Here is a 288358-nt window from a genome sequence, read left to right on the forward strand (position 1 = left end):
AAATGTGGAAAAGCTAAGACAGTGAGGAAGATGAGACCTGATTTAAACAGAGATTAATTTTTAAGTTATGGATTTAAATTTTGATTTGCTAACAAGTAATTTATATTTCCTATTTCTTATTGCATCAGGATTGGTAAGATATTTTATATTTTAAGGTTATTCCTCTACCTAAAGTTTCAAATTAATTGGCATAAAATTGTTCATATGTTCTATTTTTTGTTGTCGTTGAATAGTTTATATCTTTGAATTTTTTAAATCTTTGCAATGTGTCTTCTTTTAATGATAACATGAATTTCTTGATCAATCTTTGAAAGAAGTTTATTTTATAGTTCAGTCATACAGTTTTTTATCTTAATCATTCTTTTAATTTTACATTCCTTAGATTTTATTAGCTATTATATTACTACCATTTGAAGTGGATTATTAATCACTGATTTATAGATTTTTTTCCCTCAACATAGCAGTTGAAGGCTAACAATTTTGTTCTAACCAATCATTTAGCTCCACCCCGCAAGTTGTGAATACTATACTTCATTTTCATGTAGTTCAAAGTGTTGTTTTAAACGTTTATTTGGATTTCTTCTTTGACTCACTAATTATAAAGAAGTATATTATATCATGATTAGAAAATTTCTTCTTGAGGAAATTGATTGAAATTATATTTTGTGATTTGATGGATGATCAAACTTGGTGACTATTTCAAGGGCTTTGAAATATAATGTATTTTAACATATTCTCCAGGTACTGGAAACAAAAGTCAACTTATATTTATCATTTAGACCAAGTTTAATTGTAGCATTTATTTTCAAAAGAAGTATCCTAAAAATTTTGAGGATTTATCAAAATTTTCTGTATTTCTTTAAGTTTCTAGTCAATATATTTCTATGTTATGTGGTTAGTTGTATCAAGGTTCATAATCGTTATCTTTTCTATGTCTGACTTTTTCAATATGAAATTTCTTCCTTTGTTTCATTAATACTTTTGGCTTTAAAGTCCATTTTCCCTTAGAAAATTTAATATTTTTCAACTGTTTGGATTTTTCATTTTATTTATAAACATTAAGTGAGCATCTATCCTTTTATTTTTAATTTCTCTTTGTTAACAGTTTTTAGTTGGATTTTTCCAATTCAACCATCTGAGCTTTGAGAGACTTAATAATAGAGTAAACACATTGACATGGAGATTGACTAATGATTTTTGTCCTTACTTCTTCTATTTTCTATTTTTTCTTGTTTTCTCCCTTTACTTCTAGTAATCAGATCTTATTTGCTAGATTTCCCCTTCAGTAATATTTAAAGTATAAAATAAATCTAAATTATTTTTAATATTTTTTTATTTTAGTGATAAGTCCTATATTTAATATTCATATTTAAACTATTACTTCATATGAATGGCTAAAACCAACTGATATCTATATATTTGCTCTTTGACTTTTTTTATTTTATATTTTTGCTGGAGCGTATATTTTCATCAGTCCCTCAAAAAAGACAATAAATGTTCTCTGTTCTTACTTATAGATAGTATCTTTGTGATTTGTGTTCTACACTCAAATTTATTTTTTTCTCAGAATATTGAAGATATTACTCAAATGTCTTTTACCATATAAAGTTCATAAAATAGTAAAATAATAATGTGATTCTAATTTCTTTTTAGTTAACATTTTTCCCATTCTCATTTTTATCTTTTTTATATTCATAGTGATCTGAAAGGTGAAACACACACTATTGTATGTCCTATTTTAAAATTTATCTTATTCAGCCCTTGGAATCTTTTTGAACTTTAGACTTGGCATGTTGTCTTCTATTTTTCTTTGCTTTCAATACCCATCACTACCACCAAACACATATATGCACATGAACACATAAACACACATTCCTATGTTATTTACTTGTGGGTCCCTATTAGATATTTTTGAAATATTATTATGTTCTAACTATAGTTCTTTTAAATCAAATTTTACTTTTCTTTTGATCTGGGATAATCTCTCCACTTACTCTCCCAACTAATTTATTCCCTCTTCATCCCAGCCTGTTCTTTATTCTGTTCATCTCTTGAATTTTCATGTTTTGAAGATCAGTTTTTCTGTTGCATGTTTGCCAATCTTTTATAAGGATATTAATCACACTTATTTTAAAGCTTTCTTTTTGCTTGCTTTACACCATTGTCCAGGTTGAAATTTTGTTTTTGAGTTTGTTGCCTGCCTTTCATTCACTGATTTTTCTCAAAGCTTGATAATTCTTTGTTTCTTCTCATCTTTGTATTTTATAATTACTATTTTCCTGTCAGTGGATATAAATTATGAATTCCAGTTCTTTGTTTCTTCAAGAGCAGCTGTGTTATAAAATGTGTGTAAGGAAAGACATACAATTAGCCTGTTTTCTGGTTTTACAGGTTCTATTTTCCTTCTGAAGTTTGCCTGTGGCTACTGTTCTGCACTTCAAGTTCTAGCTTCCACCTTCTCTGGTTTACCATGGATCCAATATTTCCACTGCCTGGCTGCTTGGCTAGAGACAATGAAGGTGCAGCAAGCAAGCATCAACATTTAGTTGCAGTTTCATTTTTAATCTCCTAGTATTTGTCCCAGACTTCCTTCCACTCATTACTTCTATTATCTCTGAGTTTGGAGTGAACTCAGAGATACCCTGCTCCCTGCATCTTATGTGTTTTGGGGGACATTAATGTTTAACATTTTTGTCCATTTATCTAATTCCATTTATTTTCTTTTTGTCAAAAGTCCTTTTATATTTTGTTTCTCAGCATGCTTATATATGTTTATAATAATTTTTCTATATTTAAAAGGGACAAAATTGAGACCAAGTTCTCTGACACAGAAACTATTGTCATCCTGTTACACTGTGCAGTAACACATAAAAGGCATGATAAACATATAACATTGGTAACCAGAAGGTAATTTAGCCTTCCTGTTCTCACTAGATTAGCTTTTATAAATTTACCCCTCAGTATATGAAAAGAGCATTTTTTCTTTTAAACCCAAAGGCAAGATTTCCTTATGTAAAATCAGATCAATTATGAATTCACTTGATACTTATAAAACTCCCTGGAGGCAAGAAGAATTATTTGCTAGCTTAGCTTTTCAATGTAAATAATAGAACCATCAGCGATATTCTTGTTGAACATGAACAACAAAATTTACAGACTCTTTGTTTACTATACAAAAGGCTTGCTCAATATAAAATGGTCTCCCTTTCATTTGTTTGGTGATTAAATTATTACTTACATTAGCAGAGCAGAACTCTTATGCCATCAAAGCTATTTTCTTTAAAGTACACAGCATATCGGATTCCAATCCAAAATAGTTAATTTGTACTGGTATTATTTATTATTATAATTATTGGTTAGGTCTAAGATAAGGATAACTTAAAAGGCAAAGCTTTCTGTTCTCATTTTGCTCCCTCTCCAGCTTCTCTTACCATCTTCCAAGATTCACTAACAGCAAAGAAAAACACTGCTCAAAAAAGTAACTGTTCGGTTACTTGTCACGTTTGGTTAGTTTAGCTAATAAGACAAAGGAATATATGGGTAGTTCTCCTTTCTTGGATTTACTCACCCAATCAACACTTAACAAACCTCTTTCACAGAACAGTCTGCATATTCAGTATTAATACGTACCAGGCGGTCATGTTAACTCTAGCTTTTATTTCTTCTCATTTCAAACATGAATATGAAAATATTTTCCCCTCAGATTAGTACCAGACCATCCCTAGAGATGCCTTCTTTAAAAAAAATGCTTATAGTATCCATTTTTTGTTCTCTGCTTTTTTAGCTTCTGTTTTGGAAGTAAAAATCTAATAAAATGGTCTAAGAGTAGCTTTTCCTAGGGAAACACTGAAGCCAAATTTCCCTTGTAACACTTATACTTAACAAAATTAATCATCAAATCCGGATTCTCTGTGAACTCTATTATGGTGCTCTGTCCCAAATTCAAGTCATTTAAAGTTTTTCTTTTTCCCAGAAGTTCCTCAGAACAAGGTTAAGTACCCCTGAGAACAACTGGATAATCATGCCACTTCCAACTTTTCAGGAGAGGAAGTTCTCTATTAAAAACTTTGTCATGACTTGTCATCGAGAAAATTTGCTCCCTAATTTTAATTCAGGTTATACAGTTCTGCTTTCAGCAGATAAGTAGAGGGAAAGCCCTTCAAAATAAACTTAGCTTTGCCTAGGTGTGTGGCATAACCTAGGCAAGGGCTTTCTGATACTCATGTGCTTTTAAAGGTTACAAAGGTGATGATAAATTGATCCCCAAGCTTTTGGGGTGTCCAAGATTGGTCCCAGGCCTGGAAACATTATGCAATTGACCTCAAGTCATGACATTTTCATACCCCATTATGCTATATAAGTTGTATTATTCCATGGGCATCATGACTGGGAAAAAACTAGGAAGCACTGATCTAGGTACCTACTAACAGGACAATATCAACTCAACTCATATATTTTTAAAGGTTAGAAAATTTCCCATTTCTAGTCAATCAGGAAACAGGGGGTCAGTGTTTTATTTCTTTTTCCAAAAATTTAATTTATTGAGGTAACATTGGTTAACAACATAAATTTCAGGTGTAAAACTTTATACTACATGTGTATATCTTGATTATATCCTGACTATATTTTTTAATTATAATGTATTATATCCTGATTTTCCACTGTAGATTAGAACATGAACATTATCCCATATTATTAAAAATGCTCTTTTTTTGAGGCTGATTGTCTCAAATTTTCCCTCTTTGCTCTTCTCCGTCCAGCCCACCTCCCACTTCCAGTCAATCCCTACTTTTGTCTACGTCCACAGGTCATTCATACATGTTCTTTGACTAGAAGGCGAGTCAGTGTTGATTATCCAATTACTCACTGCTTAACCAGAAAGAGAGTGAGCTTAAATATGCAAAACTTTCAGTAATTCTATAGTTTATCATTTCATCTTTTAGAAAATACTATCTTCATTTCTCAGAGGCAAAAATCACCACTGATTTGGCAATAGAGGCACAGTAGCCTCCGATGGTGATTTTATGTTACAGAGAAACAATATGAATATTACTAGGAAAATCAATAAACACACTTAATAGTGACTTAAGTAAAAATATCTTTATAACTATAGCTTTCTATTTTAAAAAATGGTTTAATACAACTTCTTTCTTACTAATACTTAACTTTTTAATTATCAGTTTCAAAAAATATATTTCACATACATATCCTGATAAGAATAGTTCTTTATTACTTAACCTACCTGTAGTTTTCCCAGTAACATTAAAAGCCTCCATTACGCTTTGCATGCATTCCAAGGCTAGGTCAGGGAGCAAAACTGCACTGCACTGCCTAGAAAACAGTAGAGACTCAATAATCGCTGACTGATAAAACAAACAAACAAACAAACAAACAAACAAACAAACATTTTTAAAAAATCACTGTCTGACTATGCTTTTTTTTTTTTTTTTTTTGTACTCAAGATCCTTGAAGACTCATTCTTTTTCTCTTCAGCATAGAAAGAGAACAACAAAGACATGAAAAGCTATCTACTAAAGAACTCACACCAAAAGAATAATTCCCCGCTACCTCACCATTCTCTCTAGGATAATTTTTTTCCCAAAAAGAAAAATAATTTTTTTTAGTTAGTTCTTTTGTGTTCCACTCTCCTTAACAAGCAGTAACTGCTGGTCTAATTTTGTACAATCAGAAGAATGCTTACTCATCAACTTGCCATTGCTAACAATGGATTCACATACAAACTAAAGGGAACATATTGCTAACAATATCACAGAATATTTTAAAAAACAAATTGGTGTAGGGTTATAAATTATTTCACTACAAGCTTCAGCACTAAAAATTTCTTCAGTCAAGCTAAGCCATATCAGGCCTGTGAGAAGTCGTAAGACAAACTCATAAAGGACTGAAAAGACAATGATATAATGTAGTAGATGTTCATCCAAAGGTAAATTATAGGACAATAACTGGGTTTCAAGTAATCTCAAGGGTTCACGATTTTTAGCATAATTTGAAAATTAAGGCAAATGCTTTGGACGATAGTGTCAAGGGCAAGGCAATCTGTAGTTAACAGGTTCAAATATGAAATGATAATTAACCATAATAAACGTCCTCTGTCTTTTAAGATAATAGAAAATCATTATTACACACATAAACTGACCTCTTGTTTTACTCAGTATCCTACCAAGTGAAAAGCATGCAGGGTTTATTAAAGAACTATATTGCACTACAACATTCCAGGGAAAGAATGCAGCAGTTATTCATTAATCCAATTAAGTGTCCTTTAGAGTCTAAAGGAAAAGAAACAGGCATCACCTAAGTTAAGAACAAACATCAGCAATGATATCAAGATGAGAGAAAGTATGAAGTTTTCCTCTTCTAAAGGTATGTGGGAGAACAATCAGGTATAGCTACCTCTGCACCTCCTGGTGAAGCTCTTAGAGGGAGAAATGATGTAAATTCCCTCTTCATGCCTCCTTTTCCCAGGATCCTTCAAACCAAAAAGCCAGAACCTTAACAGAGGAGATCGGCTCACACAGGCACCACTGGGCCATTAACACCAATTTTGAGAACCAGACTGAACCCCCTCACTGCCCTTGGGATCTCTGCTGGGTGTCAGGGTGGATAAGAGTTGGGAATCATTGTTTGCTGTCTGAAAGACACTGTGCTGCAACTCTCCAGGTGACATAGCATCTGAGAGGCTTGGCTCTCCTAACAGCTCAGGAATCAGATCGAATGCTTTATCCATGATTTCCATAGTGCAGGAGCAGTGCTCTCTATAAATCAAAAGCCTGGAATGTTCCAAGTCCTTTTGCTTTTCCTATTGCGTAAATATGGAAAATGCCACAACATTTGTCATTAAAAAATAAGAAAAATGAAACACAAGTGCCTGAAATGTAGAAGAAAGGAGGAAAACACCCTAAGAAAACAGATATTTTGCCTGTTAAAAACTGTGAGGACAATTCTGATATAAGATGTATGCAGGGAATTGTGTCAGGATCTTTTAAAAGAAGTGCCTCAGGACTTCCAGCCAAGATGGAGGCATAGGTAGACACTCTTCACCTCCTCACACAACCATAAGAAGGATTACAACTGACCTCAAAACAAAAACAACCAGAACTGCCAGAAAATCAAACTGTATGGAAATCTGACAACCAAGGATTTAAAGAAGAAATATTCTCCCTGTAGGAGGGGTGGAAACAGGGAGCCAGGGCAGAGGGGATGCACGCAATGTGGTGGCAAGGCAGCAGCAGCAGCCAATGGAACAGGCAGTCCCACATTCACATGTGGATAAAAGCTAGGAGGACACCTGGGGAGTAAACCCAGCCACAGGCCAGACTGCACAGTCCAGGGTTCCAGCACTGAGAAAATAAAGCCTCATAGCTTCTAGCTTTAAAAACCAGTGGGGTTTGGGGCAGTTGAAGAAACTGCCCATCCCTTAGGAAAGTCCATTTAGAGGCCCACAGTCCTAGATGCACACAAAACCACCCACTCTGGGAACCACCACCAGAGCAACAGCTAGAGGAGTTCCAGTCACATACGGGAAATGCATGAAGTGACTGGAAATAGGGCAAGTGCCAAGCAAGCAGCATTGTTCCCTCTCTGACCTCTCTCCCACATACAGAGCCACAAAGCGGTGAAATGGGTTGTCCCATCCTGGCAAATACCTAAGGCTCCACCCCTTACAATGTAACAGATGCTCCAAGACATGATGTCAAAGAAGCTCTATCTAATACACAGAAACAAATACAGGGAGGCTGCTAAATTGAGGAGACAAAGATATATGTCCCAAATGAAATAATAGAACAACCACCCCCACCAAAAGATAAAATTAAACAAAATGGAGATAGCCAACCTATCAGATGCAGAGTTCAAAACACTGGTGATAAGGATGCTCAGAGAACTCAATGGGTACAGCAAACACATAAGGGAAGAAATGAAGGCTACACTAAGTGAAATTTAAAAAATCCACAAGGAACCAATAGTGAAGGAAAGGAAGTCGGGGATCAAATCAATGATTTGGAACATAAGAAATAAACAGTCAACCAGTATAGAAGGAGGAAAAAAGAATTGGAAAAAAGTAGGACCCTCTGGGACAACTTTAAAGGTGCCAATATCTGAATCATAGGGGTGCCAGAAGGAGAAGAGGAAGAGCAAGAAAGTGAAAATTTATTTGAAAAAATAAAGAAAACTTCCCTAATTTAGTGAAGGAAACAGATGTACAAGTCCAGAAAGCACAGAGAATGCCAAACAAATTGGACCCAAAGAGGACCACACCAAGACACATCATAATTAAAATGCCAAAGGTTAAAGATAAAGACAGAATCTTAAAAGCAGCAAGAGAAAAGCAAAAAGGACCCTGGCTGGTTTGGCTCAGTGGATTGAGCGTCGGCCTGCAAGCTAAGTGTCGCTGGTTCGATCTTCCAGTCAGGGCACATCAGAGAAGGAAAACTCTGATTCCAAAAAAAAAAAAAACCTCCGCTGCCTTGCGGCATACCTCTTCAGGGGAAAGGCTAAGGGAGTAAACCCCCGACAGAAAATCCGGAGCCAGAGTCCCTAAGGCGGTTTGACGTTGTAGTCAACACCGGCAACTCCTGTGGCGCACCTGAAGCCAAGCTGTATTGACTCCGTCTTTCCCTTGGATCCTTCAGCTGAGAAGAGAGCGGGGGTCTGCTGCATGGGCAACAGCAGACCCTCCATATCACCCTGCCCAGGCTCTGTAGCTTCAGCTTCACTGGAGAGGACACTCCAGCCTCATCGCAAGATGTTGATTCAACACAGGAGGAGACAGATACCGTGTCACTCCCGAGTGGGACTGCACAGCCATTCTCGGCGGTGCAGATAGACTCTTAAGAAGCTACACCATCGTCTCTCGAGACGGACGGCTGCCGACGACGACAACGACGACCTAGAAAGGAGTTCCCATATGACTGTCAGCTGATTTCTCAAAAGAAACTTTTAAGGCAAGAAGTGGCTGGCAAGAAGAATTCAACATGATGAAAAGCAAGGGCCTACAACCTAGATTACTCTATCCAGCAAAGCTATCATTTAGAATGGAAGAGCATATAAAGTGCTTCCCAGAAAAGGTAAAACTAAAGAAGTTCATCATCACTAAGTCATTATTATATGAAATGATAAAGGGACTTATTTAAGAAAATAAGATCAAACCTGTGAACAGTAAATGACAAACTCACAATTATGAACAACTAAATCTTAAAAGCAAAAACAGAGATAAAATATACAATTTTAATATGAAAAATGTCTGGAATGATTTTAAAGCAATAAAGCTCTTGGAGAGATTAAAAAAGCAGCAATTAAAAAAACATTTAAAGCATGTGGGCACTTATAAAATTTGAATTTTTTTGGATGCTATTTATACCAATTATAGTTCTTCTCAAAATGACATACTTTCACAATTAGCAAATTACCATATCTTTATCATTGTTTGTTTTGGGTGGAAAGGGAAGTTTTCATTTAATGTAGTTTCAATTTTATATAAACTATATAAACTTTAATTTCAGAAAAATATTCACAGTATAAAATTATCTGGAAGTGTTTCACATGTGGTACAAATGGCATATATTTGCATCCTACACTAAGGAGCTATTCTGCATTGTTGATCATAAATTGGATTGGTTAAATAATTAAATTGTGTTTTTGAAGGTAAAAAAAAAAATGTGAGCACATGAAAACCATCCAGATAGTACATATCTAAATGTGCTAAGTGAATTAGCTGCAAAATGACTTTAATTGCATGTTGATGGAAAGAGAATAAATGGTTTTCAAAGTTAAAATATGATAATTATGCAAATATAAAGCCAGGTAGTAAATATAAACAAAAATATTTATGTAAACCTTTTAAAAATATCGATAAACATACTTTTAAAGGTCACATAATGGACTCAAATGCAGCCATATTTATAGGAGGTGCTAGAGATGACACTCAAGAGAAATAGTTCTTATAGAGCACTTAAATCTGAATATAAATGTTCTCAGGCTTCCTATTTTTCCCTCTTCTTTCCTAGTCCCTCTTTTCTTCTTTAAACAATTCTTCAGACTAATTCAGAATATTAGTATCAGGTTAAGAGATAGGAGCCATAATACTAATAAAATCTTTGGGAAAACACTCAGAAAAGCCTGTGCGTTATAATCGGACAAGTACTGGGGGCTTAGATTTCTAGGATTCTGAGATGTCATTCCTGGTGTTTTAATGGAAATAGACAAACAATCTTCACAAAGTATTTCCTCTGTCCTAGTGAAAAGAGTGAGAGAGCTATAGTCGACATTCCATCATCTACCACATTTACACTAAACTGTACGCACTGAACTTATTACTTTCTTTCAAAAATCCAGGGAGAAGTTTACAAAGACTTACACACATAAGGGTCACTTTTAAACAAAGTTGTAGTAGCAGAAATAGCAGTATTTAGGTCCTAGGGAAGAGAATTTATGGAGTAGCTCCACGGCAGCAGGACAGAGGACATGCTTCTGAACCTTGACTGCTGCTGGGCACTGTGAATCATGGCTTGCTTCTCAGATCATCAACAGCAGCCCTTGATTCATTTTTCTGCTATTTTTTCCCCATTTTTTTGTGGTTTATACAAGGGATCTCTCTGTCTCTGACTTTGTTTCTTCATCTCTCCCTCTCTCCCTTTTTACCCTCTGTCCTTCTCTCCCTCTGGCTCTTTCTCATCCTCATCAAAAAGTGCTTTTCTTTTTCCCAGGGAGGAGTCATAGGTATACAAGGGAGAACCCAGAAAAACCCAGAATTATGCTCTGGATGGTGGGTCCCTTGTAGTACAGGCTTCCCCCACTAGGTGATTTTTCTAGGAACCCATCAGTATCAGCATACCAGCTGGTGGTACTGTGAGAGGCTGTGTTTGGCTTCAGTGGATTTTTTTGAAGACTCTTTCAACATTTTTGCTCATTTCTTCATGGGTGATTTATGAGCACACCTGACTACACTGCACTGAATGTTCAGCAGTTTTTGACCAAAAAATGGCATGACCCCCCATGCCCCACTCTCCCTATTCACCTGCTCTCCCCCTGAATGACTTTTTATTTTTTGTTTCCCCAGATGAAAAAATTCGTCAAAGGGAAACATTTTACCCATGTGGAAGAGGTGAAAAAAATGACAAAAGCACTAAAAGGCATCAAAATCGACAAGTTCAAAACTGTTCTGAGTAGTGGAAAAAATATCTCAACAGGTGTATTGCATCCAATGAAGATGACTGAAGTTTAAGCTTATAAGGATAAATACAGAATTATTTATAAATAAACTCTAGGGTTTTTTTGGGTTCTCCCTCATACCCTGGTCTCTTGATCTCCTGGCATGGGTCACTAACACCAAGGAAAAGTCCTACATTATAAAAGCAAAACAAAACAGAAACTACTACATAAATAAAAGGCCTCCACATTTTTACCTACTTCAAAAAATTATCGAACATTTCAAGGACCAAGTAAAGGCTTTAATATAGCAAAACTTCACATTTAAACTTTAATGATTTTTAAAAATAAATAACTACAAGACTCCTCTTTAAAGTGAAGAGTGTACCAGATGGTTCTTTGATGACACAAATTGTTCTCAATGTTTATAACAGGTTTCTGTAAGTGCCTTTGATTGACGGCAAACAGTTGTGTTACGAAACAGTGTGACATCAGGTCAATCATGATGAAACTTGATAATGCCACATCAATAATGTGACATTTTATGTAGTAGTTTGGAACAAATTGCTAAAAGAGAAGAAAGTGATACTTAGCAATGGATAAATATTCCAAACAAGTGTTAACTCGTTAACTCATCACATTGTAGCCTCCTTTGATAATATTCAAGGCCAATGGCATGATCTAATGACCCTCAGAATCTCTAATAACTCTTAATTTGAGAAATAAAGACATCTTCCAATGCAGGACGTAACATGTCCTCCTGTTTTGATAAAAACTGTTGCACTATATAATGTAATTTATCTAAATTCTCATCAAATCATTAGTCACATTTAGATACATATTTTAGGAGCATAACAACTTCTTAAGGCTACAGTATGCCTTACAACCACAATTATAGGATGAACAGAGTAGGGAAATGGTCTATTTTCTGAAGAGCAGATTATACAAATAAGAAAATTACCACATAAATAAAACTGACCCATCTCTTTCTCCATTAAATAAGGCCACTATTCTCTACTCTCCTTGTCTGAGATGCCCGTTTGATCATAGTGGGGTCCTAAGCTGGAGCTTAGCCAGAGGAGATCAAGCAGAAAGTCACAAAGGGTCTACAAGGAGGCAGGAAACTTCTGAGTTACAGAAAACACGATCCAGAAGGTGGGGTGATTAAGACTCAGGGAGATGAGGTGGTGACAACTGGTATAGATGGACTATGGTTGGGAAACCATAATTATCTATTGGGAGATTCAATTACTTTTCTGACTTGTGTGATGGGAACCCACTTTCTCACCTCCCCGCTTAAATCAGAGTAGTGAAAATACACTGAACAAAAATACTATATTGTTAATAAGAAATACAAAAATTCGTTTCCTTTTTTCTGCCTTTCTCACTAAAAACTATCTTTAAAGAGGGATGGGCAAATGTTTAAATATTTAATTTGACTGAGTTCTCATACCTCCTTGTGAGATAAATTTATTTTAGTAATTCATTCTAACTGTAGCAAGAAAGTAAATATTTCTTCAAAAGGACAGTATGTCCTATAGTTCTTACTTGCTATCTTTTTAAGGGGGCAGAAAGTGAGGTTCTCTTATAACCCTGTTATGGAAGGCATAATTTGTAATATAGTAAAGTATTAGTAGCTGTTATTCTGTATTATCTTTTGGCACACAGGTTGCTCTTTTTCAGTAATTGATTAAGGAACATATTCAGAGGTATACTTTCCTGAATAGTTGTTTCCTAAAGGAAGAAACTTCTTTTGTTCTTTTGAATTTTTTTGTTTTTTTCTTTTAATTCTCTCCCTTGGAAATAGTTAACATAGACCTGCACTAAACTTGTCCAGTATTATTTATTTTGTAGTTCACTGTACTGACAGAGACACAGAAAATGTGTCTCACCTGGTATCTGACATATTATCCAGTTTCTGCTGCAGGCTCAGACATAAGCTAGAGACAATAGTGATTGACTGAAGCCACAAGGGCCATTTGAATTCCTCTTTCACAAAATTAATCTTTTCTTTTATATTTCCTTTGCATAACACATTCCTTTGCATGATGCATTATGCTACATCCCTGCTACTATCTGGAAAAAAGAAAAAGAAAGAAAGAAAAACAAGACTTCACAAAAAACCATATGCTGTGGACCAGGGCATGAAGGCTTATGCATTTCAAATATGCTGTGAAAGTAAGAGTGTAGCAGCTATTCATAAAGAGAGCACTATCTAAGAAAGGTCCTTTAAACATTATTGGAATCTACTGCTTTGCATACAAATAGAATCAACAGTATTACTTAAATGAAAATACAATTATTGTTGCACCTTTATTGCCATGTTACTTCAGATTTTATTGACTGGGAGCTAGTGGGAAAATTATGATTTCCTGTAAATAGAATTTTGAGACACAAAATGAATGGAAGAAGTGCATGCATGCATTGCTGAAGACATGGATTTCTTTCCTTAATAACATTAAATTCATTATCGGCACTAATGTATATCCAGATGTTTCATCTCAAAAACACTGTGACAAATACTACAGTGAAACTACATCTTTCAATTTTTTGGAAATTCCTTACTTTCATGAGGCTTCTTAGATGATTTTGACCTTCAGAATTCCCCATTTCATGGTACCTGGTCAAAACGGCATCATTCATTGAACACATTTATTGAGCATTAATATATGTCAGACAATGTTCTAACACAAAAATAAAGAAAGATCTTGTCCCTCAAAGTGTTCAGAGTTTAGAGGGAAATAAAAGAAATACAAGATACCGTTGAGTCCAGTAATGGTGGGGCAGCATGTATTGGATGAATTCTCCTGTCCATACTAAAGATCAACTCTTGGTAAGATAGAAAAGGAGCTGCTGATGGCAGTGGGGGTGATCGAAGAGAAGGAAAAGAAGGAGTCCGCATTTGAAACAAGGACATCTTACTGTGGTCAAGCTAGGTTTTTATTATGTGCCCCTAAGGATTCTCCTCAGTCCATACAGCATGAGACAGAGAAACTCAAGCAGACAGCTGTGCTATTACTGGCCTGAAGAGACCTAAGTAGAAGTCTTTGAGCTGCCAGAGGAACTGGAAATTGAAGAGTAAAAAAACTCAGAAAAGAGGATCTTTAGAGAGGAGAGTCTAAAATCACATATATATTTCCTTAATCCTCTGCTGATTCTTGAACTGTGGATGTGAGAAGAAAAGTAAATGAAGCCCAAGATGAAAATAACAAATGGAAGACTGGAAGAGCTTAGCAGAAATATCAATACCTGTTGCCCAGGGCAAGGGAGCAAAGTTTAAAGTTCAAATTTCACATACTAGAGGGGCATGATAAATATCCCACACTTTTTATTGAAATTCCAAAAAGGCATTGCCTTAGAAGTAAGAAATATGTTTCAGAACTAAGAAATTTTTCATAGGCCAAAAGACAAAATTAAAATAAATCTACCTTAAAAAGCCCCAAATCAAGCCTCTAAAAGCTGAATCCATAGTAATATAATATGTTACTAGAGAAAACTAAATAATTATCATAGGCTTTATACCACATTATCTACAATTCTAAAAAAAAATGTGAAGAAATGGGAAAATATGACCCATAGCTAAGAGAATAATCTGTTAATAGAAACAGACTTACTGACAATATTGATGATGATGAGTTTAATAGAAAAGTATTTTGACTTTAACAAATATGCTAAAAAAAATCGATAGGAAAAAATTGATATAATAGAAGAAGAGATGGAAAGTTTAGGAAAAATGAAACTATAGGAAATAATGGTAAGCCTAGAAATAAAAATATAATATTTGAAATAAAAATATAATTGAATTATCCATATATTAGACACAGGAAAAAATCTATGACCTTGAAAACAGCTCAAAAGACATCAACCAAACTGAATAACTGAGTGAAAATGAAAAAATATTAGCAAAGTCTCAAAAAACTGTGGGGTAGAGTTAAGCAGTTTAACAAACACATAATTTGAATACCAGGAGAGAGAAGAGGGGGAAATAAATGGAATAAAAATAAATATTGGTGGAAAAACTGTGTGAAAAATTTCCAAATCTGATTAAAAAGATAATGACCTACATGTGGTAGACTGTCTCCAAACTTCTAGAAACAAAAACTATTGAAACAATGCATGACCATAAAAATAACACAATGTGATTAATAGCAAATTCAATATTGCTGAAAATTAGTGCATGTGAAGATACAGCAAAAAAAATCTAAAATAAAGCAATAAATAAATAAATAAATAAATAAATAAATAAATAAATATCATACCAAACTTTATGCAAAAGCATGAAGCTATGGGAGATTGTGGCCTGTTTGTAAAACAGAACTTGACTTAATATGGAATGGTCAAAGAAGCAGGAGATGAGTCTAGAAGAGCAGACAGGGCTTAAGCTGTGAGAGGTATCCTGAGACAGACCAACAACTTTTTATTTGTATCATGTCTTGGAAGGTGACTAAATGATAAAGCCACAAAACGACTTTAGAAATCTTTTAGCCTAAAACCATCTTCTTCAGTCTTTGATTTTCATTTAGCCCTGAAAAGCATAATAAGATACTCTATTCAGAGGGTTCTTTTGAGAAGGTTTGCTTCTGTAAATTTGGCCATTAGCAGCTATGTCAGGAAAGAGGATGGAAGCTGTACAGACATAGGAACAGCTAATAATATGAACAGAAAGAGCAGTTTGAAGACCATCACAGAAGCAAAGATTTGACAAGTCTGCATTTGGGGAGTACTTTCAGAAAGTGATTTAAGAAAAGAATGTTTCTTGTTTTTTGTTTTTGCCATGAGGATAGCATTGTAGATCAAGTTTAGCAGTGTTAGTTGAAATCAGAAAAGTCTTTTAGAGAGGAAGAGGTAGTTAAAGAAGTTCTAAAAATGGAGGCAGCCGTCCGTCTCGAGAGACGATGGTGTAGCTTCTTAAGAGTCTATCTGCACCGCCGAGAATGGCTGTGCAGTCCGACTCGGGAGTGACACGGTATCTGTCTCCTCCCGTGTTGAATCGACATCTTGCGATGACGCTGGAGTGTCCTCTCCAGTGAAGCTGAAGCTACAGAGCCTGGGCAGGGTGATATGGAGGGTCTGCTGTTGCCCATGCAGCAGACCCCCCCTCTCTTCGTAGCTGAAGGGTCCAAGGGAAAGACGGAGTCAATACAGCTTGGCTTCAGGTGCGCCGCAGGAGTTGCCGGTGTTGACTACAACGTCAAACCGCCTTAGGGACTCCGGCTCCGGATTTTCTGTCGGGGTTTACTCCCTTAGCCTTTCCCCTGAAGAGGTATGCCACAAGGCAGCGGAGGTTTTTTGGAGTCAGAGTTTCCCTTCTCTGATGTGCCCTGACTGGAAGATCGAACCAGCGACACTTAGCTTGCAGGCCAACGCTCAATCCACTGAGCCAAACCAGCCAGGGCTCAGTTCTAAAAATAAGGAAGAAGATATTCAGGCAGCAATTAACACTTAGACCCTGAAAAATAGGCAGGGACATTGGTAGGACTCTAGCACCTCAGAAGCTTAGGGTAAGAGAACCATCCAGGTAAGTACTATGTGATACAGAGAAATCTAATAAAAAACTTGAGTTTTTCCCTAAATTGAAGGATTGTTCATCATCCTTAAGAATATTTCTTCTGATTTTATCACTCTGCCTTTATTCTTTTTTTTTTTTTTTCTTTACATTTCAGGAGTTGCTTTAGAGCTTACAGGTATTTATTGTTGCTTAAAATTCCTCAGCTAGGGAGGGCTAACTCCAAGGTAAAATGCATGCACATGCACAAGGCCCTGGGTTCAATTCCCTGCACCTCCATTGTTTGTTCATCTCTCTCATCTCCCTCACAACTAAAATCTCTCAATCTGACAATGTCCTTCAAAGCCAGATAGGTTTGTTAGGTAGGATAGGTAGCAAACCAAGGCAGGGAGGAGGAGGGACACATGTCCCACTCACTGACTCAGCAGTCCTTAAAATTCTATGTTTCTTTCCCATTATTTGGGAAAGAAAGCCTTTGAAACTGTGCTTTCATCCCAATGCCTGAAAAGCCAGAAAGGGTCCATTGTGCCTAAAGGAAGAAGCCCATTAATACCTTTGGGTATTCATGCCTCCATCCTGGAAAGCTAGCATTGCCTTTACCTGTCAATCAATATGTAATTTCTTCACCCTCCCACATTCCACCAACTACATAAGCCCTCAGAACAAAGGACTCCCTCTCTGGGCTCTTTCTGGCCACCTGACCTCTGGCTGCCTGGCCTCTGGCCACCCTGGCTCTAGCTCTTGCTGTTGACCTCACCGCCCCTGCTCTCCCCTTTCTTCCCCACTTGGGCAAGGCCCATTCTCTTCCATGAGAATGTATCACCACTAAACCCTGCTTGCTTGCAAGATAATAGACTTGCTGATCTGTAATTCTTTATTGCGTTGGTGAGAAGAATCAAGTTTCTGGGCGTTTCTCCTGTAAAGGTTATCTTAATTCCATAATAAAGAAACAAATTTAGACCCATTTTCTTCAATCTAGACCCTGTATCTACAACATACTTCCAAATCATCACTCTCAAAAGTACTGTAAAAAGCAAAGAAGAGTATAGAGTCACCACAGAGGGTCCTTACCATATGCTGCCAGATTCCACTATACTCACAACACTCATATTTTATTATAAATGTCATATATCATACAGTATCATACTTGTCATTATATTAAACTTTCAAACTTTTTACCCTTAACACTCACCCTACCAGATTGTGATTAAAAGTGATACTGCAGAAAGATGCAATATGCTTATTCTTTCACTTTCTGCTGACCCGGTATATTAATACCAACAACAGAGTGAATGGTGTATCCACAGAATCAAGTGTTCAAATACCCTTATGCCCTGACTCTTGCTTATTTACCCAACCTCATTAACTGCCACACTTTCACGACAGATTATATTCCCACAATACAGTATTAGTTGCATAATCTTAAGGCTAGAAGCTTAAGAACTCCAGAATTAATCTTAGAAATAAATAGCATTGAATATTTCTAAAGCTAACTGTTCTTTTTGGTATAGACTTATGGAATTGTCATTTATGCTTCTAAATAGAATCAAGAAATAATAAAAGAAATAGAAATAATTTGATGCCGCATAGTAAAAGTTTCTAACTGAACGTCAACATCATAAATTGAATATGTGACTAAACTAACACAACCAGGGCTTCTTTGTAAAAAAATTCAGAACTCTCAGTGTTTCATGATTTTATTTTGGGTTCTTTTCTGCCTACATGCCCTCTTCCCCCGCCTCATTTTTAAAAGATTTTTAATAGTTATCAATTTCACAAAATAAACATGTGTTTGAATGGAAAACTTGGTATCATATTTGTTGTCAGAATTTAAGTAAATTTAAAATTCAATTTTCCTAATTCCTCAATTGTTCTTTTATGAGATTGTATACCTCTATTAAATTTATATTTATTTGAATAAAGTTCGTAAGTCTTGCTATTGAGTTAAATAACTCCAGGGGCACCTAGAAAATGTTCTTCAAAACATCTTTCCACAAAATCTCTTACAGAACAGTTCAAAGTTACCCAGGAAAAAAGTGAAAAAGTGCTCTAAGGGTATGTTTCAAGATTGAAAGAGAAGAATCAGAAGCTTTAACAGGGACTGCAATTCTCTCTGTAAGGGACAAACTTTTGGCAAGTCCCTAGCCCACATTAGCATACAGACAATTGCCACCAAAATTCATCACTGAGCCTTCTTGCACTGATATTTATAGGACAATACACTGATAATTGTCTGAGCTATTTTTAATAAATCTTCAAATAACCTTACAAAAATGGAGTAATATCAAAAGAATTTGAAAGACTTAGATTCATAGAAAAGTTAATACTAAAATGTGTTCAATCCCTGAATGTTGTATAAATAGTTATGAAGTACTGTTAAGAAGACAACAGCATTTTTCAGAATATTGCATAATATCAAACAAAGGCAACAACTTTATGAAGACAATTTCAATTCTTTATAAAAATATGGGTAGTAAGCTTTAGAATTTACTTCTTTATAACATCATTCATTGGCTCTACTAAAGCAAGATGCTGCCAAGTCTATTTAAACAAACAAACAAAAAAAGTTCCTTTTTCTCTGATAAAGAAACTCTAGTAACTAAATACCTTTGAACAATATGTAGCTCTAGTAGCTAGCATATTGTTGGTATTTTAACACAATAACTAAACTGAATTTGATGTTTTGTGTTTACAACTGAAGATAATGTCAACAATAACACTGAAACTTAAATATGGGACTCAATAAGCAAAACTAAATAAATTTGCTTACTTTTTATACTTAGATTAGAGAGACTATTTGCCAGAATCAGGCGATAAGGGAAATAAGGTTTTTCACAGCCAAATAAAACATCTTATAATGGCACACCATGTTTTATTAGTTTATGCCAAAACAGTAAAGATTTAAACTTGCCGAAGATTAAAGTCTGACACACTGAGAGATCCACTATATAGACATATTAGTGGTTCATGTTTGCAAGAGTTTCCTTATATTCCCTGCCCCCCTCCAAGTTTTCTCACCATCTTGAATTTGGAGGTTGTTTTTTTGTTTGTTTGTTTTTGCTACTTAGGTACATGAAACAGGATTTTCATGATATGATTCTTTCAAAACACACACATACATGCATTCACTTACACACTCAAACAAACAGCAGTTTAAATATTTAGGCTAGTATGAAGCTTCAAGTATATTGTTTGAGAAATTAGATTCCCCAAAGAAATTCTCATTGATTGCTCGGTAAATTTTATAAGTCTATAACTTAAAACTATAAAGTAACTTGAATGAGAGATAACAGATAGATATATGACAGATATATAGATACAAAGATACATAAATAGATATAAATACCTGACATTTCAACTTCAAAAGAATAGCATTAGTTATTTAATCATTGTTTACTCTGGCCAGCAAAGATTATAGTCCAACCTTTCTAGGAAAATAATTATTTGGTACTCTTTCCTTAAATATCGTCAGAAAAGCAAACATCTGGCAAATAAATTCTATTTATTCCTAATTCAAAATCCAGAAGTTTCTAACATCTACCCAACATTTATCTTACTTGTTCTCTTGCATGGTACCTTGTACTCTAACCTTTACTAGAACTAAAACCACTGTCATAGAATAGACTTCAGAATGAAATTAAATCACTTCTTTAAGCTTCATATTCATAAATCTAGATAAAGTAAATCTCTTCAAATTTCAATTACAGGGGTCATTTTACAGTAAATAGTTCTACAGCAAACAAAGGAAATCAAAATCTTTTTTCATCAATGACCTTTACCAGCCCAGAACTGGAAATTAGACAAAAGTCTACCATCCCCACACCTGGCCTGATTAGGAGAGACAAGCATGATGACTTGTTACCTTTATCAATATGATGAAAGGGAAGGGGCTGTAGATTGTTCTTAGACTGTCTTATGCAAGAAAGAACAGAAAGCCAGGACTGACTATCCTGTCAACTTAATGTTCCCAGAACTGTTAACAAGTCTGGACTTCAGAGGCATGTTATTCATTTGGATCCCAGTGTTATATAACTTCATCTTTAAGGGTTTTTTCCAAATCATTTTTAGGGTTTTTATAAAGAATTTTCTCGTAAGCACCTTTAACTCAAGAGCTCTACATCTATATGCTAATACAGCATTCTAAAGATTTCTATTCTCTCTTATATGCAAATATTGGAGAAAAATTCCGTTTGAAACCTCTATATGAATAAGATATCTTTCACATAAATCAGATGCAGTAATCTTGTCTCCATGTTTTGATTTTTGCTCAGCTGTTAACTCAAGACCATAGTTTTAAGGGACCTGTTATACACAACATCCTCTTTCTTACTGTTTGAATTTTTAAGTATTTCTCTGGTTATTTACATGTGGTTGTGTTGTTTGTTTGTTTTGCATTCCTTTACATGGCTTTGATCAGTTCAATTAAAACTCAGTGGTTTGAGGACTTCTGGCCAAGATGGAGGTATAGACAGACATGCTGCATCTCCCTCCACAACTAAGAAGGAATACAACTACCTCAAAACTAGAAACAACCAGAAGATCCAGAAAATCAAAGTGCATGGATGTCCAGCAAACAAAGATATAAAGAAGAAATACTCACCCAGACAGGTAGGAGGGGCGGAGCTCGGGCAGAGAGGACTCGGTGTGGTGGTGGCAGGAGCAGCAACAGCAACAGGCTGGCGGAAAGCACAGTGACACATTTTAAAAAGTCAGAAGGGACACCTGGGGAGCATTCCTAGCTCCTCACCAGACTGCGAAGCTCACTGTCCCAGCACTGGGGAAAATCAAGCCTCATTGCTTTTGACTGTGCAAAATAGTGGGGGTTGGGATAGAGGCAGACACTGCCGGTCTCTCAGCAGAGTTCACTTGTTTAAAGGGCCCCCACGGTCCTAGAATGTTTGCAGATCCACCCATTCTGGGAAAGATGGCCAGGGCAGCAGCTAGAGGGGTGCCAGTCCAGTGCGGAAGTGGGAGAAGTGCCTGGAAGAGGGGTGAGTGCTGGGCAAGTGGCATTGTTCCTTCTCAGACCCCTGCCCCACATACAGCGCCACAACTCAGTGAAACAAGTCGCCCATTACTGATGAATACCTAAGGCTCCGCCCCTTACAACATAGTAGGAACAACAGCTCTCCTTGGGAAATGAAAGCAAACAAACACAGGAGACTTCCGGCCAAGACGGAGACCCAGACTGACATGCTCCAACTCCCTCCACCACTAAGAAGTAATACAACTACTGCAAAACCAGAAATAACCAGAAGTACCAGAAAATAAATGGAAGTCCAACGTATGAAGTTATAAAGAAATGGTGCTCATCCGGACAGGTAGGAGGGGCGAAGCTGGGGAGGAGAGTTTAAGCTGTGCTGTCTGCAGCAGCAGCAGCAGCAATGGAGGCAGGACAACGGTAAGCACATACACCCGTATTTATGGGGAGGTGAGAAGTGCCTGGGGAGCACCCCTGGCTGCAGACCAGACCTGTCAGCTTCTAATTCCAAAGCCAGGGAAGACAGACCTTCATTACCTTGGACTGTGAGGCCCAGAGGGGTTGAGGACAGAGGAGGCAGCTCCTGATCTCTCAGCAGAGAATGAACATCAGGAATCCATCTTTAACTCCCACCCTCGCAGAAAATGCCACAGCGTGGTGAGGCAGGTTGCCCGGTTCTGACCAGTGCATGGGGCTCCACCCTCTGTAGCATAGGAGGTTTGACAGCCCTGCCCAGGAAGCAAAGATAAGCACAAGACAGTCAGGATGACAAAGATCATGATAGAGGTGCCGGTGACGCAGCTGACCAGACAGCAGATATCCAATCTAACGGATCAGCAGATAGGAAATCTTTCTGAGGCTCATTTCAGAGCTTTGGTTATAAAATTGCTTACAGACCTAATGGCAGATCTTAAACAAGACGGGGAATGAATGAAGGCTAGTCCTGCTGAAATGAACAAAAACACATACGAAACTAGTAGAGAGGGAAAGAAAACCAGGAATTAAATCAACAAATTGGAACATAAGGAAGAAACAGTCAATCAGTGCAGAAAGAGGAAACAAAAAGTGAGGAAAATGAGGAGAGGCTCAGAAACCATTGGACAGCTATAAGCGAGCCAACATCAGAATCATAGGGTTGCCAGAAGGTGAAGAAGAAGAACTAGAAATGAAAAAATTATGTGAAAAAATAATGAAGCAGAAATTCCCTAAGTTGGGGAAGAAATAGACTTACAGGTCCAGGAAGCACAGAGAGTTCCAAAAAAACTTGCCCCGGGGAGAATCACACCAAGACACATTATAATCAAAATGTCAAAAATTAAGGATAAAAGAGAGAATCTTAAAAGCAGCAAGAGAGAAGAAGAGAATTATATACAAAGGGGTCCCAATAAGACTATCAGCTGATGTCTCAAAAGAAAAAAAAAAAAAAAAAAAAAGCTCTGAATGCAAGAAGGAACTGGCAAGAAATATTCAAAGTAATAAAAAGCAAAAACCCATAACCACGATTATTCTATCCAGCGAAGCTGTCATTCAGAATAGAAAGGCAGGGAAAGTGCTTCCAGGACAAAGTAAAACTGAAGGAGTTCATCAGATCCAAACCACTGTTATATGAAATGTTAAAGGGACTTATTTAGGAGAAGGAGGATCAAAACTATGAACATTAAAATGAAAACTGTATCACAACTACCAACAACAGAAGCTAGGGAATTGAAACAAAGGCAGACTAGGCAACAAGAGTAGGAAAAGAATTATTGGTATGGGTAACATTTTGGGGGGAGATGGTACAAGAATTAAGAAGCATAGTAGGAGTGAGTGGAGTAGATAGGAAGATGTTGAGAACTATATGCACAACCAATGGGCATGGACTAAGGGGGAGGGGCAACTGGAGTGAGGGGGGTTACTGGGTGGAGGGGAACAAAGGGAAAAGAAATTGGGACAACTGTAATAGCATAAACAATAAAGCATATTTTTAAAAATTTAAAAAACACAAAAACCATTAGCTACTAATGCTTTTTCCCTAACATTGTAGCATGCTTTCAAATTTCTGAGTAAAGATGATTCCTTATTTTGCATAATTAGTTACACTAAATCACTCCTAATCAATTTACATTTCATGGTTGAAAACTCTTATCTGTAATCTAAGAACACATTGATATTTCACTTATTAGAAAAGAGAATAAATTTTTCACCTCAAATCTTAATTTTTCATTTTAATTACATAGCACAGTCTGCTAGTGTGCAGAGAAAAAAATACTTTACATGTAGAGGGTTAGAAAGGGCTGGTAGTAAAATCTAATGCTGTTCTGAAAAAAAATGATTTAAATAATAATTCATCCTTCAACCTTAATAAAGAATGTTTTTAGATGACTATGGAGAATTTTATGTGTTCATCCAACTAATTCTGCAGGTTGACAATGAAAATAGACAAAATTTATTATATTACTTATTTTGTCCAATGTGATCACTATTGAGACTGAAAGGAGTTGTTATCAATAATGCACTCAGAGAACAGAAATAAACCAGAACTATCGTGGGGAAATAAATATGGAAACTTTTGCATAAACACTACAGTTACAAATAAAATTTTAATCTTCATCATGGTAACTCAATAAAGTTAAATCTTACCAGCCTAACATGTAAATACTTATAAATCTAGTTAACATATTTAGGTTTGTGGCAATTGTTGGTCTTAATACAAAACTCCAGCACTACTTTAGGCAAGGTGAGGCAATGATATGAATGAACCTTGCTTGGATTTATATTGACTGTAACTTACAATATAATACTTTATTGCCAAGAAATACACACACACTCTGTATGTGTATCTGTATGTGTTATTTTTTGTGTACTCTAGGGGAAGTTAGTTATCATTTGAAATAATCTAATCCACATATGGACTGTTGAAATTTTAAAAATTTTAACCAGGTGCCCACATTGCAGAGTACCTATTATAAGTGTTTCCACTACTGTTATCTCTAATCAGCACCAGAGGGCTTTTTAGGAAGTAGCTTTCCCTTTGTGAAGTAAGTGCTGTTCAAGTTGTGTATCATAGAATAACCTTTTCAACAGTGCACGAAAGGATGTAAGAATCTAGTGAACCCTGTAGCCTACAGTCCTTAGAACTAAGGCTTAGAGCTAAGACCTTAATTTGGGTTTAAGAATTACCTTAAAATATTTATGGAGGATCCACCTGCCTGACTGATCTGGCTAGAAGTTTAATAGCCCTGCCATTGCAATATGTTGGATATGCTTCCGTGAAACCTGTCTTATAAAGTGTCTTACTTAAATGAATAAGAACTGAGACTTCACTGAGTTATGAAACTGATTGTAAGAGTTTTGTTCTTGCCGGGGTGTGTAGCAAAATTTGCTCTAAGATTTGTTCTCATTGTAAGAAAACATCTGACTTATTTAAAAATTTATAGATTGTGTGGTTGCCTTCCTGTATCACGTCTCCTTGGAAGCTACCATGTCTTCCAGAAAGAAAAAAGTAATATGAATGATACACAGTCAGTGTCGAATCAGCAAAAATGAAACTACTACAGCTATCTTAAGAGTTGAATTTGACACAAATAATTGGCTTATTACAAGTGTAATGGAGGGCTACAAGCAAGAAAGGAACAGGGAGGTACCAGTGATAGAAAATGCAGGAAGCAGCCTCCACCTCCAGGTCTTGCAGGAACAAAGGGAAGATTTCGGTTAATCAAACTCTGGAAGCTTGGAAGAGGGGTGGCCTCAGACCTTGGAGAAGGGTGCACTCTCTGGTGCTGGCAACTCAGTCTAGCCAGGAAGTGTGGAAAACAATCTGAAAACCAGAAACAATGGACAGCGGAGAGAACCATTGCCTGGTGATACTTTCGGCAACAAGCTATGTAACAGGGAGTTCCATATCATTTTTCACTCCTCTTGCTTTCCCTTCTACCTCAACTGTCAGTCAGTCTAGCAGGGAGCAAGTTAGCAAAGTAGAAATCTCTGCAGAGTCCCAGACACAGCATCACAAAGCAGAGTCCAGTATACGAGAAATGGTTTGACTAAGAGAAAATATTTTAATAATCAGCACACTGGCTTTGGGCATTTTACAATACATAAAAATTTAACAACCTCCTAGCAATTATTGGCTTGGGAGAACCATGTTAACCAGTTTTGACTAAAGAAACCTATGAAGAAGTCAACTTTGGGTTACTTTTTATTGTGAAATACACAGTTTATTGAGTAGAGTTTATAAAACAGATTTTCTATAATGTATATGTCAAGTTTAAAGACTAATAATAAAAACCAAACAGCCTTATACTCACCACCCAAAGTAAGGAACAGAATATTTTGTGTCCTAAGTCTTTCTTTTATTTCATTCCTCTCTGTTCTATCAACGCACCTGAAGGTAATTATGATTCTGAAATTTGTGTTAGTCATTCTCTTAGTTTTATTTATAGTTTAACCCCTTACAGATTGTCTTATAATTAGAGGATCCTGAAGTAAACCCACACAATTAGAAATGACTGATTTTTTGACAAAGATGCAAAGGTAATTTAGTGGAGAAAGAACAATTATTCTGGTCCTGGCTGGGTGGCTTGGTTGGAGTGTCATCCCATGTACCAAAGGGCTGATGGTTCGGTTCCACGTCAGGGCACATAACTAGGTTGCCAGTTCGATCCCCAGTTGGGGTGCATACAGAAGGCAACCTATCAATGTTTCTCTCCCACATCAATGTTTCCCTTCCCTTCTCTCTAAAATCAATAAACTTATCTTTGGATGAGGGTTTAAAAAGAATAGTTATTCCAACCAATGGCGCTTGAACAAGTGGAGGTCCAGATGCAAAAAGAAAGATGAACTTTAATTCATACCTCATATCATATAAAAAATAGGTCATAGACCTAAATGTAAATGTTAAAACTACAAAATTTTCAGGATAAAACATAAAAGAAAGTCTTTGTGAATTTGGGTTAAACTAATATCAAAAGCATAATCTATAAAAGAATAAATTGATTAACTGAACATGAAAGTTAAGACTTCCGTTCCTTGAAAGATATTGTTAATAGAATAAAAAGACAAGCCCACAGACTAAAAATAAATATTTACAAGGCACATATCTGATGAAGAACTTGTATCCAGAACACGTAAAGAACTCTTAAAATTCAACAGTAGAAAAAACACCGAATTTAAAAATTGGCTAAAGACTTAAACAGATATTTCATCAAAGAAATATTTGAAGGAAAATAATTATATGACAAAACATGCTAAATATCATAAGTCATTGTGCAAATTAGGAAAACAAAAATTAAAACCACAATGAAATATTGTGTTACTAGATACCTGTCAGAATGTCTAAAATATATTTACAAAACTAATCATGCCAGGTTTTGGAGAGGATATAGAGAAACTAGAATGTTCATATTCTTCTGATGAAAATATAAAATGCTAAAATTTTTTGGACAGCAACTTGGCAGTTTCTTAAATAGTTAAGCTTACACCTAGCATAGATTCAGCCATTCCACTTGAAGAGAAAAATAAATACATGTTCATACAAAGACTTGTTTAGGAATGTTCATAACAGCTTTATATGTAATGGCCAAAACCTGGAAATAATCAAAATGTCAGTCAATGGGTGAATGAATAAAATAAATTGTGATATAGCCATACAATGAAATACTACTCAGTAATAAAGAGGAATGAACTATTGGTACAACAACAGGCATAATTTCAAAATAATTACTGATTCTTCAATAGCTGCCAAGCTGATGTATACTATTAGTCAGCTTGGGCTGCCATGAGAAAATATGATAGACTGGGTGGCATAAAAACAGAAATTTTATCACAGTTCTGGAGGCTAGAAATCTGAAATCATGGTGCCAGTACGGTCAGGTTCTGGTGAGGACTGTCTTCCTGGCTTGCAGACAAGCACCTTTTTTTTTTTTTTCTTGCCAGTTCTTCACATCGTCTTTCCTCTTATCATCAGACAAAGTTTATATATTGGCATTTGTCTAATCCACTGCAAATCAGAGATTTTTGTTTGTTTAAATTACTAAATATTCAACATAATCACTGGCCAACCATAATGGCCACGGGCATGGTAAGTGTTGGGTAGTAGATTAGAAAAATAAACAAAAAGAAAACAGAAAGATCCTTAATCTTTACTGATGTCATTGAGTCCCTAAATCAACCCAGGACCCACCTATTTCCAGATTGTATGAGATAATGTTTTTACTGTCTAAGCCACTCCTGTCTGAATATTCTGTTACTTACAGCTAAACTGTTGCTAATTGATAAAAGGCTACAATTTACCTGGTCACTTTTCCCTAAACATAATTGGGAAACAGGGCAGAAAGGTCAGGACAAATCAGCACAATTTTGATCAAACTGATTTTTATCTTGTGTTCCTGGAGTTTACACGATGCATTTTATTGTTATTTAATTGGACCGGTTACCTACTCTTTGTGAAAGATTCTGCTCTGATTAAAAGATACCAGGGTCCAAATCAGAAGAAAGCTCTGTGTGTGTGTGTGTTACCAAACAAGACATAGTTTCAGTATTGAACTGTGGCCCCTGCAGTTGGCTCCTTGTTATCAATACTGAGAATCAGCAATCTTTCCAAACAGCTCCCCTGAAACAGCCTTGATCATGGAGGTTGGCAGAGATTTAATGTGCTATTAGTAGTATACATGGTGCCATTCTAAGAGCACTGCACCTGGCAAAACATTACTGCAGCCGAAGAGCAATATTAATGTCTTATGAGGCTATAAATTTGTTGAAAATGCAACTGAATTCTCAGAGGTAAGGAAATGAGGATGTAAGTAAGCCTAGGGGCAAGTGTTTAGCGTTGCAGTTTATTTTCTGCTTAACAATAATGGAGAAGCAGTAGTAAACTCCTATTACTTGTGATTCATTCAGCAATCCTCTTATACCTCAGGTGGACAACTTTGGGAAGATGAAGCTATTTGCATCTTTATACTCAAGAGAGTGAGCCTCAAGATCTGCACTGTAAAAATTTGACAGTGTGAGGCATCAGACCATTTAGAGAAACACATTATGTGCAATTTGTTCCAATTAATATGAAAGCCTAGCATTTGTCCAAAAGCATCACCTAAGGCAAGGATTGAATGGATTTATATTCTACAGATCCCACTGATTAGGTTAACCAGAGCATAAGGCATTATGACTACCAGTCACCAATTATTATGCTTAATGGGTATAACGAAGTCTCTCATTTTGTAGTGAAATAGCCTCTTTGGCCTGACTTTTGAAACCCCAAATCACTTTATTTCTGTTCATATCCTTTTATAGGATATGACCTCCAAATAGAACATATTAGTTAGAAAAGTTTGGTGATAAAGCCCTGTACAAAAAGAGGTACCCACTTTTGAAGAAGGAGAGAGTTAGAGCACAGCAGAACACATGCTGCATTGTGAAGTCGGGAGACCTGGGAACGCCTGAGAATGCCCCAAGGCACTGTGTGAATGTAGTTAGATTATTATCTGTGCCTCCTTTTCCTCATTTTTTGCCTTAACAGAAGAAGTTGAACTAGATTTCATCTATAAAATTATATGTGTTCACTTCCTTGGTTCAGAATTCCACAAACCCATTGATGTTTAAGGCATTCCATCTCATCATCAATTTTAACAACTTTCCATTAAGCAACTAATGAAATTATCATCTCTCAGGAAATGTTTAATTTTTAAAGAAACATTGGAACTCATAATCTCCTTTATACCTTTATTGAGAAATAATTGACATACAACACTATACAAACTTAAGGAATACAGCATGATGATTTGATTTATATATATTGTAAAATGATTAGTACATTAGATTCAGCTAAGCAATAGATTCAACTAACATCCATGTTCTCATATAGACAAAATAAAAAGAAAAGAAGAAAAGAAAACAAAAAATATTTTTCTCTCCTTGTGATGAAAACTCTTAGGATTTACTTTCTTAACAACTTTTCTATATATCAGACATCAGGGCTAGTTATAGACATCATGTGTATTTCTGTATCTTATAACTGTAAGTTTGAACCTTTTGACCATTTCCTTCAATTCCCCCCCCCCCTTCATCCTCCATCTCTGGTGAGCATAAGTCTGATCTCTTTTTCTATGAGTTTGATGGCTTTTTGGCTTAAAAAAAAAATTCCACATATAAGTGAGATCATACAGTATTAGTCTTTCTTGGTCTGGCTTACTTCACTTAGCATATTGACTTCAAGCTCCATTCATGTTGTCACAAAGGAGAGACTTTTCTCATTTTCTAGGGCTGAATAACTGTTCATCATATAGCTATACCACAATTATTTATTCATTCATTCACTGATGGACACTTCAGTTGTTTCCATAGGATGGCTATTATAAATAATGCTGCTATAAACATGGGGGTGAATGTATCTTAAGTTAGTGTTTTTGTTTCTATTGAATATGTTCTCAGAAGTGGAGTTGTTAGATCATATGGTAGTTCTATTTTTAATTTTTGAGAAACCTCCATATTTTTTTCCATAGTAACTGTACCAATTTATAATCCCACCAACAACGGTGCACAATAGTTTCCTTTTCCCAGAATCCTCACCAGCATTGTTATCTCGTCTTTTTGATGATGGCCATTCTAACATGTGTGAGGTGATATCGTATTGTGGTTTTAATCTGCATTTCCCAAATGACTAGTGAAGTTGAACATCTGTTCACATACCTGTTGCCTTTTGTATAACTTCTTTGGAGAAATGTCTATTCAGGTTCTTCGCCCATTTTTCTTTTTGCTGTTGACTTTTATGAGTTCTTTATAAATTTTGGATATTAACTCCTTATCAGATACATTGCTTGAAAATATTTTTGCAATCTGTATGTCGTCTTTTCACTTTGTTGAGACAATTAGGGCTCAGAGTAAGACTGTGCTAATGCCAAGCAAAGGGATGATGGGAGAAAAGAAATTGTAATTGTGTTAGATGATGGTTATGGTAATTAACTGGATTTTAGTTATCACGTCACAAAGCATATATAAAAATTCTTAAAATATATGTCACTTTACATCATTAACCTTATCTGCTTTTTAAAGTTTGTGACAATCTTACAAAGGTTATGGATAGCATTCTAATTATTCTCATATCAATATGGCAATCAAAAACCTTTAAATGACAGAAATTTAAAGAAAAATTTAACATGAATGACACAATTATTGTAGATCAAATTGCAACCTTTGTTTCCCTGACCAGTCTACACACACACACACACACACACACACACACACACAATTTTCATGTTTTCAATAGTACAAGTAAAGAAAGCAAAATGGCACATTAGTTTCCTTGCATTATCTAAAAGGGAAAGTAGTCTCAAAATAATTTGCTGAATATGTTAAATTTGCCTCAAGGAGATCCCAAAATTTATAAATTACTAAAATATGAAATATATACACTTTGTGTTAATTCCTGCCCAGAAATATAGCTTAAAATGTTACTTAGCCCTGGAGAAATTGAATAAAAGGTATAGAATCAATTTTAAATCAACCAACTGTGTCCAACTCTCCTTAACACTTGCTTTGTATCAGAATGTGGAAAAGTCATTAGTGAACACTATTGCTCTGAAGTCTGGGAAGTCCTTATGAATAAATTTATTCATACAGAATAAATACAGATTTGGAGCTTGAAATGAGAACTATTTTTACTCCAGAATATGAGTAAAGGATAGTCATTCTCCTTCTCACTTTTATTTTACCTATACTTTGGAGATAAAAACAACACCAGAAATGAGAGACCACATAAATTGCTTCTATTATTTGAGCTATGTTTTTGCCTAACATGAGCCTATGGAGATGTTTGAGAAATGAGGCACTGATCTCATACGAGAACACAGAAGAGTTCATTTTGTTACAGGTAAGTCCTAGGGGATGTCCGTGTGGAATTGCAAGTAGACATGTCACTATAATGAAGGAGCATTTCTGAGAGTGAAGTCACGTGCTGGAAATCAAAATTAAGAGAGAAGAGAGGAGTCTTGGTAACATAAATTGAGTAACTGGGGCCCTGGATTTTTTTTTTCAGTTATGTAAGGAAATAGATTTTACTTTAACTTGTTTGAGTTGGGTCTCTGTTACTTATCTACAAAAGAGTAAGTTCTGAGAAATACACTTTCCTTAGCAGACTACAACTTAAGTGCAATTTAGTTTCCCTATTATTAGAAAACTCAGAACCATGTAACCCACTTTTCCAACATAAATGAATTAGTCAAGTACTTCTAGCTGGAAACACTTCTTAATCTAAGCAGTCTTTTAGAGTCTGCAGCATATTTTGTCTATTTTGTGCCAATAGATTCTTTAAAAGAATATGTCTAATTACTGAGTGGTGAATAATATATTATTAATAGTTTACTCAGTCACTGAACTTATTATTTCATTATTTGGTCCATATGTTGATATCATGTGAAAAAGAAACCACAAAATCAGTTATCTAACCAAACTCCAGTTTAAATGAACAAAGACTTGAAATGAGATTTGGTGTGTGAAACATAAAATCTAGTTAGGTGTGCTGATGACACACAGATTTCTTTTTCTTTCTTTTTTCTTTTTTGTACAGAATTCTAGAAATTGCAGGAGGTAAAGAGCTTGAAAGGCTCAGCTATTATGTATTCATTAACATAGTTCATACTAGGAAAATATTTTTGTAACTTGAAAAGAACAGTAAAATTCTGCCCTAGACTGTTACTTGTTCACAAGAAAATAAAGGCTACAAAGAGAATATTGAAAATATTCAGTATGTAAACATATAGTTATTTTATTTTGGAAGAAAATAAAAACCAAAATCTTATTCATGCAAAAGAAATTGACATTTTAGTTAATTTGTTTTCTTTCTCTGAAAATAGAAAACTTAATTTTTTTATGATTTCTTTACACAACAAATTTTATAGAAGATATATTGAAGAGTAATGTGATACATAATACCTCTGGAAAAAAATAAGGCTTTTTTTTGTTAGGAGAATTTTGTTTATTTTTTCTAGGCACCAGCTTTTTCAGAATTCAGGATTCTTTATCGGTTTAAAGGACGTGCTTTTTTTTCTCTTTAAAACAGGATAATGTGTTTTTTGACTGCATAGCTGGTATGAAAATAAAATGTGCTTTATAGAGAGTGAAACTTATAGAAATCGAATTATATAAGATATAGCCTTCATATATTCTTTATCCTTTGTGAATTAGAGAATTGTACTGGTCTCAACTAGGTATTCTTTCTCATTGATAACTCTAGTCAAGAAGTTTTAGTGAAGTAGTGCATTCAGTTATTCAACAAATATTTATAGAGTACCTACTATGTGCCAGGCAATGTTCTCCACTATAGACACGGAGAAGTCAACAGATGAAGTCTCTATCCTCAAGAGGCTTACATGTTATTAGAGAAAGTCAGGCAATAAACAAATAACAATCACATACAATTAGATAAGTGCTATGGAGAACATAAAGCAGAATAAGAGGTATGATTGTTAACTTGTATGAGTCAACTTGGCTAGGCGATGGTTCCCAATTTTTGGTCAAATACCAGTCTAGATGTTTCTGTAAAGGTATTTTAAAGAGTGATTAACATTTAAATCAGTATACTCTGAGTAAAGCAGATTAAGCACCATAATGTGAGTGGGTCTCATACAACCAAATAAAGGCCTTAAAAGAAAAGATTGAGGTCCCCTGAAAAAAAAGATGAAATTCTGCCTCTGGACTTCCTTTGGATTTATGATAGCAACAACTCTGCCTGCTGGTCTTATGGATTTTGGATTTTCTAGCCCCTATAATCACATATGCCAATTCCTTAAAATTAATCTCTCTTTCTGTATATATATGGATTGAGCGTCGGCCTGCGAGCTAAGTGTCGCTGGCTCGATCTTCCAGTCAGGGCACATCAGAGAAGGAAAACTCTGACTCCAAAAAACCTCCGCTGCCTTGCTGCATACCTCTTCTGGGGAAAGGCTAAGGGAGTAAACCCCGACAGAAAATCCAGAGCCGGAGTCCCTAAGGCGGTTTGACGTTGTAGTCAACACCGGCAACTCCTGCGGCGCACCTGAAACCAAGCTGTATTGACTCCGTCTTTCCCTTGGACCCTTCAGCTACGAAGAGAGGGGGGGTCTGCTGCATGGGCAACAGCAGACCCTCCATATCACCCTGCCCAGGCTCTGTAGCTTCAGCTTCACTGGAGAGGACACTCCAGCGTCATCGCAAGATGTCGATTCAACACGGGAGGAGACAGATACCGTGTCACTCCCGAGTCGGACTGCACAACCATTCTCGGCGGTGCAGATAGACTCTTAAGAAGCTACACCATCGTCTCTCGAGACGGACGGCTGCCGACGACGATTTGTACACATACACACACACACACATAGTCTTATATATATGGTCTATTGCAAGAGAAAGGGAAAGGGCTATGGCAAGAAAATGGTTGCTATTTTATATAAGGTAATGAAGAAAGAATTGATGAAGTGATAAAGAAAGAATTGATGAGGTGATATTTACATAAATACCTACAGGAAATGAGGGAGCTACCATGAGGTCCTCTGAAGAGTGAGTCTGAAAGGTGAGAATAGCAAGGGCACAGGCCCTGAAGCAAGAGCATTTTCAGCCTGAGCAAGGAACAGCATAGTAGCCCTTGTAGCTAAAAAGGAATGAGGTAAGTAGAGAGTGGTCCAAGATGAGGTCAGAGAGGCGAGGGCAGGTGCTGATTTCTCTTTTTTGGGGGGAAGGCAGGGGATGTTGATCTCCCAGATCCCTAAATGATGTTGGTGGCTTTTACTCTGAGAAAAATAGTATGCCATTAGAGCGTCTTTTCAGCAGAAGAGCAACATGATCTTACTCCTTTGATTAAAGAATAAACCTGACTGCCATGGTGAGAGTAGAATGAAGGGGACAAAATGCAATTATCCAGGTGACAGATGATGTTGGATTGGATTAGAATGGTAAGCAGTGCAGGTGGTTACATGGATTATTTTCTGAATAAATTCTGTAAACAGAGCAAACCATATTGGATCAAATGGCAGTATGAGAGAAAAAAAGTGAGTCAAAGATTTTAACCTGAGAGGCAAAAAATAAATAATAAAGTTGCTATCGACTGAGATGGGTAGCAGTGGAGGAAGAAAAGTGGATGGGGGTGGAGAAATCTGCAGTTAGTTTTGGTCATGCTTACATTCGCGGTGCTGATTATTCATCCCAGCGTAAGTGTGGAGTAGGCAGCTGGTGGTGTGTCTGGCTCGGGACTAATACTTTGTGAATCATTAACTTAGAGACCCTAGTTCTTAACCTGGGTATTGCAACCACTTAGAAGGCATTTGGGAAAATATTGGGACTTTTTGGTCATGAGAATGACTAAAGAGAGTTAATTGGATTGAGTGGACAGAGGACAGAGATTCTAGAATTCTTGCAATGCACATGGATGGCAGTATCGACAACTTCTAAATTTCCCTGGATTTTCCATAATTATTGAACGTTCTGCTGAAGTCAATTCCAGTAAAGTTAGCAATTTGTTTTGCTGATACATTCTGAATTTTTTAGTAATACAACCGCTATGCAAATCAACAGAATATTGTACACTGTTTTGTTTTCAACTTTTTAAGACTTTATTTCAGAAAATAATGTGACTAACAGGATCATCATTAGTGATATCTGAGATAAGAACCTATCCATCTCTAAATACTTGCCTGCCTTTAGAGCTGTCACATTCAAATACATAGCAGAGAAGATTTGAGACTCTTCTTTAAACATATAGAGAATCAAATCCAATTACATTAATGGAGGTAACATAAAATTTAAGGATCTTATCAACTATTACTAATATTAAAAATATTTCATCCTACTGCTTATTGATTTTAAATATTTTGTAGATCCATAAAAGTATATGCTGTGAAATTATTTATTAAAATTTTTATTGAATTACTGCTTCTTTTTTAAATTCCTTCTTTATTCCTAATTGCCTATCAAAAAATATGGTCTCCAAGATCTCATTATATGGACTTTTAGGGAGAGATGAACAATACTTATATAAATGTGGTCAAGCTCATTTATGAAAGTATCAGATTTTTTTCATTTCTGTGTTTTTGATACTCTACACTTTGACTTAGAACATGATGCTTACTTCAGTTAATTTATCTCTTTCCTTACAGAGCAATAACTCAGGTCTTTATTTTCTTTTTCTAACTGTAGGTCTTATTGTACTTTAGCATCCAGTCAAAACCTAGGATTCTTCATTTACTGGTGCTCTGGTGCAGAATAACTTCTGGTCTTTTTATTCATCTTACAGCCAAACATTTATTACAAATCTTTGCATGGATTTTACTGCTTATGCCTTTCAGGGTAGTCGAGCTCTGCATTTGCATGATGAAAATATTTTATTATGAGTATATTTCCGTTACCCTTACTTTATATTATAGTTATAGCATTATATTGACTTTTAATAGTCATTCTGGTAGGTTATATTACCTATAGGTTCTATTTTAGAATGGAAATATGTAAGTATTATATATTTGTTACAAAATGCAGCAAAGAATTTGATTAAGATAAGAACACTTGGCCTAAGAATAAGTTGCTATATTAGTCAGGGTTTTCCAGAGAACCACAATCAATAGTATGTATATTCAGAGAGAAAAGGATTTATTTAAGGAACTCTCTCATGCAATTACAAAGTTCTATGAATTCGACTACTCTAGGTACCTCATATAAGTAAAATTATACAATATTTGTCTTTTTTGTGACTGTCTTATTTTACTTAGTATGTAATGTTTTCAAAGTTTATCTGTGTTGTAGCATATACCACAATTTACTTATTTTCCATTGTTATGTATATACAATATTCCATTGTATGTATATAGCACATTTGGTTACTCATCTGTTAATGGACACAGGTTGCTCCCACATTTTGACTATTGTGAATAGTTCTGCTATGAATGTGGCTACACAACTATCTGTTAAAATCTTTATTTTCAATTTTTGGGGTAATATACCCAGAAGAGAAATTGTTGGATCATATAATAATTCTATATTTAATTTTTTTTCTGAAACCACCATACTGTGTTCCACAGTGGCTGCACCATTATATACTCACCAGCAATGTACAAGTGTTCCAATTTCTTCACATCCTTGTCAACATTTGTTATTTTCTGGTTTTATTTTTACAACAGTCATCCTAATTGGTGTGAGGTGGTATCTAATGAGAGTTTAAATTTTCAATCTCCTAATGAGTAATGATAATGAGCATCTTTTCATGTGCTGATTGGCCTTTTGCATATATTTTCTGAAGAAATGTCTATTCAAGTTCTTTGCTCATTTTTTTCATAAAGTTGTTTATTTATTTTTTATTATTGTTGGGGCTAAAGGCTTTGTAATTCCTTTTTTTTCTGCAGGATAGAATTCTTCACATCTGCTTATTTCAGTACTCATACAAAAGCAGCCCATTTACCTCTACATTTTTCTCTCATTTCAAATCTATGAAAATATTAATCTTATTTTAAACACAGTAATGCATTTTAATTTTCTTTTTTTACATGTTACTCATTATTGTTATATATTTGGAATAGAGAAAGAGCTTCAGATTATAAATGGAAAAGAATGAGCTGAATTAGAATTCTCTTTTCTCCCTCATATATTTATGAGGATTGTAGAAAACATATTTGTAATCATACGATTATTAGTCACTTTAAAAAATTGGCATAATTACGTGCTAGAAAAATAAAAATACAATGTGTGAATAATTTTTAATAAGCATTATCTTATTGTTTCAGAGAACTCAGTATAGGAGGAAAGAGCAGCCTGCTGGCAGAGATGTCCAGATGAGGAGGTGGGGAGAAGCATGTCTGCCTCACAAATATTCAAGGTGTCATTCTATTTTATAGAAGACCAAAAATCTTTTGGGCAGCTTATCTCAACCTTGATAACATTGATATTTTAGATAATTCTTTGTTGTAAGGTATTGTCCTGTGCATTGCAGGATGTTTAGGAGAATTCCTGGTCTCAATCCACTGGTTAGCAGCAGTACTTCCCCACCCCCATCATAACAATAAAAAATGTCTACAGATATTGCCAAGTGTGCTCTGGAGATAAATTTTTCCGTGGTTAAGAGCCACTGTTTTATAGCTATGAGTGTGACTTAAGGGTTTGGAGTATACTTACAGGGATCCCTCAATAGAGAGAAAGTGTCCAACATCATATCAGAGTAGACTCATAACAAAATGTAGGATGATAATATTTAAATATCACAGATCTTTGTTTGAATGCTAGATGCCACTGTAACTTTGCTCAGCCATGTTGCCTTTCAATTTTTTTCCTCTTAGTTAATAAAAAGAGGGGTAGTAATGGTGCGTAACGACTCTTTACACATGTTAAAAGTAGTCTCACATTACTGGAAATACTTAATTAGAGAAAACACTTGGGCTAATCAAATGGATTTTTCTCATCTCAAGAATACAGAAAGAAGTCAGTATTATAATGACAACTGGCAGATAAGAATCATACAGGGCAGAGGAAGATGCCTCACCCTGAAGGAAAGATGGGACACAATGACGCATGTACTGGAAATGGCTCGAGGTTAATAATACAGCGAGGGAATGAAGTAACATCAGAACTTCAGGAGGCCTAAGGGTTTTCTTATAGATGGGCCTTAGAGAAATAAGACTTAGATTATCCTACAGATAGCCCTGTATGAAAACATGCTGGAAACCTTTTTATCTGAGTCGGATGCACCTCATCAATCCCAGAACTATTTAATGTATGATATTAGTCAGACTTGAATGAATTCATCATTTATTATCGGTCACCCCAGGCTAAAAGAGCCTGGTCTAAGTAGATTCAAAATATCCTAGGTTAGCAATTAGAATGCAAGTTTTCCCAGAAAAGTCTGGGAGTCATATTAATAGGCCTTTGGTCAGTGCAGGACCTGTCCTGCAACTGAATTCCAGGAAGGTTTGCTTGAAGAATAAAATAGAATTAAATGAAACAGTGCAAAGGAAGTTCTGCTTCCTAGATACTCAAAGAAATGTCGCATCATTATTATACTTATTACTGTTATAGTTTTATTGTTGTCCTTAACAGCAGAATGCAAATATTTGACACTGAGATCACTGGTGGAAATGGGTCCCAAGCACTGACTTCTGTCCTGATTTGTAGAGGCCTTATAGATCATATATTAGGTCTCTTGGTTGCCTCTAGAGGAGAATATTTAAAAGATTATTTCTGCTTAACAGTTTTTTAGCATATATCCAGGAAAGAAATAATTGCAGCCTAAGAAAATCTGAATAGATTTAAGAAACAGAGCAAGATTAGGTAACTAAAAGAAATAAAAATATCTTTTAGGCTTCTGCAAGACTCAGAAATATGTGTGTTATCTCTGTTGAGGATAGTGACTTCTCTTCTAATATGTTCCTATGGTCACTAAATTTCTTAAAGTGAATTTTTGAAAATCTTTTAGGTAGAACTAGTTTGAAAAACTGGGGAAACAGGATTCAGGATTTCTTTACTCTGCATTTTAGTTCTGCAGTATGAGAAAGTCAAAGGATGAAATGTTATCTGGTCACACTACATTTTCAAACTGTTACAGGTAGAGTTAAAAGCACTGTGTGCTTACTTTGTGTAAACCAGGCTAATTAACAGGACATGATTTTTTACATGTACAGTTTACTCTGTATAAAATGAACTAATTAACAGTAAGTCATTTGTAAGTTTGTCCTCTAGACATTGTTGATAAATGTTAAGGAAAACAATTTTATTTAATCATCTTGTATCACTTCACAAACTAAAAATAACAACTTGTTATAAAATCAGGGGAAAATTGAGAAATTATGACATTTCTTAATTGTGTATTCATAATCTGAATCATAAAATAATTTTGATAAAGTATTGATAATATTTAGTAATTTATATTTTGAGATTATAAAAAAAGAGAAAAATTAAGATTGCCATGTGGGAATTAATTATGAATCTGCCTATAGTGGAATAAAGCAGAGATAGGCAAAGTTACTTAGTGTTACATAATGGGTCTCAGGCCAAAGTAAACAAACAAACAAAAACCATGTTATTTGGAAGGAGGATGAACAAGCTAGGAAAGCTGAAAAAGAGGTGAGGTCAAGAGCACACGCTGGCTGTACCCATGTCATTGCTGCCCAAAGATGAGGTGTCCTGGCCCAATTCAACTGGCATTTCTGTCCTTAGCTCAACAGTGCACCTATTGTCAAGGCTATTATATATTCTGTGTCATCCAGTATATGACTCATTTGTCTAATTTCTTTTGCTCTAATTTCATGTTCATCAAGTCACTATTTGATTATAATATGACATTCGAGGCATCAAGGAAAAAGTACAAATCATGCCAGTGCAAGCATATCAATTCCAGTGATCACTGTAAATAATAAATTGTGATTCTGTCTTACACATTTTATCTGTGAGTAACATAGGTTTGCTCCTAAAATATGTCTGACCCTTCAGAGGCTAATAGATCAAAATTCTGATCCTGCAAAGCAGCAATCTTGCCTCCAGTCTGGTGAATCCACCAAGATTAATGCCACTTGGTAATAATGTCCCTTGGCAGCATCCAGCTGGCTTCCCTAGGTGACAACCATCTCTCTAACTTTCTTAACACATTTACACACTATATAAGCAGTCTATATCAGAGCAGTAAATTAAATAAATATGCATATTGATATTACCCTGAATTCATGATTACCAATTGCAATCTGGCTCCCAAGACTGCCAGATATTCTTCCATGCTTCTCTAATTAGCTCATTCTCCCAGTCTCTAAAGAAAATTATTTCCCATCTTCCTCATTCCCCACAAACATCACATGCCACCCCTCATGGATCATTTTCATTGGGTGACCTTCCCTCACAATTCCCAACAAAAACAGAAGATATACTATCACTTAATCCACAAATTTATCTGAACCTGTGATTATTTCAGGGGAAGAGGTTTTATTTCTTTTTTTGAAGGTTTTATTTATTATTTTTTTAAATATTGAAAAATAAACTCATGTCTGCATATGTTCTTGGCCCTCCTTTCTCTAAACTTCTGGGGGAGTCTTTTATTTCAGTCTCAGAGGTGCCAAGTCTAATCTATCATATGTTCTTGGATTCTAACCCAATATACGTTATCAGGATTTTTGTTCTGTTCTGTCAAGCATCCTGCCTCCTTTTATCAATTTCTGTTGGCTCTACTGGGTCCTTTTTAGCAACATGGCTTTCTTTGATATTACCTCTCATCTTCCACACTGAGGAGGAACTGAAATTATGTATAGTCACAGAAATGACTGATTCTGAATATGCATTCTAACAAAAATCTGATTTACTTTTTAAAAGTTTAGATCAACAGCAACATTCATTTTCAAAACATAATATGTGTTTCTGATTATAAATTAAATACACGTCCATTGGATGAAATTTAGAAATCCATATAAGTACAGAGATGAAAATTATGACCATTCACAATTCCTACCAATCAAAACAATCTACTATTAACATGGAGTGTGCCTCTAGCATTTTATCTATGCACATAATTTTTACCATGGCTTAGGTCATGTATATTCACTTTAGAGCCCCAGTTTTTACTTGTAATATTGCATTCTAAGATTTTTACACATCATAAAAATATTTTAAAAATCATTTAATGGTGCAATAATATTCCATGGTTTTTATATTATTAAAAATGCTGTGATGAGCATACAAAGATATTTCAGTGTCCACATATTTGAATATTTCTTAACATGGAGAATTGCTGACTCAATAATAATAATATGTTGAGTGACAAGTATATTAACATTAAAAATTAGAGGAAAATATAAAATATAACTTATTTTGAGAAGCAAAGCAAATGTATATGTCCTAAAGTTTTACAAGAACCGATATTAACCATTAGCTCTTAATAACAAAAAATTTCTGCACAAACATCTAAGATGCTCCCCTAATCCCATTTTATAATGGCAAGAGAGAATGTTCTGGAATCCACAGGCATTAACTGAGGAGATATTGTCACACTCCACTAATATTGGAAGTGCCATGATACATGGATTTTCTCAGGTGCATGTCATTAAAATTACACTTGAAACTATCTCTCTCTTCTCTTGCTACAAGAGTAAGCTAAACTACTCTGAGACACGACTAAATTATTTGTGCAGGGAGAACTAAGGATATGTGTAGGTAATCATGCCATGGACTTCCATATTTATTGAGGAGTATTTATAATTATAAAGCCTGAGTAATTATTTTGTAAAATAATAACTTACTCAATTTGAAGATGAATGAATGACCATGGACAAATCATTTCAAGTTTACATTTCCTATATGGGAAACAAGTAAAACAATGAATTATAGGAAGTAAATAAAAATATATAAAAATATAGACTAATTTTAAAAGTGATTGTTATTACATTTTGAACAAGTAACTGATGATCTTAATTTGAATTTTTAGGTATGGCTGTTCTTGCAAATTTTATCTACTGTAATACTACATTCTAAGTTGTGTTTTCTGAGCCTTTCCCCCCAAATTCTTACATTAGAAGAAAGTGCCAAAAACATCACTTTTACTCTAAAGTTCAAAAATCTTCACGTGAAAACAAATCACTGAAGCAGTATTGTGTGGATATTACATTCTGGGCTGCTGTTAATAACCTGTGAAGTATTGGAATATTCAACAAATACAGCATATCAAATCCATAAAAGGTTAAGTTCATAAAACCCCACAAAACAAACTTTCCAGTCCCTCATAAAATACTTTTAAAGCAATTTAGTAGTTTGCTTCCAATTGGAAATGAGAGAATACGTATTTATCTAATCTTTGGAAATTTTATTTAAATTGACAAGATTTAATATAAACTAGAATCCATAAGTTAAACAATATGTTTTGCAAAAAGCTGATAACTTCCATGATTTGAGCGACATAAACATTTTTAAAAGAATCTGTTATTCTGGAAAGCAAACAGGTATAATGTCATTCTTTTCAAAGAAAAGCTTTAACACACAAGAAAGAAGTTGCTGTTTTTAGTGGCAATTATTATATTGATAGATGCTTTAAGATACGCTACTTTCCTTTGGTGTTGTGTTGTTACTAAAAGGTCTTTAATAACACATTTAATAGCCACCTCAAATATTCTGATTTAAAATATTCTGACTCCAATTTTGACACAGTTTTAAAGCTCTTTCCTACTACTTTTGTTTTCCTTTGTTTAATTTTTGTCCTTTTTGTCATATCTAGTATTCTTTTGTTCTCTAATCTGGGCATTTTTTTGTGACAGCTGATCTAAAGTGCAAGTTTTAAACCAAATCTTTTAAATGGAAGCTTGTAATTTTCTATCATTTGATTTGCTTTCATCATAACTGTACGTGGCCCACATTAATTCTACTCTTATAGATTTGACTTTTTACTTTCAGCTGTCATATGAATAAGATTGTATTTCTAACTGTCCCTAAATGAAAAAATAAAATAGACTATTCAGTTCCTCTTCCCATATTTCCCACCCATTATTGTTACTGCCTTCAAGCAAACAAATCAAGGGCAATCTTGGGTCATTTTTCTTTCATCTCACTTGGCTAAATTTACTCTTCCCTTCGGGAAACTTCTGAAATTTATCCCTTTCGCCACAAAGCAACTGCTGGGAAAACGTCACACATATTTTAATGTTACCATATTGGTTCTTGCAAATTTCTCCTTCATGCTATATATCTCATCAAACTTCAGGGTGGATATTATATCTATGTAAAAATAATTTTCCACATTAAAGTCATCATTTAATTCATTACTTGAATCAGTCTTTAAATTGCATAAATATTGTATTTTTCATTCTAAGTTGTTTTTAATTGTTTTTCCCAATTGATTTTTTTGTTGGTTTTGTTTTTCATTCATTACTTATTCCATTTACTCCTTTCATGCTTACTTATTATTCCTACTGTTATAAAAAATTAAGATAACTTAGATGATACAAACAAACTTTATTCAACACTTATTGAACTGGACAGTCTACTTCTGGAGAACTGTCAAATGCAGCAGATAAAGACTAAAGCACAGTTTAAAAATGTATAGAAAATATCTGATTAGCTGGGACCACTCAATTAACTTTGTTTGGAGTGAGAATGAACAAGGAAATAAGTATATAGACCAGAGCTAGCTTGGGGGATGGGAATTGGCTGATTGGATATAGAGTAGTCCTTCCATATGGACCCTGGTCCACTTTATTTCCGAGCTGCTCTATTTTGTATAGCTTTCTGTCGCTTCTAACTCTCTGAGGCACCTCCCTGTCATCATTACCCTGCTCCTGCTTTGGCTCTGGCTCTTACTTTGAGTCTGAGGTCCTTCCTGAAGACTCAACTTTCTCGCATTTCTGGTTTTTGGTAAAATGAGGTAGGTTCTCTACACACTATACTAACCTGCAGAGGGCAGGAAATCCATAGCCATCCTTCATTATTCAAGTGTAAGTGTTTCCAAAGTTAAATTAAAAGCTTAAATTCCTGTGACTGACCTTTAATTGCTACTATCATTAATTTTAAAACAACAATATTTTTACCGATAAAATAAGCTGGAAAAAGACTGGTGACATAGATTTAAAAGTATTTATAATTATGTGCTAGAGATGGCTAAAAACTTGAACAATATATTAACTGCATGTCAAAAATCCATAGAAATATACATTGTGTTGCTATTTACCATTTTGCTGGAAGTTCATTGATTATAATTAAGGAGTACTGATGACTTTTGAGAGACATTTTCACCTCACAAGCTAAAGGAGATATTTGGAGAATGCAATGAATTTTGATGCAGGGACATAAGATATGAAAATACAGGACAGGGTTATACATCAGATCAGTGCTAGCAGTAAATGGTATATGGACTAGAATTTTGTATCATATGCTTTGAACCTGACTGGTTCAACCTCATTTATTTTAAACAAAGTCTGGAAGATTTGGGGGAATAGGGGGCCAACTCTTAGAAGGAAGAAATTCTTTTTTCTTTTTTCTTTCACCTACTATATGTAACAAAGTGAAATATATTAAGCTCATAATATATATATAATATATATCAGTGGATATAGAGGATTATAAAGTGAAGATCAAAGGAGTCAAATGACTTGTGAGGCAATAGAAGTGGCAAAAAAAACAAAACAAAAAGAACCAAAAAACAAAACAAAAATCAAGAAAGCTTGATGTTCAGACTCCAATTTAGTATCACATCTATTAGAACACTATGAGCAGCTTACGCCCAAGCGTGTCTTTGGTAAAAACTTAATAGACATATGCACTGAAGTACTAAAAATCAAATTCATTTCTATTACAAGCAGACAGGAAATACTTGCCAACAGAAAAAAGTCAATTGACCCAATTCAAATTTTTAATGTATTTCTTTCCACTTTTAAGTTTCTTTTTTCATGCTATTGCTTAAAAGCAGTCAGATACTCTACAAAGCGTGCAGTATTTTTGGCAACTATATTCAAGGCCCTTGCTACGTTGAGCAAAGGAGATTTTCCTTTATATTTCCTGGAGCTGAGCCAGCAGTAATAGTATATTCTCAAAAGAAAATAGTAATTCAAAAAGTTTGAATAAAATCATTATCAAGCCATTTATTATTAAAAATTAAGAAACAAAATTATCTCAATATTATTATATTTATTGCTATACAATGAGATTAATAATTTCTGAGTGATTTTCCCCTTGTATTCTTGGCTTTCTTTTCTACATTTAATAAGTAATTTTGTATGAATCTTTTTACTTTTACTGTAACAAGGAAACCAAATAGTTAAATAGAATTTATTCAAAAAGAAACGCATCCTTTTGCTCACATTCCAATTTTAAATAGAGAATACTGTGTGAAGCAAGTGTACTTTCTGTTAATCCGTCTTTTGATAAGCCAGTATGAACATACGTTTGGAATTGAAACTCATTATATCAAAAAAAGCAGCATATCTGCTGCTTCATTATTCAATTTATTAGAATCTCTAAAGTGCTTATAACAATGTTTAGTCACAGATCATGTGTTCTGCATAGATATGAAAGCTGAAAAATTAGACACAGTAGTAAGGCATGGATGTATGGTAATGAGAGGCCCAAGTTCTAAGAATTGACCATAAGTTTCTAAACATGCAATATACTAATCACATGAGAAAATATTTTTCATTACTTTTTCCTGGTTCTGGAGGAAGTAAATTAGAGTTTAATATACAATATTGTTTATTTTTGCTTCCATATAAACAGGTATTTTATTTTTTAATTTTTAGCAAGTTATTAGGTCTTCAAATCCTATTCCAAGAAGAAAGAATGCCTTGTTCTACTGGCTGATGTTACCGGTCCTCCTTTCTTAAATCAGTCAGTAATGGGAACTCTGAGAACCAGTGGTCATGAGAGAGAGGTTAGTCTGTATAAGAACCACACAGGGGAGAGGACTTTTTAAAATGTAGCTTCACAGGCTCAGCCTCTGAGATTTTGATTCAGGAGGCCCAAATGAGCCCTGGGATGTCCTTGTTTGATAAACTCCTTCAGGTGTTTCTGATTCAAGAGATTTTCAATAGGGTGGGACATTATTGTCATCCTCCTTTTACAGATGAGGCAATATGGAAACTTGAAGAGGTTAAATTATGTGATTAAAAGTAGCAAAACTAATTGTTTAAAAACAAAAATAACTCTTGCTGAATGCAGCTGACTTTCTTTGTAATTAGAAATTAAATTAGAAATTCAATACTCTTGACATGACAGGTGTTGATATGGGTCCAGTTTTAAAGATTTCCCAAACAGCAGCTCATCCTTAAACAAGACACTATCTTTATTCCTTACTTGTTCTTCAGTCCACCATAGTCATCCTGAAGTTTGTTTTGTGTATTTCAGTTCAATTTAGCAAATATTTACTAACTACCTACAATGTGAAAGGCATCACCCTAAAGCATATCCTTATTTTATCTTCTCTCTTTACACTTTCATGGAAATATTTTTGACTATTTATATTGGTTTTAATTAACAGTTCAAAACAAATGAGAAAATTATAGTTCATCAAACTTGATATTTTAAAAAATGACTAGCTGTTTCACCATATTTCCTATTTAACAAGCTTTGTACTTTTAGATTGATTCAGCAAGTTAATTAAATTAATTAGTTATTGAGGTGATATAAAACCTTAATGTGTTACGAATTTTAAAAAAAATTTAAGTATATTTTATTGATTATGCAATTACAGTTGTCCCAATTTTTCCCCCTCTGCCCCTCTCTGTCCAGTACCCTCCTCCATCAAGCAATATGCCCCCTTAGTTCATGTCCATGGGTCATGCATATAAGTTCTTTGGCTTCTCCATTTCCTATATTCTTTTTATTTAAATTTTATTTTTTGATTTCTCAATTACAGTTGTCCTATTTTTCCCCCATTGCTCTCCCCCACCCAGCCCACTCCTTCTCCCACAATCATATCCCTGCCCGTTGTCCATGTCCATGAGTCATTCATACATGTTCCCTGACTAAACCCTTCCCTTACTTATCCCCCTTCTCTCCCTCCCCCTCCCCCCTATTGACTGCTATTCTTCTCCTTGTCTTATTTAGTTTGTTTGTTTATGTTGTTCTTTAGTTTCCTGTATTAGGTGACATCATATGGTATTTTTATTTCTTTGCCTGGCTTATTTCACTAAGCATAATTCTCTCTAGTTCCATCCATGTTGTCGCAAATGGCAGGAGTTCCTTCTTTCTCTCTGCTACATAGTATTCCACTATGTAAATGTACCACAGTTTTTTGATCCACTCATCTACAGATGGGCACTTAGTCGGTTTCCAGCACTTAGATATTGTAAACAGGGCTGCTATGAACATAGGGGTGCATATGTTCTTTTGAATTAGGGTTTTAGGATTTTTCAGGTATAATCCTAGCAGTGGAATCGCTGGTTCAAAAGGCAGTTCCATTTTTAGTTTTTTGAGGAAATCCCATGTTGTTTTCCATAGTGGCTGCACCAGTCTGCATTCCCACCAACAGTGGAGTAGGGTTCCCATTTCTCCACATCCTCGCCAGCACTAGTTGCTTGTTGATTTGTTGATGATGGCCATTCTGACAGGTGTAAAGTGGTATCTCATTGTGAATTTTATTTGCATCTCTCTGATGGCTAGTGATGTTGAGCATTTTTTCATGTGTCTATGGACCTTCTGTATGTCCTCTTTGGAGAAGTGTTTGTTCAGATCCTTTGCCCATTTTTTAATTGGGTTGTCTGTTTTCTTGATGTTGAGTTGTATAAGCTCTTTATATATTTTGGAGATCAGTGCCCTGTCTGAGATATCATTGGCAAATATGTTTCCCCATATGTTTGGTTTCCTTTTCATCTTGCTGATGTTTTCTTTGGCTGAGCAGAAACTCTTTAGTTTGATGTAATCCTATTTGTTTATTTGTTCCTTTATTTCTCTTGCCTTAGGAGATGTATCTGTGAAAATATTGTTACGTGGGATATCTGAAATTTTCCTGCCTATGTTTTCCTCTAGGACTTTTATGGTGTCACAGCTTACATTTAAGTCTTTGATCCATCTTGAGTTTATTCTCGTGTGTGGTGTAAGTTGGTGGTCTAGTTTCATTTTTTTGCACGTCCCTGTCCAGTTCTCCCAGCACCATTTGTTAAAGAGGCTCTTCTCACTCCATTTTATGTTCCTTCCTCCTTTATCAAATATTAGTTGACTGTATATTCCTGGATTAATTTCTGGACTCTCTATTCTGTTCCATTGATCTATATGTCTGTTCTTATGCCAATACCAGACTGTTTTGATCACAGTGGCTTTGTAGTATAGTTTGATGTCTGGTATTGTGATTCCTCCTGCTGTGTTCTTCTGTGTCAAGATTGCTATTGCTATTCGGGGTCTTTTTGGTTCCATATGAATTTTTGGAGTATTTGTTCTAGGTCTGTGGAATATGTCATTGGTATTTTAATAGGGATAGCATTGAATCTGTAAATTGCTTTGGGTAGTATGGCCATTTTGATGATGTTGATTCTTCCCATCCTAGAACATGGTATTTGCTTCCATTTATTTGTATCTTCCTTAATTTCTTTCTTCAATGTTATGTAATTTTCAGAGTACAGGTATTTTATCTCTTTGGTTAAGTTTTTTCCTGGGTACTTTATTTTTCTTGTTGCTATAGTAAATGGTATTTTCTTTTTTTGTCTCTGTCTCTGATATTTTATTGTTGGTGTACAGAAATGCCTTAGATTTCTGTACATTTATTTCGTATCCTGATATTTCGCCAAATACACTTATTATATACTATCATGTCATCTGCATATAATGATAGTTTTACTTCTGCTTTCCCAATTTGGATGCCTTTTATTTCTTTTGCTTGTCTGATTGTTGTGGCTAGGACTTCCAACACTATGTTGAATAGGAGTGGAGAGAGTGGACAGCCTTGTCTTGTTCCTGATTTCAGGGGGAATGCTTTCAGTTTTTGTCCATTGAGTATGATGTTGGCTTCAGGCTTCTCATATATAGCCTTAATTATGTTAAGGTATGCTCCCTCTATTCCCATTTTGCTGAGTGTTTTCATAATAAATGGGTGTTGTACTTTATCAAATGCTTTTCCTGAATCTATTGATATGATAATGTGATATTTGTCTTTCATTTTGTTAGGTGATGTATTATATTTATTGATTTGTGAATATTAAACCATCCTTGAATCCCTAGTATGAATCCCACTTGATCGTGGTGTATGATCTTTTTGATGTATTGCTGGATCCTGTTTGCCAATATTTTCTTGAGGATTTTAGCATCTATGTTCATCAGTGATATTGGCCTGTAGTTTTCTTTCTTTGTTGTGTCTTGACCTGGTTTTGGGATTAGGGTAATACTGGCTTCATAGGAAGAATTTGGGATTTTTCCCTCTTCTTGGATTTTTTGGAATAGTTTGAGGAGGGTAGGAGTTAGTTCTGCCCTACATGTTTTGTAAAATTCGCCTGTGAAGCCATCCAGTCCAGGGCTTTTGTGTGCCAGGAGACTTTTGATTACTTTTTCAATTTCCTTCTTTGTTATTGGTCTGTTGAGACTTTCTACTTCTTCTTGATTCAGTTTTGGAAGATTATATGTTTCTAAAAATTTGTCCATCTCTTTAGGTTGTCAAATTTCTTGCCATATAGTTGTTTGTAATAATTTCTTACAATCCTTTGTATTTCTCTGGTATCAGTCGTGATTCCTCCTCTTTCGTTTCTGATTTTATTTGGGTCTTCTCTCTTTTTATCTTGATGAGCTTTCCTAGAGGCTTGTTGATTTTTTGAAAGAATCAACTCCTAGTTTCATTGATCTTTTGAATCATTTGTTTGGTCTCTATGTCATTTAATTCTGCTCTGATCTTGATGATTTCCTTACTTCCTTCTTTTTGCCCTAGGCTTTGTTTGTTGTTGTTCTAGTTCTTGTAGCTATAGGGTTGGATTTTTTATTTGAGATTCTTCTATCCTTTTCAGATATGCCTGTATTGCTATGAACTTCCCTCTTAAGGACTGCTTTTGCTGTGTCCCATAGGTTTTGGGCTGTTGTGTGTTCCTTGTCATTAGTTTCTAGAAATTTCTTGATTTCTTATTTGATGTCATTGTTAACCCATTCATTATTTAATATCATGTTATTCATTCTCCATGAGTTTGGATGTCTGATTTTTTTTCTCTGAGGTTGATTTTTAGTTTCAAGGTATTGTGGTCTGAAAAAATGCTTGATATGATTTCAATTTTCTTGAATTTGTTGAGGCTTGTTTTGTGTCCTATCATGTGGTCTATTTTTGAAAATGTCCCATATGCATTTGTAAAAAATGTATATTTTGCTTCTTTGAGGTGAAAAGTTCTATATATATATCAGTTAAGTCCACGTGGTTTAGTGTGTTGTTCAATGCCTGTATATCCTTGGTGTTTCTTTGCTTTGATGATCTGTCTATTGTTGATAATGGAGTGTTAAAGTCCCCTACTATGAGTGTGTTGCTGTTAATATCCTTCTTGTGGTCTTCTAGTATTTTCTTTATGTATTTGGGTGCCCCTATGTTGGGTGCATATATGTTTATCAGTGTTATATCTTCTTGATGGATTGTTCCTTTAAGTATTATGAAATGTCCTTCTTTGTCTCTTTTTATTGCCCTTGTTTTGAAATCCATTTTGTCTAATATGAGTACTGCTACCCCAGCTTTTTCATGTCCGTTTGCTTGGAATATTTTTTGTATCCCTTTACTTTCAGTCTGTGTAAATCTTTTGTTTTGAGGTGTGTTCCTTGTAGACAGCAAATATGTGGGTCCTGTTTTCTTATCCATTCCGTTACCCTATATATTTTAATTGGAACATTTAATCCATTTACATTTAAGGTTATTATTGACATGTGTTTATTCATTTCTCTTTGTACCTGTGTTTCTCTCCTCTTTTTTTCTTCTTTTTCTTAAAACATTCCCTTTAGCATTTCTTGCAATGTTGGTTTGGTGGAGATGTATTCTTTTAGTCTTCCTTTGTCTGAGAAACTCCTTATTTCACCTTCCATTTTGAATGAGAGCCTTGCTGGATAGAGTTTTCTTGGTTGTAGGCCTTTGTTTTTCATTGCTTGAAATATTTTTGACCATTCCCTTCTGGCTTGTAGTGTTTCTGTTGAGAAGTCGGTCGATAGCCTTATTGGAGCTCCCTTGTATGTTATTTGCTGTTTTTCTCTTGCTGCTTTTAGGATTCTCTTTTTATCTTTGAATGTTGCCATTTTAATTATGATGTGCCTTGGAGTGGGTTTTTTGGGGTTCCTCTTAATTGGAACTCTCTGTGCTTCCTGAACTTGCATAACTTTTTCTCTCATGAGGTTGAGAAAATTTTCTGTCATTATTTCTCCTATCAGCTTTTCTATTCCTCGTTCTCCTTCTTCTCCCTCTTCAATTCCGATGACTCGAATGTTATTTTTCCTCATGCTATCATGTAATTCCCTTACATCTTCTTTGTACTTTTTCAATCTTTTTTTATTTTGTTGTATTGCCTGGGAATTTTTTCTACATTGTCCACTAACTCTCTGATCCAATCCTCTGCTTCGTTTAGCCTGCTTTTGATTGATTCTACTGTGTTTTTTAGTTCAGAGATTCTTCCTGGTTCTTGTTAATAGTTTCTATGTCCTTTCTTATGCTGGTGTAGTTCTCTGCAAGTTCCCTGTAATTTTCTTGGAGCTGTTGGTAACTTCCTTGGAGGTTGTCGTAGTTGTTTTTGAGGTTGTCAAGTATATTGAGCTTCTTCACCATCATTGTTTTGAATTCCATGTCTGACATTTGGGATATGTCTATTCCACCTACCTCTCTTTCTGAGGAGTCCTCTTTTCTTTTCATTCATAGGTTGTTTCTGCGTCTTACCATGTTGGATTCTTCTTGTTTGTTTTTATTTTTTGGGTTTGTCTGCTTTGACTTCCCACCTTTGTGGTATGAGATTCTTTATAGGAGATCTGGGAGTTTCAGTGGTGCAATCTCTTTGATCTCCTGAGCCTGATGTTCTTGGGTTACCCTTTATGTCGTTTGTTTATGCTGTCTGGTTATATTTCAGATGCTCTTTGGTGGGATCTTCCCTCTGGCTGGTTGATTGAGAGTCACTCTGTCCACTTTGTCTTGAGTTCTTTTGTGGAGATGCTGTTAAAAACATAAACACACAGCCCAGGCAGGAAGCCCACACCCTCAAAAATATCCCCCACACTCAATCCCACTATTGTCAGCAAAAGAGCCAGTATTAATATAAATGTAGAGAGGTTAGGGCTTTTATACTATAGGAAGGATAGATAAGAGTTGTTTTTAAGGAGGAAAAATATGATTTTTGAGAGAGAGGATGATAGATTAGTAATAGTAGCAAGTAGTGTCGAGACTATGTAAGATAGTAGGTAATATTTACATTGTATGTTAATAATAATAAAAGAAAAGAGGGAAGAATGCAGAATACAGTAAGAAAGTGGAATTGTATAGTATTAGAGTTATATAGTAGTTATATTCTCTTTATTTAGTGTGAGAGGGAGGCTAAACAAAACAGACAAACAAATAAACAAAAATTAAGGAGGAAGGATGAGAAGGAGAGATGGTATGAAACAAATTAAAGAGATAGTTTAAAAATTTTTTTAAATAAAAGTAAAAATTAAAATTAAAATTAAAATAAGAAATTTAAAAAATTAAAATAAAACACAAATAAAAAAAACTAAAATAGAAATAAAAATTAAAAAATATATATACAAAAGGAAAGTTTTTACTCAGTTCAGTCTTTGTCTGTCGTCTTCTTTTTCTGGATCCACAGCTAGTCTAATGAGGTGGGTCAGAGGTTCCTGATCCTTGCAGCAGTGAGCCTGCGTGCAGTCTTGGTCATGTGCCTGGGTTACTCCCACGTGCCCACGATGGCCAGTGCATTCGTTTGGCACCTGTTTGGAGACGGCAGGGGTGCTTGTGTGTGCGCAAGGTGGCCTGCATGCTTGCCTCAGGCCTGCCAAGCTGTACCCCGGGAGTCAGTCTCTCACCCCTTGGGGCGGGGCCCCAGACACTTGTGCAGGGTGGAAGTGAGCATCTGTGAGTCGCCACTGCCTGCTGTTCCCACACCCGCCTGGGTGGGCACGAGCAGAGCCTGCACAAGTGGGCTGTGCTCCTGCCTGGCACCCACTGGGACTGGCCAGGGGGTTCTGTGCACGGTCTTCTGTGTGCCCAGTGGGCCCTCCCTGCGCCCATTGGGGCACTTATCTTATGCCTGTTGGGGTGTGTCCGAGGGCCACCCAGACGCGTGGCCGGCGACCTGGTTGCATGCTTGGGCCAGTGTATGAGGGCTCTTCCTTGTGGATGCCTGCGCTACCCAAGGGGAGGGTTGGGGAGTGGGCGAGCGCACTTCTGCACCTGTGCTCCTCAAGAATGTCCTATCACCCCCAACCTTTCCTCCCCTCTCCACAGTTCACAAGAGAAAAAAATAAAGGAAATCACATTCTCACATGCACCGCAGTACGGTGTTTCTTGTCTTTCAGCACCAGATGCCACCTGGTTCAGTCCTGGCTCTGCCAGTGAGCAGAGATCTGATCTCCTCCCGATTCCTCTCTGGGGAAGCCTGTGGTCACTAAAAAGTCTTTGTGTACTTCCAGCTGCAGCTCAGGGAGCCGCCCCAGTCAGAAATCCCATCTTGTCCCTTTGTCCTCCACTATCCTCACCAAACAGGTCGCCCCCAGATGGTTTTCTCTAATCCAGCATTGCCAAGACTCAACTCCTGCCAGTGCAGCTGCTCACCGAGATATTCTGTCTGCAATTAGTCCAAACTACAGACGGGTCTCGGAAGCCAGAAAGCGTAGCCTCTCCTCACTCCTCCGCCATCTTCTCCTATGAGTTATGAATTTTTAATATAGCAATTTTTCTGTTCAGTTATAATATGCTTCTGGCAATACTCTTTGACGTACAAAACATTTGTACCTAATTTTCTCTTAAGTTCTGTTCTAAATTTAGAAATAATATTCAAATCCAAGTTTCTAAAATAAGTTGGGCTTTTAGACATAATAAACAAAAACCACAATCAAATGCATTGTCCAGTAAAAGCTGAATACAGTAGATGGTCTAAAAATAGACAAGATACTACCTACTCTTTCCACTACTACACATATATTCACCCTGACACATACTCATACACGATTACTGATGGCTCTAATGGACAAGCACACCACTTATTAAGTAGGAAGTCTTGACTAAATAGTAAGGATATTAACATGTCCTATTTATCTATTAATAATGGTTAACATACTGGACATTTCTGTGTGCCAGACTCTACTACATGCTTCCAGTAGATTACTCTCATTTAATTTTCACAAACCTTATGATCTTCATTTTACAGATATGATAACTGAGACTTGGAGAGGTTAACTTTTCCAAGGTGGCACAAGCCGATGAGTGGCAAAGCTGGCATATGAGCTAAGTCATCTGACTCTAGAATTTGCACATTTAACCACAGTGCTGAAAAGGCTCCACTATCTTTGAAACTCTTTAGCTTATTTAGGGGAATGAATAGCTAATTGGATAGAAGATATGTGTGCCTCAAGCTTAAAGCAGGACTGGATTTCAAGAACAGTTTTTCATACTTTTTTTTTTTTACCATTTTCATAAAGCATGTCTCCGTCTTATTACGTACTCCTAATCAAAAGGTATTTGGATAATAATTAACTTAATCAATAAAAAAATAGGCTAGTCCTTAATATCACAGCTTTCTCTTACCAGCCTCTTCAGTGCCTCTATTCTTATTTTTATTAAAAACCTAAGTGACTCTTTTTGCCCTGGCTGGTGTGGCTCAGTTGGTGGGAGTATTGTCCTGTAACCAAAATGTCACAGGCTCATCTCCTAGTCAGGGTATATAACTAGGTTGTGGGTTCAATCCTGGTCCAGGCATGTACAATTCCTGGTCTTGGAGCATACTGTAGGCAACCAGTTGAGGTTTCTCTCTCACATCAATTTCTCCCTTCCTCTCTCTTTAAAAAGAGTGAAAAAAATATCCTCAGCTGAGGATTAAAAAAATAATAATAATACAAAATAAAAACCTTAGTGACTTTTTGATGTTATATTAGGAATCAGTACATTTTGCTTCATCAAGCTAGTTCAAATGTAATTTAGATGTTTTAAAAGACAGAGTACCTATTTGGAGTAACACATTAAAATATTAATATTTCTACAGATTTTATTTTAAAGGCAGTTTCCACAATATTCTTACTCCTTCTTAATTCTAAGACACATACATAAATATTTCAATGAACATTCTCCGTTTTTTTATTTTTCTCATCTGTAGCAATGCTGAAGAAAAGCTGTGCAGTAGGGATCAGAGCCAAGGCTGGCACATACACCATGTCACTCTAAACTGGAGAAGATTATTATGGATGTCGGGCTTCTTTTAATAATGTACAAATACATAGCAACTCTAGGGAGTGCCAGGACAGGGATGATTTACAAATGAAGTTTTAGGTCTTCCAAATATGTTTCCACACTGTTGCTACATCTGTTCCATTAATATGACCCATCAAACCAAGAAACAAACAAAAGACAGAACTTGCTTGAGGATGGAGTTAAAAGCAAGAGCAAGAAAAGAATGAGACAATATACTTCTGATGAGTTTAACAAGGAGGCAAACACCTCCAGCAGGGATTTTAAAAATTGTTTAATTGGATGAATTACTAGATAATATAAAAAGCAATATACAATAGTGTAGCACTTCCAAAAAATCCAGTAATGAAATCATTGAGGACAAAGAGCTGAAGTTATCTTAAGATATAGCATCAAACCTTCAGTTTTAGCCCTTAAATTTATTATTATTCATGAACAAAATCTAATTTTCAACCTAAGAAGAATAACTTGAAAGGACAGGTAAGAATTAGAATTAAAAAAATACTATAATTTCTGATGAGCATTCAAGGGCCCAAAGATCTTTTCACAATAAACAATTGGAGATAACTTTTCTAGCGGGGAGTTACGTAGTAGGAAAGAAAATAGCATTCAGGCTTAATCTGCCAGCAGAGCTCAATTTATTTTGATAACAGATATTGGGGATATAAATTAGAATCTGGGGTTTTCGTTTGTTTGTTTAAAAGCGATAGTAATTAAAAATTAGCAATAGATATACTTTGTTACACATTAGGCCTGGGATCTGAGACTGGGCATTCCCTGCCCACCCTGCAAAATAGTTTATTCTCCCATGGCATAACTTAGCTTGTCTTATTCAGTTTTGAGTTTACTTCTTCTATTAATAAAAAAGCCATTCCTAACTCTATCCCTACAACTGAGTCTGGTGTCCATTCTCATGTTTCCCATGTTACCCAGTGTTTTCCTATTAAAACACATGCTACACTATGATGCTGGTTAAATGTTTGTGTTCCCCAAAGAATGTGACTTCCTTAATGGCAGTTTTTTCATTGTTTGCCCACTATTTTGCTCAGCACCACATAGGTTTCCAATCAGAATTCCAGGATAAGCAATCAGGAAATAAATACAGGGTTTTCAGCCTTTCTGAGGCCTTATGGTGCAACATTTTCATGTTACATATTTCAGGAGCAACTAAGGCAGCTCGAATATGGTCAAGGCACAATTAGAATTTTAGGGCAGAGAAGAATTTCTGACATCATCTTGCCCAAATCCTGTATTTCACAGACAGGTGAAGTGATTTTCCTGGGGTCACAGTGTAAAAAATGGCAAAATATAAATTAAATTCCAAGTGTTCTGACTCTAAATTCAATGTCTTTTTCAAGATAACACAGCCCTTTCAGCAGTAAGAGTAGAAAGTGCATGTTTCTGGTTCCAAGTTACCAGTAGGAGCAACATAGGTTTACTGTTCTGTTATAATGTTAATAGAGAAGAAAATGGCTGCTGCCATTTGTGAGGTATATTTATTCCACTATAATAAGGCAATACTACTAGAATCAAATGAATAACTTTTCACATAAAATCATTTGGAAGAAGGTATATATAAATGAATGCTGAGTAAAATACACAGAGATATGGTTTCAGGGCACAGTTAGTCTCATCGTTTATCGTGAGGTACAATTGCGTTTCACTTAACCCTGAAGGTATATCATTAGAAAGTCCAGCAAATTAGGTCCTCTGACCCAGACAAAAGTCACTTAATCTCCATGTGTGTGGGGGGGGTTTTTGGCAGGGGTGGGGGAGGGAAGGTGGGATAGAGGGGCATTTGTTTCAGCAGAAATGGATTGGAGGCTTGGTTTTTGATCATTGATTTTATAAATGTTACTTAACTTCTGTGATTTGTTAGTGGAGGGAAAATAAAATAATAGAGTTCTGAGGTTTACTTGAAAAGTATGCAAAATCTACTGAAGAGTGAGGCATCAGTAAACAACAGGTGTTGTCATTATTATCTTTACATTTCAGATCTGAAGCTTAAATAGTCTTGGTTAAGACTTGCACCCAAATAAATACCTAACAAACAGAAGACGAAGCACAAAATAATTAATCTTCAAAATATCATAACTGTATATGTTTTGCTTTCACTTCTCTTTGGCTGTAGGTCATTAAAAAACAAAAACAGAAAACAGCCTAGCAGCCATTTCTACACAGGGACCTCTCAGGCAAACTGCACTTTAGGGAGAAGCCTTCGCTGAACTACCTGCCTCCACAGCCTGCACAACTACCTGCATGCACTGTGTTTCTACCATCTGAGTCAGTCCTTATAAATGAGTTCCTGAAATACTATTTTAACCAACAGAACTGAGGATTTCCCCATCCCATTGGAGCTGTGCAGCTCTAACTAACCACAACAGCTCAGTTCTGACCAACCAGGACAGTGCCTTTTGGACCAATCAAGTGGCGAGGATTTGGAGTGCTCACTTGCATGAGGATAGACTAATAAGAAGCCAGGGGCAGGGACTTCTGTCTATATAAGTGACCTACCCTCTGGCCTAGGGGACACACTTTCCCTTCCTGAAGAAAACAGAAGACTGTTTCCCCAGCGAGAGCTGAAACACATACCATCAGAATGGAGCAGAGAATGGCTGACCAGACCACACCAAAGCAGAGCTAAGCTGACTAGATGAAGAAAGGCCTAACCCAAGGGCTGCCTCACAACCATGCTATTTGCATAGCCATATTGTATCACAACTGAGCTCTTCCACAGCCACATTGTTTTCATAGCTGTGCTATATCACCATTGAGCTGTTAACACTAAATAAAGTTTCCTTCTTCACTGTACCTGATCTCCTGACACCATCCTGAACCAAATCATCTGGTGCCTGCACAAGGACTTGGTGCTCAAGTTGTCTTTCTGGTGGCACCTGACAATCTTGGGTAAGTCTTAGCAGATCCAAGACCTTCCACACTTGTAGTTTAGGTTTCAGAGACTTTGTTTTGTTTAGGTAGGAAATCCTCACCCAGTGATCTTGGTTCATATGTTTGAACCAGGAGGACTCCTCTATACAATTCAGCTTTGGTGCCTAGGAAGGGTATCACTGAATCACATTAGGCACCAGGGAGGGTATCCCTCAGGGAGGACTTCCCTCTGTCATGCTTGGTATCTAGGGAGAATATCCTCCAGATTGGGACTAGGCTTTGTCCATAAAGCTTGTGAGGATGCACACACTCAGAGCGAATGCTTCCCCTAAGGAGGAGTGCAAAATGGGTAATCCATGCCCTGAATTTTCACATCCTAATCAGCTACCATTTGGGACTTTAGCTGATTATATGTACCAAAATTTTGGTCCAGAGAATTGCAATTGGCTAAGCCTCTGAACAAAAATCACATGAGATGATTTCAAACTTTGTTGGCCAAGACTGGGCTCCCTTGCAACTCCAAAGCTTATTTGTGCACTCAGAACAAAGAAAATACTGTACCACCTGGAAATAAATGAGAAGCTTTTGTTTTTTTAAAACTGGCGCATTGAGAACTCTAAATGAAATCAAGAGGCTACTATCACCTCCCTTAGAAAAAATTAATTCTAAATTAGGTAAATGCTTTGATAAATTAAAAAGGTAACTGGTGTTGCAAAACTGGAACAAAAGGGAAACTGGAAAACTTTTTCTCTGACATTTGTGCTTCTGATTAAAAAACCAGGTTTACTTAAAAACCTCAGAAGATCCTTCACTTTCCAGCCCCCAACCTTCACCTACCACCTTCCGACCCTCTCTATTTTTTTTTCCTCTCCCATCTTCGCCTCCAGATAAACAGCAGCCATTTAATCCTCAGGCTTCACCTCTGGAGCTATTTTTCAATCTTCCTCCCAGGAAAATCTCCCCTTTTTAATGTCTTTGGGGTCATTCTCTTTACTTTCGGATCCATAATTTTTCTTTTGGATTTTGTATTATTGTGCTGTCTCTGTGTTTATGTGTGTCTACATATGTCTCTTATAGATATGATATCATTAGATGGTACTGCCCAAAATTGATCCTATGACTTGGTTGGATACATGGACCATCAAAAAAGATATCTCCACAAGGATTCCCTCTTGTCTTGCTGGAGGGGACCATACCAGGTATTGTTAACTAATTCCTGAGTTGCAAAGTTAAAAAATTAATGATACATGAATTAATGTCTTTCATTTAAAAAGGCTCCCAAACTTGTACGTCGTTCACCTAATTGGACACTCCAGCCTATAGGAGACCTCAAGTTAATGTTATCCAGAAGAGAAAACCACTCAGACAAAAAGCAGTTGGCACTCAGAACAGATGGTGTTTCCCAGAATTCAGGACTAGCCAGTGAGGTGTTTCTTGGGTATTTTAACAACCTTAACATTCTCATGACAAGCTGGTCCCCTTTCCTATGTACTAAATTGTTTTAGTTATTACATACCATATACAGTACTTCCTGATTTTTGCTGTTTTAACCCTTGTAAATGGGAAACCTTGGGCATAGACATATTATTGTACAATGATTTTAAACCTCAGCCTCCTCATGGAACCTATCTGCTGGATTGCTGTCCAATTTCTGTTTCTACTTCTGGTAAAAATGATGATCCCATAGTTATTTCTGTTAGCAATTTCTCAACTCTTCCTAACTGTATTACTGATTTCATCAAATCTCCTCCTTTTGAAACTTATCAGGTTAAATTTCAAAAAGGAGTTCCAGGTTTCCCCTGTATCTACCTAAATCCATCCTATGCATTAGTCCCACTCTCCTCAGATGAGACCCAACCATCTCTCACAGTTGAATTAGTTGCTTGCCACACCTTATCCATGATACCTGTATCTTAAATGCCTTAAATCTGGTTGCACCTATTTTAACCCTGACTGTTCCCATTTCAACCCTGTGAAACTCCCCTTTGTAAGGCCATTGTAAGTGGAATCTATAAGCCCGTGGAATCTATAAGCCCAAGCAATTCATAAATGAACCAACTCTTGTGTGCTCCCACAGGTTATATTTTTGTTTGTACATACATAAATCAGCCTTGGGCATTTGATTGTCTAGATAGCTGGAGGCTGACTGGACACTGCCTTTTGAGACACTTGACATCCTCTTTTACTTTCCTCAAAGTGATAACAGCTACCCCTCCAAGTTTTCACTACAGGAAAAATAAGGCTTGATTAGAGTAGATTACTACCCTGATGAAGACCCTTCTGTTTATGAAAATAACTCTCATGACCTTTCTGTGGGATGTGACTTGCTAGCAGGTTTTTCAGGAGGTGAGTGTAATGGTGTTCTTAGAACTGTGTTTTCATAGGGTGACTTTGGTACTGCTTGATTAGATATAATTTGAAAACTAACTAGAACCATCAATCAAATTGCTTCCTCAACCACCAGAGTTATTTGGGCCCAGCAAATATCGTTAAACTCCTGAGCATGAGTAGTTCTCGACAACAGAGTTGGCCTTGATTATGCACTCACTGTCCAAGGAGGAATTTGTCCCATAGCCAATATCTCCTGATGTACTGGGATAAGTACTTCTTCCCAGGTAGAATTAGAAACAGCCAAACTCCTTAACTGTGCCAGATCCATTAAGGGGCATTCCAGTTTTGCTTCCAGTGTCTGGCTGGTTAGAATTTAAATTTTCTGACATTTTCAGTTGGCTCCCAAATGGGCTCAGCTATTTTAAGATCTGGGTTGCAAATTGTTATCCTAATTATCAAACTACTGGTGTTTCTGTATAACCAAATGTTTAAAACCCACAAAAACTTGAGTAATAGTTGCATGAAGGATAGAAATGATCTGTCAAGTCACTGTATCCCCTCTATGTTTGTAATTCATAATGGTTATGATGACAAAGATCTTTGTCAATCACCCTTGATTTCTCTTATGAACTAAGCACCTTTGTTGTTCTTTAACCTTTCCCAAGTTGATCTGGCCAATTTTATGAGGCTGAATTTTTTAATTTTACAGGTTCCTGAGAGACCTCTCATGAGCAAATGGCTCTAGCTGCTCTATTGGCTAATGCCCTACCATGAAGTCCCACTGAAGGACCAGATGGAACCAGAGAAGGTAGCCAAGTGACTCTGGCACTGGCATGGGACAAACTGACCTGATTGATCATCAACACTGTCTGTCAACATGTTCTGATCAAAACAGGGAAAATATGGACCCTAAAAAAGAAGATACCTACTAAGAAGGGCTTCTGGAGGTTAACTGTGCTCTGATTAAAAACAAAGAAGCAAAACAGAGCCTGGCAGCCATTTCTACACAGGAGTCTCTCACACAAACTGCTCTTTAGGAGAAGCCTATGCTGAATTGCCTGTCTCTGCACTGAACTACCCACCTGCACTGTGTTTCTGCCATCTGAGCAGGCCCTTATAAAGGTGTTTCTGGAATTCTATTTTAACCAATAAGACTGAGGATTTCCTTATCCAATTGGAGATGCACAGCTCCAACCTACTATGTGGCTCAATTCTGACCAATCAGGACAGTGCTTTTTGGATGAAACTGTGAGGATATGGAGTGTTCATTTGCATGAAGACAGACCAATCAGGAATCAGGGATGGGAATGTCTGTCTGTAGAAGCCAGCTCTCCTCTGGGTAGAGGAGCACAATTTTTCCTTCTACTGAAGATTGAAGACTTACTTTTTCCTGGCTAGAGCTGAAACACCAATGTCTCACTGAAGCAGAGCAGAAGAGAGCAGGCCAGACCAGAGCTCAACTGTCTAGGTGAAGAGGGGCCTGGCCCCTGTGAGCCATGCTGTTTTCACAGCCATGGTATATCACTATTGAGCTGTTTGCACTGAATAAAGTTTCTTTCTTCACCACACCCCAAATTAAGGATTCCTGTTAGCATTGAATTGGCACCAATGACCATCAGTTGACAGAGTTATTTTGTGGGTAGTTGTAATATATTTTCAATCTCTACTGTGTCTTTTGTGAAAAGGCAAAATTTTTCTATGTGATTCTGGTGGTGCAATGCTTAAGAAAGGGCCTGAAAAGCTAGGAAAACTGTAAAAGTTGTGTGCCTTTGGGAGACCCAACTTTACTTATGAATTCTTGTTATTACGGGGAAAAGGAATTTAGGGTTCTCTTATGAACAGTAGTTGTCTATACTCACTTGCTTTTGGGCAGAGAAAACAGAACCATATGAACTACAGTAATCTCTTTACTTTTATATTTGGAGTTGCTAAAAAAATCACATGCAAGAGAGATATTAATTCAGGTAATAATAGCTAATATTTACTTAAAGCTTCATGTGTGCTAGACACTGCCTGAGGCATTATGTGTAGATCATATCATTTAATATGAGTAAAATTATTGTCATCTAAATTTTATGGATTTTCAAATTGAAATATTAAAAGGCAAGTAATCTACCCTGGGTAACTTGCTACTAAAAGGCAAAACTAGGAACAGAAAGCAGGCAGTCTCAGTTTAGAGCTCATACTCAAACACTATATTGTACATCTCTTATCAAACAAATAAACCAAAAAAAAAAACTTCAATAAATTCAACTCTCAAGGAATAAAAGTATTTTTGCTAATAAAAGAATACACAAAATGGGCTTTGCTCTATTCCTCAGTATTTAATACATAGCTTCCTGATTCCTTCAGACATTTATGTCTTAATGAGCTATATATGCAGCATGTATATATGAAGTCTGTCCAGAAGTTATCCAGCCATGTAGTATGAAAAACAGAGACATTTATTGAAGAAGATACAAGGAATGTTGTACATATGACAATGATGCCTCAGTCCCCTTCAAAGTAGGCACCTTGGGACCTCACATAGTTTTCCCAATTGCCATCAATTACCCTATTGTGTTTTCCTGAATCTCATCAATGGTCTGAAATCTCTTCCCTTTCAAAGGTGATTTTAGTTTTGGCACAAGCCAGAAGTTGCACAGTGCCAAATCTGGGCAGTAAGGAGTCTGAGCAACCTGTGTGATTTGATGTTTTGCCAAAAAACTCTACACAAGATGTGATGCATGAGCAGGCCTGTTGTCATGATGAAGCTGCCAATCACTAGTTGCTCTTAGCTGCGGCCTTCTAAGTCATTCAAATAGTTTCCCTGGAGGAAAGTTCAAGCTTAATGTGAAATTTGATGCAGATTTATGCTCTACTTGTTCAGTCATTTTGAATGTGATGGCCACATAGTACACACACTCACTCAACAGCATCTACCACCCCCACAGACCAGTACAGTGAAGTCGTCATTGTTCATGCATGTGCATTACAGTTCACTCTCCTTGGCTGTCAGGTTACTTTGATGTTGCACAAACCATTCTTATTACATTAACAATGGCTGGAATTTTTCTGGACAGAGATCATAGTCAGATTTATACTCTTCCATTAGAATTCTATATTTTTCTTCCCTGAATATTATTAAGTTTTTCCTTAAATAATCTTAATGTTCTGTTTTACACAGATTAATATTTCTGTTATGGAATAAGACCAAAATATTGTGACTTTAAAATTTTCCTATTATTAAATCAACTTTGCATTAATTGTAATCCTCACCTGAGGATATGTTTATTAATTTTTAGAGAGAAAGGGGGGAGGGAGGGAGGGGGGAGAGAGAGAGAGAGAGAGAGAGAGAGAGAGAGAGAGAGAGAGAGAGAGATCAACGTGAAAAAGAAACATCAATTGGTTGCCCCCTGTACATGCCCCAACTGGGGATTGAATCTGCATCCTAGGTATGTGCCCTGATGGGGAGTCAAACCCCCAACATTTTGGTGTATGGGATGATGCTCCAACCGACTAAGCCACCCAGCTAGGGTAACTATGCATTTTTAACGGTTGACCTTTTCCAGATTTAATTCTTGATATTTCTGCCTAATTGCCATATATTTTTCACTTAAAATTAATACTTTAAAGTGCATTATTTTCATGGTACCATTTTGCTTACCTTTTTTTTTTTTTTTTGGTAGCAATTGTTATCTAGTCTTTCAGAAAGTCACAATGAATCCAATAGTAACTGAACAATCTGCACTTTTGCAAGCTCTTTCAACTTCACAGAAGGCTTTCTTATATGCGCCTCTGAGCCCCGTTTTCCAAACTGTTAATATGCCAAAATTAGCCTGAGCTTTTTAAACTTGATATTCTAATAGAGCACCTTTCTTTCCTAACTGATCTAAAATGCCTTCTGAAGTGTTTATAACTTTAGTGGCTTAGTCTAATTTGTTTTGAATATTTTTTTCATCAATTCAAGTGGTAAAACAAACTTTTCATTCAAAAAAGCACAGAAATTCATTAATGTGCTTATCTGAGAACAAAAACTACAAAACTGAGTTTATAATCAAATAAAGACACAGTATCTATATGAAAAGAATTATTCACTTTACAGATGGATATATTTTTGGTTTTTGATATGTGCCTTTTAAAACCCTAACATTCTTTGTAAATTTAAGATATAAACTTAATATAAAATACTTTAAAAGCCTCCTCAAATATAAGTAGTTAGGTAAAGTAATTTGGGGAATATTTTTATAATATGTGATTTTAGGTATATTAAAAAGAGATATAATTCATAGTTATAAGAGCTTCCCTTTCTCTACCATAATCGCACTATTTCCACTTTTGTACAATTCAAAATTAAGTGATTTAAAAGCATGCTTTTATTTTGTGCGTTTAATGTAGTTTAATGGTCTGAAACACTTGGAAACTTTTATGGATTTTGTTCTCCTTAAAGCACCTTAACAAAGGTTGGGAAAAAGTTGCAAGATGACATCCTAACTTTGTGGATAATTACATAAATGATGGTGTAAATTACTAATTTTGTATTAACAGCAATTGAATTATTGAATAAAATGATATATAGGATTCTGTGGAAAACTGTTAATTCTAATGACCATAAGATCATAAATATGCTAAAAATTGTTACACTATTACACCAATTTGAAGAAATATTAATGATAGAATAGTGAATGTTGATAAATATGGGTACAAAATTAAAGCAGGTATGAAAGTTACCAGACAGAAGTCTAACCACAAGAGACCTGGGTCCAAGAAGTCCGATGAACAGTTAGAAGACAAACTGTTATAGAGCAAGCTGCCTCAGATATCACTGAGAATGTTAAGACATTAATGGATATAACACTCTGAATAGAGCCTGAAATTAAAGGGCAGCAGCTAAAGAAAGACCTATCTGGTTTCCTGGATGTGCTAGAGTGAAGAAATTAAGTTTATGTGTTTTGGAGTAAAACAGAATGGTGTGGAAGTCCTAGCTTGACCATCTTCCAGCTGAATGTCCTTGGGTGAGGTAACAACCTACATTTTAGATTCCTCATTGAAAAGTAAGGATTAAAAACAGTACTTGGCCCATAAAGACTTTGCGAGGATTAATTAAATCAGGTATTACCTGGCATAGTCAGCATGTTCAGAATTTGCTAGTTATTATTATTTGATAGCAAAATCTGGCTCCCTTACTAGATGGTAAGATCATTGAGGACAAAGACTTTTTTATTTATACTTAGTACCTAACATCATAAATGTTTCCTGAATTGCTGAAATGAACACAGAGTTAGTTACCCCTTGCATAATGGTATTGGCCTAGGAATTGTTTATGAAGTTTCTTGATAGAACGACTTACACTATTTTCACAATTTTATATTATGAAATAATGCAAATTGTTTTTTTAAACAAATAACATTTTTAACAATAGGCTTTTAAAAGCATAATTTACATATATTCTTATTTGATGCTTCATCAAATATTCTGCTCTTTATAGTTATAATAGCCCTTTTACAATTAGTGTTGTTCCTTGATTATATTTTCTGCACTCATTTTATCCATTTTACTTATTGTAGGTTTATGTAAAACTGGCTAATAATAAGTTACTATTCTCCATCTAAGGTTTTACATTTTACACAAAAGTAAACCATTTTCTTTTGTGTTTTTATATGAAACCTGAAAATTTATGCACAGGTACCACTACTAATTTTTTCTGCTATACAGTGATTGGCATTTAATGAGTTTGCTCTCTTAAAACTGTTACATGAGAGGAACATGACTTTCTAAAATGCTCTGTTCTGCCTCTCTATTCAAGTCCTCTTCAAATATTCTGCATTCATTCAAATGCAATGAACCACAGGAAGAGCTAAGAGAGCTTAGGTGCATCTTTGCACATTTTCACCTTCCTTCATTCTTTATAAACTCATCTAGAACAGTTTTCTAGGCTATGTACACATAGCTGGATCACAACATTTTCAAAAAAGTAGTTTCTAAAAAGCACAAGTTAACTGTTTTAAGATACTGTGTATCCACTTATATTTACAGGGTGGGGGAAAAGTTAGGTTTACAGTTGTGAGTACAGGCAACCCCGTATAACACAGTTATTAGGTTCCTAACAAATGCTGTGTTATGCGAATCCACATTATACAAAACAAAGAACTAGTACAAAAAGGGGGGTTAGGTTCCAAATTTTTTTTTAATTATACTTTTATAATTAAGAGAAATATCTTTATTAAAGCAATTTCCATCAAAAGTATTATTATCATAATATGAATTAAGTAATGTTTTCTTCATCATCACTACCAAGCTCCATTAACCAAATACGTTTTCTTTTTGACAAGATATCCTCATCCTCTGAACTTTCTTCAGCATTATCTTGTTTTCTATGCTCTACTTTTTGCAAAAAATATGTTGTTTTAGATTGCTTGCTTTTAGCTGAGAAATCTTTATAAATTTCGTTATATGATGCTAAGCACTTTTGAAGTTCTCTCTTTAACTTTGTGCTCCTTTCAGTGCAAGGATCTTCATTTAAGAAATATGACTCTAACTGTTCGGCTAAGTCTAGGTCTTTCTTTACACTTCTTAGAGTAAACTGTTTAACTTCTTCATTTTCATCAGTGCTATAGTTCCCTAAAGTATCTTGGCACATTCCAGATGTCATTTCCACTAAAATTGCTTCATCAGTTCCTTCTTCTACCAGCAATTCTTGGATATCTTCTACAGTCATATTGTGTTAGAGTGAAACCATGTTATACAAGTACCATGTTATACAGGGAATACCTGTACACAAAAAGATGTTTATTCTTACTATTTATTAATTATTGTACTTTCCATATGAACAACTGTAAACCTACTTTTTCCCCACCCTGTATATTCAACAAACATGTACCGATTACTTATATAGGAATGAGTAAGACAAAAACTACTAGTAAACCTTGTATAATTTTCATGAATGTTATTTTTTATTATAGCAGCCCCCCCCCCTTATCCTTCGGGGATACATTCTAAGACCTCCAGTGGATCCCTGACACCACAAATGGCATCTAACCATATATATATATACTATTGTTTCCTACATATGCATATTTATGATAAAAATTTAATTTATAAATTAGGTAGATCATGAAATTAAAACAATAATAACAAAACAGAACAATCATAACAATATACTGTAATAAAAGTTACATCGCCCTGCCCAGGTGGCTCAGTTGGTTGGAGCATCATCCCATACATCAATCCCCCATCAGGGCACATACATAGGTTGCAGGTTTGATCCCCAGTCAGGGCACATACCAGTGGCAACCAATTCCTGTTTCTCTTTCTCTCAATGTTTCTCTCTCTCTTCCTCCCTCCCTTCCTCCCTTTCTCTCTCTCTAAAACCAATCAACATATCCTTTGGTGAGGATTTCAAAAATACTAGAAATAAAAGTTAGGTGAATTTGTCACTTTCTCAAAATGTCTTATTGTACTGTACTCACATCCTTCTTTTCATGGTGAAGCGAGATGATAAAATGCCATTAATTCAAGATCTTCCACATTTTCACTTAAAGAAAGAAATTTATGGCTTCTATCTGGCATATCCAGATTGCCAGAATCCCTATCACTTTGGGACATGATTACATAAAATAAAGGTTATTTTAACACAAGCACAGGGATTCCCAACAGTGGGTCTGCTAACCAAGATGACTACTAAGTGATGCAAGCTCCATCTCCTGTCTGGTGGTGGAAAGGGCCAACATGAGATTTCATCACACCGTTCAGAACAGCACCAAATTTAAAACTTATGAATTGTTTATTTCAGGAATTTCCCTTCTAATATTTTTAGACCACTTTTGACTTCAGGTAACTGGAGTCAGGAAGAGCAAAACCACAGATGGGGGTAACTACTGTATATATTTTTGTAAAATCCATAACCACTACCTCTTCAGACATTCAAAAAGAATTGTAAACGTTACTCAGGTCAATAGATATCTACATAAGGCTTGATGAGAAAAGATATAATTTTGTTAAAACTGACACTAGAGTTTCCAATAAGATTTCAGGGATTACACTATATTTTGATAGTTTGTTTGCCCATTTATTTTATGAGACTGACAGGCTACCTACTATGCTAACGAGGCACCTTGCCCATTTATTTAAAATACCAGACTGTGCAGTTGTAAAGGACAATAATGATGACTCATTCAGTGCTTGGCCCTTAATAGTTCAATTCAATTTGCATATTGAATGAATGTGTAGAATTGAAGTGCATTTCACACATGCAGCAACAAAAGACGACTTTGCAATATTTCCTCTATTCAACTTGATCATGTCTATGATAGATGAACTATGATTGGATATATTTCTCAAATAAGAACAGCGAGTACAGTAAAACATTAATCTAGTGTTCATTTATTTGGAATACAAGATAATTCAGTCTTGGCATACCTGAAATTTACGTCTGCAGGATTAATGAAGAGTGATATATTAAACAAATTACAATAGACTTAAAATCACTGGCTCTCTTTAATAAGCAATGATGCTTACCCTTTTAAAGAAATGGATGAAAATGTATATCTTAATAAAGAAAGTTTGTTCATTTAGAAATAAAATAAACTGAACAGACCTCTATGTAGAAATGTTTTGTATACTTTATATAAATATATGTTGAAACTTCTACCTAATATCAACAAAGTCGTCGGCAGCCGTCCGTCTCGAGAGACGATGGTGTAGCTTCTTAAGAGTCTATCTGCACCGCCAAGAATGGCTGTGCAGTCCCACTCGGGAGTGACACGGTATCTGTCCCCTCCCGTGTTGAATCGACCTCTTACGATGACGCTGGAGTGTCCTCTCCAGCGAAGCTGAAGCTACAGAGCCCGGGCAGGGTGATATGGAGGGTCTGCTGTTGCCCATGCAGCAGACCCCCCCCTCTCTTCGCAGCTGAAGGGTCCAAGGGAAAGACGGAGTCAATACAGCTTGGCTTCAGGTGCGCCGCAGGAGTTGCCGGTGTTGACTACAACGTCAAACCGCCTTAGGGACTCCGGCTCCAGATTTTCTGTCGGGGTTTACTCCCTTAGCCTTTCCCCTGAAGAGATATGCCGCAAGGCAGCGGAGGTTTTTTGGAGTCAGAGTTTTCCTTGTCTGATGTGCCCTGACTGGAAGATGGAACCAGCGACACTTAGCTCGCAGGCCGATGCTCAATCCACTGAGCCAAATCAGCCAGGGTTTATCAACAAAGTACTGTGTGTAATATTAAAGAAGATACAGAGAATGCTTAGATCTGGTTTTGATTCTAAAGTATAAAAGAATTTTAGAACGATATAAGACAAAACATAATTAGAATATAAATGAAAAAATGCAACATGAAAGGTAAACAGTGAGTGAAATCACTGTAATAGCCACAATTCCTTCCAAAAAATAAAAATGTAATTTCACTTTTGGAAATGGAAAAGTTGTTTTAGAACTCACCTTTTCCTCAGGTTGTGAATATAACCTCCCCTCTCCCATCAGAATCAATGCTCCTCTTTCCAAGAGAAGCCTCTCCAATGATTCCTTTTTCTTCTAGGTCTGCCTTTCACTTCCGGCGAACACAAGGGGGCGCACTCTTTTAGGAAAGCGATCCGGTTTTCCTCTCAGTTCGCGTTACCTGGAACCCCAGGGCTCTCGGGCTGCTGCACAGAGCTGGGGGCGCTTTCTCCACCTGCCCCCAGCGCCTGGTTTTCCCACAAGCGGCCAACCGGCCTCATTGTGCAGAGTGGGCCGCGGAGGTTCTCCGGGACTTGTGGTTTCGGGGGCTTTCTCCCTGCCGCTTTCCTAAGGACTGAAGGCAGGGGAGCTGGGCAGGGGCCCATCGCCGGGTTGTGGCGCCCAGCCGTCTGGGCCGGCACTCTGCCTCCTGCTGCCGCAGGGAATGGCGCAGAGCGCCCGCCCTTCCTGCATGGGATCCCCACCGAGGGCACCCACCCTTCGCTGCAGGAGCCCCGAAGGTAGGTGGGGAAACCACATGCCCCCCCTCCCCCTCCCCCTCCCTCACCGCACGAGCCTCACCCTCTTATTCCGGAGTACCGCACGTGCCTTTAGCGTGGCCTGGGTTTGAACCCGAGTTCGCACCGTCCGCAGCTCTGTGGAGTGGAGCTCCGCACACGGCTGGGGCTTATCTTTACCTAATTTAGTCAATCTCGGCTGCACTGGAGCTTCTGGAGTTACTGAAGCATCGGCCCGCAAGCTTGTGCATTTCTCTGATTTGGCCTACACCTCTGAGCATGTTCAAGCCTGGCGTTACCATTAAAATGGTTACCGAGGTTTCTTGGAGGAGAGATCCATGTTTTGAGGCCATTGGTGGGGCTTGGTAAATCCATTCATTGAGCGTATCTTTTATTGAGCACCGGTTATATTGGAGGAACGGTAAAGTGCTATAGATGTCAAAGATGGGGCACACATTGTCTCCTTCGAGGCCCTCAAAGACTTGTGTTAGAGATGGCTATATAGATACATAAGGAACATTCAGGGGGAAAGGATGAAATTGCATTAGAAGGACTATATAAAATGCTGTGGACAGCAAAGCTTTATGAAGAAGCTGGCACCTTAAAGAGGAATATCAGATGTTTGGGAAATAAGGGCAGAATTGGGGAATACTTTACAGATAAAGGGATTATTAAGAGTAAAGGCAAGCCCTGGCTGGTGTGGCTTAGTGGACTGAGTGCCGGCCTGCGAACCAAAGGGTCGCGGGTGCGATTCTCAGTCAGGACACATGCCTGGGTTGCGGGCCAGGTCCCCAGTTGGGAGCGCGTGAGAGGCAACCACCCATTGACGTTTCTCTCCCTTTCTCCTTCTCTTCCCCTCTCTTTAAAAATAAATAAAATTTTTAAAAAAAGAAAAAGAGTAAAGGCAAGAAGCCAGGTGTGTGTGAAGCAAACAATGTTTTTATATGTCTAGAGTGAAGTGGCAGAAAATAAGACAGGAGAAGTAGCTTGGATTGAATTCTGAAAGTCTTTGAATAGCTATATACTCTGGAAGTCCACAAAAATTCTGGATATGAATTCCATTAGGATCCATAGATTACAAAGAATCATACTCTTTTTAATATGTATAGAATGCTCATAATGTAGAAGAAGCACAATAACATGGACTGTGTTCATGAGTAGGTTATAGTTTTCAATAGCAATATTTGTGTCTAATTAATTACACACATTGATTATTTTCTGAGGCTTGTTTGTATTGCCTTTTTTCCTAATTAAATCAAGAGATTACCAGTATATCATTTAGCTTCAATGAGACTCAGTCACTTGGCAGAGATTTGCTTGTTGCTATTCACTATTGTTTGTTTTTATTTGGGGAGACATATCGCTGTAGAACGCTTTTAGATCAAGTGCAGTAATTTGGAACTTGTATCAACTGGATGACTTTTAGAACAGGGAAATGGACCATGACTGACAAAATTAAGAGGTAAAATTTGGGAATGAGGTAAGGAGCACAAATTGATGATTCTGAGTATGGTTTTTATTCGTTTTTCATAAACAGTGGTGGGAATACCAGAATTTGGAACCAGATTTCCAAAACCAATACTTTTGTTACAGAGCGAAAGGGGGTTCTTTCACGTGGTGCCTTGGTGTAAAACCCAACAACTAGTGTTGAGGAAAACAGGTTTTTATTTACAATATTCCAATCTGGGGAGGACAGTGAGCACTTCAGCTCAGAGCCCTGTTCTCCCACGGGACTCAGCACTCCCCTTGCTCCCCAAAGAGCTAGAAGCCAAAAACATTCCCAGAAGTCCCCCATCCCTTATCTGTCAGCTGTCTCCTTCAGGATCTGGGGTACGATGTCATCAGCCTCTGTATAACAGTCCAGGAAAACATGTGCCGTGTTACACTGGATCACGCATGGTTCTTTTTTTGCCCTTTCAAAGCCCCATGGAGATCCTAGCTAAAATGTCTGCCACTTATTTTTAAATCCCTGACTGCGTCCTGTGATGCAGTCAGCATGGTAACCAGTTCTGATCATTCACAAAACCTTGTACAGGCTCTGTGTGCTCTCTGTACCATTCCCTGGTCCCAAACCCCCTCCCATCTTCTTGGGGCCTTGGAAGTATCAAAGCCATTTGTGTAACAAATACACTAGCCACTAGCCACAGGCATGTGAAGGCATCTTAAAAGCTGTTTCCTTTTCTCCATCCCCCAACCCACAGGCTCTGGGGATTTTTGGACACCCCCCACTCTGTAACACTTTGGAGGCCTGTTAAAGCTTAGAAAATGTTAGTTTAAGTATGTTTTAAAGATGTTAGGAGTTCAGTGTATATTATGGTAGAGATAAGAGAAAATATTTTAGCTGTTTCACAGGGCATGTTTATGTCAAATGTACATTAAACTCTGCTATATGAAGACACTTGAAGCTGAAGGTCAGAGTTATAATTTAATAGAACCAGTTAAATTAGGGCAGGTCACTTTGGAGCATTTTTGAGGTAAACATGACTGCACTGTGAGAAATGGATTGGAGGGAGTTAAGAGATCAATCAGAAGGCTGATGCAGTCATAAAGACAAGAGACTTTAATGGTTTGAGGAAAAAGTAGAGACATTTTTGATATATTAGGTTATAGAACTGACAGGACATGGTCTGGAAGGATAATTGGGAGTAGTGTCTCTAAAGTCAGAGAGCAAAGTGTTTTAAGAATACAGGAATGGTCATTAAGGTATGATGCTGCAGAAAAGTAGGAGAATTTGCAAGCAGCAGTAAGATTTAAGCAATTATGATGTCATTTTTAACTTTGGCAAGAATAACTAGCCCTGGTGAGGGTTATTAGACAGTTTTTTTTTTTCTTTTTTATTGTATTGGGGTGACCTTGATTAGTAAAATCGTGTAGGTTTTTGATGTACAATTCTATACTAACATCATTTGTATATTGTATTGTGTGTTCACCACCCCAAGTTAAGTCTTCCATCACCATTTTTTTTTAATAGCTGAGAGCAGCCTGAGCATGATTATATATTGAGAGACAAAGTCAGTACAGAAAAAGAGATTATGAGATTAGAGAGGGGATGGTTGGTAGAGAAGATACAAAGAGTTAGTACGCAATCAGTATATTGGGTTGGCCAAAAAGTCCGTACAGGATGGCTCTAGTAGTGCTTAGTTATCGTTAACTTCATTTGAAACAATTTTGTTAGATTGTAGTGTGACAGCTGTCATGTCAGCATGCATTTAAAAAGTTACCAAAATTCATGAATTTTAGTGCAGTCATTTTAATATTGAAGATGGAGGAAGATAAGCAACATTTTTAGTGCATTACGCTTTATTATTCTAGAGAGGTAAAAACGCAACTGAAACACACACAAAAAAGATCTGTGCAGTGTTTGGAGAAGGTGCTGTGACTGATCAAACGTGTCAAAAGTGGTTTGTGAAGTTTCTCAGCACTGTTGACATTTTGGCCAAATACTTCTTTGCTGTGGGGCTGTCTTAGGCATTGAAAGATGTTTAGCAGCATCCCTGGCCTCTACCCACTAGAAGCCAATAGCAGGAGATAGCCGACATACTCAGAATATCCAAATCAATAAAGTTATTTGTGATAATGAAAAATATGTCTCTCATGTTATGGAAAAAACATAATATACTTTTTGGCCAACCCAATATATTCTTAAAATATAACTCATGGTATATAAGGACAGGAAGATATTGGCCATTAGTGTTGAGGAGTATACCACAGAATAATCAGAGATATCTTATATGCTAGCAGAGTGCCTAGGATCCAGCTTACTTACTTATTCATTCATGTGTTAGGTCAACTTTTTTTTTTTTTTTATAGTGCTCATCACTTGTTAGCTGTAATTATTTCTGAACAGATAGGTGCTGAGCTCAGTGGAACTCACTTACCACTGAGAGACTAGACATCCAACAACTAATTAAGGAAAACAGTTGCAGTTGTGATAACTGATGTGAAACAAGGGTATGAAATGTTAAGAGCATATGTATTAGATGGAACTAACGAGGCTTAAGGGTATTAAGGAAGGTGTTTTCAAAGATAGAAGCTGGTACCTTGAAAGAGCACTCTCTTGTTACCAAATCAACCATCCCTTCCCCTTGCTGCCTCACTGTTACAATCTAATCCTTGGTTCTCTGTTCACTGTTAGGCTCAGTCTCCCCTCTCTTGAGCACTTGAAATTTATTTTATCTGTGGGTTGGTGGGGTGGGAAAATTTTTAGGAACCAAGGCTTTGCAAAGATCTTTCTCAAGCCAGTTATTGCTGCATTATAGTGTCTAAATATGAACTAAGTGGCCATTTAATTTTATTCATGCTCCATTGATTCTCATTAGGGAAAGGAAAGGGTTTTGGGAATGGCAAATCAATAGTCTGCCACAGCCACCACTGGCTTGGCCTCTTAATATCCTTTGAAGGAACCACAGCCAGCAGGAATCCTGTCACTTCTTATTAGGAATATTAGCCAATAAAAACTAGTGTTTTTTTTTTTTTTCCTTTCATATAAAATTTTAATACTCTCTGAGTCAAGTGATTGGGGAATAAGCATCCACTCATGTTTCTGTGTGCAGGGAAAGAAAGGTACTATTGTTCTTGGGATTTTGCATTTATATAGCACTCAGATGTTGGCTAAGTGCTTTTACAACCCATTTTATTGTTCAGTTGATAAGATAGCCTAAAGTCACCCCTGTCAAAGAGTGTTTGGTATGATTTGGAGAAAAGGATCTTTTGTGAAATTGGGCCTTCTGTCATGTGGAAGAACTCTGACAATCAAGAGAGAGAGATAATGTAAGACAATGTGAACACCATCAGAAGAGAGTTAGCTGTTAATAGAAGACATTAGCCACATGGTACTTTTTTATCTGTCTTCACAATGAAAGAAGTGGGGGGTGGGGCATGTAACAGCAGAAATACAACCATGCAGAAAGACAACCCCCTTTATGACTTGGTTTGAAAGTAGGGCACTCAGATAGGGATGTTTTATGAATGACAATATGTGTTCTATAATATATATCCTTAAATCATTAGGATTTATTTAGATCAAGTGTTGGCAGACTTTTTTCTGTTCAGTGTGAGATACATAGTATTTCAGGCTTTATAGGCATGTTGTTCCTGTAGCAACTATTTGGCTCTGAAGTTGTAGTGCTCAAGCAACAATAGGCAATACCTAAGTCAATGGACATAGCTGTTTCAATAAAACATGGTTTACAGAAGCAAGGCCACTGAGGTTTGGCCTGTGGGCCATAGTTTGCCATACTCTGATCTATAGCACTTTCGAGATTCCTTTACTGAACAGAGGGTATTACAGATTGTAATAACTGATAGTCAGCTGGAAGCTCTGTGAAGCAGAGACAGACCTGTCTTGAGTAGCAAGGATAGCTCATGGAAAATTATTTGACTAAGGTAGGCCAGGTGGTTCTATTTTCAGGTCCTATAATGTGTATTTTGTGATACTACTGTATTGGAGTTGAGTGCTTAGTTCAGAGAACAAATCTAGTGCAATGCCCAAGGACTGAAAAAGAACTGGTGCTATAGTATTAGTAAAGAACTATAGGTCTGTGATTCTCCATCAGTTAAAATGCATGCAGTATTATATCCTTTGGAAGGGACCTGAGAGAGAATATATTCCAGTCGCATACCCTGTCTAGGGCTTTCATTGTTTGCCATGTTTTATGTGGCTTTGCTAGCACTTGTGCTGAATATCTTCCTTTTGGCCCTCTAGATCTGCCCCTACTCCTTCATCCTGCAGGGTCACACCAGTCCCTGCTCCCTCCACAGTCGTAGGGATGATCCAGGAGAATGAAAAGTCACAGCTCCTGTCAGGTGCTGCTCTCCTCACCATGTTTTCTCTCCCAGCTCTGGTAACTGCTCCCTCCTTTCCTCCCTTTAGGCCTAGGGATTCCCCCAGGGAAAAGATGCCCCTGACCCTTGCTGTTATTTTATTACTAGCCCCTGGGACATTGTGTTACCCCTTTGAGTTGCCCACACTTTTAGAGACTCTCCTGACATTACCCAAATTGAGGTACAGTTAGCTCTCTGCCTGGACCATGATAAATAAGTATCCTTACCACTGTTTTCAGACATCTGTTATCTCTCACTTTCAAGTGCTACAAAGCCAGTGTCTGTGCTTTCTATTTCTTACAGTCACAGGATCTCAGGTGAAAGATCACCCGGAAAGTGATTCACTTAACTTTTCTGTTGAGAGTTTGGGTACATTCTGTTCCAGTACTCGAACACCTTATACAACAGGGAACTCATGGCTCTAATCGCCTCTCATCTTCAGACACATTGGACTGATAGAATATGTATACACAACTTGCATGCATTGTCCTCTCCTGTTCCTTGGGGTTTCATGGAGCAAGTCCAATTTACATTTCATTCCTCTGTTCTGAGGCAGCAGGTTTTTTAGTTCCTTTACCATCTCTACCTACTTAAAAATGGGTGCCTAGAACAGAATCTCTTTTTCAATATATTTGTCTGATTCTACTGAGTTGGACATGAGTGTGATAACTTTACCTCGAAGGCCTACTACCTCTAATGAATGAACATGGGAAAGATCAACACTTCCTTTTTTCTTGCTCCGCAAATGTAAGGGGGAACATGATCCACCCACCCTCAATACTCTCCACCTCTGCTGATTTTCACATCATATGAACTGTTACCTTTGATAATGGTTTAATTTTTTTCCCTTCTATTGGATTTATCTGTATTTAAAGGCGTCTATCAAGAACATAAAGTGATTTATAAATTGCAGATCTTTAGAGGGCTTTCTGCTATTCAGTTTTCTTTTACTTTTCCACACCTATCAAAAGTACATTAATCCTTTTATTACCTAAGGAGGCAGTATTTAAGATATTTTGCTCAACTTTTTATTTAGGTTTAAAATCTGAATGGCAGATATCAGCATACTTATAGATTTTTAGTACTCTGTTCCTTTTCTTTCTGGATATTCACTTTATGCTTATGCCCATTACTATACCACTTGTGTTTTGGAAATATAAAAAAATAGTATATTTAATACTATAGTATATTAAACAATATTTTATGGTTGATAATTGAATTGACTTCAAGGAAATGTTCTTAAGTAGGTTCTTAAGTATACTGTTCATTTAAGTCAATTTTTACAATGCAAGTCCAATTCATTTTTTAACAGGCCTCCAAATATCTGTCAGGTTCTTTAATTCTTCCTTCTGATTTATTCAGTGAGCTCATTTTCCATTTCATTTTTGATTAGATTGCTTTCACCATAGCAGAACTCCAGAAAGCCTCTTGTATGTAATGTGTGCTTTGGTTCAATTTGGATGAATGAAAGAATGAAAACAACCCATTAAATAGTAATTTTCATTGTTGGAGAGAGAGATGTGACTTTCCTAATCTTTAATATAATTGTTGAGAAATATATTTCGGAGACTGCTCCTTTTCCCCTGCCCTTCTTCTATTGCATGATTAAAAAACAAAACAAAACATACTTGTGATTCTTTTCAAATTCTTCAAAATAGGTTTTACAGTAGCTGATTGTATATGATCTATTTCTTTATCTCTTGGAACAGTGGTAGGTGAAAACTACTTTTGTTCTCATCTGAACTGTTTGTGTACTTTAAATCTCTAGTATTCATGCATTGGTTTGTATTTTATTTATTTTCTTATTTGTCTGCCTTCCCTAGAAGCAGAGCTCCTGAGGGAAGGATTATCCTTGTATCCTCTGCCTGGCACAACTAATAAGTGGTGTTGAATGTTTGTTGGCAGAATGTAAGTTTTGTATGACATTCTGCCTTTTTATAACAGAGTACAAAATACTTATGTAGTCCTCAAGAAGTTGCTGCTTCCTGAAAAATTATTTCTGTTATAAATACGGCTTCTAGACAATCCACTCTTGTACAGATTGCTGTGTTTTTTAATTTAAAAAAATCATCTACTATCCATCGTCCATCTATTTATTTGAGAGTTGCTAAGCACTATTTAACCTATTTAATAAGTTTTTAAAGTTACATATATTTCCAATAAATTCTCATCAAAATAAGTTTCCCAAAACCCAAATTATAATACTTCAAATGTAGCATGCATGCAAGTAACTACAGCATAAGTTTAGCTAGCAAATGAAGCAACTGTTTCAGCGCAAAGACCCTGGCAGTACATTTCATACTAGATTGCCGATGACGGAAAAATCTTTAGTGGTAAATAATAGACAAACTCCAGTTTCTCAGTGTATTCTAAAAATATAATGACTGCATAAGATCACTGAGAAAGGCACTGATTCAGACTACATGGCAGGAACCTGGATTCCTTAATTATTAATGTGCTCACCTCATTTTCATCTCTCATTGATAAAAAGTTAAGGTTTGGCAAAGAATTAAGGTAGTGACTTCAGAGAACAGTTCAAGTGGTCTGAATAAATATTTTATCAGCATTATTTTGTACATTTTGTACTTTCCAGTATTTTTAGTATGTGTTTCTGACTGGGGTTCATCACTTCACCAACCAAGTATTGGGACGATATTCAAGCCTTTCCTCACCTTCTCTTCTTCTTTCCAATCTTGTAGCAAGCCCTGACACTTCACAAATATCTCTCAGAGCAGAGCTTCCCTTATTCTTTGTGTGTACTTCTGGCATCCTGGCCTCCGCCTCCTTCTTGCCCTTCTTTACTGCAGGTGTCAGTATTCCTTAGCTCCATCCCACCCCGGTCAGTCCTCTTCCTAACACACCACTGGGGTCATTTCACTCATCCACTCAGATGACACCTGTTTCCAGCTATCTACTGCGGTAAACTCAAGATCCCAGCTTGCCTTTCCTATATTATTTCCCCTTAGTCCCTAAAATATTTTACTCTTTAGTCAAGGAGATCCACATGCTCTCCCACAAACACCCATGCTCTTTTCTGCTGTCTTACAATCCCCCCATCTGAAGTACGCTTTTGCCCCCTCTTTGCCTCTGACTTCTCATTCTTCCAGGCCTGTTTCAGAGGTCCTTTGTCCTTCTTTCACATAAGCCCACACATGTCTTTTTCCCTGAGTTCCTAATAGGTTTATAATAAGACCCATGGGGAGCCACAGGTTTTGGAGACAGTTGGCCTGGGACTGAATCATAGCCACGTACTAGTCTCAAGTGGACCAAGAGTTTCATTGAGTATTTACTATGTGCCTGATAGCGTTCATGGATGTTACATGTTTTAATTAATTTCATCTCCTCGGGAACTTATAAGTACTATTTTGACTTATATTTCAGATGGACTGAGATACAGAGAGGTTGAGTAACCTAAGGTCACACAGCTAGTAAGGAGCCAGGATGCTCGGCTCCTAGAACTGCTCTTCTAGTCTTTATGCTATTCTTGCCGCTTCAAGACATATTTGAAATGATTTTTGATGGGGATTTTTAGGGTTGATTGATATGCAGTAGTACGCTTTCCTGTCTCACTGGGAATCATTGGGAAGAAACATCCTTCATTTACAGTGCATTTGGTGTCAGTGTGCCTGGATGTGTGTGTATGTGTGTACTTGTGTATGTGCTGCTGTGGTGAGGAGATGAGCATCAAGGTTGGCACAAGATGACCACAGGGCAGTTCAGGGAGGCCCAGTCTATCCAGGCTACACTGAATCCTACCCCCAAGCCCAGGATCTGTATTGTAGAAAGAACACCTGCAAAAGGACGGGTATTAAAAAATACATTTAACTAGGTATCCTTGAGAAGGCTACCATCTCTGCACTTCAATTCCATTAGGTCTAAAGATACTAAATTCTACATCACAGAATTATTAAAGGACATAATTCAGTGAAGTGTTAAATGTAAAGTGAATGCACAGTGTCTGATATGCAGAGGTGTCCAAGAGATGTTTATGTCTCCCTTTGAGGCTCCGTACCCCATCCAAGCTCATGGGTTTTTGCATCCCTGCTGATGCCTTTCTCTTTGTCCGTATAACCAAGCAGGCCCTCATTTCCTTATCATTAACCCTCCTTCACATCACCTGTTTTCCTTTACAGACTGTCTCCTTCACGAAGCTTTCTGCGACCCCTTAGCTGAAATTAACTTCTCCTGTCTGTGAACTATTTCACTTCCAACCCTTTATTATAGCCATTTGTGTATAACATGGCTTAAACTTTCCCACTGACCCAGTGCTAGAAATAATAAAAGATGAGGGCACAGTCCATGCCTCTGTGAACTCATTTGCTGTCTAGTAGGAGAGACCCCCAAATGGCTATTCGGTACTGCCTTATGATAAGAATGGTTCCAGGTTCCAGCTTGCAGTGGAAATGCAGGTAAGGGAGCAGTTAATAGAGCCAGGGTGAGGGAGAAAGGAGGGGTGAATCTAGAGGACTTCAGACAGGGGCAGTAGAACTGGCCTTGAAGGGTGAGTGGAGAGTCTGCAGGCAGGGGATTGGGGAAGGGTGTTCCTGTCAGAGAGCAAACATTCTGGACAGGGGTTCACAATGATGAGAGTGTGTGGTTTGTTTGAAGAGCAGCAAGAATGGTCTGTGGCTAGATTGTCCGTGGGCAGCAGAGAGAAGTGAAGCTAGAGTGGTGGCGGTGCTTTCGTTTCTCAGCAGAATCAGCTGTGTGTCTACATATCTAGTGTAAGAGCAATCTGGGTTAAAAAAAAAAGTTTAACGTTTTTCTCTATTATGTCCATCTGAGGCATCTTTGAGACTTGACTGTTCAACCACTTGACACTATCTGGGTGACATGAAGAGAAAGGTTCAAGAGTTGTGACTATGTTCATTGCTGAATTAGAGGTTTAGTGCTGGGTGTCACTCTGAAGAGGGGTTTTGACAGATTAGGGAATAATGAGAGGCAGCTGCCACAATGAAAAGAGGCTCAATATTATGACGTTATGAGAAATGGGTCTGGGGGATTTTACCGGGGGCATGACTGCTCACTTCCAATCCTTGGCGGGTGATTTGGCAAAGTGGACTTTATACTGTTTTGTTCTCAAGAGTGGACATGGGATTAATCAGAAGATGTTATTAGCGTGTCTGGAAGAAGTTTCTAAGAACGGATCATTAGGTAATCAAATTTTCAGTATTGTATGTCCATGGAGACTGAGTTGGACTCCTGATTCTGTCACTGGGTGACAGACTGGATCACTTTTGCTGACAGCAAGCTCTTAAGAGTCTATGACATATATTCAACATAGTTTTGGTGCTAAATAAATTTCATTATACTTGAAATCTATTAAAAGAGATCATCTGTGCCAAAATATGGTAATTTAACTTATCCACATGACAGACAATACAGAAAGATAAAAGGTTTTAGAATCAAATTGTATCTTCATTTCTTACTCTGTGACTTTAAGCAAGTTATTCCCTGAACCTATTTGCATATTCAAAAAGAATGGATTATAGCAGTTATGTCACAGGGTTATTGCGAGGATCAAACATGGTGATGGATATAAATTCATTCAGATATTTTTGTATCATACAAATACTGTTATTGAAAGTATTTTTTTTCCTTTTCTATAATGCATCATACTATGACTTTCTGAAAGCGCTCTGCTGCAGAAATAAAATATGGTGACATTTTTTTTTTCTAAAGTGGAGGCTTTCTTTTTATCATTCAGATCTATTTTTGAATATTTTCTCAATGAATATAAATGTCCATTTATCCAGAATAGCAAAAGAGTAATGACTAATCTGCCTAAAACTGTAACTCATTCTGTACCATCTCGACACATCTCCAGACTCCAGCATGCAGATGCTTCTTTCTATGGTTCTCTTTCATTTTCTATTAATACAGACATATGCATAAAATACTTGACCCTGATAAGAAATATCAGGAATCATTTTGCTTATTAAGAAATAATTTAGCTGTGACTGGTGTGGCTGAGTTGGTTGGGTGTCATCTTGCAAGGAGAGGGTTGCTGGTTCAATTCCTGACTAGAGCATGTGCCTGGGTTGTGGACCAGGTCCCCGGTTGCAGGTGGGAGAGGTAACCGATGGATGTTTCACTCCCTCCCTTCCTTCCTCCATTTCCCACTTTGTGAAAATAAATAAAATTTAAAAAACAATTTAAAAGTAATTGTGGATTTCCAGCTTAGCTCCCTAATTTTAAAATAGAAAGTATGTGTGTATACATACACATGTATATCTGAATACTTGTGTATTCACATACATTAGATACAGGTGCAGATTGTTAAGTATTCTTTCTTATGCTGAAAGGCTCTGAGTTTTTAATAGTTGTTTCAGTTAAGATGATGTTGATTTTTCTTTCATAAGTTTTAAGTTGGTGCCTCAGATGTTTAAAAGATAAACTTTTCTGCATATTTTCTGATAATAAAGATGCAATGTGAAATAATTAAGCTAAGATGCTGACTGTTTAAGTGTTTATTATTACTATTATGGTTAGTTTCATCATGTTGTAATTTCCTATGCTAAGATAACTCAGCTTTGGGGAATTGAACATAGAAAAATAATTTGCACATATTTTACATATGTGCGTGCATACACGTACACATTTTATACACTTCGTCCCAAGTTCACATATCTGTATAAGCTAAATTTTACTGAGCTTTTACTATGTACTAGGCACCCTATTAATTCCTTTGCATTTCATTTAATCCTCACAACAGACCTTGTGAAGTAGCTTCTGTTATTTTCCTCATTTTTCATATAAACAAACCGAGGTTTATAGAGATTGAGTGTGCAAATCTTATAAGTGGGGGAGACTGCATTTTAACCAAGTTGTCTGACTTCACAGATGGAGCCTTTAACTGCCACACTGCACTGCTAGCTGCTTGTGTAATCACAGACTCAGACTGGGAAAAGATACTGGCCAATCCATGTAGCCTTCACTGCACTGAAGTGCTGAAATCTGTCTTCGTCTCAGACCGATGGCCATTCAGCTCTGCTTGAGTAACTCCAGTAATTGGAGTTTCATAACTTGACAGGATAGCCCATTCCATTGTTGGACAGACAGCTCTTATCACTGGATATCTTATTCATTTATGTTGGAAATGTTTCTCTGTGTAACTTCCATGTGTTGGTTAGTTGTGCCTTCTGGAGAAATAGTGACCACCTCTCTCCCTCTTCTGTCTGGCAGCCTTTCAGATGTGCTCTCCAGGTCTTCTCTTTCTTCAGCAGTTCCACATGATGCCTCCAGACCCGTTAGCATTACAATCGCCCTTCATGACAGTCTGGTTTAATTTATTGCTTCTGACAAGTTACGGTACACAGAATTGGACACAGCAGCGTGGCAGTTGGTGCAGACTGAGCTTGAACACCTAGGTTAAGGCATCAGCACTACTGCTTGCTGTGTGACATTGGGCAAGTTGTGACATAGCTGAGCCGCAGACCCTTGTCTGTAAGATGGGCATAAAAACTGCCCTAATATACAGCATTATTGTGGGGTTCAGATAAGAAGGTGCCGGGGAAAGTGCTCTCCAGATCACAGCCCCTGCTTCCTGGCCTGCTCACCTCCCCTTTCCCTGGCCTGCTCTTTCACACTCTTCTACACCAGCCAGACCGTCACCTCCCTTTGCATCTTTGCTCAAAGGTCATCTCATTGAGGCCTTCCATGAGTATTGTATTTAAAATTTCATCTAACCCCTTCTCTTTCCATCTTACCTGAATTAGTGTATTCAGCTGTGTTTACCACAATTTGCATACAAATATTTTAATTATTTATTTTGTGAGTTTCCCCAGTAGAATGTAAACAACGTGAGCTCAAGAATTCATCTATTTCTATTAATTCTTTATCCACCGGACATAGCTGGTGATCAAAAAAATACTTGAGTAAATGAATGAATTACCATCATGTCTATGTTTCTGATGTGGTCTGTTAAAAAGTACACAGAGATGCTTCCAGTTTTTTGAACAGAAGAAAGATACAGCTGACAAATTTATGAATTATTCTTTTCTTTATATTTCAGATTCATAAATTAATTGGCCAGTTAATTTCCTTGTGCTGCAAGGCTATTTTCTGACAGAATAGTTATCTGAGCTGGATTCCTGGAGTAAAATGTTAGAATTCTTAAATTTAATGTTTCTTGAAAATGAAAAAAAAATGTAGTTTATTACTAACTTCAATTTCTAAAGACTCAAGGCCACAGTTTGGTGGGTAAAGTTTTATTTTAAAGTAACAACAAATAATTCAATTTTCTGTTTATATGCTCACTGTAGCTATTCATCATCTAGATTTCTGATTGACGAGTGTATCTTAAAGCTATAAGACCTTTGTCTCAAAGTGATCATAGCCCCAGCTAGTTGGCTATTTCTGTATTAATATGGTTTCTGGAGTTAGTGGATGAAGGGGATTTAACACACAAGGGAGACAAGACATACCAGTGTAGTTAGGCTGTACAAGTAGGTTAAGTTGGGCCAGAAGGGTGTTGCCTCCCAGCATGAATAGTCTAAGAAACATGGTACCTGCCTAGATAGAGTTCTCAGAGTTGGTTTAGAAACATCTCACTCATCTACTTGAAGATGATTGGGAGATTAGGATTAAGATTACTGGGGTTACAGGGAGTGCTCCATTTACAGACCGATTGCTGTCTTTTGTAGTTTAGTGACTTGCACACAGAGCTAGCTGGTTGCCTGATCTTAATGAACTAAAACTGAAGCCAGCAGAACATATTATAGTAACAGGTGATGTGTCTACTGGCAGACTGAAGAGGGAAGGATTTCCGCAGAGCAAAAACATATCTTGGGATATAGGGGGGATACATTTTCCTTACCCAAGAGCATAGACTCTAGACCTATGAATTATTGACACATGCTTTTTTGTTGATGAATGTTTGCATGTCTACTCAGGTCACATAATGCTGTCAGCAGTTAGTGCTGTGTCAAACTGTTCTAAATTTAAATCTGCAGAATAAGGTTTGATCAGAGTGCCCTAAAAATCTCACAGCTGCTTATTTAAACTTATTTTTAATTTGCTAAATTAAATTTGTATTTTAATCACAAGGGAGCCTTCTTCAGCAGAATGTTATAAGTCTATAATTGCTAAATACCAGAGTGTTGCAAAGATACTTGACATGGGAGAATAATGACCAAATGAATGGTTTATTTACATTCTGTTTTTGGGAAAGGGAGGCATGTGTTTTAGAACCTTTATTTGTAGTAGATGTATGAAAATGTCTATGATTTTACAAAATATATTTGAATTAAAATAATTTCAGTAGGCACATCACTGATACAAGGTCAGTGCAAACTTTAATTAATAACGTCAATTATGATGGGAGCTTTTGTTAAATAAACAATTACCCTTCTCCAGAAAAGTGAACATTTGGGCACAGAATAACTAATTGTTTTTCTTGTTATACCAGAACTGCATTTGGATTCAAGCTTACTAATTGAGTGTCAAGGAGAACATTGATCAGTGTAATGGTTAAACTAATAAAATTGGGTAGGAGAGCACAAAATTAGGAATTATGTGGTTACAAGACTAATTTCTTCCCTTTAAATAAATTGTAGTGTAATAGCATAGCTGTAACAGTAGCACTAGTAGTAATAAAAATAACAATTCTTGAGCATATTAATCAGAAACTATCATACATGCTTTTTAATATCTTCACTTCGGTTTTGAAAACAATTTTATGAGAATGTTACTAGTAAGTACATAGTTATACACTGGTTTTGATTGTGTGGGAAGTCTGCACCCCCTAAATCTTGTGTTCTTCAAGGGTCAAGTATATGTATAATTTTCATTTTATGGACAAAGTGAGATGCACTTAGTCTGTCATTCAGCTGGCAAAGGGCAGAGCTGGGTTCAGCCTATAGGCCTTCCACTCTGAAGTCTGGGCCTTACTCCCTCTGCTACCCAGTTCAGGTGAGAATATATCTCCGACTCAGACCTACTTGGGGTGTCAGTGGAGGAGTGAAGAAGGGGAAGATGACATAACCTCTGACCCCCCAAGGAAGTTAATCCTAACAGAAGAAAAGACAAAAACAGATTCTTATTAACAACCAGAATCAGTGGTTCAGAGGATGAGTACTCCAACAATTGTTGAGAAAAGGGAAATCACTAGGATCTGAAAGGGTTGGGGAAGACTTCCTGGAAGTGATGGACTTTGTATTATGCCTTAAGTTTTGGTTAAGTTTTTTGCCACACACACTGTATCCTTTAGTGTTCAGGTTCTAATAAGAATTCTGTCAACCAGCTCCCTAATTGAATTCTAGCCTTGTTTATCTTTAAAAGGGTTTTTGGACATTTAAAAAATATCATTCAAATACTGTATGTTTATACTTTAGGTGTTGCAGTTCATTTTTGAAAATAAATACAAGATATTACTTATCTCTTCTAAAATGTGGAAGTAGGTAATATTAGTTTATTAACAGTGTCTTCTGTGTAGACATGAAAGAAACAGAGTTAAGAGCAGTTTTGGAAGAACTGAAAGATAGTGTTCTAAGAGGAAGCAATGCTTTAAAAAGACAACTTCCACATTTTATGGTAACACCTACAGTAAATGCTTCCTTCCTTTAGCAGTTGGGTTTGGCTTGACTATATTTCTACATGAATTCTTTATTCAAATTTTATGTTTGGGTCCTTGTTTTTAAAATCATTCAATTATTCCAACAGAAAATAAAATCTTTAAAGTGTATGTTATGACTTTTTTAAGACATACAAAAAGACATAAATAATAATAGAACAAACATCAGTGTACTCAAGTTTCAAATTTAACAACTAAATTTTTGCAAGGAAGATGAAACCCTTTCTCTTTCTGATTTCACCCCTCCTTCTTCTGCAGAAGTAATCATATTGCTGAATTTGGAATGTATCACTCCATGATATTTCTTTGTACTTTCCTACATATGATTATATTATTAAGCAATATATAGTGCTCTTTATATTAATTATATCAAATTATATGCATTTTTAATTCTTGCTTTTTTCCTTTAACTATGAGATTCATTCATTTTGATTTGTATAGCTCCAGTTAACTAATTTTTATTGCTTAGTAGTATTTGCATAAGTATACTAGTTTATTTGGCTGTTCTTCTATTAGTATTTACATTATTTTAAATTTTTACTATAAACAACAAAGTTGTGAAGTTTCAAACATGTCTCTTTGCATATATATGTGACAGTCTTTCATATGTCTAAGACCATTTTCTTAGCTTTTCTGTGACTTGCTTATTCCTCTCTTATCCATATTTTTCTAATGAGTCACCTTTTCTTTTTTAATTTATAGATATTCTCTAGATGTTTGAATATTCACTCTTTATTAACCATATGTATTGAAAAGATCTTTGCCTAGACTGTGGCTTACATTTTTACTTTTTTGTGGTGTCTTTAAAGAACAGAGTTTTTAATTTTTTGTAGTAAAATTTGTCACACACCCCCCTTTATAATTTATACTATATGTATCTAGTTTAAGAAGTCTTTCAGCTCTGGCTGGGTAGCTCAGTTGATTAGAGCATAATTCCAATACACCAACGTGGCAGGTTTCATCTCTGATCAGGGCACATTCAAGAAGTTAGCAATTAATGCATCAATAAGTGGAACAACAAATCGATGTTCTCTCTCTCCCCGCACCTCGTCCTCTCTCTAAAATCAATTTTTAAAACTGTCTTTCATATTGAGGGAATAAAATGTGAAAGTATGCTTTGAAGCTAATGATGAAAATAGCAAGCATGATCATTTTATTAAAAATTGGTAGTCAGAATTGGTTCACATGCAGTTAACATATTTTTTTTTGTCAACACCAGTTTATCAAAACAGGTTATTGTGAGATGAGCAATGAAACTGCCTAAAATATGTCTATTGTTCATTTTATTCTTGTTTTGGGTTTGAAAGTCGTAACAATTTTGGAATGGACCTTTGTTTAAAGAATGTAATTACAGCCTTCTGAAAGTAATATGTTTCCAGGAACAGAGTGTGGTAGTGGTTTTCTAAGTGTACTCAGACCAGCAGCATCAGTGTTACCTGGGAACTTGTAAGAAACGCAAATTATGGGGCCAACTCCACAACTATTAAATCAGAAACTCTGGTGGTGGAGCCTAGTAATCTGTGTTGAAAGCTCTCTGGGTTATTCCAAGGTGGGCTCAAATGTGAGAACTACTGAAACAGGATAAAGGAGGAAGCGCTAATTCTGTAATTTTTGTTTGGGCTGCTTGTGTGATCTACATTTGTGAAGAGCCACATTTCCATAGATTGCCTTTCCACCTATTGCCTTTTCTTGGCCTTCCATTCCCAGATGTTTTGTCCACAACAGTAGCCACATGAGGTCAAAGTGGAGTCCAATTGGATAACTTTGTTTAACCTTTCCTCACATACTTCCTTTTAAAGATTTGCACTTGTTACTTGCTATTAGGTGGGAAAACATTGGAGCTACTGGCCTTAACATAGTTTGCTTTCACACATGGACAAATCAGTAGCCAAAATTTTGAGGGAACCCCTGTGCAGATTTTGCTAAATTTAATTTTTAGGTAAGATTACAATAGATGGCAGTGTTCATTTTTTCACATCTATTTAACTAATTTCAATTGTTTTATCACTGTTTGTTGGAAATATAATTGCCATGATGCGTTTGTTGGAAATGACTTGACTGAAAGCATGGATCTAGTTCTAAACTTTCTATTTTGTTTCATTGCTCTGTCCTCATTGAATACCACATTGTCTTGTTTGCTTTGTCCATATTTTGTGTTGGAATTAAGCAGTGTGATTTTTTTCCAGCTTTGTTCCTTTCCAAGATTATTTTGGTTATCCTAGTTTCTTACAATTTGAATATAAAATTTGGAACTTATCAAGTTCTAAAAATAAAGTTGATTGAAATTTTGATTAGGATTTGTATATACAGGTGAATTTGAAGAGAATCAAGATTCTAAGTCTTCCAATCCATGAACACAGTATATCTCCCAGTTTATTTAGGATTTTAATTTATTGGACAACGTTTTATAGGTTCCAAAATAGAAATCATTCACATCTACTGTTAAATTTCTTCCTAATTATTTTCCTTAAAATTTTTTTAACTTAAGTGGATTTTGTGTAGACATAATAGATTTTTTATATATTGACCTTGTGTTCTGAGCCTTAGCTAATAAATTCATTCATTAATTCTAGTAGTTGTTTAAGGTTCCTTAGAATTTTCTATAGACATTCACACTGTGTATTAACAAGTAGAATTTTTCATTTTTTCCAATCTGTATATCTTTTTATTTCTTTATTTCACTGTCTGTTACCTCCAGTAAAGTATTCAATAGAAATAAGAAGAGTGGATGTCCTTTTTGTGTTTCCAGTCTTAGGGGTTGGTAAAGCATTCAGTGTTTCATTATTAAATATAATGTTTCATGTGGATTTTTGTAGGTCTTTATCACAGTTAGTATGTTCCCTTCTATTTTTTTTTTTGTTTATTTATGAGAAGTATTTTTTTTACATTGTGAGTCACTGACTTTTTCAAATGTTTCTTATGAAACTATTAAGATGATTATATGTTAACTTTTAAATAACTTGTTTTGTTGTCATAATGAATTGCAATAATTTAATTTTAATGTTAAACCAATCTTAAATTCTTAGAAAAACTCTACGTGGTGATGATGGTGATAATTTTTATAAATTGCTGGCTTTGGCTTACTAGTATTGTGTAATTGTTTTTGAATCTGTGTTTATTACACACAATGATTTGTAGTATTTTCCCTTTGCAATATTTTATACATTTGGTATCACAGTTATACCAATATACATATTAAATTATAAAACAAATTGTGGTGTTTCCTCTTTCTCTGTTTTGTTTTTTACAAAAAAAAAGTTTGTAAAATTTGTTCTACCCTTCCTCCTTTGTTTTTTTAAAGATTTTGTATAAACTTGGTACAATTCCTTTTTTTCTTTTTTATAGAATACAGTAGTGAAACCATATGGAAATGGAATTTTTATATGATTGTGGTGCAGTTTTTAAAAAACATCTAATTTCTTTAATTGGTATATGGCTACTCAGAATTCTTTGTTTTCTTTTTGAAGTGTTGGTCAGTATATTTTTTTCAAGAAATATATTCATTTCATCATATGTTCTCAAATCCATTAGCATAGATCATAATTTTGCTTTGTTATTTTTTAATAGCTGGAGGTTATATAGTGAAATCCCTCCTATTACTGCTGATCTTGATGATTGGTGTTATTTATTTTATTTTTGATAAGTTCTTCTGGATGTTTATTAATTTTATTAAACTTTAAATAACTCTTGCTTTTTATATTTTATTGTGTATTATTGAATTGCATTTTAATTATATCTCTATGCTATCCTTCCTTCTACTTCTTCTGCTTTTAATTTGCTATTCTTTTTCTAATTTTCTAAGGTGGAAATGTAGGTAATTGAATTTAAACCTTTTTTTTAATGAAATAAGTATCTGAAGCTATAATTTTTCCTGTGACTTTCTCCCTTAAATTTTGATATGTTGTGCTTTATTATTCAGTTTTAAAGATACTCTAATTACACTTACTTTTATTCATGCCCTATTTTATTTAGAGATGTGTTGTTTATTTTCCAAATATTTGAGAGTATGGTCAATTAATGATTTTTCTTTCTCAGTAAATTTTCTCTTAATAGTTCAGTAAAATTTATAAGGATATAGACCCAAAATTTATAATTTCCTTATAGTTATTGAAAGAACAAATAGATTTAGACTCAGAAACCATAAGTTAAAGATCTGAATTTCTTTTACAGCATGAGCTACTTTGAGAAGTTCCTATGGTTTTAAATAAATGACTAAGCGATTACCGTGGAGTAAAACTGAACCATTGGTGTAGCTAAGACTTTTTCCTGTTGTTTGAGTATTCTCTTTATAAGATGAAATAGATTGATGATATTTTCAATAAAGACTTCTTCCATGGTCACAAGATAGCATTATTAAAAAGGTTCTAGAAAGTCTTAATACTTAAAAAAAATAAAAAGGAAGCCTATGCAGCTGCAGTGCTGCCTGTGTTTTCCATGGGCACCGTGGTTCAGGCCTAGCCATGGTGTCATCATGAGTCACTTTTTGGGTTCAGAGTCTCAGGTTGGTGAGATCTAAATTTTAAGGAGGAAGGCAAGTTCTTGTGGGTAGAACAGATGGGGAATTGGAAAGTTTGGATAGTTGCCTGGGAGAAGTAGACAACAGTTGTGAGGCCACAGGGCTTTTGTTGTCATTTTTTATTTTGAATGGGTTCTGTTACCTGGGTGGGGGTAGGTGTTGGTTCCAATGGTGGTAGGATAGCTAGAGACTAATTGCTGGATGCTCTGGATGCCCTCACCTGGTACCCAAGGGCGCGTGCCTCATGCTGTTTTTTATTGCCCAGGATGGTCCCATGGGTCCCCTACTGGTCTTCAGGACTAGCTTGCAGCTATTTCTGGTATGCCTTAGGTGGTTAGGAGCTGTAGTGCTACAGGGTGGGACAGAGGGCAAGTAGCATGGATCCTGGGAAGCGACACATGCTTGGTGGAGAAGAGCTTTGTGTTGATACAGGATGTAACTTCTGTGGTGTGAAAGTAGGTGAGTCTGTCACTGACTGACTTCGGAGGCTACACAGTCATAGACCTCAGTTGAGAGTCTGGGCAGGAGCAGAGGGAGGCATGAGGAACAGTCCTGAGTGATTACTTACAACCAAGGCTATATTGCCTGTGTGTGTGTGTGTGTTTGGAGCAAGTTGAGGAACTAAATTGAAAAGCATAAAAGTGCAAAGGACCTCATCTGCTAGAGGATGTCTAGAATCAAAGTGCTCAATATTTGTGAAACGGTGCCTCTCTTTTAATAGGCTATTTTAGGCTAGACAGAAGTAAAGCTCTAATCTATTTTTTAAATACAAATTAAGTAGAAAGTAAAAGGCATATTAGATTTCCTTGTATAATGAAGTCCTATGAGAAGCTATGAAGCATTGTAGGTTGCTTGTGGTGCTCTCTTTGGTGAGCTTTAAATAAGTGAGACAGAGTTAAAAATGAGCCTTACAGAAAATGTTTCTGTGGGCTGCTTCTGCTTTCTTGAGTTCATATCTTAAGTGTACACTGAGGTGAAGTCAGAGATGGTGTTACATAATAGTGCTGGAGAACAAACCTTATTTCCTAATCTGTTATTTACAAAATGGGATTTCTTTGGATAGGACCATTTACCTTCCCCCGAGGACTCTGTGCCTCATCTAGTCCCCTCTTCACTCTTGTTCTTCTTGAGTCTCAGGCCCTGGCTTAGCTGATTCCTAGAAGCCAGCTGCTCCTCCCTTTCCTGGGACTGGCTGATCCTCTCTCGATTGCCTCTTCTGTGTGTTTCTTTGGTTTCTGGCTTCACTCTATAATCTTCCTAATTTTATGACCTGTAACTTTTCCCGTTTTCAAAGTATAGCCTCATAAAGAGTTCAGATGTGTAGAGTGTATGGGTTTAAGTTAGGTAGATCATCAGACTTTTTTTTATGGACCCTAAAGAACAATATGCTTGTTTTGGTGATAAGGATGATGTCTATATCAGTGTTTGAAATAGCAGTGGTATAACTAGAAAACACCTATAATTCTTCCAAAGTTATTTTTTTAATATGTGTGACTAGTAGGTATCAGGCCTCCTTTCCTTCTGTGGCTTTACATAGCAGAAGATGATTGCTGCATGTGCTATATATAAATGACTCTGCATTTCTGAATCTGTGCACATTTTGTTGATTTATAAAATGTGTTTGATGCATTTATCCTATGTGAAATTCTACAGTAGTTTCTTGCCAGGATCTAGATAAAATCTTTCCCATGCCAAAAAAAAAAAAAAAAAAATTTAGGAATCGAAAGGTGAGGGGTAGGGGTTTGCATAAAAAGAAAACAGTGTTAAGACACTCTGTAGACAATTAAAATCTGATTAGTTAATTCTCTCCATAAGAGGAAAATGATAGCTAATTGGCTCATTTTGATGGAAATGAAACAGAAAGAAAAAATAAAGGAAGCATTCTCTTATCTTTACTAGCTTCTTGTTAGGCACAGAGTCTCTTTGCTGGGAAGGCTTTTAAAGGCTCCCTTAATAATCCAGGTGGAAGTTTTGAAGTCTTGAGTAACTCCTGATTTTTTTAGTGTAAAACTTCCTATGATGTTAATCTGCTAAGCACTTAACAGTATGATATGTACTGAAACTGTAATAGTAATTAGGGGGGTTGTTGGCTGGATCTAATCCAAAAATTGTATATTAGACTCTGTCCAAACTTTACTGAATCTAATTATCAAAAAACTCTTGTAATATATTATTTCTCTGGTATTGCCAGGGCTCTGGTATACCTCAGACTATTGTTTGATAAACGCACATTCCACCAACCATCATGGTACATGGGGACTTCCTTCTGTTCTCTGACTCTCTTATCATATTTATCTCAGTGATTTAGGTAATACTTAGTCAGTTCTTCAGTTTATTGCTTTACTGAGAAGGCAGTTAATGTACTTATTATAGGGTTTACCATGAGACAAATTTGACTTTCTTCTTTATAGCTTACCCTGTGATCTAAACCTGTGTATGAACTAGATTTTATCTTTCTTATATTTTCTTTACTCAGAAATCGTTCTGGTAAAAATTTAAAAGTTGTAGAAAGGCATATATTTAGAAAGAGTAGATTCACTGGAAGTAGTCAGAAAAGAATGCATCACGAAGTGAAGAGAGATGTGACCTTCAGGTTAACTAATTAAATTCTCCTCCTAATCCATTCTCTTCCGATGCCATTCTCCCTGCTACATAATTGACAAAGATTTACTGATGAGAGCCAGGATTAAGAGCTGGCCAAGAAGTTGTCTGTGACTGCCTGACCTATATTGATATAGTCATTCATTCATTCACACACTCATTCACTCATTCAAGCATTTACTAGAGTGTTTACTTTACTATAAGCCAGTCAGCACTCATGCATTGGGGATATAGTGGCTAGAAGCTTGCTACTTGGTCATACTGGCCAGTTTTTGTGACCCACTTCCAAAATACATTGTGTCCTTCGAATTGGTGGAAGGAACACCAAACATATCCAGATAAAGGGGCACACATCTCCTTGTGGACATGGAAAGGTCAGAACTCCACAGGCTAGTGGACTGTGTGGAAAGCTGATCAGGAAGCAAGATTAGAGAACCTGGGAGATAAAATTTTCATTCCATTGACTGAGCTCAATTTTAAAAGTACTTGGTTGGTAGTTTAAAATTTCTGAGTATGTTTCATGTGCTATTATTTAATTCCTACCCTCCCTCCCCTCTCCCAAGCTGTTGGACTGATGGTATGTTTTATGTGTTATAGTTAAAGATGTCTCAGAATTGAGGATATGAGCACTATAGGCTGGAGCTTCTTATCCTAACCATGAAATGATTGGTATGGAGCTCTGAGACTGTATTCAAAACCCATCTTCAAATGTCCTATAATTTCTACTTTGAAAAATAGAATAGGGAATATTTCTATAGGATTAGTATTAAGATATTTTTATGTCTTATGTAGTATGTTTATAATGCTTATTGTAGGAAACTTGGGAACTATAGAAAAATATAAACAAGAAAATAAAATTAGACTTCCTCAACTCATAGTCAATGTATTGTTTGTATTTGGGTAAATAACGCTCGTCTACCTTTCTCCTTCCTTCCCTGTTTCTCTTCTTTGTCTCTATCCTTCCCTCCCACCTATTTCTAAGTTTATCAATATTTCAATCTCTATAGATTTTTCCCACAGATGCCCAGTTTTATTGCATTTATGCCTATGTTTTACTCTGCCATTAACATCATGTGGAAAATATTTTCCCATACTTTTAAATATTTTCAAAAACATTTCAGTTCAATTGTATAATAGGTCACAATTTAATTAATAAATCTTGTTAGATGTTCAAGCTGGTGACTGGTTTTGTTTTGAGTTTTGATGGGGTCTTTTGGTAATTATATATATCCTATAAGATTATATCTATGGGCATAAAGTTTTCTGTTACTTGGTATCAAGTTTTATTATAAAATTATTAATTAGTGTTATTCTATAAAATCAATTTTGAGCAAATGAAATGCAGTGCAAATGTTAAAATGCATTTGTATCATTTTTTTTTCTTATTGGCCACAGGAACAAAAGCCAGGATAGATAATCAAGTATGGTATTTGAGAATTTCAAAGCTGGCCCTGGCCTTGGCAATTATTCACTCAAAACCAGCAGACAGAAGCAGCAGAGAATATACAGAGCACCTTGCGAAGGTAGTGTCTGGGCAGGAGTCCAAGTGGAGAGAAAAAGTTGAAACCTTGGAAGCTGAAGTTCTACAATTACGTCAAAAACTTCTTCTGAGCAGCATTTGTTCCGGATTGTTTAAGAGTGGTGAGTGTATGAAAATGCATTATGGTACTACATCCATCTGTTTTATTTTAGCTTCACAGTTATTTAGAAATTGCTTAGTTTTCTAAAACTAGATTACTTCTTGCCCTATAAAGTTTTTTTTATTACTTCTAGCCATCTATTAAAAGTTTATTGTCACTTCCTAATGAATGGAGCAACATTAAATAGTGGGATGAATTTAGAGAATGAAAATATATGTGAAGGCAATAATGTTTCAAGCTTACCAATAAATTAATTGTAAAATCACATTGTTCAGCCTTATTGTTATATGTATTTATGTTGCTTTTATATTAAATATTACATATGCATTTTATGTTGCTTTTATAGTTAATTCATCTAGCAATCATATATCAAGTACCAGCTGTGGACCAGGCATGCAGTGGGTAGTGAGGACCCCAAAACATAAGAGGAGCTGCCATCTTTGCCATTAGGTTCCTACTATTCTAGCAGGGAAAACAGACCTATAAATAATTAACCCAGTTGTGAGTGCTGTGAAGTGCAGAGGGAAAAAGCTATTCATGCTGCATGGTTTCTAGAAAGGCATCTTGGGCCTGGCCGCTCATCAGTGAGATGGTCCCAGAATACACACGGAGAGGCAGGAGCGTGAGCAAAGGTGCATATGCATGTCCCATTCAGGACACTGCCAGCATTACATTTCAGAGTGACCTGCACACCTTAAGGCAGAGATGTGAGGGGGGAGGAAGAAGAGAGGTGAGTTGAGACCAGGTTCAGAAGGGCCTTGTGAATGTCAGCCTAAGGACTCTTTTACTGTATTTTTTATCAGGGAGTTGACGGTGTAATTTATGGTCTCTGTAGGACTTTTATGAGAGTGAAAGAAAAGGACTATTATAATTATACTAGGACAACAGGCAAAAAGCAGGTATCACATGAACAAACTGAAACATGTGGTCACCTCATTCACCAGAAGCCTATAATTCTTTTGATGCAGAAGATTGACCCTCATATTGGGAATGGAAAACATAATTCTGGTGATTATTAAAAAAAAAAAAAAAGTGAAATATTACTTCTTTGTGGAGAACCCTCCTCCGGATTCCAGTTCTGCTTCACATTATACAGACTTGTGATCATTGCCCATAATGTTGTAGGTGATTTCACCTCTACTCACCTCTCCCACCCTGTCTCATACAACTACCTCCCTGTAAACTGTCCTGCCACCATGGGCTTCCTTCCAGCCCTTGAAGCCTCTTCTTGCCTTGGACCTTAGTTGTATTCTTCTCTTTGACTCTCTTAGTGGCTGGCCTCTTCCCTTCCTACAGGTCTTATTATAAATGACACCTCCTCAGTGTATACTCCATATACACAGCACCCCCTCGCCAGTTATTCTTTAACCGAACACCCTCTCTGGACTATTTATTAGTTCACTCAGTTGCTGCCTGATCTCCTGAACTAGAGCCTAAGTTCACTGAGGAGTATAGGTCTTTGATTTGCTAAGCACTCTCTCCTACACTTCTACCATAAAGCCTGACACAAAGAAGGTGCTCAATAAATATTTGTCAGATGGAAGTGGAGCATAGAGGACAATTTTGCTATAGCAATAATTGAAGGCAAGGAGACAAGTTTCAAAAGCATTTACCAAAGCCAATATGAAGAATGATGAAGTGTACAAGATCTATGATGGTGAGAACTAAAAGGAGGTCAGACAGATTTGAATGATTTCAGAGCACACACTTCAGACATTTGTGAATGATTTCAGAGGGTGGTTAAGAGAGAGAGAGGCATTTAAGATAATTGAGGTTTCCTATCCTGGTTATTGAATTGGTTATGATGCTTTGAATCCAGATATTGAATACAGAAATATGCCTGTAGGATAAAAGGTTGAGTTCATATTTGTCTGAATATAGTCTAATCCCTAAATATACAGAAATTACCTAGAAGGAAGGTGGAAGGAATTTTATGGTCCTAAAATTCAAAGGGGATAAGCAAGCTGGAAATGGAGACATGAACTTAAGATTCATTGACATTGAAATAATAGTTGAAGTTATAGTTGTAGATGAGACTCATAGGGAGAATAGAGCTGGGGGGTTGGGGTACTATGGGTTCCAGCTTTCAGGGATTGCAGAGGAAAAGGAGCCATGGAAAAGAATGTGTCAAATTAGGAGTATGCAGGTATAGTGCACACATGATTGCTGTGGGTAATAGAGTACTCACTAACTTTAGTTTGGGGGATTATCAGGAAAGCTCACTAACATACTACCCAGATGTTACTAAAATCTCATTATTATACAAGCAAAAATAGTATTCTGTGATTTACAGCCATATTTTAGTATCTCTCAAGTCTTTCTAGGTAATGGTACCCTGTGAATGGCAAACAATAAGTTTTCTTAATTGTCTCCTGTAAAGTCACATGATTGAAATAATACACACATATTAAAGTTTCTAGTAATCTTGAAGTGCGACTATTATGAACAACCATGATATCAAAACTGTTGTTTACTGCAAAGACTCTATGTAAAACACTGATAGAGCAGTATGTATTTTTCTTTTGGAATATGACTGTGCCTAACAGTGAGAGCTATGTGATACTTTGTTCTTGCACTGAACACTGTCACCTACAGCGCCTGTGAGAGAAATTTTCAAATATTATACAATTAAAATCAGTTTTATTCACAGCAGGAGTTTCAGGTAAAGCATTTCTTCACAGATGTTTGAAAGTAGTCTTGTCTCCATCTCTAGCTTAAATTTGAAATATTAGGAATGAATGGATAGATTCAGATAAATAGAATCACTCTTAAAGGGGAAAGAAAAAAAACTTAAGGGGATACTAGATTGACAGGAAAATAAAAGAGGAACACAGCTGTTATTTAAAGATGTATTATTTGAAAGGCTGACTTGCTTTGCTCTCAGAAAACTCCATACCTGAAAATCAAAACTATATTATAGATGTATTTATATTATTAAATATTTCTTTATGGAATTATAAGGGATGCTTTACATTTGCAACAGTTCTCGAGTGTTTAGAGAAAACAGGCCCTAATAAATTTTGAATGGAATACTTCTTGAGAGAATGAGAGGCTGAGGAACTTAATTTACAACATCAACTACCCATTAAAGCAACCCAGAATTAAATAAAGCAGAGCTGAAATGTCAAAGTTAACAAATAAGAAAGTGTGTTAATTTTAAAAGTATTTTAGGAGCTCACCTGTTTATTTTTCTACAGCTTTTTAAAGAGAAGGATACTTCTTTATATTATTTATTAAGGGACTAGACTTTACAGGGAAGGGATAAATAGAACTTGTTTAGAACTATGCCACATTTTCATTTTACTTAAGTTTTCTTTACTAGTAGAAGGAAGAGAGGGAGGGAGGGAGGGAGGATCAAATAAGCCCACATATCCAGTGACATTTCTTAAAAGCCTTGTGGTGATTCATGGCAGACAGTTGTCTACTCAATATCCAGCTTTCTTCTTCCTTACTAAAGCACTCCAGTTTCTTTCTGGCAGAAATGTGCCTTAGACTTATTTTGCCAATATTGTTGTAAGGTTGGGCAGAGGCCAATGAAAGGTGAAAGCAGTCTTAGGAGTTTTTGATAAAGATTTGCTTCTTTGTATAAAGAGACTGAAGTTCATGAAAGAGAGCAATTAATTTTTTTTTTACTACAATCATCCTTTTTTCATATGACGCACTGCCACATGAAGATATGATGCCTGGAACTGTGGTAGCCATTTTGCAACTGTGAGGCAATATTGAAAATTAATGCCAGCAGACTTAGAGTGGTGAAGTAGTAGGATGAGAAGAACCTGGGTCGTTCTCAACATTGCTGAGCAGTCAAAGCAACTCTAGGTTTACTTTATTAGGATTTTTTTAAAAGGTAAACAGTCTGTTTAAGCCATTGTTATCTATGTATTTCCTTCCTTGTATCTGATCACATCCTAATTTATAAGATGGGGAAAGGGTGGTGTCATGAGTAAATTAGAGCAACAATGACTTTTTTCGCCAAGTATCTTCTTGATCTATAGGGGAGAAAATGAAAGAGAAAAACTGTGTTTTTTAATCTAGAACAGTTTCTTAAAGATGGCTTCATAATGTTGACAAGGATTTCATCTAGGTCTCAGTAGGTGGGTGAACAAGACCCAGAGAATAGAGACGGGCCAGAAAGGTGTTAGTGACTATTCTTTGATGTTGACTAGGGATTGGAGGGGACACGGGAGCAGTGCCTTGTTAATGCGATAAATGGCATAGAACTTCAATGAGCAGATTTAGTATTAAAACCTGTGTGTGTGTGTAAGACAGAGAGAGAGAGAGAGAGAGAGAGAGAGAGAGAGAGAGAGCGGGAGGCAGAGGGAGCAGGCAGGTAAGGGGGATCTGGAGGCTACTGCTATACTTATACAGTGACTTGGCATTCACTGGGGGGAAGTAGATGGAGGAAGTGTCAGGTATGTGCTTTTCCCTCTACAATTTTATGTGCTCAAAGTGTCTTTATAAGTGACAGTTAGGTTACTGGCGGACTAACTAGCTAGAGGAAAGAGAAAGTAAGATAACATAAAATTAAATAAATTCATTGCTTTACATGTTTCTTTCTGAAGTTCACTGAATACAGAGTGCACACAGAGCGCGTGGAGGTGGTATACAGAGCAGGACAATTACTTTAGGCTGAATTTAGCTCTTCTAAGTTTAGGGTCCTGTGAAACAACCGGTCCGACCAGATGGCTTTAGGAACATCTGTACCTTTCAAGCTGACAATGCTTATGGTTGTTCACCCCTCCCTTGTTGTCCCCTTTGAGTGCTTTATACCCTAAAGATTGAATTCTCGGTGTTCCATTGGTTGCCCGAGGCCTTGCTTCTCAGCTTATGTAAGTCTGGATGTAAGAAAAGGTTTTTGGCTGCACTGGTATGGACCAGGGGTCAGAACAGCGGCTGGATATCCCAGCTGCCCAGGTGCAGTACCCAAACTCAGCACGGACCCTGTCTTTCTCTCCTGATGGCTACTTCTCTGGTCCAGGCTAGTTAGCCTCTGTCCTATCTCTGTTTTCACCTTGTCCCAGACCATGTACTGAGGAGACATCGCAAATAACTGACTTAACAATCACATTTGTGAAGCTCAGCATTTATATGGTGGAGCATGCAGTTTTACAGACACTGAAAGAGCACAGAGAAAAGAAATGCCCAAGCATTTCCTTCTTAGTTTTCATATAAGGTCTTCTAATGTGAATTGTCAAATATAATAATGGAAATTTGCATAAAATTGCAGTTGACTTAAAACACACATGCAAAGTGTACATAAACATCCAAGAAGATGTTCTTAATTTAATATTGGTCTAATGAATGTCTCCCAAACAAAACTGAAACAGACTCACAGATGCAGAGAACAGACTGATGGTTGCAATAGGGGAGAGGAGTTGGGGCAGGGGGTGAAAAAGCTGAAGAGATTACAAGGTACAAATTGGCAGTTACAAAATAGTCACAGGACATAAAGTACAGCATAGGGAATATGGTCAGTAATATTATAATAACTATGTATGGTGTCAGGTGTTTACTTGAAATATTGGGAGAGGTCACTGTAAAGTACATGATTGTCTAAACACTATGCTGTGCACCTGAAACTAATACAAAACAATATTGAATGTCAACTGTAACTGAAGCTGAATTTTTGCAAAGGCTCCAAAATAATTTAGATAAAAATTGAATTAATCTTTTGAAGTTAGAGATCATCAGTATACAAATAAATTGAAGTAAAATAAGCTTCAGTAGTGACAAGACAATAATTTAGAAGTGTGAACATCTTAGTTATCATAACAAGTGCTGACTCTGGCAGGAATGGTGTGTGGAGAGAGGGAATAAGAAGGACCAGACAAGTCCTGGAGTGGGTGCCCAGCCTGAAGGAATCCAGGCGCTGCAGAGGCTGGGCTTAGGTGAGGGCAGCCGAGCATCCTACAGTATACAGTGTTCCAGACAGAAATCATCAGTCCTCCCAGATCTCTTCCCTGTACTGGGCTTTCGATCTCATTGCATGATATAGCTGCCTTCCTTCTCGAGCCTGGGTTCCAGGAAAGTGTGTATTTTGAATGTCCAGGTAATCCCCTAGGTAGGTTGACTGTGCTTTCTATGTATCTCTGGATTCCATTTCTCTCCATTCTGTTTATCTCTCTTTCCCTCTTTCCCTCCATCCATCTTTACTTTCCTCCTCCCTCTCTAATAAGCAACCGTATGTACCATGATAGAGAATTGTGCATATAAGTCATATTTTCTGGTACAAATTATGCAACTGTATTAGACAGCCCCCCCCCCAACACACACACCAGTTTTGTGGGGAAAACATATTTTTTCTTATACTTATGTCAAGTGATTTAAAAGACATCTTGTAAGGACATTTTTGGATAGGAAATACAGTATGCTTCATACTGGAAATCAGTAGAAAACCTTAAATTCTGATTAAACTATATTATTATCCCAGTCCTTAAGGTGTATATAAAGTAACATAGCTAAAAAGATATATACTGTTTTAAGTGGATGCCTGCATGTTACAGGCAATAAGACAAAGCACATTTACTCATAAATAACGTTTTGCATCATGCATTTGGAACTGTGAACAAACATACTTGCATTATATTCTGGGTTGTCGTCGTCGGCAGCCGTCCGTCTCGAGAGACGATGGCGTAGCTTCTTGAGAGTCTATCTGCACCGCCGAGAATGGCTGTGCAGTCCGACTCGGGAGTGACAATCCCTGCCGCATTTGTTACAGGTGAAGGCAGATGGCCGTTGTTGCTGCTGTTGACGCTGCTTCCGCCTCGATCTTTTCTGGACCGCCTCCTCGTTGCGTGCAGCCTCTGCACGTGACGTACCTTGCCTGACCGCGAGCCTCCAGGCTAGGCGGTCGTCTGCTTGAACTTCCCATGTGTTGAGATTGATGGAGCATTGTGTCATGTCCTTTTTGCAGATGTCTTTGAACCGCAGTTTTGGGCGCCCTGTCATCCTCTTGCCTTCTGCTAGCTCGCCGTAGAGGAGGTCTTTGGGGATACGGCCTGCATCCATTCTTTTGACATGGCCGAGCCACCTGAGGCGTCTCTTACTAAGAACTGCATGCAAACTGTTCATGTTGGCTCGCTTCAGCACCTCGGTGTTGGGGACTTTATCCTGCCAGGCGACATGCAGGACGCGTCGCAGGCACCTCATGTGGAAGCTGTTGAGTTTCCTTTCGTGCCTTGCGTAGGTGGTCCACGTCTCGCTGCCATAGAGGAGAGTGCTGAGTACGCAGGCTTGGTAGATGCGCAGTCTGGTTTTCTCAGTGAGGCTGGAATTGTTCCACGCTCGCCGGTTCAGTCTGGCCATAACTGTGGCTGCCCTGGCGATTCTCCAGTTGACCTCCAAGTCGACTGACAGAGAGCTCGAGATGGTGGACCCGAGGTAAGTGAAGTCGTTGACAACCTCCAGGGTGTACCCGTCGATGGTGATGCATGGGGGAGTCCCCGTGCCTTGAGCCATAACATTCGTCTTCGTCAGGCTGATGGCTAGTCCGAACTCCTTGCATGCGTGGGAAAGGCAAGTGACTAGCTGCTGGAGTCCCTCTTCGGAGTGTGATGTCAAAGCTGCGTCGTCGGCGAAGAGCATCTCACGGATGAGCACCTCTTTGACTTTGGTCTTGGCTCGTAGATGGGCCAGGTTGTAGAGCTTGCCATCGGATCTGGTGTGAATGAAGACACCCTCGCTGCAGTCCTTAAAGGCGTATTGGAGGAGCATGGAGAAGATTCCGAACAGCGTAGGCGCGAGGACGCAGCCCTGCTTTACTCCGCTGCTGACTGGGAAGGCCTCAGAGGTTGCGCCATTATAGGACACCGTGCTGTGCATGTTGTCGTGAAAGGACATGACCATAGCAAGCAGATGTGGTGGACAGCCAATCTTCCGTAGCAAGCTGAAGAGACCGCTTCGACTGACCAGATCAAACGCCTTCGTGAGGTCGATAAAGGCGAGGTAGAGTGGTTTATGCTGCTCGTGACACTTCTCCTGCAGCTGGCGTAGGGAGAAGATCATGTCCACTGTTGAACGGCCAGCTCTGAAGCCACACTGGGACTCTGGGTAGACGCGGGAAGCAAGGGTCTGCAGGCGGGCAAGAGCGACCCGGGCGAATACTTTGCCGACGACGCTGAGGAGAGAGATGCCCCGGTAGTTGTTGCAGTCGCTGCGGTCTCCTTTGTTCTTGCCCAGGCTCTGTAGCTTCATTCTGGGTTGTACTGAAAGCTAAACTAGGTAACCTTCATGTAAAATGAATTTGAATGAATTCCTAAAGGGAATATGGAGACAAAGCACATATATAAGTAACAGTGGTACCAAACCAGCAGTGCTGGGGTGTGTGTGGGGGACCCACACTCATTCTTTTGTGATTTGTGTGGTAACATTCATTGCAAGGATGGGGATTACACTTTTCTTACACTGCAGGTAAATGGTTGTCTTTTCAGTTGAATCTTCTATTTTGGAAACATGATTTATGTGAATTTTAAAATTGAAATTGCTCATGAGCATTTCTTAGAGTTAGTGTGAAAATTAAATGTATCAGAGTGTGCCTCCGCTCTGGGATACGCGTGCTGTGCAAGAGACACTGAGGTGGTTAGCTGCTCCTAGCCAGTGAGCGAATCCGTTGTTTCACAGCATCAGTCACTTTATGGTAAGCGTATGATAATTTTTCTGGTTTTGGTCTCTCACATTTCTTTTAGAGTCAGAGAGAAATAAATATTGCCCATGTGTCTTTAATACATTCAGACTATGTCTGTCAAGTTTTGTGCTTTGAAATAAACAAGAAAAAAGATTGCTTCCAGAGAAAGCTAGTTCTTACTCTTTCAAAATCCTAGCTTTAAAAATTACTCATTACTCTTACTTAATAAATCCCATGAAGAACAAAGACAAGTGGCCCTGTCCCCTCCCTTGGTGTTTGATTCAGCAAGATCTTACACGCGGTAGTTTTTCAAAAATGTTTTTCAGCTTGCTGTTTAAATTACAATCTCTGACCAGGCTTGTAAATATCTGTAGTATAAATAATTTTCATGAGCTAAAGTGGGATTTTCTATGTAAAATGTAATACATACAAACATGTTAACATTTTACATCTATTGAATATAACCATTTGGTGAAAAAAAAAACTGGTAAAAATGTAAAGAATATCTCTGATCCTTCTATGTACTTTCTATTATAATTTGAGTTTTTAAAAAATTATCAATAAAGCAGAATATTACAGGAGATTGACATATTTCTTCCCTTCCATTGTTATTCTAATAACAGATACCTTTCCCCTGGAATTTAATATAATTTGTTCATGCTTTGTGAAAAATATTTTTGATAGAATGACCTTATTCTTTGGCCCAGTTCATACAAATTCGATGGCACGTTACATATTTTAATACCTAATTTTGCTAATAATTGTGACTGACAGCTCTGAAGCTATTTCTATCTGTGTATTTAGTAAAGTATTTATCCTCATCTGATCATTTTTTATCCTGGGAACCACAAGGCATCTCAGCGTATCTGTAATTTCCAAGCAGGAGCCAATCCAAAGTAGGACAAGTCTGTGCTGGTGGGCTGCTTTGTGGGGCCTGTAGCTCTCTGCTGCCTGACTGGGCGAGAGATGCAGCAGGAGTTGGACCTAGAGAACCGTGCTTCTCAGCGATCTGTGCTTTTCTAGTCTCTGAAACTTCTCTTTAAAGAAGTGCCTTGTCCACGCACAGCGTCTGTGGTGGGAAACACAGTGATGATAAACTTAGCTATTCACTTGCCTTTTTAATAGCAAATGCTGTTAAATGGGAATCTAGGCCACTTGTACCTGTATGAAAAACAGAAGTATATTAAACAGATTTGCAACTTTAACTTGTTAATTGTTTTTTTTTATTTTTAAGTGACTTTCTGAAAGGTGGTGCTTCTGTGGTTTTGGCAGACATAAAGCTAGAGTTCCAGGCTGTAGCCCTGAACTCTGCCTGTACATTAGAATTACATGGGCAGCTATTAAAAGCCCTAATGCCTGAGCTGCACCCCAGACCAATTGTCCGAATCCCAGGAGGGTGGGCTGAGGGATTAGTATTTTTTTTACAATCTCTGGGTTATTTTAAAGTGTAACTAGGACTGAGAAACATTGGTTTAAGGGTAGACTTTTATTTCCTGTGTCCAACCCAATTGCCCTGATGAGCAGTTTTCATTATTAATCCCACCTAGTTTTAATCCTTTACTTTATTGGAGTAATTTACTGGACTACTTAGTACACTGTAGTTATTTATTAGAAAAAGTAAATACACTGATATTGTGGGGATACAGCTGACTGTACAATGAGCTACACTAACTCACCTTAATTGTGAGATCTGGGACCATGGATGACACTGGTGAGAGGGTGTCACTGGTGACACTGGTGGGTGTGTGGCAGCTTTGGGGAGTTCTGTTCACGTGCTTGTGCATTTGGATGTGCTGGTGGCACAGCTGGGTTTGCAGCTGGGCCTTTGGTGGGGATCTCAAGCTCTTTTGTGTGAATAGTGGACGACTATAAAATGAAACTGCCATTTTTATTAACCTCCTTTTTTATTCTGTAAAGATAAATAATAGTAGTAGGAGCTTCTTCCAGCCTCCAAAAGCAAGGCATTCTCGTTTTTAAAATCAGGAAATACTTGTATTTCTGCTCTTCCTTCAGTTTCATTTGTTTACTGTAGTATATAGCTTATTAAACAATTTGTGGTATGCTTTTCAAATCATCTTTTTTTGTATTATTGCTATACTGTTCAGGGTCTTTTGATTTATTCAGCAGCCTATGATGAATGAACATGCTTCTTTAGAAAGAAGCAAATATCATTCCTTCCTTTCATTTACATATTGCAGGTGATTTCCCATATTAGCTGGCTATGAAATCTTATTGGCAATACTTTGGGATATTTTTTAAAAATCCTAATCATTTGATGCAGAGATATTTTCTGTTGTATAGTTTATAAGTAAATATTTAATTAAGAGGGTACTTAACATATATATACATACACACTAATGGTGCTTTAGTTAAAATTAAAGCCACTGTGGCAGCATGATTTAATTCATGTAATTTAATTTTAATTCTGCAAACTTTATCAATAATTCTCAGCTATTAAAATTATTTAGTATATTAGCTTTTAGATAGTTCTGTAGTAAATGCTTTTTCCCCCTAACTAAAAGTTCCTATATTTACTGGAAAGGAATAGACACTCAGATTTTATGGCATGAATATTATGAGTCTGTGTGTTTACCAGAACACACCTTGGAAGTAAATAGACATGATGTGATTGTAACATCCATTCTTATAACATGCTTGGATAAGGAAAAGGACAATGCCTAACACACCATGCCCAATGTAACACATTTTTACACACTGATGAATGGTCATCATTGAGATCTGGCATTCAGTAGATGTTCAGTGGTTAATTTAAGAATAAACATACATATATGAATGAAGAAAGACCAACAAAGGAAGAGGAAGTATTATTAATTGGGGGACATATGCTGGACATAGAGTGCTTATTGGGAAGAACATGGATTCTGGAGTTAAAAGATTCGGGTTGGACCTCAGATCTACCAATATTTGCTAAGCTTTTTTAGACAAGTCACTTACCTCCCATGAAAATCACTTTCCTCTGTAAAATGAAGATGGAGAGGAAGACAATAATAACAGGCAATGGTGAAGTTTAATGGGGAATGTTTGCCACCAGGCTCCCTGACACATAGGTTAAAAAACAAAACAAAACAAAAAAAAAACTTAAGTTTCCTTCCTCCTTGGCCTTGATACTCTGATGGGAATTGTCATTGATTCCTTAATAGCAGAAGAACCTTGTTGGGATGTTTTTTCTTTTTGACTGAGAATTTTGTTGTTTAGTTGTACCTTGTAAAGTCCTGGATCTAGCTGGTTGAGCACATTATACAAGTGGGAAAGGAAAGAACAAAGCTTTAAGGGTATTTGTGTTTTTCTTTCCAATACTAAAACTGAATGATTAACCATTGCCACATTCTCAGTTCTGGTCCAATAGCAAAAGTAGAACATCCTCAGTGTGTTGCAGGTGGGGCCATCTGAGTAGGAATTCAGCTGTTACACTGTTTAATTATTTTGGGAGTTACATTAATGGAATTTGATTTTCATTCCCTCCTCTCTTTTGATGTTGTTATAAAAATTTCTAATCTTCTATTCTTTTGCTCTGATTTTGCAATTATATAATTTACAGTGTTTTTTTCCTTCCACAACAGCCCTATGATTTCTCTCTCTCCTATAAAATATAATTTCTCCTGTCTCAGGAATCCCCTATAGATCATATGCTACCCGTTCTTGCCTCTGCAATTTTCCCTCACAGTAAAGATCATGTTTTAAACCAGTGGATAGCTTTCTGTTGTCGAGGGACAGATGGTATTCAAGTCCCTCCCTATTTGTGAACCCAGACTTTCTTTTCAGACCTGTATCCTTAACTCTCTACACACCTCTGCATTCCCAGTGTTCTAGCTATACCTTCTATGAGCCATTGCCCATGTCCCTTGCCTCTTGTTCGTGCTATTTCCTGGTATAAAGGGCCTCTAATGAAAGATTTATGGTCCTTTGACATTCATACTACATGAAATCTTTCTTGCTTTTTCCAGTTTGAACCAATTCCTTTGTATTCTTAGAGCATGTCACCTGCATCTATGTTTGACATGCCTTTTGACCTATAGTAGAATTAGTTATTGGCTTGTCCTTTTCTTAGTTTTTTTGAGTAGGATGCCATACCTTATTTATCATTTGAGTCCTTTTAGACCTTATTTTGGTGCCTTTACAAATTGTAGCATTGTATATAGTACAAGCTCTGTAAAATCATCTATTCTGGCAAGGTAGAATATATTTTGTTTGGCTTATTTTCTGTTTGAAAAATGTGTGCTAATTTCATTTTTTAATGGTAAGAGACTATGCTGCTCTTTTGGTTTTTATTTAATTTCCTAGACCACTGTTTTTCACAGTGACTGATGGATGAATCAACTGTAATACTGAAGGTATGCTGTACTGCTTTATAACTCGGCCTTGAAAGTTATGAACACTTTACAGAGCGCCAAGAAAGGACTTTATTTTCAGGAATATAACAATAGTAAAACCAGTGGTAATGAGTTCTGCTTGGTTAGCAATTAATTATTTGCAGAAAATTGGCTTTGAGTTCTCCTTTTTACTATTCACAATATGTGTATATTTAAATCATAATTCACATGTAAAAATGGATTATTGCTCTATCTCTGGCTATACTGCTTTTTCAGAATAAAGATTATTTTTACTTTTACGCTAGATAACAGATTCTACAGAATTAAGTATATGATTGTTGGCCATAGTCGTATTTTCTTAGAGTTGTCATTGGGGCTTCATTGGTACATAGACTATACCTCTCCAGGCTGTGGCATGTGAATCACTCCTGCTCTTCCTAGCAAGCCTATAATTAGTTTGTACACTTATGGCATCTGATGAGCTAGTATGTCATTCTTCAAATGTTTCATTCCAGGGTGAAATGAAAGGCATCTAATTTCTAGATTCAAAATTGGCCAATTATGAAGACAGCACCTTTCTGCTATGTCCCCACATGGTTGAAGGGTGTGAGCTCTCCGGGGCCTCTTTTGTGACGATGGCACTGACCCCATTCCCGAGAGTTCCACTCTCCCCACCTGATCACCTCCCAAAGGCCTTACCTCTTAGCATCATTACCTTGGGGGTTAGGTTTTTAACGTATGAAAATTGGAGAGACATAAACATTCAGACTAAAGAAGTTGGCAAAATGGAAAGAGAAAAAATGATAATTAGGCAAAAATCCTAAGGTAGTATCATATAAATCAAGTGAGGAGAATATTTAGTGAATGAGGAAATGCATGAAATGAGAGGTCAGGCAAGGTGGAAACTGGTGGCCATCTGATAAATCAAGTGACCAGGAGTTCATTCATTCATTGGCAACTTTGCTGAGAGCAGTAGGATATATATGGAATACCCATACACATGTAATAGGCAGTAAATTTCACGACTATCAATGGAAAGGTGACTGTGGGTGTGGTTAATAAACATGTAAAGGAAGAGACAGCATGTGAGTGAGCTTTGAATGATGCACGGAACTTCAGTAATCAGGAGTGTGCTCAACCCACAAAGGGAAGCGTATCCTGAGGTTTGAGTGTGATGTGTTATCTCAAAAGGTAGGGTTGTTTTTATGAAGTTTGGACTTTAATTTCCAGTAATGAGGAGACATTAAAAGGTTATGGACTAAGACTGAGGCTAATCCAGCAACAGTTTGTTGCATGTAAGAGAAGGGAAGACGCTGAAAGCAGGAAAGCCCCATAGGAGGAGATGGGAGTGTTCCAAGCAAGAAATGAAAAGACCGTGGACTAGGATCCTGGCAGGGGGAGTGAAAACGTTCCAAAGGTACATTTTGAAACAACAGAAATAATGCAGTTTACTGAATAACTGAGTCATTTTAGGGAATTCAAAATATTGAAAATCGGCAGTTTGGAGAAATAATTTTTTAGCAGTGATAACAGTTATGCATGTATATGCTACTTATTGGTTTTGTTGATTATGAGGTCAAAAATATTTTGCATTTTGGGAGGGGAAAGGAACTTATATTTAACAAACCAACGTTGTGTAATTTCCTTCTGGTACCTGCAAAATCCATGGTCTGACTCCTCTTGGAGTGATATCTCCATATGAAAAGAAGTGGTGATTTCTGAGCCCAGGGTCAGTGAGGATCCTGCAACAGAGTGCCTTTGCCTGAGTCAACAGAATTTATGAGGATGCCCAACACCATGGGAGAGATAATAGGTACACTCATCAAGGCTCTGAAAGGCAATAAGGCTCATATTATAATACTTGGGAGACACATTAGTTTTAGTCACCAAGACTGAAGACTAAAGGGGATTTACGAATGTTTTGTATATTTCAGGACTACGTGATTATTTTCTTGCAGAAGTCTAAGTTACTGATATTTGAAGATAATATGTTTAGCAGTTACCTGGGGACAGAACGAACTGTTACTAATTCTGAAATTAATAAGAAGGGGATATTGAAAGAGAGTAATGCCCACCATGGGCATAAATAAAGTCATACTTTAAGTGATACTAAAAAATTAACTTTGCCTGAGTTTTGTGGGTTTTTTTTTTCTATTTCGTAGAAAGCAATTTCTTTAATCTCTGTGATTATCAGTAAGGTTTTGGAAAAAAAATGATTTTAGTCTTGCAAAATAATTTTTTAATATCTTTTTTAAAATCCTCACCTGAGGATATATTTATTGATTTTAGAGAGAGAGGAATGGGGAGAAAGAGAGAGAAGAATGGGAAGAGAGAGAGAAACATCGAGAGAAACATCAGTTGCTGCCTCCCATACACACCCCCAATTGGGATCAAACGTGCAACCTAGGTATGTGCCCTGACCAGGAATCAAACCTGCAACCTTTCTTTTGGTGTTTGGTAGACACTCCAACCAACTAAGCTACCTAGCCAGGGCAATGTTTTGGTACCATTTAAACAAAGCCTATATTCCATGGCCTGGTTTTGATATGTCAGATTTAAATAAGTAATAAATAGATAAAATCTTGAAACCAGAACTCATAGGCATAAGCCTTCTATAAGACAGGCTTTAAAAACTGTTCTAGTCAGAGGCAGTCCTTATTCCTAGAAATGCAGCTGATCTCGGGGCACTCCTGTAGTAGTGTTATGATTTAGGTCTCTGTATTTTTATCTGAACACCTGTACATCAGTTAGACAGGTGTATGCCTGGCTCTGTACCATGCAGTTCAGTGGCCACATACAGGTCAAGCCTGCAATTGTACATTTGCAACTTACAAGGTAACTAATAAGAGGGATGTAATTTAGAGAGTGGAATTAAAAGGTGAAAAAATTAGAAGCTGAATTAAAATTAGAGACTTTTTGTCCTTGTTCAGGTGTATATTGTAAGCATATTGTTTAGGCAGAGGATTACCAGTATCTGAAAATTAGTTTTAAAAATTCACATATCTTTTTTAAAGATCTTCTAAAATAGCCCAAATAAACAATAAGTACTTAAATGTATGATATTTGCTCAGTACTGTTCTTGACTTCCAAGGTTGGAAAGGAAGAAAAAGCTTACTTCCTGCTCATTATGACTTTATGATCTGGTTAGAGAGTCAAGGTCTCCTGAGGTAGACACATGTAAAGATACTACATATGATCTACATAGTTTTGGTTTTGGTTATATTTATTCATGGTCAGTTGATTCATTTCTTCAACAAAAACAGTGATTTTTGGAGGTCTAGTGGTAGAGAATAGAAGAACTGTAACTTATATTCCAATGGAGGAGACAGATAATAACACATACACCCATAAACAAGAAAAATTCTGAGAGTGTTAAAAACTATGAAGAAAATAAATGAGGTTGAAGTGATGGGGTGCCTGGGAGTGGGGCAGGGCTGCTCACTTGGACAGCGTGGTCAGTGAGACCTCACCGAGAAGGAGGCATTTGCACTGACTCCTGAAGGAGCAGAGTCAGCCAGAGCAGCCCTGAGGCAGGACCAGGCCAGTGGCTACGCAGCAGAGCAAGTGAGGAACAGAGGGCAGGCAAGGAGGCCAGAGAGAAGACCAGAGCCCGGACGATGTAAGGTTTGTTCCCATGGGACTCCTCTGGTGAGCATTAAGCACGACTTTCAGCTTCTTGTTCTGGCTGCTGTGTGGAGAATGTAAATATGAGCAGGAGCAGGACTACTGGGTGGGCGTCTGAGGCTGTGGCTGTAAGGGAAGGGTCCTGGCTAAGGACAAGGCAGGAAGGAGACAGCTAGAATACATAAAGCTCTAGTTCTGCAAAATAGAAAATAAACTGGCAAAGGTGAACCCTGAAAAGGGAGTGGAAATCCAGCTGAACTTGGAAATATTAAACATGAATTAAACATGAATGTTTTAGAGAGGAAACAGAAAGACATTTTGGGGAGGTCTGAAGATAAAAGTGGACATGGCAGCCCACTTCTCGGCTACCAGAGCAAGCAGAACAGACAAATTAATCTAAGGTAGTGGTTCTCAAACAATAATCACCTGGGAAGCTTTAAAAATTACTGATGTTTGGGTCCCACCCCCAAGATTCTGATGTACTTAACATGGGCTGTGGTATGTTATTGGAGTTTTAAAAAGTTTCCAAAGTCACTGGAATATTCAAGTAAGATTGAAAATCACCAGCATAAGATTTTCTCATATAAGTTCTTAAAAACTAGGAGATCTTGAGCCCAGCAAGAAACAAGTGAAGCAGGCCTAGTGCATGGGTTTGGGAATAGAGAAAAGCGCTGTTTTTGAGACTTGCTCAATTATGAGTCTCCCCTGAGATCTTTTTTAGACTACAAGTTCCTGGAACCCTCCCCAGCAAACACTGATTACCTGTGCCAAATTTTAATGCTTAATTTTAGTATGTCCCGCTTATGGTGATGTGTAGGTGGGGAAAGCATTGCGCTGGATAAAAGACCTCAGTGCTTCTGATTTTTGATAAAAGAGAGTCAAATGGACATATTGGTGGGAACGAATGTCAACCTCAGCTGTCTGAACAGGGGAGGCTTGGGAGACCAAGCCAGCTTAGAGCAACAGTGTAGATGTGAGCAGTTGGAACCCTATGGTCAAGAAGTGAAATCGAAGTAGAGCTTGGTCAAGGAGAGATTGGAGATGTGTGGAATCTCAGCAGGAAAGGTAATTGGGGCGACGTTGTAGAGAGCTGTGTGGCTGGGCATTCACAGTATTAGGAGGCCAATAAATGTGGTGTATTGCTGATATCAGTAATTACTGGTTCCACATGGTGTTTATAACATCCACACACTAACGAATGGAAGTTATGCAGGTGGATTCATTGGTTCACTTGGCAGAGCATTGTATTTTCAAGGATTTGATATTATTCTGTAGAGCTGTGTTATTGGCATCACAGTATGGGAGTCCACTGTCTCTCAACCCAATACTTATGTTTGTGAGGAAATTAAATTAGGACTATGTTTTCACCTATACTGCATATCTTTGTCCCCTAATTGACTGAATCCAAAGAGTGATTGCTTCTTCTTGTCAGGTCCTAATTTTTCCTTAATAACTCTTCCTTTGGAGAAATTCTTTAGTTCATATATTCAGCCCCCTTTTATTCAGTTGCTACTAGCTACAAATGATGTGGAGAATACAAAAAGAGAGAAGGTCTAAGCCCTGCCCATGGGATCACACAGTCACTGTTTATAGCCATTGAGACCCAATGGTCCAGAGAAAGAAACTTATGTTTAGAGGAGAAAGATGATTATTATTTTGCTTTAGAGAACAGGACTTTTGAAAGTCTTTTTGAAGGAAGTTGCTAACCTTGAAGGATGGGTAGGATTTAGAAAACTATGGAAGCTAGAATATTTCGGGCAAGAGGGAACAGTGTAGAGTACAGACACAGAAATCTACTGGCAAATGGTTTAACTTGACTGTGGCATATGAGCATGAAGTAGTGTTCTGGAAAATAAGATGAAAAACTTGGTTGGAGCTTATTAAGAAGAGGTGTGACAGCCAGTGGAGAACGCACTTTATTCTGTAGGCAGCAATGAGCCTTTGGAGAGTTTCCAGCAGGAAAATAGAAGGGAAATGAACATTTACTGGGTGTGTGCTAGGCACGTGCCAAGCAGTATGCTTTCTGAAAGTGATTTCTTTAGGTGACCTGAGGGATAGGTTATTTAGGCAGAGTAATTGAATAGTCATATTCAGAATTATTTGGGAAGAAGCAGACTGCAGATAAGAACATCATTGTCATAGCCCAGGTCTTACATATAATTATTTTGGCATGGAAAAATAAAGGTGATAAAAGGAGGTTTTTATTTATTGAATAAATATTTATTAAGCTCTTACTAAGTATTCCAGGTGCTGGGATATGGCAATAAACCAGGCAATCCAAAGCTGTCGTGGAGTGAACATTCTTATGCATGAGACAGATTATATCAGCAGGAAAAGACCAGCCAGTGAAAAGTGAAATTCAAAGATTTAAAACAGGAAGATGTGACAAAGGTTGTTCCGGTGGCTTCTTTAAATTGGGTGGTCAGGGAAGGCCTCTTTGAAAGAAGTGACATTTAAAACAGTCACTCGAATGATAATGAGGAACAAGCCTTGAGAAAATCGGGGTTGCGGGTGTGGAGAGCATCCAGGCAGAGGGAACATTTAATACAAGGGCCCAAAATATGAGAATAAATTTAGTAGATCCAAGGAACAGAAGAGTGAGGCAGGATTAATAGAATGTATATGGTGGTCAACAAAGAAGTCAGAGTTGACACTTAGGTTTCAAATGTTCAAGATGAAGAGCAGTAGTACTGTTATTTGGGAACTGGACCAAGTTTAAGTGAAGGATATGATTTCTTTTGGACATATGCAGTTTAAAGTTCTGAAATCAAGTCATGTTGAGATACCTAGGAGCCTGACCTTGGGAGAGAAGGTAGGGTTGGAGATAGAAATTGGAGAGTCATCTGCTTAAAGGAGTTCTCTGAGCCTAGGAAAGGTGGGGACAGTCAGGAAATTGGAACAGGAGAAGAAAGCCAAAGGCACAATGATCAGGAAGGTTTAAATTGGCAATCGACTAGATGGCTTGGGAGAGAGGGATGGGGATAACTAGAACAACTTAGAGTTTGTGTATCTGAAGGCAGGAGGACTTGTATGGTCAGATAGTCCTGAACCAAGATGATAAATACAAATACAAAAAAAAGTACACTATTTTGTTTTTTAAACCTTCATGCAGTGAAGATATAGTAATTCAGCTCAGACATATTATTCCATTAGCTTATAATTTCATGCATTTGACATTGCTGCCTCACTTGGTGTATTCAAAGTTAAAATTGTGATGCAGACTGCTAGAGTGTGATGAAACAAAACTTCAACATTTTTGGTCAGCATTTCTCAAATATGCTTTATAGTAGGCTAAAATATATCCTTCCAGGTGCAGAAGACAATTGCTTTAAAGTGAAACACTTTTCAGATGAATTGTGTAGTACTTTAAAATTACATTTCCTATTTGACCACCAGGTGGCGTAAACATTACTTTTAAATTGTTCTATTTATCAGTGCATGTGATTATCATTAATGCTAACAAATTATAGTTGATAGTGACAAATTATATATTCTTGTGATGCATTTCAGTGATTTAAAGAGATGCTATTTGATTTCATTGTGTGTGTGTGTGTGTGTGTGTGTGTATGCAACAAATATTTAGACCAGCAACAACCATGTAGAAGTGTAGGCATCAGGCAAAAGGAATACCCAGAGTAGTAAACTCTGTGTCTGCCCTTAAGAATTTCTCCATTCCAATGGGTAGTTACTAATAAACTTAAAATAGGTTACTGGGTGCATTTATAGAAGTATATGTAAGTTACAAGATAACCCAAAGTGTGATGATTTCTTCTTTCCTGGGCTGAACAGGGAAGGTTTCACAGAACTTGAAATAGGGTTTGAAGAATCAGTCCATCTCTGGTTTACAGTATAAGAACACACCAGATGTAGGAACAACTTATGCAAATGCATAGTTGCATGAATTAGTATGGTGTGTTTTGGCAAATGGTAATAATTTAATATTACTTTTATAGAAATAAGAGTAAGGATGGAGGCACTGGAAAAGTAGACAGGTGGCACATAGTGAAAGGCTTTCTTGGCTAAGCTGAGGATCTTGGAGGACTTTTATCTTTTAGGTAAGGGAAGATTTTGAAAGGTTTTAAGGATGGCAATTCTGCAGTCAAACTAGAATTTTAGCAGGGTGCCTCTCAGGCCAGTTCAGAATGTGGCCTAGAAGACGACAGTTAGGTGAGGGTATTGAGAGTACTGCAGTAAGCAGAGCAAGAGGTTGTGAAGGTGTGAACTGAAGTGGTGGAGAGAACTGAAGAAAGACAGGTTCAGACATGTGTAATGATAGTTGATTTTATGTGTCAGCTTGTCTGGAACACCTATTGCCCAGACATTTGGTCAAACATTATTCTAGATGTGTCTGTTAGGGTGTTTTTGGATAAGATTAAAGTTTGAGTAGACTGAGCAAAGCAGATTGCCCTCCCTAATGTGGATGGGCCTCATGCAAACAGTTGAACTCCTGAATAGAACAAAAAGGCTTAGTGAGAATGAATTCCTTCTTTTTGACTGCCTTTGAACTGGGACATTGGTCTTTTCCTGCCTTTGGACTTGAACTGAAACATGGTTCTTCCTGCAGCTCGAGCCTGTTGGCCTTCAGAGTGGAGCTTACATTCTCAGAGCTCCTGGTTCTCAGGCTTCATAGCTGGGCAGGTACTACACCATTGGCTCTCCTAGGTCTCCAGCTTGCTGACTATAGATCATGAAACATCTCAGTCTTCATAATCACATGATCCAATTTCTTATAATAAATACCTCTGTGTGTGTCTTCTGTTTCTCTGGAGAGTCCTGACTAATACATGTTCCAAAGGTAGAATCAGCACAACATGGCATTTCACTGTATGTACATGATAGAATAGAGAAAGCCAAGGATGATCCCTTACCCCAGGCCTGGTGCCTGGAGAAATAGTCATGCTATCAGCTGAGATAGGTAACATGTAGGACAAACATGAATTGTTTGCTTATGTGTGCAGTGCCTGACGATTGTTTAGTTTTATAAGCATGAAGTTAGGGTATACAGAAAAAGACGTCTTTAAACAATTGTTATTGTAGGTTTAATTTTATAAGTGAGTAGAGACTGTAGAAATGGATGACAAAAGGCATCAAGAATTGATGTGGATGTAAATATTTGGGGGACAGCAGAAGATAACTTTGCTGTAGATTCAGACGTGGGCATTTTGGGGACAGGTGTGTGGCAGAAGGGCACTGGATCTACAGTGTTTTGTTCCATATACTGGAGATTCACTCTGAAATGTAAGTAGGGTTGCGGTGGAAGCTAACTAAAAGAAAATGGAAGTGTGAAGGGCTCAGTAAAGTGGCAGTGAATATCTGTGAAATCCAGTGTATAAGGATTATAGGGTATTTTAGACAGAATCTGTAATTTTATTTGATATCTTATGTATCTTATATGTAATTTCACACTTCATCATAATTTAGATTCTTTGTGTCTATATAATAATTTAATGGCTATACATAATACAGGGTGGGACAAAAGTAGGTTTACAGTTTGAGTATTTAATGTGTGCTAGACTTGCTGGATCAGGGTCTGTGTGTAGTTTCTCTCTTTTAAGTCTAATGACAAACATGTTAGATCATATCCAGTGACTTGGAAAGAAGTTACAGTCCTCAGTCTTTTCAGCCCTATAAGAAGTTAAAAGAAGAAGCATCATTTGACTTCTGATTCATGTTAGTCCCTCCTGGAAAAAACAGGAATTGCATGGTTCTAATTTCTCTCTGGGTGTGACTCCTTGTTAGCCATGCTTTGAGTTTAGGTTTAGAAAAGTCATCTAAGTAAATGAGTAGAGGAATCTGAATGTAGTTTCTAAGACTCATTTAAAGAGACAGGAGAGAAATTAAGGAAGATACAAATAAATGGAAGCATATACCATGCTCATGGATGGGAAGAATCAACATCATTAAAATGCCCATACTACTCAAAGCAATTTATAGATTCAATGCAATCCTTATTAAAATACCAGTGACATATTTCACAGACTTAGAACAAATACTTCAAAAGTTTATATGGAACAAAAAAAAAAGCCCAAATAGCCACAGCAATCTTGAGGAAGAAGAACATGGTAGGAGGAATAACAATACCTGATGTCAAATTATACTAACAAAGCCACTGTAATCAAAACAGTCTAGTACTGGCACAAGAACAGACATATAAATCAGTGGAACAGAATAGAGAGCCCAGAAATAAACCCAGGTCTATATGGTCAACTAATATTTGACAAAGGGGGAAGGAACATCAAATGGAATAAAAAGAGCCTCTTCGACAAATGGTGCTGGGAGAACTGGACAGGGACTTCCAAAACAATGAAACTAGACCACCAACTTACACCATACACCAAAATAGATTCAAGATGGATTAAAGATTTAAATGTAAGCTGTGACACCATAAAAGTCCTAGAGGAAAATAAAGGCAGGAAAATTTCAGATATCCCACATAGCAATATTTTCACTGATACATCTCCTAAGGCAGGGGAAATAAAAGAAAGAATAAACAAATGGGATTACATCAAACTAAAGAGTTTCTGCTCAGCAAAAGAAAACAGCAAGATGAAAAGGGAACCAATCATATGGGAAAACATATTTGCCAATGATACCTCAGACAAGGGATCGATCTCCAAAATGTATAAAGAACTTACATGACTCAACACCAAGAAGACAGACAACGCAATTTAAAAAATGGGCAAAGGACCTGAACAAACACTTCTCCAAAGAGGACATGGAGAGTGTCAACAGGCATATGAAAGGATGCTCAACATCACTAGCCATCAGAGTGATGCAAATAAAAACCACAATGAGATACCACTTTATACCAGTCAGAACGGCCATCATCAACAAATCAACAAACAACATTTGCTGGTGAAGATGTGGAGAAATGGGAACCCTGGTGCACTGCTGGTGGGAATGCAGACTTGTGCAGCCACTATAGAAAACGGTACGGGATTTGCTGAAAAAACTAAAAATGGAACTGCCTTTTGACCCAGCAATTCCATTGCTAGGATTATACCCAAAGAATCCTGAAACACCAATTCAAAAAAACCTATGCACCCCTATGTTCATAGCAGCACTATTTACAATAGCCAAGTGCTGGAAACAGCCTAAGTGCCCATCTGTAGATGAGTGGATCAAAAAACTGTGGTACATTTACATAGTGGAATACTATGCAGCAGAAAGAAAGAAAGAAAGAACTCCTACCATTTGTGACAATATGGATGGAACTACGGAGAATAATCCAGGCAATGAAAAACAAATACCATAGGGTATCACCTGATATAGGAAACTAATTAACGACACAAACAAATGAGCAAAATTGAACCAGAGACATGCAAACAAGGAGCAGACTAACAGTTACCAGGGGGAAAGGGGGAAGGGAGAGAAGTCGGTAACTAAGGGAAGGGTTTAGTCAAGGAACTAGTATAAATAACCCACAGACATGGACAACGGGGTGGGGATTGACTGTGGGAGAAGGGGTGGGCTTGGTGGGGGTGGAGCAATGGGAGAACTGTAAAAGAAAAATAATAAATAAAAATTAAAAAATTTAAATAATGACATTTAAAAAAATAAATAGACAGGAGTATGTTACTGGCCCTTTCCATGCTATATATTATTCAAATAAACTTGTATATTTCAAAATCTTGATTGTATTAATAAATATATTATTGACTATTGTCAGAGATTAACTGAAAATGTTAATTTTCTCTAGAAAGCTTTTTTCTCCTGTTTCTCTTTTTCATTGTATAGGGATATATACAATAGTGATACTTGCTCATTATTATTTACTTTATTAGGCAGTGAGTGCTGTCTATTATGGAAGTGTTGGTTTCCAGTGCAAATGGTGTTTGTAGTCTTCAAAGTTTGCATAACTGAGAACAAGTAGGAGAGGAAATAAGTGGTTATTGGTTAAAAGAGGTAGTAGATGCTATAAAAAGCATATTATTTTCTATTTGTTAGCAAGTATTCTGAAATGTTTTGAATGAATTGTAATAACCATATTCTTTCCTATCTATACTATGTTATCTTTCTTATTTATTTATAAAGTTGTTATGGTTTGGTATACGATGAAAATGAGTGGATATTAAAGGATGAAGAAGATCTGTCACAGCCAGCAGCAAGTTGTAGCACTAAGCATTTCTCCCAGTAAGGTATCTTCTACAGATGATACTATTATTCATTGAGATGACCACAAAGATTACCAGAGACAGGACCTCTGCCATTCAGGAGCTGACGAGCAAGTGGACAACATATAGAAATAGATGAATACTGTAATGGAAATGTGGAGAAGCTGGTATAGAAACACGTAGGCTTCTTTTCCGTGGTTATAACATGGTTGGACTTGGAACTGATGAATTGGATTCACTTGCTCACTGTGTGGCTTTTATCAGGCCTCTTAATCAAGTTGAGCTTGCATTTCATTACTGGTAATAACATATCTTCCAGGGTTATTGGGAACAACATTGAATTATGTGATGAAACTGCTTTGTAAAGTGAAATATGAATATAACATTCTTCTATTCAGTTGATAGAGTTACGTGAATACTGTAAGCCATATGGTATAAAATCTCACGCTGGTTCTTCTGTGGAGCTTATGCATTCCTTTAACAAACTGAGAGGAGATTCCTCTCTGTGTGGTTTTGCACGGGGGCATCTCCAACATAATGCTCTCATCACTCTTTCCTGAGGGTCCAGAAACAGGGCCACGAGGGAAAATGGTAGTTGGTTTTGTGTATTACTGTCCCCAGAGCACATGAATGAGTGAAACTTCTCCCTTCAAATCTGTCTGCATCAGCACGCAGGGGAGATGAAATGGTGTGGCTGCGACTTGCCAAAAGGCACACCAGTGAGGAATGAAAAGCAGAAACTAGAAGGCAGCTTTTTGCTTCCCAATAGTTGGTAGAATTTGAGTCTTTTTTTAAATCATCATCAACCATGAAATTCAACTTACACTGATGGAAAGTTGAATAGGTTAGTGAAATATTTAAACTTGTGTTCACGTTTTTACTGGAGCACCATTTGAATTAAGAAAAAAAAAGTGAAAGAACTCATAAACATGGGCAACAGTGTGGTGGTCATGAGGTGAGGGGGTGGATGGAGGTGGAAGAGGGTAAAGGGGCATCAACGTTGATGGAAAAAGGATTAAATAAATAAGTAATAAAATAATAAATCAGAAATATAATCTTCCTGAATAATTACCGTAGTAACCCCCTTCCTCTACTTTTGTGAGGGGTAATATGGATGTGGCGAGAAGTCATTTCAAATGTTTATCCTTGCTTATAAGAGAACGAAATTGCCCATTCACTTACAATGGGCAGGCTGTCTGACTGTTTTAGTATAGAAATAGCTGCATGCGGTTAAGCACTCTGCTGATAGTTCACTGCTCTGGGTGCCACCACATTTTTGAACATGCGGCATTACTTCCAGACCTGAAGTACAGACAGTGTAGTGACAGTGAGCAAGCACACATTTGCACATCTGCAGTGATTGTAGTAGGCACTTAAGTGAATGAACTCTTAAAGCTCAATTCTCTGATTTAGTCTCATTAGTTTCTAATTTTACTGAAGGACAAAGAGCAACAAATTAGATAGATTTCCAAATATAGGGGAGTGAGGGCAGAAAATGTTACTTTCATCATTATTCTTATGCCCTGTTCAACTAGTGTTCCCCTTTCTCCAGTTTTTAAAAACATATATAACTTTTTAGGTGAGATATCCTTTAACTTCCCATATGACAGTGGCATTTTTTCTCTTTATCCCTATACATTCTCATCCTTTTTTTCTAGGCTTCTGAGGAAAAAAAAGTACTGCACATCACTGGGCACAACCCAGCTATTGCGATCCTTGACTCAGTCTCCTACTTTCTTTAGGGCCCCGCCCCGCCTGGCATTCTATTTTTTCTCCTATTGCCAACACACGCTTCTTTATTGCTTTTTCTCGTCCCAGTCTATAATAGCTCATGTTTCTCCTAATTTGTCCCGCCACGTTTGCCTTCAGTTACTCTTCAGTTTGTGCCCTCCTGATCCAAGTCCTCAGAAGTGTTACCGTTCTTCCCTTACTTTGAGCCCATTTGCCCTTCAGTCCATTGCAGTCTGACCTCTGGCCACCACCATGGCCAACCAGAGCTGCTCTGGATACAGTCACTGGTGATTCTGTAATTGGTAATTCCAACATATTTTTTCCAGCTCTTTATTTTCTTGGACTTCTCTATTGCCTGTAATTCTCCTCAGAACTGTTTTCCTTGACTTCCATGACACTATCGTTTTTATTCTTGTGCCTCTTTAATTGTTCTTTCTGTCTTCTTGATGATTATTTTTCTCTCTACTCAGCTCTCAAATATTGATCTCCTCAGTGTCCGTCTTTGATCCCCTGTTCTAGTCACTGCTCATCCTCTTCCCAAGTGTTCATAACCATTTTTATTACTTCAGATACTATCTATACACTGATAACTCCTAAAATGTATTTTTAGTCTAGAACTTTTCTCCACCCTTAGGCTCATGTAGCCAATTTCCAGGTGAATATCTTTGCCTAGATTTCTACCAGTTCCTTCACTGTTTAAATGACCAAACCTGAACTTCTCATAGTTTCTCCTAAGCCAGTTTATGTTGTCTGTATCTTTACCATTTCAGTTGGTAACACCCAGTCATTCAGTTAGAACCATAGGATGCATTTATTCCTCTTTTTATTTCATTGCCTACATCTAGACAGTCATCTGGCTTCCAGATTATATTTTGATGTTTTGCATTTCTTTCCCTGATCAAACCCTTCCCTTTTCCCTTCTACTACTATGCTTGGTTCATTTCTCTCATCACCTGATACAGGGAATAACAGATGATCTTTCAGTGTCTTATTGTGTCCTCCTCCAATCTGCTCTTCATATAGCCAATAGAGTGATCTATGAAATGAAAACCAGACCATTTCACTTTCCGGCATTACACTGTTCAGTGTCTCTTTCCTGCTTCAGGAAATACTTGCTGTCAGGAATATTTCTCAAATTCTGTCTCATAGATATTTGCATGTGTGAATGTTCAATGAGAATTTTTCAATTTTGTGTGTATATTTTACTGATAATCATTTCGCAAACAACCATATTTGTGTTTCTGATGGCATCTCTGTCAAAAAATGACCTCAAGTTACTAGGTTAAGCCTTAACTGCAGTATTTCTCTGGCATTTCTCCAGTGGTTATAGAAATAGTTTAAGGATCTTTAGATAGATTGATAATTATAAATAAGTATACATACACATATAAATTGTTTATTTTTGTATATAAGTACCTGTCTGGTTGTATGTATTTTTTCCAAAGCAGTCTTACAGTATTCAAGTTTAAATTACACTAACTCTACACCTATGAATTCTAGGGTCCTTAATATGTATCTTTTAAGATCTTTTATTACCTGTCCTATACATATTTCTCCATCCTAATTTCTTGCCTTATTCATTTATTTATTTATTTATTGTAAAAGAAATGTGAAATTAATGTGGATCCTTGTATACACAATGCTTTTATTTTTCTCCTTAAGCCTGTGCTTTTGTGCTTACCCCTCAGTAATGGAACTCTGTCTTTCTCCATCCCCCTAACTTTTAACTTTGAATTTCTACTTATGTTTTATAAGTTAGTTCCACCATTACCTCTTCCAGAATGCATTAAGCTAACCAGAGTCCTCCTATTTTCAAAATTCCCTGGGCAAATCTCTTTCTAGATACATCTTATTTCTTTGTCTGCCTTTGTGGGAATCTGTACCAGATACAACTTCCTTCGGGTCTGGCGGTTTCCCCTCTGTCTTTCAAGCATGGCACATAGTTGAATGAGAGATAGTGATATGGATGAATCACCACTAAAGATAAAGACCTTTTCTACAGTAAGCCTAAGAAATTTCTTTCAGTTTTTCATCTATTCAGTTTTTACACTACTGTTTTAAAATGTTTAATACATATCTACATGCTTCATTTAGCATTTTAAGTTAGAAACGTCAATGTCAATTTCATATGAAAATATTTTAGCCTCAGAAAGATTACATTTATATATTTTTTCCTCCTATTTCAGGAGACTCATCTTCCCAGTTACAGGCCCAGGAACCGGAAAATTCTGAAAATACATTAACCGTGCTGGAAGATTCTGGGTGTGATTTATCAAATGATCAGAGGACTGAAACTTCAGAGATGTCACAGGATTTTATGGATAGCTGTACCCCTGCACCTTTTCCATCACTGCCCATTGGGAAAAAACATTGTGTCACTTTGGAAAATCCTTTGTCCTCTCACATGCAATTCTTGCAACATCTTCTTGGACTGAAGAACTGGACAGAATCAGGGAGTCTCAAAACACACTTAAGCCATTTTGAAAACAATTCTTCAACAGTATCTGATTCTGTTTTTCAGTTGCTAGACGGCCTAATCACTTTTTACCGTGAACCCAAATTTCCTTTTTCAAGCTTTTGGACAGAAGCTGTTGATACTTTGGTTAGACTGATCAATGATTGTGACTTATCTAGTCACATTCTTAAAAAGTGTTCCGAGAAGTTGGAAGAATTTGAGAAAACCCTACTACAGATTATTTTAAGGAACAACCATATAAATCGAGTAAGTAATAAATCTCTTCTATTTATGAAATAATATGTCTGCAGTTTTGGTGAACATTCCCATTGGACAAAACCTATTGCGTCCCTTAGCCTTGTGGCTCAGTTTTTAGTTGGACCTTTTGCAGCTATTACCTATTGTCATGTCCCCTCCTCTGGCCTCTGATTGCTACAGCATTGTTCTCTAAATGGATGCCTGGGCTTCAGGTTTGTGCCTTTCAACTTTGAATTACCTACTCCGTTCTTTATCAGCACCCCTGGTTTCTTCTCTTTTGGTTAGTTCTGCCTGCATTTACTTCCTATTGCTCAAAAAGTCTCAGTATTCTCAAGAAACCAGTAACATCGACGGTTTCCCAATCTATAACTTCTATGAGTGTTAAATTCCTCATGATGGATTTTTTGTATTATATTGAATTTTTTCTTTTCCTGGCATTGACTAGGAGATGCCTGGAAGGAACATATAATATATGGCATTAGTATAGTTTTTTCTTATTCATTTAACATTGCTTAGAAAGGCTGACTCAGGGATTCTTTTTTTCATAAGTGACACTGAGGTAGCCTGAAGTTGTTTTGTTGTTTAGCTCTTGAGATGTAATGGAAAGTCTTTTTTTATTGCTTTCTATGTTCCTTACTATCTGATCCTTTGGGAAACTCCAAATACCTTTACATTTTAATCCTTTTTAAATAATTTTTTAATCCTCACCTGAGGACATTTTTTCATTGCATTTAGAGAGGAAGGGGGTAGGGGGAGAGAGAAAGACAGACAGACAAGCTTCAATTGGTTGCCTCCCATACGTGCCCAGCCAGGGATCAAACCTGCAACCTGGCAATGTGCCCTGACCAGGAATCAAACCCAAAACCCTTTGGTTATGGGACAACACTCCAGCCAACTTAGTTACATAGGGCAGGGCCTTTTAATATCTTTTTAATTGACTACTGAAAATATCACAGAGAAAACTACAAGGCCTGTCTAACTTACTGTATTTCACTATAAGAAAAGTATCGTTGCACTTTGTTTCTTTTGATAGATCATTGCCCATTGTCCTCAGTGCCATTATCTAATGCATAGTTTTTATTGGCTTTACTTGAAATTTTAAATCCCTGACAGAATTTGAACTACTAACCTAAGCTGTTGTACATACCTCTCTTCTTTCCTTCTCTCTTAAGGTATGATTTGATCAGTATAAAAGAAAACTATGATTAACCTTTTGGCATTTGTGAAAGACATTAAGATTTCTGTCTGGGAAACTGAATTTTTTTTTTCTACCTGGTAGGGTCAATTAGACTTCCATAATAACATTTGAGATATGTAATTGTTTCCTAACCATCAATAAATATCTCAGATACTTAATATTCCTTGATTTATTTTTGCTTTCTTCTTTTAAAACTATTTTAAACAGGTTTTTATGACTTGGAACCTTTCAGATGCTCACATTTATTTTCCTTATCAGATATCAGATGACGTAAATATGTTTTCAGTCTAGTTTTTCACTTAAGGATTGGACTACACAACAGTAGCCTTGGGAATTGTATGGAAGTAAAGGAGTATATAGAACAGGCTTCTGATGGCACAGATGGGTCTGAAGTACATGTCAGCAACATCTGTCATGGTGCAAGCTATTGTCGAGTGAGTTGGTCAGCAGTAGAAGAATAGTAAATGAATGGCTTTGCTGTTTTCTTGGAGAGGTAATTTTTGCATTTAGAGAGAGAATTATAAAATAGTGCACTGTAATTATAATTAGGATGATGACTCATTCTCTCCATTTTTGGAGAGGACATTTTTGTTCCTCTCCAGCAAAAGCATCTTAGACTAAGTCATTCAAACTTTTGTCATTATTGTCACCATCACCATCATGACCATCTCCATCATCTCCTAGATATGTTCATAAATCTTTTTCATTAGAAAAGTTGAATAATGATTGTTCTTTATAAATGCTTTTCTGTCTTTTAGCTTTCCTTGTGTAATAAGCAAAGTTTCATAAAAGAGTATATCCTAACATGAAATGAAATATAGAATAGCTTCTATTATTGCATTTTTATTGACTCTACTCTTGATTGATTAAAAAATAGAATAGTTTAGAAAAAGTATACTTCTTTGGAAAACCTGTTTCCATAGATTAGGAGTGTTTAATTAAATTATACTGTTTAAAAACTTGAGCCCTGCTGTTGATTTCATTAAAGTGAACTTATGTTTGTGCAGTGTGATAGGAAAAAGTGGGTGAATAATATTCTGACAGGTTTCACATATTTATAATTCAAAAATATCCAAGTTTTAAATAAAATATAAATCTTCAACCACAGGTTCTCAGTACATTTAGTTGTAAAATTATTCTGACCTCGTTTAGTTTTTCTTTAATGAACAATAAGAACTTGGTGTCTTTTAAAAATTTGAGGTCATCATTGTAAATATGTTATGTCAGGGCTGTACATATTCAAGACATGGGAAGACTGAAACGAGATACCCTGGAAATTATTTTAAATAATTCCCTGATATAAACTTTGTTGAAATTATTAGTAGGTTTAGGGAAACATATGTGATTTTTGAATTTGCAGATTTGGATAAATCCTATTAATTTTGCATTATCTTGGAAACTTTGTTTTTTTAATAACAAATTTTTAAGGAATTGTTATCTTAGACCTACGTCTGTGCAGAAGTTCCCCTTTATCCACTCTTTCACCTTCCATGGTTTCAGTTATCTGTGGTCAGCCATTGGCTACAAATATTAAATGGAAAATTATAGAAATAAACAGTTTATAAATTTTAAATGGGACACTGTGCTGAGTAGTGTGATGAAATCTCACCCCATCCAGGACTTGAATCATTCCTCTGTCACGCGTATTCATGCTGTATATCCTACCTGCCTATTAGTCACTTAGTAGCCATCTGGGTTATCAGATCCACTGTCTCATTATTGTGGGGTTTGTGCTCAAGTAAGCCTTATAGTAGCCTAACACAATGTCAACATGCCTATGTCATGGTCCTCACTTCATCTCATCATGTAGGCATCTCACGTCATCACAGGAAGAAGGGTGAGTACAGTACAGCAAGAGAGAGGAAAACCACATTTACATAACTTTTATTACAGCATATTATAATGGTTCTATTTTATTATTGTTGTTAACCTCTTACTGTGCTTAATTTATAAATTAAACTTTTTTATGTATGTATAGGAAGGAACATAGATGACATAGAGTTCAGTACTATTCCTGGTTTCAGGCATTCACTGGGGGACTTGGAACAAATTCCCTGTGGAAAAGGGAGGACTACTGTTTTATATTTTTAGGCTAGCCATTGAGTGGAACTAGCAGGTATAATGTACAATGACATAATTGATAGATACAGAAGGTACCTTGAAACCAGATGGCTTACAGAGGTTTATACTAGGTCTACTATAGGGCGACTGGGGAGCAATCTGGATTTAACTCGTTTGAGCTGTCCTCTAGCGGCAGGCTCTAGTGTAGTACCTTCCTCACCTTCCCATGTCAGAACAGAAATGTTTACCTTCAAGGTATCTATTTGACTGACTGCCTGATTTTTCCTATAATTCTATACCACAAAACATGTTGATTTCTGTGACTAGAAAAAGCATGAGCTAACCCTAGCATTGTACTGCCATCTATTTCTTTCTTTCCTTTCTTTTTTTTAAATTTCATCCTCACCTGAGGACATTATTTCATTGCTTTTAGAAAGGAAGTTGGGGAGAGAGAAACATGGACAGGGACCGAACCTGCAACTCAGTCATGTGCCCTGAAAGGGAATGAAAGCCATGACTTTTTGGTTTACAGGATGATGCTCCAACCAACTAATACACACCAGCCCAGGGCCTGTCCTCTATTTCTTTATAGACCAGGATGCTATCATAGATGTTTAACACCAGAATGCTTATGATTCTATTTAGATTTTGCAACAGTATCTTTGTCTTACATTTTCACTTGTTTCGAAGAAATGGGAATGATTATATTAAGTTAGAATTTAAAAATCTAGTTGTCATTGAACTTTTAAGTGTTTAGTGTATATTGGTAAATCTTACAGACATATTAGTGAGTTACTTAGAAAACATTGTTTTCAGATTTCTTAGTGTTTAAACTATAAAATAACTTGGCCATATAGTGAAATCTAAGGAAAACAACTGACAGCCAAATAGACATTAAATTAGAATGTTTTTGTATGTAGGGTAAAGATGTCCCCCTAAAGATATCCACATCTTAACCCTGGAACTTGCGAATATGTTATATTACATGACTTGGGAGTGGGGTGGGGAATTAAGGTTGCTAATCAGCTGACTTTGGGATGAGGAGATTATTTTGGATTACCCACATGGGCCCAGTACTCACAGAGAGTCCTTGTAAGTAAAGAGGGAAGCAGGAGTGTCAGTGGCAAAATGAGAGACATTTGAAGGTGCTATGCTCATGGCTTTAAAGATGGAGGAAGGGGCCATGAGCCAAGGAAGCAGGTTGAAAAAGGCAAGGGGACGCATTCTTCACTTTGTGGAGGCTCTAGAGAAGCATCAGCACTTCCATTTCGGCACCAGACTTCTGACCTGTACAACTGTAACAATACATTTTTGGTGCTTGAATCCATTAAGTTTGTGGTAGTGTGATGTAACAGCACTAGGGAATAGTACACTATATTTATCATTTTATAGTGTTTCCATATCCATTATGTCGTCGTCGTCGGCAGCCGTCCGTCTCGAGAGACGATGGTGTAGCTTCTTAAGAGTCTATCTGCACCGCCGAGAATGGCTGTGCAGTCCCACTCGGGAGTGACACGGTATCTGTCTCCTCCCGTGTTGAATCAACATCTTGCGATGACGCTGGAGTGTCCTCTCCAGTGAAGCTGAAGCTACAGAGCCTGGGCAGGGTGATATGGAGGGTCTGCTGTTGCCCATGCAGCAGACCCCCCCCTCTCTTCGCAGCTGAAGGATCCAAGGGGAAAGACAGAGTCAATACAGCTTGGCTTCAGGTGCGCCGCAGGAGTTGCCGGTGTTGACTACAACGTCAAACCGCCTTAGGGACTCCGGCTCCGGATTTTCTGTCGGGGTTTACTCCCTTAGCCTTTCCCCTGAAGAGGTATACCGCAAGGCAGCGGAGGTTTTTTGGAGTCAGAGTTTTCCTTCTCTGATGTGCCCTGACTGGAAGATCAAACCAGCGACACTTAGCTCGCAGGCCGACGCTCAATCCACTGAGCCAAACCAGCCAGGGTACATCCATTATGTATTTGTACAATAACTCTTGTGAGATGGGCAAGATAATCATTCTTATTTCCATTTAGTAGGTGAGAAAAATGAGGCTCAGAGAGTTGCCTGAGGCCACAAAGCCAGTTAGCAGCATTGTGCACACTAGCACCTAGCATTTGAGTGTGGCGATATTTTCACAATCTCAGATTTGGGATCTATACCTACTGCTGTGGTCTAAATGCTGTCTTCCCTCTGGATTTCTGCATTTGCCTACTCTCAGATTCCTGACTCCTCTGACACTCCTCTAATCCATCTACTTCAGCATTGTCAAAGTCATCTTTAAAAAATACTGAAAATCCTTCAGTGGCTCCTCGTGGGTTTATAAGAAAGTACACATTCCTCACCATAGTCTGTAATGCTCTTCTCTACCTGGCCCCTATCCAGCCTTCTTGGCATTATCTTTCTCTTTTCTATCCAAAGTACACTCCAGTCCAGTCAGACAGACTTATTTGTAGTTTTCCAAGTACTTTTTGTTCTTTTCCTTCCCTCTGTGCCTTAGTACCTGTCAGTCCCTTGGCCTAGAATACCCTTCTTCCATCTGGCTGACACCTATGCTTACAAATTAAGCTCTTGGATGAGCTCCTCAAAGAAACCTTCCCTCCTACCCTGCTTCTGTCTTCCTTTCTTTTTGCTAAGTATCCCTCACATAAATTCATCACAGCACATATCACACTGTACAATAGCTATTTACTCATTTTTGTGTGTGTTTTTTTCCCCCACTAAAATCTATGGTCTTTGTAACCATGTACTATGCCTTACTCAGTTTACTCAATGCACAACACGGCCCCTAGTGGTGGGTTTGGGGCATCTCCTTATAACCTGATAAGGGTGGAGCTCTAGGCTCCCCACCTGGCCTTTGTTTCCGTGGATGGAGTAGGCCACAGGTTTCTTTTTTTCCTGTGGTCTTTGGCTGCATTAAGGAGGGAATTCTTTAAAAACTTTACATATTGCTAGGCTGCCTTTTTTAATGTCCTTTGGCTAGAGAACAGGCTTTCATTACTGTTGTTTATTTTTTTCCATGCCTGCTGTCATTTATGAGTTGATGGCTTTTAAAATTCCAAATATGAGGCAAAAAGAAAACAGGAAAATCACCACTTTGTTCTTCCTTTGGTCTTAAGGTCCATAGCCAGCCTGCCTGTCAGTTTTCTTAGGTTTGTTCAGATGTAATGCCCAGGGTTTTAAGTTGTTCTTAGTGAGAGGAACAGATATAATAAGTCAGTTCACCTCCTGGAAGTGGAAATCAGTCAATATACTTTTAAGTAAAAGTTCATATTTATAATAACAAAGACTTAGACCTGCCTCACACTACTCAGCTCCTCAGTACCACCTGTCAGGGATCATCACGGCCAGATCTTTATTTCTGTCTGCCACCATTTACACCTCTGTTTTTAAATAAAAAGTTTACATTGCTATTTCTCAGCTTATTTTTTTTTTAATCTGTTCACTTCATATTATGGAAGATAAAAATCTATGTTGTATATAGCTGCCCTCCTCCGCCTACTCTCCAAACAATTTTTACCATAATGTTTTGGTTAAATCAACATTACATATTTATATTGTTATAAATATGGAACTTAGCACCGAGACATGTAATATACAATTTCATTTCCTTTTTCTAAAAGTAATTGCTTAAAATTAATATTTTTTCATTTGCTTAGTTTTCAACATACCTATAATTGATTTTTCTTTCAGACTCTTTGATGAGTTGCAAACATCATCTCAGGATGGACAAATTCATTTATCAGTTCCACCTTTTTTTTTTTTTTAAAGAGACACTTTCTGGACCCCTAAATCCTCCCAATCTAGAGAATGCTCCCTATGTCTGCCCATCAGCTTTACTCTAAGGACTTCTTTTCTTTTAATCATCACCCTGGGAATTCCCTTTGAGGCTTTCCTGGGCTGTATCGCATAGTCCCTGGATCTCATGTATTTCTTTTCTCGGTTTACTACTTGACTGAGGTGATGAATATTCTTTATGAGCTCACTTAAAATGGGTTCATTGGATGTAAACTTTTCAAATGTCTGTTTGCTTTAAATATTTTATTCCAACTTTAAACTTGACTGATGGACTAAGATAGATTTCCAGTTGAGAAATAATTTTTCCATACAATTTAAGATATTTTTCTATGAACATCTATATTGCATTGTTGCTAATGAGAATTCCAATGTAATTCTGATATAAAGCCTTTGAATGTGGCCTACCGTGGCACACCCCCAGAACACGTAGGATCTCTGTTGTTTCCATTGCTGTGTAACTACAGGAAGGTGCAACTCAATGTAGGGCTTTTGAAATTTCTTGAGTGATGGTGAGTCTTTGAATCTGGGATTTCATCCTTCAGTTCTGAAAAGTTTTTCTCATATTTCTCCTTTCTATGTTTTCAATCTCCTTGTTCTAGACCACATCTACTAAATTGCCTTTTTTTTTTTTTTTTTATTGTACTGTTTATCCTTGTTTTTCCTGGCAGATTCCCTTAATATCTTCTAGCCATTCTATTGAAATTTTTATTTCTGCTAAAATATTTTTAGTTTCTGTGTTCTTATTCTTGTGATTGTTCCTTTTATAGCTCCCTATTCTTGTTTTATATATAATAAGATAAAGTGTTGATATTTTCTTTTGTCACTGTTTTGCCTCTATTTTCTTCTGGTCTTGATTTCGCCATCTCAGTTGATCACTGTTTTTCCTATTCGAGACTTACCGGTACCTTAAACTAATTTGGAAAGACAAATAAAATTTAGGCAGGCCACCTGGCAGGTAATTTGTGGGTTTGGGGAAGGTATGCAAACTGTTTGAGCAGAGGCAGTGAACCATGGAGAACCCTGGAACTGCCACAGCGTGGCGGATTTGGTTGGGAAGGAGTGCAGCTTAACAAGGAATGGTAATGAAGATTCTTGTATGTTTTGTTAATACTTGAGTTTCTTCTATAGGCCACAGATCTTTAGGTACACAATTTAAAACTGCATGCACATTTTTTTGTATAGGAGTATATACTCTTTTACCTAGGGAAATCTTCATAGTTTTCATGTGATTTTGAAAGGATACTGTGATCACCAAAAGTACTGGGTTGGCCAAAAATCTGTTTAGTTTTTTTCTGTAAAATAAGACACATTTTTTTCATTTTTGCCTACAATTTTATTGATTTGGATATTTTGAGTATGTCGGCTATCTCCTGCTATTGGTTTCTAGTAGGTAGAGGCCAGGGTTGCTGCTAAACATCTTCCAATGCGTAAGGCAGCCCCACAGCAGAGAATTATTTGGCCAAAATGTCAGTAGTACCAAGACATTTCACAAACCACTTTTGACACGTTTGATCAGTCACAGCACCTTCTCCATACACTGCACAAATCTGGTTTTTTTTCGTTTCAGTTGCGTTTTTACCTTCCTTGAAATAATAAAGCATAATACACCAAAAATGTTGCATATTTTCTTCATCTTCAATATTAAAATGGCGGCACAAAAATTCACCAATTTTGATTTTTTTTTAAATACATGCTGATATGACAGCTGTTACAATACAATCTAACAAAATTGTTTTGAATAAGTTAAAGATAACTAAGTACTACTAGAGCCATCATACAGAAATAACTAAATGAACGGTGTGGCCAACCCAGTAAATAACATTTGGGAAATCATTGAGACTGGCACACCCCACCCAAATAAATACCTTCTTTTCATCCAAATCCTACTCACTTTTCAAAACATGGCTCAAATCTCACTTCACTAATAAATTCTTCCTTATCAATTTGATTCTGAAATAGGCTCCTCTTCTGAAGTTCTATCTCTATTATTGTCAACATAATTCACTTTTCAATTTGCCATTTGCTATCGTATTTCAGCTTATCTACAACAGCTCAGATTTTTAAAACTGTATTTAGCTTTTCATATGTTTTTATCACAGATATTAATAGCTTAAGTTAGAATCCCAAAATTTTTATTTACTAGTATTGACCTTAGACAAGTGAACTAACATCTAGTTCTACATCTATGAAATGGAAATAAGAAATATGACTATTATTATATAACTCATGGGGCTGTTGGGAATTTTCAGTGAATAAATGCAAATGAAGTGCTTAGCATAATATTGGGTACCATGTAAGGGCCTGATAAATGTTTCTTTTTGTTACTCTTCTCCTTGAGGAAAGGGCCATATCCTGTTTTCTCCACTATTCTTGCTATAATGCTGAGCTAATAATAGGAACAAAATGTAGTTGTTTTTTAATTAAAAAAATAAGACAATGAAAATAAATGACAAGTTATACTTCATATGTTCCCATATACTTAAATACTATCTTCTGACTTTTGATACAATTTTTGCATATAGAACATTCTTTAGCAGTAGTTCTGTCTTATTGACATTGTAATGACATTCCTGAGGCTCCTCCATGTACCCAGTAGCTAGACATCATCTCCTGATCCTTTCACAAACATAAAAAATAATGAAATCTTGCCATTTGCAACAATATGGATCAGCCTTGAAGTTATTGTGCTAAGTATAGTAAGCCATACAGGGAAAGACAAATATCATTTGTTTTCACTTATTTGTGGAATTAAACAACAAAAGGAAACAAAAAGCTGAACAAACAAAACAGAACAAAACCAGACTTGGGTACAGAGAACAGACTGATGATTGTCAGAGGTGGGAGTGTTGGGGGAGTGGGTGAAATAGGTGAAGGGAATCAAGAGGTACAAGCTTCCAGATATAAAAGAGATAAATCATGGGGATGTGATGTACAGCAAGGAGAATATAGACAATAGTATTATATTAACTTTGTGTGGTAAAAGATGGTAATTACTTATTGTGGTGATCATTTAGTAATTATATAAAAGTAGGATCACTGTGTTGTACAACTGAAACTAATATAATATTGTTTGTCAATTCTTTTGAAAGAAAGAAAGAAAGAAAGAAAAAAAAGAAAGAAAGAAAGAAAGAAAGAAAGAAAGAAAGAAAGAAAGAAAGAAAGAAAGAAAGAAAGAAAAAGGGAAAGGAAGGGAAGGAAAGGAAAGGAAAGGAAAGGAAAGAAATTAGCTCTACTATTTACTTCTAGAAGAGGGAATGGAGTCTAGATGCTGGAAGGTAAAATAAGGCAGATTGGTCAGAAGTGTGCTTTGGAAGTACTTAGATCCCTGGATCTTTTCTCCTACCTCAGATGATAGACAAAGAGTAGAGATTTGTTCTCTGGAAATAATTTTTTTAAAGGTATTTTATTTGGGCAAATTAAAGTTGAGGGTGAAGGTACTACATGTATTTTTAAAACTGGGATTAAGTGAACATATGTGTACAGTTGTTGATACATTGCCAACTTTCTCCCCCCATTTAGCTCCAGACCCTGGCAACAGGACCTTTATTACTTAGCAGAAAGGAATTATTTTCCTGGGACATTAACTAGCACAAGAGGAAAAACATGAATGCACTGATAAGAAAGGTTCCCTAAAGGCAACAAAGCAGCCAGATCACAAAAGCTTAACATGCACTAGCTCCACTTACAAACCAACAGCTTCCACTCCGCTTTCAGTCTTTGCAGGATTTACAATGCAGGATTAGCAGGTATCTGAGGAAAGTATCTAGTATGAAAGTTAGGTCCTGAAAACAGCTTGGTGAAACCACAGAGCAGGAATTGCAAAACTTAAAAAATATATATATATAAAATATATATGTATATGAATATATATAAAATATATATGTATATGCATATATGTATATTTACACACACATACATAAATAATCTCAGAAAGATAAGAACATGTTTTGCAACCATAAAAATGGTGCTTCAAAATTTTTTAGGGAATAAAAAAGATTTTTTGAAACATTAAAAATATGATAGTAAAAACATAAATTAAATAAACTTTTTGGGCATTTGGTTAGAAAAATCTCCCCAAAAGTGAAGGAAAAGGAAAACAGAAAATATGAGCACAGAAGAAATTAAACTAGATAGCCACTTTTAGGAGTCCAACATTTCAATAACAGGAGTTACAGAAAGAAGGAACAAGAGAAAATAGCAGGAAATCATTGGAGATACAATTTAAGAAATTTCTAAAAAGTGAAAAACCTGTGTTTACAGATAGAAAGCCTACCAAGTGCTCTGTACTTGGATGAAAACAGGCCTATACTGAGGCCATCAGTACTACAGTGAAGAAAAGATCCTATATGCTTCCAAAGAAGAGGGGGAAAAGTTTAAGTTCACAAACAAAACATCAGGAATACAAATATTTCAGATTTTTCAAAAGCAAACAATGGAAAACTGGAGACAATGGAATCTTCTCAAATATTTGCGAGGAAATTTATTTTCAACTCAGAATTTGATACCTGATCAAACTACCAATCAAGTATAAAGGTAAATTAAGATATTTTCAGGCATATTATGTTTCAAAAATACTTTTCCCATGTACACTTTCCTGGACACTACTGAATGATATTCTTCAACTAAATGAGCTAGTAAACCAAAAAAAAAAAAATAATAATAATAAAAGAGAGATTTAAGGTACAGGAAACTGAAGAACAATAAATGAGAGAAGGTGATGTTGAAAGGCAATTTCAGAATGACAGCTATGCACCAGGCCTAGAAAGCAACATTATGAATTGAAATAAGTCAGAAGATTCCAGGAAAGACCTTTTATGAAAATGATATTTATAGAAGACAGAGTATCGGTGGACATCTTTAGAGCAGGTTAAGACAACTGAAGAGTTTTGGGTAAATTTTTATTGAGTATATATTAAGCCAATGAATAAAATATTACAGAGAAATGTGCAATAAAGGAAAAACTACATAATAATCTACATGTTTTGTCTGTGCATAGCATTTGTGTTATTACAATAATATAAACATGTAATTATGTATCCAAAATTATGGATGAAAAGTGTGTGTGGGGGGAGGGTAATTCAGTTCAAAGAAAGATAGTCAAATCCTAAGCCTCCATATTAGGAAATATTTTTTAAAGTATATTATTTAACTTTATATGTTTGAGTTATTTTGCTTAGCATGATATTCCAAAGGTACATCCATGTTGTTGCAAATGGCAATATTCCATCTTTTTTTTAGGCTGAATAGCATTCTATTGTATATATGTACCATATCTTCTTTATCCAGTCATCTATCAAAGGACATTCAGTTTCCATTGTCTTGGCCACCGTGAATAATGCTGCAATAAACATAGGAGTGCATATATCTTTGTAAATAAGTGTTTTCAAATTTTGGAGATAGATACCCAGAAGAAGGGTTGCTGAGTCATATGGTAACTCTGTTCTTAATTTTTGAGGAACCTTTATATTGTTTTCCATAGTGGATATACCAGTTTACATTTCTATAATCTGTGAATGAGAGTTCCTTTATCTCCACAACCTCTCAAACACTTATTATTTATCATGTTGATATTAGCCATTCTAACAGGTGTGAAGCAGTATCTCATTGTAGCTTTGATTTGTATTTCTCTAATACAGTGGTTCTCAACCTTCCTAATGCCGTGACCCTTTAATACAGTTCCTCATGTTGTGGTGACCCCCAACCATAACTAAAGTATAGTCATTAATCACAAAAACAATATGTAATTATATATGTGTTTTCCAATGGTCTTAGGTGACCCCTGTGAAAGGGTCGTTCGACCCCCCAAAGGGGTCGGGACCCACAGGTTGAGAACCACTGCTCTAATAGCTAGTGAAGTTGAGCATCTTTTCATATATCTGTTGGCTCTTTGTATGTCTCCTTGGAAGAAGCGTTTCTTCAGGTCCTCTGCCCAATTTTTAATTGGATTGTTTGTGTGGTGTTGAGTTGTGTGAATTATTTATATATTTTGAACATTAACCTTTAGTCAAAGCTGTTGTTTGCAAATATCTTTTCCCATTCACTTGGTGGCTTTTTAGTTTTGTTGTCAGTTTTTGCTCTGCAGAAGCTTTTTAATTTCATATAGTCTCATTCATTTATTTTTGCCTCTACTTCCCTTGCCTTTGGGGTCCAATTTATAAAATCTTCTATAAGACCAAGGTCCATAAGGTTAGTACCTATCTTTTCATCTATGTAATTTATTGTTTCTGATGTTATATTTAGGTCTTTGATCCATTTTGTGGTATATAAAATTGAAAGCAACAAATGAACAAACAAGAAAAGCAAACAAAGTTCATAGACACCACAGCATGATTACCAGAGGGACAGAGTGTGGGAGGGTAGTAAAGGATAAAGGGGACCAAATATATGGTGATGCAAGATGATCTGACTTTGGGTGGTGGGCACCGAATGCAATATACAGATCATGTATCATAGAAATGTATACTGGAAACTTACATAATCTCATTACCCAATGTCACCCCAATACATTTAATTTTTAAAAAGTTAATGAGAAAAGAAAAAAATATGTTATTTAGAATAATGCAAGTAAACGCCAAAAGAATCAACTAGAAGAGTTTCAAATGGAAATAATGGTGGAAGGCTTAGGGACCATCATCTTCGGAGTAAATGATATAAAACTATCTGATAACATATGCCTGAAATTTTTAATTAAAAAAAAAAAAAAACACTAGAAAAATTAAACAGAGGGAAAGACTCCCACAGGATTTAGCTGAGATTCAATGTAGGAGATGAAAGAGAAGTAGGCATCCAACAGTAGATTCCTAGGCTTCTGGGCATTAACAACTAGGTGAATAGAGGTGTCATTGAAGGATGACAGGAGGACTAATAGGCTGGAGAAAGGGGAGGGAGACCAGGGCCTTACAGACATAGTGAGTTTTATGATGATTGTAAGGTGACTGTCAGATGGATCTGCAAAGCACAGCGGCTGGCTTTATCAATCTGGATCTCAAAGGAGAGAACTTTTCTGGAGAGAAATTGAGCCCTTCACAGCATGTAGAGGTTATGTAAAGCATCACAGGCAGGAAGAACAGAAGGCCTAGGACTGAACCCTGAGCAGCATAGACAGATCTTCATATGCTGGGGTTATACGACTGCTTGCACATAAACAGCTTGATATTTTGAGTTAATGCTGGAAAAACATAGTATAGATAAGTCAAAATAATTTAATATTACACATTTTAAAATACTCTATCATATTTGGATACAATTTTGCATGAGCTTACATAAGACAGATGAATCTTTTGATTGCTCTTTCCATTACTAGTGAGTATGGAAGGATATGACATTTCTACCATAACTGTCTTTATGTTGTCAATATTTTGCCCTTTTCAGGGTTTTTATCTCTCAGTTATATCAAAATGGTATTTTCATTCTCTTATGATTCTACCCTTTAATTCCTTAGTTCTGTACTTTAGTTAAGAAGTTTTTAAAAACATGACATTGAGATGGCCATAGTTATTCCTTTTTCCTACGGGATTCTTAAGACTTTCAAACAAACAAACACTAGTCTATCCTAATGAAGAAATGCCTGTGACTGTTTTGAGTTGACATGATAGTTATTTTAAATTATTTAGCAGTGTCCGGGGATCAGAATTTTAGGCAGTAGTCACCTAACAGAGATGTTGCCTAGAGAAAAATAGGCATTCTTGGGAGGTTGCAAGAAATGGAGACTCCTTCCGATCAACTTAAAAACCAGGTGATTGTAAGGATCAATGCAGACTGGCTTGATGCGTTGGCCACAGGTAGCTGTGGGCACATGGTACTTTATTTTACCCTCTTACATTTTCTCTTTTGAAGTTATATAGGTATTAATCTACTGACTAGTTTACTGTTTTGATTTACTGTTTATCTCTTCTCTATATCACAGCCTTTCAATTCCCTCATACTTAAAATTAATGGCCTAGCACAGTTTGCTAGAATATTATAGTCTAGCTGAATTAAATAATTCTAATTCTAATAGTTTTATTGAATTAATTGAATTCAATCATGAGTAGCTAACATTCCTTCTTTTAAAAGTGTATGTCTTCATGCTCAGATCTTCATGCTCAGATAAGTCTCCTATATGAAGATTAATATTTATATATATAATTTAGTCTTAAAATAAGGTAAGCCCTGGTAACTAATAATCTACAGTAAAATACATTTTCTTTTAGCATATCGCATGATAATTCAGAATTGCTTCTATAAAGCTAATCAGACATTTCCTAATGCCTATGATGTGTCCACATCAATGCAGTTAAATTTCCCAAGTATTGTGTGCTGCTCTCCCCCACAGCATGTGAATGTTTGCAGCTACATATGTTAAAACCTTACTACTCAAAATGTGGTCCAGGGACCAGTGCTGTTGACATCACATGGGAGCTTGTTAGAAATGCAGAATCTCAGACCCCATCCCAGATCTGCAGAATCAGATTCTGCATTTTTACAAGATGCCTGGGTAATTCAGATACACGTTAAAGTTTGAGAAGTACTGCATTAAAAGACAAATTTTGATTCTAACTCCCCATAGGAAAGCCTGCATCTATTGAAGTCTTAATAAGTGCTTTTCATAGATCATTTTACTTAATCCTTATTTTGCAGATGGAGAAATGAGACATATAGAGGTAAATAACTTTCCCAGGAGCACAGCTAGGCAGAACCTGGATCTAACCCACGGAGTCCTTCTCAGGAGGCTCTGTTCTTCAACAAGGCAGTAGCTGTCTTCCCAAAGCTGTGGTTTCCATAACCCCAGCTCCTAGAAGCCCAGTGCCATTTGTCCACTGGTATGGTGTCTATCCCTTAAACTCAGAGAATCTCTTTCTTCCCCACACCCTAATTGGATGAGTCTTTGAGCAGAATATTCACCCTCTCTCTGTCCTGGTTACCAGAGGAGTTTAGAACTAACTGCATTCATGGATTGCCTGCCTGTCATGGGTCAGCCCCGAAGAGATACAGGACATTGGGGAAGACACAGAATGGAGGCCGAGTGAGGGGATGTTATGAATGCAGTGTAGAATCTGGCATTTAGATTTCCCTTGGGGACTAAAACTATTGGTGTTAGGGTTAAGGGAAAGATGAGAGAAGAGGGGAGAGCATGAGTAATTTTTGGCATAGGCACCCTAAAACAATGAAAGTAGATGAATCTTTAGTATAGGTTTAGACATCATGTGATTTTACACATAAGGAAAAGGACTGCCATCTCAGAAAAAAATATCTTATTCATCTACTAAGGAGTTTAAAGCAGCTTTGTTAATAAAATGAATTGCACATACTTAAAATACACAATTTGATAAATTTCCATCTGCTCATTTTTGTCTGAAGTTCTGTCCATAGGAGGCAAACACCCTTATTCCACAAAATGCAAAAATGAAAGTATGTGGGAGGTTTACACCACTGTGATTGAAATTTTGGCCAAATAATATTGAACTTTGTTCTATTTTGATAAGGGAAGAGGTCAAGGTGGGAGAAGTCACAAGCTGCCTTCAAGGGGCAAGGGGAGTGTGCAGCTGAGATTGGAATATAGGAAGATTGGACCACTTCTGTAATCTCACAGTTTTAGCATGTTTATTATCATCTGTAAACAAAATGGTTGTTGTATATAGCTTGGAAGCATGGCTGTTGCCCAAACGTGCATTACAAATAAAAGTAGCAGATTAAATATGAGTTTTGAATGAGTAACTTATCGAACATATGTACAATTGCTTACTACTTTTAATCAAAGGTCTAGCAACTTCAAATTTATAATAGTCTTTGGCTGAGTAAGTATAGCACATGTAGTGCTATAGTAAGCTACCATTTATATTGGCTTTATATCTCTGAAATTTGGCAAGGATCATATTTCTTTGTAAATCTCTTGTGTCCTCCCCTCCCCCCCACTCCTTATATTGTCAGTTGAAGCTATGCTTAGCTCTCTGCAGTTTGGAGGGAAACCATGGTATGCATTTGTCCTGGAAGTAGAAGAATTGAGCTTTCCTATGCATTCCACTGATCACTGCCTGGAGGATAGGGGCTTCTCCCCCTCCTTATTTCCTAACATTAACAGAACAATGAATTTAGGGCCATTGAAGAGAAGGAATTCAGTTGTATGAATTTGGGTACAAGTGAGCATATACACCTTTACTTGTTATATATGCGTGGTCTGTGATAGGCATATACCTAAGGGTATATATGGCGCAAATGGCAAAGTACTTTAAAATACACCTTTCCTTCATGATAAACAGCTTGTTTTACCTTTCACAAATGTTCACTTTCTTTCCACGAGTCTTAAAAAAAAGCTATGAAAAACATGATGAAAATGATCTCTCTACATGACTACATAATAATTTCAGATGGTAGGGAATATAGGAACTATAACAATAATATGTATTCCAGTCTTGGCTTTGTAAATAATTGAAACCAGAATAGGCTTAGAAAGATCTCTTAATTTATTTCACTGAGAGTTTTACCTTGTATTGTGGAAGCAAGTTATTCTGAAATATGATATCAGTTACTGTCCAACGTACAAGGTTTCTTTCTTTTAGCCATTTTTATGAATACTTCTGTTATTTTATGATAAGCATTTTTTCTTGAGAAAGAACATCAGATTGAACAAAATGGTAGGAAATAAATGTTGCTAGTCAGATCTTTTTATTGCTTCAGAGTAAAATAAAATAATGAAATCAGAATACTTAAACACTAATACATACTACATTTAAACCAAGATTTTTATGCAGTTACTTAAAAATATAAGTTTCCTAATACTTATTTGGTGTCAGCCTTATGCGAGGACATTAGTTCCTTAGAAAATAGTACTGAGACTTTCTTTTTATAGCAAACAAATCTTAAGTAATTGAATTAAGAGAAATCAAGTTGGACAGTAATAGACAGCTTCAGTGTAGAATTTATCTTCAAATAATTTCTACTAACTGACATGAAATTACAAGGTCCTTAACCTATTAACAAGATACTGGTGCCTAAATCCCATGCCAGAACCACTGAGATGGAATCTTTGGGCATCTGATATTTTTTAAAGTTTCACAGGCAATTCTAATACTGAGCTAGAAGGACAGTATATTTAAAATAACAAAAAACACACACAGCATTTAGTAACTGAAAGGACAGTGTTTTTAGATGATTTAGTGTATATCTTGAAGTTTCCAGGTGCTGAAATGAGCACTACTCTCTCACTGTGGTGTTGGTGTGTTGTCTAGTTTAAGCTGTTACTGAGGGGACACTGAGCTGAACAGCCATCACATACTGGTTCTGGTAACTATTGGGTTGACATAACCTGATTCAGCAGCCAGGAGAGACTTTCTGTTCGTGAACAAATGCTATTTAAAAATAGATTAATGTATCTCCTTGATGCATTTCAAACCAATGAACATGAGGCTTCATTCTTCGTGAAGTAATTAAATACCAAGGGAATTAATACAGAAGACGTACTATACATTCTTAAGTTCAGGAGTGTTGATTAAACCTGGCAGAACAACAACTCAATCACAGGGGTTATTAAGAAGCTCTTTTAGAATTTGCAGTCTGGTAATTAACAAGAAATGACTGGATGCTGACCACTGTTAATGTAAATATTAAATTAAATTGACTCGCCCTAGGCTCGTGTTTCAGGGTACCATATTTACTTGCATAATTTCTCCTTTTATACCCCATGATAAATAGAGGAGAAAATTTAATCAACCATCTGGGTCCTGTTTAGTTGCCATCCTAGGCAACCCTTATTAATCCTATTTCTCCCTCTTTCTAATGAGCTACTTGTTCACAGTTACCAAGAAATCAGATGCAATGCATAGTACTTACTCAAGGTTAGAGGCTTATTAAAAGTAGTCCATAACATACTGGCACAAGAATTCCTCCACTGCACTTGGTTAAGATGGCACAGAATACAGAAAATCACTAGGGATTTGGAGTGGGAAGTGAGTTTTTCACTTACTAGAAAGTCACATAACCTTTGTGCAATTTTATCTCATCATTTGACAGTGGATTAGGGGGCAATAAAATGATGTTTATGGAGGCACTTGGTAAATTTTTGCATATGCCGTTATTTTATTATGGAGAAAGACAGACATAAAGGTCACAATCATCATTAAAATCCTTGTGAGGTTTTGTCTCAAGCAAGTCCCAATCACAGACCATAGCTTGGAATAATAGGCCTAAATTGGTATGCAGGTGTATCATATTTTACATGTCTGCAATAATCTCTTTGGAATAAGGGAAGGCATAGCAAGAAGAGTAAGAGGCTATGGAGAAGGAAAATGGTAGGACACAGAATAGAAATTTCTCACATTTCAATGTCCCTTCCTTCCTTTTAATATGACTCTGCTACGTGATTCTACAAAAGAGCTGGAATGAACAGGCAAAGGCAAGATATGTATGTGTATGTGCCACTGGACATTGGCTAGTTTGAGAATGTGGGAGAAATTACTAACATTATATTTTAGGAGTGGGAAAGATTAGTAGAGTTTTTTACTTATCTGTCTTTGTAAGGAAGGCCTTTGGCCCCAGGATAAGAATAATATAGCAAATGCAACTTGGAAGAACAGGATTAGGGAAAAGTGGAGAAAGAAGCAGACAAAAAGCGGTAAAATTGAACAAGGAGCTGTCATTCTTCCTACTGTTCATTGTTGTCAGCTTGCTTTGCTTGCCCAGAGATCCCCAGTTCTCACCAGACATCAGAATCACCCAGACAGCTCCCCTCAGATTCGAAGTGCTACAATCTTAGAGGGACCTGTGGCATATTTATTTAATTTTGAAGGAGGGCATAGAAACATCCTGAGGCACAGCCAGTGTTTAATCTTGTTTTTGCGTTTGACAGTCTTTGACTTAACATACCTAAATGTCTCTTTTAAGTATCCACTATTTCTTTTTCAAAGTAGAAAAAATGATAATTTTTAAAGTATAGCATGGGAATTATTTAGTTAAATTTTAAGTTGGAGCTGTACAGGGGAAAATTCACTAAGGGGAGAAAACACTGGAGTGAAGAGGTTTTTATTAGGAATGTATAAATTAACCAGATCTTGAGTGACTGTCACAATGATAGCAGATGGTGAATTCATGCATGATTTCTTAATTATTAACAAAGCCTCATTTAGAGAAAATTATAAGCATAATAACTATGATTGTAGAATATGCAAAATAGTGTATGTTGAATAAATTATTAGTGCCTTTCTTAAGAGGAATCCAAGTGGGTATTAGCTATGTTAATAAACACTTTAACATTGCTACAGGTAGGTTGGATAATCATCCCCATTTTAAAGTAAGAAATAGTATGGAAAAGTCAAAATTACTGCTTGTATACGGCATTTTAGTGGATGTAATAAAATGAGAAATGATTAGAAGGGAAAAAGGTAAAGCTGTCCATATAGGTAGCCAATATGATTAATCTATGTAGTAAGTCCAAGAGAATCTACAAACTATTATAAATAACATAATTTAACAAGATTCTTAGATGTAATGTCATTATTCAGATTCAAAGCTTTTATACCAATAATGACCAATTAGAAAACTGGGTAGGAAAAGTCTGTTTACAGTAGCAACAGGAAAACATACAGGAATAAACCTAAAAGTGATGTGTAGGATCTCTGTGGGGAAAAACAAACAAACAAACAAACAAACAAAAACAGCTCCTGTTGGAGAAATGTGGATTGAATGACTTATGGCTTTAACAGAATAACTGGGAATAAAAATTATCATTTTGATACTAAGATAGTGGTGAAGTTTATAAATAGTCTTTACTAGTCATTATTTTAAGGTTCAAATCAATGGAGCCTAGTCTTACTAATTTGCCCCAAGCCCTCTCACCAACTTTAGATCAGTTCTTCAAAATTATCTATGATTAATTTACCATATTCTTGCCTTTTAATTTTTTATTTTGAATCAAGTTTATCCAAATATGTATTTATTATTTTAATATTATTATGTTTTGATTTCTGTCATAGTTAATGGTATGTTCAAAATTTATTATAAAGAGACATGACTCGGATTTTTAAAAGGCAATTCCATTTCAAAATATATGCCTTTTCAAAAAATTTATTGTTTGTTTTTTTCTATTATAGCTGTCCCATTTTTCCCCCTTTGCTCTCCCCTCTCCAACCACCTCCCCCCTCTCCCACAGTCTATCTCATTTAATTGTCCATGTCCATGGATCATTCATATTAGTTCCTTGGCTAGACCCTTCCTCTTCTTTCCCCCATTTCCCCCTCCCCCTATCTACTCCCCTCTGGTCACTGTCAGTCTGTTCCCTGTTCACAATCTCTGGTTCTATTTTGCTCGTTTGTTTGTTTTGTTCATTAGTTTTCTGTATTAGCTAAGATCATATGATATTTATCTTTCGCTGCATGACTTATTTCACTTAGTATAATACTAAGCATAATTCTCTCTGGTTCCATCCATGTTGTCACAAAAGGTAGGAGTTCCTTCTTTCTTTCTGCTTTGTAGTATTTCATTGTGTAAATATACCACAATTTTTGATCCACTCATCCACTGATGGGCACTTAGGCTGTTTCCAGCACTTGGCTTTTGAAAATAGTGCTGTTATGAACATAGGGGTGCATAAAGTAAAACACTCATTTATGATAAAAACACTCAGCAAAGTGGGAATAGAGGGAGCATACCTCAATATAACAAAGGCCATATACGAGAAACCTGGGGCCAACATCATACTCAATGGGCAAAAACTGAAAGCTTTCCCCCTAAGATCAGGAACAAGACAAGAATGTTCATTCTCTCCACTTCTATTCAATATAGTTTTGGAAGTTCTAGCCACAACAACCAAAAAGGAAAAAGAAATAAAAGGCATCCAAATTGGAAAAGAGGAAGTAAAACTGTCATTATTTGAAGATGACATGATAGTGTACATAGAAAACCCTGCAGACTCCACCAAAAAGCTACTTGACCTAATAAGTGAATTTGGCAAAATAGCAGGGTACAAAGTCAATATTCAGAAATTGAAGGCATTTCTGTACACCAACAATGAAATATCAGAGATAGAAACTAGAAAAAAATCCCATTCACTATAGCAACAAGAAAAATAAAGTACATAGAAATAACCTTAACCAAGGAGGTAAAGGACCTGTACTCGGAAAACTACAGAACACTGAAGGAAGAAATAAGGAAGATACAAATAAATGGAAGCATATACCATGTTCATGGATGGGAAGAATTAACATTAAAATGTCCATGCTACCCAAAGCAATTTATGGATTTAATGCAATCCCTATTAAAATACTAATGGCACATTTCACAGACCTATAACAATACTTCAGAAATTTATATAGAACCAAAAAAGACCCCAAATAGCCTCAGCAATCTTGAGAAAGAGAAACACAGTAGGAGGAATAACAATACTTGATATCAAACTATACTATAAGGTCACTATAATAAAAACAGCCTAGTACTGGCATAAGAACAGAAATATAGATCAATGGAACAGAACAAGAGAGCCCAGAAATAAATCCAGGTCTCTATGGTCAATTAATATTTGACAAAGTGGGAAGGAACATAAAATGGAGTGAAAGTAGCTTCTTCAACCAATGGTGCTGGGAGAACTGGACAGGGACATGCAAAAAAAAGAAACTAGACCACCAACTTACACCATCCACCAGAATAAAGTCAAGATGGATAAAAGACTTAAATGTAAGCCATGATACCATAAAAGTCCTAGAGGAAAACATAAGCAGTAAAATTTCAGATATCCCACATAGCAATATTTTTACCAATTTATCTCCTAGGGCAAGGGAGATAAAGGAAAGGATAAACAAATGGAAGTACATCAAACTAAAGAGTTTCTGCTCAGATAAAGAAAACATCAGCAAGATGAAAAGGGAACCAACTATATGGGACAGCATATTTGCCAATGATACCTCAGACAAAGGTTTCATCTCCAAAATATATAAAGAACTTATATGACTCAACAGCAAGAAGACAGATAATCCAATTAAAAATGGGCAAAAGACCTAAACAGACACTTCTCCAAGGAGGACATAGAGAGGGCCATAGGCATGAAAGAATGCTCAAAGTATGCTTCTTAATTTATTTAGAATTACTTTAACTAATAGGAAATAATTAGATCCACTGACCTCCACTCTGTTTCTTTTTACCATTCTAAATGTACAGCTTATGTGTTGTCTTTTTTCATAACTTAAAATTAGTCACTAAGAATCTATAGAGTTTTGACACTAACTTCTATTCAGAGTGATTCTATTTACCTATTACTAATGAAATCAAGTTGGCACATTAATACTGATATCAAGTTGCTAAACATTATTCAGAATTTACCCCTTACATGTTTGGGATATAAGAAATATAGAGGTGGTAAAAATTTCATCCCACATGTTCAAGGAATCATGGCTGTGCATTTAGCTACAAACCAGTTTGAAAGGGACATTATTCTCCCTCGTATATAAATCATTTGAAAAGTGTAAAAAAAAATAGGATTTTTAGTGTGACTTGAGAGAATAAGTTGCTATTTAGGTTCTAGTTGCAGCAGTATAGCTAGCAGTGGCCTGTGATACTCTAGAAAGAATATGATGAATACTGAAAGGACAGTTAAGTAATATAACTGCTTATTTCAAAGCCATTATTTTAGATGCTGCTTTTACCTAAACTATTTTTTTTAACTGTTTTTACTTAAAGCTTCCAAATACCAGGAAGCCACTATATATTTTTTCGGGAAAAAAATCAAAGCAAAGATATGAGATGGTCAGATTGATCCATTGTCCTATCAGGAATAATGCTGATGAACTGAGCAATTGTTTGGGCATATCTCTCTCTCTCTCTCTCTCTCTCTCTCTCTCTCTCTCTCTCTCTCTCTCTCTCCCCCTCTCTCTTTCTCTCTCTCTCTCTCTCTCTCTCTCTCTCACACACACACACACACATCAGAAGGATGGTTAATTTAAGTAAGGACAGACAGATTTGCTGTTCCTGGAATTTAGAATTGAACAGGAACTTGAGTCAGCTGATGGTGAAACTAGGGCTTTAGTGTTATGCAATCCAAGGATTAAACAAAATGTTACACTGTAGGAAATTTAAATAGTAGAATCCAGATCTTAGGAAGGTAAATGGAGTGAATGGAAAAGTAGAAACAATAAATCATTTGGTTCCCAAGAGCATCAGAGACACTACCCATTGATGACTTCATTTCTTATGGGTCTGTCTATTCTTTCTGCACATTTGTCCCTATCCGTACATTTATCCCTTCCTGAAAATGAACGTCCATTTTTACTTGCGTATAAATAAATGGGTTTCTCTTTCTTGAACTTGCCTTAAGACTGGAAGGATATGCCAGTTCCAGTGCATGCTAAATACAAAACCAATCTTCTTCTTTTTTTTTTTTTTTTTGCATACTTGTATAATTTTCTCTGTTGTTTAGCTTCATCAGAGGTTCCTATCCCTTGCTATGTGTTAGAATTATTTAACCAACTTTTAAACATAATTGTTGTCCAGGACCCTCCCCAGACAAATCAAAATTTATGGGTGATAAGGTTCAGGGAACAATATAATTTTCAGTCTCCCAGGTGATTCTGAAGTATAGTCATTTTGAGAGGCACTGATCTGAACACGATTGTTTTCTAGTTTTCTAAGATAATCATCTCTCAATTTTATTTAATACAGTTTTATTCATATGTATGCTTACAGATATTTTAATTTTTATACATTATGCCAATTAAATGTATTTAGTGGGCTGTTGATTTGTCATCAGCAGATTTTATCATTCTTAAAGCATCACTATTAGGCATATGACATTTTAACCTTAAAACTTTGAAATCATATTGAGCAGTATATTTTTCTAACTTTTGTATTATACAGTAAAGTACAATAAAATAATAAAAGATATTTTCATCTTGGATGATAAAGATAAGATTATTCTGTTAAAGTGAAAATTTCTTTAGGTTGGAAAAGTAAAAAGTAAGTGAGGAATAAGACCTAGACACAAATTAGATCTTTCTTCCTCCATGTCATCCCTTTGGCCTTCTGAGTAAATTGAACTACCGCTGTTTAAATTTGAATGAAATAGTATTCTGCAAACTATCACCATTTCCTGCGCTGTGTTTTTCTTATTCAAGGTGAATGATTACAATTTAATGAACTTTCAAACCTCCCCCTTATATAACGCTATATTAATTTATTTTCAATTACATATTACTATGTAAAAATGGATATTTGAAGAATCTTCCTTGTATTATCAGGTTTTAAAAAACAGTTTGCGGGGAGAACTTTATTGCTCAGGGGCTAAGGAATAGGAGTTGTATTTCAAATTCTAATTTTAAAAAATACCATTTATATAATAATAATTAGAACTTTACATTCTGATAAATAATTTTTGTGTTTAAAAGGTAGGGAAAGAAAGGCAGTAGAAGCAATTATTTAGTACCAGTAGTTTAGACCAGAAAAATAAATATTTGGAGCTAAGTTTCAAAATCTTGGCAGTTTGAAACCAGGATTATTTCTTCAAGAAGTAAAAATTCTAAAAGGATGAGGGCAGATAAGATAGGGATAATTTCATTAAGTTTTAAAACATATGTAGGTCTCTTACACATGTAATGTGTGCTGCTTTCCATCACCTTTGACAACAGGACAAGAAAAAAAATCATTTTATTCTGTAGTATAAGAGATTAATGAAGATTACCTTCTGAGAGCAAAATGTATTAAGCATTAGAACAGATTATCCTAGGAGGTTTCAAAATCACTTTCTCTTGAGATCCCTAAAAATAGAATTATTTCTTTTTTTTGAGGGAGGTGTTAAAAATGTTTCTCCCCAAATTAAGAGGAATGAATAACCTGACCTCTAAATGTCCCTTTTATATAGCCTGTTTTAGGTTGCTGTGCATGAGGAGAGGATACGGCCAGAAAGCTCACTGGGTGAGAAAAAAAAAAGACTAAAGGAATAACTTTAAAACAAAGCATGTATTTAAAGTGTACATGAATCATGCTGTTAATTTCCATGAAGTCCTATTTCTGCATATTTTTTGCTTTGGAGTTAAGAAAAAAATAAGATTTAATATTGTCAATATAGTAGTCCCCACTTATCCATTGCTTTTTTGGGTATTTTTTTGCTAATGAAATTCATATTGTTTTCTTTTTTTTTGTGCTATTATAGTTGTCCCATTCCCCCCACCCCACCCCTACATAGCTCCCCCTGCCCCGCCCACCTCCCCCGTCTCCCACAGTCAATCCCCACCCTGTTGTCCATGTCCATGGGTCATTTGTACATGTTTCTTGACTAGACCCTTCCCCTTCTCCCCCTGCCTCCTCCCTCTCCGGTCACTGTCAGTCTGTTCCTTGTTCACATACCTCTGGTTCTGTTTTGTTTGTTTGTTTGTTTTGTAAATTAGGTTCCTGTATTAGGTGAGATCATATGGTATTTGTTTTCTTGCCTGGCTTATTTCACTAAGCATAATTCTCTCTAGTTCCATCCATGCTATCACACCGGTCACCAACTTACACCACACACAAGAATAAACTCAAGATGGATAAAAGACTTAAATGTAAGCTGTGACACCACAAAAGTCCTAGAGAAAAACATAGGCAGTAAAATCTCAGATACCCCACGTAGCAATATTTTCATTTATATATCTCCTAGGGCAAGGGAAATAAAGGAAAGAATAAACAGATGGGACTACCAAACTAAAATGTTTCTCTTCAGCTAAAGAAAACATCAAAGAAATGAAAAGGGAACCAACCATATAGGAAAACATATTTGCCAATGATACCTCAGACAACAGTTTGTTCTCCAAAATATATAAAGAACTTATATGACTCAACACAAGGAAGACAGACAATCCAATAAAAGAAATGGGCAAAGGACATAAACAGACACTTCAAGGAGGGCATACAGAGGGTCCATAGGCATATGAAAGGTTGCTCAACATCACTAGCCATCAGAGAGATGTAAATTAAAACCACAATGAGATACCACCTCATACCAGTCAGAACAGCCATTGTTAACAAATCCATTACTTTCAGTTATTCACATTCCAATATTAAATGGAAAATTCCAGAAATAAATAATTTGTAACTTTTAAATTGTGAGCAGTTTTGAGTAGCATGATGAAATCTTACCCTGTCCCTCTGTCCTTCCAGCATGTGAATCATACGTTTGTCCAGCATATCCATGCTGTATATGGTCCCTGCCCATTATTCACATAACTGCGACCTCAAGTCCTGGCTGGTATGGCTCAGTTGGAGTGTCCTCTCAGGTTGCAGGTTTGATTCCCAGTCAGGCCACATACCTATGTGCATAGATTCCTGGTTCAGGTTTGTACAGGAGGCAACCAATTGATACTTCTCTCTTGCACTGATAGTCCTCTCTCTCCCTTCCTCTCTCTTTTAAAGCAATGAAAAAAAATAATGTCCTGAGGTGAGGATTTAAAAAAAATAGTGATCTTGGTTATCATATGAACTGTGGCAGTATCACTATGCTTGTGTTTAAGTAACCCTTATAATTACTTAATAATGGCCCCAAAGCAGAAAAAGTGAGGCTGGCAACTCTAATCTCCTAAAGAGAAGCCATAAAGTGCTTGCCTTAAGTGAAAAGGTGGAAGTTCTTAACTTACTGAGAAAAACATTCACATGCTGAGCGTTGCTAAGATCTGTAAGAAGGAATATTCTATCCTTAAAATTGTGAAGAAAGAAAAAGAAATTTGTGCTAGTTTTGCTGACATACTCCAGACTGCAAAAGTTATGATTACAATGTGTGATAAGTGCTTCGTTAAGAAGGAAAAGGCATTAAATTTGTGGGTGGGAGACATGAACAGAGAATGTGTTCCAACTATTGGCAGCGTGTTTTGCCAGAAAGCATTGAGCAGATAAGAAGATTTTAGCCAGGGGTCCCCAGAAATGAGTGGCCACGTTCACATAACTTTCATTAGAGTATACTATTGTAGTTATTCTATTTTATAATTAGTTATTTTTGTTAATCTGCTACTATGACTAATTTATAAATTAAGCTTCATCATAGATATGTCTGTATGGGAAAAACCATAGTATATATTTGGTTTGGTACTATTTGTGCTTTGGCGCATCCAGTCTCGGACAATATCCACCACAGATAAGGGGGAACCATTGTACTGTGTAGTTGTCTTTTCCTAAAAGAGGCACAGTATCTGCTCTGAGAGGCAGAAGTGGCAGTGTCCACAGTGATATATTAATTGGTGTTTTGAGCACCCAGAAATGCCCTTGATAGACTTTTTGATTACATGTGATGATGGAGAATTTAGAGAATTTTTGATATGTGATAAGCACCTTCATAGCATTTCATCCATATTCAATATATGTTTGGGGAGGTGTTAACTCTGCCAAGATTCAGGGTAAGTATAGAAATCTAGCAAAGGCTTCATGTGGACAGAGATATTTGTTATGGGGATTGGAGTAGTAATATGTGCTCCACCAAAAGTTTATCAAGTGAGTGGCAATGCAAAATATAGGGAGTCGCTTCCAGAGCATGGAATTGTGGCAGTAAATACAGCTGTAAGAGCCTTTTGGGGTCATATGTATTTAAAACTTTGGATTACTATTACAAAGGAACCTGATTGTTGAGAACCTTGGATTGCTGTTTTAAGGAATTTGGTTGATAACATAGATCAGGTTGGCAGACTGTGCTAGTAGGTCAGATCCAGCCTGTCTCCTGTTTTTGTAAATATGGTTTTATTGGAACATATCTGTGCACACTTGTTTATGAATTGTCTGTGGCTGCTTCTGCACTGCAATGGTAGAATTGGGTAGTAGCAACAGAGACCTTTTGGCCCACAAAGCTTAAGATATTTTTACCTGACATAGAAAGCGTGCTAATCCTGTCATGAATGACAGTTTTGCTTTGTTTTCTTGGGGAATGGCCTGATCATATTTATGACTTACAAAACTAGCTTTTGCAGCAGTGAGAGGATACTGTCTTCTTGACATATCCTAGTTCTTGCAAATAGATGTACTTCATAAAGGTATTTTGGAGAATGAATTAATGAATGCATTCAGTAGGAGATATCAGAGTGAGTTAAACAGTAAACTCAGATTTCAGGTAAGAGATAATAAAGTCCTGAAATAAGGATAGTGGTGAGAGGAGGTCTAAATTAAAGTTATTTGAGAAATATTAATACAGTTAGCTGGGCTTGGGTATTTTAGTTGATGAGTCATTTATTTGTTTCTTTTACCAGTGGCTCATATTTTTAAGCCTTTGATTATGAAAATTTTCAAGCATATGCAAAAGTAGGGATGAATAATCATGTAATGAATCTTCCATCTCAACAATAATCAGCATTTCCCAATCATGTTTCTCCTATCCTTACTCCTCAAAAAAATTCTATTATCTCTTGAGTATTCTAAAGTAAAACCAAGCGCTGGTCAAAGGGTACACAATCAATGTTTGTGTATGTTTCCCTTTAGTTTAAAAAGTGGCTGCAACAGTGCTTGTCATAGAGTAGTGCGATTGTTCTCACCCTGGGAAGGTTTTCCAAAATGCACAGGCCTGGACCTATGATTTTGTGGTTCTGGAAAGGCCCACTAGTCATGCATTTTGAAAATGTCCCAGAGGTGATGCCAAAAAGCCCCAAAGGCTGTGAAGCACCAGGTTAGTTAAATACCATAGTTCCATGAGGCTTCTTTATGGGTTTCACATCAACATGTAGATGCTACACTTCTGACCATTACATCATTTGGGACCTAAATCAAAACGAAGGCTGTGAACACTAGAACATTAAAACTATGTGTAGGCATTCTGTAACTGCAGAAAGTTTGCAAACACCTAGTTTGCAGTGAACACCTTACACCTAGAATGAACATATGTCATCAGTTGTCCAGGGTAGTTCTGGTTGTCTGTTTTCCTGGAGTAATTGTTAATAGTACTCTATTTCACTCTCAAAAGAATCCCAATTTGAATAATTATGGATATGATCATATATGAAATGTGAATTTTTGCTGTTATGAAAAACCTACTTCTAGAATATGGAAAATGATCTAAACTTTTATCCAGAAATGTAATGGAAAGTCACTGAGGCAGATGAATAATATGGCTTGACTTATGTTTTTAAAAGATTAGTAGCCAGCATGCAAAGAATTGACTGAAAGGCAGCAAGTGTGTCCCTTCTTCCCAATGGTGGCACCAAATGGGAATGCCATTCAAGTGAACTGTTGGTAGTACAAGTGTGAAATTTAGAAGAGCAGGGTGGATTAGAGATCAGTGTGGGAACTCTTTGACATCAAGAAATATAGGAATGGTTGAGGTCAACTAAGAGAGAGTATTAAAAAAGAGAGAAGAGGAGCAGGACTGGCTTTGGGTCAATCTAGCATCTTACTGTTTGTAAGAAGAGAGAAAACTGGCAAAGGATGAAAACCCTGAGAGGAGGTTGCTTCAAGGAGGCAGTTTCATCTCTATTAAATGCTATTGTGAGAATGTGCCAGGTTGAATTCCTTGGGAAGCAGATTCTGGGAAGACGTGTAATGTGTAGGATATTTATCCAGGAGTCACAGAAGGGTCGGAAGGAGGGTTATTAGCATGAGAAATGGAGCCTGCATGTAGTTCCAACAGCCAGCTTGGCTGACCCCAAAGGGAGCTCTAGAGCCATCATAGAATTGTCCTTTAGAGCTGTCCTGAGTTAGGCCAAAAGACCAGGTTGTTATACTTCCATTGGAATATGGGCCACCCCATTTGGGTGAGGTGGCTCCCTGCAGCTGGGCGGTACCTGAGGGAACTGGCAGTTGAATACTCTGCTGACAGCACTCCTGGTAGCTTGGATATTGTTTCATTAAACAGGAATCTGGGGAGCTATCATAGTGTCTACTACAGAGGACAAGCTAGATGAGGACTATAAGTGACTTTTGTTTGTTTACTCACACAACATATTTATTGAATATCCATAGTGTGCCAGGCCAACTAAGTGCTGGTGGATAAATATGTAGAACAACCATTACATGTTGTACTAAGTGCAGTGAACTAAATGAATAGTTAAGTAATGGAGAATACAGGGTTGGGATTTACTTACCTTATTTAAGGAGACCTTTGTGACCTTTACAATAATAGTTAAGTGGAGGGGTTTGGGTAGAAAGAGACTAAAGTAGCTTGAGCAATGAATGTGATAATTTTGCTATTTTGGAGAAGTTAAATTTTGATTTCTATTTGAAAAGGTAACATGCCAATGTCCTTTATTTAAAACATATAGATTAATACTGACTTATGGATAAGGTTGTCTTATATTTAGTTTTTAGAATTATTTCACTTCTCTTCACTTAGTTGATTCTCAGCCCTGTAAGCTGTCAAGAAAATTATCATTCTCCCCATTTTATAAGGATACTGGAGTTCATAGAGGTTAGGGAATAGAGTCAGAATATAGGTAGAGGTGAAATGAGGCTAAGAAGCCCAACATCACATCTTCTCACTAGTCTTTACATCAAATCAAGCTGACTACTAACTGGTTGATATTAAGGAGAGTTTAAATATCTTTTATTAAATTCAAAGAATCATATTGTATATAGGGTTACAAAGTGAAATATAATAATTGGAGTGTGCTTATACTAAAAAAGTATTCATTGTTTATCTGAAATTCGAATTAACTGGATTTCCTGCATTTTAATTTGCTGAGTCTGGCAGCTCTAGTTTTATGACACAATGAGATTTTCAGCTTCCTTTACAGTCTGTGTTGTAACATGTGCAATTGACAGCCCTAGAAATATAAGACCTATGTTGATGGGCATGCTTAAGTGAATGTAAATTAAAGTGAACTAAATCGATGCATGCTGAGCAATTCTGGCTTGTTGTGTATGTTGCCCACCATCAGATGTGGAATCTCATTAATGCCTACTGAATCTTCCCGGGTGAGAAGAGACGTGACAAAATAGTTGTAATGAGTGAGAGGTATACCTGGCAGGTGGTGTAGCATTTTCTATTGCCAAGCAGCAAAAATCTATAGTTAACACGTGAATGGACCTCCAAATCTTCTTCCAGGCCACCTGTTAGGGACTCAGGCAGCCTTGCTCTGGCCTCAGAATGGTAAATGTTCTGGAAAAAAGGGAATAGTAGAGCAATTTGTCCCAGTTCACCATGATTAGAAACTGATCTCAGGCCGGCTTCTGGCAGAGAAAGCATCTTTAAGAGAATGATCATAGAAGTAAAACTGTATAGGAGCTCCCCAGGAGTTGAGGAGGCATCTGTCTGGTGCCAGAGAATAAAAGGAAAAGGCAGGTTAGTCATTTTACAAGCGTTTGTTTTAATATCAGTGTTAATCTCAAGCTTATACTATGCCTCTGGGTCAGTGATTTTTCAACCTTTTTCATCACATAAACTAATTACTAAAATTCTGTGGCACACCAAAGAATATATTTATTTTTTGCCAATCTGACAAAAAATAGGTATATTTTTTATTCATTCACACCAGACAGCTCTTGCTGTTTTGGCTATTGTCATTTTTTTATTTGACAATCTAAGGGAAAATTTCATCAGTGCCCCTAACTAAATAGTCAGGTATTGCATGTTTTAAAAATTCTTGCTGCCCACCAGTGTGCCTCTTATGGCACATAGTTGCAAATCACTGCCCTAGGCTATTATTTTTATAATGTAGAAACTAAAACTCAGACTTTGGGGCTCTTTTCTATACTTGGCTCTATTAAAAGTCTTATTGCTGTTAAAGGGAAAATAAATGTCATAGACACTCTCATTTTTTAATAATCAAAACTTAATATCTAAATAGGACACAAAATATAGAGGGACGTGTCCACAAATGAAATAAATTTTCTACTGGTGCATAAGCAGCAGTATATATCCTTATTAGTATTTGGATGTTATAGATGGTTTCTTTTTATATTGTAAGAATCCATTATCTGTCTCCAAATTAATGCATTTAAATATATCTCCTTGATTAGATTTCTTGTGTGAGCAGGAAGAGAAGGAAAAATATCTACTTAAAATCAGAACTGCTTATATTAAAATTGATTGCATCATTGGATATTCAAGAGTATTTAATTAAAGCTCAGTTGTACTCTAATTTTCTTTTAACAGTTTATTAAAGTTGTGTAAATAGATACCAGAGTCATCATTCCTGTGTTTATAGATGCATCTCTAGTATTGGAAAATAATTTGTTTAAGCATGCGTGTCAGTTTGTTCATTTGACATGTAATTAAGAAAAAAGACTCTTGAATCAGATTGTGAAGTGGTCTGGATTTGAGACCTGGTTTTACCATATGTTTACTGTGAGACCTTGTAAAAGTCACTTTACCCCTCTGGAACTTCAGTTCCTTATTTTGTTAAAGAGGGTGAACAATTGTATCTGCTTCATGAGGTTTCTGCGAGGATCACAAGAGTTATTCTAGAGAGAATACTTAGAATGCTGCCTAGCATAATGAACTCTATAAAATATGTTTTGATATTGTTTATAAAACTAACAAATAAGGTTTGTAGCTCCCATAAATGAGATAATTTCAAAATATTTTATATATATTTTGATAGGTAGTAGGAAGATATATTTGGTAAAAATGCCTATGTAGTAATTTTTTCCTTTTTTAATTAAATTTATTGGGGTTAATTAATAAGATTATACAGATTCAAATGTACAATTCTGTGATAACTCATCTGTATATTATATTCTATGCCCACCACTCAAAGTCAAATCTTCCTCTTTCGCCATATATTTGACCCCTTTTACCCTTTACTATCCTCTACCCCTCTGCCCTCTGGTAACCACCATACCCTTGTCTGTGTCTATGAGTTTCTGTTTGTTTTTCTTATTTGTTCATTCGTTACTGTCAGTTTTATATCCCACATAAGACTATACTTTCAGGAGTCATTTCTATAGTTTGTAGTATTTTAAAATTAGTGTTTATATGCAAGTAAAGGTATGCATCCATTAGCAATTTTTTGCTAATTTTTACACATTCACAATAACTATTTGATGTGTATACTTTTTCAGGCAATTAATAAACTCATATAAAGTCATATATTTTAGGATCCTGAGAGATGTGTGTGGAAATATATCTTATTCCTATTCAAAAGAAGGTACCGTACTTACATAATGATAACTAGCTTTTTTTGTGAAGTTATAGTTAAAACATACTGATTATAATTTCCTTTTAATTTATTTTTCCCTGAGTAGTTGCTTTTCAATATTCATGAATGATTCTTGAAAAACTCAACACTGGAATATGTAACAACTGTCATTAACCCATATCAATAGCTATTCTTTGGGGAATCCACAAAGGAACATCTTCTATATTCCTTAATTATCAAGAGTTTACAAGCAAAATAAGAACAGATTCATAGATAGAGAGCAGGATGACAGCTTATGGGGGGGGGGGCGAGGTTAAGGGGTGAAGTAATTAAACAAAAAGGAAACTAACTCAGGGGCATGGACAACAATGTGGTGAGTGCGGAGTGATGGAGGTATAAGGGGGCTAAATGGTAATGGAAAAAATACAATAAAAATTTAAAAACAATAAAAATAAGATTTATTATTTAGAAGAGTTAAATATGCAAAATACTAAATACTAATTTTGATTACATAAATCACATGGCTCAGTGATTATTAATGTATTCAATTGAATGAGAAAAATATTAAGCAGAACTTTCAAAGGCAAAAATAAAAGGATATAGTAAACTATATAGATAGCTTCTGTAGGGAATTGTGTCAGTCTTGCTGTACTACTTGATTGATTTCATCTGGAGTCAAGAAGAAATGAGCTACTCTCAAGACAGGTATCTAGAGGTGATATACAAAGTTTGAATCGCTGGAGTTGGAGTTTAGGTTGGGTAGCTAGGTAAATAACCAAGACACATATACTGAGAAGATCACTGGTAATTTCCCTAGGATACAGAAAAAGGTAGCCTTTTTGTTTCCTAGTCCACAGATACCTCCGTGCAGTAGTGCCTCCTCATTAGGAGAGCAGGTGAAGCCAAGTGGCCTTTTGATTCTCCATCCTCCAAAAGACCACTGGGAAAAAAAACTATTGATTAAGCAAAGCAAGGTTTATAGAACAGCCCCTTGATGTAGTTGTAGTAGTATTTCTAAATGGAAAAATTAAGGAAGGCTATTTACACTCATAGGACTTTAGGACCTGAGCTCAGTGATTTTCGGGTGGATCTTGCCAAGTAACAAACTGATTGGGAATGGGAAGAATCTGTAGCTTTAGACTGATAGGCATAGCTAGGTAAGGATCCTGAAGCAACTGTTAACAAATTATTTTGGTTGACCACAATTTTATCTTTTAGGAGCAAGTATTTCCTTGAGGAAACAGCTAAGTTTTTAAATGCCTGGTCCCAGTATTTTTTAATACAGGAACAGAAAAGAAATCTTTGCACCAGCATTGTTTAACATAAGGTCAGGAAGTTGTGTTTGGTCCCAGTATTGCTTAACTGCTTACCTGTTGGTTTCCATTTTCAGCATTGACAGCTAGGGACAAGTTCCCAAAGTGTCAATGGGAGAGGCAACAAACAAACAAACAAAAACCAACTATACTACTTCTCTCCTCTTTTTCCATCTCTTGGCTCTCCCCAAACGCTGGCCCGGTACCTTCTTCAGGACATTCTTACGAGGCCACTTACTTTGAAACCATACTGGGCTCTTAAGTCCTGAATCTTTCCACCATCATATTATCAGAATATGCAGAAGACTTGATGATCAGCATAACCATCCTCATTTCCTGAGTAACCCCTGCCCTTTAGACTACATCTGATACTGGTTGATTTTGAGTATTGCATGGTTTTAAGTATTTCAAGTCATTTGATTATACTTCTCTGATCAAAACTACGTAAATTATTTTCCTCCTGCCATCTTGTTCTAGCTACAATTGGTATTTAAATTTCCCACTCATACTTCCAGCAGAGGCCTGTTTCTCTGTTTATGTCTGTTTATCATTAGAAGACAATTGGACCTAATTGTATAATTTATTTTAATATGCATCAAAGTGGTATTTTTTTTAAGTGACATTTGCTGAGTAGATTCAAAAGTGAGGCTAGAGAACCTCCTTTCTTTGAGAGTTTTAAATATTGGAATATTTTCCAGGAGGCTTTAAATTTAAGTTGTGGAAACCACTAGCCAAAGACCTCCAGAATACACTTCTAATCACTGTTAGGTATTCAGCTTTCTATAATTTACCTCTAGAGGAATTAACGTTAGGAGCATTGCAGTAAAGAGGAGTGGGGAGAAATTTTTATATAAACATTGGGTTTGTGCTACAGATTCGTTAGGAGAGATTAGGGTTTGGGAACCAGTTCTAGATTTGAATACAGTCAACAGGCCTGAGGAAGTTCAAAAAAATGACAACCTCAGTAATCTTTGTTTTGGACCAGGGAAGACAAAGCAGGGCCCAAGATTCATTGGTAAGAAAGGAGCAATTATGCAAAAGGAGGAGTTGCTAGTCATTTTACAACTATTCTATGACCTGGCTGTATTGGGACAGAAAATTCTTTATGTCCTTTTAAGAACATTATGATGTCTGTTGGCAGCTGGGCTTCTTTTTTGCTTTCTCAAAGTGTAATCCTGTCTGTCTCTCTATCTCATAAGGATTATGACCTAACTGACTATACCAAATAGTGGGAATTTCTTTCTCCCGTTAAGTCCCCATGACTGCTCTTTAGGCCTGGTCTGCTCCAGTGGTGTTACTTTTTTTTTACTCTTTAACTAACTTCCGCCATCCTGTAACTCCTTTAACTTTCCATTGTCCTTTAACTCCCATAAGTCAAGCTGCATGGTGGGGTGCACTAGTTCCAAAGCTGCCCTTTTCATCCCTAACCAAGGTATTTATACAGACAGGTCTTCATTCTGAGGGTTGTGGTGATAAGCACTATAAAGAGCCAGAAGTTAACCAGAGAACAAACATAGGCAAATTATAACTAATATTTTAGATACATCTCTTACAAAAGGATAGTATCTTCAGCTATGGTTTTTAAACACTAATTCTGCAACTCTTGATTTGTTTCATCAAGTTAATCAATATAAATTAGAAGACTAGGATTCAGTCATATTTTAAGCATTCAAAATTTTAGCTTTATTTTTTAATTTTTGAAAACATATTATATATGTAACATATATAAAAAACATCATCACCTTGATTCTTATGTAACCCCATGTGGAGTCAAGGAAAGAGGATCGAGCATTGAGCATTTAAAAGATACTTTTTTTTTTAATTGAGGTATAATTTAACAATATTGTTTCATATATACAGCATGATTTAATATTTGTATATGTTGCAAAAAGATCACCTAATAAGTTTAGTTAACATCAATAACCATACATAGTTACAAAAACTTTTTTTATGTGATGGGAACTTAACAGATTTATTATCAATCAATATTCAAATATACATTACAGTATTATAACTATACTTACCATGCTGTGCATCATATCCCCGTAACTTACTTCATAAGTGGAAGGCTGGACCTTTTGACTCCATTCAGTCAGTTTTCCCACTGTCAACACCCAACCCGTGCTTCTGACAACCACAAATATATTCTGTGTATCTCTGAGCTCGATTTTGTTTTGTTTTTCAGATTCCACATATAAATGAGATTATACTGTATTTGTCTTTCTCTCTTGGACTCATTTCACTTAGCATAATGCCCTCAAGTTCCATCCACGTTGTCACCAATAGCAGGATTTACTTTGTTTTTATGGTTAAATAATATTACTCTGTGTGTGTGTGTGTGTGTGTGTGTGTGTGTGGTGTATGTGGTGTATCTCACATTTTCTTTATTAATCCATTCATCCATTGCTGAAACTTAGGTTTCCATATCTTGGCTATTGTCAATAATGCTGCAATGAACAGGCAGATATCTTTACAAATGGTATTTTTGTTTTCTTTGGATAAATATCCAGAAGTGGAATTGGTGGATCATATGGTAGCTCTGTTTTTAATTTTTTGAGGAACCTCCATACTGTTTTCCATAGTGGTTGTACCAACTTACATTCCCAGCAACAGCGCACAAAGGTTCCTTTTTTCACGTTCTTACTGACACTTGATTTTTCATCTTTCTGAGGAGAGTCCTTCTATCAGGTGTGAGGTGATATCTCATTATGGTTTTGATTGCATTTCCCTCATGATTAGTGATGCTGAGCATCTTTTCATGTACCTATTGGCCTTCTGTATGTCTTCATTGGAAAAATATCTATTCAGATTTTCTGCCATGTTTAATTGAATTGTTTGTGTTGTTTTTTGTTTGTTGTTGAGTTGTAAGTTCTTTTTATTTTTATATTTAGGATAATAGTCTCTTATCAGATAGATATATGAATTGAAAATATTTTCTTCCATTGAGTAGATTGCCTTTTCATATTGTTGATGGCTTTGTGTGTGTGTGTGTGTGTGTGCCATGTAGAAGCATTTTATTTGATGTAGTCTCACTTGACTTTTGCTTTCATTACCTTTGCTTTAGGTATATATATATATATATATATATATATATATATATATATATATATTTTTTTTTTTTTTTTTTTTTGAATTGCCAAAACTGATGTAAAGGTATTTATGGCCTGGTTTTCCTTCTAGGAGTTTTAGGATTTCTGGTCTTACATTCAAGTCGTTAATAATCTATGTTCAGTTAATTTTTGTATATTGCGTAGTATAGTATAGTGGCCCCTCTTTTCCACGTGGCTGTCCAGTTTCCCCAACACCATTTACTGAACAGACTCTCTTTTCCCTGTTGTATGTTTTTGGCTCCTTTGGAGTAAATTAATTGACCATATATGTGTGCATTTATTTCCGGGCTCTCTCTTCTGTTCCATTGATCTATGTGTCTGTTTTGATGCCAGTAACAAACTGTTTTGATTACTATAGATTTGGATTACAGTTTGAAATCAGGGAGCGTAATGTTTCTAGCTTTGTTTTTTCTTCCCCAAGATTGTTTTGGTTTTTCAGGGTCTTTTGTGGTTCCATACAAGTTTTTGAGTTTTTATTCTATTTCTGTGTAAAATGCTTTGGAATTTTGATAGGGTAGTGATTGTATTGAATGTATTGATTAGTCTAGGTAGTATGAAAATTTTAATAATGTTAATTTTTCTAATCCATGAGCATAGACTACCCATTTGTGTCTTCTTGAATTTCTTTTATTGATGTCTTATAATTTACAGTGTACAGGTCTTTCACCTCCTTACTTAAATTATTCCTATGTATTTTATTATTTTTGATGCAATTATAAATGGGATTATTGGACATGGACAACAGGGAGGAATATGACTGTGGGAGAAGGGGTGGGCTGGGTGGGGGAGAGCAATGGGGGAAAAATGGGACAACTGTAACTGAAAAACCAAAAAATAAAATTAAAAAAATAAATAAAATAAATAAATGGGATTATTTTCTCAATTTCTATTTCTGATAGTTTGTTGTTAGTATATGGAAATGCAACATATTTCTGCACATTTATTTTGTATTCTACAACTTTACTGAATCTATGCTAACATTTTTTGGTGGAGTGCTTAGGCTTTTCTATGTATAATATTATGTCATCTGCAAATAGTGACAGTTTACTTCTTTCCATATTGGATGCCTTTTACTTATTTTTCTTTTCTAAATTCTCTTGTGAGGACTTCCGTACTTGGTTGAACAAAAATGGTGTGAGCATCCTTGTTTTGTTTCTGATCTTAGAGGAGAAGCTTTCAGCTTTTCACCACTGAGTATGATGTTATCTGTGGTTTTGCAATATGTGGCCATTACTGTGTTGAGGTTTTTCTCATAAATGAATGTTGAATTTTATCAAATGCTTTTTCTGCATCTGTTAAGACGACCATATAATCTTTACCCTTTGTTTTGTTAATGTGGTGTATCACATTTATTGATTTGCAGATGTTAAACCAATCTTGTGTCACTGGAATAAATCCCACTTGAAGATGGTGTATGATCCTTTTAATGTATTGTTGAAAATGGTTTGCTAGAATTTTGTTGAGAACTTTTGCATCTATGTTCACCAGAGATATTGCCCTATAATTTTCTGTTGTTGTTGTTTTTAAATTAAAAAAAGGAGTTATTAGTATAAAGGGTAGAAAAGCACTTATCTCTCAAAAGTGAGAGAGGGGCACTGGCAAGTTTTATTTCTTGACCTGAGGATGGTTCTTACACGAGTGTTTATTTTCTATTTGTTAAAATGTTAATGCTTGTGTGTGAGTGTGTGTGTGTGACAAAGCACTTCTCTGTATATAATTTATAATGTGCAAGGAAGAGATTTTAAAATTAATAATACAGCTACCATACTCTTGCAAACACAAGGAGACGTGATACAGATTGAGGCCAGGAATGTGTGGATTGGTATAAAGAGGGCAATCCACTAAGAATCTTGGTAGAAGACGAAGGCCTTCAGCACATTCAACAATGGGTTTTCTTGAGCACTGCTTTAATGGGAATAAAAATAGGAATCCTGACTAGGAGTAGAATCAAGTAGAAAACCACACAGAAAAACATGTACAGTTTTGAAGTTGAGAGACAGATTCTTTGTGTACGTCTAACAAATTTTTCTCTTGGTTTGAATCTATAATTTTGGAAGGCATGATGTTGTTTCTCTTAGATACTACACCGCCTTTTCCCCACATGACAAAGAAAGGTAGCAACTGGGAATTTCTTTACAGTTGGATTGCAATCTATTTATTTTCAAGAATCTACCTATCTTTTAATCAGTACTCCCTGTATATTGTCCCTTGTTTTTCTACAGATGAGAAAACAAAAGAAAAAAATGATAGTGATTATAGGAAGAGGAAGTGATATTGGCTTCCCTAAAGTATCAGTGACTTCTATTATGTATCAAGGATGCAGCAGAGTCAGTTAGGAGTCAGGTGCTCTCACAGTGTGCAAATGTAGCCAGCAGAGAATGGCATGGACTCCTGGGGCTTAACTTGATTCTGTTATCTGGGTCTTTATTTTTCTTGGCCTGTGGGCTGATTTCTACTGAGCTGAGGCAGATTTATTGTCCATCAGAGGCCAAAACTAATATGCGAACATGCCCTCACTGTATACAGTACTGGCTTCAAGACTTTTAAGGCGTCTCCATAATATCTTTTATATCACTTCAGTTGAACACTAGAAGTGTGGAGCTAATATTTTATGACCAAGATGTTTTTTATTAACAAAAAGGGTTTACTACATCTTATAGACATTTTAAGATAAACAGTATTCTCTTTTTCTTATTCATAAAAGTTTGGTGTGTTTTGCCCTTGGTTTCTAATCAACCTGTCTTCATCTAGGTAGTTCCAGTTTTATTTTTCATCCTCACCCATACGTAACAATGTGGGTTGTTATTCTCCCTTTTATAGGCACATAACTACAATTTTTAAGATAATTCCTGTTGAGTTTGATTTTTCAGCTGTTTTAGACTTAAATAGGCATGCTGATTTCAAAACTGCAGTTAGTTTTCTTCTGTCACATCAAGTTTTTCTCTACAGTTTATCTTAATGTGACCACTCTAGGCTGGATCAAGCCTGGATCAAGGGAAGCACTAGTGCTCTTCTTCTGACTGAGAGCAAACCTCCCTTGAGTGGGGAGGGGTGGGGGACGACCTTGGAGACCAGCGACAGGTTCATACTTGTCTAGGCTATTCAGTTTCACATGAGACAGTGTGGTGAGAGGTTGTGTGCTGCTCTATATAGTGAATAGTATTTCGAAATGTAGATGTTTTAATACATTGTCAACTTTACTTTTGCTTTTTATTCATCCTCTTACAAGTATATATTTTAAATTATTACTATTAATAGTAAATATTTAACCATTATTGGCAATTTTTGAGCTTCAAATTTATCATTTCAGAATTGAGTGACCCATCCCAATTCAAACCAATACAATCTGATACTGTTGTTTAAGAAGACGAAATCAAAACTTCAGATCTAGTAGGAACCAAAGATGCATTGGCAATATATAAGTACTCTAACTTGACCTCAAATAAACATGTAAATAGTTTACACCCTAAACAATGCCTTTGATCTGTAAACATATTGTTAAATGTAAATATTACTATTTGGAATGCTTAATGTACAATTCCAGCTTGTCCTGATGAAATTCTTGTCATCTGCTATCACCATCATATTTATATTTTTAAAAACTGTATTCGCATTCCCCTTCAAGCTATAATTTATATCATAGATCTTTTTCATACAGAATCAAGGACTCAGCTTATTACCTGGCTAGAGACTACAGAGGGTAGAAAGTAAATACATAGTTATTAAAGCTAAAACCTCAGGCATCATTATACTTTCATGAATTTTAAAGACTGAAGTTGACATACAATAATATATTAGTTTCAGATATGCAGCATAGTGCTTAAATCTTAATATACCCTACGAAATGATCCACACTAAGGCTAGTAACCATCTGTCACTGTACATAGATATTATCATATTATTGACTATGTTCCATGTGCTATACATAACGCATCCTTGTGACTTATTTTGTAACTGGAAGTTTGCACTTCTTAATCCCCTTCCCCTTGTATACCAATCCTCCCATCTCCCTACCTACCTAACAACTATCAGTTTATTCTCTGTATCTGTGAGTTTGTTTCTGTTTTGTTCTCTTTGTTTCTTAGATTCCACATAAAGTGTAATCATACAATATTTATCTCTCTGTCTGACTTCTTTCACTTAGCATAATATTCTCTAGGTCCATCATGTGGTGGGAAAAAGCAAGATTTCATTCTTTTTTATGGCTGAGTAATATTCCATTATAGACATCTACTACATCTACTTAATCATCTATCAGTGGACATCTAAGTTAGTTCAAAATACTGGCTATCATAAAAATGCTGCAAGGGACAAACAAGTGCATATTTTCATTTTCTTAGTACACATACCTAGGAGTGGAATTACTGGGCCATATGGTAGTTCTATTTCGAATATTTTAATTGATTTTTATTTTTTTTAGAGAGAGAGAAACATCAACTTGTTGTTCCATTTAGTTATGTACTCTTTGGTTGATTCTTGGCGCGTGCCCTGACTGGGGATGGAACCTGCGACCTTGCAGTACAAACCAACTGAGTTACCTGGCCAGGACCTATTTTTAATTTTTTGAGGAATTTCCAAACTGTTTTCCATAGTGGCTGTACCAACATACATTCCCAACAACAGTGCATGAGAGATCCCCTTTCTCCACATCCTAGCCAACACTTGTTTTTGTTTTTGATAACAGCTGAGGCATGAGGTGATATGTCATTGTGGTTTTGATTCGCATTTCCCTGATGATTAGTGATACTGAGCATTTTTCCATGTGTCTATTGGCCATCTATTTGTATGTCTTTTTTGCAGAAATATCTATTCAGGTCCTCTGCACATTTTTAAATTGGATTGTTTGGGGTTTTTTGGTGTTAAGTTGTATGAGTTCCTTATATATTTTTTATTTTAACCCACTATCAAATATATCATTAGCAAATATCTTCTCCCGTTCACTAGGTCATTTTGCATCAGATTTTTAGTTTGATGTATTTCCACTTGTTCATTATTGCTTTTGTTGCCTTTGCCAGAGGAAACATATCCAAAAATATATTGCTAAAACCGCTATCATAGAGTTTACTATCTATAGTCTTTTTTTCTAGGAGTTTTATGTTTTCTGGTCTTACATTTAACTAATCCATTTTGTGTTTAGTTTTGCATATGGTGTAAGAAAGTAGTGTACTATAATTTTTTTACATATATCTGTGCAGTTTTTTCAACATCATTTATTGAAGAGACTGCCTTTTCCCCATTGTGCCTTCTTGCTTCCCTTGCGACAGATTAACTGACCATTTAAAAATAGATTTTAATTTTGGGCTCTTGTAAGATCCAATATTATTGAATGAAGCTGTAATTCATACTGTATTCATTGCTGGATGACACTGATGTGAGGTAGGGGTATGGAATGTGTGTTGTTCGCTTGTTTGATTTTACTTTCTTAAATATTCCTGTTTGCCATCATTTTATCTGTAGTTCAATTCCATTCTTATTACACAGAAAGTCTTTGGTATAACTGAGGTACTGAAAAAAACATATAGGCAACATTTCTCTCACTCAATGGTTAGGTTCGGAGAAGTCCCTGAAAAGCAGAAACTTGACAGAACCTGTCCTTGATTACCCTGAATCTTTTTGAAAGATTTAGCCCTGAGGATAGAAACAGTAAAGTTTCCTGAGTAGCAGGAGCATCCTTGAGCTTTTGACCCCAGGATTTCATTTCTTATACCCAGGGTGACCTTAGTTGCCTGATACTGAATCCTCGTCAAAGTAGTCTTTCCGTTTATAGCTCTGCTGACCTGGGTCCCATCGTCACAGTGGCCAGTAAGGTTTTCTCTAGACTTTGCCTGTACTGTCTCTTCATTTCTCATAAATCTGCACCATCTCAAATGAAGTTTGCCATGTGCCACAGACAAAGCAATAATTAACTTAGCCTTTATAGACTCTAAAACCTGTTCTCATTTCTCTAATCCTACTCTTATTAGTCCCAACATTTTTTATTCTTCTCCAAAACTATTTTACTTTTTAAAAATTACTTTCCTTTTTTTTTTTTTTAATTCATTAAAATAGGCCAGAATAATGCAGGCAGATCAGCTTTTAGGGCCCAGGTATTAGCGAACGTGGGGAGAGAGAGCTCATCTATCCTATGGCTTACCACATTTTTAAGTGCAGTGTTCCATAGCCCTTCTGACACTCACTCAGGCAGAGCCTTTATGTGTTCTGCTCCCTGTCCTTGTTTTGATACCAACTTGAACTGCATTGCTGATGGACTGCAGGAATCTCAGCCAGTGTGTAAGATACAGCTCATTGGGATCTGTAAACAAAGCCATTGAAGCCAACAGAACACAGCTTTTTCAATCTGTTACTAAATTGGACCTAGTGTTGTTTTTTATTTCATCTTATACATGGCTGCTGTCATCTACCCAATTAGTCTGAAAAATTTACATTGCCACAGTGCCTTTATATCAGGATTTTCATTACGTTTTGTTATGTGTATGTTTACTATCTCTTCGCCGACGACGCAGCTTTGACATCACACTCCGAAGAGGGACTCCAGCAGCTAGTCACTTGCCTTTCCCACGCATGCAAGGAGTTCGGACTAGCCATCAGCCTGACGAAGACGAATGTTATGGCTCAAGGCACGGGGACTCCCCCATGCATCACCATCGACGGGTACACCCTGGAGGTTGTCAACGACTTCACTTACCTCGGGTCCACCATCTCGAGCTCTCTGTCAGTCGACTTGGAGGTCAACCGGAGAATCGCCAGGGCAGCCACAGTTATGGCCAGACTGAACCGGCGAGCGTGGAACAATTCCAGCCTCACTGAGAAAACCAGACTGCGCATCTACCAAGCCTGCGTACTCAGCACTCTCCTCTATGGCAGCGAGACGTGGACCACCTACGCAAGGCACGAAAGGAAACTCAACAGCTTCCACATGAGGTGCCTGCGACGCGTCCTGCATGTCGCCTGGCAGGATAAGGTCCCCAACACCGAGGTGCTGAAGCGAGCCAATATGAGCAGTTTGCATGCAGTTCTCAGCGAGAGACGCCTCAGGTGGCTTGGCCATGTCAAAAGAATGGATGCAGGCCGTATCCCCAAAGACCTCCTCTACGGCGAGCTAGCAGAAGGCCAGAGGATGACAGGGCGCCCAAAACTGCGGTTCAAAGACATCTGCAAAAAGGACATGACACAATGCTCCATCAATCTCAACACATGGGAAGTTCAAGCAGACGACCGCCTAGCCTGGAGGCTCGCGGTCAGGCAAGGTACGTCACGTGCAGAGGCTGCGCGCAACGAGGAGGCGGCCCAGAAAAGATCGAGGCGGAAGCAGCGTCAACAGCAGCAACAACAGCCATCTGCCTTCACCTGTAACAAGTGCGGCAGGGATTGTCACTCCCGAGTCGGACTGCACAGCCATTCTCGGCGGTGCAGATAGACTCTCAAGAAGCTACGCCATTGTCTCTCGAGACGGACGGCTGCCGACGACGACGACGATGTTTACTATCCTAAGTTTCATTGAAAACTAATGTTTAAAATCAGTGTCCTAGAAAAGTTTATTTTATATCTAAGTTTCCTATAGAGCATATCTTGAAAGCATCAGAGATCTTTCAAAGTAGGAGCTTTATTTTGCATACTTTTTAATAAGGTAAAAAATCACGTGCCTCATTAGAATTATAACAGTATTTGATTTATATTTACAGGGTGGGGCAAAAATAGGTTTACAGCTGTGAGTACACAAAACACAAGAGTTTATTCTTGTGTTATTATTTACTAATTATTGTATTATCTTCTTTATGAACAACTGTAAACCTATTTGGTCCCACCCTATATATCAGTCTAATTGGTTTCTATTTTTTTTTTTACTTTTTCAATTACAGTTGTCCCATTTTCCCCCAATTTCTCTCCCCCACCCAGCCCACCCCCTCTCCCACAATCATATCTTTCCCCGTTTTCCGTATCCATGAGTCATTTATACACATTCTTTGACTAAATCCTTCCCTTACTTATCCCCCTTCTCTCCCTCTCCCCTCCCCCCTGTCGACTGCTATTCTGCTCTTTGTTCTATTTAGTTCTTTTGTTTGTGTTGTTCTTTAGTTTCCTGTATTAGGTGATATCATATGGTATTTTTCTTTCTTTGCCTGGCTTATTTCACTAAGCATAATTCTCTCTAGTTCCATCCATGTTGTCGCAAATGGCAGGAGTTCCTTCTTTCTTTCTGCTGCATAGTACTCCATTGTGTAAATGTATCACAGTTTTTTGATCCACTCATCTACAGATGGGCACTTAGGTTGTTTCCAGCACTTAGCTATTGTAAACAGGGCTGCTATGAACATAGGGGTGCATAAGTTTTTTTGAATTAGGGTTTTAGGATTTTTCGGGTATAATCTCCAAAATATATAAAGAGCTTATATGACTCAACATCAAGAAAACAAATAACCCAATTAAAAAATGGGCAAAGGACCTGAACAAACACTTCTCTGAAGAGGACATACAGAAGGTCCATAGACACATGAAAAAATGCTCAACATCATTGGCCATCAGAGAGATGCAAATAAAAACCACAATGAGATACCACTTTACACCTGTCAGAATGGCCATCATCTATTTGGTTCTTTTTAATCATTTCTTTTTCTCTACCAGTAGTTTGTATCTTTTCAGTTAGGACTAGCTTTAAACACAGTTCTAATGTCTATCTTAAAAGCCCTTTTTGTGAACCATACTGTGCAATCAGGGCTGCTGCTGCTTCTGCGGTGATGGAGGCAGCACTGAGAAAGGAATTTTTAAAGCTTCCAATCCCAGAACTACAGGCCTTCTGTCATCATCAGGATGCTCCTGGATCAGGAAGATTTTCCCACCATCACTGTTCCAGAATCCTGCTGCATCTTCTATAAACTATATCATCACTCAAAAGGGATGCCCTGAAAACTAACCTTCACCCCAAGTAATTATGACTGTCTTAACAAAAGATCAATTGATTAGCATAATTTAAATTACATCCAGAATCTTCTCTGAAAGAGAATTTTAGAAATATAATTTTGGCCTCCTTTGCTCAGGAAGCATGCTTAAAGAGTGTTCGAATGGATGTTCTAGTCTATGTGTTATGGATCACACCTCAGATTATTCAACATTCATATACTCCCTTTTCCCCTATTCAGGCTTGCCCAAAATATCAATAGCAACAACAGTAATGAAAACATAATGCACCAATGTTCTATAGAAAAATATCTATAGACTTCAAAAGGAAGGATTCAAAATCTCAATCATTTCATGTGATGGTCATGCCTATGCTAGTTAAGTCATAATTTTAATTTGAAACTTTATAATTGATGGACTGAATTATAAAGTAAATCTCTGCCAAATACCTTCCCCACATATAGACACACACAATTTATATTGACTTTCTTCCTCTACTCAGAGAAGGAAAACTCTGACTCCAAAAAACCTCCGCTGCCTTGCGGCATACCTCTTCAGGGGAAAGGCTAAGGGAGTAAACCCCGACAGAAAATCCGGAGCCGGAGTCCCTAAGGCGGTTTGACGTGTAGTCAACACCGGCAACTCCTGCGGCGCACCTGAAGCCAAGCTGTATAGACTCCGTCTTTCCCTTGGACCCTTCAGCTGCGAAGAGGGGGGGGGTGTGCTGCATGGGCAACAGCAGACCCTCCATATCACCCTGCCCAGGCTCTGTAGCTTCAGCTTCACTGGAGAGGACACTCCAGCATCATCGCAAGATGTCGATTCAACACGGGAGGAGACAGATACCGTGTCACTCCCGAGTCGGACTGCACAGCCATTCTCGGCGGTGCAAATAGACTCTTAAGAAGCTACACCATCGTCTCTTGAGACGGACGGCTGCCGATCGATCTTCCTCTACTGCTAGTCACTTTCTCACTTTATCCTTAGCTAGAACCAATTATTTGAATTTACCCAGAATTTCATCGCTGAAGCATCTGATCTTTTGGTGGTCTCACTTCATAAAGTTGTGACAGCATTCTATTTACTTCTACCATTTGGACATGTCAGTAATTCAAGACAAGATCTGGCTTCCAGATTCAGATATAATCTTCCCTGCTGCCACTGTATTATAAACTCCCATTTTTCCTGCCATTGAGATCATTTGCCCCAGCCAGCCAACACAAGAACCTTTTTTTTTTTTTTTTTTTTTTTGCTATTGGTAGAGTGTCATGAAGAATTCCATATAACCAGGTGGCAATCTCAACTTCAAGTTCACGAAATCAGAAACATGCCAATGTATCAAGCACCTGAATTTCTCAGTTCTCTTTCTGGTATATATGTATTTTGCCAGGACCTTCAAAACACCTGCCACATCAGCATGATATCATCAGTGCAGTGCATGAGCATGATGTCCTGTGGCACACTTTGATCATCAGAATCCTATGAACTAAGTAATGGCTCAGCACGAACAAGTTGACAGAGCCTTATATAGGACATGATAAGTATACTGCTATCTCCTGGGTGAATGCAAACTGCTTTATGTTATCCTTACTGAAACAGTAACAAACAAACAAACAAACAAAAAACCTTCCCAGATCAGAATCTTCTTAACAAGTATCAGAGGCAGTATTGCTCATGTCAGGAAAGGAACTACATCAGGAGCAGCAGCCCTGTGTAATTAAAAACACTGCCTGATTAAGTTTATGATATTCTTCAGAATCCTCCTATCTTCTGCACAGGCCAAACAGACAAATTTATTGGGCATGTGGTAGAAGTTTCCATCCCTGCATATTTCAACACTTCCATCTGGCACTGAGCTGTGTAAGCCCTCTAGGTGAATATACAGATCAAAGCACCTTTGGGAAGGCTGAGTTTATAGAAATGATTCCCCTAAACCACTGGGCCATGCAGGTAGCATCTTCGTGCTTCTGACAGGATTAAGAACTTCCAAAAGGAGGAAGCCTTTGAATAGCTGCAGGATGGGCAAGAACCATACCACCGCTGCCACAGTCTGCACCAACAAAATGCATGCCCTGTGCCCTGCTTCTCTTCTGTAATCTCTTCTAAATCAGGGTCTCAGATGAGTAGTTCTGATTGGCAGAATGCAAATCATATCAAAAACCCTAAGTGCAGAGGAAACTGGGAAAATTTATTTCTAGCTCTCCAGCCCCTGAAATACAGGAAGACGTGCCAGAACAGATAGAGATGGCATGGGTGTTGGGCGAGTCCTTCCATGGTGTCCACCACAGTAGCCTCACGTGTAATGTTATTGTAAGCCCTGGCCTCCCTGTCAGCCTCTCTCAAAAGCTCCACTGTATTTACAGAAAGGCAAGTGCCGATTAAGGTGTAAGGAAGAAAAGAGGCCATTTTTATCATTGTGTTCACAGAATTTTAATTACCTAATGGTTATATACTTAGTTTTTGCTCTCATATAAACTTCAATAATACTGGGGAGACAACAGTTCATAGCTTTATTATGGAAAAATCTCTCGTGAAATTTTCTTCTCAGCAATGTTCTCTAATAGGACTCTACTAACTCTAGAAAAATAGATCTTACAGTATTTAACTTTTCAACAGTGAATTAACCTTATATAAACCTCAATGCTTTTATATTATCCTTCTACAATGTAATAACTTTTAACCTTCACTGAGTACTTACTAGGTGCCTGGTACTATGTTAACCATTTTTATTGTCTAACTTAGTATGTACAATTTTAGGAAGCAGGTGCTACGACATTCACTATTTTGCACATACAGAACCTGAGACATAAAAGCTTTTATCAGTTGCCAGTATAAGTCAGTAAACAGTGGAGCTGGGTTGTGACTCTGGCAGAGTTGGGACTCATTCTGCAAACCTAGCTCAGTCATTACAGTCTTTTTTATTTTACTGTGAACTTTTTCTTCACTTTAAGTTATCCCATAAAGAATTAAATACTTAAAGGAGGTAAGTAAACATTGAGAGCATTAGCAAAGTACCCAACAGAGGTTCCTTAGAACATAGAGTACTTTAGATAATAGTACTCTTTCTTTCAGACAAACAGAAGTGTAAAAAATCTGAAAATAATAGGTAGTACTGGAGAGTTACGAAGGGTGTGAGTCTTAGCCAATTATGTATTTAAGAAATAACAAGATAAATAACTATGATTTCTATGGTAATATATTTATATGGTTTTATTATTGATTTAGAAAACTATTATTAATAGCTAGCTATGCATGCCCAGAATTATAATCAAAATTGCTTTTGAATTTTATAATTCATTAACTTTATTATTGTCATTGATTAAGCTTTAAAATTAAAATATTAAAATGTCAGTTTGAGAAATAGCTACATTCCCTAGAGGTCACAAGTAACATGTTTCATATGGCATTATTTATTTAGCATTAAGTTAATCATTTAAACATTTTATATATAAAAGCAATGTTTTCTTAATATGCTTTTAAGCTCATATAGAACAATCACAAGGTAGATGCCGTTTCTGGGTTTGAGATTCTCCTTGAAGCCTCCTTTCTCACAGATATTTTAAAGCCTAAGAGCCCATCAGTAGATGAGTGAATCAAAAACTGTGGTACATTTACATAATGGGATGCTATGCAGGAGGGAGAAAGAAAGAAGGAACTCCTATCATTTGTGACAACATGGATGGAACTGTATTCTACTTACTGAAATAAGTCAGTCACCGAAAGACAAATACAATATGATCTCACCTAATACAGGAAACTAATGAGCAAAACAAACAAATGAGTGAAATAGAACCAGAGGCATGGAAACAAGGAACTAAAAGTGACCAAGGGGGAGAGGAAAAATGGGGGGGGGGAAGAATAGGAAGGTACTAGTCAAGGAACAAGTATAAATGACCCATGGACATGGACAGTGGGGTGGGGATTGACTGTGGGAGAAGGGGTGGGTGTGGTGGGGGAGAGCAATGGGGGAAAAAGTGGGATAACTCTAACAGAAAAACAATAAAATATATATATTCAATGGATTTCCAGCTATGAGTTATATACACTTTACTTAATGTGATTAATAAGTGTTTTTCTAATAACTATATGTGAAATAGTTTATTGTCTCCCAATGTCCTTTTAATTTCATTTTAATTTCATTTAATTTCATTTACTTTTGATGCCTCTAGATAAAAATTTAGAGCTTCTCATTTTTTTCTCCTCACTCTAAAGTGCCTAGCTTTTGACTTGCGGAGAATAGAGAAGTCCTCTTTCCCACCTGTCCTTCTCCAGCATGGAGGTGGGACTTATAGTACATCAAGAGCTTCCCCAATGATATCTCCAAACTTCTCTCTCACCCTTTTCTATATGTATCTAAATATCTATATCTATATTTACATCTCTTTATATATATATATATATATATATATATATATATATATATATATCTCGACACATCTATATTTAGTGGCTACAGGCTTACAAGTCTTGTTTTGTCATCTTTATTCATTCTGTATGTAAGCTGTCATTTAAACGATTACAACCTCTTTTGATATTTCAGTTAAAATTTCCATTTTAGTACCTTTTCATACAATTCAAAATATTAATTGCTATATAAAATTTTATTAATTTTATTATTATGATTTATCTATTATCTTTCATAATTGTTTTAGACTGACTTTTTTTGTACTTCTGACAGCATGGAACTCAGTAGTGAAATCTTAGAAAATGCCCACTAACTATATTTTAACCTGACTTGATAAAAAGTAGAAACCTATTCATTTTTATCTCCAGTTTCAGGTACAGCATTATGTCTCTCAGAGTCTGGTAACCCTGGGAAGTTGCAGCTTGTTAAGAAAATCTATAATATCTCTGCTTCTATCAGAAATAAATAGCTTCATTGATGATCTGGATGCCATCATTCAGGTACTTAAAACTTGAAACTGTAACTTTCCTTTATTGTTAATACAGCTGTAGGCTTTTCTTTCCCTGTCTTCTCACTTCTCTTCTTGCAAAGCTGATATTTTAATTATCATCTTATTTATAATGTATGTGAATATTTTTACTGCTTACTGAAATTATGGAAAGATGTTTTCAGAAAATAGTTTTCCAGATACTAATATCTTATCATCTGTACTTTTATATATGTACCAAAGGCACCTCTGGTGACAACAAAGGCATGCTTAGGTGAATGGGCTTAAATCTCCACCCAGACAGCATGTTCCTGTAGCAAAGCAGCCAGAGAAAAGGGAAAGGGAAAGGTGCTAAGTGGAGAACAGCCTCTGGCCAGAGGTTCTTTTTCCCAATTGCTCGTGAGAACCATCTGTTTAACTTTTAAATATCTTGTGGCCAAGCCAAATGCCAGTCATATTAAATGGAGGTCTCTGTGGTTAAGGCTCTCCAGGTGATTCCAGTGTGTATCTGGGGTTGAAAACCAGTGCTCTAAGGTCTTTCATACGTGCAAAGTCTTAATGTTACTGTTGATGAATATGTCTAAGTAACAGCAGTCATTCCCATATTTTACTGCTGACACTGGAATATTATATATTTATTTTGTTAGCTCACTTAATATTATTGCTGTTCCTATGGTAGAATTAAAGTACAAGTAAAGGAAACCAGAGGTAGGTAGAAATGTTTTGGTAAAGAGGAAAAATTAATAACAAAAATATATGGATATAACTTAAAGTAGCTTTTAACCAAATTCTTTCATCTGAGTTCTCTATATTAAATGACATATTCCAATAATATTATATAATCTAACTGAATTCAGTAACTAACATGGTAAATCATCTAGTCAGAAGTTATTTCAAGTGACTATTAAATGATAAACTCTTTTAAGAACTCTGTTAGTTAATTTTTTTTAAGTAATTGCTGCTGATCTCAAGGACCTGAAAGTCAGTTTGAGGAAGAAATAAGGCATATATACTAACTGGTAAAAGTGAAATGTTCAAATGCATGGTGCTGTTCCTAGGAGCTCCAAGATCAAGGAAGTGATAAAGGTGGGTTGCAATTCCCTGAAAACATTTCATGGAAAAAAAACAACTTGAAAAATGCCTTTGAGTTGAAAAAAGAGAGGACAACAGAATATAGAGACACCAGGTATATTTATAAAAATGTGTGCCAAGGATTTTAAGGAAATGGGTGAGGTCATGGCATTTAAAATCAGGAAGTAATGTAGGGAATTAATGTAATCAAATGAGATTATTTGTGTGGAGAATAATAAGCTACAGAAATTTTATTTAATTTTCACAAAACTCCATGAAGCAGTTATAACTTTTACCTAGTTTATAGATGAAGAAATCAAACCTTAGAGCAGTTAAGCAATTTGACTAAGATGGCAAAAAGAACAAATGGTAAAGATATGACTCAAACCCTGGCTTTCTGATTGTTATGCCACTAAGATAACAATAACACAGGAACAGTAACTACTTTTCTGCTGGTAATACGTATTAGTATACTTTACATGAACTTTCCCTATCAGTTCTTCTAATAACCCATCAAGATGTTAGTATTGTTATTTAAAGAAAAGGAAACTGTTAGTTGGCATTCTTAATAATAGACAATAGAACTAACTTCAGCCAATTTATGTCTAAAAGGATACATCAATAGCTATGGAATTGTAGGGAGGGCTGAAGAGGCTGCAGGCCTTACTTTCATGAATAACTCCCATAACCACGCAGCAGAATTTAGCTACCAAAAGAATTGCTGCCTTTGCCATTATGACCAGGAAGCTCCCTGCTGAATCAAGGAGCTGCCGCTACCAAGGGTCCAGAAAACAGTCCAGCCACAATATACAGCTGCCAAATGTAGGCCCTGTACCTGTCCCTCTATGTGACTCAGTTTCAACTACAAAGTTTTTGTGAGTGCATTCGTTTCTGAACCAACATATTCAGAGTCCTGGCAGCAAGGAAGTATAGAAAATGTTGATTTATGGGTTTTTTGCTTTTACACTATAAAAGGATGATAGAGTGACTATTGATGTAGTCAGTCCACAGTGTCCGTCCATTACATAAAAGGATCAGAGATTAACATGCTGGTAAGAAAGAGACAGAGTCAGAGTAGGGAAAAGGGCATGATTGCAGGGAGGCCATTTATTTGGGACTTCCAATGCAATAAATCTTCCACAAGCAGCAATAATCACTGGGTATAAGAAGTGTTAGCCAAAGGACTCAAGGGAAGATTTAATGTGAAGGAGGGAGGAGAATCAATGCAAACATTAAATACTGTAAAACTGAAAGATAGGGAAAATGCCATCACTGAGAAAAGTTAGGTAGCTGGGAGGAAATGCTTATTTGTAAACCAAATAAGTTGAGTTTAGATATTTGAAAGTTGAGGAAACATTGAAGTAATCTAAATGTAGGCAGCTAGATATATGAAATTAAAACTTGAGAGAAAGGAGAGGGGCATACATAAATTTGGGAAATATCACTGTATAGCAATCATGAAATCAGTCAGAAAGAGAACAGGGATTCAGAAAAGTAAGGTGGAATGGGAAAGGCAGATATACAAACAAAAGAAGACAAATTTTACTTTACTATGTATGTTAACTGGTTATTATAAATGTCAGCCTAAAATGGTTTAAAATTTTTGTCAGATATAAATAATAACATTTATTATATATAATGTGGATTTTGCAGAAAATCTATAAAGTATAAATATTAAAATCATACTTCACATTTTGTTTTCTTTATATCTCTTGAACAGTTATTTGCTCCCCCCAAATATTGAGACAGTATAGTTTTGTATTCTGCTTTCTTACTAAGAAAATGGAGTTGTAGTGACTCAGTAGTGTTTTATGATATTCATGTTCCTTGATTTATTTAGTCTTTTGTTGGACATAAAAGTTATTGTTGTATGCATTTTAATCTATGATATAAAACTAAACCATCTTCTGAAACTGATTCATGGAGACATATTTCAGAAGTTGACTTTATTGAATTAACTACATTCAACTCTTATTCGTGAGTGGTATTCCACATTTGCATATAAAGATGAGGTATTACACAAAGTATATAAAATAATTATTATTTTTAAATAAAATTTCTCAAAAATTCTGAAAAATAACTTAAAAGTCATGAAAATTTACTGTTAACAGTACCCTTCCCAATAGGTGAAAATATAAACAAATATATGAGTTAGTGAATTAAACACAAAAGGCAGTGCTGAGCTGTGATTCTAGAGATAAGGGAAACCTGATGTGAGCCCTGTGACTGCCTTGAATTTTGGGTCGGGGCCCTTTCTGGACTGGCCTGTACAAGGGGAGCCCAGCCAAATCTTGGCAGCTTCCTGGCCCAGCTGGGGCAGAGACAGATGTTCAGAAGCACTGATGTCAGGGTCATGGAGCGAAGAAAACTGTGAAGAGGAAGAGCTCAAGAAATGTAGACAGAGGTTTATTTATTACTTGTTGACTACTAAGCTACATGTGTGCAGGAGGACACTTCACAAGGCCAAGTGAAGAAACTACTGAGTAAAGAACTATTACGAAGAAGCTGTGAGCTGAACAATAGTCAGAGCTCACACAATGCTTAAGGCAATCTTAATTCTATCCAGTCATATTGGCAATACCTTATTTAATACTCTGGGCATTCAGTAGAGACCCTAAAAGATTACACCTTGGCAGTATGGTGATTTATAATCCTGGGGAAAGGCAATGCTTGACGAATTCTAACAAAGCTTATAAACAAGCCTTGAGAGGATCTTACTGATTCAAGCTAGATTAACTGCCTGCTAGAACAGCGTAACATGGAACATCAACAACATGCTCTCTTCAGTGTCTAGTACAGTATTCCCTCACTTATCGTGGGCATTACATTCTAGATTCCCCTCACGATGTAGGAACCTTACATTTATTCTGCACTCTTAAACCTATGTAACTTTAACAACATACATATACAGTACCACAAAATCCTGTGATACAGCAAAAAATCCGCGATAAATAATTAAAGGTAATATTTTTTAAAATCCCACGATACAGTGAGGCTGCGATAAGTGAACTGTGATATAGAGAGTGACTACTGTAGTCATTCAGAGATCACAACATGTGAAGAAGCAAGAATGTATAACTCAAAAGCATGAGAAAAAAATCAATTAATGAAAATAGAACCAGAAATGACAGAAATAATGGAATTATCATGCAAGTACCAATAGCTATTACAAATATGTTAAATCACAAATATTAAGAGGAAAATAGGACATTTAATCATAAAAATAATATATATTAAAGCTGTTAAACACCATTCAAAACATTTCATATGTCTTTATTTAAGAAAGGCTTTTATGGGGTTTTTTTGTTTGTTTGTTTAAAATAGGTAACTGTTCATTTTAAATTTTATGTTATATCATTTAATTCTCCTAACTAGAGAGCAAAGCAGGTTTAGGATTATAGAGTTTAAGTAGCCAGCCAGACTATAGTCATTGTAAACATCACCAGGTTATTGAACCCAGGAAGTCTGACTCCAAAGTCTGGAAGATAAACTATGCAGTATTTTCTATTACTGAATGACCATTTTAGTTATTTGTGTTTCACTGTTAACTGTTTTATATTTTAATTTATCTTCTACATCCAGTATATATAGTGTCCCACTTATTATTTATAGAAGTAAAATTATTGTAGATAACATATTTATGTTGATTTTAATATATCCTTCATATATAATCTACTGTGAACCAGATTTTTGAATAAGTGGGTTTGTATCCTCTTATCTCAACATCCTTCCTATAGTGTTTATTTGAATTCTGTTTTCTTGGGACTTGAAAACTATATAATGCTGAGGATAAAACTTTGCTTATATCTTGACATATATGTACTTTGTATTGCCCTACTTGGAGTCTTTTCTTTATCAATTGATAAGAGTTCTGCTCTGGCTAGGTGACTCAGTTGATTGGAGCATTGTCCCATACACTAAAAAGTTGCAGGTTTGATTCCCAGACAGGGCACATACTTAGGTTGTGATTCAGTCCCTGGTCAGGGCATGTATGGGAGGCAACTAATCGATGTTTCTCTCCCACCTCTTCACATCTCTCTCTCTCTCTCTCTCTCTCTCTCTCTCTCTCTCTCTCTCTCTCTCTCTCTCTCTCCCTCTCTTTCTCTCCCTCTCTCTCCCTCTCTCTCTCTCTCTCATTCCTTCTCTAAAACCAACAAACATATCCTCAGGCAAGGATTTACAAAAAATGAAGTTTGTAGCTATCATTTCTTTTGGAGTGACAGAATTTTCTCCTCATGATTATTGTATATTTACCATCTTGTGACAAAAATCACCTTGGTTGTCTATTTATTATGAAAATAACTTTGAGAAAGTGGCCCCTGTAGGATTTCAGAGACTGCTGGCATATTGATTTTCTAAAGGCTTGATTCTTTAGCTGTTCAAAACTAAAAACAAAATCAAAACATTGATTTTAATTTCTCAATTATTATGCCATTGGGACGCTGTGTTGCAAAATTTTGTAACTCCTTTAAGTGGCTTTCTTCTTTTTAGATAGAATTCAAGCAGCTTCCTCATCTAGGAAAGCCAAGAAAACAATAGTTACAGAACATCCATGGGGTGTGACTATTTCTATAAAGAGAAGAAGTCTTGTTTTTAGTAAATTTTTTTGTGTGTTTAAGGATTTTATTAATAAGTTTAAAGTTCTCTAGATACCTAGATGATATGTAATTTTCACAGATGACTCTGGCCTTATGATCAGCTATTACTAAATTTTTTTTACTACTGAGTCTATTTAGTATAAGCAATTCTTTAGCTAGCAACTTTCTACTAAGAACATCCAATAGATGAAATTTCCTCCTGAGAGCAACTAGCAGGAGGTCCACTTGAGGAGAAGATAGGCCTCCTCATCAGCCTCCTTTTTATTCTCCTGGGGCAAATCCCCACCAGCTTTATCTGCTTCCTCCCAACTTGCTATCAAGTTCCTGATGCCTCAGTGTGCTAGACAGCAATTTTCAACCTTTTTCATCTCAGGAAATACTTCTATATCTGCAGCAAACTAAAAAACATATTATATATTGTTGCCAATCTGACAAAAATGGTATAATTTTTATTTATTCACGCTGGACAGCTATTGTTGTGTTGGCTGTTGTCATTTTTTAATTTGACAGTCTTCAGGCAAAAGAGGTCAGTGCCCCTGACTAAAAAGTTAGGTATTGCATGTTTTAAAAATTCTTGGGGGCACGCCAGTTGAAAATCGTGCTAGGAGAATGTTTATGGACAAAAGTAATTTGAGAAAGAAAATTATCTTTAAGAACGTATATTTAAATTGTTGACGTGGTAAATAGATTTATGGTATTTTCCTCAAAAATATGTGTAACAAATAAAAGATTAATACTAAGATTATGTAATGAACTATACACCAATAAGATAAAGAGATAACCGAGCCAATAGAAAAAGAGCTAACGATGTGAAAAGCCAGTTTAATAGAAGAGGAAACACAAAAGAAAAACTAACATGAGTGATCAACCTCAGCCGTACCAGGGAAATGCAAAATTACAAAACAATAAGGTGTTTCATGATTTACTGATTGACAACTTTTTTCAAAAGTTACCTAGACAACAATATCAGCTGTTAGTGATTTTGGGGAAATGGAATTCATCACTGGGTAAAGTTAATGCTGTATATCTTCTTAAGACAGTGGTCCCCAACCTTTTTGGCACTGGGTACTGGTCTCATGGAAGACAGTTTTTCTGTGGACCAGGGTGGGGTTGGGGATGGTTTGGGGATGATTCAAGCACATTACATTCAAGCTCACCTCCTGCTATGTGGCCCATTCCCAACAGGCCCAGACTGGTACCTTTTGGCAGCCTGGAGGTTGGGAACCCCTGCTCTAAGATACAACAGGCCTGCTGTGTCTGTATAGAGGAGACCTGTAGTAGGTTGTGGATTTTAAAATTTTTGTAACAGACAAAAATTGGAAATAACAGTATCTTTTTAAAAGATAGCTGGATGTATTACATCAAAAATGAGTATTCTTTAACAGTTAAAATGAATGTTAGGTCTTCCCGTATTAACAGTTAATAAATTTTGAAAGCATAATGTTGAGTTATAAAGAATAATGACATATCCAAGGAGGAAAGATACTCAAATATTCCAGTTTTGAAAATTATATATACAAAACTGTGCATACAGACACATGAGATACTCTTTCAGTATATCCATACTTTTAAAATTTCTTTTAAAGATAGAGAATCTGAAGTAAATATGAGAAAATATTAATGGGTGTAGAAAACATACAGGGTGGGGCAAAAGTAGGTTTACAGTTGTATGTGAAATAGTTTATTCGTGTATTATTATTAGTTATTATATTATTTTCCATACAAATAACTGTAAACCTACTTTGACCTACCCTGTATTGTGTGTACTCAAGAAGTATGCTTTTTTGCATTATGAAATATTTTTATGTTGAAAAAATATTTCAGAATTTAAAGTATAAAATAGATTCTAAAAGAAAAAGTCTCCTTGTGTATCAGAACTATATTAATTTAAAATGAAATCTCAGTTTTTAATGGTTACTTTACAGAAGTGTTTTTCTCCTTTATAGAGTTTATACCTTTATCTAATCAGCATTCTTTTGGGTACAGTAGCCAAACTATTAAAAATGAATAATGCTTTTGGAATACTGATAAGGATGAGTTGAAATCTGAATTTAGACTATTATGTACATATTTATATTAAATACTTCAGAAGCCCAATATTTACAAAGTAGATGAAATTTCTACGTGAAAATAAATGTTTTAAATTGGAAGAAAAGCATATTAGCAGAAGAAAAACTAAAACATTCTGCTGCTTTCATCAGAAAGCATTTTTTGCTCTACAGATGTCTTTTTAACTTATTAAAATAAAAGCTAAGCAACTCATTTATAAAAACAGGAAATGGAACACGCAAATTAAAGATTCTGAATCTGGAATGAGTTGGTATATACTTTCTCCAAAGTAAACTAATTTTCTTTATCAGGGAAAAATGTAGAATAACACAACTATTTTAATAAGATGAAGAGAAAAATAGCCATTGCTCTGAGCAAGAAACAGCTGACCTATTTCAGTTGAGAGAGGAACCATATTACTTTCTGAAAGTATACATATTTTTATCATAGTAAGATCTACAAAGCCTGGCTCAGTTAGCAGTCAGTCCTTCAGGGAGAACAGAGTTTACATCAAACTGTGCTCAAGTGGACAACATAAAGATTAGTGGTCCTCAGCGTGGCCTTCCCCTTTTTTATTTTTGTTTACTAAGAACTTAGGAGAAATTCCTAATAATGGCCTTGGTTTTAGATTAGTGAAGCTTCTCTTGTATCAGTGTTTTTTATGCAAATAATGAAATATTAGGTAAGAATTAAACAAGTCTTAAAATTCCTCCATATACATGATTGGTCTACACATTTCTACATTGTCAAATGCCTTTTTGAAGCCTCTGTTAATAAGAAAAGATGTGAGCTCAACTGGCAACAAAGGTGAAAGTTAGTGAGGACATTTGCCACTTATAGGCTAGATCTTTTAAAGAGAAGCCTTGAAGCTAAATCGTTGTGCCTAACAGCATGAGCTTTGGAATCATGTGACCTCTGAAGTAGTCTGTCTTACCTACAAATCAAGCCTGAAGGCTCTAGAATGAATTACAAATGTACAGGCAGTACCAAACAGAGGAACATGTTACGTTAACCATGAGGATACACTTGGTAAAATCCAGACTGTAAGGGAAAACCAACTCATTTTCTTCAACAAATAGCTTATAATGAGAAGAGCAGGGAGAAAGAAAGGAAGGCGGAGTCTACATCTTAAGAGACTAAAGAAATATGTTAACTTGGTGTATATTGATTGATGAACTGTGGTCTTTGGGCCAAATTTAGCCTGCCACCTGCTTTTGTAAATAAAGTTTTATTGGAACCCAGCCATGCATATTCATTTATGCACTAAAACAGAGTTGAGTAGTTCCAACAGAGACCATATGCCCTGCAAAACATTAAATATTTACTATCTGGCTCTTTACAAAAACAGTTTGCCACTTCCTACTATACATGAATTTTATTTATAACCTGATTTGCAAACCAGAAAATAAAATAACTTATGAGACAGTTGGGGAAAGCTGAACACTGCATACAATGATACTAAAGAATTATTTTTTTAGGTGTGATACCATTCCAGTAATGTTTTTAGAAGGTCCTTAGCTTTTAGAAATAATTATATAAATATTTAAGGATTAAATAAAAATAATTTTTTTAAGCCTCAAATTTTCTCCTCCTTAGAAACTAACAGTACTACTATCACTTCCAGTTTTTGTGGGTTTCATTAAGTAATCTGTATTTGCATTTAGCAAAATTGACATTGTAAGTGCCCAGTGACTGCTGGCTGCTATTATTATTACTATTCAACAAGATATAAAGCTTAAAATATAAAATTCCACTGACATTAATATGCATTTATTTAAAAATTAATGATATTAGAATCATGTTCAAGTACAGTTTTCCAGGTATTATGTTTGACAACTGATGGTCTCTAAACCATATTCTATAGAACACAGGTATGGATATTCACAGAGATATTCGTTTTACTCAACGACTATAAGTTTATAATGTTCATCCTCACCTCAGCATAAATCCTGGACAAATATTTAAGAAACGCTTTGAAGAGATACCAAAATCAATCTGGTGGTGGTGTCTGAATTTCCTTGTGTGGCCGTGGCCCTGAGCATCTGAAGAGGCTGAAAGCTTGGTCGTGGGAGGCCATCAATCACATACACTATGCTTGCTTTATGAGTTCACTTTTGCATAATAAAACCTTTAAGTTTTTACAATTCAAAACCCAAAAATTGACTTAGGATGCTCAATGGGACAGAACAAACCACTGTAGTCTCTCTCCCACTAATGAAACTAAAAAAATTGGAAAAAAATACAAAAAGCAACTACCTGAGGACTCTGAAGTTAAAAAAAAAAAAAAATAGCAGGTGAATTGTTGAGGATAAAATGTGAACAAAACCCATATGGAATAATTCCCATTTTTCCTCTCTTTTATATCTGGGATTTGATCTATGATCATCTCTATTCAAGGCACTGTACAGTGCTTGAAGGCAGCAAAAGCTTGGACAGAAACATGTTTCTGGCAACTGGACTGGGAATGCAGCATTTCTGAGTTGGAAAGTATGGCAGGAATCCTTGAGATGTTTTTTCCTCCAGTCCCTTTAGTAGTGGTCATGGTCATGTAGCTATGCATGAGGAGCATGAATGGTCAAAACTCTGAGAGAAACCTACCTTCCCTGGCAAGAAGTGAGAAAAGAAAGCAGGAGAGGAACGGAGGTGGGAGTGGGAAAACAAACATGAATTCTGATTCTCTTAGGCATCAGGAATCATGGTTTTTTTTTCTGTTCCTAATGCTATTTCACAAAATTGACTATCTTAAGTTTCTGGGGTGATGAGATGATTTAAAAAACTTACTTAGCTTTTTAGAGACCTGCTGAAGCTTTATGTACTGTACTTATTCAAATAAATGCTTTGTGGTTGAATGCCATGTAAGTGATGACTATTTATTATGCTTAGTGAAATAAGCCAGGTGGCGAAAGACAAAACCATATGATCTCACCTAATACTGCAATCTAAGGAACAAAACAAACAAATGAACAAAATAGAACCAGAGGCATGGAAACAAGGGACAGACTGACAGTGACCAGAGGAGAGGTGGGAGGGGGATGAAGGGGAATGAAGAGCAAGGGTCTTAGTATACCCATGGACATGGACAGCAGGGTAGGGATTGACTGTGGGAGAGGGGGGAGGTGGGTGGGACAGAGGAGAGCAATGGAGGAAAAATAGGACAACTGTAATAGGACAATAAAACAAATGAAAATAAATAAATTAGTTAATTTAATTAAATCACCATCATACTAAGTATTTCTGAGGAATACAGTTTCCACTGAGATGATTTTGCTGAGAAGTTAACACTGAACCAATAACTGAATGTTTTATTTTTGTGTAAAAGTAAAATTTCTTTAGAACAATTAAAGATGCCTTATTTTACAAAATTCTCTCTATTATCACATAATTCTCATTAAATTCTTGGTAATTTTAATTACTCTTTTTCTGTTTCAATTCAAAGCCATAGGCCTGTTGAAGAAAACCAACCAAGGAGAAAGCTCTAAAGGTGCTCTAAAAATGTAGGCAGACCATTCTTTTTAAATTTTATTAAAGAACAAGTGGTCCAGGGCAGTGTGGCTCAGTTGGTTAGAATGTCGTCCCATAACTGAAAGGTTGCCAGTTCCATTCCCAGACCAGGCACACATGATCCTCAGTTCAGGCACATATGGGAGGCAACCAGTCAATGTTTCTCTCTCACATGGGTGTTTCTCTGTCCCTTGTTTAATCCCTTCCCCTCTCTCTCTAAAAAAAAGCAATGAAAAAATGTCCTTATATGAGGGTAAATAAATAAATAAATAAATAAATAAATAAATAAATAAATAAAATGAAGTCTATTAAAGAACAAGTGGTTCAAAATAACCATTTCAGTCTCTCTTTAGGGGTCATAATCAATGTATCAAAGATAAAGACCAAGATGATTTATCACTAAAGGCCACACATTTCTATGTATTGTACTTGTGACAATTATAATGGTCTGTATGTTCTAATTTCAGATGCTATATCAGAAGAAGCTATGACCTCAAAATATAAAAATGAATTTATTATTTCTTAAAAATGATGAACTGACATTCATTTACTCATGATTTGATCATGGGTGAAGTCAGACATGTAATAGAATTAGTAAAATGGGTGGAAAGAGAATATAGTGTCAGTTGGAAGCCCTGGGTTCCATTCTAGTTTAACTAGTTTAGTAGCTTTGGAAATCTTTTCCTCAGAGCATAATTCTAAAATCAAATGCAGCTGCTCTTTGGTGGTTATGTTTTTTGGTTTGTTTGTTTTAATTTTTAGGCAGTTGAATCAAAGATTTAGAGAGGCAGCCAATCCGACATTTGTTTTATGGATACTCTAGAGTGCGTCATCATCACTCCACTTTCAGCCACTTTCCCATTTTACTTTGGAAAGCGTCTCAAGGGTTGTACGAAGGAGATGCCCTCACAAAGCATGGTGACACTACTGATGCTTGTGTAAATGGCTCATGAATTTGAGTTTGTCTTCCTTTTGACACAATCACTATGTATAGATTTTGGAATCATGATATTAATAATTTTTTATGAGTAGAGTTCATGATGATAAGGCACGTTCTAAAATTTAGATTTGGAATTCCTGATTATTTTTAAACCTGCAAACAGAGGCTCTCTATCTGCATTGAAATGTCACAGTAAAATGTCTTTCAAAGCCTTCAAAACATAACTGAAGCCTTCCTTCAATGCATAGTGAATTGGGGTTAATTTCCTCCCTCTTGAAATACAGACAACTTCTTTCTCTATAAAACTCATTAAAATTTCTAAGCTTTCTAACTTTCTGCTTATTTAATTCAGAAGTATGCATTGCAAATTGAAATCTTATGTTAAAGAATGATAGGGTGAATACAAAACATTAAATAAATATATCAGTAAATCAGTAATTTGACACATGTTTTTGATTCCCAAATTGAAATATGTGGTGAATATATCAGAGTATATTTATAACAATGACCACACCTGAATCTATCCCCAAGTCCCTGCCATGTGTTGAAGAAAGAAGTTAAAGACAGTGGTTTTATATTTTATAATTATTTACATTATATGGACTTAACATAATATGTATTTATATTATATTGATAATAGAAAATGAAAAGTAGTCCAAGATCTCTTTCCCTAGTCTCCTGGAAAAAGCAGCAGTACAAATGGCTTTAAGGACTTAACATACAAGGAATAAGACTATATAAATTTTAAGGTATATATGAAATTAATCTACAAATTGTGAAGGTATGTTTATGGCTCCAAATTTTCAGAAAGTCTTTTTTCTTTTCTCCTCTCTACTGGGAACCAAGTGTTGCAGGCAAGAATTCATACTCTCACTCTTTTGAGTTTTGTTTTGTTTTCCTAGTTTACCTACTGATGGAGACTTTTGATGGCCTTATTCTCATGTGGGTGCCTCAGTTCCAAAATCCCACCTGGTCAGGCAACAGCCTTTGTCTCCTATCCTGGGTAGAGGTATCTGGGTAAAACCCAAGATGTTGGTCAGCAAGGATTGGCAAATTCTCTGGTTGGGACAGCTTCAGCGCTGTCAAATGGATCATCTTTGTATTATTCAGTCTTACTATTTCTCACTCCCAAAGATGATCCTTCTCTTTGTACTTACCCTATTACATGTCAAGTGAACTTCTCAAGTTCTTCCTTCATTATTTATTCACTTTTCTATAATATTGCTTCTCTAGTTTAGTTCACCCTGGCTGGTTTGGCTCAGTGGATTGAGCGTCGGCCTGCGAGCTAAGTGTCGCTGGTTCGATCTTCCAGTCAGGGCACATCAGAGAAGGAAAACTCTGACTCCAAAAAACCTCCGCTGCCTTGCGGCATACCTCTTCAGGGGAAAGGCTAAGGGAGTAAACCCCGACAGAAAATCCGGAGCCGGAGTCCCTAAGGCGGTTTGACGTTGTAGTCAACACCGGCAACTCCTGCGGCGCACCTGAAGCCAAGCTGTATTGACTCCGTCTTTCCCTTGGACCCTTCAGCTGCGAAGAGAGGGGGGGTCTGCTGCATGGGCAACAGCAGACCCTCCATATCACCCTGCCCAGGCTCTGTAGCTTCAGCTTCACTGGAGAGGACACTCCAGCGTCATCGCAAGATGTCGATTCAACACGGGAGGAGACAGATACCGTGTCACTCCCGAGTCGGACTGCACAGCCATTCTCGGCGGTGCAGATAGACTCTTAAGAAGCTACACCATCGTCTCTCGAGACGGACGGCTGCCGACGACGAGTTTAGTACCTTCGACATAGATTTCAATTTTCCTTTTGGAATTTTAGTTGTCTTATGAATTTTCCTCATTTCATAACATTCCATTTTTATTTCACTGTGTGCATACTTTTTATAATTCAGTATGTTGTAATTTTATCTTTTATTGGCTTTCACCATTTTATAATGGACATGTATCCTTTGATGCCACTGAACTTGTTTAACCATCTTCTCTCTACTTATTCTGGTTTCTTTGGTAAGATGTTTCCTTTCCTCTTTGTATGTAGGATACTATTTCTTTTCTGTACCACCTCACTGGTTCTCATGGGATCTATATTTTCATTTGTTTAATTGGCCTTAACCTTTTCCTTATCTTCTAATGAAAAACTATCATTGGATCTGACAGGGATTTCTCCACAAATGCCCAAGTCAGTTATCCATGTCCCTGGTCATTGTGCACTTAGGTGACAATAAAATAACCCGTTCCACTCCTCTGCTGGAGAGCAGATTATAGCACCTGTGTTTAATGCTTTTCTATTGACCCCAACTGGAATCCTGTATTCTTGGCCATAGGGCTTTGATAAGTTTGTGGGATATAGTAACACTAGTGTGCTGAGCACTGACAATATCCAGAGCTCTTGCTACATCTTGTCCTATATACAGCATCAGTGCTCCCAGATCCCCACCCTGTTGTTTGACAAGTTCAGGAGAACTGGGGGTCGGGGGAGCAGGCTGTGAATTATGTTTCTCTATCCTGCTCAGTCAGCCTCTCACTTTTGCCTTCATAGATTCTTTAGTGAGGGACTGGAGGAATCTTGGGGAATTAATTTCTAACAAGAATGCCTAAGGGTTCTATGGTCTTACTAGTGGTAGAAAGGAGCATTGCCTTATATTTTTTATTTTTTTATTTTTGGTGAGTTAATGAAAAATGTGCTTAAATAAAAGAATCAGTTCTGCTCCCTCTACAAGTTCCGAAGTGATGCATGAAGTCACTGTGTATAAACAGGCGCAGATAGCTGTGGAGGAACCAGGTGTATAGCTGCTGTCACAGTTCTTGGCCTTAGATTATAATTAATTCAAGAGAAGTTTTCAGGAAGTACAGAAAATAAATTAATTATTTCCTCTGTATTTGACTATGCTAGCAATAAAATGTTACTTAAATATGATTAATTCGTACTTTTTTCATAAGCATTAGAGTATATTCCTATAGTTTTATTGGCTGTCATGATAAGGTCTGTCAGTACTTAAAGAAGTCATCAGAGTCACTTCAGTATCATGAGAAAATTACATAAGTATTTTAATAATATATCTTTTCCTGCTTTTAGTTTGTTTCACGTGGCAAGTAAAATCATATTTTTTCTGAACAATTTTCTGATGCAATTAAAACCTAACTGCCTTCTGTGAAATCTCCTCTAATCACCGCGGGCAGAAGCACCCACATCCTTCCTACCTCTCCCTTTGTGTGATAGATATGAACACATTTATTGTGAATAATTGTAATCCATTTTGTTTACATGTGTTTTTCTTTGTATGTACTGAGGTTAGTAAAAATGTCTTATCCATTATTCTGTTTTTCTAACTTGCCTATGAAAAAGATAAATGTGTATATTGAATGAGGGTTCTTTTCACTTTAAATGGAAATGAAGCAGCCCATGAACTGCAACTCTCACTGACCCTGAAACACACACCACAAGTTTTGTAAGCTGTGATTCACTCAGAATTAAAGAGAAGAAAATTAAAGAACATAGGAATCTACATCTCCTCACCACATCTACTTTATGCAAAAATCCTTTGCATGCCTAAAAAGAATGATTTTAAGGAAAAAGACTAATTTGTGACTACCTTTTTCTGAAAAATCTGGAGACACACAAGGTACGTATTTGGTACTTTAAAAGACACTTATTGAAGGAATACAAAGAAATGGATTGAAAACAAAAGCAAAAATAAACAAGCTTCTGTACAACAAAGGAATACCATCAGTAAAATGAAGAGGACACCCGTGGAGTGGGAGAAAATATTTGCAAATCATATATGATAAAGTGTTAATATTCAAAAGAGATAAAGAATTCATACAGTTCAATCTCAAAAAAACAAATCAAATTAAAGAATAGGGAAAGAAACTACAGAGATGTTTTTTTCTAAGACAGAAATTAACCAATGTGTACATGAAAAAGTGCTCAACATCACTAATAATAAGGGAAAGGTAAATCAAAACTCAGATGAGATATCTCCTCTAATCTGTTAGAATGACTGTCATTAAAAAGATAAGAGATGAGATTTGGCAAGGATATGAATAAAGTGGAACTTCAATGCTCTGTTGACGGGAATGTAAATTGGTGCAGCTGCTATGGGAGTTCCCCAACAACTTAAAAACAGACCTTCCGTATTATCCAGCCATTCTAATTCTGGGTATATAAGGCCTATCCAGAAAAAATCCATCCCTTGTTAATACAATGAGAATGGTTTGTGCAACATGATGTAACCTGGCAGCCAAGGAGAGTGGACTGGAATATGCATGCATGAACAATGATGACTTCACTGTACTAGTCAGTGGGGGCAGTAGATGCCATTGAGTGAGCATGTGTACTGTGTGGCCGTCACATTCAAAATGACTAAGCAAGTAGAGCAACAAATCTGCAACAAATTTTGCGTTAAGCTTGAACATTCCTCTGCATAAACTATTTGGATGATTGAGAAGGCTGCAGCTATGGGCAACTGGTGATTGGCAGCTTCATCATGACAATGTGCCTGCTCATGCATCACATCTTGTACAGAGTTTTTTGATGAAACATCAAGTCACCCAAATGATTCAGACCCCATATAGCCCATATTTGGCGCCCTGCAGCTTCTGGCTTTTCCCAAAACTAAAATCACCTTTGAAAGGGAAGAAATTTCAGACAATCATTGAGACTCAGGAAAATACAACAGGGCAGCTGATGGTGATTGGGAGAACTGCGTGAGGTCCCAAGGTGCCTACTTTGAAGGAGACTGAGGCATCATTGTCCTATGTACAATGTTTCTTGTGTCTTGTATCTTCTTCAGTAAATGTCTCTATTTTTCATGTTATATGGATGGACACCTTCTGGACAGACCTCATATATTGAAAAGAAATGAAATCAGAAATTAAGAGAGATAATTTGCATTCCCATGATCACTGAAGCTTTATTCACAATAGCCATGACCTGGAAACAACCTACGTGCCCATCTATGGATGAATAGATACAACATGATGCATATATGCATACAAACACACACACAATGGAATACTATTTTGCCATAAATAAGAAATGAAATATTGCCACTTGTGACATGGTTGAACCTTGAGGGCATTATACTGTGTGAAGTAAGTCATACAGAGAAGAAAAATACTGTATGATATCATTTATTTGAAGAATCTAAAAAACTGAACTCATAAACACAGATTGGTGACTTCAAAGGGTGGGGGAAATGGATGAAGGAGGGCAAGAGATACAAATCTCTAGGTATAAGATAAATTCCAGGGTTGTAATTTAGAAGATGGTGACTATAGTTAGTAATACTGTATTATAATATTTTGAAAGTTGCTAAGAGAGTAGACCTTAAAAGTTTTTATCATACAATAATAAAACATTTATAACTATGTGAGGTGATGGATGTTAAATAAACTTATTGTGATAATCATTTCACAATACATATACATATCAAATCATTATGCTAAACACTTTAATACAGAATTATGTGTCAACTACATCACAATAACCTTGGGAGATGAAAACAAAAGCAATTAAAAGGTATAGTGATAGAGGTGTTTGGGATTGCCTAGGATTGTCAAGTGACAAGTACAGGGACTGAAATAAAGAAAAAGAAGCAAAGCTGTAGTGGGTCTGAAAGGGTAGAGTTTCAGATTCTAGAATTGGGCACTTTCAGTAGTTGGTTATGGAGTAGATATGACTTTCATTGCAATTGACTATGCCAAGAAATAGGCCTTAGATGGTTCATCTAAAGGGCATAGGGATCATTCAAGATGACTGCAGCATGTAAAGTAGGAGGAAAGAGGCCTGAGAGTAGGTGCCTGATATTTTGATTACTGCCTATAAAAATGCTACTACAGTAGTCCCTCTCTATATTGCAGTTCACTTATCGTGGCCTCACTGTATTGCGGGATTTTTTAAAATATTATATTTAATTATTTATCATGGATTTTTCGCTATATGGCAGGATTTTGCGGTAATGTATAAGTATGTTGTTAAAGTTATGTAGGTTTAAGAGTGTAGAATAAATGTACATAGCATCTCAATAAATCTCTGAGAAAGAATGAAAATTCTTTGGATTAAAAGTAGAGAAGAGAGGACTTCCAGCCAAGATGGAGGCCTAGACAGACATGTTGTGTCTCCACAACTAAAAAGGAACACAACTACCTCAAAACTAGGGACAATCAGAAGTTCCAGAAAGTTGAGCAGCATGGAAGTCCAACAAACAAAGATACAAAGAAGAAATACTCATCTAGGCAGGTAGAAGGGATGAAGCCAACGAGGAGAGGATGCAGTGTGGTGGTGGAAGCGGCGGCAGCAGCAGGGCAATGGAAAGCACAGTCACACATTTTTTAAAGTATGGAGGGACACCTTGGGAGTGTTCCTAGCCTCAAACCAGACTGTGCAGGTCACAGTCCCAGCACCAGAGAAAATAAAGCCTCATTGCTTCTGACTCTGCAAACAAACCAGTGGGGGTTGTGGCGGACGAAGAAACGGCCAGTCTCTCAGCAGAGTCTGTTTGTTTAAAGAGTCCCCATGGTCCTAGAACATCTGCAGACCCACCCACTTAGGGAACAACAGCCAGGGCAACAGCAAGAGAGATGCCAGGCCCATATGGATTTGGGAGAAGTGCCTGGAAAAGGGGTGAGTGCTGAGCAAGCGGCATTGTTCCCTCTCAGACCCCTACTCCACATACAGCACCACAACATGGTGAAACAGGTTGCCCCATACTTACAAATACCTAAGGCTCCACCCCTTACAACATAATAGGAGAGACAGCTCTACCTAAGACACAGAGGCAAACAAACACAGGATCCTGTCAAGATGAGGAGACAGAGAAGTATGGCCCAAAAGAGGGAACAGATCAAGGCTTCAGTGAGAGAACTAAGTGATGAAGAGATAGCCAACCTAATAGACACAGAGTTCAAAACACTTGTGATAAAGGTGCTCACAGACTTGACAGATATGCTTGAGTACAGCAAACGCACAATGGAAGAAGTGAAGGCTAGGCTAAATGAAACAAAGGAAAATTCACACAAAACCAATAGTGAAGGGACTGAAACCAGGGTTCAAATCAATGATTTAGGAATGTAAAGAATAAAAAAACAGTCAACCAGCACAGAATGAGGAAACAAGAATTTAAAAAAATGAGGAGAGGCTTAGAAACCTCTGGGACAACTTTAAACATGCCAACATCCGAATCATAGGGGTGCCAGAAGGAGAAGAGGGAGAGCAAGAAATAGAAAGCTTATGTGAAAAAATGATGAAGGAAAACTTCCCAAATTTGGCGAAGGAAATAGATGTACAAGTCCAGGAAGCAAAGAGTCCCAAACAAGCTAGACCCAAAGAGGACCACACCAAGAAACATCATAATTAAAATGTCAAAGGTTCAAGTTAAAGAATCCTAAAAGCAGCAAGAGAAAAGCAGAGAGTTACCTACAAAGGGGTGCCTATAAGACTATCAGCTGATTTCTCAAAAGAAACTTTGCAGACAAGAAGGAGCTGGCAAGAAGTATTCAAGGTGATGAAGAGCAAGGACTTACAACCAAGATTACTCTATCCAGCAAAGCTGTTATTTAAAATGGAAGGGCAGAGAAAGTGCTTCCCAGACAAGGTAAAGCTGAAGGAGCTCATCATCACCAAGCCATTATTATATGAAATGTTAAAGGGACTTATATAAGAAAAGGAAGGTCAAAACTATGAACACTAAAATGACAACAGACTTGTAACTATCAACAACTGAATCTAAAAAATAAAAACAAAATCCAATTAAGCAAACCAGAATAGAAACAGAATCATAGGTAGGGGGATCGTTTGGAGGATTAGCTGGGAGAGGGAAGGGGGACAAATGGAGAAATGGTGCAGGGATTAAGAAGCATAATCAGTTGGTACAAAATAGGCAGGGGGAAGTTAAGAATAATATAGGAAAGAGTGAAGCCAAAGAACTTACATGCATGACCCAGGGACATTAACTAAGACGGGTGAGATTGTTGGAGGGAAGGGGGTTACTGGGCAGAGGGGAGCAAAGGGAAAAAAATTGAGACTATGGTAACAACATAATCAATAAAAATACTTAGAAAAAAAAAGTAGAGAAGAAAGGGCGGCGTTGGGGTGTGTTATTAAGGCCCCTGTTGTATGCAACAGGCTCAACTCTGCCAGAGTCTCTGGGAATGTGAGCTTTGTGGTTGTGATGAAGCGTACTCAGATCTTCTGGATTGTGCCACCCTTTACTAAGATCAGGAGTGAGACAAAGATGCCTACTCTCATCACTCTTATTCACATAGCATTATAAGTCCTAGCCAGAGCAATCAAATAAGAAAAATAAATAAAAGGTATTTATATTGGAAGGAAAGAATTAAAACTGTCACCTTTTTGCAGATTACAAAATACTATATATACAAAAATCCCAAAAAGATTCCATCAAAACACTGTTAGACATGATAAATGAATTCAGTAAAGTTGCAGGATACCAAATTATGTGTGTTGCATTATTACACACTAATAATGAACTATTAGAAATGTGTGTTGCACAGAATAGTGGTTAAGGTAAAAGTTTTGACATAAGACTTCCTGAATTCCAGTGCTGACTTTACTTCTAATTAGCTGGGCAATTCATTTACCTCTTTAACGTTCATCTGTAATATACAAACAATAACTAATACTTCAGGGTGGTTGGCAGCATTAAATTAACAAATAAAGGCCTAAAGCAATGTTTGTAATATTTAGTTTATCTTAACCAATATTGTTTTGGTTATTGTTTCTGTTTTTCTTATTAATTACTATTTCTACTGCATTCTGATTAATTTGGCTTACATATTTCTTTTTGTTTTTACTTAATATATTGAGTCATTGTAATAATATTTGTAAATATTTGATAGACAGTTGAAAATACTATGTTTCTATAAAGTTAATATTTTATAATTATTAAAACAGCCATAACATTTTATAATATATTCTATCTTTCTTCATTTTGGACCCTCCAATATTCAGTCCAACAGCCTGCCACACCATCTACTGGTCTGACCTCTCCAGGCCTTCCAGTCTCTCTTTATCATGCTAATTGATGAGAATATTCCTCATTCACTATTCACATAGGAGTGCAGTTTAGGGTTACTTATGAGCTATGTACACATTTTTGAGTTGCCATGTTGATACTCCATGGTGTTTAATTTTAAAAAGACTGAGCCTATGCCCAGGGAGAAATGACTCTTAAGCATTATCTCATTTATCTTATCAATGTCACCATTTATAAATATTAAAGAGAATAAATTACTTGCCCAAGAGTCAACTATTATAAGTGTCAGATGGGAATTAGAACATAGGTCTGTCTGATTCCAACCTTATGCTTCTGACTTCTGTACTGAGCTGCACATCAAGAAAGGTTCTTCTGACAGAAGAGGTTGACTGGAGATACTATCCTGCTCTCTTTCCTTTTCCTGCCATTCCTCCCTTGGCCAGCCTTGGAACCAAGGCTTCAGTGTCTACCACAAACATTTTGTTTGGCTCCTACTTATTCTTTCACCAAATGTTTCTTGCATAGTGTGTAAGTCCCAGGGATTCTCAGAGTTAAGCAGCATTGTGTTATCCTAGACACCTTTTGTTTTTCTTTAAAGTATAATAATATTTCTGAAATATAAATATGAACATGTTTCATACTTTTAAAAATCTTTCAATAGCTTCCAGAGTTCCGAAGTCATCCAACACTTGTTCATCCCTGGCTGCATATTTAATCACCTGTGATGTTTAAAAACAAAAGCAAAAAAGCAGGTCCTTCCTACTCCAGACAAGTTAAACCTGAATTGATGCCAGGAACATGAATAGGCATTTTTAAAAGCTCCAGGTAATGCATTTGCACAATCTAGCTTGAGAACTTCTGGCTTAGAGGATAAATTCAATGTGCCTAATATGCAAAGTCCTTCCTGATCACATTAATTCCTACCTCTCCATCATGCTCCTTCTAGCCAACCTCCTCTTCTCTCCCTGTGCCCAAGAGAATACAGTGAAATTCACAGATTCCTATAGGTAATGCTGTCTTCTTTGCCCATAATATGTCATGCATATCAAACAACCCTCCCCAATTACTCCTCTACACACAATCAATTCTATATCCCCCGTTATCTGGATTATTTACTAATTTTTCCTGTTTCAAGCCAGTTATCACCTTAGCTTGGGTTAGAGGTGGAGGACCATCTCTAAAACTTCTGCACAGTAGTTAATGGATCTGCTGGTCTTATATCCTGAGAGCTAAGCACAGAGTCTAGTATATAGTAGATGGAGTAAGAATAATTATTAGAAGGAAGGGCAGGGAAGATGGAGAGAGGAACACAGGGTAGTCCCCAATGAGAATGTTTGAAATGGGCTCTGAGTTATGGGTAGTGTCATGGCAAATGCAGAGACTTGGGAGAAGGAAAAGAAGGGATCGATGGCATAAAGATCATGAAGCAAAAGGCTCTAAAAGAAGCATTTCCCAAATCAATACCCCTTAGATCATTGTCTCACTAGATCTTGTTGTTCTGTTAAAGGGGAAAAAAAAGCATTCAAAATAAAGGCATAGGAAACATTTCTTTAAACAAATTTATTCATATGTATTTGCTACAGAACTTTTCAGAGCTTTTACTATGAATATTACCAAACGAATTACCATGAAATTTTTATTTTCTTGAAATAAAGCATCTTTCAGCCAAACACAATTTGTGAAATACCACTCTAGGACATATTTTGTGGCTAGTGAGTTTCAGAAGCCTTGGTACATGGGCAAGGAAAAATTAAAAGGGGAAAAAAAGAGAAATGCCACCAGCAAGAAAGATAAGCAATTGATTAGTAGAAATATCATTTTTCTGCGTACAAATCTTATTTACATGCATAATTAGTGAAGTAGGTATATGATAATTTAAGTTTTTTAGGTTAGATAAGAAGACTCAGAATATAGAATATTCATTATTTTGACCTGTTTTTCCTAGTAGTAGTATATGTTCTGACACTGATTGTATATGCTTTTGGCAGTCAGACTGCAGGACCTCTGTGAACAGATCAGCAGTTCTGATATTTAAAAAGGAAAGGAAAAACTTGGGCCATTATACACCAATAGGACTATACACATAAATAAATCCTCCATGCCAAAAAAAGACATACCTTAATTTTTTACTTTGCAAACAATAAACAGACAAGTTTTTAAAGACAGAACAATCTAGACCATTGTCCAATAAAGTCTCCTCTCAGTCCCACCTTGTTTCTGTGTTTGAGGGTAATGAGAAAGAGAGGAAGATAGGAAACTACCTGTAAAGCTTATTTCCCCCATCTTTAAGTCAAAAGATAAACAAAACTATTGAGCAAAACTTTGCAGAGAATGAATCAAAGATTGGATAAATATCTGTCTAGTCTACATATATAGTAGATATTCACATTTGCCCCTGATCCTGTGACCAGCCTTGAGATCCCACCAGCAGTGCCCAAAGCAAGCACAACACAGCTGCTGGGGTGGAAAAGAAGGGACTGGTAACTGGAAGAACAGCACCTGTGCTTCATGCAGCCCTGTCCTTTTTGGGGGTCTTTGCTCCCTTGCTGTTGGGGTGTCACTTCCTTTTGGATGCATATCCTGCTTGGCCCAGCCCAGAGCCTTAGAAAAGCTACTCACTCATTCAGCATTTATATACTGAATGGCAACTCCCTGGTTTACATGGTGTGGATATTGCAGTAGCAAAACAAAGTACTTCCTTCTCTAGAGGAAGCTAAAGAAAAAAGATGTATGTAAATGATGTCAATAACTGCTGTGGAAAAAAAATAAGTTGTAGTGAGATCATGGAATGTTGTGTAACCACGTCATTAGGTAGGATGGTCAGGATGGACCTCTGCAGACATGACATTTGAACACTAGCCTGGATAAAGGGAATGGACTCCGGAATATTTGGCGAAGAATATCAGGGAGAGGGGGCAGCAAGCACAGAGGTCATGAGGCAGCAGAGAGCTTGTAGTAATTATTTGGTGACTACATGAATGGCTGACTGGATGTATAGAAGTGGGTACACAGAAGTCCCTATTGAATTGGGAGATATGGGGATGAATGGAGTGCCTGCCAGATCTCCACCACTCCTAGACAAGCTATCTCGTCACGGATCTGAAGGACAGGCATCTGGGCACACGTGGCACTGCCTTATGGGAGGCTTCTCAGGGCATCATCCACTGGAGAGGAAATGGAGCAAGTGCAATAGCAGGAAGCAGAATAGATGGGATGAGAAGAGACATAAAGAGCATGGGGAAACTGGCTCCCTTCAAGTGTAAACATTTTAATGGTTCATTTTGAATGTCAAGGAGAACAAGCAGAAGAACCACCAATTAAGTTTAGACTGAGTTACACAATACTGCTAAATGTCACTTTACTTCATACAGTGATATGTCCAGACTGTAAAGTTAAATGGATGTAGCTTTAATTTGACTTTCTTTAATTCTCAAAAGACTTCGTTAGGCATTTAACAGAGAATGTTCAGGAACAGTATTAGGAGAAAACAGATAATTACATGCTCTTCAAACTTTAAAACATCGATGTTACAGAACTAGCAAAACTACAATCATACGAGTAAAGATGTGATATGCTGGTTTTCATCAGGTAGTTGCATTATTAAAAGTTATTTTTTATGGCAAAGAAGTATAGTTTTTAAAATAAATGTGTATTGAAGTTATAATAACTATTCATTGTACTGTTTTCTAATAATAAATTTTTGAAACTAGTTCTTTCATTTAAAGTAACTACTGTAGTGCAGTTGTTTATGATTAGGTTCTAAACTGTAGTTTGGGCTGATGGAGATTTCATCAGTTAATTTAGCATTTTTTGGCAAATGCCTATACATTATGTTTCAAGAGGAGTTCTATATTAATGATAATACATTTCCTATGCATATTTTCATATTTATACATATAGCACCATGAGTTGGATTCCTTAACATTCAAACAGAGACTTACCTTGTTTTTTGATCATCATAGAATTTTACAGCTGGAGGTGGCTTGAGGATTTACATACCTTACAGCCAATTCTAGAACTGGAAGCTTTTGTCCTATTAAAAACAAAGAAGCAAACAAACAAAAGAAGAACCATAAGTGCATTTTAAAATGGTACTTGAGAAAATAAAATTATGCTGTAGAATATATTTATTTTAAATTCAACTTAGTTTTATAGATTTAGATACACGTGTTACAACATGCCATAAAAAGTTATTCTCTGGCAATACTATAATCCGTATGTTCGATCTCTTATAGCCGTCCCAGAGGTTTCTGATCCTCTCCTCACTTTCCTTACTTTCTGTTTCCTCTTTCCGCACTGGTTGACTGTTTGTTCCTTCCTTATGTTCCGGTTTGTTGATTTGATCTCTGGATTTTATTTCCTCACCACTTGTCTCGTATGTGTTTTCATTCATTTCAGTATGAGTGGCTTTCAATCCTTCCCAGTCTTGTTCCAAATCTTTTGTTAATTCTGTAAGCCACCTAATAACCAAAGCTCTGAATTGAGCTTCTGAAAGGTTTCTTATTTGTTCGTCTGTCAGATTCTTGCCAGAGGGCAAAGAAGAAGAACTAGAAATTGAAAAATTAAGTGAAAATATAATAAAGCAGAACTTCCCAAACTTGGGGAAGGAAATAGACTTACAGGTCCAGGAAGCATAGAGAATTCCAGAAAAACTGGACCCAGGGAGAACCACTCCAAGACACACTATAATCAAATTGTCAAAAATTAAAGACAAAGAGAGAATCTTAAAAGCAGCAAGAGAGAAGAAAAGAATCATGTACAAAGGGGTCCCAATTAGACTATCAGCTGATTTCTCAAGGGAGACCCTATAGGCAAGAAGGGACTGGCAAGAAATATTCAAAGTAATGAAAATCCAAAACCTACAGCCACGAATACTCTATCCAGTGAAGCTGTCATTCAGAATAGAAGGGCAGAGAAAGTGCTTCCAGGACAAAATAAAACTGAAGGAGTTCATCAGATCCAAACCACTGTTATATGAGGTGTTAAAGAGACTGGTTTAGAAAAAGGAGGATCAAAACTATGAACATTAAAATGAAAACTGCATCACAAGAACCAACAACAGAAGCTAGGGAATCAAAACAAAGGCAAACTAAATAGGCAGTGAGAGTGGAAAAAGAACTATAGGTATGGGGAACATACTGGGGAGAGGTCAGCAGGGAGGGGGAAGGGGGAGAGGGAGGGAGATAGTACAGGAATTAAGCATAGTAGGAGGGAATGGAATAGACAGGAAGAGGTTGAGAAGAACTATATGCACAACCAATGGACATGGACTAAAAGGGGGGGACAGCTGGAAGGGGGGCCACTGGGTGGCGGGGAGCAGAGGGAAGGGAAATTGGGACAACTGTAACAGTATAATCAATAGAACATTTTTTTTTAAAAGTTATTCTCAAAAGAAATGTTTATGTAGGAAGGCAAAATTGCCTTTTGTGAGCCCTGAAGAAGGCAGTAAGGTAGAGGGTCTTGCCTGTGTTCAGTTTGTTTACTTCAAAAACTGAAGGTTCATAGCTAAAGGATGGGGGTTCAGCCTGTCCAAGTGTATACAAGGACCCAGTCATCCAGCCCAATTCATATTATCCTCTCTGCATGGAGTGTTGCCCACTTCCCTTCACAAAGGTGCTCCTCTGTGGGCTCTGGATTCCACTGATGATTCCATCGTGGGTAGCTGTCCATCCCTTGACTTGATCTATCACAGCATTCCATTTGTTTTCCTCATAGTACTCATCACTCTGTGGCGGTTTGGGTGGGGGGTTAGTTGTTTATTACCAGTCTCCTGTACTGGACTGTAAACTCCTACCAGGCATATCTTACATCTTTTTGGTTCACTACTACACAGAGACCCAGCATTTTGTGTGGCATATTGTGGACAGTTAGGAAATATGTGAATGTATGATTCCACAAATAAATGACTACAGTAAGTGTGAAAGAACTATTTGTGATCAAAGGCTAGCTTAACATTGGCTTCAGCTTTCCACTCTACTTGACATGACTGTAAAAGATGTAGGACCCTTCCAGGCATATTATAATTCTCTCAAATTGTGAAAACAAGCATTGGAAAGGGTGTGTGAACTGCAGAGTAGTTTTAGCTACTATCAGTAATTTATAGTGCTTCAAACCATCAGAAATTCAGAACCTTGGAAAAGGATTTCTGTCTTTACTAACAAGCACTGAATTAATACTCTTCCATATTATTTTATGCTTCATAAATGTCCTAATACAGTTCTGTGGCAACAGAATTTGATATTTAACAATGCATAAGGAATTGAGAGTTGCATTGAAGTACATATTTAGTGGTAAAATGCATATCATACAGCATAAGAGATGCATATATCACTTAATCTGGGCATTTTGAGGGAGCTCTATTCCATTTGGAAGTTATCAAACCATAGTATTTAAGAGATTATTGAATTAAAATTCTCATTTTTTGATAAAGAAACTATAATCTAGAGAGATTAGATTGTATACTTAATATCCTTTTCCTGTTATGTGATGATGTAAATCAATACATAACTGACTTCTCCAAGGTCACCATAAGATACTGAAATTTAGAATTAGAAGGAACACAGACTTTGTGCCATAGAGATCTGGAGGGAATCACAGCTCCATCATGAAGCAACCCAGCTTCACTGTTCTTTATAGAATAATGATAGTACTACCACCTAACCCATTGTGGTTTAAATAAGAAGTCATATGTCAAGTGCCTGGCACTGTGCCTGAACCACAGTTGGTACTGAAAAAATGTCACCTCTCTTCATATAATGTCCAATAATAGGACACCCACAATGTTGCTGCCAAGAGATCTGTTTATGGATCAGTTAAAGCTATTAAAAATATAAATTATCATGACTTAGAAAAATATGAGACAAAATATCATAACTCCAGTGGCAAAATATCTCAGGGATTGAGAAAAAGAAATAGAAAATGTGTGAAATGGAGGAAGGGTAAGGAAAGATGGAAAATAAAAAAGGGAAATGCAGAGTTAAAATTTTCAGATGTTATCAAGTAAAATGTAATAATACTTAACTCTCAGTGTTACTAGCTACAAACAGAAATATATGATATATGAAATATTACATATTATATTCATTATACTTCTTTCTAAATCTTGTATGAGCCTTCCACGTTATGTTGATATGAATCCATTAACAGATAACATTGTTCAGATTTCCATGGCCAAGTATTTCAGAAGTTAATCTTTTGACAGCTGAAATGCTGGTATTCAGAAGGAAGAGATATTATGCCATTTTCTCTAAATGTCACCCAGATCATGGTGGCTGACAAAGGAAGATCCTCAAACACATATATTTGCCAACCTTTATAGCTCACATACACACTCAACTACATGGCTAATAGTTTAAACTGGAACACCAGATTAAATATTGACTATCAGAAATGTCAATTCTGACTGTTTGAAAAATGGGTATTTTGAAAATATCAGTTTCTGTAACTGAGATGGAAGTAGTCTGTTCTATTGATTCAGTCTGTCCTCCTACTTTGTTTTGGAAAGGGTAAAAATGCTGTACTCCAGAAACCAAGTAGTCAACCACCCTTTTAAAAAAAGCTTCCTGGGTAAGGAGCACTGAAAAAGACACTGAGAGATTGAGAATGATTCTCTATCCTCTCAGAAATATTTTATTCTTATTGAGACAAAATAAAATAAATTAAGTGAGAACAATAAGATTGCTTGGGAAAGATAATCCCTGATATGAATTTTCTGAAAATTGCATACTATTGACCTTGAAATAGAAATGATCAAATCATAATATGGTCAACCTGAGGGAAATAATTGGAATGAGACTATTTAATAACCTTCAGCCTTATTTTAATAAATAAAATTAATATAGCAAATTAGCAATAAAATGCATCAAATAATTTCTTCATAGTGACCAATCTCAAAATACACGTTTGATTGTTGTGTTGGAGCAGAGCTGATTGTCATGAGCTTCTGCATGTGTTTTGCTCAATCTAGAATGAATGAATGAATAAACCTCTGGCATTAAAGCCTAACTACTTTTAGCTGACAAAACTGAATTAGTAAATTAGATATTATTGCTTATCAATATTCCAAACTGGAATCATTCAACAGTAAATAAACTGTCATAGGACTCTACCTGAGGAATACTGTACATGATTTGAAATGGATAGTTAGCTAAAATGCACAATAGAAGATGAGTTTATAAGTCTTCAGAAAAAGCATAATACAAATCTTGTTAAGAGATGTGGTAAAAATTTTAGATAGCAATCTTTTTAAGTGTTACTTTCATGCAGTTAACCATTAGATAGCTAAATAATGAATAGCCACTTTAATTCATACCAGATGACCTACAGGTATTTGTTCAGTTTCATGGTTTCATTTGTTCTATTTCATTTTGTTTTTAATTAAATGAAGCTTTTTAAAAAGTGAATTTTATTTATGGTATAGACATATATATAGTATTACATTGAGCCATAGAAAGTTTCTGTTTTTGTAGGTCAAAACAGTCAAATACAGAAAATTTGATGAGGGGATAGGTCTGGACTTCCTAAACTTTAGCTTATATTCCAGATTTCTGTGTGAGAACATATATGATATGACATTTAGTCAAGGTGGAAAGCTCATGAGAATTGCATGATAAATGAGCTGAATATTTCAAAATTACTAACCTTTTAAAAATAAAAAGCTACCAGAATCCAAATGTATTCAATGATACTGAAAATAGAATTCTTAAGGAGACTGGGTACTCCTTTGGCATGACAAAGCTATTATGTCTCCCTAAACATGAGTAACCTAAAAAAAAAAAAAAAAAAAATTGTTTTTTGAATTTAAAATAAACATGTGCATATATTATTTCCTCATAGTAAATACTTAAGTGTATTAAACAAAATAAGTGTTTGATATTCACATACTGTGAACATTTTTAAAGTTTTGAGTATTATCTGCCCATTTTTTAAGTCTCTAAAACTGAGTCAAATATTTAGAATTATAAAATGATGACTTGAAATGTGTATTTTGGAATTCTTTTATATTATATATAGGAAAAAAATACACATTAACCACAGTTAAAATGCCAAATCACAAGGCTTAAATTCAACCAAATTACAAATTAATTATGTTTTATTCCTTCTTTAAATCCATTTTTTAGGTACTCTCTCTGACTGTGCAAAAAGGCCAAATTTAGAACTTTTAGGACACAGATATTTAATCTTTGATTTTACAACTGTCATCCTGTAAAATATTAGATTTTACATATAGGAAATCAAATAGATTTTAGAGGAAGCTTTCCATTAAAATTAAATATGCAGCCCATAGTAATGGTATCTTATTTATTTGGAATAAATACATCTACTGTTATCAGATAAGTATGAACTCATACATTTTTTAACATTTGAAAATTGCTAGATTTTTTTTCAACTGTGACTCCATTACTGTTCTTAATACCTGTGTGGCTATTTATAATCATTTATTAATATCACCAATGCATTCTTTAGAGTACCAGTTCTCCATAAATAAGTAAAAAAAACATGTTATGCTCAAATTGCATATTAAACTTACTAACTTACTGAAACCTGCAAATTTCAATGTGAATTATGAGTGTCTAAGAGCAGAATTATAGTATGCACTTTTTTCCACACTCTCCACTCAGAGAACTCTTTTGAGAAAACCTCTCAGCTTTAGTGTTTAGCAAATAACTCTAAACAAAGTGCACTGATTTTTTTTTTTTAATTTTGTTATGTAAAATCATTGCAAATGGATGTTGAAGTTTTTCTCCAGTGAGTTTTATCTGAACACTGGCTATTTTAACTGACTATTTAGATCAAATTAGGAGAAAAGCATGAGTATAAACACATAGTTAGATTTTTCCATATAGGGAGCTTTTTGCTGCTGCTTTTACACCTTGGTTTTAATGAGAAAAGTAAATATATCTATTTGAGTATACAAGTGGGGAACCAAAAAAATAATTTATTTATAAAAAGTTGTGTATTCTTACATGTTTAAACTTCAGTACCTTCAAAGTTCTCTCCATTTGATGCAGTATTCTTATCGAGACTTTTTTCCACTGCTCAGAACAGTTTTTGAACTCATCGATTTTGAGGCCTTTTAGGGCTTCTGCTGTTTTTTGGTTCACCTCTTCCACATCAGCAAACACGTTTTCCTTTGAGGACTTTTTTCATCTTGGGAAACAAGAAATTGTGGCTTGGGACGAGATCAGATTAATAGGGAGTCTGGGGCGTGGGGGTCATGCTGTTTTTGGTCAAAAACTGCTGAATACTCAGCACAGTATGGGCAAGTGTGCCAGTAAATCACCCATCATGAAATGGGCAAATGCAGTGAAAGGGTTCTCAAAAGAATAATAATAATAATAATAATAATAATAATAATAATAATAATCACTGAGACCTAACATAATCTCTCACAACAACACCAGTTGATACACTGAAGGTTCCTAGAACACTCACCTAGCAGGGGAAGCCTGCCCTCCAGAAGTTAATTCTGCTTTTTTGGATCCCCCCTCACATATATATCTGTTGTTCATGGCCCTCCATTCCTAACACCTTTGTTAGTTATAAATATTTGCCTTTCAGACTGCCTATCTCATTTTCAGTTCTAGTTGAAAAGGTCTGAGCCAGAAAAAGAGACATCCAAGTGAAGTAAAGGGATTTTAGATAGCAAGAAGCACTTAATTAAACAGTATTACAGGAAGTCATTAAAGTGTGAAATGTGAGAGGAATATCTTGTAAAATTTATTTTACAGTTTATGACTTTCTTAGATCTATCCCTAATGAATACAGATTCAAAAACGATCAACAAAATATTAGAGAACCAAATTCAAAAATGCTACGAGGATTATACACCATGATCAAGTAGAATTTACCAAGGATATTTCAACATCTGCATATCAATCAACATGATAAACCCGATTAACAAAATGAAGATAGAAATCATATGATCATCTTCTGGCTGGGTGGCTCAGTTGGAGCACCATCCTGTACACCAAAAAGTTGTACATTTGTTCGCCAGTCAGGTCACATACCTAGGTTGCAGGTTTGATTCCCAGTCAGGGAATATACCTAGGATGCACGTTTGATCCCTGGTCAGACTGTGTACGGGAGGCAATGGATACAGAATTCCCTCACTTATCACAGGTATTACATTCTAGACCCCCCGCGACAGGTGAAAATCCGCCAAGTAAGAACCTTACATTTATTTTAGTACTTATATATATTTTAAGGCTTTATAAACCCTTCCAACACACTTATAAACCGTTCCCAGTCCCTTATTAACCTTTCCCACTCCCTTATTAAACTTTTCCACACTTTTGTAAACAATACTTATGTTCTTAAACATATTCTACACTCTTAAACCTACATAACTTTAACAACATACATATACAGTACCGCAAAATCCTGCGATATAGCAAAAAATCCGCGATAAATAAATATAATATTTTTTAAAATCCTGCATTACAGTGAGGCCGCAATAAGTGAACTGTGATATAGAGAGGGACTGCTGTATATGTCTATGTTACTCCCTCACATCTCTCTCTCCCACCCACCCCTTCTCTCCCCTGCCCTCCCTCCCACTCACTATTAAAAAAATCAATAATCATTGTCAGGTGAGGATTATTTTTAAAAGATTATTTCTATAACATTTTTCTCTACCTAAAAGTAATTTATCAAAGTCACAAAACTAAACACTTAAAAAGGGTAAATTTTACTGTATTTCACTTATATCTCAAAAATAAGATTTTTTAAAATATAGAGATGGTGATCGATTAATTTTTTTTAAAGAACAAGAAATGTATAATTCACTTTGCTCTAGACCCAGTCTCTATTTCAATAACAAGATAAAATGTTGATAATACCACAGTTTTTTCCTCTGTGTTTCTAAACCTCCCTGTGTGTTACGCAGCTTCACTCAGCCTTTGACAGCAAGCTCTAATAAATTGATTTCATTGAAGTAGTGGTGATACATATTGAAAGTATAATAGAAGGAAAAAGACACAGATGTGTTGGCTTTTAATTTCTGTGAATCCAACCTTGCTCAGTTGGCCTTTGGGAGATGATTAGATTATCTGAGGTCAAATTTGGCTTTCAACTTCCAAACAATATTATTGGAGATGATCTGGTCACTTTTCAGCCCATCCCTTTGTTGCCACTGATCTTGAGCTTTGGATCTAGTGCTCTTAAAAAGATATATATATATATACACACACACACACACACATTTATTGCTTACTTAAGGCAAGTTTATCAAAGTTCAGCTAAGCAGCCTCTAGGAAATTATTTTACCCTCTGGCTTTTGCTTGCCTGGACAATCACTGATACTGTTCCAAAAATCGGGCTCTTGTCTTCTGCCTGCTTGGGCAGGTTTTGATGCTGTCTTGGATAATCTTTTATTTGGAGTCCAGAAGAAGAATGCTCCTTGTTTATTCTTCCCCCACTGGCTATTTGGACATTTGTTTTTGATCAGTAATGGCCACCTGGATCTCTGTTTCCAGTGTATATTAGGTATTTAACCAGCTTTGATTTCTTTTTCTCAAGTATAGTGCTTCATGCTCCCTCTTGCTATCTGTGCCTTCTTTCAGAAAAATTAGTATCAAACATTTAAGTGACTATAGAATTCATGGAGCCAATCACATTCTAAGAATCTGTTAACACTTAGAAGTGATTTGGCTGGTGGCTGCGCACACCAGTCATCTAGTCTATTTGCACTGCCTTAGAGAAGGCAGAGGGCTTCCACAGTGAGTGTTTCAGAGACTGGTGATAACCTTCCCTGCTCCCCCTTGAAGTACTCTGCATCTCCCTTGCTTCAATGCATATCCACTGGCCAGAGACAGAGGCGGTAGTAGCCAAACAGGTGTTTTACTTATGCTGACAGTAACTTTCAAGTCTTTAAAAACATCCTGCCATATCATCTAGCAGCAAGTGAACCTGCAGGATCATCATTCATGATTAAACTCATTTCCTGCCCTTCAGTGTCTTCTCACACCATATGATTCAATTCTCTTTAGAGTTCCATTATAGCTCTTAGTGCATGCATTCTGCATTGTCATTATTTATTTACTTTTTTGTCTCCTTAGATGCATATTAGGAGCTCTTTATAGGTAGGGATTGTCCTATTCATCTCTGTATCTCTAGTACTTACCATAGGGTATGGCACATGAGGGTATGCAATAAATGTTTGTAGTAGGACTGCAGGGAGAGAGAGAGGAGTACAAGGCAGGCGGAAACATAAAATTTTAAAGTGCTGAGTACTCCCATTAGAATTAGTCCTTAAAGAACTTAGCTGCTTTTATTCCAGGCTCTGAGCCCTGTTCTTTTACTTAATAGACTTATATTAATAACCAAATCATTTGGTTTGCATTGCTTTGTCAAGAACTACTGTAAAGAGATTTCCAGCTTTAGACCAGGTTTAATATTGTACTGTAAAATAATAAGTTACGGAGTGGAATTGATGACTCCATAATTGAGGATACAGATCCTGAGAAAGCAATTGGGGATACAGTATAAAGCTATTTAAAGTTGACTCAAGAAATCTGTTATAACAAAGAAATGCTATGTTCATGTATTACAAACTCTCTGTTCTTTATATAAAGAAATTAAAGAATTAAAATCAATATGGAATCCATCTTGTCATCATATCCACCAATCTGCTTATTCTGATGAATGAAAAAGTGGTAGGTAGGAATCAAACCACAGAATATTTACCCAGAGAAATGTGCAAACAAAATTTTTAAGTCTTAGGATTTAATCTATGATGTTACTGAGTTAGTCACCAAAAGGGCATATTATTTAGGAATCAGAAACTATTTTTTTACCTTTTGGTCTCTAGAATAGAACTTGAATAAGTTGGTCCATCTCACACTAGTCAGATAATTAGAGAATATAACATTTAAAAAAGACAATCAAGCTAGCTCTTTAAATATCATGTCTTGATAAGAGGGCTGGAGGTGGGGACTGGGCTAAATGGATCTTTTTTCAGGTGTTCATATCCCATAGGGCCTTCTCATATTAGAAATGCTTTAAAATAATAATCTCGCATTTAGGTTTCTCAGTACCACTCTTCTATGCAAAAAGGAATTCTCTGCTAGATTACTAATGTCTATGAAAGATTTTCTTGATAGAGGAAAGTAGATAAAGATGCCACCTCAGGTTCTTTACACAGCTCTAGATGAACAATTCTCAGTAAGCTTGAGATGCATCCAATAATTGACCACAGTACAGTATTTGAATACCAGTAGCCTTCATCTAGATGCAAAGTACCTTATAGGTAGGGGTCTTTTTCACTTAGTGTAAAAACTTAATAATGATGATTATAATGATAGTATATACTTATTCCACTGTTGATCGGCCAGCTCTGAAGCCACACTGGGACTCTGGGTAGACGCGGGAAGCAAGGGTCTGCAGGCGGGCAAGAGCGACCCGGGCGAATACTTTGCCGACGACGCTGAGGCGAGAGATGCCCCGGTAGTTGTTGCAGTCGCTGCGGTCTCCTTTGTTCTTGTACATGGTAATAATGTTGGCGTCTCTCATATCCTGGGGGATGTAACCCTCCTTCCAGCAGAGACAGAGTAGATGGTGGAGCGGCTGTAGCAGGACTGGTTTCCCGCTCTTTAGGATTTCTGGAGGGATTCCGTCGCTTCCTGGTGCTTTCCCGCAAGCGAGGCGGTCGATGGCTTTGCCGAGCTCTGCCGCAGTAGGTGGGGTGTCTAGCTCCGCCAGCTGCAGGAGAAGTGTCACGAGCAGCATAAACCACTCTACCTCGCCTTTATTGACCTCACGAAGGCGTTTGATCTGGTCAGTCGAAGCGGACTCTTCAGCTTGCTACGGAAGATTGGCTGTCCACCACATCTGCTTGCTGTGGTCATGTCCTTTCACGACAACATGCACAGCACGGTGTCCTACAACGGCGCAACCTCTGAGGCCTTCCCAGTCAGCAGCGGAGTAAAGCAGGGCTGCGTCCTCGCGCCTACGCTGTTCGGAATCTTCTTCTCCATGCTCCTCCAATACGCCTTTAAGGACTGCAGCGAGGGTGTCTTCATTCACACCAGATCCGATGGCAAGCTCTACAACCTGGCCCGTCTACGAGCCAAGACCAAAGTCAAAGAGGTGCTCATCCGTGAGATGCTCTTCGCCGACGACGCAGCTTTGACATCACACTCCGAAGAGGGACTCCAGCAGCTAGTCACTTGCCTTTCCCACGCATGCAAGGAGTTCGGACTAGCCATCAGCCTGACGAAGACGAATGTTATGGCTCAAGGCACGGGGACTCCCCCATGCATCACCATCGACGGATACACCCTGGAGGTTGTCAACGACTTCACTTACCTCGGGTCCACCATCTCGAGCTCTCTGTCAGTCGACTTGGAGGTCAACCGGAGAATCGCCAGGGCAGCCACAGTTATGGCCAGACTGAACCGGCGAGCGTGGAACAATTCCAGCCTCACTGAGAAAACCAGACTGCGCATCTACCAAGCCTGCGGACTCAGCACTCTCCTCTATGGCAGCGAGACGTGGACCACCTACGCAAGGCACGAAAGGAAACTCAACAGCTTCCACATGAGGTGCCTGCGACGCGTCCTGCATGTCGCCTGGCAGGATAAGGTCCCCAACACCGAGGTGCTGAAGCGAGCCAATATGAGCAGTTTGCATGCAATTCTTAGCGAGAGACGCCTCAGGTGGCTCGGCCATGTCAAAAGAATGGATGCAGGCCGTATCCCCAAAGACCTCCTCTACGGCGAGCTAGCAGAAGGCAAGAGGATGACAGGGCGCCCAAAACTGCGGTTCAAAGACATCTGCAAAAAGGACATGACACAATGCTCCATCAATCTCAACACATGGGAAGTTCAAGCAGACGACCGCCTAGCCTGGAGGCTCGCGGTCAGGCAAGGTACGTCACGCGCGGAGGCTGCGCGCAACGAGGAGGCGGTCCAGAAAAGATCGAGGCGGAAGCAGCGTCAGCAGCAGCAACAACAGCCATCTGCCTTCACCTGTACCAAGTGCGGCAGGGATTGTCACTCCCGAATCGAACTGCACAGCCATTCTCGGCGGTGCAGATAGACTCTCAAGAAGCTACGCCATCGTCTCTCGAGACGGACGGCTGCCGACGACGACGACGATATACTTATTCAAAAATATGTGCTCCTGTGCTATGTTTTAAATATATGACTTAATGTAATCATCTCAACAATCCAATAGAGGAGTTACTGTTATTATTTGAGTTTTAGATGAGGAAATTGAGGTTCAGTGGTGTTCAAATAACTTGCCCAGGTCACACAACTAGTAAATAGCCAGCTGGTCTTTTATAAGCCATGAATATTTGTTCAGTTGATGGCTTTCCTTTACAAAAGCCCTGTTCACTAAGATTCTGTTTTCTCGAAGATATCAACCAGCAGGGGCCTCTGCCACATCTGTTGTTATTGGGAGACTAGGTGTCTATTTTTGTCAAACAAATACAAATCACTCTCTCACTCTCCGTGATTCTTGTCCAAAGTCATTTTCTGCTATAGATCTTTTGTTTTTTCAGTCTGCTCATTTTGCTATTATATAAATTCAGCCTCAAGAAACAGGTTTGAGAAAAGCAGGTAAAACCAGTTCATGAGAAAAATCATTATTTTTAAACATGGCTCATTATAGATTTTTAAAATCCTTGGTTATATATATTCCTCTCATGAATACTTTTATGTACAAATCTTACACACTCAAATTATTGAATTTCCCATAGGACACAGGCAAAATATCAAGATCCCAAATGTTGGTAGTTTCAAGAGTTTAGAACTTTTCATCTAAGTTACTCAACAAATTAAGACATAAGCCCCTCAGAACCAGTCTCCAGAATCCAATATTTAAAGCAGACAACTGTACCGTTATCTGTATTAAGCAAAATAGATTAATATCCATTGAATCCTTTTTATTCTTCTTTGCTTGGCACTTTGATCAAAAGATGATTAACCAATCTATACCCCTCACTCTCTTTGAGCACTGACTCACAACTCATCTCTAGGCATAAGCTTCTCTAAATAACTGCCTTCTGCTTCTATCAGCCTTTTGCCTTGTGCTTCCTCAGTATGGGTCTGACACCCAGGTTGTAGATCAAGGAAAAGGATATGAAAACAATCTTTGTAGGAAACATAGTCTTAAGTGAATATGTGCTTAATTTGCAATCATAAGATCATTGATTTTATATATTTATACACACACATATATAGTATATAATTATATATACATACTTATATAATATATACTGTATAATTATAGATATCTGTAATATAGAATCGTCGTCGGCAGCCGTCCGTCTCGAGAGACGATGGTGTAGCTTCTTAAGAGTCTATCTGCACCGCCGAGAATGGTTGTGCAGTCCGACTCGGGAGTGACACGGTATCTGTCTCCTCCCGTGTTGAATCGACATCTTGCGATGACGCTGGAGTGTCCTCTCCAATGAAGCTGAAGCTACAGAGCCTGGGCAGGGTGATATGGAGGGTCTGCTGTTGCCCATGCAGCAGACCCCCCCTCTCTTCGCAGCTGAAGGGTCCAAGGGAAAGACGGAGTCAATACAGCTTGGCTTCAGTGCGCCACAGGAGTTGCCGGTGTTGACTACAACGTCAAACTGCCTTAGGGACTCCGGCTCCGGATTTTCTGTCGGGGTTTACTCCCTTAGCCTTTCCCCTAAAGAGGTATGCCGCAAGGCAGCGGAGGTTTTTTGGAGTCAGAGTTTTCCTTCTCTGATGTGCCCTGACTGGAAGATCGAACCAGCGACACTTAGCTCGCAGGCCGACGCTCAATCCACTGAGCCAAACCAGCCAGGGCTGAATATAGAATAGATATCTATAATATATACTATAATAATATATATAATATATATTATATAACTATAATAGATATCTGTATTATACTATTCAAATATGATTTATATATTTTTACACATGCATATATATAATATAGTATATTAGATGTAATAAGCATGTGGTCCTTCTGCTCTCTTCTCAAGCATTGGTGCTAGCATGACCATGCGCAATATTGTGCTAGGACCCTAGCTAAGTCCCTGATTATCTGTCAGCTCTTTAAGGGCTTTCTCCTGGGCTCCAGAACCTTCAAGCTGCATTGTAAACTCCTGATAGAAAGTGAACTTCATTGTCCTCATCTCCTTGACTGAAATGTCCTGCCATCTTTGCCTCTAATAGGCAAAAAACGCTAAGTTATTAAAACTCCAGGGTACTTTCCTCATTTAATTATTATGGTTTCAGTGGACCTTTTCCTTAAAAGTGTTGTGCTGAATTCACGCTTTTCAAGACTACCAATTTTAGTTGATTCTACCTGTTGCTCCTATCTAAAAAAATCTGGCATGTAGGATACTGAGCCAATGGTATATTATATTCAGTGATCACTGAATTTAACATTTGAGTTATGTGCCTGTACTCTTTGACTTGATTTTCTGCCCTGTAGTGATCCAGTTTTCTTTCACCTCTTGAGTTTGTATAAATACAAAAAATGCCATGTTGTGTTTTCACCCCTTCTGTAGCAGCACTCTTATTTCTGAGCGTGTCAGACATCACCCATGCATGCCCCTGGCCAGTACATATAAATTATCAAACTGCTGAATTTAATGAATTGCTACATCCTCATAACTTTTTCAACATTAAGTATAAACATGAAAACTGCGAGCCTCACCTCCACTGTACGGTATCCTGTGGGGCATTATCTGCTGGCAAGGAGTAGGACGGTTTTTGTTCTTTGCGGCACCTGCCTCCTTTACATGTCAGAGAGAGCAGAGCAGCGCCTTTCCAAGGCTAAGGAGCATTAAGAGTTCCCTTTCGGTGTAGATGAAGTCTCAAGATTCCAATTTTAAAAGACTAACGCGGAGGAAGGGAAAACACATATTGCAGGAAAACACAGCCTCCCAGCGTGTGTATACTGAGCTGCGCAGACACTGGCCCTTTCTACCTGTCCGTGGGTGGCCCTCAGCTTCATGCTCAGAAGGTGGCTCTTCTATGTGCAAGCATTTCATGTGTATCTCCACGCAGGAACAATGAGGAAGAGGGGAGGCAAAATGTGCATTCCACCAGATTTTGCCTGCTATTAAAGAGCCTTCCCAGAAACCTGCCCAGTTCTTAACTTATATTTACATCTCTTTGACCAGACTTAGCCTTCAGGGAGACTGGAAAATATACATTTTTAGTTGATCCATTATTATCCTGAACAAAACTAGGGTTAGTAGATGAAAAAGGAGGGAAAAATGGATATTGGGTAAGCAAGAAGCAATGTCTGCTTCATGGATAATAACTCTTTACAAAAATGTCAAGTTAACCTTGACTGAATGCCAACTAAAATAGTAATTAGGAAACTGGCATTATATATCCATAGCCTTAACTTCAGAATCTAAGTTTTAAAGTTAAATTTAGCAGCAAGTAAGAAATGCTGATTTTTTTTTTTTCACCGCTTAAAAATATTTGTACATTTTGGCTTTCTCAGGCCAGCTCAAGAATAGAAAAAATAAAAATAAATGTTTTAATTCTAAAAATGCTCTACAAAAATATCTGGTGATTTTTCTACCAGGAAAATATTTTCTCTCTGAAGGTCCCCATTACATAAAATGGATTAAGTAAAAAGAAATAGTCATGGAACTATAGAAGCTTCCTCTCAATATTAAGCTTCCTTTTCAATTTTAAAAGACCTAGGTAGTAAGATAAACCAGTAGCACTGTTATCAGATACACACAGCCATGTAGCTTCTGTACTGAGGCTCATTCAGTCTTCCCGGCAGGGGTTAAGGCAAAACACCTGGGTATTTTCCAGGTGGGTATGTTCCACTTGTGTTGGGTATTTTCTAACAATGTGACATTGAGAATGTAAAAATCACACCAAAATATAGAAGAGTATCAGCTATCATCTTGATACCATTTAATTTAGTTTTTAATCAGCTAATTCTGAAAGTGTCTGAGCATATGATTAAGCAGTGCAGGCAGATGCCAGTTTGAGGATATTTGGTAACAAAAGGAAAGACCTCCCCCACAGACATGCCGTTTAGGCTCCTTGAGAGGGATGGTCGCTAAGACATGGAAGTTAAATGCATACTGTCCCTAAAGAGAAGAATTAGTTTAAAATTAATAGTCTATGAGCTGTTAATATCTTGGAAAAAAAGAGTTTATCCAATTACTTATTAGGAGAATCGGCATTTAGGACAGAGGTGGAACCCAAGACAGATAAATTCTGATAAAAGTAAAAAGCAAAATCCACAACAACATGGAGAAATGGGACACTACAGTGGGAGAGCCAGGCCATCTGAACGCAGAGCCAAACATGCCCAGAGTGAGCTTCTCAATGCAAATGGAAAAGTACCAAGACACACTCTGCCTGCTTTACACACTTGCCCTGAAATTGTCTGGATGGCCTTTATCAGGAAGGAGAACTTCTCATTACTCTGATAAGCACACTTGGCAATTTTTAACTGTTCATAAAAATATGTTATACATGGAAACCATGGTTAACTAAAAGTTAATCTAAATAACTTTTAAAGAGTAATCATTTGGTTCACAAAAATGTCAATGTATTTTAAGGGCCCAACAGAATAAATATTGTACTAGAATATATAGCTAATATCAATAGATGTAAACCCTAAAATCACTTGCATCATTCTACCTATTATTGCCATTATACTGTACGCTATTGTAGCTAAAGCTTCAAAGTAAATGCAGTAAATTTGCCTTTTTGCTATAAAATTTACATTGAGCACTACCTAATTTCTGTTAATGTCTAAATAAGTATATATGTTTATAATAATAGATCCAAGAATTACCTATTAACATACAGGAATTTGGACTATTCATGATCATTACTGAGCAGGTTTTAAAAAACATGCAAATATTGCTCCCATGATCAGGTTAAACACATACTGTGAATTTTTTTAGTTTGGAATAAAGAAAGTGTTAAGAAGTAATTTCATATTGAAAAATGCCACTGATAGTTCTTTAGGTAATAACTGATACAATAGCCCCCCCCTTATCTGTGAGAAATATATTTCAAGACCATTCAGTAGATGCCTGACACCTAATACTGTGGATAGTATTAAACCATATATATATAAAATTGAAACTGTGGAAAACAAGTTTGTGAATAAGGGGGCACTACTGCATATGTCTATAGTAGTAGTGTACTTTTTAAATTACTACAATTCCTATTAAATTCAAAACAACCAATGAATATTGACATTTACTATAAACAAGGAAGATATTCTTCTAGGAATTATAGAAACTGTAAAGACAGTAACAAATTGGCTTCTGTGTGTAGTCTAAACAGATAATAGAACAATTATATATTCAACCAGAATATAAGGTAAATAATTCACATCTATAAAAATGGCAGGATCCAGAAATGCTCAATGGACACATGGCACCTTTAATGCTGAGCAGAGTCTTGGTAGTTAAAGATTGATAATAGAGTCCATTCCAGATCAAGGGAATCAGCATATAAATATTAGGTGTAATAATCTAATCATGTGTAGTCCAATTACTAGGAGTGTGAGGTACAATGCAGTTGGAGAAGATAGTTTTATAAGCATTTTTAAAGAAAGTATCAAATACAACAAACAATATTAAAATTTGTATGGAATCATAAAAGACCCTGAAAAACCAAAGCAATCTTGAAAAAGAACAAAGCTGGAGGAACCACACTCTCTCATTTCAAACTATATTACAAAGCTACAGTAATCAGAATAGTATGTAATTGTCATTAAAACAAACTCACAGACCAATGCAACCAAATAGAGACTCCAAAAATAAACTCCCTCATATATAATCAACTAATTTATGACAAAGGAGCCAAGAATATTTAGTGGGGAAAGGACAGTCTCTTCAATAAATGGTGTTGGGAAAACTGGACAGTAACATGTCAAAGAATGAAACTGGACTACTGTCTTACACCACAGACAAAAATGAACTCAAAATGGATTGAAGACTTGAATGTAAGACCCAAAATCATGGAACTCCTAGAAGAAAAGATAGTTGCCTTTCCTTTTGGTGCAAATTCAAGAAATAAATGCCAAGGCAACAAAAGCAAAAATCAGCAAGTGGGACTACATCAAACAAAAGTTTTTACACAGCAAAGGAAACAATCAACAAAATGAAAAATACAACCCACTGAATGGTAGAACATATTTGCCAGTGATATATCTAATAAGGGAATTAACACCCAAAATTTATAAAGCACTCATACAACTCAACACCAAAATGAAGCAAAACAATCCAATTTTTAAAAATGGGCAATGGACATGCCTTTTCAAAAAGGACATACAGATGACCTGTAGACATATGAAAAGATGCTCAAATTCACAAGTTAAATTCACAATGATATACCACCTCACACCTGTCATAATGGCTGTCATAAAAAAAAAGTGTTGGTGAGGATGTGGAGAAAGGGGAAAACTTGTGTACTGTGGGTGAGATTGCAGATTGGCGCAGCCACTGTGGAAAGCAGTATGGAGGTTTCTCAAAAAAATTAAAAATGGAACCAACTGCCTTATGCCCTAGCAATCCCACATCTGGGTATATATATCTGAAGAAATTCAAAACAACTAACTCAAAAGACTATATGTTCCCTTAAGCAATCAGAGTGCCCCATCAGTAGACAATTGGATAAAAAAGGTGGTGCTACATATATACACTGGAATATTTGTCCATAAAAATGAACGAAATCTTAACATTTGCAACAACATGGATGGCTCTAGAGAACATTATGCTAAGTGAAATAAGTCAGAGAAAGACAAATACCATATGGTCTCACTTATATGTGAAATCTAAAGAATAATAAAAATAAACAAAACAAACATACAGAGAATAGACTGATGGTTGCTAGAAGGGAGGAATTTGGGGAACTCCATGAAAAAGGTGAAGGGATTGAGATGTACAAATTGTTAGTTATTAAATAGTCACAAGGATGTAAAGGACAGCATAGGGAATATAGTCAGTAGTATTGTAATGACTGTATGGTGCCAGCTGGGTACAGGAAATATTGGGGGGACACTTTGTAAATATGTGATTACCTAACTATTATGCTCTACACCTGAAACTAATGCAAGATAATAATAAATGTAAATTCTAATTAAAAAAATATTTTCAGCAACTATTGACATAGTTTTTCTCCTTAAATGTGTTGATATGTTAAATTATATTGATAGAATTCCTATTATTTAAACACCTCAAAAAACCCTTCTTTACTATATTGTTGATTAAATGTAATTGGAGTCATGTGTCTACATTCATAAACCTGGAAATGTATACTCATAAATGAGACTGAGCTACAGTTTCCTATTTGTGTATTTTTTTTTTAGATTTAAAGTTAAAAAAAATATTAGTTATCTGTATATATTTGACTCTTTATTAGACCATCTTATTGAATACATTCCTCTGGATCTAAAAGAATGTTTCTTGCCCTAGCCAGGGTAGCTTATTTGGTTGGAGTTTCTCCCCATAAACTGAAAGATCGCAGGTTTGATTCCTGGTCAAGGCACATGCCTAAGTTGCAGATTCCATCTCCAGTCAGGGCACATACAAGAGTCAACTGATTGATGTTTTTCTCTCACATCGATATTTCTCACCTCATCTTCCCTTCTCCTCTCTCTAAAATCAATAAGCATGTCCTCTGGTGAGGATAAATAAATGAGTGAGTGAATGAGTGAATGAAAGAATGTTTCTTTGTTTATGTATTATCACAGTGGATAGATTTGGTGAATGTTTCCAACACATTTCTTAATAAGCAAATGATAAAGTCAGTTTATATATTTACACTGATTCCTGTTATGCTTTTTGTTGCCCATCCTTTTCAGCCATCTACACCAAATACTAACTTCTACAGGTACATCTACATTTTTCCTCTTATGTATCTGATTCCACAATCTAATCCAATTACTTCCTGACTTGTGTAGATTCAGGATGCTATCACGTCTGGTTGCTTACAGATCAGAACTCTAACTGCTCCAAGACTGCGTTGTTCAGTGAGACATGTTCCTAAAATCCTTCCCCTAAAAATCCTTCTATTATTATTGGCAGGAGTCAATTGATTGGAAGTCTTTGATGAAATGTTGCAATCAACACACAGGACTTGATATGTGTACAACTCTCTGCCAAGTATTCTCAGAATCATCTGAGTAATGAATTGTAGCAGTAATGCGGAAAAGAACGTGGAGCTTTGTAAACCATCAAGAGAAAAAAATAATTCAAGATTGAAAAGTTTCTGAAAAAAGGAAATGTGCTCCTTTGCTTTCTGCCCTCTCCAATCCCAAAGGAACATCAGGACAGGTGTTAAGTCAAATATAGTTGACCCTTGAACACCATGGGTTTGAACTGTGTGGGTCTACTTATGCACAGGTTGTTTTTCATTAAATACCTGTACTGTTTTCTGTCTATGGTTGGGAGTCTCCTGATGTGAATGGCTGACTCTGTGCATTGATCTACACCATTTTATATAGGGCACTTGAGCATCTGAAGATTTTGTACCCAATTAGCGTCCTGGAATCAATCCCCTTGGATACCAAGGGACAACTTAAATTACTGTGAAGTCACAAGTTACATGCATTTTTGACCATTTAGGGGGAGTTGTCAGTCCCCTAACTCCTGCATTGTTCAAGGGTCAACTGTATTTATTTTTGTCTGAAAATTTAATCTCTTTATTTGGCTTTTTTCTGTGCTGAGCTACAACCAATATTTTTTCTTAAAGGAGTTTGTTGTTTATTTGTAGGTGCAAGCCAGTTATGATGTAACACGCTATGAAAATACTTTCTCCCTCTTCTGGGTTCTGGAGCAGCTTCTTCAAAAGGAAAATGAAGAAGGCAACACTTCAGATATGTGGCATAATGACCAGGAAATCCAGAAATTTCTTCAGAAGCATGATGAAGCTATTTTCCAACTCTCTGATACATTTCCTTTACTTACTTTTTACTTATGGAGATTGGGCATTCTTTTGAACTCCATAGAAATAAAAACTGTTGAAAATAACTCACTTACTTAGCAATTTATCAAATATCAGAAGCATATTAAATTTGGATATATCAAGATCTACAAAAGATTTTCAGAAATATTTTTAAGTGAGCATTTTAAATGGATCTCTAAATATAATCATTAATTAAATTTAATAGTCTTTGTGTATAAAAGATTATGAGTTATTTTCTATATTATAATCAGCCAGTATCACCCTTATTCCCATGTAACTGTTTCTTATGTTACTCAATACAGGTCTATTATTCTCTAAAATGAACTGTTAATTGTGTATAACATAAAATATATTTACATTTTAAAGTATTTCCATGCAATAGATACTAAAAGGTAATGGAAAGGAGATCTTAAAAGTTTTATTGCTTTATTTACACAGTATTTAAAATAAGTGGTTGTAAATTAATTTTTAAAACTTTTTTTCTTAATAGTTTCACTTATATCATTGTCTATCATCTTAGAAGGGACTCATGTAGAAGGAAGAAAGTATTCAATATTTGTAAAGGTAATTGCCTTTAATTTTATATAATCATCATATCTGACAAATCCTTTTGAAAGTACTAATTAGTTCTTTAAAGGTTCTGTTTGTTTTTTCAAGAAATATTTGTTTTGATTCTGTTGATTATATATAATATTCCTGTTATTGTTAAAACATAATTAAGTCATGTGTAATAAGTCATTAAGGAAATTTTCACAAATTCTTACATCTATTCAGAAATATACTTTATACTGACTAAAGGTATATTTATACTTATTTAAAAAGTATTGGTTGAATTTTCCAGTTACACTGTTTCATTCACTTTATTTCAATTATTAAAATTAGGGCACAACAAACACAAATTTGGTTCATTAATTATGTGTGATAATTCTTTCATAAGTTAATTTCCATTCCTAAATGCCACTGGTATTTTTTGCATGTAGAACCATATCATTACCTGTCAGTTATTAAGTTTTTTCTAGCCTTCGAGAGAAGATAAAGCCTTTTTTATAATACTTAGACTCAGTGTATCATTCAGCGACTCTGGTGTCAAAATCTCAGTGACATACAAGAATTATTTCTCAGGTATATGTCCATCTCTTGTGGATCAACTCATCTGAACTAGGCTATGCTGGAAAGCTCTGCTCAGGTTGCAGAACCCACCAGGCTAGGCTTGTTCTTATAAATTAGGTTTTGGTCTCTTCCACAGAGCCCAGGTTGAGGGGGAAGGAGCTACTCCGGGGAAGCTCTTCTGTGGCAACAGCAGATTGGCAGGAGGAAAAAGACTGGGCTGAGATGTCACACTGTAATTTCTGTCCACATGCATTGGCCAGAGTACATCAAGTGGTCAAGCCCAAGGAAAAGGGACAGGGAGATTTCTCCACCTTGAGTGGAAGAACTTGCAAGTTATATAGCAAAGGGCATGGATACAGGAGAGGGTGGAGAATTGGGGCAAATAATTTTCTTCACCACACATACCAATTTAACACAAAAGGATATTCCAGAATCTAAATTAAGAGGAACTTTCCTGATACTTAATTCCTGAGATCTGTATAAATCACTTCAGATAATGACACTACATAAAATCCACTGCCCATGACACCTCCCCATCCTCTCTCTCCCATACGACTAGACAAGGTTGGTAAATGTACCAGCAAGAGCAGTGGCCTTCTTTCCAGTGCAGTCAGCCAATATAATGACCATAACAAGCCTTTTGCAACTACAACAGATTTCTTAATTCCAGTAGCATTCAAAGCTTCAGTCTGAAAACTGGTCTAGGAAATGTATTGATTATAGAATAACAGGCAAGTGTTGGGATCACTGTTACTGTATAAATGGAGATACATTTTATTTATTTGGTAGCATTTTTACATGAACACTAAAACTTCAATTATATGACACCTCATCTTTCATCATTCTGTGTTTCAGTATATAATAGTGTTAATTGTGCCATAAATTTAGTGTTGAGGTCTACATGTCCTGCTAGTAAAAAAGGAGATAAGACATTTTAACTGTGTGTTTCAAAAAAGCAGTGAAACATAAAGAATGAGTGAATGAATGAATGATTAAAACTAGAATTAAAAATATTTTAGCAATTAAGATTTGATTAATGTCTAACTGTAAGACTTCAGGGATAACAATAATGTAGACGGCAGAAATTGAGCAGTGCTGAAACTGGATTAGGGTAGTATGGGAAATAAAAAGGACCCTAGAACAGCCCTAAAATGGAGGAAATAATAAAAATAATAAGTCCTAATATTCATATAATATTTATATTATATATACTTGTAAGCATATTACATATTTTAATGTGATAATATTACTGACATGTATTATATATTTACATGTATATATTTTATATATTATACTATTGATTATATATTAATTTAATATATAACACATATAAATATATTAGTAATCACTAGGTGCCAGGCACTGATCTAACCTTTTTGTATATATTGACTCATCTGAGTCTCCCAACAACCCTATATGATAGGTAACATTATTACCTCCATTTCAGAGATGAGGCAGTCATGCGACAGAATGTTAAACAGCTTGCCCAAGTTCACACAACCAGATGACTGTGGTTTCACCTCCAGGATTCTATCTTCCCAGACCACACTTTTAACTACTGTGCATCACTGCCTGTTCAGTGCAAACTGGCATTTCATGAAACTCTCACAAATACCACACCTTCAAATTGTCATCAAAGCTTTATATGCCCTCGACTACAAATCTCACAGCATGGCAGTTCAGTATTAACTTCTTTTGGATTCTTCAACCCCTGCAAAGCAGCGTCCTGTCTACCACGATCTCTGAGCTACAGCATATTTGTCCTTTTCTGAATTGCACAGCATTTTATCACAGTCAAAACATCTTAAATATTAATGTTCCAAGAAGTGCAAAGCTCACTCTAAAGGTGCAGTGCGTGGACTGTCAGGCTGCAGTGCTCAGCCGCTGGGGAGAGGAAGCAAATGTGACTGTTTTGTGTTTGGCTCTATAAATAGAAATTCGTGATATTTTATGCAGTCCTTTCACAAACTATTGTACTTTTTATTCATATTTCTTGGCATCTTATAGATAGGGCAGTATATTCTTAGAAAGGCAAGGAAAAAAGCCATTTACATATACAGGTTTTTAAGTACATTCATAGATTTCTTAAAAAATATTGGTGGCTCTGGCTTTTGATAGTCTGGTTTCACTTATTCATCAAATATTAAGCTCCAGCTTTGTGTGCAAACCAATTATTTGCACATAAAAAAATAAGCATATTAAGTTTTATATTTTATCAATGATATCTATAGTATATATTTGCTAAAGGAGACAATTAGAGTAATAACCCTGACCTAATATTGAAAAAAGATACATGATTTTTATTGCTGTTGAAAGTCAATTCATTTTTTAAATTATTTATGGAATTGGACAATACTAAATTCGTCTAGTCAATGAATAGGCTGCTCTGTTAGAACTGTCAAAATATTACAGATATGACTGACATATAGGAAATGACCTTGGCTTTTTTTGTTTCTCTTTTTCATTTAATATGAAAATCCTCTTAGTGGGAATCTATTACTACTAATCAGAAGCAAAGTTTACAAAAAGAAAATATGAGTCTAACATTTAAGACACTGAAATAATTCATTTTATAATTCATAGATACATACTTTGAATTTGTAATATTTGTAATTTGTGTTGTAGATGTTGGTGAACATCTATTATATTTAAGTCAGTAGTTGTTTCAGAGCCAGTCTATTAGGGCATCAAGATTTACAACATTAACCTCAGCAGCCTCTGATCTGTAGGTAAAGCATTGGTTCTCAAATGTGGTCTCCAGGCCAGCAGCATCAGCAATAGCTGGGACCCTCTTAGAAATACAAATCCTAGGGCCCCACCACAGACCTACCTCAGAATCAGAAAGGCTGGGATGGAGCCCAGAAATCTGTTTCATCAAGCCCTTTGGGTGAATCTGATGGCCACCAATGTTTGAGGACCACTGATATAATCATTGTTTTACTGAACAGGAGAACTTAATCCATATAAAATCATTCAGAAAGTGTAAGTTCAATCATCCCAAATTACTTAACTGGATTATTTAACTTTCTCTATGTGTGCCTTAAAATTCCAAAGGAGGATTTGGGGGGAACTTAATTATTCATTATTCACTTAAAATGAGTATCTAATTTATAAAAATAGTAGTCAATCTTAATAACACTTTAAAAACTTAGCATCATTACACTTAGCTTTTAGTTCCTTCACTAATGACTCCCTATTGGTGGCATTTAAAAAATCATTATAATCCAAGTGGAAGAAATATAAATTCATTAGAGCTTTCTGCATCAGTCCTGTTATATACAGTGATGAAAATGCAAAAAAGATGCAGGCATAATGTTACTTTACTTTTAAGTTGAGATATTAGGCACCCTAAACAATATCAGAATGTTCATTTTATTCCCAGAGATCTGTTTTTATACATTTGGTAAATATAGCCTAGTAGTAAATATATTATTCTATCCTAGAGATTAAATTCTCTCTTTAAATCCTTCTAGGATATGGTGAGATGTAAACACATAATAAACAACTGCCTGTTCTCAACTCCTGTGCTTAATTTATTTCCAACATGTTGAGTCTTCCACATTACTGTGAGCTCCGGAGTTGCAGAAGGACAGCACCCCTAACATGATAAGGGAACAGAGCTGTCACTGCTTTTAGCTTTAACAATTTAACTAAGACCTTTTCATGAATGCTTAATCATTTCAGGAACAATAGAAACTCCAGACACTTAACCAACAGGGAAAAGGATGTATTTGTTATTGCTCTCTCAAACACACTCTCAATTCAACATTCATTTTGTAAAAAAAGATCCAAATCTCTTGAAACTAATTCTCAAGTTTGAAAAAACTCTCTTATATTTTACCTTGTTATCCGAAAGGGGCCCCACCGCCAGCAGTGGGTGCACCACTCGTGCCTTTTTGCCCTAACTGGCATCAAGGACACAGAGCAGGACCTGACACTGCCCTGGCATGAGCATCCCCTCCAGGACAACTCCAGAGCCAGGGCTCTCCCCTGAGAAGAGTGACCACTGGAGTTGAAATGTGTGGCTTGTCCCCTTCCACTATGGCCCATGACCAAGAATGGAGTTCACCATAGCTGACCAAGCAGCTTATCTTACAACCTGATCAAGTCCAGGATAGCGCAAGACTAGGCTCTGCAATGATAACACAAACAACAGACCTAGAACTAACTTTACAGAAATGTGGGGATGTTTCCAACTCCAAGTAAATTCACCGCTATTATTCCCATGTGACAACTTAAAAATAACAGCTTCTGAGGCTGGTATGATCTTGGCTCATGAGGCACTTTCCTTTTAAATAGACTCTCTTCCATACATATCATATGAGCCAGTGCCTTGACACCATCACTTTCTAAAACCCAGCATGCTGAGCCTCCGCTAGGTGCTGGGCAGTCCAGTGGGTTTTTTTAAATTTATTATTTTGCTTAATCCTATAATGGCCTTATGCGGTAAGTATAAATTATCCCAGGTTGGATAAAGAAGCAGGCTCACAGCATTTACGTAATGTGTCCATGGTCATAAGGCTGGGGAAAAATCAGAGTTAGGATTCAAACACACAATACACAGCTGAGCCACCAGTTTGCACTCAGGGCTCAGCTACCCCCGGCTGTCATGTCCTGCCTGCCAAAGGAGAAATGGTGTAGAGAATGAAGCTATCCTGACAGTAACACTCCAGTTTGCACTTGTTTTTAAGAGTTCTTTTTAGATGTATGTTTCATGCACTTTTGATAATTGCAGTGGTGGGAAATTTTCACTCTATTAAGTAAAACAGGATGATTGAAATATTCCTTTATGTTTGGAAGAATAAAAAGCTGCAGTAAGACACGAGAGGTTTCCAACTGGTGGCATCTATTTAAATGAAATAGGTATAAATTCTTACTCTATCTGATTATTTTGTAAGTCAGTATAACACTTTCTGAGGATAATTCAAGTTAAATCTTTCCAAACTCCAGATTCAAGATCAGACAACCATATATGGATTAGAATTAATTCATAAATCTTAGACATGGAAATAAATAATACATGTGAAGCATATATGGATTAGAATTAATTCATAAATCTTAGACATGGAAATAAATAATACATGTGAAGCATAGTTTCTCTACACTGGCTCTAAGACTATACAAAAAAAACTATTTCATGATTTGATCAGTATGATCCTGTTGACAGTATTTGACATTTCTAAACCATCTTATGAGGTAAAGAGATATCTTTATCATGAGATTAATATCTCAGTCATATGTTCCCCCAAGAAGCTTTAGGCAGCTCTTGTTTACTCACTCTCCTTTGATCCTGAGCAAAGTGATGTGAGGACTTCCCCTTGCGCTCTGCCTTGTCAATCAGCTCTACATCCCAGTTTCATTTGAGAGCCTTTCCATTTCACTATATTGAAAGAACAATGAAGTCCAGAAGAGACCACCACGTGGAAGGCACAGATGAAAGGACAGGGTGGGTGTTCTGGGAGAATAGAAAAACAGAACAGCAGGGCCATTATTGTCCAAACTACCTTATGCCTTAGGACAAATAATTTCATACTCTCATTTTCTTGTTATAATACGGAGCATCTGTTTTTCAGTATTTAAGTGTAAAGAACAAAGAGTATCTGCATTTCTGCTAGGGAAACATGTGTCTTCTGAGTGTATACATAAATGATTAGACTGAAAGTGTTCAAGGTAACTACCCATTATTATTTACTGTTCTTGCCCACCACTGGGAGTTTGTCTCTTTCCAGTCTTCATGGAGGTCTTTCAGTGATACATTTTTTTATGCACTTAACAATGTGTAATACAGGGAGTTACAAGATAAGGATATCACTCTATCCCTGTGAAATAAATGAAATGTCCACTTTTTCATTGTTAAATTTTTTCAAAGGATAATCTATAACAGGATTGTTTGTATGAATGAAATGACAGTGTAAAAAGCATTTTATGAACTGTAAACTAAGAAGATGATGAGCTAACAGAGTAATTTTCGACCTTTTTCATCTCAGGGCACACAAACTAATCACTAAAATTCTGAAGCACACCAAAAATATATTACATTTTTGGTCTACCTGACCAAAAAAATAGGTATAATTTTGATTCAGTCAACCACATGGCTATTGTGTTCGCTGTTAGTTGTCAGCTGTTTATTTGACAATCTAAGGGAAAAGAGGTCAGTACTCCTGACTAAATAGTTTTTAAAATTCTTGTGGCACACCAGTTGAAAATTGCTGACACATAGTGTTACAGTAAAATAAGTAGCAGAGGGAAATATGCCTCACCCCCTAATTCAGCAGTCTTGGGCCTGTTCCTATAATATTGCCAGGTGTTCCAACATCACAGGAAACACTATGTTAGCATGAAAAGAGGAAAGTCCTAGTAATTCTGTGTATCCTTTCCACTATCTGGGAAGGAAAGCCTTTGAAACTGTTTACATCCCAAGGCCTGAAAGAGGGAAAATGGCCCACAGTGACCACAGAAAGAAGTCCATTAATTCCTTGGGTACTCACACCTCAGTCCTGAAAAACTGGCACTACCTTTACCTGTCAGTCGATATGTAACTCCCTCACCCCCATCACATCAACTGTGTAAGTCCTCAGAACAAAGGACTCTCTCTCTTGGCATTCTGGCCTCAGGGCTTCTGGCCACCCTAGGGCGAGCTTGCCACCCTGGCCTTTGGCCACCCTTGCTTTGCTCTCCCATTCACTAAAAAAATTTTGCGTGCATGCTAGTAGGCTCATTGATCTGTAATTCTTTACTGCATCAGTGAGAAGAACCAGCGTTTCTCTGATAATAACAGTGTTTATTATGTATCAGATACTCTTGTGAGCACTTTACATGTGTTTTCTCATTTACTCCTCATAACAACCCTATAAAACAGGCAATACTATTTGTACTAATTCCATTTTACAGATGAAGGAACAGGCACAGAGAGGTTAAATGACTTGTTCAGTCTCCATAGCTGAAGACGAAGACAGATTTGAATAAATTTATTTACTTCTATCTTCTTCTATGTTTTCTGTATTATTTTTAAGTAGACTGACACCTGAGCCATACTGAAATGCAATTACTGCCTGAGTCTCTTTCCATTCAACATCTATTTAATGGTGACTATGATGATCATGATAATCCATAAATGTTAGTCATAATTTCTGTGTGCTAGAAACTGCAACATACTTTATTATATTTTAGAATTTAATTGGCTGACCTGCCATAGACCAATCAGTCCTTCAGATCTTCAGTCAGTGAGATCCAGAACTAGTGGTATATTTAGGAGACTTCTTGCCTACCAATCAGCTCTGGAATGGATTTCTCTGCTTCCACCCTAGGCAGACAATTCTCTGTGTGGGGTTTACATGCCAGACTTGCTGCCTGGCTCCTGACTGTGATTCAGGTTTCCCATTGAATCTGGGTCCTGGTGCTGAATGCTGTCAGGATAGTGAACATTAATTCTTCTTTTGGAAATAACATCTTAATTTCCTTTCATGAATGATCTTACCCCATTGTACACATTCTCTCTTAACAACAACAACAACAAAAAATCAAGGTGCCTTTTTTTCCCCTTTTTTTGCTGGTTAAAAGGTGTTTACATGATACAATAAGCCATTTGGAAACTCACTCTATAAAACCCGAAGCCTGTATAGAACGCTGGGAGCAGTTGTAGCTGATTCATTACGGTGGCAACATGCTGATAAGATTGTTGAGTAGTTCTTGCTGCTCATCTCCCAAAGCTGCCTACCTTCTGCCTTTTTTCTACACCTAATCCCTTAGCTTTCCACTTTAATCTATGAGCTAACAGATGTTCTTTAATGACATGGCTTTTCTGCTTATATTAACTAGAGACAATTTCTGTAGTTTAGAACTGCTGTTACCTAACTAATATGTCCATTGGACTGTGATGCTATTACCCTTGTTTGTTCCTGTGAGTCTCCTCTATACTATGACAGGACCACACTGCCAGTATTTTCCTCTTCCAGTTCTCCCAGCATCCAGTGACACTCTGGCTACTAGCTGATACCTGCATCAGTCACAACAGAGTTCCTGTGAACTAGAATTTTGCTAGTTGCCTTGCATTAAAGATCACTACTCTTTGAAGCATAAGTAACCATGCACCCGCCATCTCCCAATCAGACTTGCCTGGACTGAACATAAATTCTGCATGCCCCTGGACCTTGTGGGTCTACATGCTGACAACTCCCTTGGCAGTTCACCTGCCTCCTGTGGACAGACATCAGGTGCACTGTCTCATACCCATGAATCTTATAGTCTGAAAACATAGAAGAGCTTAATGACAAAAATGTACCATTCACTTCATTAAGCCATCATTCACACTTTCTTGTTTGTGCATTTTTAAATGTCCAATTTTTTAACTTAAAAAGTCCTTGATACAGTCTAATTCATTGCCCTCATTTTATAGATAACAAAACAGACGCCAGGAAAATTAAGCAGAGAACTCATGGGGACATGACTGATGGGCTGAGCTAGAATTACTTTTTAAAAAATTATCACAAATGGGCTTGATATTAGTCACTACACTTCAAACACCTCGGAAGGGTCTTTCTTAACTTAGATCCTGATGTTTAACACAGTTAAATTCTATGTTTCTGGCACATAGTAAGTGACCAATAATATTGACTACATTGCTATATTGATTTATAAATTAACTATCAGTTTCCTTATTTCTCTCATACATGAGAATTAAAAAGTTGGGGGCATATTCTGCAACAGAAATTAGTTTCCAAATTGTGAATGATCTGCACACACGTAGATGGGTAAATAGCCTGAAAACACCCACTACCACTTCCAGTCTAAGAAACTCTCCTTTCCTTCAATGCAGAGTCAGTAACCTAATACAGATCTGCAAATCTAAAAATGTAGACAGATGGATTCCCTTATGCAGCTATCTTGTTTCCAAGTGATATTGCCTAGATAGAGAATGAGCTGAAATTTTGAAAGTATTTTTTCTTAGGAAAAAATATTACCAACTGTGAGTAATTATAGGTCAAATAAAAGAACAAGGTATGTTAGGTTCATCTTTAATTAATGTGACTTTGTGTACTAATGAAAAACTACCTCCATGTATAGTATATTTTATGTAAATCTCCCACATGTCAGGTATCCCACATTTCAGGTATCCTTATAAGTGAACTTTTGTGTCCTAACTCAGTTGTAATATATGCATATAAATTATTAACAGAAACTTCAAACCTTTTCCACCCTTGACAACAATCAATCGTCCTAGTTGTTAACTAGGTTATTAAAAACAGTGCTGCATCAAGAGTTGAAAAGCTATAGGTAAAGAAGTGCCATATTTTTTTCCCTTTACTATTCAAAGAAAATACTTTTTGGACAAAAGATTGTCATAAAGAAAGTTATATATGTTGCTCAGGCATAGTGGAAGGAAGGACATAGGATTTTCAAATTGGGTTCATATTATTTTGATTGACCTGACTAAAATGAATGAACAAAAATGGAGGTATTTCATTTATTAGTTCCCATGAGGTAATTTTTTTGTGGTAAAAAAGTAGGACCAGGCAGCCAATGCAGCAAGAAATTGACTGCTACATTATTCTACATGTTTGAAAGTGTATTAGGGCCCTTCTCTACCTATTGCCAGTTCAAAAGAATGGAGAAGGGGGTTATTAAATGGGGAAGAGTTTCAGCATGTGAAAATGAGGAAAATGAAATAAGGGCATAATTTACTTTTGCTTCACTTTCTACAATCACTGTTTACCATGGCTACTTCAAAGGTTTGATCATTCAAAGAACAGATTAAGCCCTGTTGTGCTCATGGATACTACTACTGATAGTACAAAGGGGAATTCATAGCAAATGTTAATGTGTACTCAAAGAACTTTATGGAAAAATATTTTATCTGTGTTTTCTCCTCAGAATGGGGCAAGAGAGCAAGCAGAGCAGTAAATGTGATCAATTATGGCAGAATGATGACAGAATCTGTTAATATTCTGAAGGAATATCATCAAGTCAAGCTGCTACTCAGAGGAAATATGGAAAATCCGTGAGACTGTCAAAAAGCATACATTGTAATAGAGGTGATTTTTATAAGTAGAATACTCTTCTAAACAGGTAATTACACAACTAGAACTAGATTTGATCCCTGCTGCCAGAAGATTCAATATGATTTGACTTGTACCAACTTCATTTTTGGAAATAAAATGACTGGCATCCTAGCAATTGTTGAAATTATTAAGTAGGTAGAAATTATGCAAAAGCATTTAGTACATCACATTTTAGAAAATATTGAACAATTAAAAAGTTAAAATAATATTTAATGAGGTAAGAAGTGATATAGTTATGAATACAGAGGTCTTCCCTGAAAGCTTTTCTATTTATAATTGGTAAATATTTTAAATATTTTTAAATATAATTGATCTTTTTCCATCTCTCCTTATAGCATCATATACCTGCCAAATGTTGGTTATAACTATGTCAGTATGACATGTGATGCACAATTAAGATGATTTATATACTTCTTTGTGACTACAATGAAGCAAACAATGTCATGAGCAAATGAGTTTCTCAATGTACAAATAGGCCCATTTATAAGTAATTTTCTATATTCATTTACTATTGAACTCCTTCAAGCCAAACATAGGTCATATCATTTACAAAACCCCACTGAAGAAGAAACAATCCATTATTTTCCTATCTTATTTCATTTTAGTTTAGTTTTAAGTCATGAAAACTATAGCCTGACAAATATTGACAGCAATATAAATGAGTATGGTATGATGTAGCAATTGCACTTCTAAGTATTTATCCAAAAGAAACCCTTGTGTTTGTGCTAAAGGGAACATTAACTCAAGAATGTTCACAGCATCAATGTTTCCAAATGCTCATAAATCAGAAAGTAGGTGAATAAATTGTGTTATATTCATTCAATGGAATATTATTTAGCAATTAAAAGAAATGAACTACAGTGATAGTCAGCAATATGAATTACAGTAAAAAATAAATCCAAATATTACACATAACATGAAATCTCTCTTCAGAATCAAAAATAATAAAAATAAAATGTATACTTTCATGACTGCATATAGATATGTTATACTATCTAAAAAGGAAATGTATGAAATAATGAAACAGGATTCAGAATGATACTAACTTACGGTTAGCAGAAAGCAGGGAACAGATTAGTAAAAATAAACCATATGGTTAGATATAGGCTATTGTCAAGGACTTCCCAGATTTTGTTTCAAATTTGTGAATGCTTATTCTATTTTTAAAATATTATTAATAAAAGAAATAAGGAAAGGGAGGGAGGGAACATGGAAGGGAGGGGTCACTAGCATTTCTACTAAGTGGTCACAGTCACTTTGACTCTGTATCACCCTGAGTAAGTTAGCAAAGGATTTGTTTGGACATACAAGGACATAAAACTAAGTTCCACCAGAATCTCAAGTAGGAACTAATTGGGGATAAATAAATATATCCTTCAGTGAATATAAAATAAATGCAAAGTTTGATGGAAAGCAGTTATATCAAGCAAATCTAATTCCTTCATAACTTCTATTTTGAATGATATGACGGTTTACATAATATTTATCAAGGCAAAATATAAATCCATGCAATTACATAATATTTGAGAAGTAAAGACATTTTGTAACATTTTACATTTATAGTCCTTTAACTTTCAAATAAAACACCCATAAGTATTTCCTAAATACTAAAAATAAAAGTGATCTATTCTCAGTATTTAAAAAAGAAAACACCTAAGTGTGAAAATATAGGATACATTAGAAATTACATAGCTGGAAATATCTCAGACATGTGTTCACAGCCTTTGAATATTTTAGCAGGTTTAACTAAATATTCAAAAAGATCTTACTTTCTCTGTTACCGCTGCCATTTAAATTATAGACTACTTCTCAGACACCATAACTGATACCCTTTGTCATAGTGTCTTTGGATAATAGGAAACATCATATAAAAGTAAATATATCAGCACTAACCTGTAAAGTCAAGTCCTCATATGTACTAAGGAAGGTTTTGTTCTTCTGTTTTGTTTTCAACTCTCTAAGGTTGAATGCTGGTTGGTTGGTTTGTTTATTCAATGGATTGCTACTGTCTATCTGGGGCTCTGTGGGCACAGTAGAATGTTGTTTGTTGATCAGATCAAGGTACTGGTTATTTCTTGATATTAACTACATACCTGAATGTACCTAATTTCTTAAGTTGGCCTAGACTCTGTAGTAGTTGGTCATGGTATCAATGACAAGATGACAATACAAGGTCACTAAATTACTTGAATTAACTTTGCAACCCCAGTTCAATATTTATTTTGTGAGAAGTATTTATGAACCATTCCCTACATTACTCAAAATGCACACAAATTCGTATCAAAACCAAGACATTCTCACACAGCTTTGTCTTTGTCCAGTACTCACTCCTTCACCTCACATATGCCCCTGTCCTCAAGTCTCCCAAGCACTCAGTTGAGAACCACCTTCTCTATGAAATATTACCCCATCAGGGACCATCACTTCCTGATCTGTGTGCTCATGGAGCCTGTACTGAGCTTCATCATAGTGTGTGAACATCTATGTCTCACTGACCAAGACAGCGGCAGGTATCTTACATCGTCAGTTCTCCAGCTCAGGATGAGTGCTGTGATCCACCTTCTGCATCCTACACCCACAGGCTGAGCATTCTTGGAGAAAGCACACAGGCAGGCCTCACTGTCTCATTATATATTCATTGCCATTAATTTCAACATAGGTGCACACTGAACCTCTTCTGTAGTTCTCACTACTCTCATCTCTGCAAAAACTCTCTCAAACCACCTTTTCTTTCTGCACACATCTGACCTCTCCTTGCTTGCCCCCACTCACAGCAGATAACTTGTCCCATACTTTACTCAGAAATTTTTTTAATGGGAATTCTCTTAAATTCCCGCTACAAAACTTAAACCTGCCCATCATCTATAGCCCTTTTCTCATATTTATCAACTTTATAATAAAGAAATGGTTTTCTTCTCCTATGAAAGGTGATGCAGCTACCAACATTTTCAGGTCTTCAAAAGTCTATCAAAAACAACCACCATCATGGTTTTCAATAATACTGAGTCTCTCCTTCCCAATATATTTCTATTGACAGCTGCACTCCAAAAGTTTCCATAATTTATGGCACTGATCTACTTTAACTCAAGGGATCTGATGCCATTTTTACTTCATTCGCTGTAGGCCATCCTAATGTATAAGTTTCTGTCAATCAACTGAGGAAGCAGTTAAAATATCTGACTGACTTTAGCTATAGATATAGGCCATAAAGACTGATAGGAAGGGGCAGAGGCAAGTGGGCTCCTCTTGCAAGGTACTTATTTCTCTTAGGGGTCTGGAGGCAAGGCTTTCATAGCCTCAGGAAAGTGGGAAAGAGATTGTTTTGCTGGCAAGACACTATATGAGGTTCAGGTGTTTAGGGTTCTCCCAGGCACCTTCTTTTTGATTCTTGCATCCTGATTGTTTCCATTCAACATGTGGTTACTACGAAATCTAACAAAGATGTGAATTCAACCTAATCTGAAGTTCAGCAAACCAAAGCATCAGAGGGGGTCTAGCTCAACCCTGTTGTAAGAACAAATATGTATTTTTGACACAGACACAGAAAGTCCCCAATGTTTTTACTGTGCTTGAGCCAAGGATTAAAACCTTAGACCTGACCATTTTCTGTTATCTAGCTCTCTGTTACAGCTAGAAGCAGCCATTCTTCTTTCTCTTCCTGGTATAATCTTAGTCCTTCCTGCTCATTCTATATCAACAGCTATTTTTTGTTTGTTTATTTGTTTTTTTTTTTTTTTTTTGGAAACTTGTTTTCACTAGCTAGTTCATTTTAGAGGATAATTTAAGTAACCATTTCACATGCTCTGCCATTAACCACCCAAATTCCCAGTTCTGTACTAACCAGATTGTCAACACCTCCCAACCAGCTTAAATAACACATTCACTGATTTCCATTTCCTTGGAGGCTTGTTGACTTTCCTGGGACCAAATACCATCTTGGTCAGGATGCTTAATTGCAAATATTAGAAAATATTCTGATATTTAAGTATAACATTTATTTTTAAAGAGGGATATTATGGTGCTCATATAAATTAGGAAAGGGCCAGAGGGCAAGATTTGGAAATAGCCATCCAGGAGCAATGATACCACAGTGCAGGGACTGCTCTGGAAGAGTTGCTGTGACCAAGGCCATGCACTTGGAACTGATGGACCTTAGAACTGGATCCTGGTATTTCACTCCCTCTGCCCCTCCACCCCCAGAAAGAACCAGAATCTCCATCATATGTCATACGTGGGCAGAGTGTGAATTCCACCTTCCACAGTCACCTCTTCACAATGCTAATTTCCTAATGCCAATTTCAAGTGAATTCAAATGGCCGGAGAAGTTGAAGCTACATGCCTTCATCTAAAACTGCAAGAGATTCTGAAATATAAATATTCTGTCCTCTGTGTTGGGAAGATAGATTAATTATGTGAGAAATTACCGAAATATAGGGAAATATTGGGCTACCACAAGTGACAAGTATCACTCCATGGCCCATATGTTAAGGTTACCTAAACTGACTCATCAGTCCTGTGGTAGACATTACTGGCACTCACAAAAAGTGTTCGGAATTTCTGCCTCTTCCTAGATAATAATTGAAAACTGCACTTACCTCCCTCTAGAAGTCAGCAGAATTCATATAATTTACCTTGGTTGATGGAATGTAAGTCATGTGACAAGTTTCACTTCAAACAGAACATTTTTGAGCTCATATGCCTTCTGCAAACTCTCTTGCCTTGCCATGGTGTATGCTGAAGCCCCCAGTGGATACAGCAGCATCATAACCTAAGTGAGGCTTCGATCAGCCTTGGGGTCTGAGTGAATAACACTGGGGAACACAATTTTTGTTGAGTTAGTTCTGACACTTGTTTTTCACTAACTTTTGGCATCTGAATCCAAAAATGACCCAGTTTTTCTCTATCACGTCAACTTTTTAAGGTAGAGAATACCCTCAAAATGTACATAGAAAGGAAAATAAAAAATTACCTGAATATACTGTTTATTTAGAGTTATTTTATTCATATGATGGCTATATATTGTTACTGTAAGTCAAATTGTGTACAAGTAGTAAAGTTCTGCTACCAAACATACATATTAAGATATTTTATCTTTTCAAACAACAGGCTAGGAAATGCGAAAATGAGATACTTGAAACAGTCTCCTTCAGTTGGCAATGCTTTAACAGATTGCTTCATGAGATGCAGTTTTATGTGCAGAGGTGGGAATATAATGTTCTTTCTATCAACAAGTGGCTCATGTAGAATGTTTGGATCACCAGGTTTGAGGTCAGATCTTGGAAGCCAATTCGACTCCACCCAATGCTTCTCATGAGCTCTGCTGTCCCACATACACAGAAAACAGGGATACTTGGTGTATCCACATTGCTGACCAAGAAGGCAGACCATTTTAAGGTCAACACAGTTGATCCAATTGTGCTTGTGATATTGCAACAAATCAATGACTCGCTTTATGTCTTCATATTCTTCACGAAAACAAACTGAATGGCCAGTTGAGACTGCACCAAATAAATTGCCATAGTGGAGGAGGACAAACTTCAAGCTCCACTTTGAGCTATCGATGAATGGTCATCATTCAGTTGTGTTATAGATTGTAATTCCCAATTCCTCCATTAAACCATGTATGTTATGGCAATGCACAAAGCCACTGTCACTTTGAAAATACTGCAGAAATACACTTTCTCTTGATCGAAAGTAGGATACCTTCGCTCCTTTTTCAAGCAAGTTTTTCTCATGCAGTCTTGATGCTAGGAGTTCTGAAGCCTTTTTAGGTAGTCCCAAATCTCATGCCAAATCATTCAACTCATGCTGATCAAATTCCTTACAAACTGAGTCATCTTCAATTTCAAAATCTTCATCATTGCTCTCACTTAGTTCTTCACCATACTCCTGTTTTTCGAAAGAGGGTAGTTCAATGAAAACTGGCACTGATATTTCAGCTGAATGAGGCACTGGGCGTATAGCTGATGGTAGACTAGGATACTCTATTTTACATTTATTTTTCTTGTTATATCCTGATGTTTTCACTATACAAAAGTAACAGTCACTTGAACGATCTCTGGACTCTCACCAAACCAGAGGTATACCAAATGGCAATTTATCATGTGTTCCCTTCGTCCACATCCATAAACTCTCAACACACTGCTTGCACACATTGTGAGGGGCCCAAGACTTATCTTGATCACCAAGTTTTACTTTAAAATATGCAAAATAGACTTGCCTGACAAATGCGCTCTTGTATGTCCTTTGACTGGGAATGGTGAAACTACCACGGATAGAACAAAACAAATTAGGGTTGTTTAGGCACTTACGACAAGAAATAGCAGAGGCAGACATAATCTGAAGGAAAGGAAATAAGTACATATGTAAATAAGTAAATTCTAATTCCTTGCATACAGACAAGAACTTGGACTACATTTCGGAATATGATTCACTATATAGAGCGGCACACAATCTCTCACCACACTGTCTCATGTGTAACTGAAAAGCCTAGAAAAGTATGAACCTGTCACTGGTCTCCAAGGTCATTCCCCATCCCTCCCCACTCGAGGGAGGTTTGCTTTCAGCCATGTAGGTGAGCACTAGTGCTTCCTTAGATCCAGGCTCGATCTAGCCTAGAGTGGTCGCATTAAAATAAGCTGTACAGAAAAACTTGATGTGATAGAGGAAAAATAACTTCAGTTTTGAAATCAGCATGCCTATTTAAGTCTAAAACAGCTGAAAAATCAAACTCAACTGGAAATATGTTAAAATTCTTCCCCTTTGTAATCTGGGGCGGGGGTTGGGGGACGAGAATAGAAAAACTCCCTTCTTCAGCTGTAATGGAAATGTAAGAAATAAATCTTGTTGTTCTAATTCTCTGAAGCTATGCTGTGACATCATGTTGGTCATTCTGATTGACATAAGCCCAGACCTGTCTTCTGACTGTACCTTTTATACTCTCCATACCTAACAGCTTGTCATGACACAGGGCCTTCACACAAGCACTTCACATACAGCATGTCCAAAACAGACTGAACTTTTCCATAAACTATTCTTCCTCTGGTGTTTTCTGCCGCAATAAAACCCTCCAGCAACCATGGGTATGCTCTATCTAAAAACCTAAAGATCTTTCCTGATTCTTCCCATTTCCTATTACTCACATGCTGTCTGTTTCCAGGTGCGACGGTTATCATTTCCTCCATGTTTCTGTAGTCCTGGACCCCAGTTCAAAAAACCATCACCTCTTACATGGTTTAATAAAATAGCCTCTTATCTATTTCCCCACCTTTATCACTACTTTCCAATCCAGCCTCATGCCACAATCAGCATGCTTCTTTTGTTTGTTTTTAAATATAGATTTAAAACCTCTTTCTTGAAACACATCAATGACTTCTCATTTCTCTTAAAGTTGATATTCCTGCAGAACTTGAAGGTTCTACATGGACCAACTAGTCTTGCACTCATCAATCATATCTTTACTCTCTTCTCCTGAAGTGCTAACTGATAGGTATTTAGTTCTCAAGACAGGCTACCCCTTATCCCACCTCAGAGCTTACACTCCTGCTGTTTGTTCTATCCTCCCTCTGAAGCCCATTCTCCAACTACCCAATGTGTCTACCACCTCCACCTCTGTCTTGCTACACCTAGTCCCTCACAAATAACCACTCTTTCTTTGCCTCTCTGCTTAGCATTATTGCCTCAGAAAATACACCTTCATTCCTTGATCGTCCCAACCAGTGACCTTCTCTCAAACTAGTTCATACTTAATATACACTCTTGCCTCCCTTTTGTTATAACTTGTTTGGAGTTATCTTCTCAAAATAGTCATTAAGTGCTGGGATGAAGAAAGCATTGCCCTGTTTGCCATTGTTTATTCAGTGCCTAGCACAACATGTCATTGTTAATAATTTTTTGAAGTTTGAAGTTGAGTCAACAAATGAATGGCAGTTAAAAGATGCTTTTACTCCCTTCCCATACTTCCGGTGTTTTAGTTGTTCTACCTAAGTTTATGTCTGGCTTTTTTTTTAACTTGTAGATTTAAAAAATATCGTGTTGTTTGTGGTTTAGATCATGTTATCTGCCCATCTGTTCTTCATTTTGTTCATTGATCCTGTGTATATCCAACTTATTGCTTGCATGGAGTCATTTTAGTTTCAATCTTCCTAACTGTTCAGAAAGCAGGGGTGGTTTTTTTTCTTATATCTCATGCTGGCACACAGTTTTGATACATTTTTGGTTTCAAGTATTTGCATATATTATTAAATATCCTCAATATCTGGAGAGGTTGAAAGGAAAACAGAAAAGTCTGGCATTTTGATTTTTTTCTCCTCCAAATTAAAAGAAAGCTTATTTTGAAATAAAAATATCTTCAGTTTGATCCATATGAATAGAATTCTAACCCCTACACCCAGAAAACATTTCAGCTCAAATATTAAAACTGAGATATGAAATAACATTTTATTTAAAAATTGTTTTAGCATTTAATATGACTAATCATATCATTTTTTTTAAAAATCTGTTGTTTAAATAGATTCAGCTACATAAGCTCTTTAGGTAACAATCTAAGTAATGAAATAGAAAGTAGACTGGATAAATTTTTATACAGATTAAGTCCAGTGCTAATGGTCTGAAGCATGATCCATTCGAGGGATGCAGGAGAGGAGTTTAAAAGCCCATTCAAAGACTAAATTATGAGTCTTCTAGGATATTTGGTCTCCAATCAATAAATCATGAGCCAATGGGGTTTCTTAATGAGCATCATGTCTGGGATAGATAGTAGCAATTTGGCAGGTCCCACAGCTGATTTTTTAAAATGAATCCAAATTCTCCACAGATCAATCCCTCTTACCTTCCATCATAGTGTTTCTGTGCAGCGTACAAGGGAGGTGTCATGATGTGTTCTCCCACACCAGTGGGTGAATTGAGAATACTGCTAAACAAATGCAAATTTGGGGGCATTAATGGATCTTCTCCTGTAGCAGCCTGGATATTGTTCACAGAAATACACAAATAAGCATTGCAACACCCAGCAAGGAGGACAACTTAACAAGCAGTTGTAGAGAGGTCTTCTGGCACATTTTTAAAGAGCACTCTGGTGTGATTCAAGTGATCTGAAATGATTTTTTTTTTCCTTTATGAAGACATATTTTGAAGACACTTAACTTCTGGGGGCAAATATATGAGTGAGAAATGACTTGGACCTTTATTGTGGACAACAAACCTGTGTACCATCATGACTATATCAGAGATCCTTTTAAGGATTTATTCCAAGTAGAGAGGTTTACAGTCTGCCAGGTTCCAGGATATCAGAAACTAATACGAAACCTATTAAAATCTCTCTTGCAGTAAAAGAAACTTAAAACTTCATTTAACTTAAAACTTCATCAGTATGTATGTTTTGCTTATTCGAGTTCACACTTGGGGAAGATACATTTAATTTTTCTTCTGTTGGGAGTTACTGGATATGTTTCATGTGACCAGGAGACATGCACTCTTCTACAGATAGAATATAAGCCCTTATGTCTGTATTAACCACTTATCTCTGATCCTTCAACACCTGGGGCCTTGCTGACACTGCAGAGGCTGCCCCTGGTAAGGCTAGCCAATTCCTAGAGGTAGTAAGTTATGCCTGGCAGCACATCTTTCATATGCAAACCAACCAATCCAGAGCCCATACCCCAAACACCTCCTCTAAGGGGCTCTCATGCTCTGGGCCACAGCCCACCTGCCCTAATCCCACCAGGGCCAGGTACCAGATAACCAGGGACAGCCCCTATATTCCAGAGCCTGGGAAACTTATTCAAATAAGCCAAATTTATGCCTCCTTCCTCTGCCACATCCATTTTTTTCCCTATGGAAACCAAAATAAAGGACAATAAAGGCTCCCACTCATGTTTTCCCTGTTCCTTCTGCTTCCTCCAAGCCCCGCTGCTCCCTCACACATCCCCCATTGTATGCTGTGCTCCCTCTACTACAGGCATCTATGAGTCTAACCATCTATCTTCTCAAAGGCAACCATCCTCTGATCTGCTGGCCTCACCATGCCTGAACAATGATAAATCCTACATTTTAAAACAATACCCCAGGCAGCACAATATTCCCAGGGAGACTAGTGGTCATTCATTTCATCACAATGGGCATCTCCACTCTGGGTGGTTTGAAAGGTGGCAACACATGTTATAAATGAAAACTATACACCTGCAACCAACCTCCTCAAATTTACACATCACTTTAACTAAATTAAGAAATGACATTATTTGAGAGTGATGACAGTTACCTTTCCTTAGCCATGGTTCATAAGAAAATAATTTAAACTCTTAGGCACCTAGCAGAACAAAAGATATGGAAAAAAAAATGGGCTTGAACATGTGACATTACTTAAGAATGAGGAAGACAGAAATATCCTGTAGGCCAAGCCCTGAGCAGTCAGGGGCTAAACCTGAGAAGGCATGAGGATTAAAGAAGAGGGCATGGGAACACCAGATACATTTTGACAGGTTCAAAATTTAAAATAAGGCCCAACTTTGGCATTAAGTTATCTTCAGACATTTATTCATCCATGGTTTAATGTTTTTAAAAAATCATTCTTTTGTCATAACACAATCATCTCTTTTTATTAGAAAAGATATATTACAGTTAGTACATTAAAAAATAAATTTAAACCCTGACCCAAGGATATGCTCACTGATTCTAGAGAAAGCACAAGAGAGGGAGGGAAAGGGAGAGAAAAGCAGAGAGAGGGAGAGTGGAGAAACAGGGAGAGAGAGGGAGGGAGGCCAGGAGGGGCAGGAGAGAGAGACAGAGAGATCACCTGCCTCCTACATGTGCCCTGACCAGGAATTGAACCTGCAACCCTTTGGTGCCTGGGAGATGTCCCAACCAGTTGAGCCACCCAGCCAGGGCACAATTAGTAAATTTTGATATGCTAATCTAGTATGTCCTGTGCCTACTCAAAATTTAAAAAATATAAAGTAAAAAACATCTTATCTGTAACAGGTCAAACTTGCCAGAATTCAACTGTCAGGAGAGAGAGATCTGGTGGTCTGAAAGGCGCAGGCAATTCAGTGTCCCAAAGCCTAAAAAGAGTTGTGGAACTCAGGAGCCAATAGCAAATCCTACCTTCCTGTGCAGTCCTTTTTCCAGCCTTCAGTGAAGCTCTCCTGGCCTGATTCACATTCCAAGACCACTTCAAATTCTATGTCTGACCTTACCCACTGACAGAGGTCAGAGCAATCCCATAAATCAAGTCACGTCACTCCTCTGCTTAGAATCCTCCAGTGGCCCATATATACTCTAAGAAAAGTCGAAATCCTTACATCACCCACAAATGCTCGACTTTCTGAATGCCTATTTTCTGTCTGACCCCATTTCCTTTCACTTTTCACTCTCCTCCTCACTTCCTCTGCTGTAGCCACTCTGTTCTACTAATTATTCTAGGACAATCCAGGCATACCCTCACCTTGGGTCTTCTCTATGTGTTGCTTTCTATATCTGGAGAATTATCTTCTTAATATCCATCTGTACCCAGAGCACTGAAAATGGCTAGAGACAAATGTACAACCTCCCATTCTTGAGGTCTTTTCACAAATGCTGTCTTCTTTCTGAGGCCTTCTCAGAACAACTTATATTGACCTGCAAGTTTCCCCTTGACAAGCACCACCAACTATCTTCCCTGCTTTATTGTCCTTAACAATTACCAATGCCTTACATACCACATTATTTAATTAGTTACTTACTTACTGTCTACTCACATTAGACTACAAGACACTGAAGGTAAGGGGCTTTATCTTTTTGTTTATTGTCTTATGCCCCATATAAAGCTTGCTAAACAGTGCCTGACTTATATAATCATCAGCAATATGTGTTAATTGAATAAATAAAATACATTGTATCTGATGCTTGAGACACAGTTAAATGTAAGTAGCTACTCCCATCCTTGAGGAACTTCATATATGGGTGGGCGGCACAATCAATATTTTAATTACTCCTCTATCTGCAATGCACACTCATAAATTTAAATTGTTAGAAGGCAGGGTGACTTGTACCAAAGAAGTAGTGCTGATAAGACCTAGAACTCCAAGGGTGGAAAACACTGTCACTGTCCTACAGAGGAGATGGCACTTCTCCTGGTCTCTGAAGGGTGGCAATGACATGAAACTGTTGCAAACAGGTTCAAACGAGCATTCTGACCAGCAAGATACAGCCCATTTTATATACTGACAGCAATTAAAAATATGGATGGATAAATGAAAGATGGATAGTCTTTTTAAAAAAATTCCATAGTATATACTCATAATTCACTTAAAAATATTTAATTGAAGAGATCCAAGATGGCAGAGGAGTAAGTGGAAGCTACACTAACCTCCTCCCAGGACCAGTCTGGACTTACAACCTAATTGTGGACAAATCATCTGGAATAACCAACTGAACACTAGCTGGAGAGAAGTCTCATAACCATGGAGAGACAGAAAAGGCCACTACATCACAACGTGACTGGTAGGGAGTGCGGAGACGTGAAAGGGCTGGCTGGGCTCCCACAGGTGGCAGCTGAAGTGACTGAGAAACAGCTCAGCAGCTGGGGGTTCTCTCTGAGAAGGGCAGAGTCTAAACCCCCAGCTGGGCTTCCCAGCCTACAGAAACAGAGCAGAAAGATAAGTGACATCCAGGAGTGAATAGCAAAAAGCCACAGGGTATTTTGCTGGCCCAAGAGAAACATCTGGAGAAAAAAGCTCTTAAGCAGATCACGTATGAAAATATTCTGGCACCCACTTACCCTGGACTCAAGCAGAGGGAGGAAAGAAAGGACTAGATATGCTTGGGGAAATTTTGGGGTGGTGGCTTTGAGGAGAGAACTGAGGGAGCAGCTGAACGGGTGCTGACTCATTCCTCATACTGCAGGCAGACCATTCCCCTCCAAGTGGTGTCAGCCTGAAGGGAAGCGAAAGCCCCGCCTGCAGGAATTAATCCGCCCCACCCTGGGTACTTAAGCCTGAAGGCTGATCACAAATTGAATAGATTAACAACTAAAGGGGACAGACAATGGCAGTAGTCTTCAACAGGCTGCCTAGGCCCAGACTGGTACACAATATGACGCTACTAGGGGCAGATCCAGGAAGTGTAGATCAATCTAAGAAGCAGCAACACACAAGAAGAGTCCCAAAAATGGGGAGATTGGGAAACAACCCCCCATCGAAATGAAAGGAGAAATCCCCAGAAAGAGTGCTAAATGAAATAGAGGAAAGCAAACTATCAGACATGGAATTCAAAAGATGGATTATAGAGAAGCTCAATGAGCTCAGCAAGCTCAAAGAAAACTACAAAAAACTCCAGGGAAACTACAAGGAACTTACTGAGAATTACACCAGCATGAAAAAGGACATAGAAGCTATCAATAAGAGCCAGGAGGAAATGAAGAATACAGTTTTTGAATTGAAGAATACAGTAGAAGGAATTAAAAGCAGACTAGATGAAGCAGAAGATCAGATCAGTGAGCTGGAAGACAACATAAAAAAAAAAAAAAAAAAAAAAAAAAGACTCCCAGACAGTGCAACAAAATAAAAAAATACTAAAAAAGAATGAAGACGTTTTGAGAGAGCTGCAGGACAACATGAAACGTAATAATATCTGTATCCTAGGAATACCAGAAGGAGAAAACTTCCCTAACTTGATGAGAGAAAAAGTCACACAAGTCCAGGAGGCACAGAGGGTCCCAATGAAGATGAACACCAACAAGCCCACTTCAAGATACATCATAATTAAAATGGCAACATTGAAATACAACGAGAGAATCCTAAAAGCAGCAAGAGAGAAACAGCTAATAACATACAAGGGAGCTCCAATAAGGCTATCATCAGATTTCTCAGCAGAAACACTACAAGCCAGAAGGGAATGGCAAAAAAATATTCCAAGTAATGAAAAACAAAAGCCTACAACCAAGACTACTCTACCCAGCAAGGCTCTCACTCAAAATGGAAGGTGAAATAAGGAGGCTTTTGTCTTTTTAGACAGAAGAAGGCTAAAATTATACATCTCCACCAAACCAGCATTGCAAAAGATGCTAAAGGGTCTGCTTTAAGAAGATGAAGAAACAGGGACAGAGAGGAACACAAGTACAAAGGGGGAAAATGACAACGAATAAGTACCTATTATAATAACCGTAAATGTAAATAAATGAAATGCACCAATCAAAAGACATAGGGTAGCTGAATGGATTAGAACATATGACCCACATATGTACTGTCTATAATACAAAGATCTACACAGACTGAAAGTGAAGGGATGGAAAAAAACTTTGAACCAAATGGACATGAAAAAAAAAAGCTGGGCTAACAATACTTATATCACACAAAACAGATTGCACAGCAAAGGCCATAAAAAGAGACAAAGAAGGGCATTTCATAATACTTAAGGGAAAATTCCATTAAGAAATATAACCCTTGTAAACATATATGCACCCAACATAGTAGCACCCAAATATGTAAGGAAAACTTTGAAAGACATCAGGAAGGAGATAGAGAGTAACATATTCATAGTAGGGGACTTTAACATCCCACTGTCAACAATGGACAGATCTTCAAAGCAAAGAAACACCAAGGATATTGAGGCACTGAACAACACTCCAGATCAAATGGACTTAGTTGATATATATAGAACTTTTCACCCCAAAGAAGCAAAATATACATTCTTTCAAGTGCACATGGAACATTTTCAAAGATAGACCACATGCTAGGACACAAAACAAACCTCAACAAATCAAGAATATTGAAATTATATCATGCATCTTCTCAGATCAAAATGGCTTGAAAATGCAAATCAACCTCAAGGAAAAAAATCAAAGACATTAAAACTCATGGAGAATGAATAACATGATATTAAATATCGAATGGGTTAATAATGACATCAAGGGAGAAATCAAAAAGTTTTTGGAAACAAATGATAATGAACACACAAAAACTCAAAACCTATGGGAAACAGTGAAAACAGTCCTGAGAGGAAAGTTCATAGCAATATAGGCCTACATAAAAAAGAATAGAAGAATCTCTAATAAAAAATCTAACCCAACAGCTACAAGAACTAGAACAACAACAACAAACAAGCCCAATGTGAGTAGAAGGGAGGAAATCATCAAGATCAGAGCAGAATTAAATAACATAAATACTAAACAAACAATTCAAAAGATCAACAAAAGTAGCAGCTGGTTCTTTGAAAAGATAAAATCAACAAACCTTTAATCATACTCATCAAGAAAAAAAAAGAGGACTCAAATAAATAAAATCAGAAATGAAAGAAGGGAAATCTCAACCAATACCACAGAAATACAAAGTATTATAAGAAATTATTATGAACAACTGTATCACAAGAAATTTGACAACCTAGATGAAATGGAAAATTTTCTGGAAACATATAATCTTCCAAAACTGAATCAAGAAGAAGCAGAAAGCCTGAACACACCAATAACAACTAGTGAAATTGAAGCACTTATCAGAAAACTCCCGGCAAACAAAGCCGTGGACCAGATGGCTTCACAGGTGAATTTTTCAAAACATTTAGGAAAGAACTAATGCCTATCCTTCTCAATCTACTCCAAAAAAATCCAAGAAGAGGGAAGATTCCCAAACTCTTTCTATGAAGCCAGTTTTACTGTAATTCCAAAACCAGGTCAAGACACAACAAAGAAAAAAAACTACAGGCCAATATCACTGATGAACATAAATGCCTAAATCCTCAACAAAATATTGGCAAACCGGGTCCAGAAATGCATTAGAAAGATCATACAGCACGGTCAGAAACCTGAAGCCAACATCATATTCAATGGGCAAACACTGAAAGCATTTCCCCTGAGGTCAGGAACAAGACAAAGATGTCCACTTTCTCCACTCCTATTCAACACAGTCTTGGAAGTTCTATCCACAGCAATCAGACAAGAAAAAGAAATAGAAGGCATCCAAATTGGAAAAGAGGAAGTAAAACTGTCATTATTTGCAGACAACATGATAGTGTACATAGAAAATCCTATAGACTCCACAGGAAAACTACTCAACCTAATAAGTGAATCTGACAAAATAGCAGGTTACAAAATCAATATTCAGAAATCGAAGGCATCTGTACACCAACAATAAAATATCAGACATAGAAACTAAAAAAAAAAATCCCAGTTACTATAGCAACAAAAAAAAAAATAAAGTACCTAGGAATAAACTTAACCAAGGAGGTAAAAGACCTGTACTCAGAAAACTACATAACACTGAAGAAAGAAATTAAAGAAGATACAAATAAATGGAAGCATATACCATGTTCATGGATGGGAAGAATCAACATCATTAAAATGTACATACTACCCAAAGCAATTTATAGATTCAATGCAATCCCTATTAAAATACCAACGACATATTCACAGACCTAGAATAAATACTTCAAAAATTTATATGGATCCAAAAAAGACGCCCCAAAGCCACAGCAATCTTGAGGAAGAAGAACACAGTAGGAAGAATCGCAATACCTGATACCAAACTATACTACAAGTTCACGGTAATCAAAACAGCCTGGTACTGGAAAAGAACAGACATATAGATCTATGGATCAGAATAGAGATCCCAGAAATAAACCCAGGTTTACATGGTCAACTAATATTTGACAAGAAGGAAGGAACATAAAATGGAGTGAAAAGAACCTCTTCAACAAATGGTTTTGGGAGAACTGGACAGGGATATGCAAAAAAATGAAACTAGATCACCAACTTACAACATACATCAAAATAAACTCAAGATGGATCAAAAATTTAAATGTAAGCTGTGACACCATAAAAGTCCTAGAGGAAAACATAAGCAGGACAATTTCAGATATCCCAGGCAGTAATATTTTCACTGATATATCTCCTAAGGCAAGGGAAATAAAGGAAAGAATAAATAAATAAATGGGACAACATCAAACTAAAGAGTTTCTGCTCAGCAAAAGAAAACATCAGCAAGATGAAAAGGGAACCAACTATATGGGAAAATATATTTGCTAATGATATCTCAGACAAGGGATTGATCCCCAAAATATATAGAGAATTTATATGACTCAAAACCAAGAAGACAGACGACCCAATTAAAAAATGGGCAAAAGACCTGAACAAACACTTCTCCAAAGAGGATATACAGAGGGCCCATAGACATATGAAAGAATGCTCAACATCACTAGCCATCAGAGAGATGCAAATAAAAACCATAATGAGATACTACCACACACCAGTCAGAATGGCCATCATCAACAAATCAATAAACAACATGTGCTGGCGAGGATGTGGAGAAATGGGAACCCTAGTGCACTGCTGGTGGGAATGCAGACAGACAGGTGCAGCCACTATGGAAAACAGTATTGAATTTACTTAAAAAACTAAAAATGGAACTGCCTTTTGAACCAGCAATTCCATTGCTAGGATTGTATCTGAAGAATCCTGAAACACCAAATCAAAAGAACCTATGCACCCCTATGTTCATAAAAGCACTATTTACAATAGCCAAGTGCTGGAAACAACCTAAGTGCCCATCTGTAAATGAGTGGATCAAAAAACTGTGGTACATTTACACAATGGAGTACTATGTAGCAGAAAGAAAGAACTTCTACCATTTGCAACAACATGGATGGAACTAGAGAGAATTATGCTTAGTGAAATAAGCTAGGCAATGAAAGAAAAATACCACATGCTATCACCTATGATAGGAAACTAATGAACAACACAAACAAATGAGCAAAATTGAACCAGAGGTATGTAAACAAGGAGTAGACTAACAGTGACAAGAAGGAAGAGAGAGAAGGTGGTAAGAAAGGAAAGGGTCTAGTTAAAGAACATGTATTAATGACACATGGACATAGACAACTGAGTGGGGACTGACTGTTGGAGAAGCGGTGGGCAGGCTGCGGGGAAGCAATAATGAAAAAAGTGGAACAACTGTAATATAAAAACAAACAAACAAAAATTTTTAGTGGGGAAAAAAAATAATGAAAGCAAAATAAATAAATGAGCCAGCAAATCCCCCCCTCTACCCTCTAAAAAAAACCCTCACACGTAGGACAATGAACAAAAGAAATTTTAAAGTATGGAAATGCAATTTTAGTGAGTATTAGGACAAGGATTTTCCTTCACACTGTATATTTTTCTCCCTACCTGATCCCTCCAGAATTTGGCATTCTGAAGAAGTAAGCAATGACATAAGGTTCTTTGCATAGAACTAATAATACCAGTTGTTAATAGAGGTTTTGTTGACCATGATTTTGACTGGAATGTCATGCCTAAAGGAGACATGCTTCAGCTCTGGTCGTTAACAAAAAGCCCTAAGGAACTGGGATTGACTAAGTATAGTGGGCAAAAGGGTTTTGGACAGCTGTGACATGCCTTGCACACCTTCCTCCAAAGAAGCCTTTTTTTTTTCCTAATGTGGGACACTGAAAAATTAATCCCTGCCTTTTGTCATCTAGTGGTTATGGACTGAATGGTGCCTTTTAACCCTGTTGCCAAATCTGTTGCCCTCAGAATACAAGGATGCCAGCCTGTTAAACCAAGTATGCCATGGTCTGGGGACAGCCAGGTGACCTGGAGTCTGCAAGATCCTTCCCCATGTGGGAATGCCACTCTTCCCTCCACACCCTCACTCTTACTAGGGATTTCTGGATGCAAGGGTAGGTAGGATGATGACCATGTCCAGCTTGAAGCAGCTAGAGAAGCACGAGACCTTCACCCATTGTCCTTTATAAGATTATAAAGGGTCTAAATCTGAGAGGGGGGAATTGTTATTTTTTATTATTATAAATAATTAATTAATTATTTTAAAAAGAAGAAGAATCTAGGAAAGGGTGAAGCCCAGGAATCTATATGCATGACCAATGGACATGAACTAAAGGGGGTGTGATTGCTGGGGCAAGAGGGTACTGGGAAGAGGGGAGCAAAGGGGGAAAAATTGGAACTATTGTAACAACATAATCAATAAAATATACTTAAAAAATAAAAATAAAATATTTAAGTGGAATTCTGGTCAAGATAGCAGCATAGATAAATACAGATTACGTCCTCACACAACCACATCAAAATTACAACTAAATTAAACAACAGCTATCATTCAGAACCATCAGAAATTGAGTGGAATGGAAGTCTGACCACTATGGAAATAAAGAAACCATATCCATCCTGACTGGTAGGAGGGGCAGAGATGCAGAATGGGCTGGTCCTACATTCACGTGTGGTGGATAAATATTTGGGAGGATATCTCGGGAGTGAGGAGTTCCAGCCCCACACCAGGCTCCCCAACCCAGGGTTCCAATGCTGGGAAGATAATTCTCCATAACTTTTGGCTGCAAAAACCAGTGGGGACTGAGCTGGTAGAAGAAATTTTTGGAGTCCCAAGCAGTTCTTAAAAACCCACACACAGACTTACTCGGACTCACTCCCTCTGAGCTCCAGCACCCAGGTAGCAGCTTGAAAGGCACCAATGGCATACAGGGTGGAACTGAAGTGTCTGGCACCAAGGTGAGAGCTGGGGGACAGCTTTCTCCCAGACAGAATGGTGGGCAAAGATGACTGTCCCTCTTCTGAACCTCACCCCCCAACACACACACGCAAATAGGTAGTTACAGAATACCCATGGGGATGTTAAGTACAGCAATAGGAAATGGAGCAGCCAAAGAACTTATACACATGACCCAATGGACATGAACAATGGTGTGGGGATTGCCTGAGGGAGTGTGGGGTGAAAATTGGGAAAATTGGTAATAGCATAACCAATAAAATATGATTAAAAATTAGAATATTTAGATTTAAAATAAAAAGGTTAAAACTCGCTCTAGTCATCATTTACTGAGCTCCTATGCGCCTGCATTGTGCTTATAGCTGGAACAGTAAAAAGAGCAGGTAAATTCAAACCTGCAGAAGTAGAGTATACCTCTCTGCTCATAAATAATTTTGATAATAGAGTGACAAAAGGATTCATTCCTTAAAACAACTTAATTATCATAAACCCATTAAAGTTGAATGCAAATTCTTCATGGAGATACTTATCACCAGTAAGAAGTTTAGGAGAAAGCACACATTGCTTTAAAAAAAGGCATTACCCAGCATTAGAGTCTCTCTTGGTTTCCTCCTATGCTTAAACCTCAGAGAAACCCCACTGTTCTGATTCACATCTCAAAAATAATGACTAGCATATTTGTGTCTTCCAGGTAAACTGAACCTAATTGCTCCCAAGCACCCCATGCCCTGGGTTAATTTAATTCATCACATTATTGGGTGCCCACCTTGTACAGATGTATCTTTCATGAAATTCCCTTTCTTTCTTTCCCTATCAATCAAATCTCTGCTCATCTTTGGCACCACTGTCACATTTTACTTCATTGACTTGTCCCCTGACTTCCCCAGCTTACTGGTCACTCCACTTGCCCATCTGTGCTATCATCATGTGTGAAATCATTTCAGTATCATCAGTTGAGTACTTGCTCTGTGCCAGGCTCATTTCTGGAGGACAGGAATGTACATGTAAACAAACAGAAAGAAAAATCGCTTCCTGCATACAACTTCAAATCTTGGAAGTGGATTGTGTCATAAAGAAATAAATATGTTGTCAAGTGGTGATAAGTGTTATTAAAACTAAAGTGGTACGACATCATAGAGTCCTTCTCTGAGTTCCCCATCATTATAGAAAGGAATAGAGCAATCAGAGAAGGATTCTGAGGAGGCAGAATTTGAGCAGAAACTTGAAGAGAGAAATCATTAAAAAATCGAGCGGAAAATCATTTCAAACAGAAACACTTGCAAAGTCCCTGAGGCAGAGACATGTTTGGGAGCTCTAAGAAGAGAAAGTAGGTCCATGTGTCCTGAACAACATGATAGTGGGGAGAGCAGGCAGAGAGATGGTTGAGTCAAATCATGTCATGAGCTTACTATGGTAAGGACTTTGGAATTTATTTTAAGTGACATGAGAGGCCACAGAAAGGTTTTGGACATGAGAATTACAGGATCTAATTTTTGTATGCAAAATTAATCTGGTTGCTATGTAGAGAACAGACTGTAGGGGGCAGGAAACAGAGAGATGAGTTTGCAGGGTGATCAGCCCTGTTGAGAGATAGAAGTGGCGCTTATTTTATATTTAGTTATTTATGTTTTTTACTTAAGTTTTTTAAGGGATTTATTCATTTTTTTAAGTTGCTAGTATCCAGCAAATTCCTGGCACATACTAGATGTTTAATAAGTGCTTACAAAAAGGAGGGAGGTAGAATGGGGGGGAAATTGAATAAATACTGGGCTTTGTGATTCTTGAATCTAGTTTGAAAAAAACTTAGATGAAAAAGTGTCCCTCTTTTTTAAATAATACAAAAAGAAAAAGCTTTATTATTATTTCAGTGAAAGGCCACATTTGTTTTTCTATTAAAGAAATTGAAAAGGTTGAATTCTACTCATGTTCCAACACTAAATGAATATGCAACCGTAAGGTTTCATTCTTCCAAAACTTACCAAATGGTTTAAAGGGTTACAAGAAAAATGGCTTATTGGCAATATCTTTAAAAATAGGAGAGAAATAACTATCCCTGCCTTCTCTCTTGGTGAATGGCACTGTGCTCTCTTAGGCCTAAACAAAGTCAAGGTCATTGAGCAGATGGTCCATTATTGGGTAAAGTAAAGCAAAATAATTCTCTCATTTGAAATTAGTTTAATTTAGGTAGAAAATTTTACCTTTCACAGATGTATTGAAAATTGGCACCAAAATGATGACATGTTGAATGTAAATCAATTTATCTGACTCCTTATGTTTTCTGTTAACTGTTAGTCAAGAGCTCTTAAGCTGTATTTGGCAAAATAACAATAAAAAATAAACTTCAATCCTAAATAAAATAATCATCTAAGAAGCATTTGTAACAAGATTGTGTTTGGGACTTCGTTTAACAACCCTAATTCAGACCTTACCACAAGAAATGTAACATAAACCAATTCCTTGAATAGGAGCCTCAGGAAAGATGAACAAGTGTCACTGTGTCTGAGTCTCTTGGCTATATTGTAAAATTCAAAGACTGAGTCACTTGGCTATACTGTAAAATTCAAAGCATAAAAATTACCTTGCCTAAGATGGTAAGGTTGTCTTGATGAGTAATTCCAGATGGCTACATAGTCTCTCAGAAGTTTGGGCTAAAAACATACCTACGTTTAGACATAGGCTTAAAGTGCACATTCAGTATTATATGAACATGTGATAAGATATTAAAGAAACTTTCCCTTGGAATATCTTTAACCCCTGGCACCCTCCATCACAGGCTTACTTTTATATTGCCTTCAGGATATGTTTTATCCTTACAGTATTGGTTGGCAAATGGCAATTCTATTACTGAGTTGTTCAGGTGGAAACACCACCTCTAAAATTACAGTACCACACTATACATATGCTTATTTCCCTTCTCTACTGTATTTTTCTTCCTAGCACTCATTCCAACATAATAGAATGAATATTTGACATACAGATCTTCATTGTCTTTTCCCCAGCTAGAAGTGAAGCTCCAAGAAGGGCAGAGGTTTTATCATGTTCACTACCATACCCCCAGTAACTAGAACACTGACTGGCAAACACTAAGAATTTAATAAGTACTTATTGAATTAATCAATCAATGTATTTATTATTTCAGACTCTCCCTATCCAAATACACTTTGTTTATAAATAATACATAAGACTTAATCTGGTGCTTTGGCTGGAGAGAGCATTTGTGAAAATCCTCGGTCCTTTTGCTTCAGTCATACAATAAAAGTTATAAAAAGTAGAAATACGAAAAGTGAGAAATTTAGCATGAGGATAAGGAAACATAGTATGGAGGCAGGTTACTAAACCAAGAGGCTTGTGTTGCATGTCTTTCTTGTAACTTTGGTAAACCTCAAGACCTAGAATGGAACACTCAGCAACAGTAAGCACTAAGTTCTCATCCCACATGTGGACTCTGCATGATAGACAGCAGACTCCAGCTCAGAATATCAGCTACTTCATGTGTAATGAATGAGTTGAACTAGCCGATTTCCTTAAGGACTTTCTTAAGCTCTATTGTCATGACTGCTTACTTAGTAAAGAACTATATGTATTTTAAATAACAGAACCAAAATGAGAACTACATACTATCAAAAGAGAATTTACCATGAATATTAGATATTTTACAAAATTTTAGAAGTACTGAAGAAGCAACTCTTGAGAAAGGATGAAACTGGATCTCCTGCCTCAAGAGTCTGTGGGTGCTTCACTACAGCTCTGTGATTAAAATGACTCAGAATCCAAGTCCAGGCTCTGTCCCTCAGTTTACATTTCTGAAGGAAAATATGACTAACCATGTGAGTCAGTGGTTTACCCCAGACCAGTCTGATATTGGCAGAGAATAAGGACAATGTGATAGGACTATGGTGGCCATGGATCCAGCATTATGGGTGGAAGACACTTCCCAGAAGAAAGGACCAATTGTCTATTGAAACTTTAAACCCCGGTGTGTCTGACATTGAATAAGTTTGACATTAGCACCACTTGAGATATGGTACATGGAAAGCATTCCAGTCAGAGGATACTTTTTGACTGTAATCACCAGTATTAAGGTCAATTATTGCTCTTTTGAATTCAAATGGTGGGTTAGTCGCTGACATGAAAGTTAATCCTCAAAATAAGGTTTAGTCAATATTGATCTCAGTAACTATCACAACTTAATTTTATAAATCATAAAAATCTGTTTATGTGCTTTCTCCCTTCTCCCGTGCAGTCCAGACCCCACATTAAATAGAATCCTCTTCCAGTGTGTCTACCTCTAATGGCCAACTTAGATAAAATTTCCTCAACATAGAAATAGAGACTTATTTTAATATTTTTTCTTATTATGTGCTCAATAATATTTGTGACTAGTTATTTAAGATTAACTGTGAGAACATTGCTGATTCCTCAATTCCTTTTGTCTCACCACCCAGCTAGGAAGTTTTATTGTAGGGCTGATATAAGAAAATAATCAACATTTTATTTTTTTAACATTTATTTCTAAGTGTCTATGCTTACATGTGTGAATACTTATTATTTGCTCTCTCACCTAAAACCTCACATAAGCAAGTTCAGTTAAGTTTAACTGTCATTTATTTGATATATTAAAATATCATCCACTATTTATTTTGGGATAAGTTTCTTTCTCCCTTCATAATACAGAGCTTGTCAGCAGATTTTGAATCCCCAAAGAGATGTGCATTCCTGACAATTTGCTGGCAACTTAAGTTTAATTTGTAAATAACAGCAAAAAAAAATCAGTCAAGGTTCTTTTGAGAAGAAGATTTCTATTCCAGTTTCCTGGAACCAGAATTTTTGAAGTCTCTGGAAGCTGAGTGCTTATTCTGGTTTCTAAGTTTCTTCTATTGGTATTAGTTTCCCTAGATAACATTGGTAGAAATTAAATGCTTCATTGCTTTGGGGAAAATATTACTTTTCACTCAATAGTTAAAATGTAAGGTACTTTCTCCCCCTTGCTTTTGCTTCCATTTGACAAGCTTCAGGGAGAATTTAAGGCAGGAATCCAATATACCTATATGTTATAGCATTAAGACAGAAATGGGCTTTCCACAGAATCATTCCTGGAGACTTAGTGCTCAACAGTGCCCTGTCTTATCCCGTTAAGTTTAATGAAATGTGTAAGTAGTTTCTTCTCAACAGAAGACTTCAAAAAACTAGGAAAATCTCCAGTGTAAGTTTTGGGGGTAAATGGAATTATATCATAATGTAAGCTGGACACCAATAATAGGTATTAAACAGGCACCAAATATAACTGCTTCAAATATAGGAGATGTTAAGATACTATAAGAATGTTTTGACAATAGAATAATGGGTATGAATTAGAAATAAGTTTTACCATTATAATTAAAATAAAAACTATTTCACCCCAAAATTTTAGTCTTTGCCTTTTAAGATATTTAAAGTTGTAAGAATACCTCATTAGAATTACATATATAATGGAAAGGATAAAAGGGCTTCTAAAAGGGAAGTAGCTGTACTAGGTTGATTTAGCTTTGGGGACAAGCCTAAGGGGTTAATTTACTTTAAAATATTTGGAGAACTCTGTTCTAGGATGCCAGTGACCAGCTGTCTTCTATTGCCACAAAGGGCAAACCAAGGACAATGGGCTAAAATTCTAACTGAAACATAGGAACACATCTTTGTGTATAAGTCAGTGGTTTAAAACCCTAGGTATATACTGATTCCCATGGGAGCTTTAAAATAATGATGCCCTAGAAACAATTAAATCAGTAATTGATATTTTTACAAAGTTTCTCAAGTGATGCTACTATACAGCTAAGGCTGGGAACACTGGTGTGAAGCAAGAAGATTCTATTAAATGACTTCAATGGAGCATATTAAGAATGAGGAAATAAGTTATAAACAAAATAAACATGATGACTGTTCTCTAAAAATCCTTATTTTCAGACTCCATCCCCTTAGGAGGCTCTCAGAAGGATAAAAGTACAATTTGGGGTCCAGAATTTATGTATAGAGTTGAGGTAGTGTTCCCTGTTTCCTGTAAGGGGTAATTCATTATAAAAACAAACCCAGGCCCTTAAATTAACAGAAACAAGGCTCTTTAGGTTGCTAAGTAGCCCTGGCTTTGCTCCTTCGAGTTGTATTATTTTTTTATTACAATGCCAATACCACCTGGCTGAGCGCTAGAAGGACACTACCTTGATCCCACCTCTAGCACTTTGGCTCAAATATGCATCCTTTCCCTTTGGAAGCAAGATGAAACTCAGAAGGAAAAACAGAGCAGTAAGAGATCATCCAAAGAGCAGAAACCCAGACATGTTGATAAAATTCAAATTTCTGTTCATGCCATAGCCAGCTTTTTGCCTAGTCTCTTCTAATTCACCCGCTGCCTTGTGACGATTACATTCCAGACCTCTAGTATAGGCACAAGGTGAAAACATCTGACTAATTTCTTTCATTTGCTTTTATTCTACCTGTTCCCATATGGTAACTGCATAGTTTTGACACATAAGTACCTCTTCATACTCTACTTGATTCTCTCTGGTTAAATCCCAAATAAAGAGTCAGCGCTTTAGTTTACAGGAGAAGAGGAAAGAATAGCAGGAGAAGGAAGATGAGAATAGAAGGAAGAGGAGAAAGAAAAGGGAGGAGAAGGAAAAGGAGGAGAAAGAGGAGAAGTAGAAGCAAAAGGAAAAAAAGAGGAGGAGAAATAGAAAAGGAAGGAAAAAAGGAAGAAGGGATAAAGAGGAGGAAGGAGAGGAGGAGGAAGAGAATGAGGAGGAGAGAGTGGAAAAGGAGGAGGAAGAGGAGAGATCTACATTCTTTTATCAATATCATGTGTCATTTGCTTTCTTTTCAGTGTTTCTATGTTATTATTATGATCTGCAAAACAACCATGAGTATTGAGGATTATTTTGCAGGTGAAGAGACCACAGCTTGGGGAGATGAACCAACTTGCCCAAAGATGCACAGATAGAAGACCCAGGCTGAGATGCACATGGGAGTCTGTTCTGCTTCACACCTCACGATCTCTCCACTTTCCTTGCTTTCCGTCCTAAGTCCTATATATTGCTGGACAAAATGAGTTATATCCCTCACAGCTGCCACAAGTCCAGGACATGCCTATGTCATACTATTCCATTTGAATGACACCTGCAAGAACTGTATAATGCACCGTTTCCATAAGCCCATCTCTGCTCAAAGATTTATTCTATAAATGGCCTACTCTTCCAGTGAGATCCTATATCTCCTCTAACTCAGCTGTAACAATTACATTCAGATATTTAATATCCAAACTGAAGGACACCAACAGAGAAAAAAAAGAGAGAGGAAAAAAATATCAAAACTCCTTACCTAGAGAGGAAAAAGAATAAGAATTACAGTGGACTTCTCACCAGAGAAGAGGAAGGAAGAAGACAATGTTAAAAAAAAAATCAAATTAAGTTTCTCTATCTACCAAAATTATTCTTTGAAAGTAAAAGAGAAATTAAAAATGGAATTTATCACCAGCCAATTTGCTCTGCAGGAGATATTAACAGATCATCTGAGAGAAGGAAAATGATAAATGTCAGAAACTTGGATCTGTTTAAAGAAAGAAAAGCACTAAAGAAGGAATATATACAGGTAAAATATCTTTCTCTTTCTTATTTTATCTAAAATATAACTTTTAAAAACAATAATAATAACAATGTATTGGATTATTGTGTGTAGGTAAAATGAACGATGGTAATGTCACAGGAGAAGGAAGAAGAAACTGAGAATAATTTCTTATAAGGCACATGCACACACTGCATGTCAAGCATATAGTGTTGCCTGAAAGCAGACTTAAAATAGATAAAAGTGTAAATTGTAGGGCAACCACTGAAACTTTCATGATATAATCAATATGCTAAGAGAGGACATAAAATAATATAAAATGATCAATTAAACCAAGGAAGTCAGAGTGCAGGAGATAAATTCAGTGAATAAAAAGAATTTCAAATATGGTAAATATTAATTGAACTATTTCAGTAATCACTTAAAATGTGAATGGTATACATAAACCAATGGAAAGACAGAAATTGTTAGAGTAAATTTAAAAATAAAAGTTACCCAACCATATATTGTCTGTAAACTCTTATTTTGAATATAAGAATTCTAATAATTTAAGGGTAAAGGGGTAGAGATATATGATACTAACACTCATTAAAAGGAAGATGGAGCAGTAATATTGATTTCAGACAAAAAGAACTTCAGAACAACAAAAAAATATTCAGAGATAAATAGAGCATTGCATGAAGATAAAGAATCCGTTCTCTAAGAAGACATAATAATTGTAATTGTGTAAGTACCTAACAAAAGGGTATGAACATACATGAGGCAAAAACTGATAGAACTAAATGGAAAAATAGGCAAATTCATTCTTAATGGAGGTTTCAACACCTCTTTCACTATTTGATAGATCAAGTAGGCAGCAAGCAGTAAGGGTACAGATGACATAAACAGCACCACAGTTAGACTTGGTCTAACTGACATGTACACAATATTTCATTCCACAGTAAAGTATACATTACTCTCGAGATTACATGCATCATTCATCAAAATATACCACATTCTAAGCCATAAAACATATGTTGATAAATTTAAAATAATAGAAGTAATACAAAGTATGTTCTCAAACCACAATAATATGAAACTAGAAATAAATTACAGAGAGATAGCTGGAAAATCCCAATAGCTAGAAATTTAAAAATACATTTTTTAAGAAAAGGCCCAAAAGAAAATTTCAAATATTTTAAACTAAATGAAAATCAAAACACAATATCAAAATTTGTAGAATGCAGCCAAAGTATTACAGAGGTAAGTTAATAGTGTTAAGTGCTAATATTAGAAAATAAGAAAGATCGGAAATCAATAACCTAAGACTTGACATTAGGCAATTAGAAAGAAATGAACAATTTAAGACTAAAGCAAAAGGAAAAGGCAAGAAGCAAATTATAGTAGAAATCAATGAAATTGAAAACAGAAAACCAATCTTCTCTAAGATTGTTCAAAAATCTGGTTCTTTGAAAAGACTAAGAAAAATGATAAACTTCTAATCAAGCCAACCAAAAAAAAAAAAAGAGAGAGAGAGAGCAAGAGAGAATACACAAATTATTAATGTCGGAAATAAAAAAAGGGATCAACACTACTGATGATAAGGAAATACTACAAAAACTTTCTTCTCACAAGTTTGATAATATAGATAAAATAATTCAGTTCTTTGAAAGATGCAAAAAATTCATACAAGGAGAAATAGGTAACATGAATATCTCTATACTTACTAAAATTAAATCTATATTGTAAAACCTTCTAAAAAATAATTACCAGGCCCACATGATTCCACCAAATATTTAAGGAAGAAATAATACTTATTCTCTAGAATATCTTCAAAAAAATACAGGCAGAGAGAATACTTCTTCATTTATTTTCTAAAAATAGAACTGCCTTAATATGAATAACAAATGACATTACAAGGAAAGAAAACAACAGAACAGTATTCTTTCATGAACATAGATGTAAAAATCTTCAACAAAACGTCAGCAAATAGAATCCAACATGTAAAAAGAATTATGTACTAAGAACAAATCCACCAATATAATCCACTACGTAAGCAGCCAAAAAAAAAAAAAAAAAAAAAGTGCTGCAAAGCATTTGATATAATCCATTATCTGTTCATGCTAAAAATTCTCAATACTCTGGAATAGAGGAAAACTTCCTGAACTTGATAAAGAATATCTGCAAAAATAATCCACTACATCTAAACATCCTACTTAATAGTAGGAGACTAGATGCTTCCCCACTAAGACTGAAAAAAAAAGGAAAGAGATCCTCTTACCACTATGTTCAGCATCATACTGTCTAAGTTCTAGATACTGCAATGAAAAACACAAGTTGAAAAGGAAGGAATAAAACGTTTTATTTGTAGAGAACATGATTGTATAGAAATTACTACCAAATCTGCAGTAAACCACTCCCCAAACTATTAAGTATAGCCAGATCACAAGACTCAACATCAGTATACAAAACTCAACTGCTTTCTTACCTACAAGCAATCAATAAATGACATTTGAAATTTAAAAAAAATACTATTTACAACAGTACAAAAAATGCAGCACATAGGTATAACAACATGTACAAAACTCATACACATTTTGTTTCTACAAAACACTAGTGGAAGAAATCAAAGATCTAAATGAACAGAGAGATACTCCATGTTCCTGGATTGAAATATTTAATATTCTTAGGATAGATAAGTCTTCCCAAATTGATCTATTTATTCAACAAAATCACTTCTTGAACTCTGAACAAGCTATTTTATAAATATCAGCATACTATCTAAAATTTATGTGAAAAAATCAAAGGACGTAGAGAATCAAAAAAATATTGAAGAACAACAATACCAGAGGACTCACATTATCTGATTTCAAGACTTACTACAAAGCTATAGTAATTAAGAGAGTGTAAAGGATGGCAGTACTGTAAGTTTCTCACTGTTGGAGTGAGAGATTACAGACAATCAAGGGCAAAGTCTAGAATGACCCATGTGGTGGTAATAGGTTAAAGTTGAAGACATCAGTATGAACACACATATAAATACATTATTATTATACACATATATATTTTCTTGCTCTGTCAGCTGAAAGGTCTAGTAGTATTGACACTACAGTAGAAATGAGCACAACAAAGGCACAGATCTTGGATTCCATTACAATTCTCCAATAAAAGGAAGTAGGGCTCTTTGAAGATGGCATCCTAGAGGGCTGGGTCAATGGATATACTAGATGCACTTGCAGAATCTTATAGTGCTAATTCTGCCACCATCCCCCAAAAAACCCCAAACCACAATGATGCTATGTCAAAGGAATATAGTAGTCAACTGAAGAGGCTGCCAATGGCCAAAGTTAAAATATTTTGAGCAACAAAATAATAAGCTCATATTGAATAATAATCCAAAATATAAAATAAATACAAGTGCATACTGAGATAAATGAATGACTGAATAAATAAATCAGGAGCATAAATATATATAATATTCCCCATTCCTCTATATGAGTGGCACATGACTTCCTCCCAAAGAGTATTCTATAAAAAAGGCTAGGGGGAAGAGTGAGATTATAGCGGAGAAATCTGACAAATACTACCTCAGACAGGAGTTCAAAGTTAACACCAAGAATGGTAAGTCAGGAAACTTCAGGCAAAGATGGAGACCTAGACTGACACGCTCCATTTCCCTCCACAACTAAGAAGGAATACAACTACTGCAAAATCAGAAATAACCAGAAGTTCCAGAAAATAAATGAAAATCCAACATATGAAGTTATAAAGAAGTGGGGCTTATCCAGACAGGTAGGAGGGGCGAAGCCGGGGAGGAGAGCTGTGCTGTCCACGGCAGCAGTAGCGATGGAGGCAGGACATTGTTAAGCACAGACACCCGTATTTAGATGGAGGCAAGAAGCACCTGAGGAGCACCCCTGGCTACAGACCAGACCGGTCGGGTTGCAATTCCAAAGCCAGGGAAGGCAGACCCCTATTGCCTTGAACTATAAGGCCCAGATGGGGTGGGGACAGAGGAGGATGCTCCCAGTCTCTCAGTGGAGAGTGAACGGCAGGAAACCATCTTGGACCCCCACCCCCACAGAAAACGCCACAGTGTGGTGAGACAGGTCACCCAGCTGTGACAAGTACACGGGAGGTGTGACAGCCTGCCCGGGAAGCAAAGGTAAACACAAAATGGTCAGGATGGCACAGATCATGATAGAGATCCCGGTGACGCAGCTGACCAGACAGCAAATATCTAATCTAATGAACCAGCAGATAGGAAATCTTTCTGAAGCTCAGTTCAGAGCTTTGCTTATAAAAATGCTTTCAGACCTAACAGCAAATCTTAAACAAAACAGGGAAGGAATGAAGGCTAGTCCTGCTGAAATGAACAAAAACACATACGAAACTAGTGGTGAGGGCAAAAAAACAGGGATCAAATGAACAAATGGGAACATAGGGAAGGAACAGTCAACCAGTGCAGAAAGAGGAAACGAGAAGTGAGGAAAATGAGGAGAGGCTCAGAAACTTATCGGAGAGCTATAAGTGGGCCAACATCCGAATCATAGGGTTGCCAGAAGGTGAAGAAGAAGAACTAGAAATTGAAAATTATATGAAAAGATAATGAAGCAGAACGTCCCTAACTTAGGGAAGGAAATAGACTTACAGGTCCAGGAAGCACAGAGAGTTCCAGAAAAACTGAACCCAGGGAGAACCATACCAAGACACATTAGAACCAAAATGTCAAAAATTAAGGATAAAGAGAGAATCTTAAAAGCAGCAAGAGAGAAGAAGAGAATTACATACAAAGGGGTCCCAATAAGACTATCACCTGATTTCTCAAAAGAAACTCTGCAGGCAAGAAGGGACTGGCAAGAAATATTCAAAGTAATGAAAAGCAAAAACCTACAACCACGATTACTCTATCCAGTGAAGCTGCCATTCAGAATAGAAGGGCAGAGAAAGTGCTTCCAGGACAAAGTAAAACTGAAGGAGTTCATCAAATCCAAACCACTGTTACATGAAATGTTAAAGGGACTTGTTTAGGAGAAACAGGATCAAAACTATGAACATTAAAATGAAAACTGTATCACAACAACCAACAACAGAAGCTAGGGAATTGAAACAAAGGCAAACTAAGTAGGGAACAAGAATGGAAAAAGAATTATAGGTATGGGGAACGTTTTGGGGGGAGGTCAATGGGGAGGGGGAAGGGGAGAAAGAGAGGGAGATGGTACAGGAATTAAGAAGCATAGGGAGTGGAGTAGACAGGAAGATGTTGAGAAGAACTGTATGCCCAACCAATGGACATGGACTAAGGAGAGGGACAATTTGAGGGAGGGGGAGGGTCACTGGGTGGAGGGGAACAAAGGGAAAAGAAATTGGGACAACTATAATAGCATAAAAAATAAAGTATATTTTAAAAAAAAGAATGGTAAGTCATACTAATAGTATGTGCCCTTAATATTGCTGTGAGGAGAATGGTGCTTTAACTGTGGTTTTTCTCACCAAAACCCATCACTGCAGTCAAATCCCAAGGGGAAAAATGAAAAACTAGAAGCCAACAGGAGGTATGGAGACATTATAATTAATTACATGCAATATCCTGAATGTCAGGGTCCAGGGATAGAGAAAGGACTCTTGGTAAAAAAAAAAAAAAAAAAAAAAGAAAAAGAAATGATATATATATATATAGTGCAGTTTTCAGTTCAAGTAACGTAATAACATTGGTTCCTTCATTATGACAAATCACTAATTACATTAATATGTGATGTTATCAATAGGGTGTAGAGTATATGGGATTTATCTGTCCTCTCTATAACTTCTATAAATTGAAAACTATTCTAAAATAACAAGTTTATTTTAAAAAAACCAAGCAAGCATTTTCTACAGTCCTTATTTTCCACTTTAACTTCTCTTCTTCCAGGTTTATATTGTATTGATTTTTCAATAAAGTCTTCACTTTGATAAAAGGAAGTTTTATGGCTGAAAAAATACAGCTCAAATGGAATAAGTCATAAGATGGTATGCATAACAAGTAGGGACTGGACCTAATAATTCTTGTATTAATTTTGCATACATTAAATGCTCAAAAAGTTGAGAGAATAGGTTTATTAAACAGCACAAAATATATAGCTACAGCTGAACAAAGAGGAGTGTGAACAGGACTTTAGACAGCATCTTGTCTACAGAGATGACTCTGGTCAAATGGCTGGGTTAACTACTAACGCCACAGCTCTCAAAATCAATGAATGATTGCATTGAGAATAAATGAAAATTTATTACCATCAACTTAAAAAATATACATATGCCTGAAATTGTCCTTTCTCAACTCTGACCTCCCAACAAATGTAAGCATTATTTCTGTACTCTGCAAATTCTGGCCAAGAAACATATGATCCTGACAGGGGTAGGCTTTCTCTTCCTTAGCTTCTCTGCTTCTGTTAAGACTGGCCATAATTATAAGGATACCCCTTCCTTTTCTCCCTTTCCCTCTTCCTCTGCCATGTCCCTAGAAAGCTTCTCATATTCCTCTACTGTGTCAAAGCACAGTTCCCTTAATTTTTATTAATGCAAGCCATTTACATGAGAGAATAGAATTCTATAGTAAGAAATTATATTCACTGGGCCTCAAATCTAGTTCCAAAAGGAAGGTATCTGTGGAAGCAAATGGAAAGAGCAGCACATACAGAATTTTAAAAAATGTATAATTGAACAGATCTAATTTCACTTAGTGACAATATATATGGAACATACTAATGAACTTCAACTGAAACAGTGTCACTTCTCAACAGGGATTTGGCGCTATATGCTTCTTTGCCTTTTTCATCAAAACTGCTCAGTTTTTAACCATGTGTGAATGAGAAAACAGAACAAAATACCTTTTTAAATTCAATTTAGACAGAATAATCCTTTTTCTCATAACATAATAACCAAGCAGGAAGTGAAAATACAAGATGGCCCTGGTCCTCCAGAGAAAATCTGATTAAAATTAAAAACAATTACACTTACATATGATATCAAATGTTTCATCATGGGACTGGAAGTGCAAATAATGGAAGCTGTATAAACAGCTTCACTTTACATAACTAACATTTACCTAGAGTTTCTCATGTGTCTCATTGACCTTAGCATATATTAAGGATTATAGTTTCATTATTTGAATTATTTTTGAATGAGCTGAAGGTAATATTTGGCTATAATAAATGTATACATTATTTTCAAGTGTTAAAAATATCTTTTGAAAGCGTATCACTTTTCATTCCTTTAATTCATATCTCATTGCACTAAGAGCCATTTTGTGACAAGCAGGGAGCAGGATGAGCTACCAAGGCAGCATGTGGTATTTTCGAGCAGGGTGAAGCTTGCCTCTTCCAGAGCCTCTGTAAGCAGTGAGGTGGAAATTCATACCAAGGGCTAGATAAGGTGTCTGGCCTACTGTAACAACCACACACTCATTCTCTGTTAATATTTGAAACATCTTCTGTTCTTTCAAGATTACATGCAATAAAATTGAGAAGTAGATAACAGAAAGTCAAAGGATTTTGATAATGAATTTGGGACTGAATAAATGGCTTATGAAAAATGAGAGCAAGGAATAGTCGTTGACATCACTTTCACATGTAAAACAACATTTGAGACTAGACGCCTGTTGTCTCTACAAAGTAGATATTGCATATCAAACTCTATTTTAAAACGTCAAGCCACCAGACTTCTGTTTGGAAAGAAATTTTTATTCTGAAGGATCATTGTGTTGGTCTTTGTTCATCCACAGTTTGATAAGCTGCTCAGCCTGTATCTATGCATTATCCCACAGCCTGTGCCATGTCAAGAGAGCACCATTTGCTGGGTAATAGGCCATCCCCAGACAGAAGCAACGAAACAACTCAGCACATCCATAAATATGTGTGTGCATACACACACACAGGGAACTCACACACACACAGAGAAATCATTATGAGGCAGAAATATGATGCAGGAAAAATGAGAACTTTGAGGAAAGTACTTTCATTTAGACAATAGGCTATGATGGAGGAAAAATCAAAATTAATATATTAGGAGATAGTTTGACGAACATTATGCTGTAGATGGAGTCAATTCTCAGCATCCTTAAACATCTCTCACAGGGCATACTAGGGCAAAGAAGCATATAAACCACAGTGAACAGTAACCCTGGTGCATCAAATTGATCATTATTTCCTAAACACCTACCTTTAGAGAAGTGAAGTATGGAGGCTCAGAGCATACTTTCTGGATGGGAATCTGGGACTCACAAACCAGCCCCATTTTATATTTCCTATGAAACTATAGGAAAATCATGTAAATCTCTGTATTTACCTACTTGTCTATGACCTGAGGAAAGTGTGTGGCATATGGTAAAAGCTTAATCAAGCTTAATAATCATTATGCCTCCCTTTCTATCAGCTGAAATGCCCTTTCCCCTATCTATTCACTATTATTATTGTTCTGATCCTTCAAGGTCCACCTTGTCAAATACAAAGGTAAAAATCATAATAGCATTTAGAAATTTCCTGAGTTCTCTAACTTTACACAGAACTGACTGCCCTCTCACATCTGTTCCCAGAACGCCTGATGGAAACACCACGAAGTGATTATAAATGGGGGAGGAGCCAGAGCGAGTTGGAGTATATCGGAAGAAACCAGGCCCTGAAAAACCTTCTCACAATGACCACTCCAAGTTTTGACACATCGGCAGATTTGGATGGGAAAGGAGAAAAATCTAGGCTTCCATATATTTTAATAAAAATTCCCAGGATAAGTTATGAGGCATCTTGCTCCCAGACCTCTCCGAGCCCCAACCACTCAACAAACATCACAATACAGAAGAACAATGACTTAAGCATTTTCCTGTCCCTAGCTCTAACCACAGAACCTAAATATAGACAAATATTCAATAGGTGACTGACTGACTGACTAAATGAATGACAAATAGCTTTTGCTCTTTCTCTCTGGAAAATATTTGTAACTTAAACTATATTTATAGGCAGTAGGTAGGGAGAGAATCTCATCTGAGGCTTAGGATTTGGTATTGCTCTTAGTCTAGTTCAACATACAGAGAATCGGCTTACCATAGGGAGGAAATATGGATGGATGGATGGATGGATGGATGGATGGATGGATGGATGGATGAATGAAGGGACAGAGGGATGGATGGATGGTCAGTGCTGCTCATTGAAACTTTCTATTTTGTGAAAAATTGCTTTAACTTTTGTGAACATGTTATCTAAAAATATAGTTTAAGAATCTACAGCATAATTTCTAAATAAATTTATTAGCCCAATGATATAAATGCATTTAAGTTAACCCTAATCAATCTCTCCTTTGCAATGTTCTTATTTTGAACATTCCCATGAAGAGGACATATAATATTTACTGGACAATTTGATAACTAAAATTTTATAGTATGGGGAAAATGATGAACTGTTTAATTACAATATGATAAAATATAGGCTTTGGAATTTGATTACGCCCACTATTTGATCTGGGAATAGAAGTCATAAGAGAGAAAGAGAAGGTGAGGAGTTAAAGATAGGAGGTGAGTCAGGCTAAGGAAGAAAGCAAGGAATGGAAAGGGCGGGAAGGAAAGTAGAGTTGTTTCTTTCCATCTGTATTCTTTAATCTGTTTACTTGCAGTATGTCAATATCATCAAATATATTTTCAGAAAGTTTTAAGAATTTTAAAATCATTGAGATGATAGGAAGTAGCTCAGACTAATAATTTTTAATAACCAAGTAAAAACACTAATCCCTGGCATTTTTGTCAGTCCTTACCAAGACATCCATTATAGTAAGAGAACTAACAACCACATTTTTAATTATTCAAGAAAAAGCACATGGTTTGAGATTCAGGGTTTAAAACATGAACTTGCTTTGTTGAATACATTATAGTAAATTAGGCTGAGGCTGACAATTAAAGCATGTTTCTAAATGTAAGGCACACTAAGAGACTGCTGACTGGTGCTTTGGTAATTAAATTCCTCATGGAAACACTTTTATCATCTGTACAATTAGGACACATTTATTTCCAAGTGTCAGAAAGCCAACTCTAACTTAAGAAATGGAATTTAATGACTTGTGTAATTGAGAAATCCCATAGATGATGCTTAAGGCCCAGAAGGTTTTAGGAGCTTAATGATACCTTTCCCATTGCCTTCCTTTTCTCTTCTGTTTCTCTTTTCTGTCTCCCATTTCACCTTCCCCATCTTTTGCCTTCATTCTTATGTAGGTTCTCCCTATATAATGAAAATGTTGGCATTAGAATTATGGGACTTAGTTCTGAAAACTGAGCTACCTTCATAGAAAGAGAGCTGCTTTTGATAGCCCTGCTAAAGCTTTCATGGGCGATGCAGATTTGCACAGGCTCGGTCACCTAACCATCTCTGAATCAAGCAAACAGGTCTTAAGGTCCAGTGTTGTGATTGGCCAAGGCTGACAGATATGCTACCCCTGTGGCACATGAAAAGCGCATGATCAATTCTACCCAAAACCAAGGCACTCTTTAGGCAGAGATAAGCAGTGGAGCATTGGTAGCACTGCTCTTCAAACTTGAATGTATGTTGACTCAAACTGAAGACCTTACTAAAAATGTGGAGATGTATTCATTAGGTTTGGGTGGCACCAGGTTTTCTGAATGTACAAGATCCCAGGTAATATTGATGCTGTTGGTTTGGGAACCATACTTCGAAAACGGCTGCTAGCTGGTCAAAGATACAGGACAGTCAAAAGCAGTAAGCAGATGCCAATTAAACTACCCAAATAAGTTTAGATAGGTGCCAGTATTAGGGTTTTACAAACAAACCCTTGATAAAAGTATATATTTTGTATAAAAACAAAAGTAATCCTTTACAATTCCACAAATAACAAGAGAACTCTAAAAAGAATTATCATATATAAGACCAGCATGATTTAGGTATGTGTTTGTATGGAAAAATGTTATTTATATAAATACTAAAGATTATAAAATGCCATACATTATGCTATGATTCTATTGTGGTTGCAAATATATATTAATATGGAAAGATATAGCTTTACTTTTTCTACATATGTTTTTATAAGTCATCAGATAATATGGATCTTATGTTTATAACTTAATTTCTGCTGAAACAATTCCATACCACATTATACCAATGTAGAACAGAAATTTCCAGGTCACGACTGATCGTGCTATTATTTTAATAGTTCATAAAAATATTCCTATACACAAAACATTATAAATAGCCTAATACCAAATGATATGATTAGACTCAGTTGGTAATTAGAAGGGTTCCTAAAATCTGTAAATCTATGCAGTGTCTGAGCGCCCTCCTGTGGCTCCTTTAGCCTGGGCTGTTTGCATTTATTTTGTTGCATATTAGTTAAAAGAAAAAAGAAAAAATTGTTTAAATAGAAAGTGATGACCACATGATCAGATATAATAAATGTCTCAGTCATTGCCAAAAATGTCAAAGAACTACAATCAAGAACCTGTGCTAAGTAAGCCATATGTAAAGTCTTAAGTCTGTTGTTATTTCTCCAGATTCCAAATATCATGGAAGTTCGACTAATGTTGAAATGCAGTTGTTTTGTTCTACCTTTGGTCTGGTCTCATGGTAGTAAAGAGATAAATCACAAAGGAAGGAGCCAATAGAAGGTTTTGTTTGGAGAAATATGTAGAATATGACCTATGAGGAACTGGAAGAATTCAACCAAATTCTACATCTTTTGTCTAGATCCTTTCATGATTGATTTGATGCTATCTAAAGAAATACATTTACATTTCCAGTAAATGGAAAGATATTTATCTGATCATCAAGTGCACCAAAAAGCAAGTAAATGCTTACAAAGTTCTGTAACGTAATGAACAAATGTTCTTCTGGGTAGTAGAGGCCTAGTAGGAAGTACCTTACACTTTTTGTGTGTTGCTGGAACTTTACCAAAGCATGTATTAATTTACTTAAATAGTTTTGATGAATTTAGTGCCTTGTCCATCAATTCATTTAAAAGGTATTATTCAGAGCCAAGGAATGAAGAAGAAACTGTGCTGGAGGCAGACATGTTGATGACTAGCACTCACTTGGACGCCGTCCTCATGCAGTTTACAGTCTTTCTGAGAAAAGGAAGCATACATGAATAATTACAAGTGTAATAATTAATGCAAATGAGAAATAAAGAAACTGCTTAAAGAGAATTATTCTCAAAAACATAGTGGTGCTTCTAGTTGTCTAAATTAAATTATGACAATGTCATTTTAATGTTATATATTTATTTTTTACTCTAAATCCTTTTTTGAAAATTAATTTTTGAAATTGTGTATACTTTCAGGAAATCTCACTATATGTAATAAACCTATTAACTGAACCTCACTTCTACCTTCTTAAATAGGCTTTTTCTAAAAATTACCTTGTACCTGTGAATTACTATATATGGGCAATCAAAGGGAACTTTCTATTATAAAATACAACCTCTGAAATGTTTCAGGTATTTTAATGGTCAATTCAAGCCTCAGCACCAAAATTTTAATTGCATATATACACAGCAATCAACCATTGTTCAAATACACCTAAAAATGCCCACTCATACCTTTACCACATACCAGATTAGACAGAAGTCCTTCTGAAATTCATAAGAATAAAGTACAGACATGAGGAAAGGGAATGGCCTGCAGCAAGATATTTCTGTTCCTCATGTACTCAGTTATGTAACTTTTCATCTATAAAACAGGTAATATGTGCTGATAATATGTACAGAAAAGAATTATTTGTAGATCCTGTGGGATAACATTATATGAGGCATCAAATGATGCAAATTATTTCTACTGTATTAGCTTGCATATGCCAAGGACTATCTGAAATATTTTTTTCTTCTCTTGTAAGTTTGACACTCATTTTTAAAGATGGATTTTGTTGAACAGCCAAAAAAGAGACAAACACTTCCAAAAAACAATCCATTATTATTATTAATAATACATCCACTCACACTCTCATTTCTTATAGTCTACAATGCAGAGACTCAGAGGCAGTCACAGAGGAATCCTGAGGGCCTTCTACCACAACAGCTCCAGACATCCTTAACCTGCCTAGGATGTTAGCTGGACTCAGAAAAAGCATAATGCTAGAATTGAGTTTCAGCTCTTATTTACTATATAGGTGGCATGGTCATGGACAACAGCTTGAATCCTTAGGTTTTGGTTTCACCATCCGTAAAGCTCAATGGACTTATTCAGTAGTTAATAACTACACATTTTGAGAACTATATGTTTTTCTGTAAGTGAATATACTCTAGTCATTTCCCCTTCCTTCCTTGAACATGTACATTAACTTACCATTCTGAAAAAACTGGTAACTAGAAAGGATATTTTTAGAATTGTTATTAATATTTTGTTCAACTGTGACTACACTGATCATAACCAGTGTGAGTTTATACTACTTCATATGTAGTAAAATAAATCAGTGTTTCCACATAGCTTCAGAAGGATTTTTCAGACTCAATCACAAAACTTTGCAGGAACAAAATCAATACATTATAAAAATATTGAGAGGTTCCTAAAGACAGCTTGGGGAATGGTGAATGAGTCAAGGACAGCAATTCCACCAAATATGCATGACCCAGTTCAGCAGTAGTTTAGCAGTTATGTTTAAGAAGTGACTGTCCAGTCATGGACATCTTTTCATCCAGTCATCCTTTCATCTCAGTGGGGCCATTGATTAACTCCTATCAATGGAATATGAGCAGAAGTAATATGTGGCACTTTGGGTCAAGGTAGTTTTAAAGTGGGAATAGTTTTTTTGTTTGTTTGTTTGTTTTTTGTATTTTCTCTTTCTCTCTGTGACAGCTGAATATCAACCAGGATGCCCTTAGAAGACATGTGTTGATGATGGTACAACCTCCAATATCCAGGGTCCCTGAATGACTATGTGGTGTAGAATTCTCTACTTCACTAACCCAAAGGACCTGCAGAGAACTTTATATCAATACAAAATAAGCATTTATCACATTAGGGAACTGCAATTTGAGAGTTGGTTTGTTAAAACAGCAAGCATCACCCTACCTAACACAGCAAGAACACACTTTACCTAAGCTTCAGAAAACAAAGAAACTGCTTTACAAGTCAAAGACAATGTGAGTTTGAAGAAAACAGGAAAAACTTGAGCACTGGCCTTTAATTAAAACAGTTAAATCAACCTATACGAAGAAATATAAAATAAACCAGTTGTCTTGGACATAAACAAAAAACAGAAAAGTTAGTATATACTATCCATAAATGTTTTAACAGTTTGTTTCTCATGGCAAAGATCTATGTATATTTAGCATTATCTTTAAATATTATTATCACCCTTTAAAATCAGTGATGTTTTGATACTGGTAACATAATACTTACATGATTATAGAATGTACTTGTTATTACAGATAGAAACCTAAAGACAGCCATTGCCATTATGACTATCATTTTCTAAGACATCTAGAATTATGAAAAGGATGTAAGAAGAATACGAGTTTCACTTGCCACTAAAAGGAGTTGGCATTTATTACCTGGTTTCTAGGGAACTGCTATCCTTCAACAAAATAGCTCTTTTAAAGAACTGTTTTTCTATCACCAAATTGTATCTGTACTGTCAGCTTATAACTGTATGGCACAAATATTTAGGACCTTATTAGAGAAAGAAAGTAGACTAGATCACCTTATGAGGAGAGGATAGGTTTTTTTGGCAGGTTAGTTAGTCCCAAATGCCCGAAGAGCATGGGATACATACATACAGACTAAGACACCCAAAGTACAGTCACAACATCCATGCTTATGTGTCTGTTTGATTTGCCATTTCTTGAGCCATTTTTGTTGTTGTAGTTATATTCCCTTTTCATGTTTTCTTCTATTTGCCCTTTCCACAATTTGGTAGGAAGAGAGAGAGAGAAAGAGAGAGAGAGAGAAAGAGAGAGAGAGAGAGAAAGAGAAAGAGAAAGAGAAAGAGAGAGTGAGGTATGAATAAGTGAATTTTGCTACTTTTGAACTTTGAGAAATACCAGAGAAGAGACACAATATACGATACCTGTATATCAAAAAAGCAGAAAAGAACCTATAAAGAGCTTGAGGTTTTACCCTACTCGTAAGCTAACAAGGTACCCTGTCACCATTTTCATAGATGCTGGCAAAGAAACTTATTATGCATCAATATCAGTAGTCAAGAATATCGGAATTCATCCTGCTTCTCTTTCAAACCCGATTTCCACAATATCATGAAGAAGATCAGGTAACAATGGCAACACAACGAATGGACTGCCTCCCAGGAGAGGAACCCTGAGCATAGGGAACCTGAATCTTTTATAAGATACAGTATCTTCTCCATTGTTCTGGAGGATAACACTATCTCTGTCTTCGAAGGCTGCAGAAAAGCCTATCTCTATCCTAAATACACTATTTCTGTCTTCCAAGGCTGTTTACTATACAAACATCCTTGAAAATAAAACAGTTCAGAACAAAAAGGGACAAACAAGTTCTCACTTGCAAAATGTGTAAAAAGGCAAAAAACTCATGGACATGAGAATTTTCTCTCTTCCTCTTCTTAGTATGTAAATATAAATATATACACATATATTTACATATTCTCTACTACACACACAGGGACAGCGAGGTTAATTAACTATTATATAGAATATGGTTTAATAAATACTTATTTTAATTGAATTTATTCTTTACCATATAGATATTTAATTAAATATATAAAATATGTAACATTGTATGTAAGTACACATTAATATATAAATATATTAAAAATAAATATCTAATGTAAATTTATATTGAATACATAAGTATATACAATCACGCATTGCTTAATGACAGGGAGGCATTCTAAAAAATGCATCATTAAGTGAATTCACGGTTGTGGGAATGCTTAGAGGCTATGATGAATAAAACAACATGACATTAAATCAAGCACAAGAAAAAATGACACAATCAAGAGACAGGCCAGACAGATGTATGAGACTACTGCCGGCATAACACATGCATTGTTTTATAGCAAACCTTTTTTAATGAGTAGAAAGAGAACACTGAAATAGCCATAAAAATTATAATACAGTAAATATATAAGCCAGTAACATAGTTATTTATCATATTAAGTATTAATGTGATATACATATTTACACATGCTATATTTATTTTTTTATTCTCACCTGAGGACATGCCTATTGATTTTAGAGAGGGGAGAAGGGAGGGAGAGAGATAGAGACAGAAACATAGATGTGAGAGGGAAACATGATCGGTTGCTTCTTGTATGCACCCTGACCAGGGACCAAACTCTCAACCTAGACATGTGACCTGACCAGGAATTGAACCTGTGACCTTTCAGTTTGTGGGAAAACATTCCAGCCAACTGAACAATACCAGCCAGGGCTGTGCAATACTTTTACATTACTTGGAAGTACAGTAGGTTTGTTTACACCACCATCATCATAAAATGAAACTAGTGCTTTGCACTTCAACATTAAGACCACTGTAGCTACTACCTCACAATAGGAATTTTTCACCTCCATTATTATGTTATGGGAGCAGCCATGCATGTAGCCTATGTTAATTAAAACATCAGTATGTGATGAATGACTATATTTAAATAAATCTTTAGTTGGTAGTTAATTCAATCAATCAAAAAATAACTATTAAACCCTATTCTACATAGCTGAATCATCTGAAAGAACTGGGAAAATAAGTGTATCCACTAATTGCATTATGTTGAAGTTTAAATGACATAATGCATGTAATGCACCCAAAACTGCAGTTGGTTTATATGCACCAGTTAAAAAGTGTTAGTTTATTGTTTATTATTATATTGATGTCTATACTTTATCCTGTTTTCAAAATAATCTGTTAGTACCTATCTTACTAGGTAATTACAACAGCTATCTATCTGTACAGATATATGTATGCATATAATGCTTTGTACATTATAAATATACTTTACTTATAATTCTATTTACCTTCCAAAGACTTGAACTGGAAAGCTTTTCTTTGGAATGTAGGAAAGTTTATTTTATTATTACTGATTCAAGTAGATTCAAGTTGAAGTGTAGAATCAGTTAAAATACGGGAAAGACACTAGACTAAGTCATCCTGTTCCCACCAGGAACAGGTCCTGAAGTAGCATATAATTCTCTCCTACTTTGTAGATAGAATCCTTTTAGTAACCTGTGATTCATCAGGCTATAAGAAAAGAAGCAGATGCAGTTTGGGGAGGGGGGGGACGTGGAAGAAAGGACTCTCACTGAAAGCACTGTGATTTTCCCTTCAAAGAGTTTTCCTAGAGAGCCTGTTAAAAGGGAGTGAAACCCGCAGTTCCTGTGGGAGAACACATCAGGAGAGGAGCCTCTCTTGTAGACCTGCATCTACAAAGTATCCCCTTCTGTGCTGCAAAACATTAAGCTGCTATTTATGGCGTTTTGCTAGTTTATCACTGGTCTCTGATCATCTTTCACTTCTCAGGAAATGAAAGCTTAGAGGGAAAGGAAAGCTCAGGAAATGATGAACCGCTGCTATTAGTATTCAACACTTTGTGTGTAGGGTGGGGGCGGGGCAGGCAGGCGTAAAGTAGAAATGAAGAGGGGAGTCAGGTGGAGCTTATTGGATTTATCCTTTTGTTACATATTTCTGCATGAAATATTTCTCTCTTTGGTCTTAGAAATCATCCTCAGTCGTCAGCCTCAACTGAAATTAAACAATACAACTTTTTTGCTGAATTTAGGCGAAGTCAGAATGGCTACTGAATTTCCCTGGATTATTTACCTTGTGCAAAGAGTACTAGACTAGACGACGGAAATAAATGAATGTGCAGCTGCCTGTTTATAATGAAAAGCACATCGCCACTATTGCCTACTGATTACCAGCCCAGGAGTTTAATTAAGATCTAATCACTCATTTTAGTACCATATTGCCTTAATTTTCCTGCAAAAGAGGTCATTCCACAGACAGTCTTTGTGGGTCAGTCATCAGCTGGCTCTAGAATGTACCTTTTGAGGGACTTTCAGAGTACACACCATGGGCTTAATAATGTGTTTTCCGATTATCCTTCACAAATAACACTTACGTCACCCAATGCTCCATTCAATTCTCATTTAAGTGAATAAAACACTTTTTTTAAGTGACACTTACTTGTACATGGAAATCTGCAAATAAAAAGTTAACTGTTGACTCCTTTCTTGAATTCATGGCTTTGTCTTAACAGCTCTAGATGATTTTTCTTCCCTGATACTGCAGAAAGAAAATCCTGCAGCAGATGTTACCTGCTGGGATTATAGTATCAATCTATATTGTTACAGCCCTAAAATATGTCACCAGTAGGAAAAAAAAAAAAGGTCAGGTGGCACTAGAAGAATGTTAAAAGCAAAGAAGTAGTTACCTCCCCACCCTGATTCCCGTTCATAATGTTCACATTGTGAGAAACGCTCACAATAAAAACTGGGACACAGGACTTGAGCAGTAAAACGAGGCCTTTATTCACGAGTCTGCAGAGCCGGGCGCACCCTCATAGCCAGGAGAATGTGCGCCCCAAGTAGACAAAGGAACCTGGTTTTATAGTCTTAGCTTCCCCACCCTAGCGCAACTAGTTTCCCCTCCCCTCTCCTCCTTCCCCGTTTCTCCATGACTGGATACTCCGGAGGTACAATCTAACGCGTTCATCTAAATGCCCCTATTGTGATTTGTGAATATGCTAATGTTATCCACTCCCTTCTCAGAGATCCTTTAATTACATTTGGCCTTAAGACCCTTCAATTACATTTGCCTTTTGTTACCAATGACTTTGCTACTGGTTTGGGAGTCACTATGACCTTGTTTCTAACAATTTCCCCCTGTCTCTTTTGGAAAATTGACTACTCAAACCATTCTATTTATTCCTCCAAATTTAAGGAGGATTTCTTGACTTTCTTCCTCATGGTTAGGATTCCCTTTGGTCTCTCGGAGGAGGAGATTATGAAAAGTTGCTGCATCTGTTTAGTTAGTGCAGTCTCAATTAGTCTTTGAACTAAACCTCTAATGCATGGAATACAGCAGCCTAAAGCTGTGAGGACACCTGTTACCACTATGAGGGATACCAGAGCTGATGAGATTATTCCTTTCCAGTTGCCAAACCAATTTTCTAACCATTCTGTTATGGGATTGTCAATACCCGAGTTTTCTGCTAGCTTATTTGCTAAGGTAGTTAGTCCCTGCAGAGCCTTAGTGATAGATTCATCAGGGGCTGTATTATTAGGGATAAAGGTGCAACACTGCCCCCCAAGCATTACACATACACCTCCCTTTTCTGCCAGCATCATATCCAGTGCAATCCTGTTCTCCCAAGCCACTCAACTGGTGGCATTTAATAAATAAATCAACAGAAGAGCACTGACTCAAACCCTGCTGCTATTTGATTTCTAGCTTTAAACTCATTTGGAACTCCTCTGGGGACCCCAATTGCGTCAATATAGATATGAGGATCAAAGGATCCACCAGGCACCACTGACCTCTTTTCCCTAACAGGGGCAGTCTAGTCTGGACCAGTTTTGGAAATGCTAGGGTAAATGGGATAGCCAATTGAACCAGGGCACAGGTTCCACTCCACCTGTCAGGTAGGATTTTCCAGAGACTCCTTTGCCCACAATACCACCAGACATCTGCTCTGGGGACTTGGAGGGGAATATAGTCGCCGGCCCCACTGTGAAGGTGGCTCGCATTTCTGGTATGAGTGCATGTTCGGAGTTCTTCTGCAGGGGTACCTGAATTCGCTTCCCACCTAGAGAGGCAAGAAGAGTAATTCATGGGCCCCACTGAGTATGAAGGGAGGGATTGAGTCCCATTACTCCTTATAGAGGGAAGAGGAGAGACAAGCTTCTGCAAGTCCCATTTCCCCATGCATTCTCATCCTGGTAGAGAGCGAGCATACAGGCGATTCCTGAGGGGTCAGAGTCCCAGCCTAGTGGAAATGGTACGACCTGTGCCTGGGGTCTCCCTGTGGTACAAGCATAACAGTTGCTTTTATTCAGGGAATTAACAGCAAATTTGACCCATTCTACCCAAGCATTTGCGTCTCCATACCCAGTCTCTATCTCTAAGGTTTGTCTGAGATCTAATATACCTTAAAAACTTTTACCTTGGCTGGATTATTCTGGAGTCTTTTCTGAGGTGTAGCTGAGAGAAGTTAGATTTTCTAGGGAAGGAGTAGTTGTCACTAAGTGAAGACCTAGCCACCCTACTGGATTTATGTCAGATACATTAGCTTTTAGGTCATAAACTCTGGCAGCCACATGGGGTTCCTGACTTAAGGTCTGTGGCTGGTTCAGTGTCAGAAGAAGAGGGTTGCACTGGAGAGGCTGGCAGTTTGGGGAAGGAGCTCCTTGGTGAAAGTTATTTTAAGCAAAAGAGAGACCAGTTTAAAGTGAAGCCCACTGACCAACCCATACTTCGCCAACCCAACCACTTAGTTCAGTCAAACTGTTGAGTCTCAGGAGGCAGCAATGCAGATGGGCTTCTTAAGTGAGGCTTCTATGTACAGACAATCACTCAGGTAATGAGATTATAGGCTTATATCCTATGAAAACAGAAAGAACACACACATGTTAATTCACACAACACAATTCACAAACCAATTTCTAAATTTGCAAGACTGTCTTATTGGGAAGACATCCAGTTGCAAGGCATTTGACATTCTTCTTGCCTGTAAATTAAGCATTATTGATAATGTCACAGACCTGGTTTAACTTTTGAATGAAAACAAACTTTTAATTAAAATAAACTTTATAGACACTAGCTGCACGATTTTTCTTCTTAAGATTACCCTCCTTGTTATTAAAGGGACTGCATTAAGTCCAATGTTAATTTAGCCTATTCATTTGCATAAATACAACAAGAGCAGCGATTGATATTATAAATTTTTTAAGTCTACTTTGCTGGAACTCACACAAAGACTCTTCAGGTTGACCTTCAGTCTGCCCCCTGGGCAAGAAGCTGAGCCACACACCTGCCCTCTGGCCTTGCCTGTAAAACCCATGCTTTCCCAAATCCTTTGGGTTTTCCATTGTGCCTTAAGTTTCTTCCTAGCCATTTATTAGGGAAGCAATCTTCGTTTTTTTTTTTTCCCTAGAAAGATTGCCATGGACCGCACAACCAGCCAAGGTGCCAGGCCTTTCCCTCATGGGCTTTCATTAGCCTAAGCATGCCTCCTTCAGGCATGACATTCCAGTCAAAGCCTCGGCTGACATAACCACCATTAGCAACTGTCTTTTTAGTTTTATGCAAAGAAACCTAATGTAATTACTTACTTCTTTAAATTGCCAAGTTCTGGAGGGATCAGGTAGGGAGAAAAATATACAGTGTGAAGGAAAATTCTTGTCCTTCTAATATTCCCTAAAATTGCATTTCCATGCCTTATACTTTCTTTTGTTCACTTTCCTACATGTGAAGTTTTTTAAATTTTCTCTGGGAAACCTCAATTTTCCTTTCAGATTATATGGCCAGTACCAATACAGAGAATTCCAGACCCTTCCTAGGCCTCAGAGAATTCTAGGTCTCCAACAGCTAAATGCCAAACCAATACAGGGAATTCCAAATGACCTTTCATAGGTCCCCAATGGCTTAATGCCAATACAGAGGTACAGTAACCATACAATTAGACCACAAGTAGTTGAGGTTTCCCTTTTCCCAGGTTTAAAAACTTTCACAACCTTTCTATACATTTTTATGACTTTCCACAGACTTTCTGCAACATTCACAAACTTTCCATATATTTACCCATTCAGATTTAACCATAACCCATTTCCAATTCTTTTCCACACTGTAAAGGACTCTACCCAAACTCAGTATTTAGCAGCTAAAATTTCCCTAGATTTGTAGATATTCTGCAGTTTTCTGAAGCTTAGACCTTGCAAACACCTGTCATGCAGCAATGACTTGAATGTTTAGACATATACCATTTTGCAAACAAAGCACATCACCTTAAGAGCATATCTAACCCACCATTTTGCCCACTTCAAAGATGGCTGCAGCATTACATGCAGCATCTTTGAAGACAGTGGCACCCATAAGTACCACCCACAAGATGGTGGCAAACCCACGTGACTTATCCACCATGGTGGAGCACTCACGTGGCTTACCCTAAATGGCAGTATACCTATGAGGCTTAGTGTCCAAATCACAACCTTCATGCAGGCTCTGGAGGGAGAGACCCATTTCTCCTCCTGCAGAGGTGGAGTCATTGGCTTTGCAGTCACTTCAGAGGCCATAACCAAAAGGCGTGCTGAGAGGGAAGTCCCTTGAATCTGCAGACGGGTGGGCACTGCAGAAGCCACGCTCACCTGCAGAGGGGGCTGCACCCCAGGAGCCTCCGATGCTGCCGCGGGAACCGCCCCCACCTGGGGAGAGGGCTGTGCCGCGGGAGCGGCCCCTACCTGCGGAAGGGGTGGTGCCCTGGGAGGCCCCTTTACCTGGACGCAGTTTGGCGCCAAAACAGTTCCTTTGTCTCCCGGGTTTAGAGAGTTAAAGAGGGCTACTTCCTCATTCTCCTCCTCTCTTCTAACATACACTTTCTGAGCTTCCCTGAAGAGTTTTTCAGTTGCTTTAATTGGCCCATTCACTTACTTTTTGCAATTTCTTACAAATATTTGGCCAGTTTCTGTTACAATGGTGACTTTTAAGAGTCCCTGTCCCACAGCATTCTCTGGATTTAGACCAGAATACTTCATTTTGTCCCTGAGCTTCTGCAGGGATCTGATGGAGCTGTATTTCGAATGCCTTGGAGACATTCTGTGCATGGGGAACGGACTCCTTGATTTCCCTGATGACGAAGCTCCTAAGGTCTTTCATTTGAGCCCTAGCCTCCGGCCTGTTATCCCAATCAGGGTCTATACTGGGAAACTTCTGTTAGGCCGGGACAGTTTCCTGACCGGGGGGATGTTCCCTTTCCCATATCCTCATAGCAGCCCGTCTGATCACTCCCCTTCTCTTCCCCACTGAAGATGTCTAGTATAGACATTAATTCTGTCCACATGTATATGCTGGGTCCGGGGAACTGATCTAATTATTCTGCCAGTCCAAGGGGGTCCTTTACCAAGCGCTTCATATTGCGTTTGAAGTTTCTAACTTCAGTGCTTGTTGAAGGAGCATTTGACATATCTAATATGCCCTGGACCCCTGGAGACTTCCCTAAAGGGAAACCGGCTGCTCTGAGGGAATGGGGAAGTTCTTTAGGTCTTGCTTACATTGTTTCAATTCCTTTCTTAATTTAGATAAGTTGCCACCTGCGCCGTAGGTGTCATGGGGACGGATACTGGTGGGGTATCTGCTAGGTGTTCCTGGCCTCTTCCGTCTGTACTGTCCGTCCACGGTGCCTCTGCCCAGTTGGCCGCCGGCTGGCCAGGGCTATAAGGCAGTGGGAGACAGGACAGAGGGTCCCAGGCCTTCTCTTTTTCTTTTTTTACAGGGAAGAGACCTGCGGATCTGCTGGTAGGTGGTGATCAGCAGAGAGCATATTCCCTCTCTTCCTTAAAGGCTGATGCCTGGCCCTGGCTGTTGTGACCCAGTGGACCAAGCACCAGCCCGCGAACCAAGTGTCGCCGGTTCAACTCCCAGTCAGGGCACACGACCAGGCCACACGCCAGATCCCCAACTGGGGGCACGAGCGAGAGGCAACCACACAGCGATGCCCCTCTCTTCTTTCTCCAAAAACAAACAAACAAACAATCCAAAAAAGCTGAACACACATATAAGACCAGGGCTTAACAAACCCAACATTCATCAGACCCAAATCGGGGCTAGGAGACAGATTTCCCCTAAATGGGTTCCTTTGGCCAAAGGAAACAACAATAATTTACCATTGTCTGTTCTTCCTTACTTTTGGTCCCCACCCCTAGGCCTAAAATTTCCATTTCCCATCCTCAGCTGATTCACGTGGCTGAATCCGGCTGTGTTCTCAACCTAACGGACCCAGCAGAGGGGCACTCCACACTCGCTTACTTGCACACAGACCGAGATGCTTCGTTCATCTCCGGCCGCTTCCCTCACAGGACAATGGACCCAGCGGAGGTGCACTCCGGCCGTTCCCTCACAGGACAACGGACCCAGCGGAGGTGCACTCCGGCCATTTCCTCACAGGACAACGGACCCAGCGGAGGAGCACTCCGGCCGTTCCCTCACAGGAGAACGGACCCAGCGGAGGTGCACTCCGGCCGTTTCCTTCACGGGACAACGGACCCAGCGGAGGTGCATTCCAGCCGTTCCCTAACGGGAGAACGGACCCAGCGGAAGAGCACTCCGGCCGTTTCCCTTACGGGACAACGGACCCAGCGGAGGTGCACTCCGGCTGTCTCCCTCACGGGACAGCGGACCCAGCGGAGAGGCACTCCACACTCGTACCAGCCACACACACAACTCGTACCAGCCACACGCACAACTCGTATCAGCCACACGCACAATCAGCTTCCCGAGGATGCCCAACCACCAAGGCAGTACTTAAGTCCAATTTTCCTACCTTGGCCCGTGCACGAGGTTGCCTGGTTGCCGCGGTGTTTGCTTTTGTTTCCCCCTGCGTCGATCCACTGCTGTCCCAACAAGAAGTCTCGGGTCGTTTCCGGACACTGAGGCGGGTGGGCCCTGGGTCAAGCGGGCCACCCAAAAGCGGGTAGGACGCGTCTCCCCACCTTGGCTCAGAGCCCTTCCCACATACAGGCGGAGGATCCCGGACGAGCCCCCAAATTGTGAGAAACGCTCACAATAAAAACTGGGACACAGGACTTGAGCAGTAAAACGAGGCCTTTATTCACGAGTCTGCAGAGCCGGGCGCACCCTCATAGCCAGGAGAATGTGCACCCCAAGTAGACAAAGGAACCTGGTTTTATAGTCTTAGCTTCCCCACCCTAGCGCAACTAGTTTCCCCTCCCCTCTCCTCCTTCCCCGTTTCTCCATGACTGGATACTCCGGAGGTACAATCTAACGCGTTCATCTAAATGCCCCTATTGTGATTTGTGAATATGCTAATGTTATCCACTCCCTTCTCAGAGATCCTTTAATTACATTTGCCCTTAAGACCCTTCAATTACATTTGCCTTTTGTTACCAATGACTTTGCTACTGGTTTGGGAGTCACTATGACCTTGTTTCTAACAACATGAAGCAGCAGGGGATGCCCTTTAAAATTAGCGTCTCCCTATTTCAAAATATAACCTCTTGCCTCAGTGTTAAATTGCATGGTAGTTTTATTTTCACAGTGTTACATAGTGTCCTATAGGAGTGAGGGACTGCCATTACGGTGATGTTTCAATGCAGATATGAAAATGTATTAAAGAAGAGGGTCAGTCATTCAGGAGGCCATAGGGTTTAAGAACAACGGTTACAGTCTATCAATCTCATATAATCCCATAAAAAAAAAAAGAATGATTTAGGACTGGGTCAGAGCTTTGGTGATTTTTCCAAATCCATCCTATTCATTCTACCAAAGTGTAAAAAAATCTATGTGAATTTAAATTTTGATTTCGCCAAAGCTCTCATTCCGTCATTCCAGATGATGACATTTACTATTTATCATTATCATTTACAAATATCTGGAAGAAAATACTTGATTTCAACAAATTTATATCTCTACATTTTTCCATACAACTCTCACTGTGTGGAAGAAATCAATTAAGTTAACGAGAATTAAGAAAAATATAAGAATAATTTGAAGTCACAGACCTTTCTGTTAGTAAAATTGAAAATATTTAATAATATAGCCATGCCCAGAATCTTTTCCTTTTGAGGGTAACAAAAGCATCATGAAGCATTAAAAAGAGTGGAGTTTTTAAAATGCATTTTTTTCAATTACAGTTTACATTCAATATTATTTTGTATTAGTTTCAGGTATACTGTATAGTGGTTAGACAAGCATATACTTTACACAGAGATTCTCCCAAGATTGCAAGTACCCACCTGGCACCACACACAGTTATTACAATATTATTGACTATATTCCCTATGCTGTACTTTACATCCCCATGACTATTTGTGTCTACCAATTTGTACTTCTTAATCCCCTCACCCTTTTTCACCCAGTCCCCCAACCCGCTTCCCCTCTGGTGACTAACAGTCTGATCTCTGTATCTATGAGTCTGTTTCTATTTTGTTTATGTCGTTCTTAATTTTCCACAAACAAGTGAAATCCTATGGTATTTGTCTTTCTCTGTCTAACATATTTCACTTAGCATAATATCCTCTAGGTCCAATCCTGCTGTCACAAATGGTAAGATTTTATTCCTTTTATAGCCAAGTAATATCCCATCGTGTAAATATGTCGCTGCTTTTTTATCCACTTGTCTACTGATGGGCACTTGGGTTGCTTCCGTATCTTGGCTATTGTATTGGGTTGGCCAAGAAGTCCATTTAGTTTTTTCCATAAAATAAAAGACACATTTTTCATTTTCAACAATAACTTTATTGACTTGGATATTTTGAGTATATCAGCTATCTCTTGTTATTGGCTTCTAGTGGGTATAAGCCAGGGGTGCTGCTAAACATCTTTCAATGCATTAAGATAGCCCCACAGCAAATAATTTTTTGGCCAAAATGTCAATAGTACCAAGAAACTTCACAAACTACTTTTCACACATTCAATAAGTGACAGCACCTTCTCCACACTCTGCACAAATCTTTTTTGTGTGTATGTGTGTGTTTCAGCTGTGTTTTTATCTTTCTTGAAATAATAAAGCATAGTACACTGAAAAGGTTGCATATTTTCTTCCACCTTCAATATTAAAATAGCTGCACAAAAATTCACCAATTTTGATATGTTTTTTTAATGCACGCTGATATGACAGCTGTCACAATACAGTCTAACAAAATTGTTTTGAATGAAGTTAAAGATAACTAGGCACTACTAGAGCTATCATATGAAAAAAAAACATAACAGACTTTCTGGTCAACCCAAAAAATAATGCTGCAATGAACATACTGGGTGCATATATTCAAAAAGCACATTTAATTAACTCTGTCTACCAGGTATTTTTAAATTTTATTTCACATCCATTAAGGATTACTTCTGCA

At 36.9% G+C, this 288358-nt stretch overlaps 1 protein-coding gene across 1 annotated transcript; it reads left to right on the forward strand.

Moving 5' to 3' along the window:
• The first annotated feature begins 69944 nt into the window (after positions 1-69944).
• MEI4 (meiotic double-stranded break formation protein 4) lies at positions 69945-223203 on the forward strand. The gene is made up of 7 exons (XM_090280813.1): positions 69945-69951; positions 70148-70568; positions 76270-76370; positions 95474-95719; positions 124328-124863; positions 176957-177088; positions 222934-223203. The coding sequence occupies exons 1-7, from the start codon at positions 69945-69947 to the stop codon at positions 223201-223203; spliced, it is 1713 nt and encodes a 570-aa protein (XP_090136939.1).
• The last annotated feature ends 65155 nt before the right edge of the window (positions 223204-288358 follow it).

This window comes from Furipterus horrens, unplaced genomic scaffold (genome assembly GCF_987537825.1).
Source record: "Furipterus horrens unplaced genomic scaffold, mFurHor1.1.pri manual_scaffold_6, whole genome shotgun sequence".
Classification (NCBI taxonomy): Eukaryota; Metazoa; Chordata; class Mammalia; order Chiroptera; family Furipteridae; genus Furipterus; species Furipterus horrens.

Coding starts and splice junctions, on each gene's coding strand:
- MEI4 (XM_090280813.1), top strand. Junction 95,720..124,327: donor TTCCGGATTGTTTAAGAGTG/GTGAGTGTATGA, acceptor CTCCTATTTCAG/GAGACTCATCTTCCCAGTTA. Junction 124,864..176,956: donor GGAACAACCATATAAATCGA/GTAAGTAATAAA, acceptor TTTTATCTCCAG/TTTCAGGTACAGCATTATGT.